This window comes from Triplophysa dalaica, chromosome 16 (assembly GCF_015846415.1).
Source record: "Triplophysa dalaica isolate WHDGS20190420 chromosome 16, ASM1584641v1, whole genome shotgun sequence".
NCBI classification, from domain to species: Eukaryota; Metazoa; Chordata; class Actinopteri; order Cypriniformes; family Nemacheilidae; genus Triplophysa; species Triplophysa dalaica.
The window spans coordinates 19153289-19399778 of NC_079557.1; the positions used below are offsets into that span (position 1 = coordinate 19153289).

Below are 246490 nucleotides of genomic sequence, written 5' to 3' on the forward strand. Positions count from 1 at the left end.
CATCTTTGACCAAAGATGCTTAACTTCCAGTATCGTGTTTTTCTGGAAGAAAGTACCAAAGCTAACCTCAAAACACTTTTGTTTTGGCCAACATTTGCTCTAAATCATTAAAAAATCGACATAGTGATTTTTCTCCCACATTACTGACTTTTAAAGCGAGTCATTATTTTAATAACCATTTATCAATATTAATAAGTTGTAGATGAAAGGAAAGTGTACTGTAGATGAAAGGGTACTGCAATGGAGCTGTGGGGTACACAAACAAAAAAGTAAAGTAAACAACAGGTAAACACATTGAATTAACTCATAGCCAGTGGGAACGACAGTGTCCTCTGGGCACACTTTCACACACAAATGGTTTTCTTTAATAAACGTCACAGCTGGTCAGATTGCTTGTTGTGTGTGAGATGTAGACTGCTAAAATTCATTTTGGAACTGTGACCGACGGAAATTAAACTGGACCTATGGGAAACTGCTAATAATTGCTTTACAGAATGACTTCTAACAAAGCCGTTCAAGTAAATTGTTCTACATGTAGAAAAAAAGCATTGACTTGTTGACTACAGAGAGCAAGCTTTCTCAATGTAACATCATACATTAACTATATTAATTACTTTGGATGAATGACTTTTAGTCAAATGGCAGGCCTTTTCAATGATAATAATACTGGATTTTATTGTTTTACTTCCGCTGGGCCTTTAATGGACCACTTGAATCAGAGAAGAAAAAGCAAAACAACAGTGTTGTTTGTTCCCAGCGGGACTGTGCCATATCCTGATGTTGCTGTTAGTTTTGGTCTACGTGAGATATTTCTGCAGCTTGACTTTGCTTGGTTTTGTGTGTTATTGCAGATAAAAGAGTGTCTGAAAACATCTTCAACAATTTCTCTGTTTTTCAAAGACAATGTGCGATGTTTTGAAAGTCAAACTCTGGGGTTGTTTTAGTATGTGTCATGACAATAAATGACAACTCTGGTTCTGGATCTTTTTGGTCACACTTCAGTATGGGGGGCACTTCTTGCTATTAACAAATCATTAACTACATCATTTTAGGTATTAGGTAGGATTAGGGACGTAGAATATGGTCATGCAGAAAATGTGTTTCATAAGTACTAAAACAGCCAATATGCCAATAATAGGCATGCTAACAGTAATAAAATAATAATTGTGAGAATTTCCCCCTATACTGAAGATTTACCATCTTTTTTAACATCAATTATTGAGAGTGATGTTAAATGTAGGTGATGTTTAAGGAAAGCATGTAGGAATAGGGTAATAACTAACTATTGCTCTTAAACTTGATGTGTTATGGCAAAATTGTTCCCTGCATTTGCATAAAGGACATGTGGCCCTTCTTCTTTTTTAATTAGTCTTTTAGGATTTTATTCTTTTTATGAGGTAAGAGAACCTTGCCAACATAATATCATAAAAATAAAATAGCTCAGGCTTCTCCCTGCAACCTAAAATATGTCCCTGCGTGTTGCATTATAATGCAGGAGTGAGTCCTGCTGAAGCTTGTATGTTTGTATCTGTTTGCAGTCGTGTAATTGAGGGCACATACAAAGCATATGCCTTAACGCCCACCTGTTTTTTTTAGGATCTTGCGTTTACCCACCTAAAATGAGTAATGATGTGTAACCAAGGCTGGCAGAAGCATTCGGATGAGCTGGCATTTAAACAAGGATTATTTTTATTTTCAAACTATGTGGGAGTACATTGTTGATTTCTAAGCCTACAGTGAGAGCCGGGGATGGGAGGAGCACCCTGATTTTCCTTAGGGGCCCTTCTAAAAATATCCAAGTATGCATGTAATGATATTTTTATTTTCAAATGATTGTATTTGATTTGATTTATTTTCAAATTATTGTTAGATACATACTTTACATAACGACATAGTCGAACAGATAATTACAGTATAAATAAGTTTCATTTATTATTGAATTAAGTCTATTAAGAATTATTACCCAAATAATATCACAACTTTTTAATGATTAAATTGATATATTAAAAAAAAATCTCTATAACATGTTTTATATGTCGACAGTGTTACAACAAGAAACAATTCAACCTTAATTGTGCAGACAAGCATTCGGTTCTTTACCAAATGCCTTCATTTATGCATAACGTTTGATAAAGTCAGACAGAATTTATATGATTATGATGGGCTCTTCTTGCATTGAGAAAATGCCCACCTTTTCAGCTATCAATACATCACTATGTGTGTGTTGGAGGTTACTCACCCGTGAAGGCTGAATCTCTTGCTCTGTCCCCGCTGGCGTTTGGACGGTTGAGTTTAGTTTGGCTCGGTCAGCAATGTGCTGCTGTCAGTGTAGTTCTGGTCAAAGCTCAAGTGAAGTTGTAGTGGTAAAATTGATGACACAGATGCCGATAATCAAACAGGACAAAACAATCCATTCAGAATACATTTTAAATTGAGAAGGTCAACCAGTCAACCACATATGTAAAATGGACGGAGAGTCAGTTGTTCTGTCAAGAGAAGAACCAACACTCTAAAAAGGACCGGGTTGATTTTGACCTATGCTGGGTAAATATTGGACGGAAATCACAACCCAGAAATTGGTATGAAAATAACCCAGCATTGGGCAATTTATTCTGTCCAAAATTTACCCAGCATGGGTAAAAAACAACCTATCATTCTCTGTGTCTCAAGTTGTAACATGATAATTTATAATTTGTAGTTAAAACAAAGAAATATTAAGGTTTTCCATAGACAGGTAAGTAAATGTCACATCCATAACAGAATTGTCACCTCCATATCAGTCCATATTGATCATAAACGGGCACATGCAAAAGAAAATTTAGTAACTACTTTAAGTTACTTAAAGAGTAATCCATTTTTCATTTGTTGGTTAATATTGCATCTGGTTTGTAGATTTTATTTCATAGAAATCCTACAACTCAATTCTTAACTTCTTGTACCTATAAATTATTTTAAAGAAGTTCAGTTTTATCTATTTTAATCATCATATTTGCCTCCTATATTCCAAGATATTTGTTCTCCTATTGTATAACTCCATTCAAGAGATTCTAAAGAATATATTATCTGTCTGTCTCTTTTCATCTTCCAGGTGAATTAATGATACCACTTAATATTTGACTTCAACATATTTAAATTCATACTGCCTTTTCAAAATGTATCATGCTGAAAGAGTAATCTGCACACTGATCTTTCAAGGCAATTTTATAAGATAAAACATTTTTCAAAACCTATATTATCTCTGCCACGGTTGTCTAAATTATAAATCTTTATAAAAAACATGCTGTCAGTTTATTCTCCAGGAATATTACATGAAGTTTGGGATAAAGTATCTTGTCAAGGTTCAGGCTGCATGAGCATGGTGTGAGGTATCATCAAAGTCGATCATAAATTCTGATCGCTACAATGGTCTCGCCCTTAAGGTCTACAGAAGAACTGCAGATGCCAAGGCAAATACTGATACACCCCGGTGTAAGGCTGGCAAAGAAAAGCATTGTTCTATTTAACTGGAGCTTTTCATCTTTTATCCGGATTGAACTGAGCAGCTTTTGTTTCAAGGTTTGGGGACCTTTGTACAATGACTAATGGATCAGAAAACAGCAGCGTAAGAAGATAGAGCTTCCTAAAAAAATGATCCCCCTTGATCTAGCCAGAACAGTGCTATTGTTCTGAGCTTCATACCGGTTGCACCAGAGAACCGCTGTGTATTGCACGTATCCACATGAAAGCGGCCTATTTTTACGAGCTGTTATTTTTCTGTTTGTGAAGATGTGAGACAGTACATCCACCTCTTTCTCCGGTTTTGCACCAGAGGAACTAATTACTATGCGCCATTATTTGCATAATTCAATACAGTTTATGAAAATGGAAGAGTTGAAGGGATTGCCTTCTGGAACTTTTTTCTAGGCCAAACAATCTTATTTTTGTGCTTACAACACAGCATTCGTGCTATACAACTCATTAAGTCCACCATCATTACTGGTCCTCGATATCTCATTTCTCACAGACTTGAGTCCTGTGTCAGCAAAGAATGACTTAGGCCGAGTGTGAAGAACATTATTATTACTTAAAGATGTCAATACTGATAGATCATATAAAGATCATTATTTTTCTTTACTTTTACTTTGTAGTTTCATAGTTGTACAGTTGTACTTGGGCAATTTCAACATTATGTATGTGACATTTTCAGTCAAGATGTGAATTTTATAAAAAAAATATTACCAATATATTGAATCTGCTGTTTATATTTTACTAAACCTTTGATGATAGAGTCGAGACATTAGAAAAATATCAGTCTATGCACGTGTTTTCTATTTTAAAAGATAGAAAAATTGAGGTTTTATGGATGTGACACAACATGCTTTGAAGGATTCCTGTCTATGAAATGAAAAAACACGAAGCAATAATATGCAACAAATTGAGAAGGGCCGGCTCTTCATAGAGCACAAAATATATTTACATTTTTTAAATTAGGAATATGGACTGTTATGGATGTGACATTGCATTTATACCAGACTGTGGAAAACTATTCTTTAAAAAACAATAACAACAAAAAACTTCACCTGGGCATTTAAACCACCAAATATTGACATCTAACCTTTCAGTATTCTGAAAACATTTGGTAAAAACTTCATCTTAAGGTTTACATTTGCATGGAATTGCTCACATGTTAGTGTATTGTTGTTTTATTAACACCGACAACAGGTGATGCCACAAAAACGTTCACCTCAATGCATTTTGCGGATTCATCTTTTTAAATATCAAGCAGTGCTCGAATTGAAGGGGGGCTGGGGGGGTCCAGGAGCCCCATAAGGCATTAGGGACTTATGAGGTCTTGGGGGGTCCCTCAGATATTTTTATTTCAGTAAAAATTATAATGGCAAATGTGATTAAATTCATGCAATGGATATGGTAAATTTTGTGAATTCATTATTTACAATCATTTATATTAAGTTTGTTTATGGGCTGTTTTCTCTTAAAATTATAAACGCCCCGTGTCTAAAGACCGCTAAGCGCAGGACATCATTGACATGACTACTTGATTGGCGTCGCTCCGGTGAAGGTAACTTCAGCTAAAAAATGAAAAATAATGCAGTCTGATATCTTTTACTTTTTTGAGGGGTAATATTCTCTGTATATATCTTTCCACTATATTTATCAACTCCATGTAGGGGGCTTTTGTATTCCTTGCGTACATTGATGTTAGGCCTGGTTCTGGGGTGCTGATCTTGATAAAGAGTCTTGTCACAATTTATCTTGCATTTAAACAAGTCTTTTGGAACAAACATTACTATCACAAAGTGTCAATCATAGTTGTTTTTAGGGAAAATAGGAAATACCACATTGGTAAATAATGCTAGAATTATTCTGTTGGACGTACATTACTGTTCAAAAGTAATTTCTGTTCACCAAACCTGCATTGATTTGATAAAAAATATAGTAAAGAAGCCTGTTCTTTTATGTGAGCCTGTTTTTAATAAATACTACAGTTTATAATTTTGCATATTATGATCAAATATATTGTGTATTTTGTATAAATTGTATATTGCGAGACTTACCCCCACCCCCCCAAAAAAGTATTATGGTGGGGACCCCCATAAGACTTGATTCAATTCGAGCACTGTAATCATGTAGCTCAACTGTCAATTGAGAAACAAAGTTCACATTTCATCCTATAATTTTACAGATTCCTATATGTTTCACAAAAGTATGTTAGTATTCCACAATGGCAATAGATTGCTGAGGATGGACTGCAGCAGTGTGTGAAGGTTTGTCCATGGATTGATAATATTAAGTTCCTATAAGAAGTCATCCGGGGAAAATGGCTGTGAATGAGCAAGGCTTTACTGAAACTTTGTTGCCTGTGGTGCTCTTGGATGTTATAGCCCACAGGCTACAACGGATAATAGCACAGTGATATGCCTAAATCAGAGATATGCACAGCTGGTACTATCATTCAGCAGACACACAGTTCATACCCTGTCTTTGTGTTTTGATCAAAGTGCATTTGGAACAATCAAGTTGTTGTAAACCCTTTACAGACTTTAAACTTTGTGCAAAAGTGCACAAGCAATAATTATTAATATTAGTAGTATTTGCTATTTCCCATAGGTTACATTATTAAGAATATTGTGAAGAGATGACAATTCATGATAAAATTGTCAGGCCAATGCTCATTGGTTTATCTCTCATAATTGTAGAGAAAAGTTTTGTAAAGTCTAAAATTACGGCCAGAAAAAGTACTGCTAACTTAAACAGGATTTACAGCTAAATGAGGTGTAACAATAATGTACCTCTACACAACATATCTGTAGATAAAGGGGAACAATATGCAAATATTGGGGAATAAAGTGGTAAGAGTAAGGAAAATTTTACAAATATTTATAAGGGAACTGCATGCCATATAAACATCCAAATTGAACTGCTCTTGAACCTCTTGATTATAGTCTCAACATTTATTATAGGATTATAGGATCAACATTTATTTTACACATTAAAACTCAAAATAACTCATAACTAAAAGAGATTATCTGTGACCTGCAATCCTAATACTAAACCAATAAAAATGAATCATGAAGTCAAACGCTGTCAAATTTACAGTTGACAGACAGTCTTGTGTGCTTCATTTGTGCTGTTGCAAAAACTGAACACATAATTTACCCTTATTTCATGTTTGCTAAAATATTTAAATAAGATCACCATACTTAGTTAATATCCACAGTCGCTTATTTATGGGTACATTGTGATTACACAATGCTAATGTTCACGCTAAGATTGTTGTATAGCACACTGCAGGTCACGCATTCAACATAAGATTAAAATTGTTAGCCCTTAGTTTTAGTACAATAAAAAAATTCCTGACTTCTTTATTCCCCAAACTTTGCATATTGTTCCCCTTTACCTGCAGATTACCTGTACATATTGTTACAATTAGTTACGCTGTAAATTCTATTTAATTATCCGGTACATTGCAGGCCATAATCTAAAGCGTTACCAAAGGGTTTGCAAGTATAACCACCTTTTTACAAACCCTTTGAGCCTTCTGAAACAGGCAACCAACAAACAGATAATTTTAATTAGACCAGCAATGAAGCATTAATACGGCCTTCACACCCCAAAAGGCTAAAACAGCTTACAGTAAATACAGAGGAGAAAAGATACCTTAAATACCATCTGATTTTATGAACTCAGATCCTCTAGCCACTATAAACCACAGCTATGAAAAGACATTAACCTGCCTAACATCCCAGCAATTTCCCAAATACAGCACTTTGCTCAGCATGGGCCACTGCATTTATCTTTAAAGCACATTAAATCAATGTTCAACCTGTATGATGAGACTTTGTGTTTATTGCTGACATGCAGCTGTGCCACTGGCAGAATGTTAAGAAATAAATAAAGTGGTTTGAGATTATTGCTGCACCTCGTGGCAATGTTCCTCGTTGGACAATTGCTGAACCATCTCAAAATGAACTTAAGTGTTTGAAAAGCTCAGTTTTTTTAGAATACCGCGGCTAGTCATACAGAGGTGTCAGAATTGGTTTTAAACGCTTAGGCAATATTTTTCCTTAGAAGTCTCAGGATCAGAAACATTCAATCTATCACTTTAGTGTAAACTGTCTATCTGTTAAATTAAAATATTTGTATGACACCAAACCACACTAAAATTTCATATTTTTGCTGCAGTTGTTGGGTAACAACACTAGAAAATACATCTAGGTTCAACTAAACAATAAGGTGAGATTGTGAAAGCTGTGTTTTCAGGGCAACGGTGTCCTTATGGATAAATATTTTTCAATGATGTTTATCGATCAGTGTTTTAATGATTTGATAAGTGTTATATTTATTTATTGTATTTAATGACTGGTTCCATTGTGAATTAACATGTTTAATGTGTTTATTTATGATTATGTTATGATTACTTTACAAGGTCCTTCAAGGAAGCAGCGCTCAGTGATTTTTCTGGTTTGAAACGTTTATTTATGTATTTAAAGGCATGTGTCTATAAAGTTGAAAGAAAATGTTTTTGTTTTTTTACTGTAAAATGTATGGTATTTACTGTAGTAAAAAGTTTGACATCATGCCCAACTAAAGTGGGAGTATTTTGGACATCAGAATCAAAATACTTTGACAGGGTTATTTATTATCGATTTTATTTATATGACAGCACTGTTAGATACTTTCAAGTTTGATTTACATACAAACTTTTTGTCTTAAAATCAAATTCAGGAAAATTATGAATGAGCATGAATAATTCAAGAGATTGGTCTTCTGAAAAGTGCATTTACATAAACAGAATAAGAGTACTGTATGGTATGGATATTTTATCTTCATCAACAAGCCCCTGGCTAAAAAACATGAAAGATTTAATAGACAGACAAACAAGTTTCGATCGGCACTGATCGTAACAATCCTTGTGCAAGTGCCTGAGGATCAAATCCATCTTGTTTGATATTTGTGATACACTTGAATGATTTCTTGCAGTCTGTTGGGGACTGACCCTTTAGGGCAGTGGTTCTCAACCCGCGGGCCGCATGTGGCCTGTCACAAATGCTGATGCGGCCCATGATGCTGACCACGTAAGAAAAAAAAAGAAAAAAAATATTAATAACTTCTAGTTTTACAATTCATATTTCATTATTGTTTTTTTATGTATTAAACCAATAAAAGTTTGAACAATATAATTTTTTTGTCAAAAAAATTTTTTTGGTGATCATGTAGCCTACTGGTTTCAGATATGCGCAGTACTGACGCAACTATGAACTGACAAATACACAGTTAATGCACACAATTACAGTACAAGCGCGCGCTCTGGCAGATTTAAAACTCATCAATTAACGATCAAAATGGACAAATTTGTTATTAGAGGAGAAAAAAGATGCGAGGAAAATACTGATAAAGGAACACATGCAAACAAGAAGAGTCGTTGCATCAGCAGTGAAGGTAGGAAAGTGCTTGAAGAATGGAGGAATCAGTTTGCTGTCAACGAGCGAGATGGACAGCCTTTCTGCTTGCTCTGTAATAAAATACTTGGCGTATGCAAAACTTACAATCTCAAAAGGCATTTCGATACCACCCATGCAACTTTTGACATGAAATATCCACCTGGATAAAAAGTGCTTTCCATATTTGGGTCGACATACATTTGGGAACGCACATTTTCTACAATGACGCGCATCAAGTCACTTTACCGTGCAACTTAGTCGCAACTTCATTGTGCTGTTACTCCTTTTGAGCCAAATTTCACCAAATTGGTCTGCTCCCGACAACACCAGGTGTCCCATTAATGTTAAGTAGAATTATACTCTAATAATAATAATAATAATAAATCTAACTGTAATCATTTAGATACCTTAATATCTGGTTAGTTTACAATAGTTTACGTATTGGTGACGCCAAATGTAAATGATATGCGGCCCGTGAAACTTGAACTTAGACATAGTGTGGCCCACTGAAAAAAAAGGTTGGGAACCACTGCTTTAGGGGCATTGGTCCAGATGGTTTAACATGGTCTTCAAGACATTCTTTGTTCTCCTGAGGATGACAGGGAATAAAACTCTGGCCTCTGTTGCTTTGTTACAACATTGCCTCTAAATTAACCCTAACCCAAATATTTGCAATAAACCTCTCAATGCAGTGGTATGGTACACTCCAAAGCTATTGGAAGGTTCCTGTATGTTATCAGCATATTAAACTTTGGCTGCAATTCAATTCAATTCAATTTAATTCTTGTGAACTGGAGATTGGCCAAATCTCATCCTGCCTCCTGCATTTCTTGGTAGATCTGAACAGTAATTTAATCAACTGCCTAATTTTCATTCATGTCTTTATAAATAGCACAAAAGCACAATGAATTCTCGAATGTAGGTCATGAAACCCTTGCGGTGCTTTCAAGTGTCTGCTGGATTGCAGAATTTTTTTTTTGGAGAAATCAAACATTTACCATAGGGAGACCAAATAGTACAGCGCATCCGGAAAGGATTCACAGCGCTTCACTTTTTCCACATTTTTTTATGTTACAGCCTTATTCAAAAATGGATTAAATTTCATCAGATTCATAGATCTTCCTCAAAATTCTACAAATAATACCCCATAATAACAACATGAAAGAAGTTTGTTTGAAATCTTTGCAAATTGATTAAAAGTAGAAAACGAACAGGCTTTACAAGCTTGTCACACCTATTTTTGGGCAGTTTCTCCCATTCTTCTTTGCAGGACCTCTCAAGCTCCATCAGGTTGGATGGGGACAACGGTGCACAGCCATTTTCAGATCTCTCCAGATATGTTCAATCGGGTTCAAGTCTGGTCTCTGGCTGGGCCACTCAAGGACATCCACAGAGTTGTCCTGTAGCCACTCCTTTGTTAACTTCGGCTGTTTGCTTAGGGTCCTTGTCCAATTGGAAGATAAACCTTCGCCTCAGTCTGAGGTGCAGGGTGCTCTGAAGGAGGTTTTCATCAAGGATGTCTCTGTACTAAGCAGCATTTATCTTTCCCTCGATCCGGATTAGTCTCCCAGTTCCTGCCGCTGAAAAACATCCCCATAGCATGATACTGCCAACACAATGCTTTACTGTAGGGATGGTATTGGCCAGGTGATGAGCGGTGTCTAGTTTCCTCCAGACATGACGCATTGCATTCAGGCCAAAGAGTTCAATCTTTTTTTCATCCGACCAGAGAGTCCTTCAGGTGCCTTTTGGCAAACTCCAGACGGGCTGTCATGTGCCTTTTACTGAGGAGTGGCTTGTGTCTGGCAACTCTGCCATATAGACCTGATTCGTTGAGTGATGCAGAGATGGTTGTTCTTCAGGAAGGTTCTCTCTCTCCACAGAGAGATGCTGGAGCTCTGTAAGAGAAACCATCGGGTTCTTGGTCACCTTCCTGACTAAAGCGCTTCTACCCCGATCGCTCAGTTTGGCCGGGCAGCCAGCTCTAGGAAGAGTCCTGGGGTTCCAAACTTCTTCCATTTACGGATGATGGAGGCCACTGTGCTCCTTGGGACCTTCAATGCTGCAGAATTTTTTCTGTACCCTTCCCCAGATCGGTGCCTCAATACAATCCTGTCTCGGCGGTCTACAGACAATTCCTTGGACTTCATGGCTTGGTTTGTGCTCTGACATGCACTGTAAACTGTGCAACCTTATATAGACAGGTGTGTGCCTTTCCAAGTCATGTCCAATCAACTGAATTTACCACAGGTGGACTCCAATCAAGTTGTAGAAACATCTCAAGGAAGATGAGTGGAAACAGGATGCACCTGAGCTCAATTTTGAGTGTCATGGCAAAGGCTGTGAATACTTATGTCCTGTACGTGTGCTTTTTTATTTTTCTATTTTTAATACATTTGCAAAGATATCACACAAACTTCTTTCACGTTGTCATTATGGGGTATTGTTTGTAGAATTTTCAGGAAAATCATTAATTGAATCCATTTTGGAATAAGGCTGTACCATAACAAATGGGGAAAAGTGAAGGGCTGTGAATAATTTCCGGATGCACTGTACGTGCATGATTTAGCAAGTAAATCATATAGATTTATAAACAACCTGGGTAACTATAGGAGCTGTTTACATGAAAACGTTTTTCCTAAAATGGAAACCTTTGTATGCGTTTTGGCTGTTTATTTACACAAAAGCAAAGTTGAAAATAGACTGAAATACAAACTTTTGAAAATGTGCCTCAAAGTGTGCGTTTCTGATGATGTTGTTGTATCTTGTAAAGAACTGTGAAAATGCATATCTAGGCATGCACGAGTATTCCCAAAACAATAGTGGTGATACCCAGGACTGTGTGTATGTGTAAAAGTAGATTAAATGCACCACTAAGACTAGAGACACATTATTTACATTCGTCTGACACTAAACACATATACAGACAAAAAACACTTTTGTGTTAAACGGTTAAACCTCAATATCGCCTACTACTGGCCTGGCATTAATTATACAGTGTTTTCACTCGTTTCCAAGAATCTGTGTCTTTCTCACATGTTTTTGTGTGTGCATGAAACTGTTCAATATCACAAAATAAACATATCTGTTTTTCCACTACATCTTTATTTTGCAAACAGGGCATATGATGTTAGTTTCAATTTCCAGCTTTCACAACACCCTGGACCCTCAAATTTCATGGTATGATTTGCTGGTTAAGACAGAGAGGGTTTGAAAACTGGACCTGACACAAAAAAATAATGAGGGGTCGGTTTAACCCTTGGTTGGGTAAAATATGGACAAACCCAGGTGGTGTTAATGACCCTCCAAAAGGACCCAACAGTTGGGTTTGTCTATATTTTACCCAACCATCTGTTGAATCATTTTTTGCAGTACAGAAGTGAATTGCAGGGAAAATCTATGAGCTGCTATGCATAACTGTAACATGTCTCCTACATCAAACTACTGCAAGTGTCTTTCGAAAGGATATATGCAGAAGTCTCCTTTAGTTTTGGCTGCGTTCTCCTGTCCTAACACTGGGTTCATACATTTACATTTACATTTAGGCATTTGGCAGACGCTTTTATCCAAAGCGACTTACATTGCTTTATCCTATACAATTTACATAGGTATTTGCAATCCCCTGGGATTGAACCCACAACCTTGCGTTGTTAACGCAATGCTCTAACCACTGAGCAACAGGAAAGCTGCAAATGCCAAATGTAAATTATGTTTAGTGCGAGTAAATTACATAAAAGGGAATGCAAAGACGTGTTAAGACGCAAAGTTTACAGTTCAATGGGAGTGAAGGATGGCACCACTGGCCGCAGTGTTAGGGCCCACGGATGGGAACCGTAAAATATGGGCAGAGAGGTGACGGTCAGCTCGGGTCAGTGGCCGCTGGGGATGGCAACCCTTCTGGCTCTCGCCCAGGTGCAACGGCAACGTTGAAAGAACGCCAGATCAGAAGGGACCATAGCATCGAGTTCCTGTGAAAGAAACAGAGGTGGCAGATAACCCAAAGTGCATTCAAAAGGGGATGTACCTGACGAGGACACAGGGAGGGAATTATGGGCATATGCAATCCAAAACAGCTGTTTGCTCCAAAAGCAAGTATTATTGGATGTCAGACAGCGGAGCGTACATTTAAGATCGTGGTTGGCTCCCTCACATTGCCCATTGGTCTGAGGATAGAAAACCGAAGACAGACATACAGTGACCCTGATCTGTCTGCAGAATTCTTTCCAGAGTAGAGCTGCACGATTCTGGATAAATTGAGGATCCCGATTCTTTTGTTTCAAATAGAGATTGTCATTCTTTTATGATTCTGAATGATGACTAAAAGTAATACATAATTTACTAGAGGTTCTGACAAAAAATAGTTTATTTAGGTATGTAATATTTAGGACTTTGCTTCAAAATTATTACATATTTCATGGTTATCCTACAGTTACTATGGTGAGAAATGTTTAAGTTTTTTTTTTATTTACTTAAAATGCAAAAGTTTAACTCCCTTAAAACTATAAATGCATTGAAGTAACTTGTATAGGAAATATGTCTCAGTAAAACAATTTCATAAGGTAACACTTTTTTATGTTATACATTTTCCTGATATATATATGTATATATAATATGCGCTCTGATGACGTGTTTTACCATAATGACGGATATAAGCGCTCACTCGGATTTGTCCGCGCTACAAACTACAATCGTTAGTTTCGTTACTTATATGTCCAGTCAAGATGTGAAGCATAATCAGAACAATGTATCACAATCCTGAAAGACACTCATAAGATCAGTTTTGTTGTCAGGCTGTATTTACTTTATATGTTGGTCTGTTATTTGGTGTGAGATTAAGTTGGGCAGAGTAGGAGCTTGTAAACACATCATATGCTTGTGAGTTGGCAACTCTCTGCATTAATCCCAGTAAGGTTACTTCTGTTATCATTTGACACAGAAACAATGATAGTGTTTGTTTTGAAAAGACTGTTTGTGACGTCGTTACATACCTTATAATAATAATTTTAACTTCTGCGGCAGCAACAGCAAATATTGAATCGTTATCATTTTAGTCCAAGGTGTAAATTAATAGACACATGAGAATCGTTGATTTCCATTAATGAGATTGCGTGGGTTTTCGAATCGAGATCAGGATCTTTTAACGATTAAAAGCGCCTATCACATGCATCAACAATAAACTGCCGTTCAGGATCTGGAGAACCTCCCGGACGTGTCATCCAGTGACACAAAGACAAAAGGATTAATCATATCTCCCAACACGGCATTGATGAGGCTCTGGAAAGCGTCAGGAGCATTGGTCAAACCAAACAGAAGCACTAAATACTCGTAATGTCCCGAGGTTGTATTAAATGCCATCTTCCACTTCAACAGACCAGATGATAGGCATTGCATAGGTCTAACTTGGTCAAATCTGAGCTCCCTTCTATATTTCAAAGGCAGAAGACATGAGAGGTTAGGGGTATTTATTCTGAACTCTAATCTCACACAATTCTCGATAATCTATACAGGGACGCAGGGAGCCAACGTAACAGGCCTCCTCCGTAAAATAACCGGAAGGGCAGTTGGGTGCCGGAAACTGGAGAAGAAACAGGGATTCAGACGTCCATCCACTCGAAGGCAGAGGTTGGAGAGAGTCTCAAATTCCAATGGAGCATCGAGGGTGGCATCTCATCTGTGATGGCACAGCCCAGACAATGCCTGAGCATTCCACATGGCAATGCCCCATTCTCAAGCTCGTCGTGTGAGGAGGGTGAGAACGTAAGCCACTCTCGCCTCTTCGGTGGCATAACAGTGTAGTGGCGAGGCTCGAGAGCGAACACCAGGGAAAACTGAAAGAGAAAAGCCGGACAGGCGTTGGGGTCTCAGTCGTAGACTGGCGGATTGTTAGGCTCGAGGGGATGACCATGCCGAAAAGGAGAGGCTGTACCTTGGCTGATGGTGGCCTTGCAACGCAACTCGCTGACCTGGGTGAGCAAATCCAAGGCCTGGCCGTTCAGGGTCTCCACCTCCTGTGTGGTGGTGTTGAGGTGGGAAGCCTGTTGTCCCAGCATGGCCCCCTGCTGCAGCAGCACAATTTGGTCAGACCGTTCTTTCATGACATAAGAGGCAGAGGTTCAATTGCGCGGAAAAAAATAAGACTTTATGTGAACAAGAGATCACAGTTCAATGGGAGTGAAGGATGGCACCACTGGCAGCACCATGAGGGCCCACGGATGTGGACCGTAGGAGGTGGGTAGAGAGGTGGTGGCGGGTCAGCTCGGGTCAGTGCCACAGGGGATGCCAAGGCAGTGGAGAATGGAGGCTGGTCTGCAGGAGATAACTCAACCTGCCAGGGGAGTGAAGACTCAGGAGTAGAAAGCTTAACCCGCTGGTGAGTATAGACTCAAGGAGAGAACTTGACCTGCCGGGGAGGTAGACTCACGAAGAGAGAACTTGACCCGCTGGCGAGTGTAGACTCACAAGGAGAGAACTTGACCCGCAAGGGAAGTAATGCATTGTAGAGGCTAGGGTATGGGAGACAAGGTGACAAGACAAGAGATAAATAATACTACATAAATTAATTTTTTCAAGACTTAGACTATGGCAGTCAGAACTATGCAAAAATGACTGCCACGAGACAAGAGAACAGCAAGGAATAAATAGGGAAGCTAATAACCGAGAACTGGGTACTGGTGGGGGGGTTAGGGGGCAATGAGGAACTGGTGCGAGAGAGAAAAGAATGAATGGGAAACAATGGGGCGGGCTAAAGTCATGTAGACACTGAGCACATGACGAACTGTCAAAAACAAATCGCCATGTGCTCGATAGAATAAAGAAGTTTTGTTTCTTTGTTTAAAATCAGTGTGTTCATTTAATTCATACAGTGAACTGTCATGCAGTGTTTCTTTTCTATATGATTCAGTTTCTTTGTTAAAATGCTAATGGACTGTTAAATAACCTTCTGTTCCTGATAATAAGATTTTGTCAACCCCTACTTTGGCCTAAATAGTCTGTCATTCTTTTTTATTTTGAAGTGGAAGTGGAACACACAGTATACCTATGCACTTGTCCACCAGCCAATACACGCAGCAAAAAACTAAAGTTAGTCCATCGGTCCAGTCTCTGAATGTGGGCTTTTAAGAGAACAAACCCTTCCTGCAGCTGACTGATTTTCAGTCATTTATTTATGATGTTGCTTTTTTCCCATTTTAAATATATACTCATCCAAAATAGTTGAAAAGTGATGGCTGTGTTACTGCAAAATAGTATCAAAATTAACTAAAAGTATAAATCCCGGCTAACATAAAGCATTTTTTGAACAATTTCAAATTGAAACAGACTTTTTAATTATATCATTAACTTGTTAAAATTGTTACATTCTTACAGTAAAAAAATACTTTTTATTCTAAAGGGTGAAGGGGATGAGGGTGATGTGAGGGGGCTACAAAATATATCTCGCCTCGGGCCCCCAAATGTTTAGAACCGGCCCTGCCCCAGAAGCTTATGTAACTTCAACAAGATTCTTCTGTTTGAAGAAAATGTGAGGGAGTGAAATATTTCCAAACAGGCAACCGCAAACCAAACACTCACTAAACCATGACAGTGGCATAGAATTATGTAATACCTCATTGCATGAACCACCACCTCCTGTCAGAGCAAAGGATCACAAGACTGAACATGGATTTCTTGCGGGGGTCACCGTAATTGTGTGACACCTCTAGAATGCTCCATCTGTGACACGGCTCATTCTGGGCTGAAACAGGAGGAGGAAAAACTGCGCTGAGCATATCATCAGTGAGAAATGCTAGGACTCAAAATTCAACCTGACATAAGCCTTCCAGAAAAATATCACAGTAGCATGGCAAAAGTGAAGTTTATTTCCAGAAATATTTGACGTTTGCCCATGTGACCCAGAAATTTGAGGTAAATGTAATACCAATGCTACAGTTGATTATGGTTATTGACTTAAATTGTAATAGTCTCAAGTAGTTTCATCAGTGGCAATACATAAGATGTGTTTTTTCTGAAAAGCTTTCAGACTTTTTCAGATGTTTACGTCTATCATAAGAAAGGAAAGTGATCCAATCTTATAGTAGTTATCTTTAATAAATGCAGGTCTAGATATAACCAGTACTAGACTTTGGTATTCCAGACTCTGAAGTAATTTGCACTGACATAAATATGGACAGTGATCAAGCAGTGTGCTTCAGTGCAGTAATCCACATAATAAAGTCTTCGCCTCAACAACTGATTCATCCCCAGGCTGAGATTTAGGAAACATGGACAACAAAGCATACAGGTTTGTTCCCATCATAATACACTGTTCACCTGAATTATGAATCAAAGTAACAGCTGTAATGTATTCATTCTGGATATCCTCAAGAAACATGTTCATCGACAACGCTGACTGCAGCATAAAGTGCATCTATTTGCTGCATCTTAAGATATTTTTGCTAGCTCATCTTTCACCTAAAGTAAAGTTATAAATCAGTTATTTGTTTTTCTTTGGCATGCAGTGATATTGGAAACTTTCACAATAATTAATTTATTTGAATACTTTATTAAGAAGTTTTTTTAATGCAATGCCTTTATTTCTTAAAAACCATTTGTGGTTTTTAAGTACCTTGAAAAAAATGAATGCGAGTACAAAAATAGGTGTGAATGAAAAATAATGACATTTTTATATTCATGCAATCCTCCTGGCTTGAATTAAATATTATATCACACATGTGTTTTACATATTACACTCTGTAATATATAAATAAATATATAGTATATAATATAATTTAGTGAGGAAAGTGTAAAGAAAGGTACAGTGTATTTCAGAAAAGGAAATAATAAAAAATATTAATGAAGGCACTGCAATGTAATAACATAATTCAAGCCAAAGTTATTTCCTCTTAGAAGACAGTTGAACGTTTTTAGACTGTGGCTTGCAAGGTCATTACAGATTGTTATTTGACCCGAAAGTAACCTTCTCTAAAGATTTGTCACAAAGTCACCTTTCAATCAGCATTTATTTTAATCAGCAAGTTTCTCCTATTAGCATATGCCTTGTTTGCAGAGTGAATGTATAACCTTCTCTTCTTTCACAATACCAGCTTAAACAATAACAGAATATGCAGAGTGTACAATAACACTTGAGCACACTCTGTAACAATAGAATATGACTATTTGCTGTTAAATGTTATTGTTTATAAAACTATTATAAAATAAACACAAAAAACAAGTTAAGTATAATAATGTAAGTAATGTGAATAATGTTAAGTCATTAAAATGGATTGTTGGACAGTGGCTCTAGCTGTTGATTAGGTAACTGATGGCATATTTCAACTAATATAGGCTAAAAAATCTATAACCTGAATCTCATTATGAGGCAAACATTTAATACATTGAAAACTAAAGGCGAGAAAATGCTTTTGTTATGCTGTTTGAAAGTCTCATCATATCCTGATAGGGAAAGTGTTTAAAAAGTTATTTTTATAATTAATTATAGTGGAAGGCGTGGGATAAAAAACTTTGTCCAATCATTGCATTTGATCTGCTTTTCATTTCTTACTGTAAGCTATATTTGCTCAGAGTTGAAACTTACTCAGGTGACAGTGAGAAAATCTTCCTTTCTCTCACACCGTTCATTAACATATGTGACATACTGTAAATATGTGTGCTCCGGATATATAGCTTCATACTGTATGCGCTTCACTTAGTCCGTTTTCTGATGTTCTTTTTTTAAATAACCTCCTCCTTCGATTTCCCCTCTGCCCAAATCGATCCTCAACAGATCCAGAGGTGCGTCCCCTTCAAAAATGGCTGGAAATAGCTTTAAGCAATTTCACCTTGCTGAGACACTTTCAGTCACAGAAAGAGCTTTCAGAGGTGTCTGCTTCTCAAACATCATCTGACAGTCTGTCACATAGTTCACCTGTACATATGTGACAGTATAACTTGAAAGCTCCATGAAGCAAGAAAAAAGAAAAAAAATGACATGGCGATGTCCCTGTGTTGCCCATTCAAAGGTGATGGACAATTCTGCTAAATTAGACACTGGCCATCACTTTCTGCACAAAAAGCCTGTAGAAGCAGGTGCCTGTCACTATAACCATGCATCAATGTCTGTCTATCTGAAGGGCTGACAATGTTAATCATTCTCGTGTCTTGGATGGGTGGATGACCTCTGACTGTATTGGTAATGATATTTTCAATTTGCTGTTAAGCTACGTTATAGTATGAACATCAGTTATGTCTCAGAGGTGCTGATAACATTACAATTTCTGTACAAAAAGCTTTTATAATTTTTAACCATTACGAAAGTTGTAAAACTGCTGCAAGACACTTATTTTTTGTCATATTCTTAAATAATGATGCTGTCCATTACTGGTAAGGTCAAAAAGACCTTAAAGATACCTGAGCACTTTAGTCATTGTTTAATGATATGTAGGCTACTTTTTGTATTTGGGAAACTTTTCCTTTTTAAAAGGATATTAATATTTTGAGAGCAGGATTTAGTTCATGTTAGCAGTGGATATGCTAAGTGTTTTTCTTTTCAAAGTTGAATGAATTTTTAAATATCAACTTTCAGCATATTACATAATTTGTTTGTGAAATTACAGGTTTTGTATTTTTTTGCCAATGATTTGCTCACCTTTTCCTGACTGATTGGCTAGCTCACAACAGTAGTGTAAGACTGATCCCGAACCAATTTTTTGATCGGTAAAGAATGATGCCTTTAAATGGAGTCAGAAATATTGTATTATTTTGAAAAATAAAGCAAAGTCGTATTCACAAATAGGAAACTCAGAAGATAGTTGTATTTTCATATAGCTTTTGAATTGAATTTGTTAAATAAAGTTATTTACTTTTTACCTGCTCTGTTTCAATCGTTTTAGGTGCAATGAATGGAAGAGCTTTTAAAAATGAAATGTCTATATTTCATACTAATGTACACATTGTATTCTAAAGTACCAGGATTCCCATGGCTTTTTAATGGGCTACCACTATTGTTCAAAAAGTTAATAGAAAAGAAACGTTATATTCTCCATAGATTTTTTTTCATCTCCACATTATTGACTTGAATCTGACACATGTTGTAATAACCCACGTCTGACTCTGAGGTACAGGTTTTTTAGGTTCACTGGGACATCCCTATATAAACCTGTCTCTTTATAAACAAAACGCTGTTCATGAAAGTGAAACATCAAATTTAAAATTCACAATTTTACACAATACTGAAGTACGCTAAGAAAACAAATACTTTTTTAAGTATACTTTTGCACTTTTAGTCAGCTGTAAATTTCAAAAGGAATACTACACTACTATTTAATTTAAATGTGTTTTACATGCATAACAAAAATGTACATTTGTCTGGCAAAGCATTTGCAGCTAGGCTGCATACAATGTGTGCTATGAAAAGGACAACAATAGTGCAAAAACAAACTATTGCAGATGTCTACAAAGATGCATCTAATGTAAGTCTGAACAAATATAATGTATGTCTCTCTCTCCTTCTCCCTCTCTCTCTCTCTCTTTCTCTCTCTATCGCTCTCATCCTTTCTGAGTCTTGAATGGACCTTCTCACCTCATATATCAGGCATGATTGCATGATGCACTCAGGAAGGCCACCTGCTATCTGCACAAAGAGTTTCCAGTGCTCACACCTAAGCCACACCACTGAGCAGGATCACTAGAGACAAGAGCAAACACAACTGATCTTATTACTTTCAGCAGGGGGTGGACAAAGGCAAGGTTTGGGGGGGATTGATGTATCGCTCACACCTGCTAGATGGTTTTCATCTTTTCACCGTGATCCTATCTTCTCTCCAGAGTGATGTGGTCAGACACAGAACGGGTTCATGTGATCAGGTGCCTGCTGAAAACAGACTGCTGTGAGTCCAGTGGACAAGCACACGTTGACTTTGGGTTGTGGTTCATTCTGAAATAGAGTCAGTGTATGTGACCAAATGTTGAAGTTGCTGTTGATTAACATGAGAAATACAGTTTCACCAGATTTGCTAGTATAATTTTATTTTAATCACTTGGTGTAAAACGAAGGAAACAGTTACTCCGCATTTTTGATGTCTCAACCCTATTTAATATTTAGATGAAATTATTGAAGAACCTGATATTTTACAATTTATTACATACTGTAATAGTTCTGGAACAAAAACTCAAATCTCAACATTATGACTGGACACATGAAACAGTCATTATACAATACTGACATCCAGTGGTACAATGAAGGATGACAAGCTAAAAATACTCATTCTCTAGTGCTCACACAACAGAGTGATTGTTCAACTACAACGATTGTTAGACAAGTCTAAACCAAGTTCAAGTCCAAAATCTAAACAGGTGTTGGATAACAACCAATCACAATTAAGTAGACAAGTGACATCACAGACAATGACATTATGGCATACCTAGAATTTAAATGAACTTCCTCAATTAGTTTCTTTTGAATGTCCTCGTTTTATATAAAATAATATTTGATCAAATTAGATCAAAATGTGTTTGTCATTCAAATAATACATTTGTAATGTAATGAATAATAATAAAGCAATTAATGTTTTTTTTATAACTTATTTTTTACTTGATTACTGGTACATAGTAATGATAATAATCAAGCTAGCCAAGTCAAACATTGAACGATACAGGTGAGACTTAAGCAATAAGCCATTGTTTACAGTTAATAGGCGTTGTCAGGCACAACACAATGCAGATTGTCCTAAAACTGTAGATCCCAAATTACAGTTAACATTTAACTTTGTTACAAACGTGTTTTCTGTTTGAAATGACACAGACCTCAAGCACTCTAGCAGTCAAACCTTTCAGGTTTTTCAAGAGGAGTTTTATTCCATGTTTCAGCAGCTCTATCCATAGGCAGTGTTGGTTTGTAGGGCACTTCTCACTGCTCTTACTACCAACTGTTTCCAAAATATCTCAGCACTTTAAACTTACTGTATCCATACATAATGCTCTTTTTCAATCATTAACTCTGCTCTGCAAGTCCATTTGTCCATTTTACAGTACAATCTTCTTCTTTCCCAGTTTTAGATGTGGCTTTCTCTTTGAAAGTCTGCCTTAAATCCCAGAAATCCTTAGTCGTCACTTCAGATGAAAGTCCAGTTTAGTGTGCATTGATCAATAAGCTGCGGGACCAGGAGTCTGTTCCCAAACTAGAGGCTTTGATGTACTTGTCTTGTTGTAAGGCTGTCTAATTCTTTCCCTGTCATGATTAGATGTCTTAAACCAGTAAAAATAGACAAAGTAAAAAAATTTTTATAAAAAGAACACGAATATGGGTTTCTGGAGGAGTGCATATGTGTTTGGTCATATTAACACCAACATACACTAGATGTTTATTATATTTGAAAACTGTGCTATTAATAAAAAATTAAATTTCTCGAAAGCATGGTACCTTGATGAACAAAAACTTAAAAAGATAAAAGTGTTTTTGCTTAAAGTCCCCATGAAACCGGAAGTTGTGATCGTTTTTACTTCCGAATTCTGACATATTTCCAAGTGAAAAGGAATTTCAAAGGAGAAATGAGTGGGCGTGGCTTGCATTTTATCACTGCAAAGTGATTGGATGTATAAAAATAATTTGTTGCATTTTTATTTTATTTTATTAAACGACACAAATTAACATAGAATGATTATATGATTATAGAACAGAGTTTAAGATTTTTTAAAGTATAAGGTGAACTGAAGGTGTTAGAATAATAGAGTACCTAGCATGTGTGTTTTTAGGTCCTAATTTGGTTTATGGAGTGTCCAACAACACGTTTATGTACATACAATGTGTAAAAACACTATAATGTCGTAATTATAGGCAGTTATTCGTACCTTACTTCTTGACTGACTCCGAATAATTCGTTCCGCAATTCATCCGTCTAGGCCCTGCATACTCACTTTCTTTTCAGTTTGAAACATCTTCTAGGGCTGCATTTTACATCATAATAAATGTTTTCTATCGCCTTCCAAACCAGATTTAAAAACGCAGTTTAGCAAGAGCAGCTGAAGAAATCCTACAATCCAGCAATGATTTTGTTCTTTAGTCCAAGGACTTTAGGGGAAAGCCTTTCTCCATTCATATTCAATAGCACTTTTTGAATGAATTCATAGGAGTATTTCATTTTCTCAACACAAAGTTTGTCGGAGTCTGTTAATAATTATTGGATGTCAGAGTTCTTGAATGCACCTATGTGTGTTTAGAAAATGGTACCTGCTTTGAAAATTGATCAAATTTATGATGCTTGAAAAAAAAATTTTGATGCTTTGGAAAATGGTCAGCGGTAATGTGCATTTGTCATAAATGGGCTAAAAAACATAAAAACACCAGTATGATCCTTACGATCCTCTGTAGTGACATACTTTAATGGCTAGAGAGCATTTTTCAAGTTATGCATTAGTTGATTTAAATAAACAGCAGGCTTCCACACTATAATAAATCTAGACCCCAAAACACGACATAGTGATTGCCATAGTTTTGGTGTCAACACACTGATTTTGTTATGCATTGGGCTTGTTTTTGGGGAGTGCCCCTTTAAATCACATTGTGAAAGCCATTTTCTTCTAACTATTGGGTTAGTGACATTAGGATGTTAAAACAGTTTCTATAACACAAGACAGTACATCTGACTGACAAATGAAATTTGCATTATACTCCCGAATGAGATGTAGCAACCTTTTACCAACAGGATTTCATGGGTGTATTTTGTCCTAATGTAAACACATTGACAAGATTAGAACACAGAGCCAGACAAGAATAATGTTAATATAACGTTAAGCTTGTCCAGTCTAACGTAATTTACAAGCCCCTAGACAGCAAGGAAGGTGAAGCTATTAGTGTTAACATTCGTAAAACTGTTTTGCTTTTATTCGGCTTCCACAAATTAATAAATAAGTGTAACAAGGCAGACACTGAATTCACCACGCATTTACACTTAAGCTAAATTAATTTACTTACCTTACACAACTCGCTGTAAGTGTAACCTTGGCTAATGCAATTTCTATAAAAAAACACAAACTTAGCATCAGCTAAACACATGTTTTTTTTCAGAACCCTGATTAAGTAACAAATATAACACACCAATGATTATAAATTGCTAACCGAAAATGCAGAGCTGGATGCAGCATTCATGCACATGCGCAGACCGGATAGAATATGAAAATTAAATTGAAGGTATTTTTTTCTAATTACTTTTAATTGAACGAAATTAACTTGTTTTAAACAAGGGCAGTGAATTTGAAAATTAATAATAAAAAATGAGTAGGATTAAATAACAATTATTTGAAAAAATCAAATAATTTGAGCCCGAGTCTGACGATGAAGAAGACGCTAATCCACAACAAACTCCACCACGACTGGAGCAGGATGTTTGTCAGTGGCAAGTGATAACTTTTGTCATAAAAACTCCCAGTGTGACAACATGCATGTTGTGCTTTTGTTCATTAATGATTTTTTTTTTCTTAAAATACTGTATTAGTAATACTATTATTTCGTCTTAACTGCGCGTTGTCATGGTACATAGAGCATTTCAGAAAGTCGACGTTATGAAAAATATTTATATTAGGGCTGCAACAACGAATCGATAAAATCGATAAAAATCGATTAGTAAAAAAGTTGTCAACGAATTTCATCATCGATTCGTTGTGTCGCGCGACGCGGAGACGTTTGGTTATTAAAAAAAACTTTATTTGAGCGCGGAGCGAAGTAAACACACTCGGTCTCTCTCGCGCACTGATGCTAGCAGAGTTCGGCGCCTCATATACAGGGCGGAGCAAAAATAAAAAAACGAGCGGAGGAAAGATACATGACGGAGGCAGAGAAATCAGCGCGACCCAAGTCATCATAGGTGCGGGAGCATTTCACACTAAATAAACAGAAAAAGTTTGTTAACTGCAAAATATGCAAACGCGACATGGCGGGAGCAACGCGGCAATGATCCAGCACCTGAAACTCAAACATGTTTGAGTCTGTGATGAGGAGGAAGGGAGTTCAACAGCAGGTTAAGTCACTACAGAATCCTACTTTTGTTCCGTTTCGAAGTGAAGAACGTAATGTCCCTGGTGCTGGTGTTTACTCGTTATCCAGATTGACAAGCATCACAAATTAGCATTAGCTCGTTAATAACAGTATAATCAGGGGTGGTGTAGTTACTTTGCACTTTGCATTGTAAGACTAAAGACACGTTTTTATTCACTCGCCTTTTTTGGACCATTCATTTATCAATCTGTTGTCATGTATAGCTACACTGCAAAACTTCCTTAGTAATTTTGTCTAATTTCCAGTCCAAATATCTAAAAAATCTTAAATCAAGATTACTTGACAAGAAAATTAATTGATGCTTAAAACTTCTGTTTGAAATTATATCTCATTAAGATTATTTTTGTACCCCATTGGCAGATAATTTTTCTTGCTTTAAGCAAACAATCACTTAATTTGAGGTGTTTTTTCAGAAAACAAGACATCATTTCTTATGCTTTTTCATGTGTCTAGAACATGTTTCTTCACATAAGATTTTTTTTTAAATTTGGACTGACAACGGGACAAAACTACTAAGTTAGAAAAGCAATTTTGCAGTGTATATTCTGTGCTTTCTCCCATATAGGTTATTATTGACAAATATATTTGTGTGTGTTGTACTTTTTAATTTAATTTTAAAGTTCTTTTATAGCTCTTGGTCATCTTAAGCTTTGTTAAAATGTGGTGTATAAATGAAGCTTGCACTTACTACAATGATGGTAGTAATTGAATGAATAAGCTTCAAGTGAATTTGAGAGAGAGTGTGTGTGTGTGTCAGTGTTTGTCAGTGTGTGCGTCTGCAAAAGTGTGTGCGTTTGCGAGTGTGTGCATCTGCGAGTGTCTGTCTGCAGTGTAGTGTAGAGAACAAGTTCTTACATTCAAACAAATCCTGTTAAGTTTTCTGATTTGTATTGTTCTTTATTTTTTATAAATTATTTATTGTTCTGGCAGCTCAGGTGGCACTTTTATTTAAAAAAAAGTCTATATATTTGGCAGATGTAAAGCATACATGTGTATGTTTTTTGTGTTAGTCCATTTTTATTTTATTTTATTATTTTTATAACAGCTCAGGGATGTTCAAGGAGCAACATGCTTGTGCACTTTCTAAAGATTTTAGTTCTGTTTTTGAATAAAGGGTTGGAAATGAATGCTTTTCTTGGTTTTTTTTTTATCCGATTCATCGATTAATCGAAACAATTATTTACAGATTAATCGATTATTAAAATAATCGTTAGTTGCAGCCCTAATTTATATAAATATTTTTTTTAATATATGAAACCCAAATATATCTATATAGGTGCACGTGCGGCAAATGTGTCAAAATGCAAAGTTAATAGCAAGATAAACAAACTGTAACACCCCAGAAATAACGGTACATGCTAATTGTAGCGTTATATGCATTAGCTAAACACAGACATAAGGTACGAAAACATTTCTTGAAGTTAAGACAAAAATGAAAAGTCTCACTTACAGGTTGTCATTCGGTGGAGCTAACAGGTCCAAATAGAGTTTGTATTCCCCCTCTTTCAAGGATCGTCGTTTGACATATCCTGCAGTGAACGCGCAATGATTATTAAACCAATGTTCGGTGAAATGACGCGCGCACAGTACAACCCTGGGGTTATACTCCTTTGGTATCGTTGGAAAAATGAATTGTAACCATTTTCCCCTCCGATGTTCTTCCTTTGGTAGTTGAAATAAAACTGACTTAGTGTCACACCGTAGAACACAGACTCTAGACATGATACACACGCATCACGAACGAGCGACAGTGTTTGGGGGAGGAGAGATAAGTTTTCGCGGCAGTCTCAGCATTTGTAGTGACTATGTATAGTGACGTAGATACGCAGGTGAAGTTTTCCAACGTCTCGTTTGTGTGATTCAGAGTCGACTCCTATTTTTACAAGCAAATAACTTTGATATTTATTCACCTTTGGACTTACAACTTGGCAGACGGCTTACTTTCAAACACGGCAACAGAACAGACAGCATGAAATTTCATTTTCATGATCTCATGCCACGTACTCTTTAAACCTCTATTACAGTCCATCTAAAAGTAGCTCCATTTATTTTCTTCTGCTTATCCGGGGCCGGGTCACGGGGGCAGCAGTCTAAGCAGGGATGCCCAGACTTCCCTCTCCCTAGACACTTCCTCCAGCTCTTCCGGGGGGACACCGAGGCGTTACCAGGCCAGCCGGGAGACATAGTCCCTCCAGCGTGTCCTAGGTCTTCCCCGGGGTCTTCTCCCGGTGGGAAATGCCCGGAACACCTTCCCAGGAAGGCATCCAGGGGGCATCCGGAAAAGATGGCCGAGCCACCTCAGCTGGCCCCTCTCGATGTGGAGGAGCAGCGGATCTACTCTGAGCTCCTCCCGAGTGACTGAGCTTCTCATCCTATCTCTAAGGGATCGCCCGGCCACCCTGCAGAGAAAGCTCATTTCGGCCGCCTGTATCCGGGATCTTGTCCTTTCGGTCATGACCCACAGCTCATGACCATAGGTGAGAGTAGGAACATAGATTGACCGGTAAATCGAGAGCTTCGCCTTGCGGCTCAGCTCCTTCTTCACCACGACAGATCGGTACAGTGACTGCGTTACTGCAGAAGCTGCATCGATCCGTCTGTCAATCTCCCGTTCCATCCTTCCCTCACTCGTGAACAAGACCCCCAGATACTTGAACTCCACCACTTGAGGCAGGAACTCTCCACCTACCTGAAGTGAGCAAGCCACCCTTTTCCGACTGAGAACCATGGCCTCAGATTTGGAGTGACACCTTAATATACAATCAACTTTAATTTGTATGTACTTCATTTTCGTTTGTATTCAGTCCATCTTTTTAAACATATATGTGGCAGACATACAGTGTGATTGTGTACCTTTCGTTTTTGTTTACAATGTTTGTTTTTGTTTAACAGGCTGTGACACAAATCTCAAATTGCTGGAAAATAAATGAAGAGTGTGGACTTCACCTAAAGGACACCCTTAAATTTCCCATTGTTGCTGAAACTGGTAATTCTACTAAATACAAGATTGCCTATAGAAAAATAAAAAAATAACATGTAAGGATGTACAATGGATTACAATGCTGTTATGACAATAGCACACCCATATTGGGAAGGGCAAGACTTGTTGGGTCATTAACAATGAAAGGAAAAGCTGCGGTTCTCCACGTAGTTTATAACCCAATAATACTGATGAAAATGTAGACTTTTTGTTTGTTTCTTTGTTTTATTTATCCAAAACTAAAAACTCATCTCTCCGTTTCACTTGTGTGTTTTATCGGTCGGTCTTGACCTTTCCAATATGGCGGGACCATTGACATACAACATAAGAGCCAATGCGGCACCCATGTTCTGAACCGTTATCAGAAAAATCATAGACATAAGAAATAACTAGACCGCACATTGACTTCTTTGGTCAGCTGCTGCGATATGTCAACGGCGCCGCCATATTGGTCGTGGCAAGAGTAGGATGTACACTAACGCAAGTACCTGGGAGCTGCGCTTTTTCGGCATTAAAGGCACAATAACGTTTACATTTCATAACACATTTCCATTATTTACGATATATGCAGAATACTTAAACATAATTTCTCTAGAGACTTCAAATCTCAATATATAGACTTAGAAAAATCTGTATTTGTCTTAGGAAATTGTGAATAATTTATAAATTGTGCATTATAAATTATGCTTGGAAGTGCAATATAAAGAATATGTTTGCAATATGTTATGGATATGCAATACAAACAACAGCATAATTCATAATAATAACCGTGTTTAGGTATTAATCGAGAATTAAACACAGACATCTTGAGAGACATCTTGAGATGTATGAAGAAACGTTTATTTGAATCATCCCAAAAAAATCCAAGGTAATATTCATTTATTTACAAAACATCAAGATTATTATTTGGGAACCATTTTTTTCTGTCATCATTTTAGTTTTTCTAGAGCTCCAGTTCAGAAGACAGCTGGAGCTAGTTTATACAGCATACAGATATCCTCGAAAACGAAACCAATTTTTAGATAATATATGTTTGGATTCCATAAAACAGTTACAGAAGGAGTACATTTATGTGATATTTGTCAAACACTTAATAAACTCGTACATTATGAATATGCATAAAGTAATATATGAGACTAGCCATTTCAAATTTTTCTAATATTTCAAAGTAAACGAGCTCTGATCGTGAACATTTCATCTACCTTAAAATATAGCACATTAGGGGTGTCTGCACAGTAATTAAGCAAACAATAAGCAAAATGGTGTCTTGACATGCGTGAGTTTTAACCGTTCCTTATGATAATAAATGTGTTTTTTTATATCTAATATTCGATACCAGAAGACGAAACGTTTCCCTACTCCGCTCAATTCCGTAATATTGAACTCGGTTTATAAATGTGTGTATATCCTGAAAAACTGCAGCTCAGATCCGCACACAGTAACATGTGCTTGTGTGGATATGTTGCCTCGACCAATATGGCGGCGCCGTTGACGAAAGATCCAGCAGCCAACAAGCGGTCTCATGTCTATGAGAAAAACGACCCAATGTATGTCACGTGACGGGGGTGTGTCCACAAGCGAAGGCCCATGTCACGTGACGAGGGGAAATAGGGAGGCTCTTGTGTGTTTACATCAACGCGTTCAACGGCATCTGCTGCGGACCGTCTACACATCAATGTTTCGTTTTCGTTTCTCTGAAAAACAGTACGTTCGTCGCTTCACACGGTAATCGTTTGCGTCGGAGCGGGATACCGCCGCTGTTGTGTCAAAGGAAGCGCGCGTGCACTGCAGCTGCCATCGGTTTGTATTAGATTACTGGCGTCATGGACGAGCTCGCGGTGGAAGTGCGGGGAGCGAGCGGCGCTTTCTACAAGGTGGGGTCCACATCTCACGTTATGTGTCTCGTGTATGTGGTAATCTTTCAAGGTAAATGAAATATCGTGTAAGAAAACGCGGTTTTAAACGCCGGACGTGCCGCTCTTCACGCGTGATGGTGCAGTGGGCCCGTATTGCTTTATAACGCAAGGCCTGTTGGACGTGTGTTTGCATGATCAGACATTAAAAATGCATCGCTGTATTCTAATATCACACAGTTTATGTATCCGTATCATCTTCTGTGTCTTAACAACAGTTCATGGTTACGTACTTGCCTGGTTCTGCTAGATATGTGTATGATATATCAAGCTCTATCCTGGGGCGATTGTCGAAAATGTGATGTATTATGTTCGTAATGTAATTTTTATAAAGATTGTCGATAAACACTGTAACTTATTGACTATAAGCCTATGCTTACTATGTTGTACACCATTAAATATGGCGCCTGAATGCTTATTTCATATATGAGTCTGCAATCGTTTTTCCAAATCTATCAATATCATTTGAGCGTCTAGTGACAGCTTTTGAATATCATAGACAGGTAGGCACTGTGTTGCAAACTAGTATTTAACAAAGCCATTTGTTATTTATTAACCTCTTGTTTCCTCTCACAGGCTAATATTAAAGATGTTCATGAAAGTACAGTCACAGTGGCTTTTGAGAACAAGTGAGTGACAATTTTGTTCGTTTTCTTATATAATTGTATGGCTTATGTAAGTTTATGCGAAAACTCAAATGTGTTTATCTTCATTTGCAGTTGGCAGCCAGAACGACAGATTCCTTTCCAAGATGTTCGGTTTCCACCTCCAACCGGCTTTCAGAAAGAGATAAATGAGAGCGATGAAGTTGAGGTGTGCTCCATCAAAGACTCTCTATTTATCAATATTACCCCATGCATTAAACTCAAAATGTTTATGTAATATTGTATGTCTGGTTCATAGGTGTACTCCAGAGCCAATGATAAGGAGCCCTGTGGATGGTGGCCAGCCAAAGTTAGGATGGTTAAAGGAGAGGTGAGCAGTTTGGTAACCATGAAAGCATTTCAGTTAGACTAACTGTTGGAGCACTTGTATATAACATGACTAGAATTGTTGTTACTAATAAATTGTACTAATAAATATAGTTAAAGGGATACTTCGCCCAAAAAGCACTCACCTTGGAGTTGTTCCAAATCTTTATAAACACAGAGAAAGATATTTGGAAGATTGATTTGCTTATTGGCACCACATTGGCTCCCATAGTATGAAAAATAACTTTATCATTTTATTTTGTTCCATTCAACACAAAGCCCTTTTGAGGAATGTAAGACAGCAAAAAGTTCTGGGGCACTATTGACTACCATTGTATTTTGTATTTGGTCAATGGGGAACAAAATCTGTATGGTTATAACCATTCTTCCAAATATCTTTTTAATAATAAATTTATACAGATTTGGAACAACCTGAAGGTGAATAAATGATGACAGAATTTTTATTTTGGGAGAAATATCCATTTAAGTAAACAAAATAAATATGCTCTTACTGTTTTTCCGTCTAGTTTTACGTCATAGAATATGCAGCCTGTGATGCCACCCTGAATGAAATAGTCACTTTAGAAAGACTACGGCCAGTGAACCCCAACAAACCATCTTCGAAGAACACTTTCCTCAAAACCAGACTGGATGTTCCCGACGACCTGAGACAAATGTACGTTTTTAATCACTTGCATCTATTATTTGCTGGGTATGATTCTTTTCCTCGTAATCCTAAATCACAGTTACACAGCGCAGAATGATCCTTGTTTGTTTTATAGGTGTGCGAAAGACTCCGCTCACAAAGACTTTAAAAAGGCCATCGGAGCGTTTCACGTCACGTACGAACCTGAAGAAAAGCAGCTGGTCATTTTGGTAAATTGTTGGTTCGGATCGTTCGTTTTTTACATTGGGTTGTAACATTCATTAATTGGATGGATTTGTTTCTTTTCAGTCGGTTAATGAGGTCACAGCGAAGCGAATAGCGATGTTGAGCGACATGCACTTCAGGAGTTTGCGCACAAAGCTGACGTTGATACTGAGGAACGAGGAAGCGACCAGACAGCTGGAGGTACAGCCCTGCCGATTGGTTTCATGTTCCCCCCAATAATTTACAGTTAGTCAGCAAATACTCCCCAACACCAGATTATACTGCATTTCTTTTTAATTTGGTACAACTGTGAGATTAAATGGCTATAATGAATGGAGGATACCTAAGAGGAGCAGCATAGTTTAACTGGTATAAATCTTACTATGAGAATACCATGCAATACATAACTGGACATACATTCATGGTGTATTTAGATGCAGTCTATATTTAACAGGTGCAAATGGGTATTACTTTACGTGCATTTGCACAGCTGTGATGTCCCATACCCTTGTTTAGGCAAAATCTGATATGCACATGTATATTTATGGATGCATAGGCTTCGTATAGAAATTGTATAGAGTCCAAATACTGTCGATTGTTGACTTAATTATGTGTGTGGTGCAAGATCAAGATCTTGTCATTAACAGTGACAAAAGGCCAGATTAGCTTGAAATGCAAAAGCAAAAACAATCTGTTATTAACCAATTTTTTGAGAGTTTTGAGCTCCAGATCCACCGAGCTGCTTTTACGCGACTGAAAACACCAGTTGCGGGCGTTTGAACAGCGTTTTTTTTTTTTCACGCGAGGCAAGTTGGTTACTATGATATGCTGAGCACTGGCGCTGTGCCTGTGGAAAAGAACGCCAGATGCAAAACGCGGTGTTTCCATTGGAAACAATTGAAAAAACGCGCTGTATGCTGGCTCAGACCCTTGGTGGACACAGCCCCTTAAAATAGAAGAACAGCTGCAGGTCACATGACATTTCAGGGTTTTCGCAGGAACGTTTTAAAACGTCTTCCAAAATTAAAATGTTAAACCTTAAAAAGTCTTAAATTCACTGAAGTATTGTGTTCTTGGTCTTAAATAATTTTAATCAGATCTTAATTTTCCAACGGCAATGTAACGCTACCTCTAATGCGCATTGAAATACAAACATTTTTCAAGCTACTTATTCGTATGCCAGAAAGAAATGGGTCTGGGAATGTGTGAGGTTTTTTATGATGTGATAGAGGTCTTAAATCTTACTTCAGATTTTTACAACACAATCGTTGTGGCCAAAATAATTGACAATAGCAATTTTACCACAATATCTTTTGAAATTGAATTATTTAATCATTCAAATTAATCTTTAAATTGATAATCACCCAGAAATGAAAACTCTGTCATCATTTACTCACCCTCTTGTCATTTCAAAGCTCTATGACTTTCTTCTGCAGAACACAAAGAAAAGTTATTTTGAAGAACGTCGGTAACCAAATAGCACTGGCCCCCATTCACTACTTTTTTAATGACACAAAACCAATGCAAGTGAATGGGGGCCAATGAAAAACATTCTTATAAATATCTTCTTTTGTGTTCTGCCGAAGAAAGTAAGTTAAGAAGTACAAGAGGGTGAGTAAACTATCACTTTAATGTCGTTATTTTTCTTTTTTTTTAACAATGAGTAATCCAAAATATGAGTGTAGGGATGCAGAGAGAAAGTTTGCAACGTTTGTGGCTATTGTGAAAATGAAAAAAAGGAATGATAAAGGTAACAAGTGTCTTTTAAAATGTCATGTTTGGAATACTAGGCCAGATGAACTATATCCCAAAATACACATTCAACATTTTGTTAAATTTTGTGGAGAGAACACTCATGCTGCTCTTGAACTCTCTGTGGTCTCACAAGATTTATTTATATATATTTTCAGCAGTGAAAACAATTAGAGGGCTTTTACAGAATATGTTTGCATAACTCTCAAATTTGGGTTTTCTAGTCCGAAAGAACTGAAGTAAACTATAGATTAAGCACTCTTTTGTTATAAATAATGCTATTTATTGGCTTCTATAAAGTGAAATATGTGCACAACCATCTCAAGAAAATGTATTTTATGGTGCTTTTATACATAAGGCTACCAAAGATTGTAACTTAAATAAAACCGAGCAAACTAAATATCATAAGCATTTTTCTTGTGTCCAGAGCTCTCGACAGCTGGCTTCAAGGTTTCATGAGCAGTTTGTGGTTCGTGATGATCTAATGGGTTTGGCCATAGGCACCCACGGGGCGAACATTCAGCAAGCCAGGAAGCTTCCAGGGGTCACCACCATTGATCTAGATGAAGAAACATGCACGTTTCACATCTACGGAGAGGTAACACGATTCATTCAATCATTCACTTTTTCATGTACTGTTTTTGCAAAAGATGATTCAATGAGATGATTGTAGGAGAATCTAAAACACAATTCCTGGAGAGCTCAGCATTTGTAATTTGCATGATTCCAGGACCAGGAGGCTGTGCGGAAGGCCAGAAGCTATCTTGAGTTTGCCGAAGATGTTATCAAAGTTCCCAAAAATTTAGTCGGTAAGGACAATCAAATCTCTTTCATGCACCTGCTTTGTTATGTTTAATATGAATCATTCAGTTATTTTGTCCCGCCCTACAGGCAAAGTCATTGGCAAGAGTGGGAAGCTTATTCAAGAGGTTGTGGATAAATCTGGAGTTGTTCGAGTTCGAGTGGAACCAGAAAATGACAAAAAGCCAATTTCTCCATTAGAGGAGGTTTGTGTGTTTGTGTGTGTGTGGCTGAATGCGCTTGATGTATTTATGGGCAGCAAAAGTGATGATGCTGGATAAGTGCATTAATTCCTCGTAATTGGTGTGGAAAGTATTAAGCCTTTGAATCAGTGTAGACTGCAGCGAATATCATCACAGAATATTCTGACTTCATTCACATCAATATAGCATGAGGAAGCAAAAAATATTGTGTCAGATTAAACGTCATGTTATGACTAAGGTTACTATTTTGAAAACTTAGCTTTATTATAAGCTATTAATGGAGGCTCGGAAGCTACATGGAACCAGGGGACAGGAAACATTGCAACTAAATAAGTTGGACTATATACTTTTATATATGATAATCGGACAACATGATGACTTTTATTAAATAAGAGCATCTAAATATGTGTATTTTGTAAATGTTAAACGTTTTACATGAAATATAACTAAAAATACTAGACAACACCATAGTGTATACTACTGATCTAAAACATGATAAACAGCAGAATTTGGCTAAATATTCTAATATTTTGTTATATTACAATAATGATATTGCTTTGTTTAAAACCACATGAAAGCTAGAAAATGCAAGGAAATGAGAACTGGTGAGCTTGTTTAATACATTTTTTGTTTGTTAGACTTTGTGTCCGGAAATAAAAAATGCTCATTAAAAAATCTGTTTTCTTGCAGAATTGCTAAACAAGTTACTTTCATGCTGCTGAAACATGTACATGCAGATTCTTTACGTATAGATGAAAATTTAATTTGCCCAAATATTTCTGTTGCTTTTGTAAAACTGAATTTATACAGTATGCAGTGAGTTTATCTCAACTCACTCTTATTTTGCATCTTCAGGGAATGGTGCCATTTGTGTTTGTGGGTACGAAAGAAAGCATTTCAAATGCCCGTATTCTGCTGGACTACCATCTCAACTATCTAAAAGTAAGAATGGGTCTTCACCCTATCTGGATTACAGATCAGTCATTTGAATTTACCAGATAAATGTTGATATGGGACATTCCTGATACCTCATACTTAAGCCCCAAATCTAGTTGTGTGTGAGTGTTAATCATTGATGTTTGTGTGGTGTGTTTGTACAGGAGGTTGATCAGCTCAGAATGGAGAGACTGCAGATCGATGAGCAGCTCCGACAGATCGGTGGAGGGCCCAGGGCTCCTCCAGGCAGACCTGAGAAAGAAAAACCCTTCATGGCTGATAATGGCATGGGACCCTCGCGAGGTGGCAGCAGCAAGCCCTTCGGTCGTGGAGGGAGAGGCAGGCGGGGCCCAACACTGGCCTCAGGTATGACTGATCCTAAAAGAGGACGACACATTCAAGTGATTTTATTTTATCATTATCAGCTAACGGAAACCTGGTATCAAATAGTACTTGAGCAGTGGTGCTCAAACTGGGGGCCATGGTCCTCTCGGGAGCCCCAGGATGGATCCAAGGAGGCCTCTGATTTTGTCGCATTTTATAAAATGTAGAAATTTAACAACAATTGTATTCAATCAAACATCAGAAAAAAATCCACCAATCAAAAGAATTGATGTTACTACTAGGGTTGGGCTGATAGACGATGACATCATCCATCGCCGATAGATGACCGCCATCACGATGTTGGGCGAAGAAAGCAAACCGTAATAAATCGTAATAACGTGTTCACGCTGTGTCTGTGTAAACTTGTCATTGATGACCTGAACTGTGCGCGTCCGCGATGGCAGCGAGAAACATCAGTGACGCGTGACCCGCGCAGCTAACCAATCACACACACAGCCTACACTGGTGGGCTCAAGATCTACTCGTCTTTCCACGTGAAATAACAACTGGAAGAAATTCAAAATGTGCAGGTCATACACGCGCACATACTTGTTGAAAAGTACGCTGTCTTGAAAACTGGTCCCAAAATTTGGTGGAAGTCTGGAGCCCCAATATAATTGTTTTTGCAGATGGCCATCTAGCAAACTGATACAACCTCGCCCCCCGATTTCATCGTCCATCACGATGGTTCACTGTAGGCATCGTCCGATGCCAATTTGGTAGACATTGCCCAACCCTAGTTACTACTAAATAACCGAATAGGTTTATGATTTAATTAAAATTCTTAATGTAAGATTCGAGATTAAATTGGTCTTTATTTGGGGGGGGGCACAAAGCGGATCAAAGCTCTACATAAAGTGGGCCTCACAAGGAAAAGTTTGAGAACATCAAAACTGGTCGTACGGTCGTATCAAACCTTGACATTTATCAATACGGATGTGACCAGCTCACGACAGGTCTCCATTCATGTATGCAAGTTTTGAGATTGGGTGTAGGTCTTTTTGATCATTGAAATGGTTTCCCTTTTGATAATTGAAAAGGAAAGATTAGTTGTAAGTGGTAAGATTAGATACTTTACGACAATTAAATAAACAATTAAAAGTTTTACACACTACAATAGGCCTTATCAATATATTTATATGAAATAGGTTATTTTAACTATTTTGAATGATAGATTCTTTCTTAGAAACATGCATCCGCCACAGACCCTTTTTTATTCACCTAAATGAAGAAAACTGTATAAAAGCATTTACATAAAAATATTATTCTATTCTAAAAATGATCAGTAATTAATGTCTACATTTGTTTTTTACATTAAGTATTAACAATTAACATTATTATTTTATTAAATTTAAATGCATTGTACAACTAAAGTAATGTAAAGCAACAACAATAATATCTGTGTAAAAATTATATGATAACATATCTGCGGTCATATTTACAAAACATAAATATCCATTAATAAACACAAACCTCAGCTAGAGTTCAGTTCACTACACCAACGCTGTTGACCGCAGCATTCTCTTTTTAAACCGTTTTTTTACTTCCTTTGTTTCTGCTTTTCAAGGTTAAACTTTAATTTCTAAATAGGAAAAGTTCCTCCTTTTGGCCCGATTACGTTTCTCCACCGCAAAACCTAGGGGCTACATCCTGAATTTTCTAGGGGTGTGATATATAAATTAAGACCAATTTTAGCCACCACATTTATCAAGGTAATATCATTCGTACGATTTAACAATTTGATAATATCATCGTACGATTTAACAATTTGATAAATCACACGTATTAATTAAGTGTGCATGTGCTGTCTTTTAAGTTATGGCAACTTAGTATGAAACCGTAGATCTAATGCAGAGACTGTGTAAAACTATACTTTTAAAGTGGCGCATGGCATATAGCTGGCTTAACGCATACAAAAACCTTACTTTCTGCTTGTGTTCTTTACAGGCACCAACTCTGAAGCCTCTAATGCATCAGAAACAGAGTCTGACCACAGAGATGAGCTTAGCGACTGGTCACTTGCCCCCACAGATGAGGAGTCAGTGGCTTACCCCAAAAGAGCCCCAGATGGACGCAAAAGGGGTGGTGGGCCCAGAGGCCGTGGGGGGAGAGGAAGAGGTGGATACAAACGTCAGTAATGCAGTTTCGGAAGCTATTATTGCTCTCATGTTTGAAATACATTTTTAAATAAATAAAATTGTATTTTATAAAATACTTGTGTTGTAAACCTGGTCAATTTTGTCATGAAAAGTTTGTTAATTCCTTTTGTAATAAGTAATTATTTTGTATACTTGACTACTCATTCCCCTCATTGCTTTTGTAGATTTTTATTTACATGTTATTTGTTTATTGTGCAGCGGAGGATATGCACTGGAATGAGTCACGATCTCGCAGTTCCAGAGACTCCAGAGACACATTGCAGGTAATGTTTCATTCCACGTATGATACCGTACATTCCGTGTCAAATTCTGTGTTAATGTAGCATGAGATGTCAATCATTCATTTCATGTATTTGTTTCTGCGCCTCCAATACCACTCAAATTGTGTGTTCAGTTCTGCAACAAAAGTAATACATTTATCGCCCCTGTATACACACACATTGACCAGTAGGCATTTTTAACTCCTTTCTAGAGTGCTTTGTATTTTTGCTGATAAAATTACTTAAACATTACTTATAAATATGCATCTTGCCGTGGGCCCTTTGCTTTGGGATGCGTGTTAAAGATAAAAGACCTTTCTTCTTAGAGGTCTCAAGGTGCTTTTAAAAAGTAAGTAAAAGACCGCAATTTTGGGTAACAGTACACTTAACAAAATGCATCATCATTTTCTAATTTACTAAATAGTCCAGTCATGCTTTTGTTCTGCAGATTCGCATCGACAGCAATAACGAGAGAAGCGTCCACACTAGCCGAGGGGCTCAAAGTGTAGCAGGAGACAGCGGAGGAAACCGACAGAGACCCATCAAGGATCGAGGAATGCAGAAAGAAAAGCAAGAAGGCCCAGACAGCCAAGCTGTCGTGAACGGAGTTTCGTAGAAAAACAACCCCCTCCCCCCCCATAATCCCACTCAGCTCCACCAATCCAGATGCTTCTTCATTAGAAACACATTAGGCCAAAGAGTACCAGGTCAGTAGGGCTGTCATGAGACATGACAATAAAGCACACTTTGTAATTGTTAACGGAGGTATAGGATGCGGTCTCTTGGTGTACGGTGTGTTGAAGTCTTCATGGATTAGAGAGACCGGTCTCTGAATCAGAACTGAAGCTACATGTTTTCTAATTGACTTTCTAAACGACTACCTATGAAACTAACAGAAGCTGTGGATGAAATGCATCTCAAAAAAAAGAATCATGACAAAACAGTGTATTTTCCAGCAATTGGTTTTTAAAGGTTTTTTTGTTTTCCACAATGTCCTAAAAACTGAAAAGAAACGCATTAGAGGATGAACTCAAGCTCTCTGGGGCCCAAGTTTATGCCGCATCTCATGGCGTACATTGTTTTTACACGCTTTGGTGTCCATGATAACTCGAGCCCATTCTGATGTGAGGTATTAGCCACATCATTAGCAAAAAAAAACTGAAAATAAGAAAAAAGCAAACAAAAAATGGCAAAATGTGTAAAAAAAAAATGCTCCTGTCTGATCTGTGCCTTTAACTAGAGTGTGGATAGTATCATTATTTGGATGTTTATATCAGGGAAGAAAACATGAACGACACCTGTCGAAGCAACATTTGTTGCAAGCTCAGCAGAAAACAAGAGGTGTTTTTTTTTCTCTGTGCTGCATGTATTTCACAAACATTTTGTATGTCTGAAAAGCAGGATTCCATCACATCTGTCAATTTCTATTTCGTCACGGCTAAACTGCGAGTCGTTTCTTGCATATAAGTTCGATATCATGAAAAATGTGTGCCGACCACCCATAGAAGAATACCCTGATCATGAAATTTTATTTAGCATATCTTTACATTTATAGGATGGTAATGTTTTTTTTAGAAGCAGCTTTCATGGAATCATTATGGGAATCATTATTTTCACCTCCCATCTCCGTAACAAATGACACAAGGTAAATTTGCTCAAAAACAGGGTGGAAATGCTCTTTGTTTCTCAGTTCACGCAGGCCACAGTAAACTGCCATCTATCCTGCTGTATTGTTCAGCATCAGGTGTGAAGCACTTATATGAGATATCTGTAACTTTGTCTTTGTCCTAACAAGGGGTCGTCATAACTGTGGGATTGCATACTGTATATTACGTCATCCGTTCGGAGATTGTTGCTGTTCTTTTTAGATTGTGCACTTATCATGTTTGTGTTCCTCTGCAAGTACTTTATATTCTCTAAACCTATAATAAACTAGAATGTGATGAGACTTCCACAGCAGGTGAATCACATGTATGCTGTCCACATAACTAAACGGAAGTTTAGAAATCTTGGCTAATTTTGAGTCTACTGTACTTTTGCAGCTGAATCCGCTTCGAGAGGGACGAGACGGGTGAGCGCGATGTTAACTTTGATATGAAAACCATTTGTCTTATCTGACTAGTGCTTGTGCATTCAACTTTAGTTTCCATTTCTTTTCGAAAGACGCAATGCTGTTCGGAACCCACGATCCTTTCAAAACCTACTGTGACGTTGACCATGGTAGTTTTCCTGCTTTCGTTTGACTGTACAGCGAGGAAGCGTTTATTTAGAGTCGGTTGTATCCTCTTTTACTATTTCTATCTCTTACGCTCCTGTTTCTCTTGCTAGTCACCTTGGCAGACAACCAGCTCTACCTGTTAAGCTTATAAACCAGTTTTTAAAGTGATTTGCCCGGATCAGTGTCCTGTGAAAACTGTCGGAAGCGAAAATCAACGCAAAGCGAAGTTTTAAAAAACGATTGACCGGTAGAGGATTCACAGCTCTGTGAGTTGGTAAACCAGTTCTTGAGCAAGGTGGTCTAGCTGCTTGGCCGGCCCTTCTTGTGTCGCACTTAAATTTAGCCTCCCAACATCAAAATAAGGTGTTAAATGGTTTACTCTCAGTATTTTTACCACCCGAACGTCTACAGCGGGCAGTAAACTGGCAAGATGGCACAATTCACTGCAGTCTGTCCGAAAGGGATGTGCAGAATCTTTGAAGTGTTGCCAAACAGACTGTTTTCTAGTTATTTATTTTTTGGAATGTATTTGAAAATATGACAAATTGTAAAACCATCTCTTGCACACGTCATAGGCTATCGTGATTCGAAAAAAATTAAACTAACAAACAAACATGAAATACTGTAGATACTGAACCGAGGTAGACTGACCTTGTATGTTACTGCACTTTGGGTAATAATTTCTTTGTACATAATAGCAGAACAGACTGGGTTTTATGTTGACATTGTTTGGTTATAGTGCAATATATTTTGTATGCAAGCAGTTTCAATAAATAAAGGTTGATCTTCCTCTGCAATCTGAAGTGTTTTTATTTTTCGAAGGGATGTAGACGTTTTACATTCCATATGTGGTGATAAATCTGCCGATCATTAAACTCGACGGCGGATTTAATTACTCTTGTGCGGTGCATTAACAGCAGTGAACTCCTCTCCAGGTGAAATGTTACTGTTGCTCGTAACAATATAAAGAAAATTCAGGGAAACTCGTCATTCTTTTTATAAATGGGATGTGAATGGACGTTTGTCAAAAGTGCAGTCAGGTGCGGCTGTAGGTTTCTCAATCGGCCACACAGTGGAGCTCTTTCACTGGCTGTGTTCACGGCCAATGCGTCTGTGTTCATAATGGGGTGATTTCAGGTTCGTAAGGACACTTTCTAACATTTGAAAGAACTGACAGAAAGTGGTCCTGTTTGTCTGAATTTCCTTTGTGCAGCTGCATTCACTTCCATTTTTGTATTTATATGCGTACGTTTATTAATTTCAACTTTAATTTAAGGCAAATATTAAAAACACGTTTTCAGGTATTTGTTATGCTTAACTTGTTTATCAAAGGTGTGGGATTTTTTTCTGTTTTTTCTGAAGTCATTCTTTCACAGTTTATCATACATGCATTATAAACAGAGCTATGGCTGAGATTCACTGCGAGGGGACGCTAGTTGGAAAAAAAACAATTTTTAAAGATAGATGCAGAAAGTGCCACTATGTATGTTTGAAATGCGCATACATGTGTTATTTCGTAGATTAATTGAAGTCATTTACATTTGGCGGAAGATCTGTTTCACTCTTCCAGCCACGATTATAAATAATACAGAGTTAGCGGTAACTCTTTATAATAACTTTCATTCATAAATCATTAACAAACATTATATAACGCTCAACATGTCATTAGTAACTATATGTGACCCTGGATCACAAAACTAGTCTTAAGTAGCACGGTAACATTTTTGTTAAATACCGAAAATACATTGTATGGGTCAAAATTATAGATTTTTCTAATGCCAAAAATCATTAGGATATTAAGTAAAGATCATGTTCCATGAAGATATTTTGTAAATTTCCTGGCATAAATATATAAAAACTTTATTTTTGTAAATGGATGGCCTGCCACAGTGCATCTGATTAACAACTTCAAAGTCAATTTTCTCAATATTTAGATTTTTTTTGCACTCAGCCAGATATTGTCCTATTCTAACAACTCATATATCAACAGAAATCTTATTTATTCAGCTTTCAGATTATGTAAAAATCTCCACAACGAAAAATTTACCCATTTTGTTGTCCAGGCTCACACATATTAAAATAGCTAGAAACTTAAGATAATGTGTTTGCTAATATTTACTAATAAACTTATTAAGCATTACCTAATGATTAACAGATCATTATTTCATGTGAATCAAATTGCTTACAAATATCATTAAATTTTTAATTCATATGATAATACACATCTTGAAAAACTACAAAAGATTTTAACAGATGTTTACAATGATTGAAAGCTTTTGTTATTGTATAACACTTTTGTTGCTATGGAGTATGATATGGCTAGGTTAGGGACGGGTTTAGTGTGTAGGGTTAAGGGGGTCAACTGTGTTGAGGTCAATTTGAAGACTTTGATTTGATGACTGTTTGATTGCTAATGGTGACTGTTTTCTGTACTGTTCTCTTAAAATGTTGATTCATTTTCTCTGGTTTCTGTACGTTTCTATTAAATTGTACACCATTGTATGCTAATGTAAATGTTGAGGCAAAACATGCCTTGCACCCAAATTACAATGAGTGTTTTACCTTTAGCAGCATTAAATGTAACTAAACACCAAATGTTGTAAAAAGTCCAATGCCCATAAAGGTACTAAATGATTAGTAAACATGTATAAACATTCACAAAAAGGAAGAATAACTTCAAATTACATTGGGTACTGCAAACCATGAACACGTTATAAATAAATTATTCAATATAAATTCAGGTCATTTGGGTCATTATAATCAAGATGACTACTCGTAAAGTTACTAATGATTAGTAAAGGTTTATAAACCTTTACAAATGATTAATAGTTTCTATTTAAGAATTGAGAACTGCAAAAACTTGTAATGACAATAAAAAAATGAAGCCAACGTATTGTTTGTAGATATGAAGCTGTTTTAATCTGCACTAGAATTTTACAACTTTTGTTCTCTATTGTTTAAAAGAAAAGACATTCTGGGGGTCCCTGGACCCCAGTTTGAAAACCCCTGCTGTAAACCAGTTCAGATGACGTAAACAATGCTGGTCCAGAACAACTTCCTATTTAGTTTTTTTAAACAACAAATACATTTGATACATAGGATACAACCTACAGAACATTTATAATCAAAATGTTAAACGAATATCTTAAAGACTTTTTTTATATGTAAGATTAAGAAAAGAAGACCGCAGAAGTGCTTGTGGACCAGTGTTTACATCTTGCGAAGTGTTCTAAAGACACATTTTTAGTGTGACATGATTTGAAGAAACTATGACTGGTGCAAGTTTTAAAAGTGCCAAGATGCAAGGATGATGTTGGATGTTGCCTAAGTGTTGCTATGCAGTTGTTAAGGTGTTCTAAGTGCTTGTTTGCTTCAGGGTTGGTATTATTATTATTATTATTATTATGGTCCCTCAGTCCACTTTTGTAGGATTGTGGGAGAAATTCTTCATTGTTTCTTCGTATTTTAAATAAAGAATGAGCAGTAGTAGTTGTAGTGATGTCTTGAAAAACATCACAAGTAAATATACATTTTTGATATTTTAAAAGAATGTGTCTTTGCAATCCGCTACTAATTTTCATGTTATAAATGGCTTACTGCATCTGTAAGAAGGGTCTGTGTTATCCACTGACACTTGGTAGACCAAGAAAAAAGTGTCCGCTTTGGTCCCGCATCATTGGATTTTCACAGGAGTTGACAGAAATCCAACCGCACTGTCTTTTTGCAGGAGTTAAGGGACAATTACCTTTGACCCCAAACCAAGTCTGTTAGAGTTCTTTCCCTGGAATACTTGCCATCATCACTGAATGTATCTACCAGACTGACCCAGTTTTTTGTAACAAAGGCAAGAATGCACAGTGTGACCTGTGATGGTCTGTTTCTCTATCTCTCTCGCTCTCTCCCTCTCTATCGCTCGCTTTCTCTCTCTCTCTCTTTGCTCTCCGTGTGTGGCCATTAATACATTCATGGGAAATTAATGACAACACTTAAAATTATGCCTGCAGTACTATTTAATTAGTGCATAATGACAGAAGCTGTACATCTATCATATCTTTCTTCCAGTCAAGTGCTTTAATCTATTGTAAAACTGCGGTGAGGGGATCTAACAATGGTGAGAGTTCCAGTACAATTCAATGATTAAATAATCCAAATTTGAAGAATATCAAAGTCATTTATGCATTTAGCAGTTTTTACCTCTTATATGTTATTGTGCACATAATGGTGTAACCATGACCTGATAAACAGTCTGTTCTCATCTTGTCATTTTTTTATGAGACCACCAGACATCATTATTTGTGCAATGTGAAAAGAACAGCGTGTTTTTTCGTGTCTGTGAACAAAAAGATGCACTCGGTTACCGCAAGCAAACAGTCTGCCTCTTCCACACTCACTTGAAACCATCCTCCCCCCGCCTCCCTCCACTGTCTGGGTCCCCCGTGACTCATTTCTCTGTTGCCTCTGGCATGTGAGAGTCGTGTCGGACTCATGCGTGTGGTAGAGTGGGATTCAGGGGCCACACACTGTGCTGTCAAACCGCACACTCTTGTGTCATCAGTCTGGGTTTAATATCACAGGCTTTGTGCCATCCTCAAAAAATCTTTATTTCAGCACGACACAACAAAGCTAGAAGACGTATTTAAACTGTGATTTACTAAGAATATAACGATAATTTTCCTATCAGCCTTAGGGTTTATCCATATTTGGCCCATTTTAAGTGCTTGCACAGTTTTAGACCTATACATATAACATCTTGGTTCATTTAACTTTTTGACCTCCAAACAACAGAAAAACAAATGTAATGCACTTCAAATTATTCAGGTACAAAGGCTCATGGTTATGTACCAATGATGTTTAAATGTGTTTGATATTTATCGATAATTACTGAAAATGAATTTGATGTTGTTAAAAGATAATATAGATGTTTTAGTTCGATTCAGTATTATTGATGTTATATTATCACCGTTTAGGTCGGTCTACTTTGGTCAACATGGACTCTGTTGAGGATGTTGTATTTCTCTCCACAACAATAAAAATGCATGGAATTTTTTGTTGTGTGGAAAATCTTGTCTAGTCAATGACTGATTTGGAGTCAGTCATTAATTATTTTAATATCGTTTAATGCCCTAAATGAATACCAAAAAATTAAGGAGTAACCTCAGAACCATGGAGCAACAAAGAGATTCACATTTAAAATTAGTTGAAGTTGCAATTTTTTTACAATTTCCTCTCTACTGGAATAGCCAGATGTCATGTCTCATTTTATTGGGTTTTATGGAAGTGCCTTCATCAAATTTTGCATTTATTTTGCTTTATTACTGTAAAGGGTTTTTAATTTGTATTACGTGTTGGACTTACAACCGCTGAACAAATTAAGTGACCATTTCAAAATCAGTTTTTCTATATACTATAAATAGGAATGTGTTTAGTGGTTGTTTCCTTCTGTGAACTATTAACATTATTTCTCCCAAATGTTTGCATTTATTTGCAGAAATTGAAAACCGGAGAAACAGGTCAAAATAACAGGGAAGATGCTCTGCTTTTTTTTCAAATCTCGAATACTGCTTCATATTCATTTAAAGGAGAAGTTCACTTTCAAAATAAATTGTCATGATAATTTACTCACCCCATGTCATCAAAGATGTTTATGTTTTTCTTAAGTGTAAAGAAATGAAGGTTTTTAATGAAACATTCCAGGATTTTTCTCCATATAGTGGACTTCATTGGACTCCAAATAGTTGAAGGTCAAATTTAAAGTTTCAGTGCAGTTTCAAAGGGCTTTAAATGATACCAGACGATGAATAAATGCCTTATCTAGCAAAACGATCTGTCATCTTCTAAAAAAATAAAATGTATATGCTTTTCATAAACGACTGTTTGTTTCACTAGACCCTTATTTATCATCTGGTATCGTTTAAAGCCCTTTGAAGCTGCACTGAAACTGTATTTTGACCTTCAACTGTTTGGAGTCCATTGAAGTCCACTCTATAGGAAAATCCTGGAATGTTTCAATCAAAAACCTTAATTTCTTTTCGACTAAAGAAACAAATACATAAACATCTTGGATGACATGGCCGTTAGTAAAAAATCATGAAAATGTATTTTGAAAGTGAACTACTCCTTTAAGCCATTGGTTCTCAACAAAGAGGGCGTGGAGGTATTGCAGGTGGAGCGCCACGGTTCCCCCGAAACCCCAACCTTTGGAACTCGATCGCGAATTGACGGAATGCAATGTTCCGTCTGAAGCTGCACGCTTTTCCACCGCGCAGGCTCATTGTAGGTCCTTAACATTGCAATTTTAGGCTGCGCACAAAAAGCTTACTATGTACAAAGTAGGCAAACGTCCATTCAGGAAGCAGCAACAATTACCTACTTCATCTTAAGAAACAAGTAGATCATAGAAGTATACTAAGTTTATCAATATATTATGTATTTATAATTATATTTACCCAAACACAGAGGATGCCTACCTGAACCATTGAAGCCTCGGACCTTCTTTTCACCTATACCCACATTCTTGACTGCTCCTCTGCCAGGATTAAAGTGTAGAGAATGTCTTATTGGGCATCTAAACTGTGCTGAACTGTTGGTATTATAACACCTGGTCCTACTATACAAATCTGTCTTTTGGACACTAATTTCAGAAGAAGTGCAAGTCTCTCCTGATCTGGCAGATTACTCCTTTTGGAAGAATGTCCAAAACACTACAATTTTGTTGCCGTTTATTGCAAAAAGCTAATGGTTCGTAATGTTTTTTGTTGCATTAATTTCTTTGATGGTTTCTTTGTTTTATCAGCAAGGTTGATACATTTATAATCTGATGTCTTGAGATCAATCCGGCACGCACAGTTATTTTCTGCCACTTTATCAGTTGAAAGAAAAAGTATGTGAAGACTTTGGGCTTACTTGGATTTCTTCATAAATTGGTCATAAAATGTGTTCTGATCTTCATCTAAGTCACAACAATAGAGAAACACAGTCTGCTTAAACTAATACCGCACAAACATTATACGTTTTCATGTTTTTATTGAACACAACATGTAAACATTCATAGTGCAGGGTGGAAAAAGTATGTGAAACCCTAGGCTAATGACTTCTCCATGAGCTAATTGGAGCCAGGAGTCAGCCAACCTGGGGTCCAATCAATGTGATGAGATTGGATGTGTTGATTAAAGCTGGCCTGTCCAATAAAAAACACACACCAGTTTTGAGTTTGCTGTTCTGAAGAAGCGTTGTCTGATGTGAACCATGCCTCGCACAAAAGAGCTCTCAGAAGACATACGATCAAGAATTGTTGACTTACATAAAGCTGGAAAGGGCTACAAAAGTATATCTAAAAGCCTTGATGTCCATGTGTCCACGGTAAGACAGATTGTCTACAAATGGAGAAAGTTCGGCACTGTTGCTACACTCCCTAGGCGTGGTCGTCCTGTAAAGATGACTGCAAGAGCACAGCGCAGAATGCTCAATGAGGTGAAGAAGAATCCTAGAGTGTCAGCTAAACACTTACAGAAATCTCTGGCACATGCTAACATTTTTGTTGACAAATCTACAATAAGGAAAACATTAAACAAGAATGGACTTCATGGGAGGACACCACGGAGGAAGCCACTGTTGTCCAAAAAAAACATTGCAGCACGTTTGAAGTTTGCAAAAGAGCACCTGGATGTTCCACAGCACTACTGGCAAAACATTCTGTGGACAGATGAAACCAAAATTGAGTTGTTTGGAAAGAAAACACAACGCTATGTGTGGAGAACAAAAGGCACAGCACGCCAACATCAAAACCTCATCCCAACTGTGAAATATGGTGGAGGGGGCATCATGGTTTGGGGCTGCTTTGCTGCATCAGGCCCTGGACGGATTACTGTCATCGATGGAAAAATGAATTCCAAAGTTTATCAAGACATTTTGCAGGAAAACTTAAGACCATCTGTCCGCCAACTGAAGCTTAACAGAGGATGGACGATGCAACAGGACAACGACCCAAAGCATAGAAGTAAATCAACAACAGAATGGCTTCAACAGAAGAAAATACGCCTTCTGGAGTGACCCAGTCAGAGTCCTGACCTCAACCCGATTGAGATGCTGTGGCATGACCTCAAGAGAGCGATTCACACCAGACATCCCAAGAATCTTGCTGAACTGTAACACTTTTGTAAAGAGGAATGGTCCAAAATTTATCCTGACCGTTGTGCAGGTCTGATCTGCAACTATAGGAAACGTTTGGTTGAGGTTATTGCTGCCAAAGGAGGGTCAACCAGTTATTAAACCCAAAGGTTCACATACTTTTTCCACCCTGCACTATGAATGTTTACATGTTGTGTTCAATAAAAACATGAAAACGTATAATGTTTGTGCGGTATTAGTTTAAGCAGACTGTGTTTCTCTATTGTTGTGACTTAGATGAAGATCAGAACACATTTTATGACCAATTTATGAAGAAATCCAAGTAAGCCCAAAGGGTTCATATACTTTTTCTTTCAACTGTATAAAGAGAGAGATAGTTTATATATTTAAACTATATCTAACATATTTTACAAATTATCTGATCTATCTTCAATGTACAGTTTGGGCGGGCACCAGCTGTTTGGGTTTAGGGGAGTGCCATGAAACCATGAAAAGGTTGAGAACCCCCGATTTAAGGAATACAACAGTAATATTTGAACAAGTATTTAAGAAAAAAAAAATGTGATTACCTCTTTCCCATTGCAGTTGGAGAACTTTGACACTCCTGAGGTTTGATTTTATTTAAATTCAACAGACTCTGTACTGAAATGGCCACAACTAGTATAAAAATTTAATGAAAACATTTGAATGTTCTCTTATTTTTTCTGCAGAATGCTCTCCATTTCCAAACTATTGTGGGAAAAATCTCAAGCATTTTTTGCATAATTTCAATTGTATTTGGGAGTACGAATCATCTATTGACCAATAGTCTGAAAAGTGGAAAATTGGTGCCTGTCAATATTGATAATGTACTTTGAAACATAATGTTGTACTTTTTGTTTAGTCAGATCTTGGCTCAGTTGAATGTGTTTTAAAAGGTAGCTTCAGGAGTCTCCAGTCATCCATCACTGTAATGTTTTTAATCAGCGTGAAGTTTTTGCCTTGAAATATCATCTGAATCGCACTTCCCCTTTAGACTCCATTAGAAGAGCTTTCTAATCTCTATTAATATCATTCACCGCTCCCTCACATCTATTAACTGAACAATGTAACACGGTTGACCTCAGTACGTCTGTCGATACCGCGGATCCGCAATGAAAAATATATTTGTACATATTTAGAAGAGGTAATTAAATTGATAATGGAACACGGTGCTGAGCCCCGTTAACCGGAAATAAATCGCAGTATAAACAAAGACGTGAAGGCCCATTAAATCTACTACATGGTATTAATTAGCGGGAGTCAAACGATGTTACCTACCTATGGGCCCTACGTATCCAGAAAAAGCGTGACATGCGGAGCAAGTCATTATTTTCAATGAGCTCTAATGCAGACTGATGGCACAGGAGGAATTTGTGGTCAGAGAACACGGGGTCTAACCTCTGTTAGTTCACTTAATTGAAAAGTGAAATTAAATTATTGATTTTTGTATTTTCTCCAGACAAATGAAGGGCCGCGGTGACATCCGGAGAGAGGGAGAGGGAGTCTGGCGACGTCTTACCAAAGCAAAGTGCTCCCGCGAGCGAGGCGGCCCCTCACCAGTGTAGTCAAATTCAATTTGCGCGAGAGCCGTTTTAATGCCCGTGTCAGATGCTTGTCTCCTAATGCATTTTGATGAGTATGTGCTCCTAATGAGGCGCTGTGTCGGGCACATCGGAGCGATCTGATAGCTTATCTCTCTGAAGGGGAAGCAATAGCGCTGTTTAAACGCCCTTGTCTTGATACACACACATGCGTGTAATATAACTTTTGATATTTGTGTTATTCTGTATTGTACTTCATGAGCACTTGGTTAAATATATAAATGATGTGTTTGGGTAGTGCATTAACTGGATACAGTTTTACCTCCAAGTATTTGATTTGTCCGTTTGCTCACATATCACAAGATTAGAATGGGCTGATTTGTTCCTTTGGGGGCCGCCATGTTGAGATCACACGAATGACTCGGCACAATGACTGAATCATGTGTGAGAAATATAGCTGAAAATAGGATAAGTCTATTAATGTTTGCTTTACAAAAATGATGCCCTACACTTCCAACCAGTGTTATGCCTGCCAACAAAAAGTACATGCTGCTCTTTCAATTTCTTTCTGTGCCTGGCAGTGTTGCCAGATCTACATAACAAAGCCAGTCCAGCGACCCCAGCCTACAAACTAAAACTTAAGAATGCCACTCGCATAAACTCCTCTAGCACTAAAAAACAAACGCCCTCACGCATTACAATTTCCACAACAAAAAAAAGCTGGAGACTTGTCAACCCTGGTACCTAATGAGCTTCGTTCTTTATATTTTTACTGATGGATTCAATTCTCATCACAATTGTGTGTGTGCTGTAGCGTTGCCCCAAATCTAAGGCTTGTGTACTGTCTGAGATGTACGTAGCACATCAGAGATGCATCTCTCCCCCATATTTACAGAAATTTTGGGCCTTGGCATTGTTCTGCGAGGCAATGTGTTCCAGCACACTATATTCTATCTATTTAAACCTCACAGAAAATCCAGAAATATGGTGATGTTTTGAGGACCCTAATCATTGAGATTGATTTGTAAGATTGGACATGTACAGTATGAATAATATATAGTATTTTGTTTAAAGGCAGGAGAAATGACCAACTATTGAGTACTACTGTGATGTTATACTGTACATACTGTAGTATCACCACATCCATAAACATCCACAATCTGTGCTTCTATGCCTCTAAGTCAGAGGCACCCCGCACCTGTTTTCTTCTTTTCTCTGTGGCTGTCAGATGCAGCAGTCTCCTCACAAGGATGTGGGAGATGTCACTCACAGACTCATGGAGAGTTGCGTCGTGTAGTGGCAGTGAATCATCCAGATGCGTCGGGAGAGTCGGAGCTTGACGTCTGTTAAGCGTGTGTGTGCGTGAGCTGCGTTTGACAGCGTCCAAGAATGCAAAAAGCGAGACAGAAGTGAGAAGTGACGGGCCGTTGCATTGGCACTGTCATTGTTGTAGATGGTTTGTGTGGACCCTTTGTGACTGTCTTTCATAGGCCGCAGTCAGTGCTTTTATTTGAGATATTCCCATTGAAAACAGTGTGTGACTGCACACCGTTCTGTTTACTTCTACTGTCGTCTTAAATGATTTATGCATGTCTGCCTATGACATTTGCTTATTTGAGTGTTATGTCATTCAAAACCTGTATATGGCTTTTTTCTGTAGAACACAAGAGAAGGTATTTTGAGAAATGTCTCAGTGGTTTTGTGTCCATAGAATAGAAGTCAGTGGGTGGAAGAGTTGCTTATTATCAGTAGTTCTTCATTATGTGCTTCTTCGAGTATTTTATTTTGTGCTCTTGCGGAAAAAAAGAAAGTGATACAGGTTTGAAATATCACGAGGGAGATTTAATTAAAAAAATATACCTTTTAGACTTATGTTTTTTAATGTGTTTCTTCTTTTCCAGCAACGACACTATATTGTAGAGAGTCTGATGTATTGAAATATATCACCGCAACTCATATAGTTTTTATGTTAATGGTCCACAGTTCGACTTAATCACCCTGCAGAATCTTTTTTTTTTATTTTGTAGCGCGCTTTATTTGGGGTTTGCTAGTAATTTTACAAGTCACAGACAATTTTGCTACAGGTAGGATGGTCTTCACAGCACGCCCCACTTATTTCTTTGTTGACTGTCAAAGCAAGTCATTGTCTTCAGGAGTCCGAACCATTCTATCTTACCAGTTTCCAAACTTTCTCCGGTACAGATATTTATATTATGCAATGTTGCACAACACTATAACTAGACAATTGTAAATGTAACTGTTTCTCCTTTGTCAGTGATGCAAAAGTAGCCATACATTTAGACATTATAACTCAGCTAATTAGTGTTGTCATGACATCATCCTACAGCACGGGTGGCAACATCAAGGTCACGTATACTTCCTGGAAGTCCATGTGTCAATCAAGGAATTCCATTGGGATGAATGGGAACTGCAATGCACAGCTCTTTTATTAACTCTTTGTTTTAATAGCTAGGCATTTGGCCAGACTTATTTGTCAATGCCTGTAAATGTGTGAAACATGTCATGTAATAAATGGGACCAGTTCTATGAATTACAGCAGTGATATCGAGTCATTATCACACACTAAGTTTTAACTTGTGTTCACCCTGTCTGGTTTTATTTTCCAATTATGACTTTGTACAGCTGCATTAAAAAAGGATAGGGATCACTTCATTATAAAATCACTGTTACAGTAAAAATGATTATTATTAGGCAGAAGTAAAGTTCCTCTCAATTCCAGCAGGGAGCACTGTGTATCTGAACCAAAAAGAGCAGAGTTAACATCACACAGATTAACCCTCACACTAGATAAACAACACATTCAAGACCTTCATCTGTGTGAATATGTTGATCATTCCGAAAGTGTTGTTTTTCTGAAACAGAAATGTGACTGTAATATTTTACATTTGTTACATGAAGGTCTAGTTTGCAGTGCACCTGCCTGCTTCAGTGTGTACAAGACCTGAATGAGTTCACTATGGTAGAAGTTTTCCACCTTCACCCCTCGACAGCAGTGGAGCAGATTGATGGGACCTTCAGGTGGGACGGTGGCTGGATGAGAGGTCCAGATGGCTCATTACCACAGACAGCAGTTTATTTTATCCCCTGCGCTTGGTAAAAGGTCACGCTGTCCGTCGACTTCTGTTCAGGGGGTTCGGCCTGTCAGATCCGCTCTGACACTGAAGAGCACTATACTGAACTTACACTGGACTGCGGATTGAATTATAAACATATTTGATGCATTCAGACATTGTGGCTGAAAGAGGCGTCGGACGTTGACATGTTGGGCTTCTTCAAATATATTACTGAGGTTGTATTAAAATGCTTGAAAATACGCATGTTGTGTAGTTGTGCTTGGAGTGTTAACTAAGGCTCTGCTTATTTAAGGAGGAAAAGTTAAAGGATGCTTTGCAAAAAATGACACATAAAACTTGCACAAAGCGTGTCGAATCACCAACTAGGAAAAACACTGCTGTAAAAACTAATGAGAATCGACAAAATATTAACTAAATGCATTCGATTTTTTCTTTCCATTTAACTTTTAACATTTGTATATATTAAATTCATATTCTCTAGAGTTTGTCTTTTTTGTCTTTTCCAAATAAATATACAAATAAGTTGCATTTTCTCAATTTTCTACTACACCTCACATTTTTGCATGCATTATCAAGAAAGCATTAAAATCATATATTGTATTCAGGCCAATGTACTGTATTGTTATTTTTTTTCTTAAAACAAATTTTTCATTATAAATGTTAATGTATGGTGTAGGGGTGACCCCGAAACGTCGACGATTCGATGCTTCGATCGGATGAGCCTGATTCGAATACCAATCTCACAGTCTAATCTTCGCAAAGGTGTTATGCAATGGGGATCATGTCATTTTGGTTGTTTGGGCAGTGGCGTAACAGACGTGCACTGCGCTATTTAGGATGTAAAGAAATGGGTCATTTTTTGGTCATGTTGGGTACTGAAACCCCTGGCGCATTTGAGCCCGAGGTCTAGCTATGACCCAGCGCCGGGTCGCGTCTATACACATCTTCTGTGCTGTTAGAACAGTATAAAGAAGCAGCACGTTCCACACGCACCCGCAGATGACTCGCAAATGAATGTGTACATCGTTTCCAAACATGTGTCACTGACTGAAGGTTTGGGCATTTAAATATGAATTAACACCGTATTAATGCACGTAGTCCGTTACTAAACTTTGCGCTGCATGATAATAAATAAATAAAAGTTTAATGAAAATTAAGTTTAGTATGTGTAGCTTGTGTTTTAAAAATGATGTTCTCCTTCATTTCAGAAATTTTGCCTAAACATCATTATTTCGCACATTGTGACTTGATTCTGGCCTATTTTGTTTATTTATTATAAAGGTTTATTCTGTTCTAAACAAATTCTTTAAATGAATGTTTAAATGTTTTTTTGGTGCATCAATGTTGTATTTTACCCTTAACCGCCTTTACCCTTAACTACCCTTAACACATGCACGGGCGCGCGCGCACCAGCACAAGCACACGTCTGATTCGACTATCAGTCGACTAGAGACAAGACGTGAAAATTCTGATTCGACATGTAAATTCTTACTCGTGGACACCCATAGTATGGTGAAAAGGGATGCAACAATATCAAAATCTCACTGTACAATAATACCTCTGTATAAAGTCCACGATATAATATGTATTGCAATATTTAAAATAACAAATGATGACTTGGAAGCGTGCCATAAGCATCCTCTTTTCTTTATCATCAAAGCATAACAGTTGCTTAGAAGTATGAGTTATATGAGATGGGTCCAATAAGCAAAAAATCCCTCCTATAAAATAACATAATGAAACCAGATAGAACTTGACAAAGTTAACATCTTTTATTTTTCTAACATATGTAAGGCTCAGAAGACCTTTGTTTCATACAGTCACGTGACCACCATAATATTGAGATAACTTTGATATTGCGATATAACACGAGATCGATCATATTGTTTCATCCCAAATGGTGAATGGAAGATGCATATCTATAAAAAACGATGAAGCCTCACATTTAATATTTAAAGAATTATCATGCTATCTATACACTGAAAAAAATCTGGGGTGTCAGATAAATATTGTAAAATTTCACGTAAAATCATGTTTTTCTTAAAATTTGCAGTCTATTCTGTAGTTTGATGGGGTTTTACCGTATTTCAAAAAAATGTAAAAAAACTGTAAAATGTAGATATTTTTACATTATATATGAAGAAATGCACAAAAATAAAAAATCTGTAAAACTACAGTTTTCGGCAGTATATTAATTTCATTTTTTAATGTATGATATTTATTATGGATTGATAATGTCCCATTTTGTAAAAAAGAGATAACCGTAATGTTTTGTGTAAATAAATTCAACCAATATACAATCAAACAGAACAGAACAAAAAACAAAAAATTGTTATCCTAGAACATTTAAAAGTGTAAGCTTAGATGTCTGCTGAGTTTTTTTTGTATTTTCATTCAATTTCACGTAATATTGACCATTATTAATTTGTTAATGGTCCAAAAATAACGTTGATTGACATCCATTATGAAATGAGCATGATTCCCATGTACATACTGTGTACTTATTATAGTGAATATACTAACCGGGTATTAACTAGGTACTAAACCTGAACAACCCTAAACAACCCAAAACTTTCTTAGGTCAGTACACTATACGTACGTGTAGGCCTACTGTAAAAATTTCTAATGTGGAGTTGTTTTTGGAAGAATTGATAGGTACCTCAGAGTACTTTTCGGACAAGTTGCTGTATGAAAAATTTGGACAAAATTCATAACAACGTTATACAGTACTTTGCATGTTGCTTCTGCTATACGGGTTGGTCAGTATATGCTAGTGAGACCCCAGTTTAAACATGACGGCCATAATCATTCCGTCCTATCATGTTACTGTGTTTTACCATCTCGGATTGCGGAATCGGAGAGAGCGCAGCATCTCTCTTCTGATTCCTCCACATGAGCGTTTAATGAGCTCTTTCTCTCTGCACCAAGAACCCGCACCCATAGAGCTATAAAGCAGTCTGTCCACGCCAGAAAAATTAAGATCGGTAGAAATGTTTGCCTCATTTATTTCTTTTCTTCTTTTCTCCATCTCCTCTCCCCTGGCTCAATGATTAATCTTACTGGTCTGACGAAAAACACTGTCATTATCAATTCCCCCGATCCAACGGCTGGAATTCTTTGATTCTTGTCTTCAAAGACCCACTTCTGTTTGGTCATTATTTCTGCCAGAGAACTTTCTCCTACTCGGCACAAACAGATGATGCCTGGAATGAAAGGCTGGCAGATACAAGGCGCTGCCTTTCCAACTGACATTGCTGCCGAATAATTGATGTTCCTCAATAGAGTCGAGATTACATCTGTATATACTCATAATGCACATCATTGTCAAACGCACAAACACACGGCGGGAAGTCACCGGGATGTTGACATTACAGGGCAGATGATGGTTGTTTGTAATGGCCTTTCGGATAGATGGTTTTGATTTTTAGTCTAGTTGACATGGCGCATGTCAGTTGTTGTTTCATTTGTCATTCTTCATCATTTCTGTTTTGTTTATTTTGACTAGATTTTGCCGTATTTTCCCGCATTTAACTGTGCTACAACAAATAAATTGCTAAGACATAAGATTCGGGTTTTGATAAAGTATTAAACTCATCTCGCATATTTAAGCTCTGGACAAGAATAAGCCACCTAGAGATGAGAATATCATTAAGACTATGCAAAACACACCTTTCAACCAACTAGGATGACCCTTGAAACCTTCAAAACATACCCTAGCAACCACACAGTAACACCTTGGCAACCATACAATGCATGTAGCATCATTGCTTAGACTCTGGCACAACGTTTTGCTTCAAAAGGTAAAAAAATCTAGTTTTCATTGAATTGTTTAACCATGATCAATATTGCTTCATCAAATCTATGAGTTGTCTGACACAAAACAAGATATATATAGTGTCTTTTTAACACTTATAACCTCAGCTTATCAGTCACATCAATTTTTGCATTCATGTTACATAAAAATCATAATAAGGCCTGAATTTGTCTTCCACAACCTTGTGAAAACCATAACAATAATATTCAATTTTATACTTGCGTATATCACAAACTTTCTAAGATGAGTCACTTATCAAATGAAAGCTCTCAAGAATGAAACTGTATATCTAACATATTGTCAAATTGTTAAAACTAGTTTTCTGTAAAATGAGACTTATCAATTTACTCCAATGTACAGTACTGTGTGTACTGCACTGCAAAATCTGAACCATGCAGAGCTAAAGAGGTTAAACCATGACACATTTCACAATATTTTACAGGAAAACGTCACTATTTTATGAGGTGGTTAAACGACCGAGGTGGTGATCTCACTAATATTCATAATATTATTCAAAAAATGGCAGGACTGAAGCTCCACCCCTAAACCCAACATTACTGGAGGGCTACAGCAGATTCTACCTCAAAGTATATGACATTGTACAAATGTATAAAAATGTGTCACATCGTAAAACAGATACGAATTGTCTTGTTTCTATTGCGTTAATCATAAATGAGTCGAGATGCCTTTACATCAATGTCAATTTGCATAACATGCGACTTTGTTTATTCAAATCAGAGCTTTTCTTTGACACTTTTGCAATTAGCAAAAAACAGCCTCTATCCATTTTTCCAAATCAACTAAGAGCACAAAAGCGGTATTGAGAAACTAACAGTGCCAAAGAGATTTTACTGCTGAAATTAGCCACAGGCACTTTGGTTTTGTGCACCGTATTACAGCGCACACCCTCCCCCCTTTTCTCACATCAGTTTCTTTTTCCCTTTTTTCTGCTCTGTTCAAACATTCTGGATGGCTGCTGTCTAAGAGCAGGAGAGAAAAAAAAACATGAGATCTGCAGAATTTACTGGGGATGAAAATGATTCAAGGACTCATTCAATCAAATTCTCTCTTCAGTTTGGGAAAGAACAATGGTGCCATGTGAAGCATGAAAGATTTAGTGTTTGGAATATATCAAACAAAAGGTTGGATGAGTTGGATTTTTTTTAAATTATTTTCCAATAGTTCGGTTTTAAATCTGCTTTATTTTTTTCTCACAAAAACGCATTCTAGTTTAACGGTCCCAGCCAACTATAAATAAGCCATAAGTAGATGGGTTGCTTTTAAGAAATGTAAACACTGACACTATTATAAAACATTCCTCAACAGTTTGCTTGACCATTCCAGCAACCTGCCAACGCAAGGATTGGACCAACTGTTTACTGACCAATCAGTTAAAGTTTCATTTAATTCCATTAGTGGTGCAGAAAAGGCAATAGCATGCATAACCAAAAAGCACATCTGTAAACCTGTCATGTGTTTTGTTACACGCAAGTGTGGAAACGACATTTTGAGTCGTATTAGTCGACTCAATCATGCTTTGAGGTAATTCCAGATCAAAGCAATTCAGCTAAACCTGACTTTGCTAACTGAATCTGGGTGCTTGATTAAATCTATTATCATACCGCATGTGAGACGGAGAAAAAGAAAAAATGGTTTCAGGCTGAGTGTAGCAGCAGTTTACAAAGGGCTCTAATTAACATCTGTCACTCAGCAGGCAGGAGTGCTGTCGAGCTGTTGATGTGGCAGTGCCCTGCTGCCTGTGCGCCTGCCAATTATCAATGAACTCATAGGAGATCCATGTTAAAGTGCCCGAGTTGTTGTTACAGGGGAAGTCATCAAATGAATGTGTTCGGCTGACTTCAGAGGTGTTGTGGCTTTTGTTCAAGCTGTAATAATGCAACAACTAAAAAAAAAGCTCAGCCAAAAATCTACAATCATTAATACGTCTGTTGTGTTCCATGTAGCCATGTGACTTTCTTTGTTTCTGGGAACACAAAAGATGTTTTGAAGAATGTAAATGCTGTTCTTTACCATATTGCACGGTGGAACGGGGATACAGTGACCACTGTCGACTTAAAGAGTAAGACCATATACTGTACGTAGCTTGTGCGCTATATCTCAAATGGCTTTGTAGCAAAAAAAAAATATATGTTACTTATTGATCATGACATTTTTCAAATGAAAATATTCTTCTATATTTCAATAAAGATGCTTTGCGAAAGACATAAAAAATTCATGGAGTTCATGGAGGCTCTCAATAGTTCCCGGAAGTTACTATTAACGCATGGAGCTGCGACTAAACAGACCAACTGGGGTAAACTTCTAACCCATTTCAAGAAGAAAGCCATTTAATGAATAAAGAATGAAAGAAATAAAGCATTTAAAGAGAAACATAACTTCCTGGAACTATCTGAAGGCTGAAGGCTTCTTGAATCATGTGACATGGGCTCTCAATAGTTCCCGGAAGCTAGTTACGCATGCAGCTGCGAGTAAACAGACCAACGGAGGTAAACTTCTAACCAATTTAAAGACGAAAGCCATTTAATGAATAAAGAATGAAAGAAATAAAGTACTTAAAGAGAAAACCTAACTTCCTGGAACTATCTGAAGGCTCCATGAATCACGTGGTACGGGCTCCCAATAGTTCCCGGAAGTTACTAGTTAAGCATTGAGCTACAACTAAACAGACCAACTGAGGTAAACTTTTAACCCTTTTATAACCCAGTATGGCCAGCAGCCATATCACCCTGTAGTCAAAGACTGGTTGCCCACTGAAGCTAAGGAGGGCTGAGCCTGGTCAGTACCTGATGGGAGACCTCCTGGGAAAGCTAGGTTGCTGCTGGAAGAGGTGTTAGTGAGGCCAGCAGGGGGCGCTCACCCTGTGGTCTCTGTGGGTCCTAATGTCCCAGGATAGTGATGGGGACACTATACTGTAAAAAAAGTGCCGTTCTTCAAATACTGTCAAAAATCCCATGGCACTTCTCGTAAAGAGTGGGGGTGTAACCCTGGTGTCCTGGCCAAAATCCCTCCAATGGCCCTTGTCAATCGTGGCCTTCTAATATTCCCCACCCTCCGAATTGATTCAATCTCTCTCTCTCCTCTCCACCGATAGTTGGTGTGTGGTGAGCGCACTGGCGTCGTTGTACTGTGGCTACCGACACACCATCCAAGTGGATGCTGCACACTGGTGTTGGGTGAGGAGAGACCCACCTCATATGATTATAAAGCTCTTATATACAGCAATACACAATAAAGCAGTATAGAAATGCCTCATTCATTTATTCAAATGCCTCAATCATTTACAGATGAAAACCATGCATTTAATGAATACAAAATTTTATGAAATAAAGCATTTAAAGAGCTTCTTGGAACTATCTGAAGGCTCCATGAATCATGTAACGCTCCACCGTTTTGGACTTCCGTTGGCAGAACTCTCTCTCTCAGTGGTCCGCACAAACCAAAACACATCACAGGAACAGATGCCACAGTGTCCGATTTGGGAATATTGCAAAGAGATGATGGTTTGTCACATGCTCAGCTTCTCGTGAGCACATGAGGGTGAGTAAATGATGACAGGTTTTTTATCTGTGCTTTTCCTTTAAGTTTTTAAACCAATGATTTTAAGTCCCACTGCATTCAATAATTGTATCACTTAAAGGGACAGTTCACCAGTAAATACAAATTTGATCATTTTTTACTAACCCTCGAGTTGTTACAAATCTGAATCAATTTCTTTGTTCTGATGAAAGCAGAGAAAGATTTTTGAAAGAATGCTTCAAACCAAATAGTTCTTTGCAACTATTGACTACCCTAGTAAAGGTTACAATGGTAGTCAAAAGTGCCTCAGAACTGTTTGCTTTCCTACAATCTTCAAAATATCTTCTTTTGTTTTCAACAGAGCAAAAGTAGTCAACGGTGGCCAAGAACTGTTGCAAGCATTCTTCCAAATATCTTTCTCTGTGTTCATCGGAAGAAAGAAATGCATACAGATTTGGAGCGAGTTAATGAAATGGAGAGTAAATGAAGACAGAATTTTCATTTTGGGGTGAACTGTTCCTTTAACAATCATCTTTAAGCATTAATGTAAACGTTTTTTTCCTATGGTAATAATCATGCCTTAAAATGACTTGAATGCAACTCTAAACCAATGCTTTTTTTAGTACACACATATTAATGAATATGCAAATGTGCCTCCATTCAAAGTTATTATTAAAGTTTCATAGATGCCTATTTGACATGTGAAGACTTGTGTTGTAGAAATGGAGCTTAAAAAAGCGATCGTTTCAGTGCCTATGTGCCACCCTTACATATCTATGGCTCAAATCTGTTAACGTGATTGGTTTCAGGGTTATGATGTTATTTCTGTGTGCTGAAAACCAAAATTCTATCCCATTAGATGAAAATAACCGAGACAGTGTTGTTCTTTAAAATCAGGTATGTGTTTTTTGGATTATGCATTGAACTGAAATGAGGTCACACAATTCACCTTTTCCGACGAGTGAGAAAACTCCAACTGTGAAACAGCTGTGCTTTGATTCCACCTCAGTACAGTTCTGAGAATCGACTGTTGCATAATCAAAACCTTCATAAAAATACACAAAGCTGAGGTCTAATGCAGTCGTCAATTAGTGTTTAGGAAATGATTGAGCTTTTATTCATTTATTGTGTTTTTTCTGATGTTTCTGACCCTACTTAAATCTAGGTGGGGTTATTTTTAATAAAATAATAATAAAATAATTTATTAACCTTTAATAGAGGGAATATTCTAAAACAATAACAGAATATGAAGACACTTTTAATAAGTCATAATTTGCAAAGATTGTATTCTCTGAGGTTAACAAAAGTTGTGATCATTTGCTTACTTTTAAAGTGATCATTTACTGTATGTATGAATGACAATTTTGAATATTTGTTTTAGAAAATAAATGTATATACTTGAAAGAGTTGGACAGTACTGTTAGATCAAATACTTGTGTTTACTTTGTCAGGAAACTTGTTTGAACTGGTAAAAAACTCATTTACATCAACTAAAAATCTTGGGACAAGTTGTTTTTACTGTTAGTAATGTCTCAGAAAAAATTAAAGGTACAGTTCACCCGAATATGAAAATTCTGTCATCATTTACTCACCCTCGAGTTGTTCCAAACCTATATAAATGTCTTTGTTCTGCTAAACACAAAGAAAGATATATGAAAGAATGTTCACAATTATCAGCTCTGTGACATCATTGACTATAGTAGGAAAAATTACAAAGGTAGTCAATGGTGCCCCAGATCTGTTGGCTTTCCTAAAATCTTCAACATTTCAAATTTTGTACTCAACAGAATAAAAAAAAATTATATATTATTTGTATATTTATATGTCCCTGAACTGAAACTGAAAGTTTGTGACATTCTTCCAAATATCTTTCTTTGAGTTCAACAGAACAAAGACATTTTAAACAACTTGAGGAGGAGAAAAGGAGGAGGGAGAACTATCCCTTTAAGTTAGTTCTTCAAAAGTCTAGTGTTAATTGTTTGTAAATTCTTACAAGTGATTGTTTTATAACGGACTGACTTCATACATTTTGTGGCTTAAGTGCTCAAAAACTTCTGGAACCACATCTGGGACAGCGAGGCCTTCCTTAAAAAAAGAAGATCAAGTATAGGATAGCGTTTGGACAGTGGGCAGGAGATAATTAAGTCAGAAATTACAGTGGTATAATTAGGAGACGATCCCCCTTAGACCGTATCAGCACAGCTGTAATGACTCTCTTATTCATCTCAATGAGATTAAAAGGAACGAGGCTCTGGTCGTGTGGCTTTGGCCGATATGATGAAGTATTTCTCAAGTCATTTATCACAGCACATCCCAGAGGCAATTTCTACCATTTTGCAGTTTTGAAGTGGGGTGGGATGTTCACATGATCGGTCAAAAGTCTGCTTTCGCAAACCATTGGAAGAAGAATCTCTCAATGAAATGCTGTGTTTTTAAGCCTGGATGCATTTTTGCTCTTTAAGGATCAACAAATTAGGCATTATTACTAACAGACAAGGCTTGAGGCTAGTCCCAAACCAGAAGGAATTTTGAGCTGTCTGAACTGATAATATCTTGCCCTGACATCTTAAAATATGTCAGTGCCATTGTTTTGTCTCAAGATGCACATGGGTAATGTTGTTTTTACGGCATTTTAATAAAAGCGACTTAAATTGTCCAGACTTAGGCTAAGCCTTGTCTATGAAATCGGTCCTAAAACTATTCAATTATGTTGGAAATACTCAAGTTCAAAAGAGATGCTCCAGTGGTTTTGGTAGTTAATTTTTTGAGCACTAATATTCCAGCACGGCTGTTTCTTAAGAAGCCTCTTCAATGTTCTCAAGGCCACCATTGCACCTGAGAGACCTGCACCTGTGCGCTCACAAACTCATCTAAATCACAAAATAGCCTTAAACTGTCCTATTGCACTCATTGTTCTAGCACATCGAGCTTTGGAGTTCATTGCTACCATCTGGGTCATTTTTAGGCATTAAGTATTACGTTTAGAGCAGATGAGGTGATTTCCAATAGGGTAGTTTAGTGGAGTAATGGCATGATTGGCATCAAAGATACAAAGCTACATTCAACCAATTTAAATATCAGTATAAAATATATATTATTATAATTTACTATACACGGAGAGGGCAGTCGCCTGACTCATCCTTTCTGCTTTTATCTCACTGTTAGTAAAGAGCAGGTGGCAGGAGCATAAACTGCATTGTATCAGTGTGAGCTATTGTTAGACACTGTGGCATCCTCTGTGTCCTGCCTGACCATTCTGAAATCCATCAGCAAAGCATCCATTCGTATAACATCCGGAAAGCCATTCTGCCCCAGAAATTTATTTCTCCTCTCCCACCGTGTTATTTCAAGGTAAGATTAATATCAGTTTCCCAGTCTATGCAATGAATTCTGAGATGCCATCCCCGGGCAAAGTATGCAAAACGAGAAATTTGTTGTAGCCGTACCGCACGGAAGACGATCACCATATGGCTCCCGCCAAATCATCATAATGTCAACAACAAACATATGTGAGCCTGTTTTTCACAAGGATTCTCAATGCCAGTCGAGTATTGTATCATGCACGTTCATGATAGCATGTCTTTATGATGCATGCGTTATGTTATGAGGAAAATGAATGTGTTTGCAAAACTGTTTTGTTTATATGTATCTGACTGCAGATGAATATGATTACTGCTGCAACACTGATTCTATTCAGAACTGTAATATTGTTGATTCTTTAAAAGTTCAGTTTTATTGGCAAATTTGTCACACTAATATATTGGTTGAAAGATCACAGTGAAACAGTTCCTGATACACTGGAGTAGTGAAAACTGAAGTGATAATCTTATGGATTATATAAATGTATCTCTCTTATATCTCTATTCCAAAAAGAATATATTTACAGTCATCATACTGTTAGAAAAAATGGTCAAAATGTGTACCTTTTGTCACTGGGGCAGTACCCTTTTAAAAGGGTCCAAATATGTACCATTAGGCACAGATACGCATACAATATGCTCCTTTGTTATACTCATATGTACCTTTTGGGTACTTTTTAGGTGCAAATGTGTACTTTTTGAATGGGTACTGCCCCATTGACAAAAGGGTACATACTGCATGGTGACCACTTTTTCACCATGTTCCCTAAAGCTTTTATCATGTTTTTACCTTTTGCGCAACAGAAGGATTCTTTTTCAGGTTATAGTGCCTTTATTGAACTATATAGCAAAGCAACGGCAACAAATAACCTATAAGGAACCTTAATGTTTGTGTATAAAAAACACTTTGTTCATAAATTATGAAAATGTTGTCAGAATTAAATATTATAGCAAGAATATTTATTTCAGTAGTAATAATATAATATAATTGATGATACTTTAATAAAAGTCACTCGGGAAATGTAAGTAATAGCCTTTTGTATACAGACAAAAGTTGGTTGTTTTTAACTTACCAACTGATTTATTTTGAAAAGAATTATGTTGTGTAACCCACAGTAGTGTAATAATGTTGAGTTGTATTAAACAAAATTTATTTTATTTGAATTAACCCAATGAATTTGAATGTAACCACAGGTTTTGCATGTAATCGTTATATTATATATTCATAATGTTTATTATTATTTTTATTACTTTAATTTGATTTGATTTAATAATTCATATATAGGCATATTTTAAATATTACTAACACCAGGCTCAGGAAGGGCAGTAGAGTAGCCTATTTAAAATTATGAGTAATATTTAGTCAAATCATTTTTTTACTTAAAACAAAATAACATGTTATTGTTGTCACATTATACACGTGGTGAAATGATTTTTTTTCATTATCATCTTCCAAGTTATTCATTACAATGAATAGAGTTAATAAAATGTCCCACTTTTGTCTTATAAAACAGACTCTCTAGACAAAACAAACACATACTGGTTAATTTACTTTTGATATGTTTATTATTAAATATCTCATGCAATAGACAAATGAGTTTGAAATAGCTTCAAATGGCAAGTGGGTCTCTTCTGCTGTGTGTTTGACACAGGTGGAGCTGCGCCGGTTCCTTCAGCGTGAGTGACCGCCTCCAGCGCACCCTGACTCCGCCTTCCGCAGGGCTGCGCGTCGCTGAGCGGAGAGGCAGTGCGAGCTGCGCCGCGCGTCAGTGAGGGACACCACCGCGGCCACCGGCATCTCACTGAAGCACTGCGAGCATGGACCTATTCGAGTTTGACTTCTTCAGGGACTGGGAGCTAGAGCAGCAGTGGTACGTCTGCGCGTTTGACGCTCTTATTCATGTCTTTTGATTGAAAACGCCGATCTGACGTGGTCACATTCCGAAATACGAGTGAAACGCATAATGACGCATGATCGCGGCCGCGTCTCAAACCGTAGCGCGCTGCCTGCGTTGACAGCGTTTCATAAACGCGTTTGGGACGCGCTCGCGACGCGTTTGTGATGTCCAGAAATGTTGTCTCGTTAGCCGGACTTTCTGTTGTCTTCAGTGTTGCTTTCACTCCTGTTGTGTTTGTGTGCATTGATATTTAAGAAAGCGTTAAATACAAGAGCTTTGTATAGATAAAGTGATATTGAGTTTTTCTGTCGGAAACTACATAAAGAAACAAAGAGCATCCTTTCTCTTTTCTGATGTCTTTAACTGGCCTTTTATTAGATTATTATGGGTGCTGTATAATTAATTGTTTATTCAAGTCATTTGTTCACAATTTACGTGTTCAGGTAATTACGTAGTAAATATTGAGTATTATAAATGTAATTACTATTCACAATGGCACTATTTAATGCACGTTGTTAACAATATAAGTATTGAAATGAATCATACTTAAAGTTGTTAATTGTGTTACCCGTTATGTTAATGATTAATTCTGTAAATGCAATTCCTCACATTTTTGACAGTTAGCCTACATAACTTTTAAGCAGTAGGAAAAGAAAGCTTGATATATGGGCTATTGCATTACATGCCTATTGGATATGCTGTATATGAGGGCATTTAGATTCTTTTGTTATGATCAGTAAGTTCATGAGACATAAATATTGCTGCTTGATTTAGTCATCATTGTTAAAGTTACGTGTTCAGCTGTGGTTTGCTCTGCTTGTTTGGGCTGTATTTGATGTCTGCCTTTGTGTACTTTTTTTAAAGATACAATATGTCAATAGCATATCTGAACACAATTGTCTGTCCCAAATCTATGCTGAATTTTAAAGCTCTCTATATCTCCACCATGTGGCGGAGTATAGGAACCCATGCAGTGTGAATCCATACAAAGAATCATATCAGATAAATGGGAACGTCTGCCTTTATTTCATCAATTATCCGTTTGCTTACTGAACCTATTTTGATCTAGATGATTTTGTTTGTTTAATAACAAATGTGTTTTTCTTTCGTTTCTTCTCCACATCTGTTGTTTTAACACTCGTTCCTGTGTGTCATTCCACAGAGCCGCAGCATCAGCAGCAGCAGTGGGGTTTATAAAATAAGGTTTTGAGTCGTTCATCTGGTGTGTTATCTTGTTAGGGGCGACACAAGATTTTGCTGCTGTATTTTCTGCTTGCCAGGTCTTTCATCGTATTTAAAAAAGGACCGGCACACTTCTGTGAATTCCTGTGAGAATATAATTGAGAATATAAGCGCTTATCACGCCAAACTCAAGTGCTGTGTTGTGTCAGCGCTGTTGTCTGGGGAGTTGCTTTATAAAATATGGATCTTTTCCCTAAAGTGATGCTATGTTGTCATGTTGGTTTACGCATGTCCTTTCTCATAAAGAGCCGGCCTTCCTTAAAGGAGTTTTTGTATTCAAGTTGTACATTTGACTGATTATTTCATACATAGCCTTTATATACTACAACAGAAGTGAAGGTTAAAGGTTATTTTTGATATGCTCAGTGCTGATATTACAACTATCCTCTCGCAGGAACAGCTATGGGCTGGCTGCTTATTGCTTCTGCAGTGGTGGCAATTTTGTCTGTTGTTGCCACATTCATAACCCTGAGCTACACATTAAGTTTGTGAATATTTATGAGGGTATTTAAAAAGCCATTTTTGCGTGATAAGTTAGCGTGGTCTTGGTTTTTAAAGGCATCCCATCTCTCTCGTTTCACTGACTGGGAAAGCTTAGACACAAGAACCTGTGGATAAGCATTCCTATGTGATGTATCAATGATTCTAAAGCAAAAAAAAATAATGCAAATTTAAGGTAATTCTCAGGCTTTGTATTTAACGCCCGCTTACCCTCGCATCCTGATCCTAAGGCCCCGGGGCTGTACTTTAGGAATCGTATTGATTTGGATGTGATCTCCCGTGTTTTGGTTTGGACAGGAACACGAGTTGGATGTAATCAAGTCAGATTAGTTGGCGCGAAATTCAGTGAGGTGCAAAATGAGCTCAGCACCTTATTTGCAGACAAAGGTTAACCGTGGGAGCCGCTGAGGTGGTGGGTATTGAAACGTGGTTTACCGTGCTGTAATAGCCTCGACATGAATAGCTGCCACAATTATGTTGGCTCTTCATGTTAACAGATTCAAAAGGCTTTGGAGTGTGTTTTTCCATCAGTTTCCGACAACGCTTGCTCTTCTTTACGCGTGTGGGGTGCGTCTGCAAATAAGTATTTTTGTGTGAGAATTACAGAAACGGAGATATGGTTAATTAGTCTTTATGTGGCTATAGTTTATGTTTATTGGTTTGCACCTTTAGCGCTAACAGAAGACCTTGTAATGAGACGCGGGCATTTATTGTGACTTTCTTTTCATTTGGCCGTACTTTATGGCTGCCCTGAGAGCAATACCAAGAGGGATTATTCAATGACTCGGGCTGTGGCTTTTTCTCCGTTACTCACCCCTTCTCAGCAGGGATTTCCGTCCCAGTAACTCATTTTTATATCCCAGTGTTAAAACCGGCAAAGCCTCATACTGTCGCTGAATGAGAAGTTAACCAAATTTTCGACACGGTGGAATTGTTTTGTATACAGAGAAGAGCATTATGTCTTTCGCCTCGCGAATCGTATTCAGAAAAACATGTAGTGTTTTTTTGATAGATGTTTTAACAGTTTTTTCAATCTAAAGTTTATTAAAGTGCAGAAGGAGACGGCATCTTTTAAGAAGATGAAAGTTAAACTAGATTTAAGTTTTTTTAGAAGAAAATACTAGTGCTTCCGAGGCAGTGAAAGAATGGTGTTAAAATGACGCTTTGACTGCAACAAGATCAATTCAGTATGCAAATATTACAGTTCTGCCAGCGTTGGTGAACATTGTATCAATAAGAAAGATTGTTGCATATTTTCTCATTTTAATTTTAGTTTTTTACTATTTACTAATGACTAAATGTTGAATTGATTATTGAATAGGTATTACATCTACAGTGTCTTGTGTGACTTTAAAGGGATAGTTCATCCAAAAATGAAAATTCTGACATCATTCACTTACCCTCATGTTATTTCAAACTTCTGTAGAACACAAAAAGCTATATTCTGAAAAATATTGGTAACCGAACAACTGTTCTGAACCCATTCACTTCTATTGCACAGACACTAAGCCAATGCAAGTCAATGGGAACCGTCATCGTTGGGTTACCAACAGTCTTCCTAATATCTTCTTGAAATGACCAGAGGGTGTGTAAATGATGAAAGGATTTTCGTTTTTGGATGAACTATCTCTTTAACACTTCAGATCAGAATGTTTGAAGAGTATCAATGTCAAAATATAACTTTTACAGTTTTCTTAGCTAAGAGAAAAAAAATGCTTCTAAATGTTGGCTAGATACTCCAAATCAGTGAAAAGCGATGAGAATATGCATTGGCAACAAACAAACACATAATTCACATTGCCAAACCAACTTCTTTGTCTCTAATGAAGCAGTTATTTTGTTAAATTCAGAGAGTTTTCCTGAAACTAGGGCACTCATAGTGTGACAAACAGAATGTTCTTTTATGCTGTGAAATAACACTTTCTTTCGCTTTATTGCGATGCGTTCTGTCCACTCTGCGGCACATTGTGTGCTGTTTCTCTGTACTCGCTCCCATGCTGTTTAGTCACAGGGATCGAGCATTCTCCGCGGTCGTGGCACACATCTAACGCATTTCCCAGCTTCCCCTGCCTTCCTGCTTCCACCTTGACCACAGCTGGGGACTATATATCACACGGCTCGCTCGAGGAGCTGCGCACGGTGCCAATCTCATTTGTGCCCGGCTTGAAAAGGCAGCCAAGCCAGGCTGTGCCCGGCGCATCTCTGCGGCCGCCACACAAGCGAGGAGGCCTGGCAGTTGGCATGCTGTTTGAGGGAGCAGGCTGCCAAGCACCGTGCCCGCGGCCTCATTTTGCCACCTGCAAAAAGAAAGCCAAATGCTGTGGCATGATAAAGCAGCAAGGTTGGCACGGCGCTCAGGTTATGCGCTGAGACAAAAGGTGATGGCTTGCCACCCGCCGCCCCCGAGATCGGCACACAATTAACAAGTTCCTCGAGTGGGATGGCAGGACTGCACATTTGTGTAGAGTATTTTTAAGACCTGTGGACAGAAATAAACATTGAGGAATATATATGTTTTGGTTTGTTATGACAGTATTTACATTTAAAAAATTTATAATTCAGCATAATTACACTAGCTTCAACTACAGTAATGACCCTGTGAATTTCAGCATTATTTAAAAGAAAAGGGGAAATTGTATCCTTTATCATATAACTTCCTATCTTTTTATCTTTCTTTACTGCTAATATAATGTTTGAATAACATTATCAACGTGTACAATTAATTATTTTATAAAAGTCTATAACAATGCCAGGGTCTTATGGTGGTTACCATATATTTCAATAGGGTTGCTAGGGTGGTTGGTTGCTGGTTGTCCAAAGATTCATCTTCAAGGCTCTTTATGATTTTGTCTCCTTGATGTGGACAAAGTCCTTCCTTTGGTGTCAAGTCTATCGCAAACTGCATGGTTTGAGGGAACTTGATACCCAGAAAACCCAGAAAATGCCCATTTACCATTTGTTTGCACTGTCTTGGTTTATAGCGGTATAACACAGAACTGTTCATCTGACATAAGAAGGACCCATGTAGGTTGTACAGTGAGTAATCCTCAACCACAGGCCGTGTTAGGATCTCTCAGCCGAGTCTTTGGATGGCTGTCCAACTCTAAAGAAGTTATTAACTGAGCTTTAATTACAATAGACCCAATAAGGGTTGCGGTAATGACCCTGTGAATTTGAATGCCTTAAATATGTGCTTCAATTAGGCTTGACCATTTCGTTTAGACAAAAGCAATGTGCGTGCCGAGATTGTTTTTAGTCAGACATCAATGTTGCATGAAACACAAAACACGAGCTGATTATGATTTTAGTCAAGGCTATGTGCCAGAGTCTAATTAAGTCATTAATGAAGAATGAAAGTTAAACAATATCATATAATCAATAATGTCCCGTCATAATAACAACAATTATATAGCATCGCATTTAAAAAAAAATGCAGGTTAGATTTGAGAGTACTATTGTTTTATAGTGACTGATATTTTTGACCCTATACAGCCAACATTTACATTTTTTGTAATGATTAAATTAGTAATTCATAATAATTGGAGCTGTCAGGTAGAGTTTTGTAGGTAATGTCAGTTTGACATAATTTAACTTAAACCCACATAAGGATATGTACATAAATGTGAAATTTTATGTTTCATACAATCGCGAAATAGATGCAAAAGTTACGATTTGCAGCTTTAAAGGGGTCATATGGTGGGAACACGGAACAAAAATTCATTCTATCTAAAAGCGAATACTCACCCAGACCTGCCTGAAACGTCTCGTGTAACCACACCCCCACCAATCTACGTCAGTTTGTGGTATGAGTTGACTAAGACCGCCCACATGTATACACAAGTAATTAGGGCGTTCCTGTCAGTACAATTGCTTTGAACCTGATGTTCCAAATGTGGGAAGAGGCGTTACATTTCCGTCACACGCTTGCATTATTCGACCAATCACTACACACTGGTTAACTGGCCAATCATAGCGCGATGAGCTTTTTTTAAAAATCTTTTGAGAGGCGGGGCAAAGAGAAGATACAAACATGCACGATGTGTGGAAAATACAGCGATTTTGAAGCTTAAATAGTGTATACACATTGCATTACATCTAAAACAAACGATAATATTCGTTTTAGCCGTGTCATATTACCCCTTTATACTTTGCCTCCAGTGCTTACAAAGACGACTACATAAGACCCCATCATTAAAAAATCGACAGGGGACCCGTAAGGATATCACTTTGGATTTCTATTGGTCGGCAGACTTCTGCTGCAGCCTGATTGGTTGGATTCCGTCTAAAGATCTTTAGCTTAATCAAGCTTCATGCTTCAAGCTTCCAACTTACCTTTATGCCACAAAGCAATTTACTCCACTGCCTAAAAGGTCACTGCTTCCATTGAAATCACTCTATGACAAATATGATGATTCAATACAGCCACGCAGGGGCTTTTTTTTCAATCTCATTTCTCTCTGTAAGATGAATCAGTTTGTCTTTTAGACTGACCTTTTGCTGCTGGATGGGTGTAAGCCAAAGGAAATTGCAAATTCTGTTTGGAGCTCATTTATTAACCGTCGTCTCGATTGAGCAATATTTGGGTGTTTCTTCTTGCAGAAAGGCAGGCACGTTAGTCATTAGTCCAGGATATTGGAAGGTAACGAAGCTTAATGGGTGAGAATCAGCTACTGTGGCTCACGGCGCATGAGCCGGGGTTACGGTGCGGCACGTTCGAATCTCCTGCCAGGATTCACAGTGAACCTAAAACAGAGTTGTTCTAGTCGCATGTCTGTGTATCTTTTTGTTGAGATTTTAACAACGATCGATGACATAGCAAGGGTGAAAAATAAATGTCACAATTTAAATATGCTGAAAACTAATATTATTTATGTGACTTCGCTAGTGATGAATATTTACAAGTTCAAATTTCAAGTTTCAAAAAATAAAAAAGATGTATTTATTAATTAGCATTTCTAGATGTCTGTTGAATTTCATCAAAATCAAACCTCAGGAGTGGTGTGACAGACTGACACTGTGATAAAAATCTATTTTATCACACCAAAAAAATATTGTTGAACTTTTCTTATAAACAAATATTGCTGTTGTATCGCTAAAAAGTGAATACGAACTTGTTTTCTTTGCAGTATTTAAGGTCTGAAAAATAAAGAGCATCCTTTCTGTGATTTTGACCTGTTTCTCCAGTTTTCATTTTCTTCAAATAAATTTAAATAGAAACGTTGTTTCTATTGAACATTTGGGAGAAATATTGTAAGTATTGTAACAAAAACAATAACCCCGGAAAACATACCTATAAATAGTAAAAAAAAAAAATGTAACTATTTTCATTTTAGTGAATTGATGGCTAATCCATATGGATCTATAAGATTCTTATGGATCTTATTCATACATTGTTTTACGATGAATTCACGCTTTAGGAGTTCATACGACATCACCTCATAAAATAATTTTGTTTTTCCCTTGAGAACAGGTTGAAAATATGCAGCTTTGGCATTTTGATAGTTAATTCAACAGAAAAAAAATATGATCCAAACAAGTTATAATAATAGAGTATATTAGTGTAATAAGTAAATGAAAGGCTCATTTTCAAGCAAATAATCAAAAAAAAAAATTCTAAACATTCTAAACAACTGAAGTCACTAATGTTCAAATCATCTGATTCTCTTCCGACTTTTCTTAACTATGAGTGGAACTTGTGCATGGCTATTTCTGTGTTGGTGTGTGTTTACGTCAGGATAATGGCGTGCGTCGATGCTGCTGACATTGGGAAGAGGCTGGACAAACAGCCCTGGTGTTTGGCATCAGGCCGGAAAAATGAAATCTCACCTTGTTTATAGAGAGACAAAAACAGTCCGAGGGAGCCACAGAACTGCTAAAGAGCAAACACGTCTGCCAAAAATCACAAGCACATGGAGCTCCGTCAGTCACGTCCACCTATTTTCACAGCTCATGCTAATTTGTCCCATTAAACGTGGCTCATTCACATTGGTGCGTAAAGCGAGTGAATCCACACTAACAGTGTTATCATTCTTACTGCTCCAGTGCTCTGAAAGTCCCCCTGGCTTTTATTGTTTGATAAAGATCGGAAAGGAACACACATCTTTATCGGAGAAAGAGAGAAAAGCAGAGATAAGAAAATGAATGGAAGCCAAAATGCTTTAAATGGAAGACTATCTCTTTGTGAGAAACTCACAGAGCTGTTAAGAGCCACGAGTACAAAGAGGCACCAATGCAGTCCGACTAATGTTATCTGAGGAGGGACGTTCTTGAGAGCGCCGCTGCTAGTATGATGAAAGTGATGAGAACGGCACATGTATTGTATCGTTATATTATATTTCCAATGATCCTTTGAACATTTTGCGAAGTCAGTCAAACACAAAGTGTGTGTACGTTTGAAGAAATACATAGCTTACATTTTGATGTTTAGTCGTAATTTTAATGTCAATTAAGAACAGGGTGCTCACTTTATTTAAACATTTCATTTTGACATACGTCTATTGTAAAATATGTTTAAATTAGACACGATTGCATTATGTTTAACTGACTAGAAATGGTTGCATTTTGGGTTAACTCAATGAAAGAACACAAACACAAACACTGACTATTTATAAAATAGTAAAAAATAAACAATCATTCAGGTTCATCTTTTGATTCATTTTTCATTACATACATTCAGTTAAAAACAAGCAAACAAACAACAAACAAATGCGCCACCCCGACAATCTGTCTTCTGAGCGCCTCAAAGTATTTGTTGTGTATTATTGATTGCCTCTCCGTGTCGTTCTCTTTTATAAAGTTCTTTCATATCACACTTTTTCATATCACCGTGAATGTGGCAAAATAGCTCTATTACTTTAGTCAGCTTAGATTAGACGGCACATCTCATACAAGAGACATTTATAGAACGGTCTATTATTCCATCACGAGTTTCAAACGTAATATTCTTGTATGTCTGCGAGATGGCATTGAGCGGCAGGCATTTTTATTCTCAGGTAAGAGAGAGTGTCAGACGGCGCTCTAGTATCGTAATGCATATTCATGCATAAATAAACAGCAATGAATTCGTTTGACGTGCTGACACCCTCATTGTTGCGCCGAGCTGAGTTATAGTCTACTGTTGCATAATAACAGCGATAATAGCAGTGTTTTTCACACAACTCAAAACCCTTCACTGACACGAATCATTCAATTAAAGCAGGTGCTGCTCTTACTGCAACAGCTTTTGTCTTATTTGTTTGCTCTGAATTTCACATTTCTCAAGCGGTTTTCTAAGGAAGCTGTTCACTAACACCTGTGTAGGGGTTTTCTGTGAATCTGCCCCTTCTTGATTTCTTCATTTACATCTTTGTGTTTTAGTCAACCTGTTTTTCTCTCGCAAGGGACTTACTGTTAGGGTACATTTACGTGGCACTGACGTACTAAAAACATTTTCCTTAGTGTTTTTTAAGTTTCACAGACAGACGACAACGAAACTAAAATGATCCTGGATCACATACATTTGTGAAACGACTACATGTTTGCTGTCTGTAGGCCAGTAGTTGATAGATGTCACCATTTAAAGAGATGGTACGCTTTTGTGCACATGCAAGCATTTTTGCTTGGACAGATTATTTGCTGATTTCTACAAGTGACGCTGGACCACAATGCGGCAATATGTCAGGAAAATGTGGCTTGGGATTCATGCTGACCCAACCACCTGTAGTCCGCCATTGTTGTTTTTATTTGTAAAGGACTGGCACATGCTTAAAGTGAATGTGTAACACGCAAACACATGGCCTTTAGTGCTCGTAAGTATTAAAAATTGTTGAGTCACGTAATTTGAAATACACTGTACTTACTAGTACTTTGAATAGATATGTCAGATAACCATAATACCAAACTTTGTTTTTATATTTATATCTCTACAGTAACTACTGCCTAAATGTATGTAAAGCTGTTTTAAAACAATGCAGAATTGTAAAAAGTGTTAAAAAATAGAATAGAATTGAAATAAAGTAAATTTGGGAATAACCTAGTTTTCTGTTGGAGTTTTAGGTATGTGCAGTAAGTGTATTGAAATTCAACAACTTTCCTGCATATTTTAGTTTGAAATTCCCTTTTTTGCTGTAACTAGAGTGCAAAAGTAAATAAGCTAAAATGACTGATACATTATTTTTTTTCAGTGTTTAGATAATTCCCCGGGCTTTTCCAGTAGCAACACGCACCCTACGGGCTTTCTGCGTCCTCTCGTTGCCTCGAAAATCAAACCTTTTAGTTACAGAAGCACCCCGGGGACTTCATGCTAAAAAACCTGTAAACCAGCAGACACAGAAAGCCCGGGCTTCACAAGTCAACAGAGGAACGATCTAGATGGCAGAGGAAAACGCCATCAATTCGGCGCTGACGGCGATAGAGCCCGGCTCCGGTGATTTATGGCCCGTTGCTGTTTTTCCCAGCATGCTGTTCCTCCTCCGTCTTGGCATTGAGTTATTACCCAAAGTGTGAGCAACATACCTGTTCGAGATCAATTCGCCACTTTCTCTGTTTGCGGGGACCCGCTCGGCTTTCAAGGCGCTTGATGTTCGCGGCTTACTTGCATTGATATTTCGCTATCGATCTTTCTCTGTTCATTTCTTGCCTCCTTCAGCACCTGGACTGATGGGCCAGTTGTGTTTAGCCAGTTTTATTGTGATGTGACAAAGATGGATGTGACATTGGCCGCCGGATAGTGGAAGTGTTAATGAAGCCATTAGCACAGTCCGAGGGAAAAGGGAGCGTGGCGAAATTACCATTAAGTCGTAATCTGCCAGTTTCTCTCACTCGCTGTCATTCTTTCTGTTTTTTAACCTTGTTCTCTCCTGCTCTTGCTGATCCACTTTGACTGTCCAGTAAAGCCTCATTAATTCATTTGTTATCAAAAGCAGTTAACCACAAAGAGAGCGCGGGGGAGTTGGAGTGGGGGCTGGGGGGGTCGTAATAATGTATACTGTAATTACCATCCACACCAGCTTCCAAATGTGCCGAGTCTGAAACAACCCAGATGAAAAAAAGCAAATCACAATTCATAAATCTCATTACCTCAAAATTCCATTTTTATGAAGAGACAGAAGCTCATTTGGTCGGCACAAAAGAAAACAGTCATCACTTAAAACCACTCGGGTAACCTTGAATGCGAGCGAAGTTTCAGAACTTTGGCTTTCAAGAGACGTTTACAGATTAAGAACGTTCTGGCAAACCGGCAGCACTCGGAGCTTCTTATTTCCTGATGGACCGTGACTAATTTGAAGCTTGTTTAATTAAATGCAGAATACCTCTCTCTAGTGCACATCTCTGGGTTGACAGGGAGCGGTTTTGTCAAGGGCTATGTGATCGAAGTTAAGGATGTTTAATAATACGTTTAAAATTATATGTAAAAGTGCGCAGCTTTCCAACCCGCCAATTTGAAAGGCACTTTGATTTAAGATACACATTTTGTCAATACTCATCCCCATGACCTTGGCATAGATCATGCGGTTATTTACCAGTTGAGCTACATGAACACCAGCGGTTCTTAGGAGAGCCCTGGATAATGAGGGTCATATCTACGAGACACTGATCAGGAGGTTTTAAAGGGTGTTTTCATCATCCAGATCACCAATAATTGGCTTTATAATGTGGATTTGTTACAAAATGGCTGTAGGGGTTCTTTAAAATGGACACTTCACCCCAAAATAAAAACTATGTTACCATTTATTCATTCTCAAGTTGTTCAAAACCTGTATAACTTTCTTCTGAACCCAAAAGAAGATACTTTGAGAAATGTCTATGTTTGTGTCCATATAATGGAAGTCAACGAGGTCCAATGTTGTTTGGTTACCAACGTTTTTCAAAATATCTTCATTTATGTTCTGCAGAAGAAAGTCATCCAGGTTTGGTATGACATGACAAGATTTATAAAAAATATCATTTTTGTGTGAACTATCTCTTTAAAAAAAGTGATTTTGAGTCAACCTTATTAGAAATACTATTTGCAAAAAAGTCTTCACTAGTTAATGGATGACTAGTCATCATCTTGGGATGATAGTCAGTTTAGATTATGCGGGGACCAATTTAAGATTGAAGCTGTGGCTAAGATCTTGCTAGCATCAACAGTTACGGTTGTAAGAATCTAGAAGGCATGTCAGGGGATTTGTTTCTCTAAATGAGCTTACTGTCATTGATGGCTTCATGCACAGCTGCTGGTGAACCTTCAAAGAGCGCAGTAAACCGTCAAGTGTTGGATCCAAATGCATCTGATCCGAAAACAAGAACTGATCTCTCTCAAGTCGTTGGTTTCAACTTGGTTTAATTAGAATTAGACTGTGTTGTCATTGCACACAAACCCATGTAAAAACAAAAAGACCAGTGATATAGGCAGAAGGGGCTGAGCTAGAGAAAACAAGAACACCAGACACATGTTATCTGGAGAAAGAAATCTTTAGAGGAAGTGTCAACCGTACAAAAGGCAGCATGTGTGTGTATGTGTGTGTGTGTGTGTGTGTGTGTGATGTTTCTCAATAGTATTGATTGGACTGAGGAAGGCTTATGCTACCAATTAACATTGTACAATCTCATTAAGGTCATATTAGACACAGTCAGCGGTTGTTGATTGATGCCCAAGAATCCATAAAACTCGGAAATCGATATGAAATGGCAAACGTCTTACTGTCCATCCTAAAGTATAGGCATGTTATCTTAACATTGCATTAACAAAGACAGCACTGGCATAGTATAAACTACTGACGGATTGACAAATCATGTGATTTTATAAAGATTCCCAATAGCACATAACCAGGAAAGCTGGACTTGTTCTTGCTTATGAATGGAGGAAATTATTGCACCCTGTTAAGATTATACTGACCTAAATTCAATCAAAACTGATGTATGTGGTTAAAACTGTTTGGTCAGATACCTGAAGTTGATACTTGAACAGGGGACCTGAATGGTATCAGCGCTTTGCAGGAATGCTGCGCTCCGCTCTGCGAACTGGGTGATGCCGGCCCCCCACCGACAACTTTGGCGTAACCAGGGGGGGGGGGGTGCACATAGTGTACAGGCTCTGTGGATGGAGATAAGGGACGCTGGCAGCCATGAGTGGGAACTGGGGGTCAATAGTAGTAGCTATACTTTTCTACTATAAGGAAACGTCTAATGCAACAATCAAGTTCTTCTAGGAAGTCCTTAGTACTGAGTTCGACAGGCAAATGTGTAAAAAAACTAAAGTGTACCGTCACAATTACATCTTATTTTGATAAACACCAAATTGAAGAGGCAGTTTTTTTATTGACTGGCCCTCACATCTGGAAGTTGGGATATCCAGATAATCATTTTAATATTGTGATGTTGTTTATATGAAGTTCATTCATTAATATGATCATTCTGTCATGACTTGCGGTAAAGCATAGCAGCCCTGCATACCAATGCAACCTATAGGTTCCTTACTGTGAAGTTTAGACCTGTACAATGGACACAAGCGGTTTCTGAATGGTGAATATAGTGTAAAGTATTTGACAGTATGCCGCTTTAAGCATCTTTTAGTTTTGAAGTTTTGAAAGAATCTGAAATGATGATGTTCATCCACAACTTCACTGTTTTTTTCAGTCAGAGACAATTTTTACAAGGGTGATTCGTTTTCTTTTTGTTTATCTGAAATCAAAAGTGTCATGTTTGTTAGGAGCAGATGAAGAAAGACTACTTTAGTTTGCTAAATAATACTCAACTTTATCACTTTATCACCAAAAACGACACAAAAAGCATAACTTTCTAACGTAGTACATTTCAGAACGATATTAATTTGCTCACAGACTAAAAACTTGTACTTATCAATGTGATACGTTATAAGTTTACTATAAATCTGTTCAATGATTTTCTTTTCACAAAATGGTGTCAATTTTGTCAAGTTCTTCCTCATAAATATTCATGAACAGGCACTAAACTTGTCAACACGACTCTTTCTGGCAGACTGAGAAAAACCTGTGCACTCTGACTTCCAGAAATGACCGGCCAATCAGATTTGAGCTCGCCGTTTGGCCATTTTTTGTGTGCGATGGGCATCAGATGGTCAATGAGCGTTGGCGGTCTTCGTGTTCTTGAGACTGGGTCACATGCTTTAAAGTGACCACTGATCCACAGAGAGCAAATATATCTGTAAAATGTCAAGCACAAACACATTATTTGTGCCCATTGGATATTTTAACGAGTTATTCAAAACATCCCTGATGTTCAGAGGCACATTTCACTTGCATGTGTACAAAGCACCCAACACCAACAGACGGCTGTGATAATGGTGAAGGCTCACAGCCAGATTGTTGTCTAGAGGCGCGAACGGTAATTGTGCATTTTTTCAGCTCCTCCTTGCAGATGCGAGAGCGAGAGGGATGTGTTGAAGAGTCTCTGCAGATCATAGGCAGGTGCACTAGGTGTGCGTGAAATAAGTGCTTGATGTGTTCAAGGCCTGGGAATGAGATTAGGCTGACATTGTGAGAAAAGGCTTATGCCCAAAGAGGTGTTTCTGCGATTGGAGGGCTGGTACAGCACAATGAACAGGGGATAGTAAAGAATCAGGAAGAGAGAAACAGGAAATAGTATTAGAATACACAGGCTCGGTTGCAAAACCACAGCTGCATGCCGATTCGCAAGGTCCTTATGTAGTATTCAGTCTATACCGTTTTAAAAAAAACGGATTCTAAGTTTAGCAATTTATAACGATAAGTGTTTGACACAATGTCATGGACTGTAACAGAATGTTTCTGTCTACGTTTTTGAATACCCTTTTTAGTTAAACCCCAGCTATGATGCCTTAAAATACTTTCTAGATATTCAGCTAACTACGTTTGACTAGAAGGGATACAGCTGCCTCCACTGGGCAAGAGCACATCAATAGTGCATAATTTTTGTCACAATGAAAACAGTTGATTCCTATTTTTTTATTATTGTTAAGTTTAGGGTCAGGGTAGGTGTAGGCGTTAGCTAATGTAATTTATTGTAATTATATGGCTAGATAATGCTGTAGATGAAACCCTTCTAGCGACAACCGCTTACTACAGCTGTGTCTGAAGTCGCCCCCTATCTTCTATATAGTGCACTTTATCGGGTGTCCACCATCACGTAGTTTGGTCCGAATTCTGATTGAGCAACTGATGCCCTGCATTCGTTCACTACTTTTTACCCATAATGCATTCTGTTTTTGAGTGTACATCCGGTACACTCGCTCATGCGCTATTTCCCATGATACAACACGAGATGATCGCCTTATTAAAATCAGCTGGAGGAGAGTGACCGTTTATGCCACGAATGTACGTTTATGCACTTGTGTTTGTTCTTGTTAGCAGTTATTTTCTACTTTATGAGAATGAACGGATTCAATGAATGTTTTATACACTAATGTTTTATTTTTAATGGACAATTAAATCGTATTAAACATACAATAAACGTAACAAATATTATAGCAAATAAACGTCGTTCTCTTTATTATAAACTAATACAATAAACGTGACAAATAAACGTGACTTTACCATTCTACAAAACAATCCATAAAGCCACACAGGTGTAATATCAGCGTTTTGACGAATGTCCACAACAGTACTGTCAGAAGCAAGATATATTACGTCAGAAATTGTTCACTTATTTTCATTCACTTCTTCCCCATATAGTGGACTATTTAGCATAGTGAATGAGTGAACAAGTGAGCGAATTTAGACAAAGCTTATATTTTGGAACAAAGCTACAGTCAGACTCGACTTTAAGAGCTACAGCTAGTAAGTCAGGAATACGTGCTACCGTTGTGACACAACTCTTACAAGAGGTGTTTGTTGTGGAAAATTCAGGGTCTCAAGAGTGCAATCCTCCGTCATAATTCCACAGTAAATGGGGTCGGGTGAAGTGAGGTTGTAGAAAAACATCTGTATCAAGAATTGCTACCAATTCACTATGCTCGGCCATTAAATGCTCTATACATTTCTGCCTCTGGTATCTAATGCACTTCAGCTGCTAACAGCCCTTTATCACAGCAAACAATTAGTCACAACAGGAGGGAGTTGGTGTGAGAGCGAGTGTTGACGTAATCCACACTGCGCTCTGCAGAGGTTTGTGTGTGTGTGTGTGTGTGTGGGCTCAGTTGCTCTCAGAACCCCTTGCTCTCTCAGTCGTGGGGGTGGGAAATGGGTTGAGTTTACTCATAGTGGGCTGAGACCCCCATCAAGAGGTTGCCTTTTTGACACACTTTGCTGTCAAGAAACACGCTTGGATCTGCCACCTTTGTCTCGTCTCAGTGATTTACGAACAAACTACGGCTTTGATATAGAACATACTGTACATACTGGGGACTGTTGATACACACACATACACAAACAAACAAAGGCCATACAAAGAGCCGTCCATCTCACTCCCAATTGAGAGAATGACAGGGCATATTGGCTTTTGCTCAGACAGGTTTTGTATGGATTGTTTTAATAGACTGCATCCCTCCTTTGTCATGAAATATTCCCTGCATGCAAGAACAAGCCCGCTACTCGAATCGTCATTTTAGACGAATGCGGTTATAATGTCAGTCATTAAATTCATTGTCATCAAATGCGAAGGCCCAAATCGCAATAACGGTGTGTAGATTGTGATATGTGAGTATTTTATTTTACTACGCTAATTTGAGGAAGAACGTATCTCTGAGAGTTTAATGATAGAAAATTTGGTTTTGAAATGCAAAAGAATTGTTATTTATGCCATTTCCACTTTATTATGATATGCTTGTTAATTACATGAACTGAATGCAGAATTTGTTTTTCCTAACCAGACAGGCCACTTTGGTAGTCCATCTGCATCCGAAATTACAAATCAGGCGCTTAGCCAATTTGCTGGAATTGAGGAGGAGATTCGAAACAATTCCTTGACATGAGTGTAGTTAAAACCTGGATTGAAAAGCACGTTTAATTTGAATCTCCACGGGGCTCCCGTGAGGAATCAATATTGGGGTTTATACCCGTTCCATGCTGGGAGATGCCACTTGCATTGTCTAAACCCTAGTTGCTAACAAGAATCCACTGCGGAACCAGACGCAACTAGCGTAAATTTGCCACTCCCCGATCTAAATACGGTCTTCTTCAGCTTGGAGTCCAGCCAAGTTATCCGAGGCGTATCTATTACTGTCATCCACCGAATGCCTTGACAACACTGAGGCGCTTAGCTTTGTATCAAAATTTGCCCCCAACAATAGCTCAACAAGAGAGTCGGCTGCGTCTTAAATTTCGCCTCGTAAACGTGACAAGTTGGGCTCATTTGAAGTCTTTGTGGCCGGGTGTTTTATAAGCCTGGATGAGACAATGATCATGTAAAATGGAAATAAAAGATGGAGTATTTAAATAGGCCATGCAAAATCGCTTGCTTCTGGGGGGACATAAAAGACGAGGGGAAAAAAGAAAAACACAACAAATGAACAAATAATGTTTCCAGACGCAATCAAAGGATGAACTGTCACACTTGTTTGGCTTTTGAAAAAGCCTGGCTTTTCAAACGAAGATTTCAGATCTACAGAACACAAGTGGGCATGCATAATGCATTATGGGCTGTGGGGGGTACGAGGAGGAGGGGTGCTCGTTGCAGTAAGAGATTCAAAAAGATGATGGGGTCTACAGTCAGACCTTTGTGGTCAATAGAGGGCCTATTAGAGGAAGGCATTTCCCCACAGAGATGTACAGACCGCTGCGATTAGACGTTGTTAATATGGACGAGATTCAATTTTAAGGGGTGTAGAGGTTACGTTTCGCACTTTAGCCTAACCGTGGATAATCTCAGCCATGATATGCTTCTGAACTGAAGAAAACAAAACCATGCGTCTGGATTTGGGTTGTCATGAAATTTCAGTAGTTGAGACCACAGGATAAATGAACACTATTCATGCCTACTATTATTTTATTATTATATTGCGTTGTCATTAGTAAAAACTGTGCTTTATGTAATTATTCGAGTCAAATTAATGGTAATAAAATGAAGAACAAAGAAACAATGCTTTGGTTGTTACATCATGTTTTACACCAGCCACGACGCATTTCTAATATAAAATCTAGTGTGTCATGTCTGTCATGTATTGACGTTGCGTCTGATGTTGACACAATGTTAGATTGTAAGTTGGATTGAGTGTATTGAAGACGTCTAGCCAAGAGCAATTTTCTTGGTAATATTGTTGGGATTTTACCAGCACAGAGAAAAGTGAATTACACTGCAAATTCTTGGTTTGCCTATTTACATGCACAGACTTTTCAAAACTTTGTTTCAAGACAAAGTTCAGATTTAAAACTTGCCAAGATGGGCATTTCATCAAGTGTATTTGACTGTTCATGCACTGTTCAATACACAGGAGAATTTGTCAGCAGCTGCGTGTCAATCACACAACCCTCAGTGGGTACTTGGTACAGTAGAAAGACTGCACTTATTTAAGCATTGACTAATGAATTGTAGTATTTTTACAAGTATGAAGAGAAACAGAGGTTCCTAATGGAGATGTTGAAATATGACAATAACCATGATATAAGACAATTCAACCCAATAGAACCCATTGTCATTTTCAATTTTGTCCACACTAGACGCGGCGCAAAACGACAAACCAATTAAGTCCCAGTGAAATAAAAAATTACAATTCCTATTTTTTCTCTGAAAAATTACAGCGTTGGTTTGACCAATTTCGGTCATTCTCTATTCAAAATTCATGTGCCCTCATAATCTTTATGGAAAATCTGAAAATGCACTTCCGGCCTTTAGTGACTATCCATCTTAAATGACGTAAATGAGTCAGCTTGGGCGGAGCATCCGTTCACTCCTCCCCTTCAACTGCTGCCAGTTCCATTTTAAAATGCAACGGCTGTTTTTATACATACATTTTATACAATCAATTCGGAGTGAAAAACACAAGCAGCTGCCACCATTTTTTTCTATTTCAATTACGTTCTACTCAGAAAGCGCAGAAATACGGAAGGAAAAACGATCGCAAGTTCTGTTTCATGGGGACTTTAAGAACAAGGCATAATGCCGCATCGCCTCGTTCACGTCTGTCGTAAACAGTGTAAATGACTCACACCTGTATTACACTAGTTAGTAAGGATTATGCAAATGAAACTGCACTCATGTCGGAAATAAAATGTATAACATCTACAAGATTAATTAATAAAGCTAACAGTGTCCACTACCTGCTTAAAACGTCCCACATAGGTCACAGGGGACCACATTCTCCGCCTCGTCCCTGCACTGCACGCAACCCCACCCCTCGCTCCTGGACCCCGTGTCAACCAGGTGGCTGGTGCAGCTGTGAACCAGGCTCCTCTCGCTCTACGCCAGCCTGACTTCATGTCGGGTCTGCATGGGCGTGCAGCTGTTCCATTTGGCGGTACGGCGGTCCAACCGCAGGCTATAAATAGGGTAGGACATAACATGTCAACAAACATTAAGCGTGGTGGATTGTGGGAAGTTGTGGGGAGATTGGTGATTTGAGGTTGGCTCGTATTGAACGCGGTGCTGGTATGACATGTTTGCTAGTCAACGTGAGAAGGCTCAGACTGTGGGAGATGTTTCCACTGCTTTCACACATTTTAACAGAGAGTTTAACAGTCAGACTCTCCATGGATGCGCTTATTGGCGTTGGCTAGCTTAAACAGAGCTATATGAAAAGTCACCTTGATGAGCTCCATTCGAGCCCCTCTATGTCCAGGGGAAATGAGACCCAGCTGGAAAGGTGGAGAGGCGGCGTGGCTGAGCAGGAGGGATGCAAACTTTTTCCTCCCAGGCTGCCAAATTACAATCACTTTGGCAAGTGAACTCAGCGTGTTATCCTTAAAATCACGGTAGAGGAGAATTACATCCCCTCCAAAAGGAAAAAAACTGAATTCATTCCCACACGCTTTGCGCCTTCCTTTGTTCTTGCGGTTTATACTTCAAATCAGGTCACTCAGACTTTCAGCATTCCAGTTTTGCTATTGTGCTTATATCTTTAAAAGCTTGCCCTACATATTATCATTTCTCAAAATAAAAGCAGTTTAGTATGCTGTCTTGTTGCCTACATAGGGCCTAGATTTCAACAGCGTTGAATTGCTTCCTACGTAGGCAGCTCACAAAATGTTGAAACAGAGCCGTTCTGTTAGTATTTATTGCTACTGAAGTATTTTGTAAATAAATTCAAGCGAACATTCAGAGCAAATGTCATTTTTCTTTGATTGGAAGAGCGTGCTGGTTGCGCGGCATATAATTATCGGGCTGCGTTATTATCAGCGTGAAAACAACACACGCTGTGATTTTCCAGCAGAAATCAAATTCCATCATCCCCAGGATTCCCCTTCCACAACGGATCAGACCGAAGCATCTTCACCGTCCTCTACTGCCAATTATTTACGAACGGACCCGTTGAGCTCCTGGGGCCCGAACTTTTGTCACCACGTGAGTGTGTTAGTTAAAGAGAGCTCTGGAGCTCTGGACTTTGGCATATTTCCTCATTAGTTCCTCTGGAGACAGACTCTGTTGCAGACGACCTTTGACCCGTCTGCTTGATGACGGATGCTGCAGTGCTGTTGGTTGTCATCTGGCCAGGAGCGTGTCCACTCCGACCTGCCGGGTTGACACGTTACACTCATCCATCGCAGCATCAAAGCACATTTTCAGCTTGGGACAGCAGACCCTTCTTGATTTACCGTCACAAGTCATGGATCGGATTATATCGGTGTAATTTGATTAACGCTGCCGTGTGTTTCCTTATGGATGGACTGTGACTGTTGGTACCTATGTCACGTGAGGTTAAAACAGTAACATTTCTTCTGATGGCAAGTGAAATCCGTCTAGCGCAAAAATGACCTGGGGATATTTATGAAGCTGTGGTTATGGTTGCTGTGTGACGTGTAAATGTGCCCTTTGTGTATAAAATACATGTGTGTCGAATAGTTTACATAGACGTTATACGTTCATCGCCGGGATTGTGGGATTACCAACGTATCTCTGGTGCTTGTTCATTCTTCGCAGTTCCTTTTCAAAACCAATGGGGAATTTCTGGAAGGCGGTCACACCGAAAGAATTCAAGGAGGAATGTTGTAACGTGCCATTTTTATAATGAGAGCTGCATGTTTAAAAAAGGGATGACATTTCATTCATCATAGTGATTATTATCTTTAACCTGGAAATGTTTTTTGGCTTTTTTGACAGAAGGGCGACCACACTGAAAATTTTAGCTGATTTGTATAAAAAATCTGATTTGAAGATCATATCAGAGATTTGAGTTTGTAGTAAATACAAGACATGACTTGTAGATAAATGAGCATTGTAATAGAGGCTTTTCGAAGTAAAGGTAAATATTGGGAGATTTGGAACGAGTGAGACATTTACTTGCTCCTTTCTGTCGGCCCCTTTCAGAAAAAGGAAAATTACAGGTTCAGTAGGCTTACAGTAAGTACAGTAAACTACCGCAGGAAAAGACTAAAAACGCCAAAACGTTAAGAAAAATACACTTTGTAACTGGAGGACCATTTTATATTTGTAACTGGAAACGCTTGTGGTATCTTTGCATACATAGTGCCCGAGTTAGCAAGATTACAGTCTACATGGCAATGACAAAACGAGAAAGTTATTAAGAAAATTAAGAAAACGGACAAAAAGTGAGCAAAGGTTTTTAAGAAAAAACAATCAGATCAAGTGAGTGATGTTATAGCACCAGTTTCATGTTAACATGAATAAAGGGTTAAGCTATATTTTTGTGTATTGAATGTTTATTCAGGGGCAATAGTTCACCCGTGTACTTCCCCCGCATAAGTGCATTACATTAAAAAACATAATTGCTTATTTTTGTAAACTGAGGGGCGAAATGATAATTATGTATTTTCTAGTATCTTTAATCTGAAGTACTCACAGTAGTGAGTTCACACAGGATTTTTAAAAATTACATTTTAAAAACAGCTTAAAACATATCAAGAACGATTTATAGAATGATTTATCGTTATTAACTAATATTTGTTTACGAGAATCTCAGATGGGATTTTAAAATGAGCTCATCATTGCATCAAAATGCCTTTCCGAGTCTCATTTATTTCTGTGATTAAATGAATTTCTTGTCGGGGAAAGTGTTTTCTGTGCTGTCTTTGAAGGTTTGACTGGGCTCATCAGCATGCGCAGCAGCGGTTGATGGGTTAACCCTTCGAGTGCCGTCAGCACAGTGATTGGCCTTGGCTTTGTGCTACAACACCAGCACTCTCACTCTCTCATATTGCCCTCTCTCTCTCTCACTCTCTTTCTCTCATCTGTCCTTGGGGGCCTCCCCCCCCTCATCATCATGTCTGGGCCTGGAGCCCGTTGCTATGGTAACCTCAGGAAGAGTTAATGCAGCAGGAGACTGAAATTGTATTATCTTCTATTTCCCCCTTCTCCTTCTTCCTTTTTTTATTTTAGTCTTTTTAGTTGTAATGGGGGGAGGGGGTTAAATTGCTGGTGGGCGATGATGAATTTGTGTTCACACTAGATTACAAATAAAAGCGATTCTCTTGTGGGGCAGTGTAAACACTTTGAGTGAAATAAGGCACATTTTATGTGTTCGTCTCTTGTTTATGAATGTAAAAAAATGTAATAGACAGAAATATGACCAAAGCCGATTAATTTCGGCTATTTTGAGATCTGGTTAGAATAATACAATTTGCAGTTGGATGACTAATAGAGATGGTAATTCCTCTTTATGTCGGATGCAAAATCATTTTTCTGTTTTTGAATATGTTTCAATGAATTTTGAGTTGGGCCGCTGGTTGCCCTGATCTCTAGATTTTTGTTTTGGTTTATTTACTGCTAAAAAGCTTTTCATGTTGATTTTAAAAGAAGTGTCACACTTAAACATTTCAACTACAGGATTTTATCATATGACTCAAAACATTGATCAGTTGTTGGATTGGTAAAATTTGCGAAAGTTGATACAAGTCTGTTTGGGTGATTCAACATTGAATTCTCATCAAAAGGATAAAAGCATAATTTATCTGGCGACCATCACCTACTTTCGCTTCTTTGACAGTCTCACCTTTATCCATGTGCACTCCATCAACCTCCCACCATTTCCTCTTTGACACTCGAGCTCCATTGAGGGCTTGTTTGCTTTGCTCCTACTGCTTGTCTCACTTCATGTTCCTGCCCATTCATTGACAGTGATGAGAGCAAGTCCAAGGGGTCCACTCAAGATTTGCTTCAAAATCCCCATATTAGCCGTATTGTAATCCCGCAGGCCGCTTGCGAAGAAGAGAAAAGGGGAGGTGTGTGTTTTAGCCACTGGGAAATTATTAGAGGGTCTGAACGTAGACAAAGAGCGAGATCTGCTGGGTGGTTGGAAAATATATTCCAGATTTGAATATAGACATTAAGGGGTACTTTATTAAGAATGAATCGTGCCACTGATTGCGTTGTTCATTTGCATTCCTTGTTGGAACGCTAAAGGAATTATGCAAATCGTGTAACTGTTCAAACGGGCGAAAGAAATCTGTGCTGAATGAAGTGATGTGTGATTTTTTACTGGGACGGTACAGCGGTGCCTTTTTTAAATGTAAGAGTGTGCGTGATTACCCGGTTACAATACACGTCTCCATCATTGCTGACATTATCTATTATAAAGGCACCCTAACATGCATTGGAGGGAAGATGACTTTAAGTTGCAAGGGGTCATATGGTGGGAACACATGTTTTTCTATGTCTTTGGTGTTTTATAAATTGCCCATGCATGTATTAGACATGTAATATTTAGTTTGAACAAAAGATGCACTCTGTCTTTAAGCGAATGCTCACAAATACCTGCCTGAAACGGCTCTTGTAACCAGACAAATCTACGTCAGTTTGTGGTATGAGTTGCCTAAAACCGCCCAAATATATATACACCAGTAAGATTGGCGTACCGGTCAGCATGATTGCTTTGTAATCTGATGTTCAAAATATGGGAAGAGGCGTTACATTTCCGTCACACGCTTGCATTATTCGACCAATCACTACGCACTGGTTAACTGGCAAATCATAGCGCACCTCGTTTTTCAGAGTGTTGAGCTTTGTAAAAAAACCTGCACGTTTCAGAGAGGCGGGGCAAAGAGGAGATACAAACATGCCTGGTGTGTGGAAAATACAGCGTTTTTTTACCTTAAATCCTGTATACACACTGCATTACTTCTAAAACAAAGGATTATATTTGTTTCAGCCGTGTCATTTGACCACGTTAAGTGTAATCATTTAAAAATTACAGTACTTGTGGGTTAAAAGTATAAAAATATATCCATTTGTAGTTGTGTATTTATAATTCATTTTAATGTAAGTGGACTTGCACAATCACAGACCAATAACCTCCACCAACATGTGCAAATCCATTCTTCATCCTCTATAGAGAATCAAGTCAAAGTTGAATAAAATCCCCTGGCATTTGTGTAATGGAGGGTTTTAATTAAATTGCGAGTGCGGGCCTTAACTGGTGCACACACACACATGCACACACACACACACACACACAGAAACAAACAGATTGTGGTTGTTTAGGAACCACTATGTGGCGAATTATCAGTTCCTGTGCAGTTGAAGTTGGAGGGTCTCGCCCATAATACTAATCTCTTATTTGTCTTCACTCTCCCTTGATAAAGTGGCTGTCCGTTGTTTTTCAGTCTTATCAGGATCTGTTCCGCTGTGGGTGTTTTTATAGAGTGTTAGGCATCTGTTTAAATAAGTGTCACTGTTTATTAATTAGCGTGTGATTCTTCCTCATGTTGCAGGTTATAATGTCACTCATAATCTACTGAAATGAAATAAAGGTCCAGAAGAAATGAGTTTAATTGACAAAAGCAATGATTAGACTTTGATCAGTCATTTACGTGTACGGCCCATTCTTACTTATAAGCATCATCATAGTCTATTAGTTCAGTATTATCAATGTCGTCTATTTCAAGCTCGCTGTGAGAGGAGCGATCTCATTTTAACAGCAGTGGGAGGTTGATAAGAATTACCTGGTTTATTATTCACCTGTGTATACCTTGGAGCTGTGCTTAGATGAAAAGTTTTAATTTTTTCCAGAAATTTAGAAAAAAAGCTGTTAATAATATATTATATTATTGATGTTTCTAATGTAAAATAGCATAAGAGAGATTTATCGTCATTATTGTTTTTTTTCTACACGTTTTGCTGTCCCACAATAAGATACTTTTGCGGTTTATTTGTCAACTACCCATATAAATGAAAACAACATTTATATATACCAACAATCTTGTGTCTCTTATAATGTGTTATATAATATATATAATATACAGTTCTAATAAATGACAATACTTCTCTTTTAGAATTTTCAACAGACAACGCATATTTTGCTTTTAGAAGCTATCGGTAAGTCAGTTCAAATTTGTTAAATATTTTGATTAAATTCTCTTAACTAGCACAGCTTAACATTTGCGCTGAACCATGGAAGTTTCCTGTGAGAATTGTATATATTTAATATGGACTTTTATTATAATTTACAATATAATTTCTTTATTTTAACAGTTTGTGGGCCCCTTAGATAACATTTGCAAGTACATTCATGTGCCGTCCACGAGTGTATAAAATGCTTAATGCTATAAAAATGCAATTAAGACATGTGAAGTCTCCTGATTAAGCATTGTGTATAATATTAATGAAACAGTAGTGCTTTAATCCCAAAGCATTTATTACAGCAGTTTAAAAAAACTGTGTTGGTCGTGCGAACGATTTAAATAAAACCACTTAGTTCAGAATCAATTTCTGTCAGCAGTACCAGAGTTAAAGAATGAAAAATAATCCAAGCAGTTTACCCAAAGTCATGAATAATGCACGCCGGCGTGAAAGGTTTCCCCGTCGCCCATTCATATGGCTTGCTTTATGTACCAGCTTTCATTGTCTTTGCCAATAGCGGCGCGTGAGCCAAGATATCTAAAAAAGCCCCCGAGTGCCAAATGAATCCAATGTGGCTCCGGCTAGCGCTATTTTTTTGTCAGATCCTGCCTGGCTTCAGACTCGATCTCAGCGGTGACACATACTTTCCTTCTCAGCAGCTTTTCTTACCCCATGTGGTGGACATTACCCTCAGACTGACAACTTCTCCAGTTTCCTACAGACCCGGGCCCTCGATGTGTGTGATGCCAGATGACTGTTATTAGGACCTCTCTGTAGTATGAACGCTGAGCTTTGAAAGGTCACTGGAAAAAAACACTTTGAAAAAAGACAAAGGGCGAAAGAAACAAGAGTTGGCTGCCAACAAGGCTTGTGCTAATAGCACAATAAAACAATACTGTTAAGTGGCCCCTGAAAATAATTGCAGATCTCTGTTTTTATTTGCGAAGGCTCCCGGGTAATAAACTGGGTAACATTCGGTGCTAGCTGTAAAAGTGTTCGGGCAACGAGTGGAAAAGGAGCACGCTGGCCTATTGACTATTTTTTATTTGGGGGATGAAGGGATGAGAACATGTTTCTGCTAGAGTATTTATTAGAAAAAAGACTTTCCCTTTGTTTTGAACAGTTTGTGTGGTCTAAGAAAAGGACTTGTTAACAATCCATCAAAGCATACTTTTGATCATTCGTCTCCATTTTAATTAAGCATTCACACTTGAAAGCCAAACCAATCTTCTCTTTATGTCTATAAATGTTATTTGGATCATCCGCCCAGAAATTTAATTCTGTCAATATTTGTAGCTCCTGGCTGTATAACAAACACAAAAGATTCTCACATTCAGACTAGAAATGTTGTGCCTTGTTACGTGATACATGAGAATCAATGTGTTCAGTGAATTAACAACAAAACTGAAGAGAATTTCTGTGATGCGAAAAAATTTGAAAATGCAAATGCACAAATGTCATTTCAGATGCATGGTGGAGTGGAACATATTTTTCTTGTCTATAAAGATCTATATGAATATACCTTAATACATACTCTTGTATGTTCTTCAAATACAAAACAGAAATGACATAATGATAATTGAAATCATTTTGGGATGCACTATTGCATGAACTATGGGTAGATGTGTATTCTCCCAGAACCAGCATGCTCTTAACTCTTGTGCTGCTTAAAAAGAAATCAAGACCATATAAAAGCAAATACCCAGTATTTTACAGTAAAAACTGCGGAAACTGGCCTTTGAGTTGTTACATTTGATAAAAATAGAGGCAAATTACCCAAGGTTACTTAAGGACATAAATATTACAGATGAACTAAACACAGCTGCAAAATTTCACTCTCCTGGATCTTTTTTCTTGTCATGCGCTGTCGTCGTTTCTTTTTTGAAAAGCCCAGTCAACTGTCTCCTTTACTCGATGAAGTGTAAGAGAGTCGTTATCTGAAGATTAGTGACAGTATCAAGTTTTTGCACCGGGGACCCTTGGGGTCAAAGGACTTGGCAGGCCATTGGCTGCTCACAGGGGCCTGTAGCTGTAACTTGCCACGCCACTATGACCTGAACTGTTGGCCTCACTACAATTCGACACCAGAGAGAAGGGAAGCTTTATCAGAGCCACTCTCCGGGACTTACTATTGACACGGCGTATCTGATCCAGTAATCCTTCTCCAATCATCTAGCCGTTCCTCTCTTGCCTTGCAAATACTCCAGTAGTTTTTGCTATCCTTGAGTTTTTATTTATTTCTTTATTCTTAACGCAATGCATTTGTACATATGGATTTTTTCTGTTTGATTGATTTAACCATTTTGGATTTATTTTATAATCTATGCAAGATAGTGAAATCGGTTTGTAATCCAAATGTGCAAGTAGTCTTAAAGAGTTTGACATATACATTTAACACCCTTCTCAAGGAAACAGCCGTATATTAGCTTAGTCCATAAGAACTGGAATTCAGGTTCAGTGCACCCATTCAGACATGTTTTGGAACCAGGTTATTACATACTGATTAAAGCCGGCATGAATGGTTCTGTCAACCCTTCGTGCTCTTCTGCCACTCGCTGGAATTAGCAATTCAGACCCATAGTCTGCCGCTTTGCCCTCTGAGAGTAGGAACATTTTGTTCCCCTTTTCAAAGAATCAAACCCTTGTGAAGTAACGTTAGCGATTATACAGGGCTGACTTTGGAGATTTCAAAGTCTTGGACTTGTCTTTATTGAAGATGTCGGCTTCCATCAGTTAATTAATGTGAGATAAAACCAAATCCTTTAATTAAGAGCTAATTCCTTTTTATTAAGATAGACACGAGTGCTTAAGGAAACAAAACTGTATTTGTCCCATTCACTCTGTATTTCATCAAGTCCTTTCTTTGAAAGATTGTCTTTTAAGATTTCCCTTTGCCGTATCGGCTCTCTGTCAAGTAGTACCACATTTTTGAAAACCATTTGTAAGCCAGGAGTATACGTGTGTGCCTGCTTATCTGAATTTGGCTATTCGAAAAATTTGACAGCGGGTTCAAGGCTTGATTGCTTGAAGGACAGGATTTTGGACGAACGTGGACTTTTACCATTTTCTCTGGCACGGGTTTCAGGATCAAATGAATTCTGGGTGCTTCAGAGAAAACCAGCGCCCTAGTCAAACACAATATATATATATTTCTGCAGGGATTTTTTGAATGTAATAGCACTGTTTTATTGCTAACCCACATGGTTTTGATTGTGGCGGCGGACCATTTGCTCCTACAGGTGGAGAATTTAATTTTTTTCTGAGACAGCAGTGACTACACCCTAAACACACTAATCCGATGGTATTAATGCTTAAAACATAGGTCGGGGCAGATCTCCAGATCAAATGAGTTTTAACTGTAATTGTTGTGAACAATGAAAAGATTGTCTCTTTAGCCTAGGGGTATGTTGCTGTCAATCAATTGTAAGACAAAACAATTACTTACACTTTTTTAAAGGGATAGTTCACTCAAAAACACAAATTCTTCATCATTTATTCACCCTCATGTCGTTCAAAACCTGAATGACTTTCTTTTGGCCTCAGTCCAGTTCGGAGCATCAGAGTGACTTGCGACTATATGCGTGACATAGAGGAAACGCTTGTACAGTGTCATCTTAAATCAGTCTATTGAGGCTGACAGGCCCAACTTTTATAGACTCATTTAGACTGTCTACTCAGAGTTTCTCCTCATTAAAACCATTCTCTGGTTCTTTGATGAATTCGGTTTGTTTTTCCACCCGAAATAAATGTTAGAGGCTTCACAGCCTTTTCACAACTGCGTCGACTCACTAAGGAGATCGCTATGAAATACAACCCACTTGTAAACAGTCCAAACAAGTGTTATGAAAATCTCAATTTACCATCCATCTGTTCAAATACATGTTCTTAAAGGCAGGTGGGGGGCAAGTGGAGTTGGGCGGCATTGATCTTTAATGACCTTGTTCAGTTATGTAGACAAATTCAGGATGTCTGAAGTAAGATTGAAAAAAAGTGTTTAAAGGCCATGGAGTGTATTTTTTTATTTAGTTTTGAGCAAAACTATTGATATTATTGGAGGCAAGACAGCATATCTGTTCAACTAACCTTCCCTCAGTCTGCACAATAGGACTGAGCCGCTGTCATGGGCACCCACTCTTGTTTTGCAAAGTATTCCTCATTTCTGTATTTTTACTTTTTTATTCAGAAATTGGAGTGTTGTCGCAGCCCAATCCAATAGACACTCCAATGGCACTTGTGCATGAGTGTGCCTCAGCATTTTGATTGAAATGAAAGAATCTATCTTTCCAAAATAAATACAGGTAAATCACCCCTCGTAATTTTGGCTCTCAAAGTCCATTAGTGGTAATTTAATAAATAAACATGCCTCATTTGTTCGCGTTATTGGTAGAGGCCCACAGCTACGGGTCTCGCCACTACAAGGCGATGTTGTAATCCGTGTGACTCGGCTCATGGCAGGCCACACGCTGAGACCGTGAGTGAAAAATGGATGGAGTTCCTGGCATATTTATGCGAGGGGACGGGAGACTGCAGACTAATAAGAGAGAGGCGGTGGCCCCCGCTGATGTGTGAGGCAATATCCTCCTGTGGTGCACGGCCCCTCTCAGGGGACGTCTCTTTAAAGGACGGAAGCAGAGAATGGAAGAGAGAAGACGGCTGGCCTGCTGCCCTCTGAAACCTCAGTCCCATCTTCTCTTCAATGGCCCTGATCACCCAGCTCTCCCCTCCTCATGGAAACGCTCACATTCGGCCTCGGCGAAATGATGCGTTGGACGGGAAGATGGGATGGGGGTTGATTTTTCCTGGGAATTGAATGTGACAAAACAGAACACATTAAATGGTGTTTTAACTTTCTTTAGATTTTATCATTTGTTTCTTAAGAGACAGAAAGAATAGGAGAAACTGGATCAGTTGTGCTTTTAAATAAAGTGTTTATATGATGGGTGTTTATAAAGGGGGGTCTTAAAATTGGAGCCAGTTAGAGAGTGAATAAATGTGTTTCATAAGGTCACATTATAATTGGTATCACCAAATTCTTATATCATGGTGACGATATATGTTATTATTTTTCCCTGCAATTTAATGAAACTGTGTTTATATTTTAGCAACCATGTGGAAATACTTCATTTGCTTTCCGGATAATCCTGTGAAAAAAATGAACCATTTTCACACAAATCGCTCGTCACTAATCACTTCATTTCATTTGATTAGTTTTACATTCTAATTGAAACTTGATGGACACAAACCAAAATATATGATTATTTGTAACAAACAAATTGCAATTAGGTTATAGGAATTAAGTTAAAAGACTCAAAACAATAGAGACTAATATAATAAAACGGTTTGTTGAAATTCCTTGTTGTAATTTAATGAAATTTACTTAATTTTTATATATACGCACAACAGTTGCCATAAAGCGACCATATTCCCCAGAAACCATAATTCAATTCAGTTTTACTTATAAAGTGCTTTTTGCTTTACATAGATTATAAATAAAAGGAAATAATAATAATATATTCTAGATAAATAAAATACAGTAAATTACATGGTATAATTGCAAGTTATTCTCTATGCCCATTAATCAAACTAAACTGTAATAAGTACAATATTGGATTGTATGAAACTGTCAATAATTAGCAGCTATAATCCATTTAGCATTTATTTTACATCTTGATATGTTTAGGAATCACCCTGGTGTTAACAATGTAAAGCAGCCTGCATAAATATTTGGTATTGGTATATGAACTGTATAGAAAAGCATTAAAATTTAACATGCTTCTGCAACACTGTAAACCCAGATAAGTTGGTAATTCTCAAACATTTTGGAGTTTTAGAGGTCCTTGGTTTAAGTAAGCAGAACTTTCAAATTTTGATTACTGTTAAGTTAAAGTTTTTACCAAATCTTAGCAAGTACAACTTAAATATTTAATTTGTACTTTTTATGACATTAGGTAGACAGAACCTAAATAACTAAAACACCAAAAGTGAAATTTTAAGGTTAATTGAACTAAATTCTTTCCTTGTTTTTATTTTACATATTTCTTAGTCTTAATAAGCATAAATCAAATACTTCGACTTATGCATCCCAAAATGAGCAAGAAGAGACTGATCCTAGAACTGGCATTACCACAGTTCCTGCTCACTGGTAACATATCCCACGTTACATTTTAAATGTAGCTTCGCAGAGACTAAGCACATGCACCACTCTTCTAAACAATGGTAACCACAAAACTGAAAAATGTGTCAAACTCATCTAAATATCTAACTGAACATTAAACACTAACAAGTCTTTATCTTTACTAAAAACATGTAAACAAATCATATTTAGTCTGACGCAAAGCATGCTGGGAATTGTAAATCCTTCTTGACCAATTGTGTTGAATAAACTTGATTAAAAAACAAAGAGTACAGTTTAAGTAAAAACTTCAAGTTAATCAAAAATAATCATAATACTTCACTTAAAAGTACAAAAGTGTTTCAGGAACTTAAAATATTTTAGTAAGTAGAACTTTTTTAGTTTACATTACTTAATCTGTTTGATTATTTTGAACATTTGGGTTTACAGTGCACCAGAAAGTAGCTATATACGTATCATTATACTGTCCAGCCATAGATAGAATCAATACTAAATGAACTGGACACTAATATATACTTAATAATGTTTTACACCTCTGCAGCTGTTGGGATTTCTGAGCCGGCTGTAATGAAATGAACATTATTACAGTGTGAATGAGAATGAAGCAGTGATAAAACAGTGTCCCTCGTGACTCTTCTGTCTGCTCGTGTTTTCCATTATCTCAGTGATAGCAGGCTGTGATTGACTCTACTTATATCACCTTGTTGCTGTCGGGCAGAAAAACAGTTTCGGCTCATTTATAGATCAATGATGTTTACCGTAATCAAGCGATACATTTTCTACTTGCAGACTTTTTCATTCTTCTAACCCTAAATCCATTTGATACTTACCTCTTTGTTCTCCATATATACCTGTACATACTCATTTAGCACAATTTCAGTCTCTGTTAATGCCTTGACTGTGAATTCCGGGGTGCGAAAGTCTTATTCCTGTCTAATCACACTAGCTTCCAACCGACAGGTTCCCCATTTCCATGGGAACCGTTGAAGTTACTCAGAATTGGTTCAACCTTATAGAAGCACAAAATTGGCCTGAACTCAGTCTGTTATTGCTGGGATAGGGTTTATTGGGGATTCGGAATTATAGGATTTTTGTTACAGATTCAGTGGATTTTCTGCTTAGCGTATGGTGCACTTGTACACGATGAAACTCTTTTGAGGAAGGTTTGTTCATAACATATCAAAGGGGGAAACAAAACCATCCAAATGATGTAACTATTATTCAGAAATGTTGTAAATGAATGATAGTGTTTTGAAAATGTAAGATGCACTCCAGCTATAATTATTTGAAGCCTAGATCAAATAATTAAATCAACAATGTGATGAAATGAATTTGAGGAAACGTAATGATTCCTGCAACTGAAAGCAATCACAAATGCATTTCACATGTGAATTGCGAGGGTCCCAGAAGTTCATTATTTTTTAAAGTTAATTTGAAATTTGCGCCTGCTAGATTTTGCCCACATGACAGAAATGGGGATTGAAGGGCCCGAGGTTTCATTTCCGTGCTCTGTGCTCTGGAATGAGAGATCAAAGAAACTCGTCTTACTTTACCACTACTACTATCCCTCTCTCTCTCTCGCTATCTCTCACTTTTCCCACATTTCTCTCTGCACATCCAGATTGAACCTTTCCTTTGTGTCATTTATTATTCAGACAAAATTACACCTATAGGTCTCATTTGATTTAATTTTTCATGTTACACAATTATGCTCATACATTGAGTCAATATAGATTTTTTTTTTAAATATTGTGTCATATAAATGTTGCTTTTGTTCATTTTTATAACAAATAGGCTATAGCTGGAAACATCATAGCACATTGTTGCTCTCTGTCAACATCAAGCGCAACAAACATGTTTTGTTCATAATCAAATTGAAACCTAGGAAGCAGTGAGGGACACACAGACAAGTTTTAGACGTCTCTTCCGGAGGAACGTCTGTGCGGAATGCTCCAGCTTGGCTGGACGCGTGTTGAAGAATATGGCTTATGAGGTCATTGTGGTCGTCTAGACGTGACTGCAACCACATTTGTTTTCAGCAACTTTGACAGACGCGTTTATTTAAGTGCGGCGACGCCAACCTCCGTGTCAGCGTAACAGCAACACCTCCACCCGCCAGAGAGACAACATACATTTTGACTTGAGTGTACCGCTAGAACACGAACTACGGTTTTTACTGTATGTGTGACATGTAGTGGTGAATTCAGGGATGAGATGTGTCAGAAGTTCTAATAAGTCGTTTTCATGAATACGGACTCATGTATCCATTGAACTGAAAAATAGTAAATTCACAAAACAGGAAGGTCTAAAAGTTCATTACCCAGCATTTGTTCCTGTCACGTCAGGTTAATATGTAATAAGAGGAACTACATGTGCCATGAACGAACATGTCTACCACAAAGTGAAACATGATTATTAAACATCAAGCTTTCGCCGTTGGGCTTCTTTCTGAAATGCAGCGTCTTCCACTGAAAACATGAAGACATTATGTCTCTGTGCAGTCAATGTAATTTGCCGTCTATCAGGAACGATTTCCATTGCCATGCAAAGTTGAACAAAGCATGATTAAAGACAAGCTAGTGGACCCTGGGTTCTCTTCAAGTGGATTTGCTTTGAAATCGGACACCAGTTTGAAGCATTCGGAGCGAAAACGACAACAGGCCGCCGGTGGATGATTGGAAGTTGTTGTTGGGTATTTAGTTGTTTTCTTGTTCTGAAAAAACCCACCAGGCTCAGGGGAGAATGTTTAGAACCAAACGCTGATTAACAATTGGTGAAACCACTTCAAAGGAATGAAGAATTAAAGCGTAAAGATGTCTGAGATCTGCTATGCTTGTGTGTTTTGTTTCCCCTTGTTGCTTATCATTCTTATGGTTGGTATTGAGGGAGCTAGTTTTCATAGTTTGTTTGTATTACATTGTTTACACAACATGAAAAAGTGCAAAGGTTTGTTTATCTTAACAAAACAGAAAGTAGTGCTATAGCATATCCGACATCACATTTGTTTCTGAGGAGGGTTTCAGTGGGTGAATAAAATGAAAATATGTTTGACCTACATCACACATTTGTCACAGTTTTCTATTTCCTCAAAGATCTTTATTAAGTCACAGAATGAAAACAGTGTTCCAGCAAAAGAAAAAAGTACTTTGATTGTATAACATTATTTACTGTTACTACGTAGTTTGGTATCACTTTACAAAAGTGTTGAATTTGTTTATATTAGTAAAAGGCGTAGTTATTTTGCTTATTGATAGTGTAATTTAGCTAATTTTTTACCTAAATCCAACCTTGTTGTAAAGTTTAACCAATTTTAATCACACAAGCATCATAAACAGTATTTTTTAGTGCATTACAGTATTACACCATGTCTACAACGGACGCGACCGGCACAACGCGACACGACAAAGGCTTGTTCTTCATGGGGTTGTCGTGACACATCCAGTGTAGACAAAATGTAAAATTAAAATGGGTTCTAAAATGTTCTATTGTCTGTTGGTGTGTGTGAGAATCCTCCTCTGGCTGAAAATGTGATGTTGAGTTCAGGTTATCAGATAGACGTCAGATGAACATGCCTCATATGTAGTTATTCAGAGGCCCGTCGACCTCTTCTGACTCGTACCTCATCAGCCTCTCCATCTCTCCTCCTGTTCCCCGCAGCAGCCGAGATCTGCCTTTGCATAATTACAGGGCAGGGGTTAAAAAGCGCTTTATGTGTCTCCAAACGACAGCTGAGCTTCAAAGCAAGAGATAATACGCACGTTTCTTTAAGGAGATATTTGATGCCCTCAGGCGCTACCTGGCACTTAGACTGCGACATTTTTGTTTGTTTATTTTGATTCCTGTTTCGTGACACGTTTATTTCAGTTATTTTCATTTTGGTTTTCGTAAACAGTGGCGCAGACATACGGGAGGCCAATTTTCCGATAAATTACCATCCAGAATCCTGCAACTCGAAATAGACTAAGATTAGATTTAAGTTCTTAAACGCACCCTGCATGGCGTTAACTTCAGCCGCAGATCTGCAATTATGTCGTAATTGTGGTAAATTCCTCTCAATGTGAATGTGAAATATGGAACATGAAGAAGACATTAATTTGAAGTCGGTGCCCATTAAGGGATAATCGACGTGCAGCTGCCATAATTTCCTCTCTCGATTATGCAGTCTGCCGAACGCGGCGATCAGCCGCTCTGAACATTACAGCGCACGGATCTGTACAGTTGACACGACATGGAAAATGGACATTTGTTTGGCGGGCTTTCGTAATGTCTGTTTGTTTCCGCTGTAACTCCCACTGAGGCTGACAGGGCCCGTGTTGTTTGCGGACACAGAGCTGATGTTACGGGGCATGCAGAGGTCTGTGCGCTAAATTGGGTCAAATCCTGGAAATGTGCCGGAGATCCTCCTGCAATATTCATGGCATGACATTTCAGACTCCAGACGTGCTTTCTAATTGGTCGACGCGGTTAATCATGGATCCTGCGTATTGCCGGTTGAGTCGTGGACAAAAGAAGATAGAGCGAATTAGAGACTGTGTGACAAAGGCAATTAAACAAATGAGGCAATTAAGAAAAAAATGAAATGTTATATTTATTGTAGATCACGGTGACATATTGTTTCTGTCATGATTCACTGGAGGAAATCTTAAGCAAGGCTGTTTTATTGAAATGCATGTGATATTGTGGTATATAAGTAGTTTATACTAGCACATTATTGTATTATATTGGATGTATCAGCACTTAACACTTCTAATGCATTGATTATACATAAAATAGCTTAGCAAAGGGAATATCATTTTGAGAAAAAAATGAAAAGAGATTACACTTGATTTGATACACAATGGCATCTATACATTATGCATTTAGATTATAATAGTGCCACAAAGAGCCCAAATAATCTTTGGGTTGCTTTATAAATTAGAACCCAACACAATCTAGTCTTGTATCTGAATTAGAACAGGACGTCTCAATGCCATTTAGATTGACAAATCGTGTGAATCGAGTCTATCACTTATCCGCTCTGCCCTGAAGGAAAGCCGTCCAGGAGAGTTAGCAACAGTGGTGGTTTGGGAAAGGTGAAGTGTGTTTTAGTCTCCATTGTGCAGCCAGCACTTCAGCAAATCCCGCCGAGCCTCTGCTAATATGAGCGCAAACAATGGCCTCCTTCAGGAAATGGAAAGAGTCCTGGAGGGAAGTGGTGTCAGTGGTCAGGGTGATAACCCGGCACCTAGCAATTACTGTCAGCGGTGCTCATTAATCTGAGAGAGTCCTCCTGCTCTCCCACCACAGGCTCTCCGTCCTTTACACGACACTCTGGTCTGGGTGACTGTTTCTGTTAGCTGAGGTGCAGTTTGTCTGAGGGAATGCTGAATTTGAACCCATTGGTAATGAAATGTTGTCAAAGAGTTGATATGATGCTGTTACTTGTCTAAAGCAAAGCACATCTCTTCAATTTAGGGATAGGCAATATATTAATATATTGTCTGTATATTTGGTATTATTTTTATTGCACTTTTATGTTAGTAACTCTGTAAGGTGCTCAGACCCTGTCTACACTAGTGCGTTTTTATTTGAAAACGTATCTTTTTCTCTCCGTTTTGGCCGTTCGTCCACAGTGAGACTACGTTTTTGTTGCTTTTATGAAAGCAGAATAGAAAGTGGATACATTTGAAAACGCTGTTTTTGCGTTGTAGTGTGGATGGGGTAAACGGATGGGGTTTAAAAACAATGACGCATTTTCCGTCCTGTGATGCAGCTGTTTTACTTACTAATGCGCAATTTTGTTTGGTAGCGGAGCATGATGATAGTTTCGCTTCATCAGCTTTATAGTCTTGTGTTAACCGCAGCAACTTTGTGTCTTTTTCAAACCATTCCTGAGCACTGTGTCATGCGTTTTTAGACGCAAAGATGCGTTCTGTGAGAACCGCTCCTAAGTTCTGTGTATTTGGGCATAGGTGCAGCACTGTTCATGCAACATTTGTGATGCCAGGGTGCCTCTTAAACGTCCGTTCCCAGGGCACATCAAAGTCATTATCCGTCCCTGAATAGGGATATCACATTAGTTAGCAAAGTATATTGTAATTTTTGCATTTTATTGCAAATGTGCATATCAAAATTGTTTGCAAAAAGTTGATAAAGTTAAACATATAGTCAAATTTTAAGGTTGATGCGGATAGTAGAGAGAGGCTGTGTCAGATGTGTGGAAAATTATACATAACAAGAAATAATGTGAAACATGTATGTTGGTTATGCTATTTTCATATAGTATCGTTGGTTATGCTATTATTGTATAACTGTCTATGTTTTGTGTCTTAAAATAACAAACTAATATGTAATTATCTCATTTTTCTTCAATATTGTGCCGCTCTTCTCCACATACCTGTGTTTAAAACATTAGATATATTCTCTCATTTTATGACTTTGTGCAGCGTTGATCAGATAATCACCAGGACATGCAGTGACTGAAAGATAATACTTCTGAATATTGTCTTCAAAATGTTCATTTATTATTTTTATTTAAAAGCACATCAATAGTGTATCATAATTTTATGTTAATGTTTGATTGTTTGTGTCCAGTCATTGGTCACTGGCTTAATGGGCACAGGAGGCTACCCATAGTACGTTTAGTTTGGCCTTTCCTTTTTTCAAACAAATGTAGAAAAGCAAATCATATTCACTACTCTTATGTCACAAAAAGCTGAGTAGGAAAAAAAGAAAGAAAAAGTGTAATCCCAACAGAGCGCGGTTGTTGCCTCAGGCTAGTCTGTCCCCCAGAAACCCCCCAGAATCCTCCTGATGAACGGCCGCTATCTTTCTCACATCAGTCTGGTCCAGGCAGAGAGAAATCCTGAAATAGACGAGTGGAGATATCCACCTCCTCTGTCAATGCCTTAATGCGAGCGATAAGCAGCTCCGTATAATTACAATCCTCCAAAATAATTGTAACAAGAGGCTAAACGCTTAGCTGTACTTTTAATTAGCCAGTGCTTCAAATTAATAATTGCCGCTTAAATCAGAAATCAGGCCCGCTGTTGTGCCGGCTGCAGCATTCTAATAACAGTGCCACTCGCTGGCTGTTTATTACATTATTTCGCTATAGGGGGGCTTTCACTGGAGGCTACACGGGGAGAAAGATGAGGGGCGAGAGAAGGGAGAGAGATGCAGGCGGTCTATTTGGTTATCTTTCAAATGCAGTCAAGCTCAGCTAAGATTAAATTCATTCGGTTTACTATGGATATCGCTGTTCATTTTTTCTCCTTCTTTGCTGTGGAGGGGTGGGGGTGAGGGGGGTGAAATATACGAAAGAATGGAAGTCGAAAACCGCCAGTGCCAACATAATCATCAGAAACATGAACGTCGCCATTTAATCCTTAGCACTGCTGGTTGAGATGTGCCGTGTTTTCAGCACAAAGATAAGACTCGAAATATGCAATTTTGGTAACAGGTTTTTGTAAGGACTGTATATAAAATGTCTTTTACAAATATTCTTGAATCATTCATAATGCCAAAAGGTTCACCTAATAGACTATTAATAGACTTTTATAATCAGTTACATGCAGTGGGAACCACAAACAGATTATGTTTTCTGATCAAAACACTTGATGCAACAATCCTAGGGTGTCCTGGGCAGTTGCTGGGGCATAACATAGCAGCTGTGAGGGTGCTCTAGGTGGTGACCAGCTGGTTTGGACCTCAGCATTCTTCCTTTAGTTTCTTAATAGACTAATTCAGCCCCTCACTCCCCAGCACAGCTCTCTGTATTTGTAGTGTAATGCAGTGTCAGGGGACCCGAGTGTCGCTGACAGCTATAAATTTGATCTATCGCGCCGCCGCGTGCCTCTGTCAGGTGCGCCAAGCGCGCTGACATAAAGATAACTGACATCTTTCTGTCTTCACCAGCGCCGTCAATCTCACGTAGCTGTATTTACTCCCACTTTTCTTTGTCACTTATTTCTTCTTCGGCCCCTCAGAAGCAGCACCTGTCACGGCCGGATGGGGCCTCGTTTTTCTCGCGCCGTTTCATCTCCTGCCTCCTGGAATCATTTTGTGATGGATTAAACGCCGTGGCGAAAGCCGCGGGACTCCGAGGTGTGCAAAGGCCGATTGAAGACGGGCCGATTCCAATTCTCCCGATTGGTGTGTTATTCATCACCACCTAAAACTGCGTGACCCGCTGGTGGTCAGGGAGAACTTCCCATTAGTGGGGGCTGATGAAATATGTGCTTGAAGTATCTCAGGTTTAAGTAGTGTTGACATAGGAAGAACGAAATTATTCTGTCACCAAAAAGTTTATACAATTGTAGTTATACATCTTAAAGTGAAGGAGACATACTATATATCCCTGCTGCACTATTTGTAAAGATGGATTAAGGTAGCTGTAATTTTTACTAAAGTACCATAGTTACCGTTTTGTAATTTCTGTCTTTTTTTTAAATAACAGGACTGGCTAATACAAATTGACCAGTTTACTGTAACATCTATAGCGGATGTTTACATTTTCTGATGAATATAGGAGTGGTGCTTTCCTATGCAAAAGTAATCATTGTGATTCATTTTGGTGTTGTAGGCTATTGTCAGCGCGATGCTATGCAGTTGTGTTGGCCCAGGTCACTGTACATAGGTTGGCACACTGTAGGCCTGTGAATTTTATCCATTTATTTTGTTGTTTAACTTGCAAAAAACTTGCTTTGTTCAAATCTCTAACAATCGCCTGCCTTAGTAACTGTAGAAATTACAATGTTTTAGTGAAAAGGATGATACAGTTTTGTAAGGGTGTGTGTACACAAAAGCGAATTTAACTATTTGTTGATTATTAGTAAATTACATACAAAGTCAGTGCCAAGACTCAAATAGATGCAAATTCACTGCCAAGCAACTGAAGTGATAAGAACTGGGTGAAGCAATCGCTATGAACCCGCAATATTCAACTTCGACTGAAAATGTCAACACGAGCATAAATTTGCATGACACGTTGTCATAGAAGCCAATCAGTGTAGAGCTAACTGACAAGTAACAGGAAAAACAAGTAATCACTTGAGTAATCTAGCCCAAGGAGCCCATTGCGAATATTAGCTTAGCGTTTGTGTGCTAACACCGTAAGATAGCAATTTGTTTGAAGCCTGTCTTAACAGTCTTGAGTACTATTTGTGAACGAATGAAGTAACACTTTCTCAAATAAGTTGTTACACCTTAAGACCCTCAGGGACTGATGCTAATGCTACAGCTAGCGGCTGTGATGTATGTCTGATCCTGAGGGAGGTCTGTGTTAACCTGGGGCCGTTCTACATTATGATAATAGAAGCGCTGACACTGGGCCCTAATCAGCCACCGTCAGCCTAACATCGGCCCCAGGGCCTACCAGCCACAACCACAGCCAGCATTCAGCTCACCCCTCTGCTTATGTGTTTCTCCGCTAATAGACGGCGTTCGTTAAACGGTAAATCGTTTATGGGTGTTAAATAACTCAGACGACGCCTGGGATAGGTGTGGGAAAATCCACTTGGATGAAGTTGTCGTTTTAATGAACGTGAAGAAAAATACGAGCCCGACGGGGTCCCTCAGAGGGCGATGCTTGTTTTTTCATTTGTAAAATCATTTACACCGAACGCAGAATTAAAGATTGTCAACTGCCGCTGTACGGCGTTTGCCTTTGTTTAAAACAAGCTTGAATTTCCGGTAACAATCCCCCACGCTGAATGCCATATGAGGTCCTTCAAATCTAAATAAACTCACCCTGAGGCTCCGGGCCTTCTCGCAGCATTTCAAACTGAGCTGCCTCATCCTGGCAGGCTCTTGTCTGTTCCTGCAAAGCATCTGCGCACCAATCCAGTTACTTTATCTCTTTTGCCATGCTCTCCTCATCTGCTTAGTGTCTGCTCAGGCCTATTAAACAGATAAGGGTTCCCTTGAATCTGGTACAGGCGGGCTTTCAGCCGTCGATTTTTCGCATGCCAACTCAAATCACGCTTACCATTCCGTCTCTTTCTGGTTTTTCCGCAGTCATTACGAGCAGGACCGCTCGGCGCTGAAGAAGAAGGAATGGGAGCGGAGGACCCAAGAAGTCCAGCAGGATGAGGACTTATTCTCGACCGGTTTTAATCTGTTTGGCGAGCCGTACAAGGTAAGGGGTGAGCCAAGAGGCCCAATATGTGGACATATAATCAAGAGCATCACTGCAGCAAAGAGATGCTTTTTTTATATCATTCTTTTAGGAGTTGTTCTTTAGACGACTTCTAGACCCCCATCTGTTAAAAAAAAAAAATTAATGCAAGAGTGAAAAGAATGTGAAATATGTTACATTTCTTTCAAAAATTAAGAAATAATAACAAATAAATTCCTGTTTTAGGAATGTAAAGTGATTTTTTTGGGGGGGATTGTGGAAAATCAGTTTTTGACTGCAGACTGCAGTTTTTTTCCTAAATTCCAGACATCTTGAGTTGACAAATTTGCTTTTTTCTTTGTAACAGTCCTGCATTTTGAAATGAATTGAAAGTTTAAAAGGGTTTAATATGGATTATTATTATTGACTCTTAAATTGGGGGGACACGGTGGCTTAGTGGTTAGCACGTTCGCCTCACACCTCCAGGGTTGGGGGTTCGATTCCCGCTTCCGACTTGTGTGTGTGGAGTTTGCATGTTCTCCCCGTGCCTCGGGGGTTTCCTCCGGGTACTCTGGTTTCCTCCCCTGGTCCAAAGACATGCATGGTAGGTTGATTGGCATCTCTGGATGGGTTGACACTCCATCCAGGGTGTATCCTGCCTTGATGCCCGATGACTCCTGAGATAGGCGCAGGCTCCCCGTGACCCGAGGTAGTTTGGATAAGCGGTAGAAAATGGATGGATGGATGGACTCTTAAATTGTTCTTTATAAAGGACGGAACTAAATGCAGTCCAATTAATATGGCCATAAACAGTATAAATACAATACATATTTGATAGACATCAATGTGTTTATTGTCAAGAAAATAAGTTCACAATAGAAAAAACATGGTCTTCACTTTCACAGGTAGATTATCTCTTCAAACAAAACGCATACTGACCACTTTAGTGGCCATCTGAAAATATGTCTAAAGAAAAGTGGAAATCTTGTTTTACAAAACACAAAAAAATCCTGACGTTATCATAAAATCATGGATAAAAGGGTCATTCACACAACAGGACACAATAAAAACTCAGAAAGACATTTAGCAAAAACACACATTTGAAAATTGGTCATACATCTCTTCAGATTCTTTGAACAACCAAAAGCAAAACACTGTGGCTAAGATGTCATAAATTGTAAGCAAGCGCTCTCTTACACGTAACCCCTCTGAGAACATCACTTTCATTGCTTCTGTAAGTGGCAAGGTTGCCCTTTTTTCCCAGCAGCTCAGGCATTTTATCCTTCCTTAGCGAGCCGTTTGCAAAGACTGAGACAGACCATCTCACAGAGAGTGACGCACTGTCATTACGGAGGTCCGGGGTCCTCGCAAGGCCAAGAAAGCAGGATCAATTTTCCCTTGTGCCTCTGCATTCAGCCAGTGGGTGAAGAACGGCTTTTCACCCCGAAGTGTCATTACATGTTGAAAGCCTGGATGAGACTATTCTACCTTTCTTCACCACAGTTACTCTCACCTTAATTGTTCCATCTGTGTGGTTTTTGTGATTCTGCCATGTACACACTTCTGACAGGATGCGTTGTGACAGGTTATGACAACATTTTATGGCTTTGGTTTTGGCGGGACGAAAATGGATTTTCTCAACAAAAAAATGTAAGCAGAGAGTTTTTCCTTGTTTGAGTGAAAATGTCGCTTTTTCCTAAAGATTGGCATTTAAATGACCGCAACAGTTGCCACATATGGAGCATGCGAACTTGATCGACTCGACATGTTCCGGAGTGGGAATGTTACATATGTCAGCTTGTGTGTTCTGTCTCTGTCAAAGGATCCGAGATAATTGATGCAGATATGTAAAAAGATTTATGAGTTTGCCTTTCGCAATTTACCATTGGGAACATCCGAGTTTAGTTTACTAGAAGCGCTAATTCCATCATAAATGTGTTCAGACTTGATGAAGCGTCTGGAAAGTGCCGCTTTGAAGCAAGAAACGCCTTTTTGTAGTAGTCAGGCCTGGAATTTGTCTCTTACTTCCCGCAGAGCAGCAGTCGTAGAAAGACTTTTGTTGTTTTAAAGTCAAATAGGCTTTCCGTGGCATGCACACTCTTAGATCAGTGTTCTCTCTCTCTTTCTGTAATCAGCACTACACATGCCATTTATCTTCATCTGGGCACAGGCCTCCTCCTCTTAGCCTCTGAAATTAGTCGCCCTAACATCAGAGCTCTCCACATTTAAAAACAACTTCAGCCTCAGATATATAAAGCCAAAACTGGGTCACTGCTGACGTCGACCAGAAGCGGCGTTTTACTTGAGTTTTTATTTGATCTCTAAAATGTTTTGAGGGTGACAGCGGGTGAAGGGTAAATACGACTTTTGCTTTGTTACGTCTGTATTTATATAACATGTTAATAATGAAAATGGTCCCAAAAGCAGCTTTACAGGGTGTCGGGACCAAATCCCAAGCGAGCAAGCGCAAGGTGTTTGCGGTAATGAAAAAGTCCCTGGAAGTAGGAAGGAGATTGGCTCCAAGGTGAACCTGTCTTTTTATGGTCACTCGGGAAGAATAACTTGCATGAAAATAGTCAGTCACAGTAATAGATTCAAACTAGATTCTGAAGGAAATCCACAATGATGCAAGCAGGTTGCCAACACAATCTCTTGGCAATTCGTAACTGTTGTACAAGCTGGAAAACTCGATCTCATTTTCAGCACAATCTGCTTTGTTTTGCTTCCTTCTTTCTTCGTAATTGTCGTGTTTTTCTATGATTCACATTACAAATTTACAGCCGGTTGCGAGATAGTTTCTTTGTGATGCCTCAAGTTTAAAAAAGACATTTCCCAGTATCCATTTTGTCATCCCTAGATATCGGGTCTCTTGAAATGCATGTAGGGTTTGTCATTTGAACAGATTTTTAACCCAAAGTAGGGGCGATAGTAAAAGTGATGCTTGGCTCAGCTACATCTGGAGTACATAATAATCCCGTGGCCTGTCCAACAAACTCCACGAAGACAGCTCTTGATATATGGGGGCTGAGGCCATTCCAGACTGAGTTTGCATTGGGAATGTAATTGTTCCTGGCCCACAGGAATGTGCTGTCCCAGCATTCCCCGCTGCAGCTGTGGGCTTGCATCACTCCACTGAATGATGTGCTGTGCTTTGAACCTGATTCCATTCAGCGAGCCGCGCTGTGTCCTGTCAGACTTGAGAGGGATTTGGAGCTCAAAACGGAGGATCCCGACAGAAGCTCTGTGCGTGAGCATCTTGATCGCCGTTTGAAAGATTAACATGAAAATTGGTACACAAACACGAGAATGAAAGTTTAAATACTCAACACCCCACTTGAAAACGGAAGATGATGCCACATATTTATCAGTCACACTGCAAAAAGCTTGCTCTCGTTGATAGCAAGAACATGAGTGCTTTTTTTATTCCCTCGCCGACTACTCTTTGCCCCCCCGTCAACCACTCATCTAAGGCTGCTATTAGCTAATCCCCCTAAATCCTGTTTAATGGAACTGTGCCGTTAACAGCTATTTGGGACTAATTTACTGGCTCCCAGATCGCCTGGCACCTTCAAAGCAATTCCAGTGGTACTCGCGTTCCCCCGCAGCCCCCGGTGCTTGTTTCCCACATCATCAGCTCCCCCCGCCGCCCCGCTCTCCCGTGTCCCTCAGTGGCCTTTTGCTCCTGTCGGACATGCTCCCTCTCTGTGCAAGGCTGTTTAAAAAAGCTTCACAGCCAGCCAAGGTCACAGCTCTGGAGTCTCTCCAACAATTTTTTACCGTCCCAGTCACAGAGCCACGTTTCTCCTCTTTCCTTTCCGCCCGAGGCGAATTCTCCCAAATTACCCTCAACCACAAGCAACTTGCTGAGTCAAATCCCATAAACTAAATGAGGAATAGGTGTCTACCTGTGCGCTTTCCCGCAACGCCTTTTTCTGTGTTTTCTTTTTTCACATTTAGATCTGCATTGCGCAGAGCAGTTAGTATGTCTGAATTGAATAAACCCGGTCTAATGCTCGGTCTCAGGAGCGGTTGAAGGCTGTTTTGCTCAAGTGTGTATTAAGCTCTGCTCTTTGGGAATTGTTGTTATGGCTGCCTTGTTTTCGCCGGCATGTTCACTTGGTAACAATGTTTTTTCTGTTCCTCATTAAAGAATGAGAACGGTACAAAAACACGGTGAGCTTCGTCATCATCAATTATATCTGCCCTTAGCGACTGTATTTTCATAGATGATTCATATTAGAAGATGGAATTATACGTCAGTGCCTGGCGTTAAACATTAAATGTCATTCGCTGATGTTTATTTTGAAGTATTTATAAGCGAAACAAGTGCCTAGAAGTATAACAGAATATACTGTACTCTACCACAAAATGCACTTTAGATAAAATTGATTGAATCGTGGAAATTGGCAACACTGTGACAGGAAGTTGGAGGGGAAGGACAGATAAATGTAGTGACATCAGCCAACAAGGAAGCCAAGGGAGAGAAGATGATTAATGATTACTTTCTAATGAAACATTATGATGACAAAACATTTTTTAAATAACGCCCTGATGCATTGTTCACTAAAAACACTGTAATGTGTATTAGGGAAGAAAATGGAGTCAGTTATTATTTACTTTATTATATTGACTGAGTTATTACGTCAGAATCCTGGAATTCAACAATACACACTCTTTCTTACATTCTCTATGACTAACCTTTCATTGACTTTAAATGATTCTTTACGTTGACTCATTTGAGTCTGATTCACTTATACAAACGAATTAATGGCAGTGTATACACTGTTGTTTACTGCTCCTGTGTGATTCAAACAATATACATGTACATGTACAGTCTTATCAGATGACTCCACAGAAGGCTCTCTGAAACCACCGTCCCTCCAGAAGACACATTTGGGTTTAGTTATTGAGTGACGCTGAGGTTTCTTTGCTTTCTGACTGAGATCTAGAGTTTTGCCACCTTCATTACCATTGCAGTTGCTGGATTTCTGGCCAGGAGCGAAAGCCCTGAGTGCTTGCAGTAGACAGCACAAGGCTCTTTTGTAAACACTGCCAAAGTCTTGTCAAGGAGAGACAGCACACACAGACACTAACACTCATACACATACACTTATGTATCATATCAAAGAAGCTGGTTTAAAACTGAGGCTTGTCAAGCTACAACTTTTTTTATGAAAATAAAAATATAGTAAAACTAATACTATTAATAATAACAACAAAAATATCAATAATAATGACAACAACAATATTATAATAATAGTAATTAATGTAGCTATTTTCTTTTTTAAATAAATAATAATAATCATAAACAATTAATTACTATTATTTTATTTATAATAATGATAAAAACAGTGTAGCTATTATTCTATAGTTATTATATTATTGTTAATATTATTATTATTTCATGAAGCTATTTCATTTAAATGTTAAATTATTACTTCTACTAATAATAATAATAATGTAGCTATTATCATTATATTATTCTTTTATATTTTATTTTGAAAAGGTTAATAGCTACACTGCAAATTACTAATGCAAAGTACCTAGCTACAAGTTTATCAAACAGTCTACCATTGCTCTGGCAAACAGATATAGGCCATAGGGTGAGCCAATAATCTTGTATTTGTCCACAAGAACTCAAATCAAGTAAGTCTAGTTTACAATTAAATACTAACATGTAAATAAATGTTTCAATCACACATATTAGACTGATACACCAGTGATTACTAAACGCATCTGGATAGTTTTTGCAAACCTTCCGATGTTTTTATTGAGTTTCTTGTTAGGATCCATTAGGGAAATTCTTTGAAATACTCAGAATTCTCTGGAGAAGTTGGAAAGGGTCGGCAATTGAGAGACAAAACAAAGACTCTCATTGTGAGCGTGCATAGCCTGCACAGAGTGGTAGCGGTCAAGCCCTCAGACCCCACATGTCTCCATCCCCAGAACACACAGTGTCTTTTTAATATGACCCCATTTAACTGCATTTACACTGCTGGTGCCACCTCAACAAGCAAACACATTCACAGAGACGTATGTGTTTATTCCCAACTTTGTAGGAATACAGCTTTTCTCTTGAGGATTCTTGTCTCTTTTTTGCTTGTTTAAAAGCTGCTCATACTATATGTTCACATTGACCTGACGTTGCTCCGCCACGGTGCTACTGTTTACAATTCACAGAATTAAGGATTCACGAGTCATTACGGGCATTTATCAAGACTAGTGGAGTGTTTTAAAGAGCAGGCTGACACTGAAGCACTTAAGTGTGTTTAAGTAGGTAATCTCTCCCTGTCTAGAAGTAAAGAAGTCCACAAGATCCCGAGGAATGAAGCCCTTTCTCCCAGGATGCCACTTGTGGTCAATTAAGTAATGGCCATCACAAAGTCTCTCCTGTCCCTAAAGACTCCAGAGTGTTGAGAGTCACAGTCACATCCTGAATGATGCTATTAAACCATCTAATTCCACTCAAAATGCTTTCATCAGGAAGTGAATACATGTTATTATGGATGTGCATTGTCAGCGATTATTCTGCATTTAATAGCGCTGTGTAACAGGTCTGTATTATTAGTATGCAGCGACAGTGATACAGGCCAGTTTGTCAAGCTGAAAACGATATAGATTTTAAAGTATTTACGCTACCTTCAGGTGACACTAATAAATCAATCTAAATATATCTCTTAAATGAAACATTTTTCATTAAAATGACTCAGAATGTGTTTCATTGCCATGTCTTTAGTACACTCTTCAATACCTTTGTAAGGTATTGTTGTATGATTTCTCCTTCAAGACATATCGCTTATTGCTCCCTGAACTCTCTGTAGGACAGTTTGGATAAATAAGTTTGCAAAATGACTTAATGTAAATGTAAATGTAAGGCTGTGCAATACAAATGTATTGTGAAATACAGTATTTATTTTCATGCCGTACTGCTGCTCGTAAAAACATGTCGCTTGTTACTAGAATGAACAGATACTGCCAGGCAACAAAATAATACTAGCAAAAGTTAGTTGGATGACACTTAAGTACACCTAAACTTTGTTACACATTTTAACTGAATCTTTTATAAAGTTTGAACCAGAAACAGATAATAAAACACTAATGTCACAAACGGTGTGTTTTTTACTATAATAATTTATTTAGTTGGCAAACCCTAAAACCGCTCCAAAAACTAACAGACATTTCACAGTGTTTATTTTTTCCAGTGAACACTTTAATGAGCTATTCCAAGCTGAAACTGTCAAATACGTACACAATTAATCATTTATGAAGGGCTTATTCATAATTCGAAGTTACTTTTTAAGAAACATAAAATGTCAGCAATTAACGCCTCAAACCGGCATTTCTCTCTTTCTCACCTTCCCCCAAGCTGGAGCGGCCGTGTAGAATGTGCGTCTGGCCGCGCTCCAGCATTTTCATGCCTCAGTCAAGCAGTGAGGCTCACACAACAGCTCATTGTGTCGCCTCAGATGGATTTTCCCTCACATTGACCGAAGCACCTCGTCTGGGAGGTTCACCCGCTCTTCTCTGTCAAGGGTGCCCCTTCCGACCTTTTGCTCTAAAACACTACAGCAGAGCCACACTGACCCACATTTCACATCCAAGCGTTGCCCAGAGAAGCAACCTTATGTCACCTGGAAGAGAGGGTGTGGAGAGATGCATCATGGGAGGAGAGATCTCTTATAGAAACCAAACTACTATAATAATGAAAAAATGGACTAATCAATGAAATATAAAGGCTTGTTTAAACCTATGGTTGGGTAAAATATAAATAAACAAGTGCTGTCAAATCGATTGGTCACGGTTTATCGATTCCTAAAAAAAAAATGTTTGTCTTTATATAATAAGTGTGTGTGACTTGTATATTTATACATCCATCCATATATTTAAGAAATATGTGTAATATGTTTATTTATACAAAATAGAAATTATAATTATATATAAATGTATTATATTTATGAAAATATTTTATATATACATATACTGTATGAATGTGCATTTATATACCTATTAATAAACACACACACATATTATATAAACACAAACATTTATTGGACATTTATTGACAGGACTAGTAAAACCCAACCATATTTTAACTTTACCTAAAAATGTATTTTATGTCGCTGTCCTTTTAAAACCCTGGATGTCCAAATTAGCTGTTTTTTAGGAATTGTAAAAACATTCAATATTGAATGTAAAGCAATGTAAGTCGCTTTGGATAAAAGCGTCTGCCAAATGCCTAAAAATGTAAATGTAAAATGTAAATGTACTGTCATGGTTGATAAGCACTTTTTAATACTTTTTATTGGTTAGATGTTTCCAAAACCAGGTAACAAAAATAAATGGTGACTGATAATAACAATTTATGACCAAAAATACGAAATATGGAGATGTAAGGTTTCAGAAGGACAGCAGTGATATTTGACCCAACTATGAGTTGAAACCACCCATCATTTTTTCATTCAAAAATTTGGGATTTTCCATATTTTACCGAACCATGGGTAGAAACAACTATGCGTTTTTTTAAATCCAGATTTTAGCTTTGTAGCTTTAAGTTCATGTCTTTTTTATTTAGCTTTCCTGTAGCTCAGTGGAAAGAGCATTGTGTTAACAACACAAGGTTGTGGGTTCGATCCCAGGGGATTGCAAATACCTATGTAAAATGTATAGGATTAAGCAATGTAAGTCGCTTTGGATAAAAGCGTCTGCCAAATGCCTAAATGCAAATGTAAATTTATAAAAACACATTTAAAATCTACACATTTATGCTGAAGTCTATTCATTTTGTGTTAATGAAAAATCCTTAGGTCTTTCATTACAGATTTGCACTTTACATAATGATCCTATGTAGAAAATGTCATTGCGATAAATCTTCCAACAACAAGCACATAGCCGCATAGCCAATATGGCTTTATTGCTGACATTAATGCCCAGGCTGTAGCAGATCAGAGGTCAGTTTTATTGTTAGACTAAGAACTTGTATCCGGTTCTGCTATTCTGTGCAAGGTCATGTGTTAACTGTCCAGCACATAATTCCTTCACGGCTATAATAGCCTGAAACACGCCACGCTGGTTGTGCATCATTTAACATTATTTGTTTATTGACTGTTTATGTTGTTGAAAGCCATAACGGATGCATTTGCATTTCAGAACAGTCGGGGTATTATTAATGACGCAATTACACGTGAAACGAATAGAGAATGCTAATAGATTTATCTCTCAACTTTTGCTTCCCGGGATTAACGTAGCCTTTAATTGTATCGTGTACAGAGGAAAGCTCGCATTTGGTTATTTATTGGTAGAGTATCTCACATTCAAGCGGTTTAAAATGAAGCTTGGACTTAAAGCCTTTGAATAAAGGATTAGCTATAAATGCAGAAATATACTAAAGACCAAAATGTTAAGAAAAAAGTTACAAATAATCAGTTATGGGAGGAAGCTGCCTGCATGCTTCTCTTTTGAAAATGCTGTGCAGCTAATGTACCGCACAGAATAAAAGAAAACAATTATTATAAAGTAACTCTTGTTGTGAGCAAAAGCCGACTTTGGAAAAAGGGAGAGAAAAATAGGGGAATACTGTATCCACCCCAAATCAAGTAGCTGTTTGCAAACATTATTTTATGTTGATCCGTATGAGGGATGAATAGGAATGGCTCATGAACGCGGGAAACTCATGTCTCACTGTTACCGCAATCACATTCTGCGGGCTTTCATAAATATTGACTAACATTAAATTTAGAGTTGGCTTGAATCTCAAATCTATCTTACTGGTCCAGTCATGAGATATACCCAGTGTCTATTTACTAACAAATGCAATCCTTAGATTTCTCATACAAAGAATTTCTAGCTTAACATTTACAATTTTTTTTTACAAACCCAATTTTTTATTCACACTACACACACTTATTCACTTCTGCAAATGTTATGCAAAAAATGCATAACATTTACACAAATGCTCTTTCACTTTTTCTTTCAGTTCAGTAAACAAAGATAAACAGGGTGACACAAACAGTTAAACATTACAGTGGTGTATTTTAATAGTAATATTAATAATGTTATTATTATATCATATTTTCATTTCCACACTTTTGGAACATCATTTGTTTAAAGATTCCAAGATTCCAAGAGTGCAAACTGTTTTCATCATTCTTTTGCCAGTAGTCATGTAGTTTTTCTTCTTTCTTTCAGACTAACAAAGGAGATGCCTTGGCCAACCGGGTTCAAAACACGCTTGGGAATTACGATGAGATGAAGGAGCTCCTGACCAGCCATTCCAACCAGAGTCACCTCGTGGGCATTCCTAAAAACTCTGTTCCACAGACTCCTGTGGAGAAACCCGAGCAGCCGGGCTTCTTTTCCGAGACTCAGAGGAGTCGAGCTACCCCTTCCCAACCAGCAAGCCACGGCACTTCAATGCCCCCACCCCCAAATAACAGCATGTCGACATCCAGCATCGTCCATGGGCATCAAGGCGGCAAAAAGTCCCGATCTTCAGACTGGTCCCGAGGGGCTCACAGTTCAAGCGGCGCTCAGGCTTCTCAAGCTGTCAGCCGGGGAAAACACTCCGGTCATGAGCAGACATCAAGCAGACACGATCAGGACCAAGAGGACTCGAGTCCAAACCCCTGTGGACCTACAACTTCGTCACACTCCAACAGAAAGCAGGCACAGTCCAGCAAAGGCCCATCCATGGCCGAGCTTTGCCTCGGAAAGTCTCCCGTTGAGCAGGATTTGTGCTCCCATGTATGCGGCTCTCCGTTGGCTTCCACGTCCCTGCTTCCCAGCGGACTCTCGACGCCAACTTTCCCCCAAGGCCTCCATTGCAAGCCGAGCAGCGTCGTGCAGCAAAAACCCACTGCCTACGTCAGGCCCATGGACGGGCAAGACCAGGTTCCCAACGATTCCCCAGAGCTCAAACCCCCTGTGGAGGTTGTGGAAGGGTACAACGGCGTGCCATTTGGTGGTCTGCTGGAAAGCAAAAGCAGCACAGCTGGGACCAAGGGAAAACTTCCTAAACTGACACTGCCACAATCCGGGGAGGTGAGTGTGACCGTTTTACGTCTTAGTCAGAGGGCAGGCTTCCTGCAGATGTTGTAATAATTTGCACTTGTTTGGATGCTACAGTAGTTGGACAGGACTGGTTGGCAAATAGTCTTGGCTCTGTTGACTTTCCCCTGGCTAGATCTGTTTTGCATTGAAACCTGGCAGTTAGAGGGGTTGACATAATGGAGTAGTTCATTAATAATCAGCTAAGCGACCTCAGGCGTTCTTGTGAACGGCATTATGTTCTGCGAGGCAGGTCTTGTCGTTGGGGTGTTTAAAGATCAACCTTGTTGGTAGCACTGAACGTTGGAATGAGGGGAAATTCTGACAGATTGCTCGGATTCAGGTTGCAGATGTAGAAAGTTGATATTGGCTCATTAATATAGTTGCCAAATCTGATCAGAAGATTTGAATTAGTGAGTAAAGTATAACAAATTGGGCCCATTTTATGGTTATGCATACTTATTTTACCAAGTTGTAGCCAGTATTTGCAAATGTGGACTCAATAAGAATCAAATAAGTGCTTTTATAGTAAAATAATGCACCCTTTGTTCTGTAAGTAGATCTAGGGGTTTTCCCAAACATGTCCTAAATGCAGGGCTGTACAAGAGTGGCAACTTTATCTTTTATGTCTTGACTGGTGATGTTTTGAATTGAGGTAACCTTGCACACATCTGTTATTAAACAAGTCAAAAGGCTTCACAATGAAATAAGAGACATTAATGCTGCTTTATACATAAACAACATGATGTTGTAGGTTTTACTGTATAACCCTTTACTGTTTCCCTGCCAGAGCTTTAAAAAAAAACATTCCACTCAGTGCCAGCATTTTTTATCACATTCACTAAATGCAAAATAATTTTTTGTACTATATGTAAATGCAAAGATGTTATATCCATTGAAAGAACAGAGCCAACTACCGTGGGAAAGTCATTCATTTTGTAAAGAAATTTCAACATTTGAATTTGTCTATACTGTTAAAAAATCCTGTAAAAATCTGAAATTTTCTGGCAGCTGGCACCAGAAATAAACCGTAGAACAACCGTTTTTTGGTCCTTTTCTGTAATTTGAGGTTTCTTTAAAAATAACAGTAAAAAACTGTTTTGGACATTTTATTGAAAATTCTGTAAAATTACTTTTTACAGTACAAGTTAGAAAACAAAGCTTAGAAAATTGCATTTTAACAGACTTCATTAGGTCGGATGCAGAAAGGTTATCGAAACATAGATGTGTAACAGCGCCCCCTACCAAATAACAATGAAAACATCCAACGGCAGAAAAGCTTGTCTATTGTGTTGTGTCATAAATGACCAAAAAATCTCATCGATGGTGAGAATAGAGTTAAGCTTTTTGCATGTAGAAGGAAAAACGCTGGAGTCACTCAAGATAAGTTTATTAAAAAATGCATTAGTAATACACTGGAACATGAACAAGTTCAAAAACTTCTGTTGTAACTTTTATAGGGCATGTTTCATCAAGCAGCTCATATTGTGCATGTTAAAAAGTCTTTCCAAGGCTTCTGTGATGACAGAAGGACTGTGCTGTGTCTTGCTCTAGGGCACAATGGCTGTTGTTTTTTTTAAGATATGAATACGTATGGTATTTTGATTATATCTAATATTATAAAAGTTCTGGAATTATAGAATTTTCATTTTCTCAGACTGGTTTATGCGAAAGGTTACCAAGGCTGTGTAAGGCCGTGATTTGCATGTTTCACCTGTAAACTGCTCCAAAAGTTTCAAAAGCTCTGATGAATGCTCCAGATCCTCAGCATGTAGACAGATTTTTGTTGCAGTCAAAACCCATATGTTGTGAATTAACCCTCTGGAGGTTGAGTCACGGAGCTTTATCACTGGCAATGTTAACTTCATCCGTTCTGTTGAGCTGACACTTAGAGCAGAGACCTGGTGACCTCGCTCGGGGCGCGATACATGAGCCACTCTGAAGCGGTTTACAAGCCATACAGCGCTGTCCCCTCATCTGACTGGCTGACATCTGGGGGATTTGATCCCATAACATCCATAACATCCTATACAGAGAAATATGAATGCAAATAACATCCTATTTATTTTAAGTTTTGTCAAGATACATATATTATGTTATTATGTTTAAGGTTCATATTTGGTTCATTAAACACCCAGGAGCAACTACAGAATTGCTTGATTTCAGACCTAAGGTGGTATCTCGTGAGAGGTTATTCTTCTGTATTTCCAGTGCTGAATATGAAAAACAGCCTTATGTTGTTGCCTCGAGCTTGTTTGAGCAGTAGATTGAAATTCCCATTGCTTTTACTTATGGGCTTAATCCCGGTAAAGCAAACAAATCGAATGCGGTAAGATGCAGTAAACAAGAATGGCATGCGATTGAACAGGTTGACTCGCTGCTATTCAACCATGGCGAGGCAGCCAGCTGTTCTTCCTCTTTGTTCTGCGGGAATCACGCGGGCTATCGTGCTCCAAATTGCGCCGTCGCCCATTTTGAAGCATATGGTGCTTTCGCACCGTACATTTAAGCATGTGGCGGGACGGAAAACCTGGGGAATTTTAATTGGTCTGAGAGCGCCTTCAGACCGGTCAGCTCGCAGGAAAATGGAGATGGATGTTGTTTTTGCAAAGAGGGGCAGGCATAGAGTGAGAAGACCCCCCGTAGGGCCGGGCCCAGCTGGGCCTACACCATCTTTCCCTACCCCTCCTTCCAACAGATGAGTCACTGCATTGGAGTGAAAAGGAACACAAGAAGGATGCAAAAAATTAAAAAGGGTAGAGTTCGGAAAGATTGAAATAAAACTTAGGAGAGCGTGCTTATAGTCGCTTTTTCAAGATGGCTCTTGGGAGGGAGGAAAACATCTTCAAGGACATTGATTTGATTTTTGTCTACCCCGCCTTTCGTAGCTTTGGTTTGTTAAAAGAAGTGGATTCTGTAGAAGCAGCTCTCGTGGGATTCATCTGTACTGTGTTGTGCTGGCTACTTATTATTCCATATTTCTTCAGGCCTATTTATCCTGAGTTTGCTCCGACTGAGGTGCTGAATTGTGTTTTCTGTTTGGAAAACCCTCCCTGTATTTCTTTGTTGTCACATGAGCGGATAGTATTTTGTTGTGCTCAAAAATTTGTGGAATACTTTTCAATTGCTCCCATTTTTTTACTGGAAATGTTTACATTTATGCATTTGGCAGATGCTTTTATCATAAGCCATTACCCTAACCAAAAACATATATTTCACTACCAGTGCTTGTAGTTGGCCGGACTTGGCACCGGCACTTCTCTATTTAAATATGTAGTGTACCTTTATATTTTCTTGGGTAACTGCACTCCTCACATGTTGCCGGTACTTTCCCAATCCGAGTCAAAGCGTTGTATGATTTGCTAGAGCCGCGGTGTTAGCATGAGCCATCACGCTTTTTTTGCTATAGAGAGCAGGATTTCCATCTAGTGACCCAATTTCCAGAGCCATTGAGAGAGAGAGAGTTCTGCCAATGGAAGTCCAAAACGCTGGAACGTCATGTGATTCATGGAGCCTTCAGATAGTTCCAGGAAGTTATGTTTTCTCTTATTTCTTTCATTTTTTCATTCATAAAATGGCTTTCGTCTTCAATCGGGTTAGAAGTTTACCTCAGTTGATCCATGTGTAACTAGTAACTTTGGCAAACTATCGAGAGCCTCCATGGACTTCCATTGCTGTGAAAAAACTGTTCCATTGGAGTCAACAGAGTTGACAGAACTCTCTCAATGGCTCTGCCAATTTCAACAGATTGACCAATCAAACAGTGTATACGGAATTCCAGCCAATCAAATTAAAGAGGCCAAGCAGCACTGCAGCCAATAAAACTAAAGAAGACAGAATGTTCACCCAATCAAATTGAAGAAGATTGACTAGGTAGGGGCATAAGGCATAAAATATAACTGTGTATATGATGAATTTAATTAACAGAATTCAATAGACTGCAGAACTATTATCACATGCAGTAAAATTCACATTTGATTTTAACCTTATTAGCAATCAATAAAAATGTTGTACCAGCAATGTCCAAATACAGTTTTTTTCGTTCTAGAAATGTCAAATGTGGTAATAATTTGCATATTGAAACGTGCACAGGAGAGTACCAGAACCTCTTTTTTCCCACTTCAAGTACAAAAGAAAGTAAAATGCAGATTGATGACTTAAACAGAAGCTTTGTAGTGTCTTTCTAGCATAACTGTATTATCTTCAAACTGCTCTTGTGAAATAGTAACTTCCCAAACTGCCATTCTTTAGGTTGAAAAGGAGTCTCTTTTTCCCCCTGGTAGGCATGAAATGTTCCCTTGTGCCACACTGCCACAAAATATTTTGACAGGTTGAGCGCTCAGCAGAGTGATAAGACTGTGCTAAATGGCTTTGGAAGCCTTCTGTTATCGCCTGCTGTATTGATTAGCGTCTAGCGTTGAGGGAAGGGGTTGACCACGTTTTTATTTTATTTTTTTAGTCAGTGTATGAGACATCGACAGACAGATAAGACTATTGATCCATCCAAAAGCCGTCATTGCACCGGTATTACCCAGGCTTTATGTGACTAATAGCTTTATCACTAGCTTCTCGAAGAGCAGATTTGACAAGACAATAATACTTGATGGGATAGATAGAGAGAGGCAGGAAACATGCTGAGAGAGTATGATAATCATTTGTTCAGTTCTCTACAGTCATGTGTGGGAGATTGTTCAATTAGAGATACTTTTGTCAAACTTAAGCTACATGTATTCATACATTTATCATGAAATAAATACCTGGTTATAAGACTCAAGTGGATTTTTGTAGAATATTTGGTGCCTTTAATTTCTGTTATTGTGTGTGGCAGTAACTTTTCTAGTTTTTCAAGAAAAAGTTCAACAGGCCTTGAACCTGCTATCACAAGTCAATTGACTTAGATTTGATAAAATATTAATATTTTAATAATACGAATAATCTCTAATGCAAACTGGTTTGTAATAACTGCTAATACGAATTGGTTTGATAGTTTAAGAATAGTTTAAAATTCCAACACGATCTCACACAAATTTGTCACTATTTTACAAGGTGGCTAATTTGAATGAATTCGTATGATAATTTTTTACGTTTAGGCCGAGTCACATTAGGTTTAGGGGCGGGGTTTGGTGAGGGGCATCAGTATTGCTATTTTTAATTTTTGCGTATTACATCATACTTGTGAATTTCCATAGGATCTGGAAGGACGTTTCTGATCAGCAGGTTGAAATGTGAAATGTCATGTTCTTAGAAATGTCTCATTTTCTTATGCTTGGGTAAACATAATTGTTCTCTAAAACGATCAGAATGAGGATGATAACGTCATTACAATTGAGTTCCTTTGTTAACAAAACATGCGAATTGTTCACATTAGTGCCAAATTAATTTCGTGTGAACCAGATGATGTTACAGTTTGCATAAATGTACTGCCTAAGAATAGTTAAAAGTCGAGTAGGGTTAAAAAGTAAAAAAAAAATTTGAATATGCAATTCTTTATATTTCTATTATCTTGTCCCACACTGCTATTCACCACAAATTGCTTAAATTATATGATATACAAATAAACCCAATTGTACTTTATGGTCACCAGTCACATCAACTCAGCTGGAATACATTATCATGTTGTGTTGTGTTTACTGGTCTTGGGAGCACACATAAACGTATTCCTGGCCTATAACTATATATAACTATATATCATACCTGAAAGCAAGGAGTGGGCAGCAGAGGTGAATGATGTCATGGCAGTCAAGGCTGGAGTCGAGCAGACGAGTTTTCATCAAGCCACAGTCTCCATTCTGATTGCTCTTTGCTATCAGATATAATGGAGAAGCCGACATCTGGTGCATATCAATGCAGTCCCTGTGTTTTCCCGGATCAGAGCGGAGAAATACACGATCACCTTAAGATTACAGGAAAATCCCAGCTGCTGATGATATCATTCCGTATGTTAACATTTCCTCTTAAATCCTTGCTGATCTTCATAAACAGAACACTCACAATCGATTTTATGTCCATAATGTGAAATGTTTTGGAGAAAAACAGGATATGAGGAAAAAAGATTGTACCAAGCAAGGGTGCTTGGTGATGTCAGCCAAAAAGTTTCTTCATTTGTAATCTCACATTAAAATGTCATATCACATAAAAAATACAATTGATTCAATTTAGTGATATATATTTTGTTTATTCATAATTTTAATAAATTATTTACAGTCTGCAAGGAAAAGTTGGCAGGTACAATCACAGAAAATACATTCGACTAATTCCAGCGTGTTAAAAATGAATGCGCAACATAAGGTCTATTAGTCTATTAATGTCTGTTGAACCTCAAGAGTGTTTTAAAACATTAAAGAACAATGGTACTCAGTGGCCTTGCAATGGCGTCTGTCAAAGACACCGGCTCAAGCCCTGGCCGGTCAGGCTGGGTTATTAAAACAGCATTTGCCGTAACAAGCAGAAAGGATTTATCTCGCACGGAGCCCCGCTCCATCCTCCAGCACAGGAAGTCATTTCCAGGAACATTTGATTACACCGGGCTGCCAAGACTCACAAAGCAAGACGCCACTTCCCCTCAGAAAGCATCCTCACCCACACTGACTCATCTCGTGCTGGGACAGCACTGCGTTGTATTACAGTATAATGATTAATGCTTGAGGATTCATCTGGGTACATGTTTCGTGAAGTGTGTGTTTTGGAGACGGCGATGTGTGTTTGAAATGAGATACATATGAGAAACAGCCCACTCAAAATATTTATGTATCTATGTATGTACTCATGGCAGCGCTCCATTAAGGCTTACGGCTTGATATATCATCTTTGGCACTAAGCGAAGATGCAGAACCCTGTCATTTTACTGTGCTATGTCTTTTTGGTCTTTGGGAGGAAAGAGCTGCTTGGAAGTACAGTAGTTGCAATGGTTTTTTGGTTCTACATTTTTTATTACAATCCGAACGGCCAGCGTTTTAGAATAGTTATAGCCAAGCTAGATATAAATTAAACATCATATATGAGACGATTTGGCAGCAAATGAAATCTTATGAAATATTTTGTTGTGTAATTCTTTTGGTCAGCCCTATTTTAATGATCTAAGCGCATGGTCTAAAGCCCACATCGCAGGAGATCCACTTTTGCTAGTTTAATGATGGAAATACAGGTTGTCCCGATTCTCTTAATGAGTAATGTTTTTTTTTTGGCCCAAATATGCAGTAAACCAATCAAAGTCTCGTCTCTCTTTCCCTTTAAGAGACAGTTACCTATTTACACGGCAGTATTCGGAAGAGCAGGCTCTTCTCCGGAAAGACTACATTGCATAAAGGCGGAAGTTAAGTTACGTCATTGTGAAAAGGGCCTATGCATTTGCTATTTAAACAACTCGGCGCAGGACGGAAACATGAGGACTGCGTTGTGCTGAAACTAGCAAAAACACTTGCACCGCTCTGCGCAGGGTGTACAATAGGGGCTTTCCTGGTTATTTGTATTGGTGTGAACAGCCCTTTATTCTAGCCAGTTCCAGGCATTTTACTAAAGCAAAAGATATCGTGTGAGTGTAATACACAAAATAAAACAGCCGTGGAAAAAAATTAGAGACCATAGCAACTTTTCATTTAATCAGCATTTCTAGATGTATTGTGGCCATTCCAGTCCAATGGCTGTTGAATTTCAACAAAAGTCATCCAACAGCAAATGTCAAATACTGACAGCATGACAAGACGCATAACAACTGTGATCATGTGATGCATGGTTATCACAGAAAATATTATGTTTTCACATTTCCTAAATACATGGACAAGCATAACTGTTGTTTATTGCTTAAAAGTGAATATGAATTAGTTTTCTTTGCAATATTTGAAGTCCAATTGAAGAAAATACAGAGCATATTTTCTGTTATTTTGACCTGTTTCAGTTGTTTTCATTTTCTGCAATTAAATGCAGATAGAAACAATATTTTTATTTGAAATCTGGGAGAAATGTTAGTAGTTGATCATAGCACATTTTTTTTTATTTTAACAAAACACATAAACGTATAAATAGTAAAGTAAAAAAAATGAAAATAATTTTGAAATGGTCTCTTAATATTTGTTTGCGGCTATATACGGTATATATATATTTTCTTTGGTAGACCATTTGGTGTGTAAAGACTTACAGTATACACAGTACTGTATGTAAATATGTAAATAAATATTTTCTATATCAATATGAATAAGTATTACCATTTTGCAGTTGAATATTAATGAAACAGATGCTGACTTGCTGCATGTGGCATTCATGCTACGGCGAAATAAATAACACATTTTAAAATATTGCAGTGTACGACTTAACTCATGAACGGCAAGACATCGCGCCCGACCAAACATGCTGATGCTCAACATCCCAGCGTGTCAACGTAAGCGGCCTTTTGCACTCGCTGCGGGCTTTGAGCTAAAGACCTCTAATGTGACTCAAATGGATACAGAAAGGTACTTACTTAGATCAGAGGAGACTGCTAAGCAGCGCATTTACATAGAAGAAATGATGTTGTTTCCGATGCAAGATGCGTTCGGAGGTGGGCCAAAGGAGAAATGATTGTGGTTGACAAGACTTAGGTGCGACTCAGATTTAGGTCACCCTGCCTTCTCCCTCAACCCCCCCTCTATCGCGCTCTCTCCTCCCTTATTTTTCCCAGTCATGCTTGATAGGCTGTTCTCATCAGCCTTTGTTTAAAATCACTTCAAAATTAATTTGGGCTCATTAATGGGAGTTTTTGCCGTGAATGTGCTGATACTGTCAGTAATGTGAATAATAAACAGAAAATCATGTGCTGCAGAGTCTCAATCACACTGTTGACTTGAAAGACTTTCAATTGTTTGTTTTTGTGCTTGTTTAGGAGAGGTTTGCTATTATCTTTCATATTTTGGTTAAAAAAAATCTGTTATTATATTTTTTATGAAATTACATTGAATTAAGGACCTGGGCCCATATCCGAGGACTTACACCCCTGCATCATGGTGGCAAATTTTGTCCTCGAAACCATTGTCAACTTTACTTTAATTCAATTTTGAGTCTCATAATCTTTCAGCTTCCGTAAAATATAACAACAAAATAAGAGTTTTGTGACCCACCTATGTCATTCCTATATATTCCCTAAACTGTATATTTCACCGTCCTAAAAATGCCCTCGTTGTCATTCCCTGATATGAACTGTTGAATTTTTTAGCAAAAATATTCTAAAAAAGGACAAACACTGGGTATTCAGTGATTTGTATTCAGAGACTAGATCTGTGCGATGATGGCTGTCCCCTGACATGAACCAGCTCCCCTCAGCGTCTGCGGTTTGACCTTGAAGATGCACAGAGAGCCAGAGGCTTCCTCAGGTGGGAAAGCAGCGCTCTGTAAATGGGAGTGGATGAGTTCTGTTCAGCTTCTATACACATGTTGGCCGCGTCTTCACAAGCTTGAGTTGAACCCGAGCACAGTCGAACCCTTGACCAGACGCTAATCACACCAGGCTACTGCATCCCCTTCCCCTCACAGACGTGTCCCGCGCACACCCCGGCGGATTACCGGGAAGATGAGCGGTACAGAGAGAGAGAAAGAAACAGAGAGAGAGAGTTATTAGGAGACTTTCCCATCAGAAGGAACAGCTGGTGTCATTTGCATAATACTCATCATTTTACTAGCTTCTTGTCAAGCCATGAAGGAAAAAAACGCTTTATTAAAAAAACGAGTTCATTAGTGCTTTCAGGAACTAAAATGCATATGCTGCTTTGTGGGTAAGACAGATTCTATCCAGTATTTACAAGACTTCATGAACAATATCTGTACCCAGACATCTGGAGCTTTATGTAGGAATATCTGTGAGCATCATTTGTCAGATTAACAAATGTTTTACGAATTTCTTTTTCAACAGTGATTAGATATTTTGTTAACCAAGTAAAGCACGGGCCAAACCACTCAGAGTTTTCATAGTTAATTAAAACTAAAATTGTTAAAAACTAGTTGTGATAAAATGAAAAATGTGCATACTTAGTGAAACAACAAAAAAGTCTAAATGTTACCTTAGCAATATAGTGTGGAATTTCAATTATTATGTGAAAATGTAAAAACTAAACAAAAACTAGAACAAAAAAAGCTAAATATATAACACATATAGCAAAATAATAATAATATAACATTATTCAAATAATTTGGCAAATGCTCAAAAAATAAAAAATAGATATATTATGTACATAAAAGCCTACTGTATATTGGATATAAATATACTAAAGCCTATTAACAATAATAATAAAATAACTCGCAGTGATAAAGTTCAAACATCAGTAAAAATGACTTAATGACCAATAATAATGAGAATGAGTGTACGCGTGTACAAATCCATTTTTTATATACCAGTCGCAAATCAATGCATACCAGTACATCACAGGCGGTGTTTCCATCAGAATTCATCACCCGGGCTGCATTTTGCATGTATTCATTGTTGACGCATTCAGTTTTTTGAAAAGGGAGTTCATTTCGCCTCCATTTGGTTTCCATCAGCCCCTGGCCATCTGTGGTTACGTGTTGCGGATGGTGCTCAATGAAACCGGCATCTTGCAGAGAAACCGCAGCAGATTTGTCTATTAAATTAGCCCATCTCTGCTTGACTTCACCATGACTGGGAGGTAGAGGACCGCTGGGATCACGTCAGGCCGGGTCGGACTTGCACCTAATTAGATCAGGTTTTTGTGTTTATTTGAGCTATTTTAAATACAGAATGATGACTCAGTACCCTTAGTCTGTAGGCTACAGTTGTGGTATCAAGACGTAGTAAAACATAAAACAACCTGCATTTTTTTGTAAAGCTGCAGTTTAAGGTCAGAGCTGCATTATCTCGGCTGCATTTTTCTTTGTCGTACGACAGCCTGAGTCATAAAACTGTCATGATAAATGATGCACCTCAGAGATGTATATTTATTGCTCCTACTTGTCTGAGACAAGCCATCTTATGGATTTTTTGTCACATTAGCATATTGTTTCAAATTATATATTTTGTCCATACAATGGAAGTCAATGAAGGCCAGTGATGTTTGGTTACCGACATTCTTCAAAATATCTTCTTTCGTGTTCTGCAGATAGAATAAAGTCGGTCCGGTTTCGGAATGACATGAGGGTGAATAAATGATGCAAAACAAATTTATTTGGGGTGAACTATCCTTTTTAGGTTTTCATAGAGACATACATGGCTGATATGCAGGTTTGACTGCAGTTTATCAGAATATTGGACCCAGCCTTCATTCATTCCGTTAGTTTTAATCTAGTGACAACAACTTTTTGCTTATGAAAAGTGCTCTGGGCGTTACGAAACAATACATAAAAGTGCCTGGTGTTGGGTCTTTAGTCTTATTAATTTATTTTGGATACTCTGAGCTGTTGTTGAATTTTTGCGATGCCTTGTAATGAAAACCCGCTGTGCAGTTTTGCAAGTGTGTCAAGTAGAGCATGACCAGATATGCAAATTAAATACAGAAGTGGCAAAGTGGAATTGTGAGCATTTTTCAGTTTTGAAATCAATGAATATATAATAAAGACGTTTCCACGCCAGATAGAAATCCCAGTTTGTCGGCTAAAGTTAGTTTGTCACCATGAGTGTGTCTCCTTTTCACGGAGTGTCCGCACGGAGCATGTGGTGTAATGGTATAACTGCAGATGACAAAAGGAAACTAATGGATGAGTTTCCATCTGATCTGCCTCACACCTATTTTCTGGTGAATTCCGTGCAGGAAGAGAGAGACGGTCATGTGACCACCACCCCACCAGCCAATCTATCTCTCTACATATCAAGGTCAGATCCGTTTTTCTTGGAGCAAACACCCCCTGCAGTTCTTGCACATAAACTTAACCACCTTCGATTTTGTTTATCCGTGATTTACCGAAAAAGAGGCTTCCAGCATGGCGATGAAATGAATCACTAACATGAAATCTATTGCCTGGCAGATATTGCTTACAAAATAACAGCAATTTTTGGTGAAATTTGAAGCTCAATATTAATTTATTTCTTCTCGAATTGCTTAAAAGGGTTGATATGAGAATATACAAAAAATATAGCAAAGGTTTAGTTAAAATCAAACAGTATTTAATTCATTTTATTTATGTGCTACAAAATAATGATACATTAAATAAACAACATTGTTTATCTAAATATAAAGTGCATTAAAATATTTGCAGTGTTAACATTAAAATGACACGTTTTACAACATATAACAACAAATATATTTACAGTTTAACATCTTCAGCAAAATTATGGCAAATATTTTAGGTTTCAATTTTTGAAATATCTGACAAATCAAGCATACATATTATTCCATAATTTTTGTGGCCAATTTGTGACCAGGTCAAAAAGTTCTTGTTACTAAAAATACAAATGCTGAGGCGAATGCTTGAGTAAGCACACGTTCTGCTGCTCGCATCAGCTCAAAACGTGCTCAGTGACCACAGAGACTTATAATACAGCCTGTGATGAGGATGCAAAACTCGGCGCATGTTGTAAATCACTGTCCGTGGAGGTACATGGTGTCATTAGAAAATGCATCAACAGTAATTCCCAGGTCGGCTTGATGCACAAGCAGGTGGTTGATGACTCAGGCAAACTGGCTTGTGTTTATTCGTGGACCGACTCCAGTGTCCGTTGGCTCCCCCCACGGCTCACACGTGATTGATGACTCTAATTACCATGTCACCGCTCATTTCAAAACCCTGATCTTTTTAGCACGTGGCTTTGGCTCATCTGCTGTACATACAAATACACCTTTAGCCTGGTTTGTTGTCATCTGTCTGTCCTCTCTGATGTCATCGCTGTCCTGCCCAGGCCCGCTATACTCACCGTCTCACACCGTCTCTTTCTGTGCATGTGTGCTGGCTCTCTGCTCTTTCACTTATACTTTAATTGGAGATTATTAGACTGGATTTACGTGAGCTTACATGGACTGAGTTTTTCTTCCTTGCCATTGAGGAAGAGCCTCTGATTTCAAATCCACTGGTTTAGGGAAATAAGGCGCTGAGCGAGCTTTACAGTTTTACAGCGAGAATTTGGAAGGATTCTGATGTCATTGACAGTTAGAAATAAGGATCATGTTTAGTTGTGTAACTCATATCATTCAGTCTCAGATAACTTGCAAAATAATAATTATTAATAATAATGCAAAAGTTATTATTATAATAATTATGGTTTCTGTTATTAGTAGATAATTATAATAATACATTATAATAATAATAATAATAATTATAGTTATTATTATTATTAGAAAAGAAGATTTTGTTTAGTTGTGTAACTCAGTAAGTTCAGATAGTTTCAGTCTCAGATAACTTAAAAAAATATTTATAAATAATAATACTATAGTTAGTTACAATAGTTTGAATTATTATTATGGTTATTTATTTTAATGAATAGCAAGAAATAACTCTATATTCTCAGCTTTAATCCTGGAAAAGACCCCTTATTATTTTTAGTGGACAAAATTTCTGACCACAAATTCTCTTCATTTTCTACTAATTATTTTCAGCATTTTCAATGAGCTTTTTTTAATGAGCTGCCACCTTGTGGCACACCGGACTATTATTATGCTGTTATTGATTTCCAATTTAAACTCCCCAAAAACTCTCTGCAAGAGTAATTCTCCATTGAGCATGTCTCTCTATTTCGCCAGCGGTCTGATGGAACCGTTGCATACGGTGTTCTGCTGTGTGAAACGCCACTCGGCATATCGGCACGCACACGCAATCCTACACGCTGTCAGGTTGTGGCATGGAACAGGTTGGCGTGTGGTGAACTGCCGACCTCGAAGCTGCAGCCGGTGCCCTGAGGTGAGAGCTTTGTCTGCGGTGGCCTCGCCTCACGCTGGGATTCTGACATATAGGGCTTTCACGGCCCCTCTTTATGTGAATCGGTCAGAGGGGCTGAATACTGTCTGCTGTGGAGTTAAATAATGTGACACTTTTAGACACATATTTAAGATAGACCTTTAGGTTTCTTCACCATGTGGTGTTACAGTATAATTCAGTGTCCTGTAAATCTTGTGATTGGTGATATTACTGCAAATCGAACGGATAGTTCACCCAAAAATGAATTTGTCATGTCACCATTTAATCACCCTCAAGTTGTTCCAAACCTGTAGAGAAGTCTTTGTTCTGTTGAAAACAAAGGTATTTAGAATTTTTCAATCAATAGGTTGCTTTCCTAAATTCTTAAAAATATTGTATTTTGTGTTCCACAAGACTGTGGTAGTCAATGATGTCCCAGAAATGTCAGTTGCTAACATTCTTCCAAATATCTTTCATTGTGTTGAACAGAACAAAGAAATGTATACAGGTTTGGAACAACTGGGGGGGTAGTGGGGGAAGGATAACTCATGACATCATTTTCATTTTTGAGTGGTGTATCCCTTTAAGGCAGCAACTATTACCTCCTTGTTAGTCAAGATAATTTACACGTCAGCATCAATTTAAGCATCTGATGTTTTCTAAAAAGTAAAAAATGTCATGGGACTATTGTTAAAATACATGAGGAGTATTATGGTGTGAAACGAATGAAGATTGTAAAATCTAAATAATCTGGATTTGGGTAATTCGATGAGAAATGTGTGAAGTAATAATGAGATTTTCAATTATATTGACTTTTGGCAAATCTGTTTTCAGTTTTGTTGAGATCTCTTCTGAGATTTTAATGGACATTTGTCAGAAGTATGTCTCTTTTTCTCATGAGAAATATGTTCCATTAGCCCCCCATTTAATCTCACTGTTGTCAATGAGAAATATCAGATTTTCTTTCTCATGGGGGGCCTCGAAAACCAAATCATAGATAAACCATAACCAAGACTACAGGTGTCTACACACAGTACTAGAGTAATAGATGGATCCGCAACATTCTCTAACTGTATCACACACCGCGAGTCCCTCACCGCTTAGTGTCGCCTTTTCAAGCGATTCATAATCTCAAAAATATTACCTCTATAATATTTGCGTTTGTGAAGCTCCCTGTCGGAGACTGTGGTACGGCCATTCAGCATCTTGTCACATAAAGACACAACTCTGAGGTCAACACACAGTAAACTGAACTTGAAAAAAGGACCATAATCCTTTAAACAGACAATAACCCCGTCCAGTGAAAGTCTGCAAAAAAAAAAGATAGTTTAGTTGAGTTACAGTACATCTCATATTCTGCAGCTTCTATAAAATATTGCATGTCTAATAGCATCTGTCTAGTGTCTGTAGCGATTTTATCATGAAGCTGAGATTTTTTTAATAGAACCCACAAGTCTCCAGCTTTTCATGGGAGTGATGACCCATGCCGTGTTAGAAATTCATCCAGCAGTTATTTCTTACTGTGCAAAGCTTGCAGCACTGAGTTCACTTCTCATGAGAGCCTTTGCCTGAGCCAAATGTCTAATATGCCGACAGTGTTACACCATACCAACAAATCTCTTTGTGTCAGATGACATTAATACAGTCAGCACAACTCATATCTAAATGTCTATATATGTTTGAGAGACAGCGAGCTGTTTGCTCCTTCGCCCAAGTGCTTCGTGGTGTTTACGGAGCTTAGAGGTAATGTGTGGATATATTAGGCTCTTTAATGACGGTTGGAATATAAAATGACACAGTCATCCATTAGCCCCGGCGTGTAGCCACGACGTTTCTCGCTGCATGCTGATCAGCCCCACACAGCCCGGTCGAGAGATAACACCCGAATTAAGAGCCACATGTAAATTGCATTAGCTAATCAATGAACGCTTGATGAATGCTCGCTTGGCACAAGAAATTGTTTCAAGGTTATGCAATTTTTTTTTGGCCAGGTGGAAGTCACTCAGTGTCTCCTTGAGCGCACAGATGATATTTACCAGTTACCTGAGGTAATTAATGATGAAGGATTAAGATTCCCACACGCGGTTCGCGCATGCGCGCAGGTCTGTTTGTGCACACGGCAAGGACACGTGCCCGCATCCCATGACACGGGTAAACATCGGGGAGTTGTTTCTGAGGAGGTCGGGTCATGTGACACGTCCCCGAGGACACTGCATCGGTCCGCGGGTGGAAAATGACAGCTATGACAGCGGCGGTCCACTGGAGCCATGCGGCTGGACCGAAATAACATGAGACCTATTCCATCAGTAAACAAGTCACGGTCCCTCACGTCACAGCCCCAGACACACTTTTGACATCTCGGTGGCATCAGTCGCTAAAGCTAAGGACACTGCCATGGATCGTGTGGTGTCTGTCAGACACACGAGATAACAGGCTCGGACCGTCAGGTGACTTTGCAGTTCCGGCATAATATGGCGTGTGCCGGAGAGTTGGAGTCGATTCCGGTTTGCGGAACCTCACGGGTAACATGATTTGAGTCTTGCATCTGTCCACATGGCTGCCTGGATCCCTCAGGCGGGACTGAAGCTGGCAGAGTGGGCTTGGGTGGGTGGGCAGAGGAAGTCAGGCTGGGATAAAGGGGATTGGCTTTCATTACCTCCAGGACGTCTGGTGCTGGCTTGGGAACGCCAATACTCGTGGCTGCCATCATTATGTTTTGGAGCACAGATTATTAACAGGAAGAGAAAAGCTGAGTTTGAGTTTATACAGATCGCGTTACGAGACTTTGTCATAAACTCGCACCCCAAAGCAGCTTGTATTACCGACCATAGACACATGGCAGTGTTTTGGAATGATGTCATGCAAACATGTCAAAATATGAGCGTGCTCTTATTACGTTGTGTATCACATTTGAGCCTTTTGTGTCTGGCATTGTGATCATCACTGTTGCTAGTGCTTGTAGAGTTAGCGACACGACATCTATCACATTTCACATTCTCCCAAGAAAATGTGAAATCTACTTTTAATATATTTATTTTCCAGCTTACCGAGCAGGCATATGAATTAATGTTCTAACTAAACGCCGGTTATTAACAGATACAGTATGTCACACAGCAATTTAATCTCCTCCTTTCAAGTCCAATTCATTACATAAATGTACACAGTTAGAGCTTAGAAATCTAGTCGTGTGTCTACAACTTCACATTCATCTTTCATATTGTGTAACCAAGAGAGCGTGAGTGTGTAAGAATATCTGACTGAGTGTCAATAGCAGGCTTTGCTTCGCCAGCACAGGATTAAGCAACAGGTTATGAAAGGAACTGCCAGTTCAAGGTGCTGGCACGACGAAAGGAACGAGACCCAACAATGCCCACCCTTTGAGACACTAGCCCCCAATATAGTCTACCTGATCACAGAATGAATTCTACACCAGTCACCCTCACGGTTAATCCTTTGTAGGTGTTGCCGGACCAGTGAGTTTCACTAAAGCGCTTGGGAAAATGGATATAGTAATAATGAAAAATAAACCTTTGTTTGGTCTTCTGGGAACCAGGTTTGTCTTGGACCCACTTATGTACAAAATACTCTGCAAATCAGCACAGGAATGTAAATAAGAACATGAAAGCCATGTTAATGTTTGACCCCACGTTTTTAAAACGGCAGATATCAGATTTTCTTTTATTATTTTATTAAATATATTTTTTACAACTTTGCAATAACCTTAGGACGTTGTTGCCACAACTTGCTTTTTTTTAAAACCTCAATCGATAACGTACTTACGTATTTTATTATTTGAAGAGTGTCCAAAATGAGTTTTGAGATAATGTTTTTTATGATGTTATAATGTTTTTATTTAGTTTTATTGTGTTAGTTAGCTGTATTTTTTGTTAGTATGGTTTAAATCAAAACAAACCAACTGCAGTTTGATTGATATTGAGTTATTTCATTTTGATACCAAACTCTTCATTTGTAAGTGTGGTTAATTGAGTAACCACCAAAACGCAACACCCTTTTGTGCCTTCCTGAAATCATCATAGGTTTGAAAGATCTCTAAACCTAGCAACTCCATAGTTCTTGATTATAGATGCGCTGTTTCGAGTACAATAGGAAGCACTTGAACACATGGCACAAAGGCCATGCAGCGGTATTAAGCGGAGATGGGATCGCGCTGTAATATTGATGGAAGGAAAAGGCCGCACAGCGACCGACACCAGAGACTGTACGGCGGGAAGGTGACTTAGCGGTTGATAAGGTGACACTTGACCCCGAAGGCCAGCGGCTCGCTGAACCCGGGCGAGTTTATCCAAGCAGATCAATGCTACTTAATATCAGCAGGTCCGGACACCTCATCCTACCTGTCACATCCACCGGCGGGCCCGAGCTCTGGTACACCGCCGCTCTGACAGATACAGATGGTGTCAGTTACTGCCAGAAAGAACAGAAGATGAAAAAACGAGACCTCCAGGTCCTTAGAAGACGAGCGCGAGACGCTCAGAGACTCCTACCGCCTCAGACAGACACGCGGGAAAAGCGCTCTCTGTCAATTACGCTCTATTCTCCGGCTCGTACCAGGGCGGCGCAGGGGGGGAGGCAATTAATTATTATTGTGGGTCTCCATTCTGATCTTGGAGATTGTATCTGATGCACATTTCCTCCGCCACAATTACGGAGGCTGCTAACTATTGACATTTTAGGTTGCTGATTTGAATTATCAGAGACGTTAGTAATTTGGGGCGCTAAGTGGGTTTTGATTTTCACAGAAGGAACAGGAGGCAGCGTGAGGAAAGTAAAATTAGAGATGCAAATCAGGACGTTGTAGTTGGAGCTGATCGAATACAGAGCACTGAAATTACATGTTTGTTTGGGGAGGGGGTTAACAGTTGTGATTTCACATTGCGATGATTGACGTTAGGTATAACTCACAATTTGTGATGTTGGCGAGTTTACATTTCATTTTTTGTTTAGTTAATTTTGTTAGCTTGACTTTGTCGTCTCACTCTTTTTTTTATGAATCGGGTTGCAAAGTATTGCAAATGGAAGAATTTCATCGTTTACCACTTCACTTTCACTCTGTTATCACTTTTGAACTTGCACAGTAATTTGCGGGCTGCAGTTCACTTAACCGTCACTGGTGTCACTAAAAACAAGGGTTTTGGAATGTATCATATAGTCCCTTTAAAATATTTGTACTTTTGAAAAAACTCTTACATTATGTCGTTCTCCTAGCTTTTTTTGGAAGACGTACAGCATTTTATGTAAAGATCACCAAGATTGGTGTTAGGTACAGTACTTTTTACCAAACTAAAATAAGCAACCAGAAAAGTTCTTGAAAGAAGTTAATTCATTCCTCTGTGGAGGACAAAAGATGTTAGGCTTTTATTTAGTTTTTGATTGCATGTGGACAAATGTGTCAATATTCTTCAAAGTTCCATTCATGCCATCCAGGTTTAAAGCATACGGAGCCCGTCTGGTCACCTGTCGGAGAAAAAAAACACGATCCACAAATCCGTAAATGTTCCTGTTCTCTTCTGTTCTGTTCTTATGTCAGAGGCTTCAATTCTGCGAGTACAGTTTGCAAAATAGTGCAAACGGATTGTGAATGCGTGGACACAGATTATGAATTCGTGTCTACAAATTAAAAAAACTGAGGGGACGGTTTCCAAAAAAACAAAGAGCACGGATTGGAAACTCGTGGGTACAGTTTATTATTTGAGAGCATGGTTTTGTAATCTGTGGGAACAGTTCTAGAATCTATGAGTACGTTTTTTAAACTGAGGGAACAAATTACAAAACTGTGTTTTTTTTCTCTGACTGGTGACCAGAGAGTCTCCTTAAAAACAACATATTAAATAATTTCATTTTTAGGTGAACCCTTTAAGCAGTCTGTACGTGGCCTAAGAGTGTTTATGTATATTTAGGAAGTGTGTGTGTGTGTGTCAGTGAACAGGACAATTGGCCTGTGTCTTCACACACATACACACCCTTCCCAGTGTGGCGTGTGCCCAGTGTGTGTTAGGTGATACAACTGATGGAGAAGCGATAATCCCTCAGAGCCACAGAGCATACAGCCTAGAGTTTCATTAGCCCAGTGTGTCCGTCAGAGTAAAGAACGACACATATGCACACCAAACAAACACACACACATATATACACCAAGCCTGTGATCTCTAGAGAGAGGGGAACGATTTGAAGGGGAGTGAAAGCAGGGGTCAGCATTTTTAATATGGGAACAATTACAGGCTCCTGTGGAACAGATGGTATTATTCACGCAGTTAAACATGACACAGACATTTACATCATTTCCTCTGACAAGCACACAGGTAGATATATGGAAGTCCATTATAAGGCCGTATGCTTACACTGTGCTGGTGATTGCTAATGGCAACATATTATTGAGGATCTTATTTGAAAAATAAACAGAATATCACATGTGTTAAATGTGAAGAGTGAAAAAGAAAGAGAAGAGGGAATAAAAAACATTGTTATCTAGAAAATTGGCTTTTTTCCTCTTTTAAGGCACCGGATGAATGTTTAATGATATTCGCCATAAAGCTTCATCTAATGGTGAAAACGTTGATTATGAGATATGTTTTATAAATGAAAGTATTCATGTCTATTTACAGTACAAATAAGTACTCATGGCACAATGTTGGTATCACATTTTAATAATACAGTATTTTGAAAAGTTGTATACAGTTGTACTGAATGTTTTCTATAATTATTTACCAATGGACAGCACATTTATTCATGCAACCGAAGATGTGTAAAAATACCCAACCAACCATGCAATTCAATTTTACACCATGTCTAAAAACAAGTAGGACCATGATGCTTAGACATTTTAACACCATATATAGAGCTGATGTGTATATCTTTAGTAATACTATATTCCTGTCTTATGTTGAATGTGTCATAATTGAGCTGTTAGTAGGTTGGTGTAAATTATGTGTCTGTGGTGCTTCCTACATTGTCGTTTGTTTGCAACCCAACATGTCGACTTAAGTTTGGGGGCGGGACTACCTGTCTATCCAAGCAATGACGAATAAGCATTGTGTGGGGAACCCTGTTTTTGTAGTTTCAAAATTGCACGCTTCACCTTGAAACGAATAAAGTGGTGGATATTATTTTTGAGAGTTGCTTTTTAGATGCCAGTTTGCTGTCTTATTTTTTGGCAATACGGTAAGCAATACAATACATTTGCTGAGAGACAAAGCATTGACTATTAATTATCACATTTGTCCTATATCATTAAAACGAGATAAATAAAATAGCAAGCCATAACCTTTATCGGCCAAATGGTCGGCGACTGCCGTATAAATCAGAAGATAATTACGGCTGTAGATGGCTTGCTGCATTTGCATGAATTCTCATAAGAGGGCAATGTTATGCTGTACCAACAAAATAAACAAAGAAGGATTTAGGAGTTAAAATAAAACAAAAGAGATAGTCTAGTCATGCCAAATATGTCTCCAGCGAACAGCAGTGAATTCATCAAAAGCATGTTATTGGCCTGGCAGTAATGTTGGTGGCCATTTTATGTGCCTGAGTAGACAAAGAAGTGATGAAAAACGAGACATGAAAAAGGGGCTTCCTAATGGATTCTGCACAGAGAGCGGCGAGTCATGGGGGGGTTGTTGTCACAGTATGCACAGCTCTGTCTTTTTTTTCCCACCAGCCTTTGCCCATCAGTGCAGCCTGGGTCGCCGTGGAAATGTCATGACAGGCATATGCTGTTGGACAGTTTGTGTGTCCAATCACAGGGCTGTCACCCACGGCCATAAGGGGGTGGGCTCCACGGTGTCCATTTGAAAAATGACTCCTGCCATCTCCAGTATTTACACATTTCTCTCCTTGATGTAAAGCTTCGTGCTCAGGTTTCAGTTGTGAGAACACAATTTGGTGAACATGAGATGTAGTGGAAATGTTCTTTGTGGCAATTATTTTAATATGCAAATGAGGTCATTTACATCTAAGGCAACCTTAAAACAAACAAAATATTTCCCTGCTCTTATTGTATGATTCGTCCACATGTTATTATATAATTGAAAATAGTCTTATCTTGTATCAAAATGACTGTTCTCCGATCAGATTTAAATAAAGAAACATGCTTCCTGCCCCCATAACCATGCACGATGACATACACACGCAGAGGCTAATTGGGCCATGTCATAACCAATAATATGTCAGAGAAAATAATAAAGAACCCATCAAATGTCCAACGTCCCCAAGCCCTCCCCATTTTTCTTTCATCCATGATTTCAATTTGCATTGAATTTACAATTTACAACTTAACCTCGCCCCTCCTCCTGGGAGTTCTTAGTGGGAGCACTTCTCGATGCACAGAAAGGACACGCTTCGAGTCCTGACCAAGTTAACTGACCGCACAGGGATGTGACATGATTTAGGCATGGGCGGTACAGAAAAAATGGAACGCGCAATTGGGTTTTTATTTGATTGTTCCATTTTTTCCGTGCCGCCTATGCCCAAATTCGGCAATGTCACTGAACGTGTCTGTTTAGAAACGCTAAAAGTTCAACCTTCGTCATTTCCTTTGCATCCTCTATTAAATCAGGGAAAACGAATCTAGTTTTATATTCAAAGCTGTCTGAATTGTCAGAACAGTCGTGTGTGTTGACCCATTGTTCATTTTCCACTGATTTTCGCACAGTCATTCAGGTGAACCTTTTGAAAAGCGTGCCATTACCCAAAACTGACAGCATTCCACCTCTGAATAAGAAATTCAGCCTGCGCTTTAACCAAACACGTGGAAGTCACACATTAGAGCGAAGGCTAATGTTTCAGCTAGCCGTATTCTATTGCAATTATATGGTTCAGTGGCGTTGATTATAGTTCTTCAATCTTACTCTGTGAAGTTTTGGTTAGCTGGTTCCCTCGTAATTTGCCGCGTGGGCATTATGGGCCAGTCTTGTGGAAAAGGGATGATAAATTGAGCTGGCAGGAGCTCATAGATTTATTAAATTTCTATCAAACCCCGTAACAAAAAAGAGGAGAAAAAATTGGCGGCGGCTAAGAACGGGCTTAGATTTTTTAATCAAAATTCATGAGTCCTGGATTCGTGGTTGAGCAGACCCGGGGAAGACTTGAATCGAAGACTGATTAAAGAAAATAAAAGGCTTATTTGAAGTAATTTTTCAATGACGCCTTTTAATTGGATGTTAAATCAAATCCTTATCTGCCGTGCGACAGATAGCGAGCTATATGGTGAAGCGCTAGTGACACTTCCAGTGTAAAAGATACTATGGCAGAATGCTTGACATCACACGTTTTACATTTACACGTTGAGGTGTTCGCACCGGCGGCAAAGTTTCTCTCAGTGACAATTAAAGAAATGACAATACGTGTTAGAGTAAGCAAAACTAAACCAGGAGAGAAGGGAATATGACATGAAGACCATTTTGAGCCACAGAAACATATTTTGGTGAAGGAAATGTTTGTTTATTGAGTTCAGCCGCCTCAAGTTAAAGATCCAGTCACACGCGTGGGACTCGGTGTCAGTCCTTCTTTCTAAGCTGACACGTAAAGTAACGTACGTACAAACATTTCAGAGCTTTTCATGAGAATTCACAGACGTACGTATCATTTAAATATGAAACCTGTGGGGTTCGCCTCGTGAATTTTTCTCTTGAATCTTTGAATTGTTCTTGGAATCGTTCTCGTGAATCAAAGCGAGTCAGTTTTTATCCTATTTAAATGACTTGCCACACGCTGTGCCGCATCATCCGTCTGACGGGACATCTGTAGATACTGTCCAACACAGATGAGCTGACGCAGCTGAGAAATGAAAGCATATTTCTATCCCAACAATGCAAAATAAAAAACCTTGTACTTCTTTTCACATTTGCTCTAAGTTTATAGGGACTGGATAGTTTTGGTTAACTTGGCTTTAGTTAAGCAAAAACAAAGCTTGAGAAACAGGCATTAAAAAGGTTTTATTGGGCATGCATAAACTTAAAAGGTCAAAAGTTTGCCTTAATGTTTTAAGTCATATCTAATTGGCTTGTAAAGCATATTTAATTATATTAAACTGACTTAAAAATATATATTTTATAAAATAAATTATATTTTTGGGGTCAGTTGAGGCAGCTTTTAAACTACAGTTTTAAAGTTAAAATAGGTGAAATATTAACAGTGCGAAAGCTTTATGGTATTACTCTTATTAACTCTCTTTGGTGTTTATGTATTGATACTTAGCCAATGTTAGCAGACCCACAACTTTAAATGTAAGAAAATAATAGGATATGGCTCAAAAAACATGTTTATCTTGAATAAATATAAATGTATTGCATAATTGTTTTTAAGTGCAGGTCCTACAGACTCAAACACCACACAAGGGTTACGTTTAGAGCGACAAACAAATATTAATTGTGTTTGGTTGTCAAACAATCTCTCAATTTGCCATGTTAAAATAAAACTTTTAATTGAAAAAAGCCTTGCAACTTGCACGAAAGTGTGGTAACAAAGTTTTTTCAGGAGATTGATTACCATATGGTAATAATAGTTTTACCACAAATATGATGTTTACAATATAAAACCATGATGAATTTGGGGTTGCCGTGATTTTACTGCGGATAAAACTAAAAATCGACTCGTTATGTATAAGAGTTTGACATACGCTCACCGCCTGTGGTAAACTAATCAACCGGCCGACTAGCAACCCAAACTCACATGACATAAACACAAACACACCCCAATGACCCCATCCGCCACATCCGCCCCCATATTCCCCATCTTCACGGCAACAGGCCTTTCTAATGCACTGCACTGCCTGTACCCCAAACACTGAGCTATGTAAGAGGCAATTACAGCTGATATAATAAACACCGGCCCTCACAAGGGCGGGAAAGGGCTCCCTCGCCAGCGTCAAGTACACCTGGGCCTCATGTAGGGCATTAAAGCCACAGCATCAGCGCTGAGCCAAACTAGATTTGCTGCAGTAATAATATTTAAGCACAGCTCTCGGACCAGTGGCTTAGTAACTAGTAAATTACGATTCCACCGAGGACGGCAACGACTCTCTTGTTTGGAGATACAGAGGTTGTGCAGTCTCTCTTTTTTTCTCTATTTCTCTTGCGCTTTATGGAAGCATACTGGCAGGGTTCAGTATTGTACTGTGTCAGATATTTTATAGTGACGGCCTCATAAAAGTGGGAGTCTCTCTGCTCTAGCACCCACATCACTTCAAGCGCAGGTGTTATTCTGGAATTTGTCATTTAGGCTCAGGATTAGTTTTATTAAAGCACATGTCCGCCCTCCTCATTTCTTAGGAGTCTAACAGGCTCACTGTCAGCGCTCCAATTCGTCCCGAAGGTGTTCAGGGGGGTTCGGCTCCAGGCTTTGTGCATGCCAGGCACGTTTTTTCACACCACTCTGGAAGCTATTTCTGTGTGGATCTCACTTTGTGTACAGCAGCGTTATCATGCTGGAAAGGAAAATTGCCCTTTCTGTTGAAAAATGTTTGTCTGAGAATCTTGTACGGCCGTGTGCTCGATTTGATTCTACTATTAGTAAAGGGTGTTGTTAAAATGATAGTCAAACCTGTTTCTTAGATGGGGTTTACGTATGTTTTCCTTGGAGTGTAATTTGTGGTATGTTTCCTCTATTTGTGTTTCAACTCATGTTTATGTTTCTCCTTATTTTATGTTGTCCGTATTATCTGTCTTCATACTTCAGTTTCAAGTTTGTCACCAATAACCACACCCATAGCATCAATGACTAAAAACAGAAAAAAACTAAAACAAAAATTGTTGAAAGTTAAGATAATTATTAATATAATCTGAGAATTTACAACAATGCTACAATAAGGAGAAATACTGAAAGAAGAGAAATATACGTACAAAGATATAGGTGTGAATATTTCTATATGCATTTGAATTATACAAACCTATAAGTAGTACATTTAAAAATCTAAAAAATATACTATATATTTTTTTTCCTCAGTTGAAAGTGCACTGCAGGTAAAAAGTGCTGATGTGTGATAGTGTAGATAGAGTCAAAACTGCCCAGATCCATATACTATAAACCCTGTCTGCATTATCTGTGTCTGTATCCTAGATCATTTCTAAATGTCTATGAACTGCGTTGTCTGTAGTGTCTGTATTATCTGTGTCCAAGCTGTAGATAGTGTCCGAGCTGTCAGTATCCATAAGCTGTATGTCTGTATCATCTGTTTATGTTTCTATATACAGTAGATAGGGGCCCACGAGCGGTACAAATCTTGATGCTGAGTTCACCATACGAAACGCATCACAGTATTTTTACGAAAGTTAAAAAAGAATACTATTTATATAACATTTATTTTCATAATATTAACAATGTCAATTTCAGTTGTATTAACAACAACCTATATGTGAGCATTGATAAAACATAATTTAGAAAGGAGAAGTTCATTTATTGGCACTTAAAAACGGACATCCGCTTTTAAGTTTTCCGCTATTTATTCGATTTTCTTTTGAAATTTGACCGTGCTCAGCTCCCGTGGCATCATGGGATAGAGACGTGTCCATCCAATCCACACTCACGAATCTCGGTGGAATTAGTAGACCATCCGGCTATTTCTTACCAACTGTTTTTTGCAGACTGAGGTTTGGGATATACTATTCATGACTCATACTCATTTTCGCCTAGTTTATAGCATTGATTTCGGATGCAGCGACAGATTATGTCTTGTGCTTCCTCTTCTCCCAGAGTCTTTGCTCTTCTGCAAATGCGAGATAAGCAAACTGACGCACTGGCACAGAATAGGTAGCGTCTTGACCGATCAACGAATAGAATTAAACATCATATCGTAAAATATCCCCATCTTTGTACGATGCGCATTGTAACATTTTTGCATTGCGAAAAAGTCGTACTGCGATGCATTGTTACTCCCCTAACAGTAGATAGTACCTTAATAGTCTAAATAGGCCTATTGTGTTTGCAGGTGTGTGTTTAACTCACACTGTGGTCTTACAGTAAATCTCTCAGCCGGAGTGGATGCAGGACAACATTGCAGTACACATCCTACGTGTAGGTTAGATAAATCAAATCCTCATTCATGGTGTCAGTCAAAGCTGTCAAGATTATCATGTAGCTTTTAACCTGCTGTCATACACAGCACACTCATGATAAGAGCTTTGAATGGGTCTGTGCCCACAGAGTTTCACTGGAAACTTGATAGATTTGCACTATGTAGAACCCCAAAGTTAAAAAAAGAAGTGACATTCTGTGAAATTCCAAGTCATTTTTTGTCATTTACTGTTTTCTATATAAAATCATCCCACTGTACATCATTTAAAGAACATTTTGTACAAATATAACCTTGATATTTTAATATGAGAAAGGACGTCCAGTTTATTAACTGCTGAGTCATATCAACACATGGGATGATTTGTATTCTATTGTATATTTGTAACGTTAGGTCTTGTTTTCATATGTTGCATTTAAAAGGTGTGTGGCTTATGTTTAACAACAACAGAGAATATGAGGTGATAAGTATAAGGTTCAACTGACAAATAGCACTGGCTAGCCGTCATAGATGGTATCAAAGTTAAACTAAGGGTGTGTTCACATATGCCTTGTTTGGTTCGATTAAAACGAACTCTGGTCTGATTTCTCTGCCAGTGCGGTATATTTGTGTAAGTGTAAACGCTGCCATCCGAACCCTGGTGCGCACCAAACATGTGGACCGAGACCACTGAAAAGAGGGGTCTCAGTGCACTTTCAAACGAACTCTGGCGCGGTTCAGTTGATATATGAACGCAACGCGGACCAAAATCAGGAAGTGATTTGGTAATATAAAATGAGTGTTCATTAGATCTGTGCTTGTGCGTGTAACAGAGGAATTCCTGGCACCGTTTAAACACTTCATGAGGTCTTCGGGAGTTACCAGCTAGCCATAATTACCATCATATGCGCAGACATACATTGCGCATGTATGACCCATGCAGCACTATGCACACAGGATTGTTATGGATTTCGGGTACGTTCCGTCTAAAAATGTAAAAGCTGTCCGATCATGTTGCGACTTTACACATAAGCTGTTATAGGTTCGATGTATTTTGGTTCACTGTTAAAATGCCTAAACGCTAAACAAGTGAAATGTATTTTTGATATTTACTGGTCCGGACCGAAATGACCCAAAGAACTGAACTGCAAATATGAACGAGTTCACCCTAAAATGAACTTTGGTAACATCACACATATCTGAAATATATCATTTGCACACCAATTTGTAAGCATTTAAATTCCCAAATCTCCATGAGAAAAGAAAAAAAACGTTTGTTTTGATAGATCAAAATTGAGAAATTCTCATCCACAAGGCCAAAACCACTGACATTTCACCCTGGATGCCAGATTTATGTCAGAACAATCTATTGACACCATTAAGTGCCTGTTCTCTGTTTTGGTACACTGTGAAAGTCAGAACAGTGTGTTAGGATGGGGCAGCCAAAGGTCAAGGGCTTTGGCTGTGAATCCCATAAGGCAGTGCAAAGTTTGAGCATTGATTTATGATGAGCTGACATTGTTTTGTGTTGAAGTTCGAGGCGGACCTGCTTGTTCCAGCAGAGCCAGCAGCACAATTCTCCTCTCTACGGGGGCTTATCTCTGCCCTGCCTCCATATGGCAGCCTGCCACACTGTTGTTGAAGAGTTTCTCAAAAAATGTTGATTCTCTAATCCTGCCTGTTATTGCTTTTCCAATAACGGTGTCCGGGCCAAGAATAAGGACCCTGTCCAAGCTAAAATGGGAACAGAGTTGACTCCGAGGTCAGTGTTTGTGTGCAGTTTGTATTAAACATATTTATATATTACTATTTCAACAACGTAGGTGAAAAAGTTTTTTTCTGTTCTTTTTTAAGACGGTCTTTTTGAAACACTTTAGCATTTTAGACCTTCTTGTTGGAACCCCTGGTTCCTGTAGAGCTTTGTTGCAGGATGGCTTACATATCAGACTGTAGTTCACATTATGAATAAATGAGGACCCGCTGATGTGGAGCGGAATGTGTGTGTGTCCTACACCGTTCACATTCGGATGAATATTAATGGGACTGAGGAATCATCAATAAGGAGAGACGAGGCGACCAACAAATCATCTCAAGGAAATGCCCCGGGAGACAAGAGATGGCTTTTATACTCGCACACACACGGCCTGCCACACAGTCACCGGAGAGAAACTTGGGTGCAAATGAGCGTTCTGCGTGTGCGTGTGTCTCACTGGATGTATGTTTGTATGTGCGCTGACACGGGGGAGTGTTGATGATGGAATGTGTGTTTGTCTGACTTGATGAAGCTTTGTGTGTTTTTTGGTATAGTAAGGCTTTATATTCATCCAGTCCTGTGTGGATGTTACCACTTTATTTATTGTTGTGAATTTCGTTGGATGAACGGGAAAACGACGCGTGTATGGGTTCCGTTTTAAGAGTTTGGTGTAGAGAGTTAGAAAAGCCAATTATTAATACTATTTTTTATCTTTCGAGCATGGATGGACAATTTTTTCGGAATAAAACTGTTAATGCACGAATGTGAGTGTAGACGTCCTGCACCTGCTCTTCTGTTTCCTTCATGAAATATCATAATTCTTCAGTTACCAAGAGCCATGTGCTCAATATTAGCACCTCATTTAAAGGTTACACGGCTCTGCTCCTCTTAAAGTCCTCAAAATCATTTAATTTCTCGCTCTCTTTCTCTCGCGCGCGCTCCCTCGAGCTCTCAAAGTGATGAAACGCAGATGGGGCTCCGGCCGAAAGTTGCATACTGCGCATAAACAGCATATTTAATTAGACCGTAGACACGCTCTAAATCAAATTACTCTCCGACTGACAGGAACACTTACATTAACATCATTCCTGAGCAGAGCTGCAGCCAAAATGTAAATTAGTAACAGATAATTAGGATAAGAGCGGGAACTTAGGCTGACGTTCCAGTGCGTAATTGGAACGCTAGCGAAACGTACGGCTTTAGCTAATTAGCTGTGGGGCGGGAAAACGTACAGAGGTCAAGGTAGAGAGAGACCCTTCAAATGAAAACGCAAAGAATAGCTAGTGGGGCTTGAAAAGAAAGAGTGTCGCCGTTTAAGTGACCTTTCAGGGATGTGGATTGGAAGATGATCGTTTAGTTCTGCAAACGGACGCTCGGGTGAGATGTGCAGGAGCCGGCCGGGATACGGCTAGATCTAGAGAAGACACTTAGCTGTTAGTTACTCTGTGTGCGTGTTAAGGCTACAATACACAAGACTACAATACAAGACTTTTGCTCAGATTTTCAGTCTGGACTTGTTGCAGAAAGTCTTCAGATTTTATCAGTTTGTGTGTTTATTTTTGAAACTTTCAAAAAATCTGCAAGTGAATGATGTCTTGTTTAAAAAAAAACATGTTCAGATGTTAAAAGTCTTGTTTTGTATTCCAGCCATAAGACAGAGAGAGAGAGAATGCGAGATAGAGAGAAAGAGAGAGAGAGAGAGAGAGAGAGAGGGAGAGAGTACAGTCAGTCGAGATAAAAATTTAGATTTTTCTGTAATACTGTTTGGTACTGTTGAATTTCTATTAGTTATTAATATAAACAATAGAAAGCATAGTAAAGAGCTGATGTAGTTAAAGTGCTTTGTCATGGGTTCAAATCCCGTGAGCTCATATATTTGTGTGCAGCTTGAATTTGTTGTTGTTTTATTACACCTCTGACAAATAAATGTTCAACGTGTTTCGGCACATTTAAATCAGTTCTATCATTTCCTATAATGTTCCATGTTTTCTGAATGTTATCAGTTTTTTGAAGCACTTTATGGTCACAATATCAGATTTTGACTACTCCATTATTGTGGCTAAAATAATTCACAATACCAATATTATCACAATATCTATTGAAATAAAACAATGCCATCAGATTTATGTTTTATTTCTTTTATTTTGTGTTTTCTTCATTTTTTTTGACCAGGGACGCACGCAGAAAGACTTTTCAGGTACTATGTTAAAGAGGTGCAAATTCAACATCTACTGTATTGGAGTGTCAACCAGATTCTGGCACTGAATTACACAAAATACGCGTATTTGCAGTATTAACTTGATAACATTAATCACAGTTAATCGATGTCTTGGTTATTACATGTGAAACCACTAATCCAAGTAAATACTGTGTAATAATCATGATTTTAAAGGGATAGTTTACCTAAAAATTCTGTCATCATTTACACACCTTCAAGATGTTTCAAACCAGTATCAATTTCGTTGTGCTGTTGAACACAAGAGGGGATATTTTGAGAAATGTAGAAAATCAAACATTATAGGGCACCATTGACTAACATACTAGTTTTATTTTCCTACTATGATAGTCAATAGTGCCTCAAAACTGTTTGGTTATAGATGTTCTTATAAATATCTTGGAAGTGGGAAAATGGATATAGAATTTTCATGTTTTGGTGAACTTTTTTTAAGTTTTGATTTCTGTCATTTCCCAAGGGCACTAAATCCACAAAATAGCCAAGATCTATTTCATTCAGAAATGTAATTTTAGCCACCAAGGACCTTAATAATGTGACGCTTCTGTGTTCATCTAGACACCATATGGTGAGATTGTGTGACTACTCAACTTTCACATCTGTCATGTGTGGTCCTTCATCGAATCTGTTGGGAACCGAATTGACCAGGTGGTTGTAAAACCACGAGTTTACAAAAAATGAGGTTAAATGCTGCAAGTGCTGCCTCAGCAAAAAAATGGAATAGCTTAAATGCCCGAAATACAAAACAAGCATTACAATCATCACTTTTGGAAAGTGAGTCATTACAGAAGAATACAGTTTTGTGACATCATTTCATATTGTTCATTAACCTTCCTCATAACCTCCTTCAATACTGGACTTCATCCAAGAAGCTACTGGATCACACATAATGCCGCAAAACAAAGACCACTGGCTTCTTCTCAAACCCTGTACTTGGAGCTCACACAGAGACTTCAATAAAGTACAGTAGCTTTTGTTGTTCTGTGTCATTTGTTACATCTAAACCTTTATTTTATTAATTTCCACAGGAGGAGACTAACTAGACTAACTTTGTCACGTCTACTGGGTTACATATTGTATTCCCGGGGATGGCAATGTGGGTGGTAGTTTTAGCAATTTGCAAATTTAGATGAATAATCCCAATCCCTGTGGAATTCCCTCTCCGCTGATATTCCAGACCAGTCCTGCAGCACTGTATGCATGGGTGGTCATATTTGAAGAGCGTCCTAGGGATCCATTTTTATCCACTCTTCTGTCTCTCGCCCCATCACGCCTCTGCAGGCATCTGAGGGATGTTGTGATCTGCATGGTAATTAGGTGTCTTTGTTCCATTGAGAAGCAGCGGTAGTGGAAAAGGTGTTTGTGTGTGCCAGGGCCAGCAGTCCATGGGACCTAACCATCTGGAGCAGGGCCTTTTGATTCCTGAATTGAAATTTAGGTGAAAAAACTGGTTGTAGATCTTTAACTAACCATTTAAAGAATGAGCTAAACTATTCATGTATCTGTTGTTAGTCTTTTTAAGTTTGATTTATGCGTTATCATATACTGTACGTATAAACACTAGCCTATATAATTTAAAGGATAAGTGATCATAATAATAATTGAAATAGCAGTTTTTGTAACTTCCTCGAATAATTGCCTCATATTGTGCTATCATTATCGTCTTTGTGTGTCCTCCTCTCATAATATATAATCTGCTGACCTGATGTTGTATATATTCCAGAGGCATGGCAATGGGTCCCACAGGTCAGAGTGGTCCCTGGGGCCGGCCGCTGTGTAGACACGCCTCACTGGGGTCTCTGAGCTGATGTTAAGCCTCATGGCTAGTGTCAGGATAAACGCTGGTGGCAGGGGATCGTACGACACTCTGTGGGAGGATGCCATACTGTCAGCACATGTTAGCATCTCAACCACAGCAGCACAGGCAACTTACCGGTCTGGCCCGCTCAAGTGAGCAGCAGATACGGTGAAAAAATATAACACGCGTGCATGAAAAACTCAACTGTGAGTTCATACAAAGAGCATAGAGTTGCTCAGAGCAACCTGCTAGGTTATGTTTGTCTTCAGCTGGCTTGAGCATTAGAATGTCTGAATATCAGACATGAAAAAACATTTCGTAAGAATACATAGGAAGTCTATTTCTATTACATAGTCAAAAATGTATCTCCAAAAGTTAAAGGGATTCTCCGCCCAAAAATATGTCATGGATTACTCCCGGCCTACCCACACACAGCAGTTCCAAATCAATTTCTTTGTTCTGTTGAACACAATAAAAAATATTTGAAAAAATGTTTGAAACTGACTTTTCTGGGACATCTTTGAGTTACTCCGATTACGCTTAATAAGCTGCAAACGAGTAGTTCATGTAATCGTGTTAAACGGTTTTAACGGCGTAAGAAAAACCCGTTTATCAGAGGTTTTTCCGATTTTGGGCTACACGTAAACGCCTTTACCGGTTTCCTCTCACTTTTGTTTATGTGCACACGTCTGACAGCACAATAGTAAAAGTCCCAAATGGAAGTCATAGTAAAATAACGCATAAAAGTCTCTCTCGAATCATGTAGTGAATGTAGAAACATCCAAATGAAGAAATATTGTTGCATTCGCAGGTACTGCGGACACGAGAAGAGATATAAAAGTACAGCTTCTGACTGTTTTCCTGCTGTATTTTTCGTTATTAAACAGACTATCGATGGTGACCTCAATGCACGCGAGAAACCCGGCAAGTTTCAAACTTCCATCTAAACGTGGTTTTATGCGTAGCCGGTTTATTATTATGCATGTTAACACGTGAAAACAGGTTTCTTTTTAAGCAGATTTTTGATAGATATCCGTTTATTTTGTGCATGTAAACACACTCATTGACTACCATTGTAGATTTTTTTTAAAGTAGTCAAAGGTGTCCCAGAACTGTTTTCTTTTATAAATTCCTCAAAGTATCTTATTTTGAGTTCAACAGAACAATTATACAATGATTGTATGGTAGTCAATGATATTCCAAAAAAATCAGTTGCTTACATTTTTCCAAATATCTTTCTTTTTGTTTAACAGAACAAAGATATTTATAGTGGTTTGGAACAACTGAGAGTGAGTAAATGGGCAGAGTATCCTTTCTCAGAAAGATATTGAGTATTGTTTACTTTTAATAAATGTTTCTTACTGCTCATTAAACTGTTTTTATACAGCAAACTTTTTTCAAGAGATTATTGACTCCTTTTGACTCCTTTGGATATTTGGGTGGGACATTTCCAGCGGTAAGCTCAAAATAACTAAATCCGCCTTCTCTCCGGGAAACTGCACATTTTGCTAAAAATGTGAAAGACACATCATTTCATAACACATTTTTTTGGTGTCCATGTAAAACCATATCATTTAACGAATGTTACAGGTCAAATGTCAGACGATGTACAAAGCCACATTGAACTGCAAATCATTATTTCTATCTTTTTTTATGTGACCATTTCTATAAAGATTTTTCTAGTTGAGCCCTCAGGTTGAACTAAAGTATTGTGATGTAGTTTATGACTCGCTCAGCAGTCGCTCAACGGAAGACAAACTTGTAAAACATTCTTACTGTTAGATTTTGATCTGCATTTGTGTTGATCGTTGAATCCTCACGCATTCTGCTTTCACGTAAATAACAAACCATGTATGCAAATCAGGTTAGATGTGTGAAAAACCACAACCTTTCAGCCAGTCAATAAAGGGCGGATGGGAAAGTTGACATCAAATTAAAAAAATGCCAGTTAGGAAATATTTTAAATGATTAAACTGTCTGATATTGCAAATACTGTGAAAAGTGGGGGGAAATCTGGTGCTGGCCAAGAGAATTTAAAGCAAAACTGTGAAATTGCTGGAACGAGCACATTACCGAGTCAGTCAACACCAAGACAAACTCTGCATTTCTTTAATTGCACTAAAAGCTAAAAAACATTCTGAAACAAACGAATGTAATGCCAAGAAAAGTGAATTGGAGTTGACAGCATTGAATGCAGAAGGAAGCTTGCTGTTTAAAACAAGTTGACTAAGGAAGTGCTTTTTCTTCGCAAAGATGTTGTTGTCTTTCGCGTCCTCTTTTGATTTAAAGATGACATGCTATTGAGTGGTGTTTGAAGGGGCTTTTGTATATCTTGCATTCCGAATGACTTTATCACCTTTGAATGCAGATGGCTCTTTTCACGGCTTTCAGACAGGTCAGCAGATCGACATGTTGTAAAAATGGACTCTTGAATTGATTCATCGCTGCCGGTTATTTCAAAGAAATATGGAATAGCATGTAATACCTTTTCGGCCGATGTCAGCTAGACTGAGTGTGCTGGTTGAAGTTACCTAACAGCTGAATAATGTAGCTTTAGAATAGCCTTGTTGCAGGTTCAAGTTCAAGTGAGCTTCATTTTTAAATTACACAAAGAAACGAAATTTCATGGCTCAAGACCACTGTGCAAAGAATTTCATATTTAAAGGTCCAATGTGTAATTTTTTGGAATTTCTATTGACAGAAATGTAATATAATATACACAACTATGTCTTCAGAGCTGTATAAAGACCTCACATAATGAAGCGTTATGTTTTCATTACTTTAGACGGAGCTATTTCTATACATCACGGGTCTCCTTGCATGGAATTCGGCATGTTGTTTCTACAGTAGCCCTAAACGGACAAACTGCTGTACAGAGGGCATTTCATAAATGCGTTATCTCTTTCGGCAAAGAAGTGAAACATGACGACAGCTTAATCCTGTGTCAGCCGCCGTAGTGGATTCGCAACCTTGCCGTTAGATGCCGCTAAATTTCATAGACTGGGCCTCAGAAAGGTACACAAACTAACCTTCTGAAAGACATGGCCTACATAAACCTTACATAAATAATTGTCACTTCAAACTAAATCTTAACTGGAAACTAAAATGCGTACTTCAGATAAATACACATACTTTCAAGACAATAGGTGCTACTATTGTAGGTCATTGATTTGATCTAATGTTAAATTGAATTTAAAGTGATCCCATTTTTTTAGAGAAAGGAAGCTTTAACATTCAATCATTCGAAGTTTGTGGTTACTGAAGTGTCACTCACTGTAGCGTGCACTTTAACACATTGCACATACAAGTATCGTGCTCAAAAGCCGACGTAAAGGCGTCAACAAAAGGGTGAGATGCTGTCGAGAGTTGTGTTGAATATTGAACAGCTTTCCCAATGCTGTGCTTTCTAGCAGCGGGGCCCTTGAAGAAACTTGAAAGAGATTGCATTACATTATCCCAGTGTGGAACTGGTTATGTCAACACATCTAGAGGATCCCCCTCGCGGTCCGCCCCGTGTGAAGGTGCCTCCTTAACAACTACATTTGGTCCGGTCACTCTAAATCATGTATGATGGGACAGGCGGGAGCGCGGCTGAGAAGCCGGAGAGCGTGAACCTGCTTTCACTGTTCTTTGTGTCTCTCGCTGTCTGTCTTCTCGGTTCAAAGACTCCATTACACATGACAGTTCAAAGGCTTTCTGACAACCTCAGCGAGACCGACGTATCCATTTGCGTGGCAAACAAAACCCCTCCCCCGATTGTGCCCCTTTCTTTTTTATGTATTTTTAATTTTTTGCCTTACGCACCTTTGCGGTTGTACACTCTCAGTCATGTTTCAAAATGCTAAATATGGCGACAAATAGGTTTCTCGTTGCTCATAGCCTTTTGGATTCGCTCACTTGCTATTGTTTCTCCTTTTGAAATGTCTCAGTTTCGTCTCACACAGTCTCATCTAGTACAGAAATGTGCACCCGAATTGAGTTGTTTCTCAAAGTTTCGTCTGTTACTTTTTCTCAGGTGACACAGTACAAAAAATAACCTCATCTCATCTGCCCACTCATCTGTATTGAGATACGAGTACATTCACAGGGGGGTGCACGTGCCGGCACAGTCAACCGTGTCCTTTTTTTTCTTTTCCTGTCATCCATCATCTACCTTTCCTTGTTTATTCCTCAATCCACTGTCAGGTGCTTAGGACTCAGGCACTCTCATTTCGCCTTTCAAATCTGCCTATTTACTCCCAGAACCACTCTTTCACGTCTTAAACACTATTCGAGCCCACCAAAGTGCTTTGGAGCAGTTCTCCCACGTCAATAACGCGCTCTTTTTTTCCGTCTTTTCCTTTAAGAAAAATACGAATACATCTTATCTGTTTTTGATGTACAGGCGCTCTCTGAACAGCTATTTCAGAGGAAAAACCACGCTCCTGCCCCAGTAATTGTCTGCGCGTTTTTCTCGCGGATCCTCCGGTTATTCAAAGGAATAGGTCTTTCTCTGAAAAGATTCTGCAGTCGTGCGAAAGACGTGATTGACACCTCCTCCGGTTTCCACGGCAGAAAGCTGAAAAAAGAAATTCGCAGAAATTAGTGACACATCCAGTGATCTCTGTATCTGCCAATTAAAAAGTCCTTTTTTGTGGCAAGACAGAAAGACTCTGGGCTAAATTGGTACCGGAAAAAATACACTGAAGTGATTAAAGCCGGTGACGCTGAATAGTTTACTAGTTTATTCACACTACTCATTGTTCCACATGCGTGAGATATGGTTTTAAAACACTGACATTTTTTTTTAAATTTAAAAACCCGGCAGCATCCAATTCACATATTTGATATTACTGTAAATGGCATGTTCTTGATATATACAATTAATTTTAACATGTAACACACAACAAATATATAAAACTCTTCATGGCCAAACAATAAAAAAAAACTTTATTTGCGCTTTCTTTGCTAAGGAGATTTCGTTAAGTCTCAGACATTTCTCCATATTGTTTGAAGGGTCTTTTGACAGAAACGTAATTTGCAACCTCGCCCTGAGATGCCACTAAATTTCTTACACTGGACCTTTAAGAAAAATAAAAGCACAAGCAAATATGGCAATCGTTAAAATACATTACGAATGTAAATTAATTTATTTTTTACAATAATGTATAAGATAAGAGTACTGGATCTCATTCATTAAGCATGCGTAACACAAATTTGTGCTTGAAACTTGCGTACGAAAAATAGATTCGCACTAAAATTTATTCTTAATATAAGATAAAATATAGGAACAGCTGACAGCACACATATGCAAAAATCATCAGTCTCTTTCTATCTCTCTCTCTCTCTCTCTCTCTCTCTCTCTCTCTCTCTAAGACAAAATGACAAAATGTATGTTTCATTTTAGGATAATAGTATATATAATTTAACTGATTTATATGGTTATATATATAATTACCTTTACATGTATACTTCATTTTTCAATTATTTCATCATATACAGTGAAAGAGTAAGAAAAGCTGTGTTAGACTTTAGCTCCAGCTGTGATGTTTGTCTGAATAACAGAGCTTTTACAGCCGGCTAGCGAGAACTCTGTAAACTGCGTGTCTGTATAAAAGGTGTTTTATTGTGTATGAACTTATTTTGAGGACTGCACACTTGGAATTACTTGCGAGAGCGCGTCTGTAGACAGCATCATATGGGGTTGCCTGGAGTAGAGCCATTGAGAGAGAGAGTCGAGTCAACTCCATAGACTCCAATGAAACAGTTTTTTCACAGCAATGGCGGTTCATGGAGGCTCTCAATAGTTCCCGAAAATTACTAGTTACGCATGGAGCTGCGACTAAACAGACCAACTGAGGTAAACTTCAAACCAATTTAAAGCCATTTAATGAATAAAAAAATTGAAGAAACAAGGCATTTAAATAGAAAACATAACTGCGTTTTGGACTTCCATTGACAGAACTCTCTCTCTCAAGAGCTCTGGCCTGCAGTATCTCTGACTTAAAGGCACAGTTTGTAAGAATTTTGCAGCAAAATATCCAAAAACCACTCAGCCAATGTTATATATTTTTTCAGCTGAGCACTTGCAATATCTCAAATGTTTCCAACTTCTTTTAAATCCTGAAAAAATCTCCATTCTAAACAGTGGACCGGGGCCGTTTAGTCGCCTGTCAATGGCGTCATATCCGCGTTACCCTTTGTTACAGTTGTTTACTGACGTAGCAACCATGTTTCACTGTCGTAGACAGATGCGGAAGTAGTTTGTACCGTCGGTCCGTCTAATATGTAAATGATGTGGGTACGTTCCAAATAACTTTTACTATGATTGATTTGAACACTTAAAACTGCGCAGCGTTATCACACCATCGAATTGGACAATTACTGTAGCATCTATGACTAACAATTTAGTTTTAAACCTTACATTAATTCATTATATTGAAATAAAATGATTTCCTCAAACCCAACATTTATAAAACTTTATTACTTTTCCTCTTTCGCTAACATGATTTCTCCTTCCTGTCTGATTTATGTATCAGCAGTCCTATCAGCGGTGGAGTTAAAGACAATATATCCCATCATTCCACACTTCTACACAGCATCATCAAGCTACGCGATTGTTGTTGTTTTGATCGTGCATCCTCTAGCGGCGATTTCTACAAACTGTACCTTTAAGTGACGACTGGCGGTAAAGGAATGGTTAGGCGGAAAGCCCAGATATGGAAATGAACTGGGTGTGTTTTATGCAACTGACTAAACTCGTGCAAGTGGCTGCTCATCTAGAATACGCTCAAATCACTAATATTTGGATGAGGTTCATTCTCGCGTAACCAGACCTCCGGATCTTATCTCCGCTTTCTTTGACTACGGCCCGCCCAAGAGGCCATATGACTGACAGGTAAAGCAACCAATCAAGTTTTGTTTTGTGCCGATTCATGTTTAGAGGCGTGGAAATGTCCCCGCAGTAACAGACATTGTTCGTTCGTACATTCACGAACGTGTCAAAAGTTAATAGAAACAAAATTATTATAAGTTATAAATTCAACCAATCAAATAACGACATCCAAAGTGCTGAATTGTTTCCAGAAAAGTGTGCCTTATGCATCAGACGTTGAGCCAACGGTCCGTGGGAGTGACATCTAAGGCTGAGACTAGGACGAGGTTAAGAACAAATTCATGTGCGTACACACGTGTTGTCAATTAGGCGTAAAGTTCATGAGATGATCCAATGTGCGTAAAAATATGATAAAGATTTCCATTTGGTCTCCATCTAAATCATATTTAGGAGAAATAATTGAGATATCACAGAAGTATCATTTGTGATTTTCCCCCTTTGCACTTATCTGGCCATTTTTCTTGCCGCTGCATTTTAACGTTGTAATATTTTATTGTGCAATAATCTAACCTGAGAAGCCATTTTATTCACGATGGGATATTGCCTGTCACACAAAAATCATTTGGAAACCCATTCAATCAGATTGTATCCACAAGTTCTGAGAGGCTTCCCGCTGAAGCCTGGAAATAAGATCACAGCTGGACGATCCCTTTTCCCGCCATTTCACCGAATATATTGGTGGAATATGAAGGACGAGGGTGACTTGCTTCTCCGTGGGCCTCTAAATATACACATTACATCATTATAAAAGCAATTTGGCCTCCCGAAAGGCCTTTGAAAACACTTATAATGTACAAGCTCTTGTTCACGTCCATTAAATCTTACGGTAACTTTCCGGGGTCTCGAAATTGTTCCATTTTGGTGGAATTTTAATGAAAGAGAGTGTAACATTCATCCGCCCTCCACCAAAAATGAGACTTTCTCCGGCATAAACAATTTAGCTGCGGGAACGAATCCCTCATCATATCACTGACATTTTCTGTCAGCCCAGAGGCTGTAAGAGCACGGTTTGCATTCATAGCGCATTGCAAAGGCCCTTTTAGTAGCACGACCGGAATGGAAATGGGGTTCACCACAGGTAACGAAGAAATGAACTCCTGTGTCAAAGGAACGAGCTCACTTCAGCACACTCTTAATATCCGAGCAATGGAGGACAATGCCAGTGAAACATCTGATTAGAGCGGCTCGACTCCAACATTTTGTTTCTATGGGAACAGGATATTGTACGCTGGCCCTGAGCAAACAGGAAGTTTTTGTCGGTGAGGATTGTTTACTGACCCTGACCGACTTTGGTGGCACGGGTGGCATCTTTAGGGATGTTGATAGTCTGATATTTCTTTACTTTGACAGATAACTCCTCTTTGTAGATAAGTACTACATAGAGATGTTTTCTGGGTATCAAAAAATTATTGATGTTGCTTCATGAAAATTATCACACTGACCTTTTCAGAAGAAGACTTTATATATTTTTTTGTTTACATATTTATATATGTTTTACATTTAAATAAGAAGATCGAAAAACTAAGAATTATCATCATTTAAACAACAGTTAAATCATCAAAGCTAGGGTGCGTTTTTCAAAAGCATTGTAAGGCGACTATGGTCGCAAGTTCCGTCATTCCAGCATAGTTCAACAATTCAAATGTTTCCCGAAATAATCGTTCCAACAATCAATCGCAAGCATCATCGCAAAGTTGCGTGGTTGGAACTATAGGTCTGGAGATGTGGTTAGAAGCATAATTTTCTTTTTATTATTACACGTAGACGTACTTTCATCATGCCTTTGAGCAAACTAAGCAAGCAACATGCAGTGCATTCTATTACAAATGTCGCCACTATAAATGAAATGTATGTTTTTTACAGCAAGAATTCAATCTGAACGTATTTATTATTAGACGTCATTACTCACCACCTGTGTGGCGTCATCAATTAGATTGCTGAACCAAGTTGGTTCAAACTATTGATCTCCGACAGAGTTACTTCAGTTTCTGGAAACAGTTGTAACTACATTGTTAATTTTCCCAATAATGCATCATACTATAGTGGTTAACCAGCGAGTTATGTCATTGTTCAGGAAACCCAGGGCTGAGACTAGGAAGGGAATCCAGCTGACAATTAAAATAATTTAAATTATAAATGCTCATTTGTATAATCTATTAAATAATCATCTCTCAGTTTAATCACAGACAAAAGTCAAAATTACGCATGCAGTAAACTACGACCCTAACATTGTGTGTAAGGATCAAGGTTATGTTTTGCAAATGCGCTATATATTTTCCTTAGAATGTGTGCTGATGCGATTGGTCAGTGATCATGTCAAAATAGACACAAGTGCCCCAAGGAACACGACCAAGAACACTGTGACCTGTCTGGGTTACTGTGACTTACTGTTTTGCAGATGCTTCGGTCCGAATTCAACAGATACACTTTGGCTTGGCACTCAGATGTGAAGTGAATTTACCCTCAGATCATCTGATATTTGTAGTGCAATGTCTGGAGTCCAATGATGTCACCTTCCAGACAGACAGAAAGTGGGAAAGATTACAAATAGACTGCCAAATAATATCATAATGCTAATACTGAAATGCACAGGTATGTCTACATGCTTCCATTTTTGTCAATACGAATGAATTCAATCCGACAGCAGATTTCACAGACAACATCTACCCTTAATATTGCAAACTTATTCCAATATTTACAGTATGTAAATTCTGATTTAAAATGTGTTTTATTCAAACTGAATCTAATCGATTCAGGTGTTACCTGGACATGATTATACAAAACTTTAAAAACCAATAGATTTGTGTACATTGCTCAGAGCATTCTGTGTTTGATCACTGCGCTCCCATCTGTATCCATATTATGCTGAATTGTGTTTAACTTATTATTTGTAATAAGCTACATAGTTATGATTAGACATTATTTGAACATCTTTTAATCTCTGTGGTCTGTTTTATTTGATGGCAGACCCTAACGCAAGACACATCAAAAGCTGATTTAGATGGGGGACTGTGCAATGAATTCACAATCGCAGTTATTCTTTTCATCTGTGATGTTGTGTCAATTGCGGACTATTAGTCGATGGGGAACTTGCTGGCCCTTAATTAGTATTCTCATCTTCTGCATTAAGTGTGGATGAATCATTGTGGTTACATGCTTACTCGCTGACATTTCCATGCCTTATGATGCTCAGACGCAAGATGGTGATTATCCAATTCCCAGCCCGCATTTAAATAGCGTCGGTGTGAGAACCGTGCGCCGCTGTTATCCAAGAGGTGCCACTTGTGAGACACTCAATTATGATGGCGTGTCACAGCTAATCGATTTATACGGATGTATTGTGTGTCTTTCTGTTTAGAAACAATATTGAGGACGGATCCAAAACGGAGTCGGCTGCTTACCTTTTAAGGCACTAAAGCATGATACTGAAGCAGAGTCATTCATATGCTCACATTTTCATGTTTCTTTCACTTTTTTATAGATGGCAAATCCACAAAGCAGTGCTTTGAATCTAAAAAAAGGAATGAAATTTGTTTTTTTAAATATTAATTAAATTTGAATATTCTATATAATTTTATACATTTTTGTTTAATTTATTGCCAAAAGATGATACAAATTGATAAATCTATTAGAAATCACGTGGCGTGGTTGCACAATGGGCGACGCGGGTTTGATTTCCATCTCGTGGTCCTTCCCAGATCCAATCCATTTCTCTCTCCTCACTCTTACTGAACTGTACAAATAAAGAGAAAATCAAATTATAAAAAAAATCAATCAGAAATCTTAATAAAAAATAAATAAATAAAAATTATTTCCACAAAGCATTGCTATAAACGCAAAAAAAAATAAGATAAATAAAAATTAAATTCAAAAATATGAATTTAATTTAAATATTCAATTCAAATTGAGTATTCTGTACATTTTTTATGTTTCATTTACTGTAAAGAGAAAATGGAAATAAAAAACAGATGTAGGATTCAAATAAGAAAATGATTTTTTCCACAAAGCATAGCTATGAGCACAAAAAGAAGAATTCTGAACTTTTTTTCATTTATTGTCAAAAGGTGATACAAATACAATAATCTGTAAAAAAAATTAATTCTAAATGAAATGTAAAAATAAAATTCATTAAAATTAAAAAAATAAAATGGAGCATTTAAATAAAATGAACTATTCTTTATTTAAATGTAACAAAATGTAATCTAATTCCAATAATTGGCTCATTTTTATTACATGAAAGTAGTATCAATATTTATGTGTTAGTATAATGCAGCCTGAGCTGGACTGCCTGTCAGGGTGGGTCTTCAAGTTGGTTTTATATGGATTTTGAGCACTTTTTATGATCAGTTGGAATCATATGTGTCACGTTTTTCAGGCTTCTAAACAGGGCCTTTTTATGCTTTAAGAATTATAAAAAAATATATTAATTACATGAATCTTTAAACCTTGTTTTTGTGGCGTTAATTTCAGACTTCCTTTTTCCCTCTTTTATCTTTCTGTCACTTGTTCAATGTCGATAGTGTTTTAATGAGAGATCTCTTATCTGTTTCTCCACAGGTCAGCCTGCCCAGCGACTCCAATTGTGTGGAGGAAATTCTGCGGGTGAGTTAGATTCACTCTCTTTCTCTCTCTGGTACACTCATTATGTCTGGTCACCTGCTTGGCACCGTTTTGCACACAATGGCACTTCACTATCATGAGAATCAGACTCTGCTTTCAAAGGAAAGCCCATTTACTTTACGACTGATGGGCTTATTGTTCCAGAATGTACTTTTAAGTATCTGCTCTTAAAAGCGTGAGGGCAGTTAAAAGAAACGTGACAGTTTTCAAATTATTGCATTAATACATAAAAGTGGAACCCACTCATTGTTTTATTCTTAGATTCGTGATGCTCAGTCTTATGAGCACTTCGTATCATTTCATGTATTTCCAGCTGGATTTAATTGTTTTATTTTTATACTCTGTCTTGTTAGTACGATCTAAATTGTATGTAAATAAATATCTCATTCAGAACAGCTCGTTACACCAGTGCATCATACGCTATACATTTAATGTAAACACATTGTATCAAGTCTGTAATGCAATTTAAAGGCTTCCATTATACATTATCACACACAGTGTTTGGTGGATGGTTGGTAGATTGATGCTGCACGGTATTTAAATATGAAGGAATAGTACGGTATTTTAATTCAAATTTGGTTACAAATACTAATAAGAACAGCGCATACATAACACAGCATTTTGATCCATTATAGTTCATGTTTTATAAGAAGCATCTATTTGACCATTTAGTAAGGACTAGATCTCTTTTGTGACACAACAGACATCACTTTAAGGGGTGTGATGTTAGCATATCCTGTATACAGTCTATGTACTGGGACAGAGCCAGAACATGTTGCCAGGGCAACCCAGAGTACATCTGTCTGATGAAATGCATGGTGGGATCGCTCAGAGGATCTGCTGTAGTTTCCCATACTTTATTTCAACTGATGTTGACTCAGATGTAATTCATGTATAAGGACGTGTTTTGATCCAGTCTCAACATGATTCAGACAAACTTCTTTACCATTGACATTGGAGACTCTACTTATGAATCGCTGTGATGTCATAATAAGTAACTGTCAGCTAATACTGTATGAATTTATTATTTTATTAATTCATTAACCATTATTTGTTATATATATATATTATTTTATATTCATAACCATTTTTGTAGCATTGAAAATATATAACTGATCATGAGTCTTTTCCATAATAAAAAGTTCAGTTTTTGTAACAGTAAATTAAAAAGGGTGCTGTTGTATTCTATAATACAAATCTAAAGTTAGCTGAATGGATGAAATTTATTTCTGGAGGGTATACAGAACAGAACAAACAGATGTAATTAGTTCTTAATGAAAGTGAGGTGGAGTTGGGGATGGAGGAGGGTAATTTGCTGATTCGTGAGCAACGCGAAAACCTGCTGATAGCTGAATGGATTCGAAACAGAAGCTGTGATATAGTCTATATGTATTTTTATAGGCAGATGTGGATCAGCTGACGCAAGCTTGACTTACGTGACCTGCCAGACCTAATGCTATGAGTTATTACCTTCCATTTCACACCATTTATGCTTTATTCTCAGCAAAGTTAGAAAACAGAAAGATATTTCACCTTGAGCAAGATGTACCATTTTATATTTTGCAACCTGTATTTTTTCAGGTCAGCCAAAGTTCAAGTAACAGTAGTTTATGTTGCTATATCTATTTGAATCAGGTCAGAAATAAAACTCTTGTCTTTTCAGACAATAACAACTACAACCACTACATTGAAGAAGTTCTGAGATGGTCACATAAGTGAATCAATGCTTTGATATTTAAAGTATTTAAAATATGTTTGTAAAATTATAAGAGAAAATAAAACAAACACTGCAAACTACAGTTAAGGAAAATAAATGGTGAAAAGGATAGGAAACTGTCCTGAAATCTCTTTTCTGAGAAAGCACAAATAAGAGTTTGGACTATTACTGTGACAGAAATATTACTTGTCAAAGAAGCTCTTACTAGCTCCGAAAATTATATGAGAACTTGTTGACAGGGCAGTCTTCTGCACATCTCCCCAATAATCCCTTCAAAACTGTTACTGCGTCCGGTAGCACTGAACTGCTCCTCTTAACTGCAGTTGATGCTGTCACAGGCTTATCTCTCCATTTATCTTCTTTTCTACGCAGTCCAAGATGCTTTTTTCGCAGTGGATAAAAAGCCAAGCCAACATTCATGAAGCGAGCAAAGACAAATACATTGTATTTTAAACAGCAGACGGCAGAAAGAGCAGATTCTGATCCGAGCTCACACATTCCTATTGCATAACCAAAAGGTTATTTGGAGTCCAGATCTGAGCCAGGTTGAAAATATTTCCAACTATAGAGTTGGAGAAATGGAACCGTTGGCTGTAGTTGGATGTCATTGCGGCTGAATGTATATTAATGATGAATATCATATATTTACCATAGCTAGGATGAATAACTATTTAGATGAGATTCCCCAAATCAAATTTAGTTGTTTATACTGTATCTTTTCTGCTCTGTGTTAATGGATGCAGAATTACAGTGGGGTCAGTTGACTGGCATGTGAAAATGAGATGCATGCACAAACACACTGTGTCACATGCTCTGAGATGCGTCTGTCAATCAAACTCATATTCTGACACATTTTGGCGAGGTCTTTAAACAGTCAAGTATTCTGACTAGCCACATAAGCATTGCATTAGATAACACAATTGAATTGTAAGTTTTACACGTAATAGCTGTTCTTCACTGGACACATGCTTGACTTATTGTGTTCTGGTGACTCACTGAAATGGAAATATGAACTTTATGTCATCTGAAGGTTTTAGTTCCACCAGAGCTGCTCCCTCGAGCTTTGTGGTCTGGGCATAACCCAAATGTTGCAATCTGCGTTGGAAGTCTGGAAACAAATGATGCGTGACTTTTTCCTCATTTTCGCAATGACTTTTATTCAACTGCTACCAGGGTGATTTTACAGGATGTTCAAGTACTGTAAGGGATAATTCACCAAAATTAAAATAAAAATTCTGTCATGAATTACTCTACCCCAAGTTGTCCCAAAACTGTAAACATGTCATTTTATTCTGTTAAACACAAAGAAAGATATTTAGAAAAATGTTTGCAACTGAGATTTCCGAGGCACCATTGATCACCATAGTAAAACCTTTTTAAATGGTAGTCAAAGGTCCCCCAGAACTGTTTGTTATCCTAAATTCTTTCAAATATCTCATTTTGTGTTCTACTATGGTAGTCTCAGTTGCAACCATTCTTCCAAATATCTTTTTTTTTGTTCAACCAAATAACAAAATGTATACCGGTTTGGAACAACTTAAGGGTGGGTAATATATGACAGCATTTTTGGGTGAACTATCCCTTTAATATGTCATAGCACAGGTGAACTTCATCACTTCACCAACTATTGATACCCAGAAAGTTTCACAATAGTCTCTTTATTTTGGGCACAAGATCCATCATTTAAAACCTAAAAATGTTTTAAAGTCTTCCTTGAAATGTTGTTTTGCTATTTTCTGTCAAATAAATGTCACTCGATTCAAAATGTTATCTAAAGCAGTGACATTCATACATTTTTAAGTGTGGCACAACAACAAAAAACGACCGAACTATAGAAAGAGAAAGCAAAAAAGAGAATGTTAGAGATCTAAACTCATAAATCACATATGAATGGTTTTTAGGGACAGCAGAGGTTGTCCGAACAAAATGTTTTCTAGCCGAATGCAGATATGTGTGGGATGTACGGCTGAGTTGTCTGAGGGCCATAAGAGTAAACATCCTCTGATCCGACCTGCTCGTGTTTGGATAACCTTGTTTGGCTCCGGGTGCAACGCTCCGTTGCTTTTAATAAATTTCGTTTGCAACTCAAAGCTTCCGCCGCCAGTCCTCACCCCCACCGAAGCTCGGAGAAACGAATGGATTTTTGTGAGTTTTTCTGTAATGTAATAACATGGGTTTTCTAGGGAGAGAAGCGCCATACATGCCCCAGAGATTTCACAGTATTCCTGCGTGTGCTGCCATTAGCCAAGAATGTTGTTTTCTTGAAAGAACGCTTGATGAATAAACTCTCTTCCGAGAGCCTTTGATTCCTTTAGTTTCTGGCATCACTTTTCATGATTGAATGAGACGCCTGTTTGCATGCGATCTTCTAATACCTTGATCACTTTTCCCATTGTCTGAATGTTGATCAGTCTTATTCACTTAAATGTGATTGAATTGCTTTTGCTCTCTTGGCTGAAACTACACAGCTACACGTTCCCGTCTTTGTTTTGTAATGTGTGCTTAAACGTTACCTGCCAAAATAAAGCACACAAGATCATTGACTACATTATTGTAAACGGCTCAGGTATCAAAGCGAGATGGAGCATTAGGGATAACCAGCACACTGTGTGAATTGTTCAACCGTATGGTGTTAATGTACGCAGTGGAGAAAAAAATTGTATAGCGAGTGTGAACAGAGGTGTTTAGTGTAAGGGTGCATTTGTGTGTGCTTGTTGAATGGAGATTCATATCCCACAATGACGTAGTGACTGTATACAGATGCACATGATAACAAAACATATTCACGCACTGACATTCAAAAAAAATCATGGGTGAATTGTTAAACTTGTCTCTCAGATATGAGTATGCATGATGTCACAAGGAATTGTTTTTGTCTGACAGAAATTGTGTTTGTAAGTACAGCAGCGAAAAAAAAATACATCATTCCAAATTTTTATTTAATTACCTTTTATATATTGTGGACATCTTTTTATTGAAATTTGGGAGAAATATTGTAAGTAGTTCACAGAATGAAACAAAAATGATAATTTTACCTGCACTCTTTAAAAAAACGTAAAAATAGGGAACCATATACTTTATTAATATTAAGGAATTTTCTGTATTCATTTTTATATTTGTTTTACCTGTATTTTACATTTTGTACTGCATTTAATTGCATTTTAACATTAACGGAAATGTCTGCAAAATACAGGAAAATGTACTGGTAATTTTCTCCTGTTTAACAGGATTTTTTTGTGTTAACACATACCTGTAAAAAGTAAATTCTCAAATATAACAAATCATTTTGAAATGGTCTCTTAATTTTTTTCTCAACCGGATCTGCAGAATTGGACTTGTTGTGTTGTTTATATGCGTTTGTGTTCTTACTGTGAATGTTGTTTTGTAGGAGATGACCCACTCCTGGCCTCCACCTCTCACTGCCATACACACTCCAGGCAAAGCTGAACAGACCAAGTTTCCCATCCCTGCAAAGGTGAGCTCTCTCTCTTTCTCTTTTCTTTGAGGTTTTTACACTAAATAGTCTTTATAGTCAACATTAGAAAGTTAATACAGAGGATCATTTCATTAAATGCTTATTGCTGCACTCTTTAATGGTGGTGCTAAGATATTCTGGCTCTTTTCCAAACATAGTGCACTTCCTTAATGTCTACTGCCTAGTACATAGGCAGCCACCCTACAAGGCAACAGTCACACTGATATACCATCATTTTTAGGGATACTCAGTGTTTTTAGTGCAATTACTCCATTTTTGAATAAGCAAAAACCTCTCACAAATATTGTTTACAATAGTCTATTACCTCAACCTTTTTATCTACAAAATATATATTTATTTTCAATTTTTCTCTTTTTACTCTTCCTTCAGTTGACCAAAGCAAGATAACTGGATCATGTATTAGAGCAGCCTGCCTGAAAGTGATAGTTCACGTAAAAATGAAAAATCTGTCCTCATTTACTCTCCCTTGTCATTTCAAACCTGTATACGAGATTCACAGAACACAAAAGAAGATATTTAGAAGAATATTGTTAACAGGCACCTAAGTACTTGCATTGGTTTTGTGTCCATACATTAGAAGTGAATGGGTTCTGGTGCTGTTCGGGTCTCAGAATCTGTCTTTTGTGTTTTGTGGAAGAAAGAGTCATACAGGTTTTAAATGATAAGAGGGTAAGTAAATGATCACAGAATTCTCATTTTGGGTGAACTATCACATTTAAATACTATTTCACACACACTGTCTAGGTTTTGAAGAATTCAACTAATTCATCTTCTTCTAATTTTCTCTTTCCCACACTTTGAATAAAACGAACCTGGAAAAAATACTTTTCCTGTTTCTTTTGACAGTTATGTAACTTTAAACAAAAACTATTTTTACCGTTATTCTGATGTCCACGTCAAATGCAAACAGGAATTCTTTCAGGATATTTCATCACATTTATTAAAGCCAGTGAGAGTAAACCCACCGGGCTTTAGGATAATATTCTTAAGTGGAATAAACAAGCCTGTTATTAAAAACTTTTTTGCAATTTACTGCAAATTGTTACAGTTTCCTTCATTGTGCAGACTCGCAGCTCCTTTCAAATCCCACGATGCTTTGTTTCTCTTTCCAGTGGCATCCGTTATTTGTCTCTTAATGGGACACGGCCTGAATCTGTTAGGTTGGCCTGGATGACACTACTAATAATAAGCCGACTCCATAAATCGCGACGTAAAGCGAGCGCAGACGTCTCTTCTCTGCTCCGCTCACCCGCTGAAGTGTGATTTGTGTGCATGCTCTAATTGTATTAGTGTAAAATCAATTAAAGCTATCAGCAGGGCTATTTCCCATCTGTAGCTGCTCTGTTCAAGTCGACGCAGTGGCATTGTTTTCTGTCGGATCTTTTTATAATGTTTGATTTAGAGGTTGTCACATTTTCACTGCATTTATCTCTATCTCCGTGTTTCACAGGATCCACAGCATGTGACCTCAGGATACAATGGAAGTAAGGGAATCTTAATTCTACATGTCATGTTGTAACTCATGCAGAATTGGGTGTCAAGCAATATCCAGAAAAAGCAATAAACTTCTGATTTGCAATAATAAAAGAAAATGATTAAAAGGTAGTCTTTTGTCATTGACACATCGCTGTGCCAGATCGATTGGCTGGTGCTTTGATGTATGCAGCCAATAGCTGTTCCCTGATTTGTCCATATTTTTTTTTCTGCAGAGCGCTGCAACGTTCCTGGTAACAAACCTGCAACCAAGCCTGCGCCGCAGAAGTCGTGAGTATTCATTTGATTCATTGTTTGAAGGAGTCCCTCTGTGTGGAGAAGAAATCTTTTCTTTGTTCCTCTGTTCAACATTTCTGAGTAGAACAGGCCTGGCCCTTCCCTTCTTAACCCTTTCTTTGACCTCCTCAGATGTTAACTTTACTTTATTGTATTTTTTTATTTTTATGGCACACATTATGTAAATGTTCCTGGTACTTTTTATCTCCCAAGACCTTACTTTAATAAACCCTAACAAACGCATATGGTTAGCATGCTGTTTAATGCTTTTTCAGAGAGTTTGATCAAGCTGTATCAGATATTGGTGTAGATTACGCAGATTTGTATTATTATTGTGAGTAGTGCTTGCCCATGCAAAACTCACAGCCATTATATTAAGAAGTTGTTGGGAGTTGCCTGGACGTTGCTTTTAGGCTGCTAAAGTGTTCTGGGTGGTTGTCACGTGGTTAAAAGGGGTCATATGGCGCTAATACGTGTTTTTCTGTGTCTTTTGTGTGTTATGCCCATGCATGTATTAGACAGGTAAAATTGCAAAAATTATAGAGTCTGAATAAAAGATGCATTCGATCTAAAAGCAAATGCTTACCCAGACCTGCCTGAAACGCCTTGTGTAACCACACCCCCACAAATCGACGTCAGTTCGTGGTATGTGTTGACTAAGACCGCACAAATGTATACACGAGTTAGGTGGGCATACCTGTCAGTACAATTTCTTTGATTTGACCTGATGTTCCAAATATGGTAAGAGGCGTTACATGTCCGCCACACGCTTGCAGTATTTGACCAATCACGCACTGGTGAACTGGCCAAACATAGCACACCTCCTTTTTCAGAGCGATGACCTTTGTAAAAAATCTGCACGTTTCAGAGGAATTGCAAAGAGAAGATACAAACATGCACGGTATGTGAAAAATACAGCGTTTCTTTAACCTTAAATAGTGTATACACATACAACGATAATATTCGTTTTAGCCGTCTCATATGACCCCTTTAATTAAAAAAAACACACACAACCAAGTATGTATGATATTTCAGTCTCCAGATATTAAAAATTGCGATTTATATTATGGATTAAATTATTTAAAGTATCATGCATGTTATTTGCACATGGTGCTGGACAATTTATATACCAGGATAAATAATAAAAGAAAGGGATAGTTCACCCAAAAATAAAAATCTGCAGTTCCAAATCTGTAAAAATGTATTTTTTCATTGGTAGTCAATGGGGTCCAAGAACTGTTTGCTTACAAGCATGCGTCCAAATATCTTTCTCTGCCTTCAACCAAATTTATTCTGGTTTGGAACGACTAGAGAGAGAATAATTCACGACAGAATTTTCATTTTTGGACGAACTATCCCTTCAAGGATGGCAGTGAGAGCAGACAAGTTGTATCACTTAAGAGTGTTTTTCACATTCTGTTCTTAGCTATTATGAACATATGAAAAATAAAAATAATTTTACCTGACTATAGTGAGGCCAAACCCCTAGCTGTTAGAATCTGTAAACGCCAGGTTTTCTAAACAGTCTTGACAGATTCAAACAAATGAAACTGTTGCTAAGAATGTGTGATGCTATAGAGACGCTGTGATGGGGTGATACTGCAAACAATAGCTGTAGGAATGTTGCACTGACTTGTGGAAGCCATTTAAAGTCTGCAATTATCTGGTGACCTAAACGCTCATGTCATTTTCTCTTCATTCCAAGAGCTCTTTATATTTACTGTACGCTGTCCATCTATTCAACTGTCTTCCTTATTCCTCTACTTTCTTCTCAATTACTTGCCAGATTTCAGAAGGGTCTTAAATGATTTATCAGTCCAGATGTTTGGAGATGTTACCCTCAGGCTTTGTCCTCGTGAGATGAACTGAAGTTGAATGTTTGAATTGAAGTGAAGGCAGAAATTGACCCTAAGATGCTTTCGGACAAATATGCTGCATGTCATCTATATGCTTTTGTATTGCCAGATGTATGTTAGTTGATCAAAATTCATGAGTTTTTAGGTTGGGTAAAATTTGACTTGCTTGTTGTTGTGGTGTAAAACTGTTACAGTAAGTGCCGTTACCTCTCAAGTCCCACAGCCGGGAGGCGGAAATGGCAGAAATAACACCTCAAGACTGACATGAAGGACTCAAATATGCCATCATATAAACCTTTAGCACTTCAATCTCTCCCAATTGAGTCACAATCGTCCATTAGACGGCCGGTACAGCAGCTTTAATTTGAAGTTTACCGTGGTGAGCAGTCGTAAAACGGCACTTTTCCTCAGCGGATCGGCCATTTTGTAACCTCCTTGAGAGCGCTGCTGATCAGTGGTGTCATTTACTCTGAGTCTGATATTAGTCACACTCAACTGCTGCTTTTTCTTCAGTCTGTGATGAGAGCGCATCAGAGATACGGCCCTGGTGTCAGACATGGATGAGGATAGCCGCTCCAGGATTACCTGTAGGGATGTAGCTCTGGTTACGTGTTCTGCTCGAAGATCTTTTAATTACTTGACATGCCCTTATGTTATTTGGAGAGTTGTGTTTAGAGCCGCATGAGCTTTATTTGACCAGCATCTCGCTATGTGTCTGAGCCGGAAACCGATTAAGGGTGAAATGCATTTCCAGTTAATGCTTTATACCGATAACAGTAACATGAAACATACATTTGAACTAGTGGTTGACCGATATGGATTTTTTAATGGCCGATGCTGATATTCAGAAAACATAGAGGCCGGTGTCCGATGTGAGGCTGATATAACACAAATGTAGAAGCCTATATGAGAGACAAACAGACTAGCTGCAAACAAAATGTTATTAAAGTCAAGGAAGCTGCTTCTGTATTTTGATTTTGATTTCTGCATTCGGCCATTACACATTGAGTCCAAAATTTGCATCCGAAATTTCTGCACGTTAAAAAGTAAATACGACCTCACGTTGTGTCAAACACATTAACACACTGCCCCCAATTATTTTTGTCAGTCATAATAAAAATAGGACTTGGTTTGCTTTTTGACGTTTTTCGCATCCGTAGCAAGCACTATGAGAGGCATTTTCAATTCAGAGACTCCATACAAACAATCGGCAAATACGAAAAAACGCATGCAAAAGAAATGGACTTTATGTGAAAAGACCTTAAAACAGAGTATTAAATGAGAAAATTTTGGGGTGTGGCTTGTTTTCCATTCTGAACTTTGATCAGGTTTGTATTGTATATTTTATTATACTTTTTTTGCGCAGGTTTCAATTAATACGCAAAACAAATATTTATAATACTCAATCATATTGGGGCCCAGATCAACTTGTGATCTTTTTATTTCTTGTTTAATTGGCTTTATCTTTCAATAATTATCTGGCTAACTGTTGATTATCCTTTTCTTAATGTAAATTTTCTTAATCATCGTCATGTAAGTACACAAAGGGTGTGCTGTACTCTCTGCCAACATAACATGCTGATTCACACAGTCAAATTACTTGTTCATTAAAACACACATTATATAGCAGTCATCCCACATGAAGTCAACTGAGGGAGTCATCAAACTGCAATAGATTAGGGCGAATTAGTCATCAGAAGCGAGTGTGAAGTGTTTTCTTCTGGAGGTGGATGGAAATGCCTGCAGCTGCTTCTGCTCTTCACCTTTGCTTTCTAATGATCGAGAGAGCCTCAGGTGAGCTGCACTCTGAAAGTCTGAACTTCATCTGACGGCCGCAAAAGACCCTTCATAAGATCTGGATTAAGACTTCAGCAGCACTGTGGAATGCACTGTTGAAATGCAGGGGGATTATTTTGAAGACAAAAGGAAACTAATTCTCAGACATCTTTCTCCTAGACAACATTGGAATTAGATGGAAACTTTCGCTTCTTAGATTTTCCCCGGTGATCTCAGATGTGCGTCCTCTGGAGTTTTGGGAGAGATTTTAACACAACAATGTGCTCAGATTTGATAATGCAATCAAAGCTCAGAGATATCATCATACAGTAAATGGTCATTAAATTCAAATCAATATCGGCCTGATCATTTGATTATACATTTGTTTATCGTTTCATACTGTCCCTAAAGTGTTTAGGGCTTCTTTATTAATATTTTTTCTTTTTTTTTCTTTCTTGTAAAATTGTCTACCAAAAATATGAAATTTCAGTGAATTTGTGCTTAAAACAAGCAAAATGAAATCTGCCAATGGGGTAAGAAAAAAAATCTTGAATTAAGGTTTCCCTTTTTCTTAGTCACGCAATTCAACATTATTTTTCTTACTCCATTGGCAGATTTTTTGCTTGTTTAAAGCACAAATTTACTTTTTTTGACTTAAACCAGACTTATTTTCTTAGGTAAGGTTGCTCATCAAGAAAATGCTTCATGATTCAAGAATGTTAAGACATTTTTACTGGAAAACAAGAAAAAGACTGTGTAGATGACTAGAAATAGTTTGACTAAAATTTATAAAATATATTTTATCAACAAGCTTCTTATTGGCTGCCTTATCCTCGCTGTTGTCTCGAAGACATCCATTAAAAAACTGAATAGAATTTAATCAAATCAAATAAACACATATTTAGTTTTGTAGTAAAATAAACTAATATGTTGGCAAAAGTAAGTGTTTGTCTACAAAACTCATTTCAAACATTTAGACATCTTGAAAAAGATCTTGAGAAACATTTGAGTTAGGTGACCATAATCCATTGAATGGTTGTGTATATGTTAAACTCTTACTATATACTGTATGTCCACAATTGCTTAGCTTGTAGTATTTACAGTGTGACATGGTTATGGATTTTTTATTTCTACGAGAGGTTTCACATCAAGCATTCAAGACGTCCTCATGTGCCACATACATTTGAGTTCCCAGCATGTTAGACGTGCCTTTTATTTTCTTAAGACAGCACTTCCGAAAGAGTATGACATTCCTTAAGTAGTGACGATAAACACAGACAACAGAATCCTAGTCTTGAGGAGAACAGAGAGAGAGACCCCAGACGAGAGGTGGGGAATTTTTCATCACCAACATTACCAAAGACTCTTGATGTGACACTCCAGTCAGCTCTGAATCGGAGTCGGAAATGGCTTTGGGCCAAAGCAAATAAGCCGCTGGACAGAGAGAACCGGAGCAGGAGAGGTTCTGCCAGGATGAATGGGACAGACTGGAGGTAGAAGCGGCCCTCCAGAGCACTCGTCCGTCAGGAGCTCCTTAATCAAACTTTTCCAAGTGTGGATAACAGGGCGTTGTCGCTTCGTTTCCCACGTTCCTGTTTAATCTCAATGACTGTTTCATTCCATTAATGTCTTCCAATAGGCAGGGCTGTTTATGAGCTAGCCAAGATGGCACTAATTTTCTTAGTTATCTGTTCAACAATTTATATTTTGATTATTTTCTTACATTTTACTAAAGATGTTTATTTATTTATCATGCTCTCTATGACAGCTTAAAGTCCAAAGTGATGTCATTGAATGGTCACATTAGATGGGACTGTCATACACTTCATAGCACTGAATGTTTATCATATTCATAACATTCACATTTAGGTACCTAGACAGTACCATATTACAATCATGGTAAGGTTTACAAAAGTAGTATTAGTATTATATCTCAAAACCCATGAAAATACCATTGTATATTTTTTAAATCGAGGGCTGATGTTTACGTATATGACGGTAGCATTAGCAGCGTTGGGAAGCTTCCCTCTTGAGTTGTTTCTGAGATGTGTGTAGCGTTGACAGAACTGGAACGTCTCTGAGTCTCAGGGCAGCGCCGGCCGGCTCTCACCTTCCACAAGAAAACACACAATGTGTTTATTTATTGCCGCACAAGTCCAAGTGCATTTCCATGTACTCGCTGGTGATTGAAATGATGACGTGAAAGTCGGCACGGCTGCGTTTCCAAGCACACTAACAGTTCTAGCAGAAACAGGTTCCTAAGGGCCCCTTTTGGAAAAGATGGAAACATTCTTCAATCGGCTGTGAGAGGGGAAAGCAAATATGCTGGAGTATGAGCAAATGCTCCCCGTTTTGAGCTTCGCACTTGAACCATTAACAATTTCACACTTTATACAAGATGCCATGCTGTAAAGCTAACAGATATGGGTCATTGTTGGTTTAAGGGGAAAACTTTTGTTTATTGTTTCCTGAAGAGCTAAATCGATCTCAAACTCTGTATAAAATCCTGTCATAAACTTATATTTAGTGCCTTACTACAGTTGCACAACTTACTACATTTATTGTCTGCACACTGTCCATCCAATCCAGTCTCACAGGAATTCGTATAATTGTCACGAAATCTAATCTATTAATTCATGTTCATCAACATGAAATTCCTAGTTTTTTCGTGTCAGCCCGCTCAACCTTTACATTTTTCATTACACAGATGTCGCCTTGTGTATGTAAACATACTTGGTAATAAAGCTCCTTCTGATTCTGATTTCTAGCTGGCAATATTCACATAAACTGTTAGCTACGCTTGATCAGATGCTCACACCCTCAATGTTCATTTTCATGGCAGTGTTGACATCAGGTACAAGGGTGGCAGTCGCCCACCATGTCTTTACCTACACACCCGATTCCTCCTGAGAATATTTCCCCCTCTCCCACCACATCTGGCAGCTCGCTGGAAAGAGGCTTCTATTGTGGAGCTGTCAAACACTTAGCTAAGTGGGCTAAGGGTAGGCTCTTCTTAACAAAGGAGAGAACACAGAGGGACACTCTTAAATGGCAATTCGGCACCTATGGTGTTGCTCCAAAAAAAGGGAGGGAAAAGGTGTTTAGTCAGGGGTCTCTATAGTGGAGCGGCAAAGACTAGACCTGGAGAACTGATGAGGAACACCTTGATGAATGATGTCACTGGGTCAAGGAAAGTTTGTTGCCCAACAAACAAAACAAAAGAATGTCCAAAAGTGTCTTGAGAATGCAATATCAGCTCCAGTCTGATTGGATGCCTTTACATGAGTCATGTTTTAATCGCTAAGTTCAAAGCTGCTAAAATGAGGTTAACAGTGGATAGGTTTAAAGGTTGAGTGAGATTTATGACATGAAGTAGTTAAAAAAGTAAATGAGATATCGTTGAGCACATATTTTTCATGTAAGTTACCAAAGCTTCTTCCTTTTCCTACGTATGTGGATAGTTCTTGGTCAGAATAAATTGCAGTGTGCAGTTTATACCACATTTATCGAATTGTGTACTAAAGTTATATTTTACCTTCAGCAAAGTTTCTTAGGTAATATTGCTTGGAAAATCCAAACCAAAAGAAAATCTCTACAAATGATTTGCCAAATCATATTGCACCAAAAAACGCTGAAAATGTTTCACATTGTTTAAAATGAACTCATCCTGGAAATCAGTTTTGACCGTAAGAGGTCATGCACAGCTTTTAGTGAACAAAATGTTTTATCGATTGTCGCATACATAAGAAAACTGTTAATAAAAGTGTAGTGTCAGTGGTAGGAACAAGTTTGGGAAGCCCTGGTCTACTAAAATCCCTACTTTTTGTTTTTTAAATGTACTGTACTATAGCTACTGTATATACAACCTTGGAATGAATTGACTTGAAAATTGCCTCAAGGCTTTTGTGATCATAATTGGTGTTTCTGTCAATTCACTCTAATCTGCCTGCAATGTAGCATTCATTTAGATTTGCCTATCAGGTAGCTGGCAGGCAGCTATGGAAACAAGTAGCAGGTGCCACGCAATTTGCAGGTTCCCTAAGCGCAACACGCAGAACTTTAATAATGACCAGAGAGTGTTCCACTTTCACAAATATGGAAGTTTAGCTGCCCAGAGCCAACCCATGAGACTGAAGCCAGAGCCCAGCAGTGATGTGGCACAGGTCTGCTCCTTTACTCTTACATTATCTCTTTCCTTCGGATGCCTTCTCGGCCCTCCAAAACATCTGTCTGCTGTCCTGAATATCTGTGTCCCCAATCCAAGGACCATGACAATGAGCGTGATTAAAAAAAACAGCTCAAGCTGTAGAGAAAATGTTAACTTCTCTGTTTCCTGAGCTTAAATGAAAGTTGTATATTAGTGTCTCTCTTTCAGATGTGGTATTTCGGAAAGCCATTTATCATTTGTCAGAGTTAGGAATTCTGTATTGATCTCTCGACAACACAGATTTCCCCTAGACGTATATTGAGTTTTGGCGCTTTTGAGCACAACCTAGCATTCAAATAGCAGGACATTGACAACCCCCAACGTAGTCCTAGCATTGTGTCGGTGTAGTTTGCAAGTTTTGTTCACTTTTTATGTTGTGTAAAGTTGGTGTTTATGATTTAGAATGTAATTGAAACTGCCTTTTCTGGGAGGTTTATCAGATGTTTTTACACAGCAGATGTTTTATGTCATATAGACATCTAGAAGACGTCTGTAAGATGTTTATGATTTAGAATGTATGTAAAACTGCCTTTTCTAAAAATAAATCTGGGCCGAAACCTATACCGAAAATTCAGGATGCACTAGGTCGAAAACCAGTACCAAAAATGTGTTTTAATAACTTTGAAATAGAAGTTTTTATTGAATTCTAATAATAGCACACACTAAAACTCAAAAATTAAGGAGAACATATTTTAAAGCAATACAACAAATATTTTTTTAGTTTGACTTAGTAACCTGCGATTCATTTAGACCAAATCCCTTGGTTGATAGTGTTTTTAAAGCTATGTTTTTTTTCATTGTGTCCTTTATCTAAAAAAGTAGAGCATATGCAAGCAATTGCAATCGTACCCATTTTCTGAAGAGTTTCAGGTCGTCTGGTGTACATAGGGTGTACTAAAGACCTTGAATTTTCTGACAGTGGCAACAACTATCTTCTCTTATATACTGGGACAGAAAAATCAATGCAGAGGATGCCAAAAGAATCCATAACTTGATCACACAAAGGCAGTTTGAAGCCTTGAGACATTTTCAACAACCTTCTGTTTACTCCAGGGGGCTGTTATTGTTCAGTGGAACATGTTAGCAACTGGCTACTCTCTTTCTCATGTACAATGGAAAGCATTTGCTGGCTTTTCCTCCTTGCTTCCATGAACTCTTCCTCAGTTGAGGCTTTGACCATTTTATTTGTGGCCTCAAGTCATTTTCCACCAGTAAATCACTTTGCACCTGTTATATACCGAAGGTGGTGTGTACCGAGTTACTGAATAACTACAAATGAATCTCCAAAGGTGAAAGGCTAAATTCTGTGTGTCGGCAATTGAAAAGATTTGAAATTCTGTATTTGTCTGCTTTCACAGTTTTGAGAGTAGAATAAGGCACCAGATTACCAAAGTGGACAACGGCACTCATACACAGGGTGTACTGCTCAAAACCTGGACCCTCTGAAGGAAAAAGTTTAGGAGAAGCAATTGGGAAAAGTCATTGTAGATGGGTTAGCTTGCAATTATTTGAACATCTGGATTGACTAACATAAGGAGAAAATCAAACTATGCCTTTACACACAATGTGTGATGCCAACTATTAAACAGGTAAATGTTTCTAATGAGAGTCATGTTAGTCTGATATGGTCCTTTATGAATATGGATTTATTCAATGTTTCTGAAATTCCTGTCAGGTCTAATGCCCTCTATGTTCACCAAAAGTTTCAGATTTAATATAATTGTGTAAAGTTTAAAGTTCAATTTTCATATAGGCTTCTTGAAATTAAACGGTCCACACACTGTACCCTTCTAAATATTGTACGAAAGCATTGCAGCAATTACAAGACCTGTAATGAAGGCAAATTTAACCACATTATGAAGGCAAATATTACCATATTTGTATTAGCTCATTGTTGAAAATATCTGTTTTTTAAGAGATCTAAAGTTGTGATGGTCAATTTATACACCTTATGAATGTATTTGCGATATTATATTTATAAAAATTATTGTTTTTTGAACATGTCCATATAATGATTTTGTTTATGACTTGCAAATAGCAGAAAGTATGAATAAATGCATGAAGATTTTTGTACGCCAGGCAGCTTTTTAACACTTGTTTGACAACGTGCTTCGTTTTTTCCTACGTCCCACTTATCCATATGGTTTGTGGATAATAATTTTGGTGTCATATAAAACATTTTATATGGTGTGTGTATACATAAGGTATTGTAGAGTGTTTTTATACATTTTTATTATAATAAAAATGTTATTATACGTTGTGTGTACAGTATATATATATAAGGTATTATATGGCAGGTTTATACATTAGGTGTTATATTTATCACTGTATAAGCTGCCCAAAGATGAATTTTTTGTGTAAATGTCTTCTTTTAAATGAGCCATAAACACACGTGTTAAGTCAAACAGAAATCATAAGCATTAAAACTGCAGAACTCCAGAATCAATTCATCAATCTGATGCATGCTTGGAAGGTCTCTTCATTTGTCTTTTTTCTTACTTGGTGTTTATTCTTAGCACACAATGTTCTGAGAAATAATGTTAAGAAATGTACACTACAGACATATACATACATAAAATGTACCTGCAAATCATCTGTTAGCTGAAAAGCAGTGTTTAATGGAAGTGCGCTTTCACCACCTGGTTTCCTATGTAAGTCTTTTCTGGACATCTGTTTGATATTACCAGAGTAATGACTGGTAGTTTTGTTCAAAGTTCTCCTCCGTCTACGGTCCTGCACGACAGCTTAGGTCATAGAAAACTAAACCCTAAACACATTTTGTCCTTATAAAGGGTTTTTATCGTTTTAGTTTTAAGAGAAAATACGTCTGTTGGTCTTTATTTCATGGTTCTGGTGTGTTCTGGAGGAAATCTGGTCTAAAGAAAGTGTTGATACAGACATACGGGTCAGCACACTTTCAGGATGATGTCATGTTAGTCTCTGTAGCTGTTTGTCACATGACATCATGTTCTTTTTGTTTTCTTTTTTCAGAAGTCTTGACACTTTTCTATACTTAAGGTCTTCTGTCTGTATATCACCACCATTTCCAGTTTGTTGTTTCAAGGGGATTGAATACCTAAGCAGACTTTTTATATAGAAAATTTAAATAAAAAAACTTTTTTTGCATTATAACATTTTTATTTGTTTTACAGAATGCTTGAGGATGATTTGAAAATCAGCAGTGATGAAGAGGACACAGAACAGGTAACTGACCTTAACTGAGTGTTATAAATATGCTGTAACACTTTATAACCATGTTATAAAGACATGTTTTTTTTAAACGTTGAAATACCAATAATACTGTTGGAACTACTAATAATATTTCACTACTAGGCTTTAGTAACAATCTGCTCCTCCAGATGTGGGATTATTACAATTTAATAACATTTTTGTATTGCAGCTGCAACCTTTATTCTGTATATTTCATTGGATTGTAATTTATCGTGTGGTGAAATTACAAACACCTGTCTGCATATGCACATAAACATCCATGCAACTACAGCAAATAATGGAAGCCAAGCCTATGAAAGTCCTTTTGAAGATGTGTGTCTCTGATCTGCCTGAATTGAGATTTCAAGAACGTTAAAGGACCATGTCTAATTCCATATAAATTATTTAAAACAAAACACATTATGTTCTCCTGAATACCGCTCAAGCACACAAATATGAGCATAATGTCATACTGTATATACAGGACATCCATACTGTATAGACTAACAGTGTATGTGTAACTCACACACACATACGCTTACTTTTCCAAACCCTTTGTTTTGTTGGTATTGGACCAGTGTGAAGAGAACAGCAGTGGAGGCGGGATAATGAACATGTTTCACACTCACAGTGTGTTTGTGTGTGTGTGTGTGTGTTTGTGAGGGGGTGGACTGACAGAAAGCTGCATATGTAATTGTGCCTCTATCTCACGGTGGCCAGCAAACACACATTTCTTTCCAGTTCTTGCCCTGTTATGGCCCTATCTCGAACAGCACCTTGTTTTGTTCTGGAACATTATGTACATCCCTGAGTTGTTTGTTGTGTTCCTGACTGTAAAATGTTACCTCTGAATTGTACCACAGTAATTAGTCGACGGTACTTCACAATTGAGTAGCTGGACACATTGGATGTTTCATTTTGCCCAGACATTTTTCTGTGTTTATACAACCCCACCATCTTTAATGCTGCGTTCAAGACACCTCAGATTTGGGCTCTTTCCCGACATAAACGTGGAAGTAACATCTGGATTTAGTACAACTAAAAGTATTTAGTAACATTGAAACATTAGTTAAAGTTATACATGATTGAGGTGATCATAAATCCAAGGTGTCTTGAACGCATCTTAAATAAATATTCAAGGTGAAATACTGAATCTACTGACTGTGTTCAAAAAATTTCAATAAAATACATTCTCTTGAAATGCTAACATTTAAGAATGTTTTACAAACAGATATAAATGGTTCGCATATGAATTGTTTTGCCAAAATATCTTAAAAATGTAAAAAAAAGTGACTTCACTTCACTTAAAGGAATAGATCCCCTTCAAAATGAAAATTCTGTCATTATTTGCACGCCCTCTTTTCATTTCAAACCTTTATTACTTCTGCAGAACACAAAAGAAGATATTTGGAAGAATGTTGGTAACAGAAAACTGTTGGTCCCCATTGACTTGCATTGGTTTTGTGTCCATTTAATAGAAGTCAATTGGGGTTTTTGGTTACCAACACGTTTAAAATGACAACAGGGTGAGTAAATGATGACAGAATTTTCCTTTTTAAGGTGAAATGTGCAAATTTATTAAGAATTTGTAAATTCATCCGTTCTATGGCAACATCAACATCATGATACATGATGCTGTTAATATGCTTTTATTGATCCAGAAACGTCACTTTAACATGGAGATTATATGCTGTTTACAGTTCCCACATTATTATTATTATCTAATGTTACATTCAAGAAACACGAAAAACTGACTAATAGAAGTTGTTTGTCAGTTTACTTTTATTGTAATAGATTGTGTTTGGTTGTCCTCCAGATAGATCAAAATGGAAACAAAACAGATTTTCAAAAATGTGTATGAAAAAATAGTATATTTATGAGGAGTGCAGAAGAGACATATTTTCTCAGCAATAGCTGGAAAATGGGGTTTGAGGGATTTAGATCCAACAAGCAAAGCAGCTTTTTTTATTTAATATGTAAAATCTTGGACAATGAAAAGCTGATCTTGTAAATGATGTAGGCCGATACAGCAAAACCCAGCATTTTTTTAGTTTAAATTTCATAATTTCTATGCTGAGAAAGAGAAATGAGTATCAAAAGCAGTTATTTGACCCTCTTAAGTGGTCCTTTGTTAATTATGACATGTGTGTCTTTAATATACTGTGTATGGGAATTGCTGATGATTTTTCTATGCTTTGAGTCATTCATACTTGGCTGTCATTTTTGTTTTGGAATATAAGGCTTTCTCACCTTTTTTCTAAATCTTAGTGCGCATTTATCATGTTTCAAATGGCTGTAGCCCTCTGTTGATTTCACCAGGCGCTGTGCTAAACCACTTCGTCACACTGAATTTTTGGGAAAGCTAATGTGATCCGAATAGCAACAATGATTCACCCCACCAAACAAAACCCTTTCCTTTGTTTCCCACTTGGATGACCCTTAAAACAAATGCCCACCTTGTACATATGATGGAGCACACCAGATACTCACAGCAGTTTAGGTGTGCCGGTACGTATGTTCCTGACTGCGTGTGGGTTTACCTATACATGCCACCGCCGGCAGCGACGGCCCCCAACCATGTTGCCTAGCAACATCCGTCTGAGAGCAGGTTGGAATGAGCCCAAATTCCCCACTGAGAGGGAAACAGCAATACGAGAGCCTCTGACAGATGATCTGAGTTGTTTCATCTAATACACTGTGAAGATCACTCGCTGTATGATAAATGGATTGTACACAGATCAATGGCCACAGCATTAAACCCAAAACCTGCTTCTCTGACACTGCCGCTGGCCAGGTAGCATCAGTCCGACACCGTGCTCACCTGTAGCGGTGTGGATATCTCAATAAATCCACATTTATCTTGGAAGATGGAATTTTTTAACTAGACTATATGCGCAGCAGTAGTAACGCTTTTGCTGTCATTCGCTCTTTAAGTCACTCTGAGACAAATGTACAGATCAGATGTAATAAACCGCACACTGTCATGGGCAAGTCAAACTGCAAGTGAAGGGAAAATGCATCTTATTGAGCGCTGAGATTTTTATTTACTATATACACTGCAAAAAATCACTTTCTTACTTAGACTTTTTTTCTTGTTTTCCAGTAAGAATGTCTTAACATTCTCAAATCAAAAATTTCTTGATGAGTTTATCGACCTAAGAAAATAAGTCTTGTTTTTAGTAAAAAAAGATGAAATTTCAGTGAATTTGTGCTTAAAACAAGCAAAAATATCAGTATAATGCCAATGGGGTAAGAAAAATAATCTTGAATTGAGTGACTAAGATAAGATAAACCTTAATTCAAGTTTATTTTTCTTACCTCATTGGCAGATTTGTTTTGCTTGTTTTAAGCAAACATTCACTGTAAATGTCATATTTTTTACTAAACACAAGACTTATTTTCTTAGGTCATTTTGTTCATCAAGAAAAGGCAACTTGATTCAAGAATTTGTAGACATTTTTACTGGAAAACAAGTAAGAAAGTCATTTTTTGCTGTGTATTTGCTGCCATGAGTATACGTTCTGCCTTTTTGACCATTTTTGATTAACCGAGAGGGACGCGCGGTGATGCAGTGCAAGAAAGGCATGAAAAACATGTAATTCTACGTGAAAATTGTAATTTTACGGTATTTTTCCAGCATCCCAGCTGCTGGAAAATGTGTGTTTTTCAAAGGATATTTTACAGTGCAGACTTCGTTACTCCTGAGGTGTTTTCTTTTGTTTTAATTTAACAAACACGACTGCGATGGCCAAAATACACAGTTAAAAAATTCTTGTTAAATCAAAACTGGAGAATTACAAAGAAATATTTTCACCCATTAATGCTCTCTAATTTTATTTTATATATGATGTTCGATACTTGTGAACTGACCATATTTGTTTGATTACTACTTTAAAGGCCTACAGGCAAGATCTACAGTACATGAATTACTGAACGTGAGAGAACTCACAGGAATTTACAAACACTACGCCTGAATGAAATCCACAATGCAGAAAATCAATATAATTTACCCAAGGCAGCATTGATCTACTGTTTCTGGTCATGCTTAACTGTTCTCTCTAAATACCACACTCTCATTTAAACTAAGGAAGAGTGAGACCATATGAAAAACAGCAAACACTCCGATATTGTGATGTTTCTCTTTCTCTGTATGAAGGTATTGACCTTTAATCTGATGGGCTGTTGTTTTATTTACAGGCCACTGAGAAGACCAAGCCCAGGAGCGCTGCGCTCAAGTAAGTGACTAATCAAGTCCAATTCATTTCTTATTCTGTGCCGCCGGTGTGGCTGTTGGGCAAACAGCAGGTTGTGTATAGAGACAAAGCTTGGGAAATAATTGTTGCATATAGCATTCTAGATGTTGTGTGTGTGAAAATGAAAGTATGAAGAACAGGCATTTATTGCATAGCTCTGTTGAATACTTTTGCTGATTGGTCAATGGATTTTGTGTTACTGTAGGCATATTTGGGATGATGTCCAGTTGGACATTATAAAAAAGCCTATTTTGGGGTAATTGAAACACCCCCAGTCACCCTTTTCGGGTGGGGGGGTTCCATCATGTATTGTAGGATTAAAAATGTCATGTATCAGCGTTTATTAAATAGTGGTATTATAAACATTAAATGTTAAAAGACATAAAGATAACATGGAATACAAATTGAACACAGAGGCAGCAGACAGATGATATTGTTCATGCATGCAAGGTTGTATGTGTCGTCATGGAATAATGTTCGACTATCATTACCAAACCAAATTTATTTTGTTTGAACGCAATGTGTGGACTTTTTACATGATCCCTTAACCAACGTTTTTTACATTTCTAATTAAAGGGATAGTTCACCCAAAAATGAACATTCTGTCATCATATACTAAATGTCATTTTTCTGCTGAACACGAATGACTATATTTGGAAGAATGTCAGGAACAGATCTCATCCTCCATTGAATCCCATAGTATTTATGTTCCCTATATATGGCAGTGAATGGGGGATGAGATCTGTTTGGTTACTGACATTCTTCCAAATATCTTCCTTTGTGTTCAGCAGAACTAATGATTACACAATGTTTATTTTCGGGTGAACTGTCCGTTTATTATCACACTAAAAATGTACTTCACAATGTTGCTGTAATTTGCTTAAAGAGACTTTACCATCAAATGGGTTTAAATAATGGAACAAACAATGCATTTTGTATGACACAGGACACATAATTGTGTTCTTAAATAAATGACCGAACTGTAATATTTAAGTAGACAACTGGACTACTTGTATTATCCCCAATTATCAAGCAGAAAAGGGCGAAGGTGCTGAGACATTCCCTGTTGCTGATTTAGGCTCCTATAGGTCATATATCAAGTAGAGAATATTTTAGTCCCATTATGTGTGTTAAATACATTGCCAAAGGACATTTCATACTTTCTGTGAGCACATAACATATTCCATTTATTTCTGTTGCGAAGTTGTCCCAGAGATATCCAGTAGTTTTAGTCAAGCACATACCTCCATACTGTAGCATTATAGCACAGCAGATTCTATTTTCATACAAACTCTATCTGCAATGGTGGTCCTGATGGCTTGGGATTGGGAACAGGAGGTGCAAATGGGGCCTCATTAAGGAGACAGAGAGAAATCATGCCCTACAGCCGTGTTCCCACAGAGGGAGTCTGGGACCAGAGATGCTGGAAGCGTTTCTGCTGCTCTGTCGTTCCCACAGTAGTGGGTGTGGGCTTGAGTGCCAGAGCTCCAGGCTCTGGGAGAGAGGGGTAGAGGTTCGTCCCTGCTGCAGTTAGGGAGGTGAGCGTCGGGTTTGCTTCAGGAAGGGGGAATTGTGGGTGGTGGTTTGGCTGGATTCTCATTCATAATAGCAATAATAGTGGTTCAGAGCAATGACTCGATTTGTTCTGGATGTTTAAAATATGGTTATTCTGTAGTAAAAGAAGCACCAAGTAGTTAAAGTTTACACAACCTATGTTTGATAATAAATTAAATACTATTTATTTTGATACAATTAAAAAATAGTTTTTGCAGCTGTATTCGATTTTTATTTTGCTTTTCTGTGTCTCATGATGTTGCAGGTGGTTGAGGGAATAACTGTGCCAGTTGCTAGGTGGTTGCTAAGCGGTTGCCAGGCAATTGCTTACTGAAGCAAGTAACAAAATCCTGTCTCCAGGTTTACGCATAAAAGACGAATCACTGATGAGATTTCCTTAACGACTCAATGATATTTCCTCGACATCAATGAAATTAAATGGAACATTTTGATGAAGTGTCTCCTGAGACAAAGAAGCAGAAGTCTCACAGATGTCTTCATAAGGGTTTCAGAAGAGATCAAAAGTCAGTTTTATTGAACATTTGAAAAAGAACGCAAACATTTGTCATCAAATTACCAAAAACCAGATTATTTTTGTTTAACAATCTGCATTCACTTTACACATCCATAATCTTAATACAGCGCATTTTAACTGTGTGTCTTACATCAGTGTTGAAAGTCATATAACTATTAATCTGACTCAGTTTCACTAGTTAGTTACCTCATGAAACCATTGAAAGAACGTATGCCACTGAATCAACAATTTTAATCAGGTTTAAGGACTAGTGTTAAAACAGCCCGTTGTGTTTTTAATTAACACTGAACTGAGACTTTTGTGAGGTATCCGCCAGGGCCTGTGATGTTCAGGAGGGTTTCCCTCGATTCCTGCATCCGCACTCCTAACAGCGAAATATGCCCATTAAAACATCCCCTACAGTTCAGCCCTGGGCTCCATACTGCTGCAAACAGCCTTCCGTACACAGGCGTGAGAGTGGTCGTCCCCGGGGCTCGGATGGCCTGGCAGCACTGTGGTTCCCATTTGAGCTTAAAGCCAGATAGACTCTGAACATTACTGGTCATTCTGCGCGTGTAATTATTTTCTGGGACTCAAGGAATAACATGTGAGTCTTTCCCGCTGGAGTGGCTTATTTTGCATCACACCTTGCAATAGTTATGTCATCATTCGTGAAAGGCCTCGAGCGTTATTAAAACAAGTCTGGCTCGGCATGAGATGTATTTTCAAATATTGCTAAGCCTCAAACTCGTGGCTGTGTAATTTAGATCTCAAACTGCATCGGATTGGCTCGCCATTCAAATTACACACAGCTTTGTTGATATACGGTCATAACGCAGCCTTGGTTATGTGAAATTGTTTTATCCTTTCCAAGGGAATCTAACACAGTTTAGTAGGCGTTATGCTTTAAACGAGAAAAAAAACGATCTGTTAATTGGGCAGAAAAACAAACTTAATTTTACAGGAAATCATATTTACTTTTCTTACCCCATTGGCATTTCTCTGAAAACTAGACTTAATTACTTGCGCATCAAGTAAATGTATCTTGTTTTAATGATCTTTGGATATTTGTACCTAAAAAATATATAAATAAAAATACTGAGCAGGAAAATTATGTTTTTTCAAGTGTTTCTAGTTTTTAATGCTTTGGGTAAAAAAGCTTGCTGTGAAACTGAGTCATAACTCAACTGAGTGCTTGGGTTATGGGTGATATCGCTCTCCAACGCTAATGTAAAGACAGGTGGTTTGGTGGACAATAGTGGACATGAACCGCTTAACATCATACTGTAGGTGTGTAAAAGCATCCGTGTTAAATCGCTCTTGGTTGATGTAATATTGCTCATGAAGCTTAATGCTGCCTTGCCTTTGATAAACTCACTGGCCTGAAATGTCTCTGAAAAAGCCTTTTAAAAATAGCAACTGGACTCAATACTTGTCAGTTTGATTTAGGAGGCTTCCTTGAGAAGTTTGCTTGTTTCTTTTATTTTGTTTTTACCTTAAACCGCTTCACTGTTTATCCACTGTTTAGAAGCACTGCGTGATAGGAATCTCATACTCCTAAAACAAATTCATTTTGAGCTTTTTCACACATTTACACGTTGCTTTTCCCACCTTTGTGCAATTTTTTCAGTTTCCGCGCCGCCTAATCGTTTGTTTCGCGTCTTCGTGGCTACAGTTATCTAAAGGTCTTGTTTTTCCCTAGAGCCGGAGCCTGTTGTTAGCCTCTGTGCTGGAGATCTGACCCCTCAAACACAGTCATGCTGTTCAGTCGACTCCTTCTGTCTGTTTGGACAGCTCTCACTCCCCTCGCAGGTCAGCTGTTTGAGACCTGGGTTTGTAGCAGCAGCGTGAGAGAGCGCAGACACATTTGACACTTCTCGTGCTTTTGATGCTTGAGCCTTGCTGGCAACCATGATCATATGTCGACTCTGTTTTTTAATTGGTTTAAAGCAGCAGAAACCAGGTTTTGCTACACTATGTACGACATTTATTCAATTTGACGAAAATTGTGTATTAAGCTTTTGGGAAAAAACATTATATAATATAATAATATGAATACAAACCTAAATATATTAAATTGGGTAAATATAATAATAATCATACAATTTAATTAAAAATAAACAATGTTTTGTATTTTAATATAACATTTTATGATTTCATTAATATTATACAAATATTTGAAAATTATTGAATACAGCTTTCCTTTAGCTGAGTGGTAATTCAATTCAAGTGTATTTATACAGCATTATTTTACAATGTGCTTTGTTCCAAGGCAGCTTTACAGGGGCAAACAGGAAAAACAGAAAAGTTAAACACAGCACAGTGCATTGTGTTTATAGAACGAGCAATAACATTCTAATAAAGAATATCTAATTAATAAATAAATAAATATTTGCGTAAGAGCATTGCGTTAACAACGCAAGCATGTGGGTTCGATCCCAGGGGATTGCACATACCTATGTAAAAATGTATAGGAAAATGAAATGTAAGTCGCTTTGGATAAAAGCGTCTGCCAAATGCATAAATGTAAATGTAAATGAATAAGTAAACCACCCTTTATATTTTCAATATATTATATTATATGTATTTTGACATTTTACCATATTTCTACCCAGTTTTTCACAATCTGATAGGGAAAGAATATATCTACTGCATTATGAGTGGTATAACACATTCAACTTAACTGTTTTTACACTGTTCTACCATCAAACTACCCAGTCTTTTATCAGGGCCAATTGACCCTTCATGTGGAGTTTGATTGACAAGCGACTGACCAATCAAAACGCTTATATAATGCGCGCACTGTTGCTATTCGCCATTTTGTCCGACAAAGGTTTTAAAAAGTCCTTCCCAATTTTCGCTGGCCGTCACACTGTACGAACATGATCCCAGCTAAAAGTCATGTCACTGTGAAATCTTAGTTGTCATAATGTACAACTATAAAGACTCATACAAGAAGACCTGTCTGGAGTTTTACCTCATAGACTGACTGTCATATGAGCCGCGCTGAAGGACTGAATCTCATCAACACTATCAGAATTTTATCGGAGGTAAAATTTGATCTTTAGGTCATAATAACAGTTTTACCCATTGCCTAAACAATGTGTCAGAAACCACTGGTGCTATCCAGACATTATGTCGTTACAGCAAGCACTACATTTGGCAAGAGTTTCGATCTATATTTTGTTTACTTTAGTCCTTTCAGTCACTTTCACATTTTGAATAAATGCACATTGCAGACCTTCTTATTGCTTTTGGCTGAAAGTCAACATCATTTTTTTCCAGAAATGATTTAATCATAAATATTCTTTAGTGCCGTGGGAGCGCTTTGGATGATGTCGGACATAGTAAAAGGGGCAGGCTTTGTGAAGAGTGAATGGTAGGATGTATTCAAACCTGCATCTCCCACATCAAAACCATCACTCAACATGTCATGAGCATGTGTGCAAACCATTAGACCCCATCTCCAACTTAACATGTGTTTTTAACAACATATATTTCATTTGAAGTAATTGAGAGACAGTAAACGATCCCAGGGGAGGTACTACTCTTATTTAACAGCACTTACAGTTAAACACCATCTGTCATTTCTCATAATGTTGTGTTGACAGGAGACATGAAGTGAGAATTTCAATGTTAATACTTGGTTGACAACTAGATTTTAAGGCAGTAGCTTACACACTGATATCACGTCAAACAAACTGATATTGAGTTTGTTACATGGAGCGACTTTAAATGTTTCTAGAAACACCATCTGGACGCTTCGAACGTGCCAGAAACATTAACATTCGTTTCGCGCGTACAGTTGCAGGCAAATGGTGATTGGCTTCGCGCTTCGGTCATATTAACGAAAACACAACCACAAACCGAGGTCCCGGCTTCCACATTACACCTCTATCGATCGGTTCATCATGCGTTACATTTGTATCCCATCTCCGTTAGGCCAAGGCAAGCGGTCACGCTTTCCAATCGCACACTATTACGACTCTAAAAATTCACACGCGTCCGTGCGCGCCAATTCAGAGGGCTTGAAAGTAAATGTTATGAAGGTTGGAAGGGGAAAATATGCGTATTGAGTTTACCTCCATAGACGGGTCTTGGCTGATAGCAATCTCTGTGAGCAGCCAAGCAGCAAATACATCAGGCGCTTCTCCGGGCGGCAGAAAAAGAGAGGCAGATGGAGATGGAGGGAAAAAAGCGCACGCTCCCTCCCTCCCCTCCCCATCCCCCCTTCCTCTATTTTCTCCTCCATCATTATTCATGTCTCTTCGCCTCCCTGTGCTATGTATCATATCAGCTGCCCTATCGCCATCATCGCCGCTCGTTCCAAACAATATGTTTTAATGGCTTACTGCAAAAACAGCCCCCGTATTTCAAGAGGCCGCAGCCTGGTGCATTACGTTATAGAGAACAGCAGGTAAAGAACACAACAAGTGACGTATTGCCTCTGTTCCAAAATCTGGTTAGCTGTCTACCTAGCTTGCGGTTTAAGGAAAAACCGTGACCTCATTCTTTGGTCTGTTTTTGCTAAATCACCCTATTAATTGATTGTGCAGGATGAGCATTTATCTGCAGATTCTGTCATTTGATACACGTTGGTTAAAAGTTCTTCCTGTACCATCAATCCTTTTTGTGTCAAGGGTCGAAGAGCGGAAAAATATGGAGGCCCTCAGAGGTATTACATCCTTCTAGCTTATACACAGATGATTTCAAGGGTAAAGAGAGATAGTCGTCTTTTATCCAACATGGAGAGAGAAAAATGGTAATTACTCTACCTGACCAGGGCGCAGGAGGTCTTATACACCCGACGGTGGCAGACAGCCACATTTAATTACTTTACTCAACGGAGACCCCTCTCAGCTATTTCATGCGTAAGGTTAAAATGGGCTCCGCCGAGGTTCCTCAATACCAATAACTGCAGTTTAATCTCTCGACCAGCTGCAGGTAGCAAGATCTTAGCTGGTAGGGTCATCTGTCCGCTCGGCGCTAAAACAGACTCCGCTAGGCCCTTTTTATGCTAATCTGTGGTGTCCTCTGCATGTCACAGTTGAAGATAAGAGCTGGTTCTTGGGCTTTGACATAGCTGTCTGGTGTACACTCGAGCTGTTAGCTCGGAGCTCGACAGGATTTAAAGGGAACATCTGTTTTCAGAGCCTCTGTGACATGAAACAACACCCATCTCAGACAAGAAGCGCTTTTAGAGGCAGCTTAACACCAATAAAAGAAAGTACGAATATATGAAACGGAGACAGAGAAAGAAACGGAGAGGGTTTAGACGACAGTGAGATGTCTACAAGCAAAGAAGCAGACACTGTCTGGAGGGTGTTATGTTTCAGTAACGTCTCAATGTAATGTGATATCTGACTCTAACCGTCTTCAAAATCAAAGTAGATTGTTCAGAACGAGCGAGAGTTCCACTTAATTGTGATGACGTTTGACCCAGTACAAACCAGAACTGTTCCTGTTAAAGTGATAGTTCACCCGAAATGAAAATTCTGTCATCATTTACTCCAAACCTGTATTCTGATGAACACGGAGAATATTTGGAAGAATACTTATAAGCAAACAGATCTCAGTTTGTGTATGTGATTATTTAGAGTAGTGTTTTGTTTTTCTTTGGGGAAAAAAGTTAGAATTCAATTTGATTTATGTAGTGCTTTTCAGAAGCTTAACATCACTGTGGTAAAGAGAAATAAATAGATAAATGAATGAATGAATGACACAATATGCTTTTATAATACAGGGTTATTGCAATTTTTCTCAAAACGATGTACATTGATGGAACTTACTGACATAACTATTTTGTTGGATTGTCATACAGAAGCTGTCAATTGTTTAAAAGCACTTTTAAAGCATGCATAGTATTGACTATACTATCATTTTGTCACTGTCATTTTTCAATAATCATTTTTTGTATGTACAATATTTAAAAATGATTTTCATCACGGGAGAGACACAAGCCATGTCCAGAGAATCTTGTGATTGACATTTGACTGTGTCAACAAGCAACTACATAAACCACAAATGCATAGCAAAAATATAGACAACTTAAACCGTTAAGAACGTCTTTGAAACCACATGACAACATCCTGGCAAATACACATATTGTTAAAAAAATCTAAGTTTGATTTCTGTCAAAAGACAACTACTGTACATGACTTAAAAAGTCACACAAATATTTGGTTGGACCGCTTTGCTCACGCCACGCGTTCGCAGTGGCATCGTTTCGATAAGCTTCTGCGATGTCACAACATTTATTACCATCCAGAGTTGCATTCATTTTTGCCAAGATCTTCTACTGATAAGGGGAGAGTTGGAACAAAGGTCCAGCACATCCCAAAGATTCTCAATAGGGTTATGGTGTGGACTGTGAAAATCTGTCTCGTGCTCCCTGAACCACTCTTTCACAATTTGAGCCCGATGAATCCTGACATTATCATCTTGGAATATGCCCGTGCCATAACCTGGTCATTCGGAATAGTCAGGTAGTCAGCTGACCTCATTCTTTGGGCACATAACGTTGCTGAACCTAGACCTGACAAACTGCAGCAACCCCAGATCAAAGCACTGCCCAAGTGATGACTTTTATTTTGGACGGGCAGTGTATAAGGTGAATCATGTGAAACTTACAAGGAAAAAAGCACTAATGAAGCCCCACACCTAAACCAAACCTTCACTTACGTGAAAGCAGATGATGGATAAATGTACCCATAGAACTGTACGAATTAGCCACCTCGTAAAATGGATGTTGATAAATGTAAAATGTTGGAATAATCTACAAGCTCGATGAGCAGTTTTAAAAGCCAGTAAACAGTATCTTCCTTTCAAGCTTAAGCAAGTCTATTCACGTTTCCAAAAGTTTTTTATTACTTTCTTTCAGACTCAACAATGATTTGCACAATATAAACAACAGATTCTCTGTTTACTTGTGTCTGGCGAGTCTTCAACGTGTTATGATGCAACCCTGCAACTTCCTACACGGTTAAGTCAGCAGCATCAAAAGCAATATTTGATCTCCCTCGCACAATTCTCAATGTTAGATTGATTTGACTGTCAGAATTCAGAAAAACTTGAAAGACGTATCGCCTCTCAAACTCTGCAAGCTGGAGCGAACTCGGAAAAATGTCCAAAACCAATGCAAGTTACAGTTGATAAATCAACTATCGACTCAATTAAACCTTAATCTCCTTCAGATATATTACCATCCAAGTCCAAAAGGAGCAGGTGGTGGACTCCGCTTCCAAAATCAAAGAACAAACTGTTCAGTGTTTGCTCAAACTGCTTAGTTTTTGCCAAGGATTATCCATCAATTACAGCAGATGCTTGGTATTCTTATTTCTGTAACATCACTCCAACCGAATTACTTTACTGAATTATATGCAGAGAGTGGATATGAGCTATAAACAGAGCTTAAATGAGCTGCGCTTTTAGTAGATGATTTAAAATTTGTTTTGACAGGATGTATTGGAAAACGAGATTGCAGTCGTGGGACTGTTGCTGCTATGAGGTCTCAGCGTGAGCTTAAAAAATCTTAAAAACTGTTTTTCTGAATGGTTGGAATTGAGAGAAAATCATTGCTGCTTGAGATATTTATATTTTAAGTAGATTTGTTTACTTGCTGAAGAAAAATAACTAATTGGTTATTGAGGTGTTGTTGTAGGGCTGCTAATGGGTTGTTAGCTTGTTGCATACAGTTGCTACGGCATTCTTGGTGGTTGCTAGGTTGTTACAATTGGTTTTGTTCATATTTTACCCAACCATGGGCTGAAAACAACACTGCATTTTTCAAGTTTAAATATAACTCAAGTCCCTACAATACAAGTCTATTGGATTTTTTCTGTTTTATTGTTTGTCATATAGAAAAAAAGCCAGATCACTAGACATAGCGAACTTGGATGTCTTTGAATAAAAAAAAATGGATGTCGTTGATTCAAAGTATCATTCATCATTCATTCATGAGTATCAAAGAGTGTGCTGCTCTTCTTGCCCTACCAACACATGTAAATCAAATGAGTCTATTGGCCCTGACACTGTTCTGAGGTCAGTAGGGATGGATCTACATTAGTTAGCGCAGTGATACCTTGATTTTTTTTGCTGAGTGTGAATCTGTCAGCGGGCTGATGTGCTTTTGGCAGGTTCAGGCTAATTGGTGCTCGCCGTTTGGCAGCCGAGCCGCCCTCACAGCTGGGCCGCAGCTAAACCCTGTGTCCTGCGGCCTTTGATATTGATATAAATGTAACTCAAGCACGTCAAGCAGTCAGACTTGGAGAAATTCTGTTCTCCTGTGCCGGAAATATGTCATTCAACACACCTGGCTCTCCACTTGACCTTGACCTCCTGCAGCTGCCAATTTCTGACCCATCAGATATCAAAGGCTTGTGCTGGGTTCTATTAAACGTAAAGGTGGATTTTTCAGTTTTCTACTTGAAAAGTGGATTAGAGTGATTGGACTTTAGAGCTGTAGACTTTTAAAAGACAAAGTGTTTAAACAGTTTAAATTTGATCTTAAATGCAAACATGTAAATAACAATGAATGGGTGAATTGATGATATGTTTTAGTAAAACATATCATGTTGCTGTATAAAGTGGACTGTGGTACAATGCACACACAAGCGTAATGCAGAACAACAGGTGCACATCCAGGGATTTTTCTGGCTCAGAATGAGGCAGAGGGGGTGCCATCCTGATCTTGTACACACACACGTAGGCCTACCGCACCATTGAGTCGCCTAACCACAGTTACTTAGTTTGACATATTAAAGTCCTAATAAAATGTTTAACCAAAGCAGAAATATTTGTTTTAATGACATAATGCTTTTTTATAATTTTCTACTAACTTTTCAGCCCACAATAGCCAACAGAATTAACCAGTCTTACTACATGAGCTCATTCACATCTTGCATTCTCTGAGGTTCACTTTAAATGATTCAAAGATCTCTTACTGAAAAGTTCAATAGTTTAAATGAATCGGTTCAAATGAGTCATTCGTGTGCGAGTCGTTCTGAACGCAATTGTGCATTCATTCCGGCGATATCACTGTCTACAGTATATGATTCAACGATCCAACTGCACAGCTAATGATATTCGTCATGTTAATTTAAGAAATTTAAAGAAATTAAACATTCTTGGATGCGAAACAAGCAGCCGTGAAACCCAGGTAGCTCTTGTTCAGCAACTGGTTTTTAGCGCCTCAGTGTGTGTGATAACGAAACAGTGCCTCCACTGTGTTATGCCGCAACTGCAGTTACAAATGATAGTCTGTTAAAGGTCTGATGAACTGGGCTTTATTGTTTTATTCTGTTATATGAGGTCTACTTATGACGTTGCGTGGTTTTTAAATCCCAAAACATCAAAATCAATAAGTAATAGGCTATTTTCTACCCAGCCAGCTCTGCAAAGGCTCGGTTTTAATGGGCGTGCTGATTTGAAGACAATTGGAAGTAAACGCCCACTGCTTTGATTGGATAACAGTTTCCATAGTTGGAGCCTTCTGTGAATTTGGTTAGAGACGTTATGTTAGGTTACACATTAGCACAATTCACAATTTTCACAATTTTTATAAGTATTTCATGTGACGCATTTGCACAGGATGATTTTACTCAAATTAACTGACTTATTTCCCAGATGTGATGGCAAGGCTTTGCGTATAGATAATATAGTGTATAATTGTATTGCGTTTAATGATATATGACCGTACCTGTCAGCATTTGAGACCAGTGATCACGAACTGGACAAAAGATCACCGCGATTGAGGGTCTCAAATGTTACAAGAGTTTTCATGATAAATAAACAAATGGGAGACTCTCAGTAACTTATGGATATAACCCAGCACCCGAAATAATACAGCCTCCATTATTCGCAAAAGGTGGATAAAACCTTTAAAAATGATATATGAGCCCACCAAATCACAGAGATGGCGATTCGCACAGGCTTAAGTTCACAGACAACCTCTGCAATTATTACAAATGACTAGAGGTCTCCATGTTTTTCCCATATGAGCTGGAACGTCTTTAAAAATAAACTTTAACCCTGCATTCCTAATATCGGAATCTGAAGGAAGGTTATGCAGCGACTGAATTCTTCCACAACCACGGATGGCACAATATTTAGCTATCTTTAACGTCTGTTTATTTCTTGCTCGCTCTGTTTGGTTCCGCGCCACTTGTGGTACTTCAGTTCTGTCATGTGCGAACAAGTGGGCGGGGCTAGAGAAGTATTCTTTGATATTTTTTTGTTGAGTCGGTATTCAACCTATCAATGTCGTCATAGATGGCCTTGGAGTCAATAACAGAAGTAAACTAAGTAACAAGGGCGTTTTTAGTTCTGACACTTACATGATCTTCGCATGAATACGATTCCCTCTTATATAACAAAAGCTCAGGTTAAAATTGTGATTTTTATTCATGCCTCCTTTAAATGTGTTTTACCCAGTTCACTGCATTCTAAAGCTAAAATACACTGCAAGACTTTTGCTCAGATTTTCAGTCTGGACTTGTTGCTGAAAACCTGTGCCAGTCTGCAGATTTGATCAGTCTGCAAGTGTATGATGTCTAGTTAATAAAAACTGTTCAGATTTTAAAAGTCTTGTAGCGCTTCAGCTATCTTTACCACAGATCTTGACCTATGCTCTGCCTTGTGGACATCATACTCTACAGTATGTTGATATCAGAATAATGTCCTAAGAAAAAGTGGAGAATTAAATTAATTTACTGATATGTTGGGCAGATCATGATCTCTAGTAAGGTTTATAATTTGTTTAGTCTTGTAATGTGTATAAACATGCCTATAAACATGCACATGCCTCCTGTTTCTTTTTATCCTCCTCCAATCAAAACATCACAGTTGGCTCTCGTGACTTCAAAGCGGGACTTTTTGTATTGTGTTGTATAATATATTTACAAGTATGCTTCCAGCTCAGCTGTATGATTTCATAGTTTTATTCTCAGCCAACCAGAGGCATTATGTCTTCATCTACCCCCAGTTTTTCTTTCAATTCAACTTTTTATGATAAGCTAGAGCTGCAGTAGAACATTGATATTAATACTGGAACATTTTTCAACATATTTAAATGTAGCTCTGTCGCCCCCTTAAGTCCTGATGTTTGTTACTCTGTATTCATGTTTTATTGCATGAGTTTGCATACGTTTCAAAAACTCTCTTTTTATTCTGGGTGCATATGTGTCTGAGCCATCAATGGTGCATCAACAAACAACAGTACCATTACTAGAACCGCCAGATGTACACACACAGGAATTGTTGCCATGACGATCACCTCATCTGATACCTCACAAGCACTGTTGTGTTGATCATTTTGTGGTTAGGAAATATTTCACTGGTGGATGACGTTTGCTTTACAGATGTCAGGTCATTCCCGAGATATTCAGACTCGCTTTCAGACAAAACCAAACAAATCCCAGTGCCATAAACAAAATTCAAAGCAATTCTATTTTTCTCGAGCCAAACTGCAATGAGCTTGCAAAGTCAAGATGGTTTTTATAGAGGTCTTGAGGTTTGTGCATAAGTACTTCAGTCTGGTGGTGTTATTGTAACACCAGAGATGTTTTGATTTCAGGGCTTCAGGTCAACGATATGCTTTCGGTATGTTTGTTCATTGCGTGGACAATCACACAGTTCTTTCTTCTTTGCTTGTCAGTCAAGTTTTGTTCCTTTAGATGTAAATGTCATAGCTCTCACACACACACAAGGCTTAAGATTCGCGTCTATCCCGGTCTGTTGTTATAATGTATCTCTCAGTCACTCTGTGTTTACCTCTGTGATGCCAGAGCCTAATAATTCACCTCAATCTTTGTAGGCCTGTCAGACACTCTTAAAGCTCCCCGCTGTAACATAAATCTCTCTGTTTTGCTCCCTCTATGTACCCCATAAGCACGTTGAGTGATATCTCAATTGGACTGCTCTAGTAAGGAGGTGGCGTTTAAGTGGCGAACTTGTGCGGATAAGGAATGAGCGGGCGTCAAGTGAGGATTTGTCCGCGGGAATAGGTTGTGCAGGGATGGATGGGAAAATGGATAGAAATGTAACGATAGAGAGAAGAAAATTCTTCAAAACAAAAGAAGATATTTTAAAGAATGTTGGTAACCAAGCTTCATCGGACCCTATTTCATTGTATGGACACAAAACCACATTTGATTTGTTTTTTTTGTGTGTTTTTTTGAGTGTATTGCATATGCTGCTTCAGTATGAAAACAACATGATATTTCTTTGCTTTGTTATTTAATGTTTGAGAAGTTTTATTACAGCGGGGCTTTTTGTCACTTTGCATGTTCTTTGAAGCAAGTGTGAGTAGGATGTTTGGCAAAAGCTGATTTATGTCTTTACTGATGGGAAAAAATGAACGTGACTCAGAGGCCTTAAGAACTATGAAGCGTCTCTTTCCACTCGCTGTTTCTCCTCACACCCACATCAAAAGAGCACCTGTCTATGAGCCAGAAATATATGACAGTTAGTGCCAAACAACAGGTAAATGGATTAAGAAAGTATCGCTGGATAAAACGTGGGATCAGTTGGATCGAGTCTAGTAGCGAACTGTTTAGCCAAATTGTCTACAGGTTACGGTCAGTGAAATGGTGCTCCCACAGACCTAAATGCTCTTATTTGTTTCAAAATGTATCAGAACGTGATATTTGGAAAAGAGAGAAGTGATAGATACAGGAGAAACAATCAAACATCATAAGCTGTCAGTGTGGAAAGATTATGTGAGAAAGATTTGTGTTTGGATCTTCAAAAGCTTGGATTTTTGTCAAAGCAGAGTTGATTTTGGAAAACAAACACCCTATTTATCAGTATGAAGAGGTGAAGTCAGAACACCCACCGTTCAATTTCATATCTCGCTGTACATCTATCAGACACGTGAGACTCTGGTTCGTGATAGACCTGCTATTCATCATCCTGGTTTACATTGAATGTGTCTCTGAGGCATTCACCAGCAACTGCTGGAGATTCCACAATAACATTAATCTGCATTACACGACTAAAACGGCTTTTATAATGTAAACCTTGCAGATTTCATTACATATCAGACATACAGTGACGTAACATTGTTTGAAGGCCATTGAATTAGATATCATCCAAGTGGTATTTTAAAGAAAGAGTGAAAGCTACAAAAATAACTATAAAATTCTTCATCTTTTATTTGCAAATGTACATCTTACTAATACATTTAATACACGTAGATGTGTTCTGTCATAGCTACAGTGGTGTTGACACAGTTTTTTCAGCCAACAGACAGGCGCTGCTTTTAAAGTGAGTGCTGGGCAATTTATTTCAGTGACCCACATTCGCCTCATAACTCTCTCTATCCTGTTATTGGGATGTGTTCAGATTCACACAGGACTCCATTACAGCCTGTTAACATTCGCTCCTCTCTCAGAGCTGACAGGAGATCAAGCAACATGACTTTGAATTATGTACAGTTGTTTGATTCCATTTTATTATCTTACATCCATCAATCAATGTTATAATTTTATTTCTATTCATTAATATTGTCGCAATTTAATTTTTATAAGATTTAAGAGTTGGTTTTCTTTAAAAGTTATTAAATTCAAAGTGAAAAAAATTAACCTACACCGCTAAAAATTGTATGGCAGTAATTTTTTAAAGCTTTTTATATTCGTAGGTTGAGTTTTTTACAGTGCATCAGAGGTGTGCCAGGGTGCAACACAGCACAACAGATTAAATAGGAAGCTGGTCCACAAGCAATATATTTAAAAACCAAGTTAAAGAGAAATTCCCCAAGTGTACTTTGACAAAACGTTGCACTGTGTAAATTTCCCAAAGTGCACCACTAGTCAGCAAACATCCTGAAGTATTCCACATATGGCTTCACTGAACTACCGTCTTTGTTATAAAGGACGTCCCATCTGAAATATACCAGACTGGATGTACAGATGCCCGTTCACAGCAAGTCCTCTGTCTGCTCATGCAGTCTATAATAAGTCTCAGTTACTAGAAAGTCTTCATCAAATGAGGCCTTATAGCATCTGTGTTATTTTATAAGATATCATATCGCTTATCATATTAATTTACTTTCCTTTGAATGTCAAGTTGGTTTTTAATAGAATTTCAACCACCAACTGTTATTTTAACAAGAAAGTTGTCAGACCAATCCCTAAATCCATGATGAAGGTGCCATGGAGTCAGAAATTAACTTTTATGATTTTTATTTATAAAATGTCGCAGTGTTAAAGGGGTCATGTGGCCCGAATATGTGTTCTTTGGTGTCTTTGGTGTGTTATAAGTTGCCCATGCATGTATTAGTCACGTAAAATTGCAAAAAAGTGTCGGGACAAAATATTCATTCTATCTAAAAGCGAATCTTCACCCAGACATGCCTGAAACACCTCGTGTAACCACATCCCCACAAATCTACGTCAGTTCGTGGTCTGATTTGACTAAGACCGCCAAAATGTATCCCCAAGTAAGGTGGGCGTACCTGTCAGCACGTTAAGAGACGTTACATTTCTATCACACGCTTGCAGTATTCGACCAATCACTACGCACTGGTTAACTGGCCAATCATAGAACACCTCGCTTTTCAAAGCGATGAGCTTTGTAAAAAATCTGCGCGTTTCAGAGAGGCGGAGCAAAGAGGAGATACAAACATGCACGGTATGTGGAAAATACAGCATTTAGGAACATTAAATAGTGTATACACATTACATTACATCGAGAAAACAAACGATTATATTAATTTTCGCCGTGTTATATGACCACTTTAAGAGATACTTAACAGACATTGTATTTTCATTTTTTTTTTTCATGTATAGTTTGCAATGTAATTAACAACAGAAATAAAGAACAAATGATCGGATGAAATCATTAAGCATCATTATATGCAAGTTTATTTTATTTTGTTAATTGGTCTTCTCACACAGTTGTGAAATGAGACCAATGAACAGGGATTTATCCGTCACCCACTTTTTTTCTGGCAGCAGTCTGTATGTCACTATTTGCATATCGCGTGGGCGACAGCTCATAAGTTAACGCCCGGCACTCGCCTGTGTTTATGCTACTCCATCTGTCTTTGACAAATAACTTCATGTGCCAGCGGCTGAGCTCAAGCACACAGGGTTTTGTAAATACTTAATAGTGACGAGCTTGTCAATATCCAGCGGGTTTGACTGGGATTGCCTAAGATGCCCCTCTGGGTACTCATTTCTCCCATAATCCCTTTCTCTGCTCTTCAGCTGTCAATCAAACAGTGCGCCGAAGAAGCGCGAGGATGCACAGGAAAACTTTGATAACGCAGGAGAAACACAGTGGAAAATCTGGAGCTGACAACAACAAAGAGCGTAAAGCAAGACAGTAGTGGTTGTGTGTGCTCAAATAAACAGTTTTATGCATTGACTTCAGTTATTTTTAATATGTTGGGCATACCTTCAGTACCATGTTTGAATACATCACATTCTTTGAAGCACTTTGGAGTGTCATGTAATTTACAAATTCTATGGTATATGAATTTATGAACCAGGCTTATTATCAAGCGTTCATAAGCAATAAAATAATCTGGCATTATTAGCACAGCAGGCTAGCGGCTAACTCTGCCTGGACAGTGTCCAGATACCGACGGGGAACAGGTAGTGTTAAGCATTGAATAGATGCTCCTACACAAAGGCTTTGTGGGATGATAATTGAGCTTCATTAGCGATTAGCAGCAGCGGCGTGCTGCCGCTCAGGTGTCCGGGTCAGGTTAGCGCAGGTTAGCGTTAATGCGCAGTGGCACTCTAATAACTGCCGCATTACAGCCTTGTCGGAGCACTGCGCAGACGTTAGCGTGTGTTTCTCCCCGTGGGTGGTCAGAGACAGAGGGTTGCAGGGTTGTTTTCGTATCTGTGGGATGGCATACGTGTGAGGCGGTCGACGTCGCACACACACACAATCAATTTAATTGGAGCCGAGACCATTATCCAGCTTGAATACATTAGCACTTCCACGTGTAGACTCAGGGCAATATCCTGCCCTGCTCGTGTCTGTGCTGTGTGGTTGTTTTGATAAAGCTGAGATGTAGAATGTGTTGACCCCAGTGTGATGTCGCCTGTTGTTCCTTTTTAGATGAATGCAAATGGCTCCATAAAAAAGAATGAGAGATGTGTACATGACTGACATCCAGACGCAACAGGTGTCAAAAAAGGTTGAAAATCAGTTACTGTGTTTGAAATGGAGCTTTGGTAATAATGTTCTTTACACTATATTTAACGGATTCGATATTTCAATATTAATATAAAATATTTTCATTAATACACTTAAACTGACATGCATGAGATTCAGTGTCAGTCCAATTACATTTTTGTGACGCACTGACATGTTTTGTGATTTATATACTATGATATTGTATTGTGAGGTATACTCTGAACTGAGCTGAACAACATTTGGACCTCATCATTCTTAAAGTGATAGTTCACCCAAAATGTTTAATTCTGTCATTATTTACGTTCCCTCTTGTCATTTCAAACCTTTATGACTTTCTTTCTTCCGCAGAACATAAAAGAAGATCATTTGAAGAAAGTTGATAACCGAACATCAATGGCCCCCATTCACTTCTATTGTATAATAAGTTAATGAGTGCCAGTTAACAAAATTCTTCCAAATATCTTATTTTGTGTTATGTGGAAGAAAGAAAGTCATACAGGTTTGAAATGACAAGCGGGTGCGTTAATGATGACTTAATTCTCACGGAGACTTTGTTTACGGATAGTTCACCCCAAAATGTTCACCCTTATTCCCAAAAATGAACATTTACTCAAGTTATTCCAAACTTGTATAAATGCTGTTGTTCTGCTGAACTGAAAAAAGTTGAGGAAGACAGGAAGAATGTAACCAAACAGTTCTGGGGCACTATTGAGTACTATATTTGCCAAAAATTGACTACAGAAGACAATGGTGCCCCAGAACTTTTAAGTTTACTACATTATCTCCTTTTGTGTTATGCATAAACAAGAAATTTGAGGATGAGTAAATGATAAAAATGAAAAATGTATTATTATTATTTTTATTTTTGACATTAGGATGGGCCTAATAAGCATTAGTATCATTTGGCATGTTTGTTACTGGCTTCTTCAAATTGCCAATTCCCATATCGGTTATTTCCCCGATATTGTTATTACTTGATAAGACCAAGCCGGCTGTCTATTGCTTACAAATACCATACATCAAATACCATGGAAATCAATACCAAAGTAATATAAGCGCAGCAGTTGACTTTGTTTGTCCAGGCTGTCCGCACACAAACCCAATAAAACTTGTAAGTGCACTAAACAATCACGAGCACTCAATATATTCATAGCTTGACGGGACGTCTCACTATCCGTCATCATCTACTCCACAGTGTATTATTAGTCCATCAAGCCAAAACAAAGGGCCAATGAGAGGATGACATATATTCATTGGCATGCTCACGGTAAAGCTGAAGTCATAATCATAGTTGAAATGTTTGCTAATAGGGTGCACGGCTGTCATTGTGAATTAAGGTGAATTAAATGGGCTTTTTCTGCTCAGCTCCGCATCTATGCAGTCTTTTTAACACAAAGCTAAAAGGATGACTTGGGCATCAGAGAAACAACAGCTGGAGGCTAGATTGCAAGCGTTACACACACGCACACACACTTCTCTCAGCTGGAGTTGGTGTGTGTTATGCTGGCTGGTCTTCTGTTGAGGTAATTAGACTCTCTGTATGCCTCCAGCTCGCCTCTCTTTCTCTCTCTTTCTCACCCGAAGCTTCTCCACTCCCGATTTCAACTCATTTATTGATGTGTTTTGCAGCACGGATCTCTTCTCCCCTTCACTTTACGTTTCTTCCCCCGATGTCAAAACACATTCTTCCCAGGTCTGCACCCCTCAAGTTTCATTGAATGATCTTTTTAATCCTTCTTCCCCCATGCAGAAAGTGTTTTAATGTCCAAGTGAAAGACAGATTAATGCCACCCTGTCCGGTTTTGATTCACGTGATGTTTTGTTTTGTGGACAGAAATGACTGTGTTTGGTGTGCAGACAGAACACGTGCAGGAGACCAAAGTGATTCATATATAAACAAAATTCCTCTGACACTGGTTGTGTTACAATGTTGATATCTATAAATACATTGAGAAATATGATTTAATACGTTCGGCAAACGTGCATTTCTGTTTTAATTCCAATTTTTGTACCGATCATGAATAGAAAAGGCAAGTTAATACTTTTATCACGCTACTTTCATTACAAGATGTGTAATATAGTCAAGATGTGTAAAAGTCTTCTGGCTAAAGTTTTGAAACGTTTAAACCAATTTTACTTTAATTGTAACTGTACTAAAACATTATAATTGTAATTTTTCCTTTGTTGAAAAAAGAATGGATGAAATTGGTTTAATTGCTGTAATGCTGATAGTAGATCATTAGTTTCTGTATACGGTACAATGCTAAACAGTTTTACTTGCATTAGAAGATTTAGAACATAAGCAGCGCACTTTCAGACTGCTGATGTTAGATTGAGATGCACCAATTGCTTCAAATAACCTCTCGTGCTGTTCTTTTAAAGCCGGCAGAGCAACGCCATACAGCATCTCTGCACTGTACCAGAGTTGTTTATACGACTGAATATAAAGGGCCCATGAGCAACAATGTGCAAATTGCTGCTTCATTAGATTTCCAGCAGTTCTTAGAATGAGTGTGTCAGCATTTGAGGCTCCGCTGGTCCCAGCTGGGCAGTGTGCATGTGCGCGTGTGTGTGTGTTGATAGTTTGTGGGTGGCTCAGCATTTGTGTCCTGCTGAAATACTGCAGGGTAAGAGGGCACTCTGGAGTTTGGAGAGAAATCACACCTGATCACACTTAAGCAAAATCCAACATCCACTACAAAGATTGAAGACAACAACTTATTCAAGAAGTTGGGTAGACGTAGCATACTCTTTTCATTGTAAAGATATAATGGATTGCTTTTTATGTGTTGCACTAATCATATGTTCAAAATGCAAAAAAAAATATACAGTATATACAATTCATGTGTTTTCATATGTAAAAATGTATAGTGGTATAATTATTTGATTGATTACAATACACTATATATAGCAACACTTGCATGGTGCATTATATAAACAGACACTGAGCTATAATATTGAAAAATAGTGGATAGTTAATCCAAAAAATGAAAAACCTGTCATGAATTACTCACTCTCTAGTTGTTCCAAACCTGTATAAATTTCTTTGTTTGGTTGAACACCGAGAAATATATTAGGACAAATGCTTTTAACCAAACAGTTATTGGACCCCATTGACACTATGATGACAATGATGAAAAAGTGCCCCTGAACTGTTGGCTGTCCTGCGTTCTTCAAAATATCTTCTTTTGTGTTCAACAGAACAAAATTATTTGTCCTACTATTTGAGTCAATGGGTTCCAAGAACTGTTTGGTTTTAAGCATTCCTCCAAATACCTTTGTCTGTGTTCATCAGAGCAAAGAAATTTATACAGATTTGGATCAACTTGAAATTTGATGAATTAGATTTTTTTTGGGGGGGAACTTTCCCATTAAGGCTGAATATTTCTATAATATTTCAGCCTTTTAATATGCTCTCAACATGCCTAATCTGGAGTTATAAAGTAGTACCCCACCCATCACAGAAATGTCGTTGTATCTTGTCGTTTATTCATTAAATATGTCATTTTTCTTTTTTTCCACTATGAAACTACTTCTTGTTATAAGGCTAGCCACCGTAAACAATGAAGCACAAATGCATCATCAAGGGAAACGACTTTGTTTTCAATAACAGATTTGTGTAATTAGAGGAATATTATTGCACCTTTTTCCTAATGGCTCCTTTAATCTCTCTTGGCCAGAGTTCCTGTTCTCAATAGCCGAAACCTTCACATATTAATCATAGTCAAGCAGTGCTTAATGTGCACAGCTTTATTTGCATCTTAATTCATTTATGCGTTTTTCATTCAGCTGTAATCTATTAACATCCCGCATCTCTATTCCTCCTCTATCCTTTGCTTTTCATCTCATTCACTTCCCCGCTACACACACACAGATTGAAGTTAACTCAGGTTGAGTTGAGATGTGTGTTGGGAATATCTAGAGGCAAAGCGCACTCAGAAATCCCTCCACATATTATTAAGTTGTTTACAGTGTCAACAATGGCATTTTTCCCTCAAAGGAACTATCTGAAATCAAATCAGGCTCTGGTTATGTGATGTGTATATAATTGTTTGTCATTGTGAGGAAATGACTGCACTTCACCTAATGTCCTCACAAGCGACCCAATTTAAATGTACCTTATTATTTAATTTAATTTGTTTATTTGTCATACACTGAAATGGAGTTATTTTTATGTAATTATTGATGATACATTTACTGTATTTTTGTATTAACGTTCGCTGTGGATATGAAAAAAATAAATGTGCATGTGTTTTAGAAAATGTATCAAAGTGTGTGTAATCCCAAAACTTTTTTTATTTCTAATATCAAAACGGTCATAGGTTCATCCTGTTTTCTGGTTATACTGTATATCTTTGTAAAACCACTATTAACTTTGACATTTAACTTTCCTTTGACTTAACCTCGCTTGCTTTGAGTCATCTTATTTGGCTTTGTGGCATGGGAAACAGCCGTCAGAGACCGTGGAATTTGTTCTTTTCGCCCTCTCAGAATACGAGCCAAGCGCGGGCCTGGGATTGTGTACCACCCATCGCAATGGCCGTGGTCCTGCGCTTTTTGGAAAAACATAACTCCAAACAAGCAGAGCATAATTATGTGAGAAATATCTCCATCTGGAGCCTTGGGGGCTTTTCTGCAAGACTTTGACATTTAAAGAAAGCCGCATGTGGAGGGTTTCTAAATCATCGGAATAAAACATTCAGTTGGTTGCATGGTCGTTGCATTGTGGTTTTTAGGGATTTCATGGATGGATACTAGGTGGTTTATTATTGCGAAATTTGTTTTCCCCTAATTCTCCACAATATTCTGGTCCCTTTCACAATGTAGGTTAATGAGATTTGTGATCGATTAAAAAAAATCACTCTTACTGAACATGTACAATTTGATATATCATTGCATTGTCTTATGATGCAGTAGAATGCTTTCATTAAAAGCCATTTCCAACTTGAAGACAATGTGGAAATGTCATCACTTTAGACCTTCAGAAATTGAGTTCTTCTTAAAACCCAAGTTGATCTGTCAGAGCACCCTGCCTTTAACATAAATGGTTCACTCATTTTTTCATGTTGTGTTATTCTGTATGAGTTTTTCTTCCTTCACTCTTAAAACTAAAAGTGGTTCAAATGTTCTGCACAGCGATGCCATAGAAGAACCATTTTTGGTTACACAAGAACCATTCAGCCAAAGGTTTCTTGAAGAACCATCTCTTTCTTACTATTTTAAATTTACAATTACGCATTTGGCAGACGCTTACAAAGCGACCTACATTGCATTGTATTATACATTTGTTTCTGACTATGTGTATTCCCCTTGGATCGAACCCATGACCTTGGCGCTGCTAGCGCCATGCTCGAACCACTGAGCTTATTATCTTATTATCTAAAGGACCATTTTTCGTTGTTAAAGGTTGTTAATGGAACCTAAAGGGCCTTCTATTTCACCAAAGAACCTTTTGAAGCCCCCCTTTTTAAGAGTGTTGGAATACAAGAAGAGAAATGTTAAAGAATTCTGTCCTCCTGATGAAAGTCATCCAGAGTTTGGAACGGCACGAGGGCGAAAAAACACCCAGAATTTTCTTTTTGGGAAAACTAACCCGTTAATGAATCCACCATATGGTTTCATTGCCACAACAAAGCCAAATGTGTCCGTGGAGGGGGACAGAGTGTTGGAGTTGGCCTGTCTCCATTCCTTAAATGTCTTTAAATGAGCATGCCCAGACCGTGCTACGGTACATGGGACAGGATACAAGAGCAGCTGGACATCTTTAAATTATGCTATGGAAAAGTGTTTGACATCTGTAATTTTTTCGAATACTTTTTCAAAACCACATTTAAATGGTAGACAGCCAGTTGCCTTCAGTGAAATTCTGGTTGTGGACTTAACTTTAGAGTCAGAACGACAAAACATTTCAATCAAGTACGAGACTTAATCTGAGCCTGGGAAACCAACCATCAAACTTCTAAATACATTCAGTGTGTCCTCCGTAAGAATCTGCTGTAGATGATGTAAAGCATAGGTCTTGCGTATTGAAAGAGTGTAATAGGATATATAATGAGTTCCTCATGCGCACACACCAATGAGTGGATGAAATAAAGCTTGTAATGCTGTTATGGATTTAGGGGCAAAGAAAAGTCACAGTCATTGTTATAGAGACGCGTGGTGAGTTATTCTTCTGGGTGATTTATAAAAATAATGTATGCACTGCCTGCTGAAGATGGTTTTATGAAACGGTGTGCTGACGCTTTATAAATGAAACTATTCCAGGCCTCGTTCTTCTCATTTCCTCACTTTTTTTTTATGATCCCACTTTCTTGGATTTTCGCATAATCGGATTTGGTGCCGAAATCTTGCGTCCTGAATTTTTTAGAACATTTCAACTTATTGATGGAAATCATAAATTCAGGCTTCATTAAATTCCTTAAGGCAGCCAGTCGGCGGTATTGACAGGTTGCAGTCCAGACTGGATGTCTGAAACGGGCCTAGTTCTGTTTCTAAAGGGAATAAAATCAAACATCGGCTTCTGAGGCACGGCTCAGGTCTCTGCCTGCTCCTGCGACTGCGCGATTCATTCATCTATAATTAACCATTAAACTTCAGTGAAGACGGGCTTGAACAAAAAAGAAAGAAATGACAGTCGTGCCCTTGGATATGAGACGCGGAGCAAGACATCAAGAATAATAAGAGGAACTACAGACTCAACTCAGATAGGCTGGAAAATTATTACGAGATGCAAACAAATATGAAAGAAGTCGGTCAAGAGGTGAGACTTTCTTTTATGGGGTCTGTGCTGAGGCCGATGCTCCATCGCTCGACTCGATCCACTCGTGGCTCTTTGGGTGTGTTGTGAGTATTTGTATGAACTCGGGATTTAATGAGTCTCTTCAACCAGCTGGCTTCTCTTTGACACTGGTGTTACGCACCCCCCATTTGAAGCTCTTTCCATCTGCGGTTTGCCCATCAGACAGACCAGCAGGCTGTGACTATCTGTCACATTGATCTGAGATTATGGTATCAGTGTAAATACAGAGTGAAAATCGCCAGTCAATGGGAGAGGATCCCTGCAGCTTGCAGGATGTTAAAGAGACGCATTAGCCTTTGTTGGGGTGTGACCTCTGATAATCTCCGCCTGTCTCTTTTACTACCTGTATTAACATTTGCCTCGGTTAAAGAGGCGGCATGATATAACATTGCCTGTGTGTATATAGTCAAGAGGATTTTGAGCAGAATGAAGCATTCAATGCAATTTTGCACATAATGTCTGTGTTGCTTAAGCGCTTAACTAAAAAACTATGAAAAAAAATATCTAGATTATACAAATGTTTTACATTTACTTCTCCAGCCTAAAAAAATATGCATTATATAAACCTGTAAAGCAGCAATTATAGGACAACATTTTTTTTACTTATTATTATTTTCTCACCTTAACTAGTTTTTTGTGAGATAAAAGTTATGTTTTATCATTCTCTATTGTAGTTTTAGAGTGAAATGGTGGTGTAATTTAGCCCAGTTCTTTCAGTCCCATGAGCCGCCGTAACTCCTTCAGGGCCACACTTCTTCCTTCCTGTATTCAAGCAACGTTTTCTGCTTTATAAACGGGAAGCTTTTCCAGAAGCCCTGTTGACAAGGAGACTGTTAATTATGAATAATAATGGGAAAAACTTTGTTTACTTTTTATCCCAGTATATGCAGTTATATGCAAATCTATTGTGGGATTATTAATGAGGTGTATCACACATTTTTCACCGCTGAGAAAAGTGGCCACACTGGTAATTGTGCTGCATGGCACATTCTGTGTTACAAGGTAAACAATAGCGTCTGCGGTAAAAGGTTGTCTGTGTAAAAATGACTCTTCTTTCTCTCATAGGTTACATGATATTCCACAGCTGTTAATCAAAGGTCAACATTATTAAAAGAAAAAAGATGGAGACAAAATGACCTTCTGTTTTTTTCTTTCAGCCTGTATGTGTGTATCACAACAATCAGTGTTATTTGCATAGACAAAGGTTACAGAGATTAGTTATTTGACAGAATAGCATAAACATTCTTCAATGGGTATTTAAGAACTGAATGTTTCTTGATATTTTGATGTTCTTTTTAGTGTGGGTATAAACGGTCTCATTTGCAGTTAAGTGACCCTAAACTTGAGTACAGTTAATGCCGATGTCCTTCCAAAACCATGCAAAATCTCCAAATTCGCCGTTTTCCAGGAAATGGAAACACTGTGATGTCAAAGTTGACAAGCACTTTTTAACACTTTTTATTGGTTAGATATTTGTAAAAAAACAATTACAAACAAAAAGTGTGACTAATAATAATGATTTATCGCAAAAAACGAAATCTGGAGGACAGGCTCGCTTTTCAGTATAGTTCATCATGATGTGTCTTGTAACTTTTCAGATACTATTTTGGGCTGCTGTGTCACATTTTGGATGTCTGCTCATTTGCTAATTTTTCAATGTATGACATTGCATTAGGGAGCACTTGTCAATTCTAAATATCTTTATATTTGACATTTGATTTATTTTTCATCTCTTTCCTGGTTTTTGTTGTCCGTGTCTTGATGCCGGAGCTGTAGAGCAAGAGCGTGTTAGCCTGTCGTAACATAATCTCTAATGAAGTGTCAACATAAAGCAGTCTGCTCTGACCTTTGCAAAGGAATTTAATTTGGCTCCTTTTGGCATGTTTGACTCCATGTAGAACAGCCTTGGATGGCCATGTCTGGAGAAGCGCTAAGAGAAGTGTTTATTGGATTAGAGCTCCGTGGCCTTTCATGGGCTCATAAATAATGGCGAGCATGACTGATAACAATGAGGCAGTGAAATAGCCACGTAGGTGGAGAAGTAAACAAAGCCTCATCTTTTCCCTATTAATAGCTTTCATTTTGTCTCAGGTCTATTATAAGTGATCTATCATCACTTGCTTCAATTGTCACATTGTAGTATCTTGCATCAACTAGCATTGACACATTTATAATATGTGATATATTTATAGGCTCTATATTATAAACATCGATATTAATAGTGATGGCGAAATTAAACTTACTCAGTGTGATAAAAAGAAATAATTTGTATTTATAAATTACTGAGAATATTCACATCAGCTGTATCTCTCTGATGAAATATAATATAAACTTGACATCATGACATTTAGTTGACACATGTATTTGATGTTATTGACATCCAGCCTGCTCTCTTTTTCTCTGTTATTTTCAGTTCTTCCAATTTTTCAGTTTACAAGTTAACTGCATTGATCAGGGTTTCTTACAGCTCTGGCACATCATGTCAAAGGGTCGGCTGTTGAATGGCCAGTTTCTCTGTTTATTTAGTGATAACGTTCATCTGGATCAAACATGGTGTATGCACGAAGTACACAAATGATTTAAAATGCTGTTATATGTCAGGTTAATAATAATATCCCCTATATATTTGTCCATAGCAACCCTGAAGCCCCTGCACGGACCACCGAGCCCACCGGTCACTCTAGCGGCGCATCGGGGAGCTCCAGCGAATCAGAGAGCAGTTCAGAGTCTGACTCGGACAGTGAGAGCAGTTCCAGCGAGAGTGAATGCAACCGGGCTTCCCGTGCCGCCACGCCAGAGGTACCAAACATCTCTCTACTCTTCAGTTCATTCACGATAATACAATAATCACAATATTTTCGTAATATCAATATTTGATTTTTATGAGGATATCCCATGAAACCTGTGGATAACGTGCATTTTATTTCAAAAAGAGATTTTTTTTAACATTATACATTCATGATGTAATACAGCATGTTTTATATTATTCACAATATAATTTATAAATAACCATGTTTGTTCTAAACCACCTTTAAAGTGATAGTTCTAAATATACTTACCCTCTTGTCATTTCAAACCTGTATAGATACCAAACCAATGCAAGTGCATGGGGTCCAGTTAACAACATTTTTCAAAATATCTTCTTTTAGATATAATACATAAAAAAAAGTAGTATTACACTAGTCAGAAGATCATTAGAACTAGGAATGAGGAGGATTACAACCATTAAAATTCATTACGGTAATTGGAAATGGAATCCCATTACATAACGGTAATGAGATACGTGCTTACTGTAATAATGATGGAGATGATGTGAAGAGAAATAATCAGACAAGTTCTAAATAAGACTTCATGTTGTCACAAACAATATGAATTCCTTTTTATTTTCGTTTGAGTACGTGCTACAAATCTTTCAAATGCTCATTTTGTGCGGTTTACAGTACTGTGTCTTCTGAACCGTAGGTCCAGATTTCAATGAATACTGGCTTATGCAATCATTTCTCTTACATGATTAATGTCAAGCCTGCTAACCCGAAATTTCAAAAGAACGAAGATGAATGTGAATAAGTCTATATTCTCCTGGAGCTAAAAGCAAAGATGTACTAAGGCAGCATTCCCCCTTAGCATTTCTCAGCATGGGTTGGGGGCCGGAATTTTGAAAGGATCTCCTCAAAGGATTAATTGGCAGCTTTAAAGTTGTCCCGCAGTAGCCTGCCCGGGGCTTCCTAAGAGCATTACACAAGAGTAAACATCTCCCGGTTCTCATCATTGCCCCTTCTGTGTGTATAGCTTTGCTGCCTGCCAGGGATGGCCAATGGGAATCTGTATCTTAGTTCTGCAAGCGGTCTGGTCTGCCGAGAGATTCATTCTGTTTGAAACAGCGGTGTGCGGCCCTGATGGTGAGACGTCAGGTTCCACACGCTCAATTGTTAATTCCTCATCTCTGCTGGCACTTTCTATAAAAATTTTGGTAGTTGGCATTGGCGTAAATGTGTCTCTGACAGATGGAGAATGTAAAGTAGAGGAGGAGATTACCTTTGTTTCGAAACGTACCATCAGGTCTGATTGGAATGTGCGGCGAATAGATTTTTACCCTGTGATTTTAATAGTTGGAATGGATGTCCACTCATTTCCACGGCTTCCTTTTCGAGACGATTTTCTATCATTTAGAAACTCATTCAAGACTGCGTTTATAGTTTGGAGTGAAAGATTTACGTTTGTCTAGCGACATAATGGAACAAAACAAATGACGTGAGATAATACGCTTGATGAAAACGTATCCGCAGCAGTAAGAGTCGTGAGCAGCCATCGGGATGACACTCAGTGCATTTCCTCTGTTATTCAGGAGTTTTACGACTTCCTCTGTTAATGGCCTTTTCATCACTCCACTAGCTCATTGGCCTGTGAAAGTCATATGACTGAATCAAGCGTCTCATGAATCAACGGCAGAGACAGATGATAGCTGTGCTGATATGCATCATTAGAAATTTGGTTCTGCGTTATTTTAGACATGCTTTCATTTGCGTTGTGTTGCGCTCATTGCATATATTGCACTAAAAATGTGCTGTAACGGTTTCTACCTTTGTCACATTGGGTCTCATTCTCTATTAAGTGGGTTTAAGAGTTCTCATGCTCATCTTTTGCAGATTCTCACATAAAAAGAAGATATTTTGAAGAGTGCTAGTAACCGAACAAAGTCTGTACCCATTGACTTCGATTGGTTTTGTATCCATACAATAGAAGTGAATGGGTCCGAGATTGTTCGGTTACCAATATTCTTCAAAACATTTTATTTTGTTTTCTGCAGAAGAAAGAAAGTCATACAGGGATGAAATGACAAGAGGATGAGTTAAGAATTAAAAAATGTATTTAATTTAAAATTCAAACTTTTTGGGAAAACTATCCATAAATGTGCATATGCACATAATTAGTCTGGATTGTTCACCTAGATTCATTCATCTGAAATCTCAAACAAATTTGTGTAAAAAAGAGCAATTGAAAACACAGGGGTTGTCATAAAATCATGTTTGAAAGTGTTAAAAGGTAAAGAACATTTGGTCTACAGGTGTTTTTGAAATAAAATTGTAGACAGTATTTGCGGTAAATAAATTCAGAAGCTGTGTTCAATGGAACAATACTGTAAATATGTTAAAAACTAAGCTGTCAATTTTTTATACCAGCCTGAGCCTCCTTCAACCAACAAATGGCAACTGGATAAGTGGCTAAACAAAGTTAATCCCCACAATAAAGCACTAATAAACACCCAGTCAGATAGACATGGGCTTAACAGCTCACAGCCCGACAAAGGCCAAGCCTCAGAGAACCAGAGCTCCAACAAGAGCAAGCCCACCGCAGCACTGGCACCAGCAGACCCCAAGGAGAGAGCTTTGCTCAGCCCGATCCGAGAGAAGGCAAAACCCAAGACCGGTCAGAAGGCTCCGGATAGCAAAAGCACCAAGGTAAAATCACCAGCCACAGTGGAGCTAGCCCCTCCCAGAAAAAGCACTGGCAAGAAGCAGCCAAAAAAGGTGGAACGATCGTCCAGCAGCGAGGAGCACAATTGGCCCCGACCGGGAAATTCAAGTTCCACCCCAAAGGAGAAAGAACCTCCACCTTTAGATCCTCCCAAACCTAGAGGGAAGGGCCCTGGGGTCAAGACGGCTCCACGGAAGGAACCTCGGACCACAACATCAAACACTGCACCTACCAACATTACACCAGTTCCAGATAAGAAGAAGCACAGGGGACCCAACAAGATCATTCCCAAGTCCAAGGAGTTCATAGAAACTGAGTCTTCTTCATCTGAGTGTCACTCAGACCCTGAGGAGCTGTCCAAGGTCCAGCTTCCCTGCCCCGTTCCCAACACCCTAAACCTGAAATCCAAGGATTGCAACAGTAATATCTTGAGTGTTAGTAGCCTTACCAGTACAAGCAGCACCTCCATTCCTGACCCAGGGGCTTCGGATCTCCTGGAAGATCCCCTCTTTTCCCCCATCCCCATCATACAGAATGAACTTTTGTCACCGCTGAGAGACTTTGAGGATGTCAAGTCCCTTTGGGTTAAGATCGAACTCAGCTTCCTGTCTCGGATACCGGGGCAGGAACCACCGGAACCTCCCCCGACCAAAGCCGAGTGTCGGGAGGTCAGTGTGAAACACAGACGGCAACAGTCACCTGCCTCCATCCCTGCGGAGAAAAACCCTGGTAAATCAAAGAGGAAACACAAGGCAAGTGTCATGAATTCTACGCTTGTTGCATATAGTGTCATACTGTGACTCGTCCAATGTCACAATTAATTCACAATCAGTTCATAATTTCCATGTTACCTGTCACTTTTATACTACCATTATAGATATTTTGTGACGTAAATCAATTTTTATAGACTTTGAATTGATTACCTCCTTAAAGACCTTCCTGCAATGTCAAAACTATTTCATAATTAGTTATTAAGCTAATGATATCCAAATTAACATGCCATACACGCGTTAGGTTTCTTGCTCAAGGACACGTTGGTAATTGCTCATCCACAACCATCAGTTACCAGCTAAGATCTTTAACCACAGCTAGCTCTACTGTCATCATATGTTTATGTGTGCACGTGTCCTTTAGTAAGGCAGTAAAAATGCCCTCAAGTGTTGCAATGTGACATTACTGTAGTCTGTTTCGACCTCTTTCAAGAGTGTTTATTCACTGAATGCAGTCCTGGACTATACATAGAGATTCATTGTTGAGAGTTGAACCTTGGCATTTACAGCTTTTTAGCCAACGGTCATGTTAAATTCTAGAATGTCTTAAATAACTTGATTCTCTTCTGATTTCACCTGTAGTCTGAGCACTGTGATGTGATAAGTGGAGGCAAAAAGCTCCGGATGGACAAAGAAGCTCTCCTGCTTCCTCCCTGTATATCTCCCATACACAACTTCAAGATCTCCAGCACAAAAGAGTGAGTATTCTTTACAGACTCACACATGTCTCTGTCATTATCACACCCTGCTCAGAGCTCTCGTCTCGGGAAGGCAAAGAATTACTATTTTCAGAACAAACAACGACAGATGGTGGGTTTCATTTTTGAGGAACATGTTGGACTAGCATTAGATGTTTTGCTGGTTGCTGGAGGTTTAAGTGTTCTTTCAAGCTGATTGACACCTGCCAATTGCTCAACTCATATAAAAGGCCTACTTAAGCAGCCTAGAGACACCAGTTAACCACTTTATCCGGTTGAAACAGTTTTCAGCAGAGTGTGAGCAAGTCAGTGTTATGTATGTGACATTTTCAGTCAATACTTGAAATATAACTTCTCAGAAAATGTATTTATTACCACTTTAATGAACCATCTGCTTTTCTTAGTCCAGACATCAGAAAAATGTCAGTCTATCACAAGTTTTCTATTTTAAAAGACAGAAAATGTATGTGTTATGCATGTGACAACTTTGTAGGATTTGTGCCCTACACACCAAAAGCAATAATACCCAACAAATGGAGAAGGCATGGCTCTTCACAGAACAAAATACAGTTGTTTTAATTTCCATGCACCCATTAATGAGGAATATGGACCGTTACGGATGTGACAGTTCACTTGCCTGACTATGGAAAACTATGCTATTTTATGTAACCAACATTGACAACTGAACTATCAATATGGTGAAAACCTCTATTTAATCTTTCATCTTTTGACATTTTTATGGAATTGCCCATCTTCATTGACGCCACAGAAATCTAGCTTGTAAAACCCTGCAGTGTTTAGCTTCTCTTTAACGTGTGCTACCAGTGTCCCCTGATGTTTCCCCTCATGGCCGCACTCCACAACACTTCACGCAGAGATTTGCCAGCTTTAGTAGCTTACTCAGCGTTATGTCCTCTGAGAGAATGCTGGGATACGCAGAAGGGGCGACAGGTCACCCTTTGATTCCGGCACAAGCCGCCAGCCTGCTTTGTCCCCCTGCATTAAAGTAATTTAACACTGACACCAGCAAAACGGCTACGGCTAATTTTAGATATTCAATAAGTGTAAGGGCAGGATAGAGCCCATCAAAGACACACGCGTGACAGGGGTCACGTTTGCCCGAGCACACACTGCACTGCGACACAAGTAACGACGAGCAGATCTTGATAATACAGTACCATCACCGCTAGGCTAACGTCTATTACTGTAAGTGGTTAGCACCGCGGGCTATTTAGTGTTATCACCTGCTCAGTTTGTTTTATTTCAGCACATTTTAGACAAATTTAAAGCCTACACCCTGTGTTTACCCTTTCATTTGAATTAGAAAAGTAAAGAAGGCTTTTGATTTATTGTTATTCACGGATGGGACGAGATGTTTTACAGCGTCTATTCAGCGCAGAATAGCAATCTTAAAATATGCCGTTGTTCAGGTCATGCTGGCTTTTGTATTTAGCATTTGAGTTTAGAAATTTTAGTGCTTGTGTAAATATGCCTCATCCATACAATCGGTCTAATAAAAGGAACAAAACTATTTTCCCAGTACACAACTCTTTTTAAACTTATCCAAGATAGTAGCACATCATAGCATCAAACAAAATAAGAGAATAGTAGCTTCTTTAAAGTGTGGAAAGGGGCTTTAAGGCTTATTTGCAATAAGACTGATATAGTTTTAAAACAAATTCTAAATTGAAATAGCAAAGTCCACATAAGAGTCCAAAAATAACAATTTAGAGGAAAAATACCATTGGGATCTTTTATTTGTTTGTTTTCTTTCTTCCTGGTGTACTATAAAATACTCATACAATCCATTCACACCAAGAACGATAACTATAAAGATACTGTGATCTATATCTATAACTATGATTATAATAGTATCTACACCGACAATGAAAAATGTTATGCATGTTTAATATTGACACAATTTTTAAAACCTTTTTCTTTATAGTTATCCTCGGTGTGAACAGGATTTTACTTATTAATTAGACTTCAGTTTAGTGCTGACCCTTACAAAAGAGAAGTTTGAGTTTGCTATTGGTATACTTCTACATACTTTCAGTCTACTTTTCAAAAATATACTTTTTACAAAAACATTAGTTGTAGTAAACTAGTTGTGTACTTATTACGCCTAAACTCAAAGTATAGGCTACTGTACTTTCATGGGCACTTAAACTAAAGGTAAAAAAATGTGTCCCAGGTAGTATTGAATATAGTATTGTACACTTGTATACTAGTGTTAATACACGGTAAAAATATATTTGTTGTTGTTTTGTTGGTTCAACTTAATTATCTGGTTGCCTTAAAATTTTGAGTTTATTCAACTTAGAATCAATTTCTGAACAGTGTATCTTAAAAGCATACTTTAACTTTGCTTAGGTTTACAAGATAAACTTAATCTGAAGTATACTTATTTTCGTCAGAGAAGGTGCAACAGTAACACCATATACGCCTTCTACCACTGTACATGTATCAGCTTGATCTTTGAGAAATTATGCATCTTCACTAGCAGCTGAACTGACAACATTTATCAGCAATATATTATTGGCAAAAAATTTGTTATTGCATCATAGTAGATAAATCTCCAATATGACCTTGGAATTATTTAGGAATTGTTTTTCTTGGTGTATTTGTTGTGATAAACAGCAGTGTCGTACAGTGAACAAGATGAGCTAGTGTCTGTCTCTCTGTCAAACTGCATCTGTCACAAAAAATAAGAAGCCACATTGAGTTTGTTACTTCCTGTGGTTTGATATAAGAAAAAACACATATTTTATTCTGTTTAGAGTTACAGAGAATAACAATAATACTTTGTATAAAAACTTTTATGGTTGTTTACGCACATACGACACGATCTGAGCCAAATATCAGCGCAAGGCAGAATTCTGTCTCGCACTTGCTGCATGTTTTTCTCTAAAACTACGGAAAACAAGTCCTGAAGTTAAAATTAAACCTAAGCGTGCTTGCAAACATAGAGATGTATTGCCGAGATTGACTAAACTTATTGGTCACTATATTAAAATCCATGCAGGACTTTTGTTGTGGAGTAACATCAGTATTTTATCGAATTTAGGATTTAAGATCTTTTATTAACTTTTTGCTGAAGGATTCCACCAATGGTCTTGGCCATAGCATAGGATAAATTGTATGTTATAAATAATTCAACAATTGTTTATTTCGTTTTCAGAATATTGGCTGTACAGTCTGTCGTTCTTTGATCCGCAGAAGATTGTTTGCCCTTCATTAGAATGGCTTGAAGTGTTTCAGATAACCTGTTCTCTCTTTTATTTGAAGTACGTTAAAGAAGCAGACTCGCAAGCGGGACGAGAAGCTGTTGCCTCCGCTGCTGTCGCCGCTGTCGGATGAGCCGGTGAACCGCCAGAGAAGGAGCAGTGAATGCAGCTCCATCAGTCAGGAGGGAAGCACATCCACCCTTCCCAGCACCCTGCCCTCCACCCGCACTACAACTGCCTCCACGTGCTCATCATCCTCATCACACAAACAGCGAAAAGGAGAAAACAAATCTTTCTCCCATTCCAAGACCAGCAATGTAAGCCTTTTGTTTACACCATGACAACACGGAGACTGAACTAACCGAGAGACAAATTATATTTTATGCAGGTTTAAATTCTGTCTGACCTATTAAAAGTCAAGACCTTATTTAAAAAAGCATTGCACAGGAGTGTTGAAATAGTTTGTTCTTGCGGTGGATTCTTTATTTTCCTCGCTTGAGGCTTGCAGCATATTTTCTGTGTTTTTGCTAAACTAATTACCTTCTTGGAAAGATTTCAAAATAGCCTCCAAGACAAAATAATGGCTCCCATGTGCCGATCGCCCAAACTCAATCCAATTAAATGGCCCTAGAAATTAAAACACCCCGTAAATGCAGATAAGATTGAGAATGAATGGATCATTTTGGAATTATTCCAGTTAAAAGCCAACTATATATTGTGTTCATTCTGTTCCAGGAGGAAGACGGTCACATCAAGCAGTCCAACAGTTTTCACGGCAACGGTCAGTCAGAAACAGACCTCTGGTTGAACACTTCAGCTCTGTCCATGGAACACATGGAGCCAAGACGGCCTAAAATCACATTTAATACCACGTATGTTACCATATTGTAGTGACACAAAGACATTTCAACTGTACAGCAGCTTTCAAGTTATAGGTGTACATACAAATTTAATGTGGATTATGTAAACCATAATGACATCATGTCCTTTCAGAGTTCACAATGCAGATTACTACATGCAAGAAGCCAAGAAGCTAAAGCACAAGGCAGATGCTTTGGTAAGATTCAAGATAGGCCTATATACAGTATACTTGTGTGTGTTTTTCCCCATAAAGTATCACGTTTAATCGCATTGAGAAAAAAGTTTGTGTTTGCAATATATGTATGTATGCTGTGTATATTAATGTCGTATTTATTAACACGTACACATATATGTGTACATATTAAGGAAATATTGGCATGTATTTATTTATATTTATCAATCATTTAAATTGTATATAAGTGTTTATTAATTTCTTGTATTTTTCTTGAATATATTCATGTATGTGTACGTGTTTATAAGTACAAAATTAAAATGCATGGCACACAGGCATACTGTATATTATGTAAAAAACTAACTTTTATTCTGGGTGCGATTAATTGCGATTAATCATTTGCCAGGCCTGCTATGCATCTATATTCTTTAATGTGCTGAAACATGTGACTGTGAAAAACATGCAACCAAGAGAAATACTCTTTGCAGTTTCTCATGACTTGATCTTTCATAGCTCAGGAGTCTTCTGTTTGGGGGGAAGGTCATTCTTTTCATGAACTTTTAAAAGCAAAAATGACAAATTTCATGGAAATTCACAATGGAATATTTTAGCTAAGAACGAAATGACTGTAATGGTGACTAGTAAGGGTGTCAAATCTGAGTTCTGCGTGTGCCTTCTCTTCTGAAACTGCAGAAAAGCCACTTTGAGTTCTCACTTTTTTGCTCGGGAGACGTCGAAGACCAAAGCAGAACCTCTGTGCACTTTTTATTCAATCTTGTTGCGATTTAGGTGAAACAACAAAGATATTACAGAGCTCTCCCGTGTAATTTTTCTCTCCTGTGGGAAGTAAGCACTCAGCTAGAAGAGATGAAACATTCCTGCCATACTGCTCTTAACTACACGGACATACATGCCCTCCGCGCTACCAAGAGCCATTAGCAAGCTGAGAAAAAGCTCTCTCCGCAGACCTTTTATAATTGAAGACTTTCCAATCTAGCCGAGAAAGAGCCCTCGTGTCTGCCCTTAGCATCCATAAAGCGGGAGCTTTGTTCGAAATTTACAAAACAGACTCCCGGCCCCCTAATAATTGGATCCAGGCAATTATCTCCGGAGACATTGTCCATTATCGCAAGTTACATCCTTTCTGTCATAAATCGGCGTGACGATGTATAGGCCCAGTCATGAATACAAAGTAAAGGGATTGATTGCCAGTGTTACAAGAGCGCAGTGGCAGGCGTGTAATGAATCCCGGGTGTCCACTCGCCTCGTATTGAAAGGCTCACTTGAAAACAAATGGACTCGGCTCCTGAGGTGCCGGGAGAGGCAAGTGGTCAGTAAATCTATTTTACACTCCTATGGAGATGAGATATGCTCTTATTGTTTGTGCTTGTCTGCGAAGTTGGGATTTGGGAAGTAGGCGTAATGTTGTTTAGTAGCATTGATTAGTTTGCATTTGAGAAATGAGATCATAGAGTTCAAATTGGCCTTTCTGAGACCGTACCGATAAGTCAGGATGAAAAACACGACGTAGAGAAAATTAACAGGAAAACAGGTCGCCGTACTTCTTCGTCCCCATTCATATGCGTTATGAGGTTGGAATCGTACGTCATTTCTGTTGCTGTAAATCTACTCGCGCTTCTCATTGTTTGCCTCGCATAGCTTAATAAAAGCCGAATTACTTCAGACTGATGGCTTTATTTCCCGCTCAGATTATATCTGTTTTTCTATATGACTTTATGAGCTGTTTACAAAAGCTTTGAAGCTTTGAAAATTAACTCTGCCTGTTTTATGAGCGTAATTCGCTACGCAGCTAACGCCGCATTCTTACCTCCGTTGCTTCACAGATGGATAAATTCGGCAAAGCTGTGAATTACGCCGACGGCGCGCTCTCGTTCATCGAATGCGGCAACGCCATGGAACGAGACCCATTAGAGGCCAAGTCACCCTACACTATGTACTCAGAAACAGTCGAGCTCATCAGGTCAGTATCCCTCTGCCTCCCTAATGGAAGTATAGAAGATCATAGGACTCTTCATAATTAAAATGCAAAAGATGAAGGTCATTATCGCCGACCACGAGCGGTTTTAAATGAGTAGTAGATTTCGTTTTATTGACGTCAGAAGCAGTGAAAATAGATGAACCTTGAAGAGATTAAACCTTTATTGAAGGCTTGATCGAAATATATAGTGTCAGAGAGAATTATGGGTACTCACACATCATTTGCATACCGTGGGTTTGAGCTTAATCTGGGCCAATGTGCTTAGTGGAGTCACTGGCCATTCGGCAACTTTACTATAACCAAAATCTGCCCTGCAGAAAGTGGCAGTTAAACATGTTTTTTAAACATGAAGTTGTTTAATTTCATTATGATCATTGTTACTACGTTTAAGCTACAGTTAATTAGTCAAGAGCAAATAAGCTCACTTTACAAGGCAAAACCCTAATGCACATATCTCACAGATGTAGACATGAATAGGCGGTTAACTTGAATACTTGCAAAGATGAGTCTAAATATAAACATTCTGATACAAAATATGTCTTCATTACACTAAACTTTAAGTACAGTAACTTTACATTGAATCATCTTAAAAGGCTAACCCATGTATTATTATAACATTTAAGGTATGCGATGAGATTAAAGAACTTCACCAGTCATTCCGCCACAGTAGCTGAGAAGAAGCTTGCTGCAATGTGGTAAGTTCACTTGAACACATTTTTCAGCACTCTCGTTTTGATATATTGATATTTATAGGAAATCATACAGTAGGCCTATATCGTCGCTGTCCTTCCGAAACCTCTTCTGTCCAAATTGGCTGTTTTTCAGGAAATGGAAAAAAACACTACTTTTTAAATGATTCAATGCTTGACAAGCACTTTTTAATACTTTTCATTGGTTAGACATTTGGAAAAACTAGAGAATAATAATAATATTTACGGCAAAAATGGAGAAATGAGGTTTCAGAACGACAGAAGCGATATATGCTTTTAATGATATTATGCTTAGTAAGCTGATAACAAGGAAGGTCATGTTAACGTTTTTCTTTTATCGGGGAAAGGTCGTAAACAAAACCCTACTCAGCAGGAGTGGCATGTAAACGCCTTTTCCGGTTCTCTCCCAGTTTTGTTTTACGTGTGCATGTCTGACAGCGAAATAGTAAAAGTCTCAAACGGAAATAACAGTAAAATAAAGCATAAACGTCCGCTCCGAATCATGCAGTTGATGTATAAACTGCAAAATGAGAAACTATTGTTGCATATGCAGATACTACGGACCCAGATGTGCCCCAGACGTTATGTATACAACCAATACTGTCATTGTCATTGTGTCGAGGAAAAGATTACTTAAAAACATTTCGCCATGTGGGCTTCCACTGCAATATTACACTCACGTTTCATTACATAGTCTGAAATGCATGAATTGCTTTAATAACCCAGCGGATATAGTTATTTTGGAGAAATTGCATACGCGTTAGTGCTTTCCGTGAGGGCGTCGAGGGTGGTATTATAAACCATCCCCGCGAACCATAGAAAGCTAAATCCAGCGCTTTGCCCCGGCAGCCGGTTAAATCTCCTCTCAGCCATCGCTCTTCGACAATCATCCGTATCTGCAAGGAGGCTTTAAAACACTGCTAAAGTGCTTAATCAGCTTAGACTGGATCATTATTCCTGTATTTCATTAAGCTATTAGAGGATAATGAAAGATTTCCGCATGGTGACGGTGGAAACATATTCTCGGCCAGATAAAAGCCTCCCGCGCTTTGACTGCCTGTCACGCCGGCGCGGCTTGTTTATTTTGAATGTCAAGGTTAGTTTTGCGCTTATAGCGGGATGACAGTCATCAGCTTGGATTGGAATTCATTTGCCAGTCTCTCTGGCTTGTTAATGAAAGCAGCCGTAAGGGATTTTTAAAGACGACGCCATTTATGATTTATGAACCCGGGTGGACGACATAATACTGTTTTGCGGATATAAATGCATTTAAATAGGGTTGTGAAAATATGTTTAGCCTCTGGCTTGAGATGTTAGAGCAATATAACCTTTATATTCTGACCTCTGATGAAGAAAGGTGTTGCATGGTAAAGACACATCAACAAATAAACAGATAAGACATGTCGTAAAAGGGTTTGACCTCATCGAGCTTGGACCGACACTTATATATTTATGTGATTTCGTCTGGATATGTCAGAAGTGTTAGAAAGGTAGTTTTCGTTTCACAGGGTTTTGCATATGTCCAAAGCATCTGGTGTCTCGCAGGCATACCGTTGAAAGGTCAATCACCCCATGATGCTGGCTGTATTTCCCCCGCTGCCCATACTGCTTGTTATCATGTTGTTAGTGTTATTGTTGTTGCTTCTGTCAACCACGTATGCACATATCCATGGACTTCAATATAGATATTTTAACCCCAAATGACTAGAATAGTTCGTCCCCCCAAAAAATCATGATCTTCTCACCTTCAAGTTGTTCCAAACCTGTATTCATTTATTTGTTATTTTAAAGAATGTTGGAAACTAAACAGATCTGGGGCACCATTGACTACCATAGTGCATTTTTTCCTATAGTAATCAATTGTGCACCAGAACAAAACAAACAAAATGTGAAAAGGCTTGAAAGAACCTGAGAAATTTTGGGGAGGCGAATAGGAGTCCGTAAAAGGGATAGTCAAACCCATTATTATTTGTTTATTTTATTATTTTTGGTTGTGATTTGTTTAGCCTCATGTCATTCAAAACCTGTATGACTCTTTTTTTCTGTGGAACACAGAGGAAATATTTTGAGAAATTTCTCAGGGGTTTTGTGTCCAGATGATGACACAGTTGCTATTTTTGGGTGCGATGAAACACAACTTTGAAAGATTTGCTAGTTTAATTTGTCCAGCATCCAGTTAAACACAAGGGCATCTTAGGATAAGTCTGTCTTTTATTACATTTGCTGAACAAAAATCATATTTTTTTTATATTTCATTTTGTGCTAGCAATGACATGCTGAATTTAAAAAAAAAAAAAACTTATTTGTCTTTAGATAATTAAAACTAGACCATATTTGCATAGTTGAGTAATGTATCTTTATAAATAAATAATGTGTTCTCTGTATATCATGTCTTTAATGCAATCTTAAAAATGATGTTTATTTAAAAGTAGTTTGTATAATAGTTGTATTGTAACATTAGTTGTAATGTAATCTATTCATAATGCGTTTTCGTTGTTTAAGAGGTAAAGTTTGTTTAAACGTTGTAGTGATTTTACATCAATGTTTATTGTTTTTTCAGCAATCGTTGTTTGTCACTTCTGTATTTGCGAATGTTCAAACTGAAGAAGGATCACGCAATGAAGTATTCGCGCTCGCTGATGGAGTACTTCAAGGTAAGTTATCATTTCTTGACATTGAGCGCAAATGTAGTAAAATGTAACCAGAGGTCTCTGCAAAGCTCATTTCGCCTGTTTAATTTGACATGTCTAACTATCATGTTCCAATTCATTTTGCATGCCATTATTAAACTCAATAAATCTATTTCGCAAATGTCCAAATTATTACTATTAATTTTTCGTTCTTTGTTCAATTGTAAGCTGAATATGATTAATACCGCTTAAATACCGTGTTTGCTGTTGGCAAATACATGTTTTTCTCTTCTAAATAACAGTCTCTCTGTACATTTTTGTTCCTTTAGAATTCTGCAAAAAGTTCCCAAGCACCGTCGCCGTGGGGAGCCAACGGAAAGTATGCATGTTTTCTCTCTTCATCCTTTTCTATCTATGCTCGCTTATAAAAAGATTCCATCTCGAGAGCAGCCCTCCTTAATCCCATTCCAGCCGGCAAGTGCCAAAGAACTGTTGTGTGAGATGTGAAACCTCAGTCATGGTTACTTGACATCAGTGAAAGGACATGGAGATATAAACTCTGGGAAGGCAGCATCTCGTCCATGTCAGCTCCGTGGCAACCAAATTCCGATGGTTCTCCAAAGCTGGAGAGAGAGGCGCTGTGTTTGTGTCGCTATGTATGTCTGATCTGGCCTCTACCTGGACACTACCCAGCGCCGCTGTTGGGCTGCCAACCCGCCTGTCAAAGGCAATTAGCCTCAACGGCCCGGTCCCCTGTAGCCGCTACATTAGCAATAAAGAACCCTTTCTAATCCACACGTACCTGTTATATGGCGAACAACACATCCATCCTGGCCCTTATCCTTTACCATCATGAATCTCTTAACTTTCTCCTCCCTCTGAGGGAGTTTATTTACTTTAGCGAAGCCTTGAAACCTGCTCCTATTGGGCCTTGCTGTTGACAGGGCGCGTAATTTAGCCGTCTGAGGGTTAAATGTGTTTTCATTTGCCAGTGGAGATGGCCACTGAGCTGGAGTATTTGGGTAGCAACGTTAAACAATGATTCAGAATGTTTTTGATGTTTATATGAGATTTCCATGGGCGGGGCTACTGGGGTTAACCTACTAGCTGGTTAACCGGAGTCTGTTAAAGGGATAATTCCGTCCATTAATATTCGTTTACTTTAGCTTTTTATATTACATATTCATATTATTATTTTTGGTTGGATTTATTCATCTCCTGTCATTCAAAACCTGTATGTGACTATTTCTTCTGCCTAACACAAAAGAAGATATTTTGCAAAAATGTATTTTGTGTCCATTCAACGGAAGCCAATGGGGTCCAAGCGTTCTTCATAATCTCTTCTTTTGTGTTCTGCAAAATAAAGTCATACATATTTTGAATGTTGTGAGTGTGAGTAAACAATGACACAGTTTTGATTTTTTGGGGGGACTGCTGGTACATGACAAATCTACACAGTCAATGGACCAAAAAAAACACATTTGACCTCTTACAACCACTTAAAAGCTGTGTATTCTGCTAATATAGCAAGCAACATAAAATTATTTATGTTATTTATGTTTTTATTTTTGCCAGGTTTCTTTTATTTTCTTAAAAGCTTAAACTGTGTTCCTAATGTCCTGACAAAATGTCTTTTCAAAAGCATCTTTCGCTCTAGGGCACATATCCCCCTAGCGAAAGCTCTCACATAGCATCAGATAAGAATGCGTTAGATCTGGTTTGAAGATGTTAAAAAAGGGACTTTTAAATCAAGCAGGAATATATAAAAATGGATTTGATAAACTCTCATTGATGCCTTGAAGTTGGCTTGGATGGCGACAAAAGTGTGCACAAAATGTTCTCAAGTTTCGGTCACATGACACTTATGTTCTTCCTCGACATCCCTGTTAAACCCCACTGAAATCCCAGTATTCTATGATGTATGCCCAAACTCACACTGAACTCCCGTAGGCGAGCTGTACGCCAAATCTGCCATTGTAATATTTCCATTTGCGTCTTATAGTCAAGGTTTGGCTTTGTCTACAGAACCTACTGCTGTGCATTATTCATGAGGTCTGATGTGAATATCTCTTCTGTCTCTCTTCAGGAGCACAGGTACACCGTCTCCCATGTCCCTGAGCCCATCTCCCGTCAGGTCCGTCAGTAGTGGTGCCATAGGTTCGTCCTCCTCCTCTGGAAATGTGGCTATTCCCCAACGCATCCACCACATGGCAGCCAGTCACGTTAACATCACCAACAACATCTTGCGCAGCTATGAACACTGGGAAACCGCTGACAAGCTGGCCCAGGAAAGTCAAGGTGAGATGGTTTTACAATTGTTCATTTTGCAATTTAATATTAAAGAGATTGTTGTGTAAAGGTTTGGTGGACAATTTATATATTCATATTTTCAATTTTATTCAATATTTTAACGCTTTTGCTTCGTTTGTGTTGGAATACATGTCCTTATTCTTTTTAACTTGAGTAAGTTTTACTTGGGAGAGATTTTTGTTTAAAACGTTCCAAAGTTTTTAGCTGTATGGACTTTAGAAGCTAAATTAGTTATTTGTCTATTTTTGGACTTATATCTCACAATCGTTTTTATCAAGCAGTGAAGTGAAGGATTGCTTTCCCATATTGGTCCAGATCCCTCGCTTGCTGTTAAATCTCATTTGTCTTAGCTGTCGTGTAGGACTGTTATATAAGAAACTCCTCTTTACACTGGCAGTGTTATCAGTGACTCAACATTTGATACGGACCACCAGAGAAATGGGAAAGCCACTATGCTAATTGCATCTGAGATGTGATGTGGCTTGTCATTTTCTCTCTTTTCTCTGGAGAAGACCAATTAAAACGCTCAGAGGGCCTTTGTGTTGTGTGAGGTCTCCCCAGCACTAATAAACTCTCTCTTCAGTCTCTTTTCAAGAAATGAACACGGTTAAAGGCTGTTGGTTACAAGCTTTGGTCAAAATGATAGTGGGATTAGCTCATTATGAAAGTCGCATCCTCGGGCATGAACATGACTCCGTGGTCTGTTATTCTCATCCTTTTGTTCATTATCCTCGATGATGTCGTCGCATCTCTTCAGGCTAAACTTTCAGGCAACTGATTCCTTTTCAGTGAGGTTTTTAATTTGGTTCATTTAGAAAAGGCGAAGAGGAAATCATTTTTATACAAATCTGCAGGGACAAATTGGCTCAGATGGGGAGAAAATGATGAATTAGAATTTTGATCAAGTCAAAATGTGAAAATAAATGAATTTGTGTAGAATGTAAATACTGTATAATGTATGTATTGCTGTCTATTTCGTATATGTGCTTTGCAAAGATTTCATGTTATTTGTGTGAAATCCCTCAAATAAAATTGTAGTATTTAGTAAAAAGTAATAAAAAAAGTAATAAAATGTCTAAATACTATAGTCTTTTTGAGCCTCACTCAAGTATTAAAGTACACTACAGTTTAATATAGTTACTACAGAGTAGACACGGGCCGGTTTCAAGGTATACCGAGGTTTCAAAGGTTTCAAAACACTAACATTTTCTGTGATATCATTTCTAAGGTATGAGCTGTGTTTACACAACATGAAATAAATCATTAAATTGTGTAATTCGATGTTGGGTGTTAACATTTAATGAATAGTACAAAAATAAAAATGTTTTATGAATATTGCAATTGAAAGGCATTTATTTAATGTTCTATATGTTGCTTAAAAATAAAATGTATTGTGTCCAGTTGAAAAGTAAGGTTATCATACCATCGAAATCTCATACCGGCCCATGCCTACTACAGAGTGAAGAATTACTATAATTCATATTTTACAGTATACCAGTTTTCCTCAGTGCATACAATAGTATACTACGTTTTTTTTTTCTGGGATACCACGAAATCGGATAATCATGTTCTGCAGAAGTTCAGATGTTAATAAATATATTGTATTAACAAATGCAAATTATATAAGAGTGTAACATAAGCTCAGTACACAAATGTATTGCAGTATAATTCATTCATATGTTTGATTGATTATATTAACATTTTTAATGCAGCCAGAGTTTGGGAAGCACTGTTACAGTATATGCTGTTGTCAGCAGTCGTAGCTAAAAACGAAAAATCATCCAAGTCTCAATCCAAAATATTTACAATCTCTCTCTCTCTCTGTGTTTCTGTCTTCCTCTCTTGGACCTGGTGTGGGTTTGATAGAGTTCTTTCAGGAGCTGGACTCAGTAATGGAACCATTGACGCAGCACAGCAGCATGACAGAACTGGTGCGCTACCTACGCCAAGGATTGCACTGGCTCCGGCTGGAGGCCCATTTGTTATAGTGCCGGCACTTCCACTGTGCCCTTTCTCTCTCGCTGTCATTCTCTTTCTCACTCTCTTTCCCACCGCTCATCACTACCTCCACCGTCTTCGCCATCGACAACCCTCCGGATCCCGAGGGTGGTCCACAGTTAACCACTAGCGAGTCTCAGAACTGTGAGTTACTCCCGGGAGGGTGTCCCATCCTTGCGAGGAGTGCATCGGGAACGTCGCAGAACCCCGCAGATAGGAGAACTAGGAGGGACGTACCTGGAATTGCCGAGTTGTAGCGCTACAAACGTTCAATCGACTACATGGAGAGGTTTCACAAGTGTTGCAGTGAGCAAGCTAACCAAGTGACAGAAAACTCAAATTGTAGCCTCCGTTTTGTGGGTTTGCTTTGTTTGGCTGGTAAAGCCAGAAATATACTAAAACAAGTACGCAAACGCAGAGCGTAGCTACTAACACTTTGAAAATGAAAGTGTCACCTAACTAACCAACTTCTTCAATAAAAATTTGACCCAACACAGATAAAAATTGTCATAGAAGCAAAAGAGCGTTTGCGTACCTGTATGCTGTACGTTTTGGGCTGTAGTTCAGACCCACAGAAGTTAGGCTATATTTCCTTAAAAATGAGCTGTTAACATATCTCATTCCAGATTTATTCGACATCTTCTCATGTTTTTTTTTTTAATCCGTCAGGCTTTTGTAATGACTGTAAGAACCGGCTACACTAGTCAAATCGGTTCTCTCGGATGATGCCGTCGGTCTGTTGTACCGCACTATGACAGCTGCCATGCGTACGATAGGCTTGTTGCTTTCACTCCAAAGCTGCGTTCTCTCAGTGTGGCCGTTCGGAGACTGATGAGCGATTTTCCTGTGCAATTCTTTTCTACATATGCACATATGACAGATTGATACTTCTGCAAGCGGCATCGGAGACCCTTTTTTCCAATATGTACCATAATGACTGTGTTGTATATGACAGCTACTTTAACTGTTCGGTGTTTGTTCAATCTTGCATGTTAATGCGGAGAGCTCGAGGTAGAACTGAGAGACATGGGCACGTTTCACGAGCACTGCGACGAATCGATGTGTTTTGTGCACGTTTTTGCTTTTCATCGACTTGATCACAATTACCATTAGGTCCTTATCCATGGAGAGTTTATTAGCGCTTGGATTTTAACATCGCGCTTTTCTAGCTCCAGAGACGCTCCCGAATGAAACGAGCGTTTTTGGTCTTTGAACTTTTTTAAGATCAAATGTTCATTTCTCATGCATAAACTCTTTGGTGATGAATTTAATGTTAAATCGGAGAAATGTTTCTCCGCGTGAGTGTAGGTGTTTGAGAATGTGTGTGCGTGGAGCAGATTTTGGGTTCATTGTATTGCATATAGCTTCAAGCGTCTGTCGATCTATCACGTGAATGTCAGACTGTGAGAGTGACAGAGAGGATGATGTATGTGTGTGAAATGGACATTTCACTAAGATTACTCAAAAGTGCCTGCGTATCCAATGGAAATTTATTAGAGTCTATATTTAAGAATGAATCTGAATGATTTTCCATACCATATTGGTATAGCCAATGTTTCTGTTTTCATAACATGATTATTTATTTATTTTCTTTGTAAAATGGTGTTATCTGTTTTGGCTTTATTGTTCAACTTTGTAAAAAGTGCATTTCAGAAATTCATTTTCTGCTCTGATGATGATAGAAAACGACCTAAAACTCGTCTTACAGTAGTACGCTTTACCGCTGAACATGCTTTCCTCATTAGCTCCTTACAAAAATTTCACATACCGTAGCGAGAAGTGTTTGCCGTTCAATAAATCGCTCGTTGTGCAATACACACTGTAGCACGGCAAGGATGAATAGCAATACTTTATGATAAATACTCCAATCATCCAGCAAGTATCATATCCTCCAAATGAACCGCGAAACAAATAAATCAAAGCAAGTTTTTGTTGGAAGCCATTATTCCCTTTATGGACTTCCTTTGATGCAAGACAAAAAGTAACTTTATGCAAGAAAATCACATTTTCTTTCCCATTATAATGTTACCAGCTGTTGTCTTACTAGTGTGGAGTCAGTTTCTAGAATTTGTTTGCCTTCTGCAGCATCTGCTGTCGTGAATGTTTGAGTCGTGCCAGTCTGGCGGTGAAATCTGTGCCCCTCTGGCAGCACTGACTCACACTCAGTCAAGTAAACAACCTGCTCTGCCTATTAGATGCACCTCTAATGCCCTCGGTTTGTCTTGCTATAAAAAACAAAACATTAATATACTTTCTAAAACATTTCTCTGACTTTATACTGTATGCTGCTCCTAACTTGGGTATAAAGCTCATATGCTGAAAGAACTAATAAATAAAGCAATGTAATAAGGCTCGGTGCCATAGGTGACACCAGCAGACAATATGTACCGTAGATTTATAAACGATTTTCATTTGAAGGTGGAAACGTTGCTGATACGTTCACTACAATGGTCACAAATATTTATGTCTATTTATGTACGGCATCAAATATTCTGGAAAAGGATGTCGGGTGTGCATTTAATACAGACCAAACCAGACCATAATACATATTTACACCATTGTTATTCAGGGTTTAGTTTAGAAAGGCAACCGCAGGTCATTACTAAAAATAATAATATTTACAAATTATACAAATGTTATGCAGATGTATGATCAGATGTACAAAGAGTGCGATTCATTTTCCAGTTCATACACTCTCAAAAATAAGGATATACAAGAACAAAGATCCATTCAAAGGATCTTAAAAACATTTATAACATTGTCCATAGAACAGTTCTCACTACAAAGAATGTTTTGTGAAACAGAAAGGTTATGCGGGTGTTAAACAAAGCAATAAGCCCCAAGAGGCCGTGGTTTACAGGGATTTTATAACAGCTAATGGGCATTATTTAAATGACAGCAAATCAAATCTAAACATCTTGCAATGGCCAAACAATGTAGTTCCTCGGAAATGACAAAGCGCTTGCCAATAACACAGATACAGCAACATATTGGCGCAGTGATACTTGTGTAACACGGTCAGCTTTATGTTTCTGGCAATTTTACAACAGCCACACAACCAATCAGAATCAAACATCAGATTTAACCATTTTATAATGTTCTGTGTGGAACCGTTTATGGTTCTTGACATCAATATGCACCTTTATTTTCAGAGTGTAGCATTCATTGGGCTTAAAGAGGAACAAAAACATTACTGCCAAAGTAAGCCAAAGAAAAGTAAATAGCATTAGCTAGCGAGTAAAAGGTATGTAGAAGAACCTTTACTTGCTTACACGGCCCATAAAATTAATATACACAATAAAATTCAACCAATTGCTTATTTAATACAATAACATAGTAATATAAATGAAATATTAATAATAATATTGTATTATTAGCCAATAGCCAGACCAATCAACAAACACACACCAGAAGTTAACTTGGGGGCAGACGCATGTCCCCGTCTACAATAAAAATAAGATACAATTGTTTATCTGGTAGTTGAAGTGTTAAAAATGTTGAAATTACCTTTATTTACCATGTATGGGTTGGGGCTGTTACATCATAATTAAAAGAGTGTATTAGCAAAACAGGACTCATAAAGTTTTAAGAATGTTTGAAACTTGAGTAAAGGTATAAAAAATATAGTGGTTGTTCCTCATATTGGCCTTTTCAGCGTGTAATGTGTGTTGCATTGTAATGTACCCATTTAAGCCAACCGTTTGAAACGGATGATCATTTAACCAGGGCTATAACCATAACCATGCCATTCCCAAAGACATTTGCTTCAATTCCATTCAGACCTCTTTCCTCAAAGCTCGAAGGTGTTTATTTTGAAATAATGGCAATGCGGTTAGCAATTAACCCGACTCGCTTTCCGATGTAGCATAAGGTCCCTTTGATTCTTTGTGTTTCTCAATAGGCTTTAGTACGGTGGAAAAAGCCTATCAGGAAGAACAATCTCCAATTAAAGCGGGCTCAGCTGGAGGCTTTTTTATTTGCTCTGCGAATTAAACATGTAAATAGCTATTTGTTACCACATCATGTTAGTCAATTAAAGATCGCCCAATTCCCACGCTGATGAAGAGTCGGCATGTACAGCGCTGTACATTGGAAGAAGGCTCCTCGGAACACAATACATCAAATAAATAGGCTTGATTCGTATTAAACATGGGCACTTCTCTGTTTATATGATTAAAACATCACCAAAAACAGAATGAACTGTAAGTTGAGTGAACTTAGGCCGTACTGTTGCCGTATTTATTCAATTGCGCGTTACCAAGTCAGTTTCTAACGTCATCAGAGATTTCAATATTAAATACCTTATTTCAATGCCTTGTTACCAATGTAGACTGTAAAGAATCAAAGAGCATTTATTCACAGTCTCGTCCAGTTTGTGTTTCTCTGTGCAGTATCGAGTTGTGCTCTATGATTTGTCTTTTTGAGATTGTAATCATGTCAAGGCATTGCATTTGACCCCGAACCATCCACAGCTTTGAATCAATGAAAATATGCAACATCTCATCACTTCCAAGGCTATCAGCTTTCCTGCTATTTCAGTTTGACATTTAACGTCTGGTTTTTGAATCCGAGTGGACAGTATAGTAACACTACGATGGATTCACTCAACAAGGCAATACTTCTTACTTAAAGTGGATTGTTGGAAGCCATCGAAGTAACCAAATGAAGGCAATGAGTTGCAGCATGGTGCGTTGAAAAAGATGCATATGCCTCAGCTTGTAGGGGTGACTATACTGGCGAAAAATCTAAAACTGAAATTGGAGCGACGTCCCAAAGACACGTTAATCTCGATTGAGCCTTATAGGAAATGATGTCATTTCCATTTCCTGTGGTTTCAGCAGCCATCATATTGTTATTTAAGAAAAGTTCCAAGGTTTCGATAAAATATGCAAACCGTTTTATGTGGATAAAAATAATGGCGAAGACAAAAATTTCGTACGAGTTTTAATGCTGCATGACTCTTTCTACAAGCAACAATGTCATAATCAAAGTTGCATTGAATTAATAATCGATTTCAGAGACGTCAGTATTGTTATATGTTGTAGACATATTTAAACAGAAAGCAGTTCTGTGAAACTTGCGCTTTATAGAAATGCCTCAATGCTACCTATTGCCTAAAAGGATGTTGGCTTGAGAATGAGACGGATTTCTACTTCGAGTAAAAAGCCTTTATCTTATGAAGGTACTGGCTGTGAAGGACGGACAAGGTTGTACACATTAATTGCAATGACAGAAGATTTCAATGTTCTGGCATGCTGTAGATCTGTAGGTTTTTCGGTTCGGTTCGGTTGTTATTTTTGTACAGAGCAGGTAACCTGCAATGCTTTGAATTTATACATTGTATAGTTGTATGGGTTCATTTTCAAATGCGTTATGTTTCGAAAAAACCTTCCTGCCTGGTTAGCTTTGTATTTCAAATGTGTTGCACAAGTCCAGCAAATTTTTTTATTCTTCTTTTTTGGCTATTGTATGTTTATTTTATAATAAAACTGTCATACGTATTGAACAAAATTGAGATGTAGTTATGTTGTTTTTAAATGTTTAATGTCTGTATAAAAATGATGAATAAAAATGGTATGAGCCAAATTAAAAAAAGGTTTCAAAGAATTTCTGACCAAGACGTCGTTGATTTGGGGTTTCTATTTGTTCAAGAAGCAGATCAGCGTAAAATAAAAATAATGTCATTTTAAAATGAAATTTAGCAGCATCTAGTGGTGATGTTGAGAATCGCCACCAATGGCTCACTCCACCCCTCCGCTACGGTGGGGGACATACATATCGTTACCTTTTTGCTTCTTTGCCTAAGGAGATATCACATTTATGAAACGCTTTGTAGAGCAATCTGTCCCTTTAGGGCTACAGTAGAAACAACATGGCGAATTCCATAAAAGGAGACACAACAGATAGAAATAGTTCATTCTAATGTAATGAAAACATAAGGTCTTTATACACCTCTGAAGACATAGTTATAATATTGCATTTCTGTCCACAGATCCTCCTTTTATACCAAATAAATAAATAGATTTCTTCCAGAATGAATTGTGCATGAGACACTATTGGATCTGAAAAGTGACCACATTAACCTTAAATCACATGTGTAAATGTAAATTTGTTTTCCTTTGCAGACCCATTGAACTGAAAAATAGGCTCCGATGCAACGGCTTTGTTGTCGCTTGCGAAATATCGGAGGAGGAACCTTGAATTTATTGCATGTATTTCCCTCATAAAGTAAATTCCAGTGATTATCTACATGACATGTTTTCATTTAAATGAGATTGTGCTTACTGGGCCTCATAACGTTCTGCATGAATATAATGCCTTCTTATTTCTTCTTCACTGAGAGAATCTGCGTGCTCAGGCATGTCTTGTTAATTTACGACGTTCTCTGTGTGCGGCAAAACACAAGTATCCCGTAGCCATATTATAACGCACCTAATAAAACAACGTATAGGTTTATCTCGTATGCATTCTAGCCATGGGTTCCTTCCTCCCATGAAATAATGATGCAAATGATGTGTCAAAAAGACTTGTATTTACTTAACGTGAGCAGTTCATTTCTAACTGGCACTGAGCCAGCTCCTTGACACTTATGATTTATTGATTTAATTGCCTAAGGTAACCATGCAATAAAATCATTGCTAAGATAAATTTCCATGGCGCTGTGCACAATCAAGGTAATTTTTCAGACACGGGGGCTACATGTCTTCAGGTTACAGGTGCAGATTTATAAGTCAGAGCCCATCGTTACCAGGGGATAGTTTTAGTGGTGAAAGGTGTAATAGTTTTCTGAGGAATAGCTTCCTGAGCCGGCCGCTCGCTAATTGACAATTTTAATGTCAAACTGAATTCATAACATGACCACAAGCTGATTGTGTTTCTCTTTAGGATGGAGAAGTAAGTGTGGGATATGGGACGTTTTAAGGCTTTTCAAATGGAATCAATTAATGATTGTGATGAATTGCACTCCTGCATTTCATACATTTTTGCATGCATCCATGCAGTTTTTGTAGTCTTTGGAATTATTATTATTAGGATTAGCATTATTAGCATCTTTTCGTGCAATATTATTATTATTATAAGCAACATTATTAGCATTGTTTGTATTATTAAAAGCATTATTGCATTAGCATTTCAGCATTCTTTATAATTGGGTCCATTTCAAGACTAAATCAAAGCTTGACCGTCTTGCAGAAGAGCAGCAGGTGTAACAAATCAATCCCAATGATTTCTCTCGATTGCCCAGAGGATCCCATAACAATGTAGAGTAAGCCTAACTGTCATAAAGATGTCACACTTCATGATTGTGTGTTACAGTGTTAAATTGTTTTTTATGTGTCTCTTTAAGACACTTGTGATGTGTGATATTAAAATCACGTAGCAAAAATATGAGGTACGTTGTTTTACATTTTTGTTTTAGGAGATATCCCATTAATCCCATTTCCTGTTGTTGGTGGTGGTCTGCTGAACAAGATGATTTTTGATTTTTTTTCAAATCAATCTTTGATCATTAATCATGTCTTATTGTCATAATTGATTTTTAAATCTTAAAATCATTTAATTTTACAATGAATTTCTTTAAAAGAAATGTCTTCATAGTACAGTTATACTTTTCTTTCCCATCATGCCATTGATTTAAGTGTGTTAGTTCCTTAATGAAATGATTCTTGATTAAAGCCTCATCCTGGTGTGAAGAGAACATCACATTTATAATTGCCTGCTTGTTACAGACTGTGATGTGCGGAGGGCACAATTTATTACATTTTACTGGAATCTCTTAGTTGAGCAATTAGTGAGGGTGTAAATGTGATAGACCTTTTTTGTGGCGCGCTGTTGAACATGTTGACAGAGATAATGGCATATATTTCCCCACCTATTCCACATTTGGAGAGTATATATGAAGAGCTCTTTTCCAAAACGCTATAAATCCATTTTAATAGTTTTCATGAAAATGACTTTTTTTTTTACCTAGACCCATACATTTTTTTAATATTCAATTTATCCTGTTAAAATGGTCTGTTGGCTCAGTCTGAACATGTTAAAGAATGATTGTTAAATGAAACAAAAATATTGTCGATTATAAATTCAACTTTTTTTTTTTTTTTTTAACGCTACAAATCCATCCTTTTTATTTCTTTTTAAAAACAAACAAACAAGAGAACATGAAACATATGACATCAGGGAATCATACTATAAATTAATATAAATCAAATAAATGCAAATGCATGAAATAAATAACAGCCAAATAAAATAAATAGTAACAAACTAAATCGTAAAATAAAATAAATATTTTCAATTTCATGTTTCAATATTTTCCACCACATACAACAAATAATTTAGAAATAACACAAACAAATACCACTAACGAGCGAATTCTGATTGGTCGAGAGGACATATCGCATTTAGGCTAAAAACAGGTTCGGGACTTTTTTGGAAAGAAACTGAATCTTGCAGTACATTTTAAACAAGCAAATACAGAGATTTGGCATGAAACATTGATGGAGCCGTGAATAGATATAAATAAATTAGGAGTTTAATGCGTTTTGGAAAAGAGCTCTTCATATACTGAGGTGTTTTTATATTTAAAGCTAATTCCTTTAAACCTTCAAATAAACTATAAATATAAAAAATTCAAATAGCTTGTCAAACTAACTGTGTTTGCTAAAACGGCTTGTTTGAATTTACACAAATGAAATTTGTGAACTACAGAGAATGTGAAGCTGACGTCACGCCCTGCGCTTTATGTTGCAGTTCCGCCGGCTGCTCCGCCATCTTGGGAGGCACATACTCCTCTGTTATTATTGTTTTGATATGTGCCGTTACTTGTTTGTTTGATATATGAAGAAATCAAAGTGAAACTAGCAGGGCCTTTTCCAGAGTATTGTAGTTTGAAATACAGCAAGACCGACCTAGTTATATGACTTAATCAAACGAGAATAAACATAACACTCCATTGAACGCAATAGCAGCCTGCCTCCCAACATGGCGGAACATTCAACACGCCGTGACTTCAATTGACAAGCTCTGTAGGGGCAAATCTATAAACAAATGTATAATTGACTTTACTAGTACTTAAGTATCTTTCACTTTTATATTTTCCTTTTCACAAAACATAATACATCACAGCACTATACAGTTAACTGACAGTCCTTCAGTGTGGTCCAACAGAGCACATCGGTATATTTAACAGACTTTGCCAGAAATAAGCTCTTGTTAAAGATTTGTTCTCTATCCTGCTATAAGGTTTGTTCTCTATCCTGCTATCTGACACCATGGCCCAGGTTGCTCTTGACAATCTGTCATGAAGCGGAAAGCCAGGAAAATGTAAGTGCAGTTTCAGGACAGAACAACACATCCCCTCACAGCCTGGACTAATACAATGAGTGAAGTGTCCTTATTTAATCCAGCAAAACATAGCAGGCTATATGCAGTTTCTGTATTTAGTGTTTTTGTTCAGAATAGAATGTAAGATAGATCTGTAAGCAAACTTCACAGGCTATTCAAAACTTGGTAATCTTAAGTGTAAAACTGTATTTACTGTAAACTTCAGTAGCATAGTTCACTTTTTTTGTTGCACTCCGTGTAACTGCAATAATCATTCACATAATGTTTGCTTTATATATGCAGTATTAAACAATGTGTAATATTTGGGGTCACCTGCTTATAATTACACAATACATTTGTATTGCTATTGCTATTGCGAAGACTTGTTGAACATGTGAAGTGTGTAACATCTGATTGAGAATCTCTGCGTTGCAGTAAGACAATGGCTTGGCAATTGATTGCAAACAATTATAAACAAGCACTCTCTTTCAGATTTGATGGATTGCTATAAGCAAAGCTTTGCTTCATTGACATTCGAGTGCGTTGGAAGGAATCCTGACTGTCTGTTAGCAGGAAGCAGATCAACACGCTCTACTGACAACACGTCTGTCACAATACAAACGGCTTCCACCATAGATCAACCAGGCGGCCTGACTTAAGGACGCCACTCACGCCAGGCTTTTATTACACGCGGCGCTTGACAAAGAACAGCGTTCTCCCTAAGAATTCATGGCCACAATATGTGTTGTGCCTCCCCAAGGTTATAATAAGAATTTATTTTCTCCCTCCCTCTGTTGGCAGATTGGAGGGAAGCCGATGATGTATGAGCCATCGTGTGTTATTTATTTGCCAAACTATCCCAGATGTGGGGCTATCATTTATCTACTGACAAATCAAACCTTCCAAATAACCTCTGCTGTGACCCCAGCCGGAGCCGAGCCGTGCTGCTGGTAAAGATACACACACACACACCTGTGATGTGACCCTAGCAAGAACAACGGCAATGGCTGAACAACACATGTTTACACGCATGACCACAACACAACAGTGATTGAACAATAGCTGTGAAATGTTTGAACTTTTTGGTGCACGAAAATATGAGATCACTTAAATACGCATTTTTATTCTGTATTTTTAAATTGAAATGTAAAAAAAACCTACACTGTAAAAAAACTGAGATTTTATGTAAACTGGAGCGACAGAAGTATACTTTAAAATAACAGTTGTTTTCTTTACAGGAGTTTTGTGGTATTTCTGTAATTTTGCATCTTTAACCATATTTTAAAAAAAGATGTTTTTTACATTTTACATGTAAAATCCCACAAAAAATTACAGAAAATTCTGTAAAATTGTGGGATTTTTTTACAGTGTATTCTCTACAACCCAACACAGTATGTAACAAATAGCATATCAATTTCTGTTGAATGTTTTTTAAGTTTTAATTTTGGCTCCATTGTACATACATACACATACGTACATACATACGTACGTACACACAGCTTCAAGTGTTTATTTGTCTTTTCTGTAACCCTAATTAGAAACCAAGAAACACCAAAAATAGATCCACAACACAAACTCAATAACCTCCCCAAGAGAAAACGCTTTGGCTTACTTTCCCGTATTCAAACACACACATAATTAACTTTACTGTCGAACATGAACCAACAGTTTCCCGGAATCTCAGTGGTCACATTGCCTCTCGGTGTCGGCTTTATCGCAGTCAGCAGATCTCCACAGGACACGAGGGTCCTCCCTGATGGGGTCTCCTGTGACCCTTGGTGCCTGACAGTAGCTACGCTTTGTGCTGATGTGGCAGGAAGAGACAGCTACAGTCTGAGGAACAAACTCATACCCTGAGGGGTGAGAAGACTGACGTCTGTGGATCTCTGCCATGAGGAAGATCTGAACCCAAACAACACAGAACACTCTGGGCACGCATTGTGGATTCTGTTTTGTTCAGTCTGTTCTGGATTTGGTCTGTTCGCTTTGCAATTCTAAGTAAGCCGTCTGTCTTCTCACTTCCTGGAGAGTTTCTCAGTCTGAGGGAACAGGCAAAAAAGACTCGCCAGCAATGAAATGATCATATGTTTTGAATGTCTGATGTACGCTGTGCCGTTGAGCAGCCGTTGAGCACTACCCAGTCTGGGAAAAATGATCGATAAAATTCAGCAGCATGAAAGATTAAAGAATAAACAGCTTGGAGACTCAATGGGCCGAACAGCAACAGTGCAACCACAATACTCACATTTCTTTCTTTTAAAGGTAACAAGAGGCAGTTTTATAATGTTATGAAATGTATGTAGAAAAAAGTGCTCTTGGGAAGTCCTTATGATGCAAAATGATGCTTCACATCATTGCTGTTATGACATCTTAATTTTTGCCAAAACCAGAACGCTACATTAACCAATTAGCATCCAAGATTTAAATTTTAAAATGTAAAATTATTGATAAATAATGATCATATTCATCTTTGACATTTTCTTTAGCAGCGTATTATATTATTACATGTATTATTATTATTAGGGCTGTTAAATGATAAATCGTGATCAATCACATGCAGAATAAAATGTATGTGTTTATATAATATATGTCTGTGTGCATATATTATAAATATTAATTTTGTATTTATAAACACATGCACATACATGTATATATTTAGGAAATATTTGCATGCATATATTTATATATTATTTAAATTAAGAAATATATATTTTTAGATCTTATATTTTTCTTAAATATATACTATATACATTTCTATATATGTAAATGTATGCGTTTATAAATACAAAATGAATATGCACACAACACAGACATATATTATGTAAACACAAACGTTTATTATTTTTATTATTTTATTCACTCATTAATTCATTTTATTCACATATAACTCATTCTAGTTGATTGCTGATCAGATCGATTGAAATAAAGCATTTAATATATGAAATAAAGCATTTAATACAACACACACCTCTGTCGTCTTGTAGACGGTCATACTGCCCCCCGCTGCTCACTTCACGCTCCTGAGGCTTCTGTGATTGGGCAGAAAATGACATTGGCTTCAGCCGGTGATGTCCATGAAGATGCTGAGATTAAAGTGTGACTGGTCATTACATTGTTCATTTACAAACCTAATTAATCTTGATTCAAGACAGAGGATAAGAAACATTAATCAATCTAGTTAGTTCGTTTTTATTTGTTTATTTATTAGTTCACCTTCTGGACAATAATAATTATGAAAATTACGTTTCAAGCTGTCACCATGTAAGAGCTGGAAAGCATATGAATGTAATTTGCCTTCCAGTTTATTGACGCCAATTACAACTTGTTATACAATAATTATGGCCTCACGGCGCACAAAGGCTTGTAGATCTCATTCACATTTGCACTGGCCAGTAAAAACATTATGAGCCGAGAAACAGACAAACAAAGCATGTAATTGACCTGTTTTTACAAATCAGGCTTTATAAGCAGTCAGTACTATACTGTGATGCATTTCTAAATGTGAGCAGTGCTGTCTGATGCTAGGGTGCTGTTACTATGCAGCTGCTGAGGAGAGACTTTTAGTGTTGGGATGCAGTTGCTATGGCATTGTTAGATGATTGCGGTGGTGTTGTAGGTTATTTTTTACTCAACTTGTTTTTTAATGGGACTGGGTCAAAAAGGCCACCCCACCATGATTTCTGCTCCCTTCATATTGTCAAAATAATCCTGTAAAAAAAACCTGCCAGCTGCCAAAAACAAACCATAAAATAACAGTATTTCTTATAAATGTACAGTATTTTTCTGTAAAATGTATGAAAAATCTGTAAAAAAAAATTTTTTTAATAATATGTGGAAAAACAGTAAAAAAAATTAATAGGAAAATTCTGTAAAATATATGTTTTTTTACAGTGTGGATCCTTTTGAAAATGAAAACTTAGGTGAAGGTGATGCAGTGAAGCAGGTTCGTTTCCCAGAAAAATTCCTAACCCAAAGTGTTAGCCACAGTAACAATGATTCAATGATGCATGCCCTGGTCAACCGCGTCATCACAACACTAAAAAAATCAGCTAATGCCCATTTTATGAACTCTGTGCTCAACACAACTCTACCTTTTTTCCTCAATAGATACTGTCTAAAATTATTGCATAAATTTAAAACATATTGTCTTCTTTATGTTTCAGAAATTATACATTGCAGTCGTAAATCCTTCGCTTAGAGAGTGGCAGTCAAAGAGAATATTTCAATGGACTGTAAAAGGCCCGTGCCCAGCCAAACAGGTGTCTGAACATGTGCGTATACCCCGGGCTACATGGTATCAAGGCATTTGCCCTTGGTTTAATAAAAGGGGTCTGAGTGTACAACCAACACAAATAGTCGTGGCAGCTAGACTCAAAATGCTCTTAGATGAAATATTTGCTTTGCAGTAAGAACACAAACAAAACGGCCATTGTGCTTATAGCCAAACACAATATTTTTCTTTGGTGAACGTGAGTGGTCTGATCAAATATGACCATGGAGTTACTGTGGCTCACATCACGAGCAAACAGCAATTTTTTACTTTCATTTTCTGAAAGAGTTTGGAGCTTATAGTTTAGTTTGGAGCGTTGGAAGAATCGAAGTGAATATCACAGGATGAGATTGTTGAAGAAATTAATCTAGAAACACGAAGAATTTCACCTTAATGCCGTCTGAGAGCCGAACGTGAAGCGATTACCTGCAAAGGTTCACGCCTTTTCGTCACCAACATCCTATGTTAGAGATGGTGCGAGAGTGTGTGCTATGTGAAGGAGATACATTTTTAGATATTAAATCAGTTTGGCCTTGACGAAAACTAGAAAATGAGGTCTGTCAAAAACAGTCCTGCCATGGTTAAGAAAAATTGTGAATCATTTCTAAACAAACCTAGAGTGCAAACTCATGAAATACAAGAAATTGATTTCATCAATAGAGAAAAGGAAGAACCTTAATTCCACTTTCAATTTCCTTGACAGAAAAAAATAAACGTGTATTATAAGTTCATAAATAGACCAGAAAGGCTCTTAATAGTTTTAAAGATATGAGTTGACTACATTGATCGACATGCTATTAGTTAAGTCCCAACTGACTCACGAGTCCTCAAGATTTTGAATGTCAAATCACATTATTTCATATTTTTCTAGGACAGCTTTATATCTGTGGCGTTATTTGTGAAAAGGGTGTTAAATGCCCTCACTGGGTACTTTATTCGTCTGTAAGGGTCCCACGGTGAACAACGTGCCTCGTCTTGGAGTTGTATCAGTGTTTGGAGCATTCATCTGATGACAATGGCAATGCTGGCGATATTAAGCTGTCACTCCCCTCATCCCTTGTCGAGACGTGCTAGCAAGACTCACACAATTATATCCGTCCTTCACAATGGAGAGCAACTCAGTCAATATTTGGCTGGTGGTGAGCTGGATTTTGATTTGTGATTACTGTAATTCACATGCAGGAGGATCAAAGCATCTCAATGGGATGTTATTCACACGGGCATTTAACATCGCTCAGTTTGATAGCTCAAGCTGTGAAATGTGCGAACAATGACAATACGTCTGCATTCTGAAACTGATAATGGAGTAAATGTGGAAGTGAAGTGATACCAATGTCTGATCTGTCACTCATGCTGAATACATCAACTTTTTTAGGATCTCTTCACTCAAATCTGCAGGTTTGTGTACTAAACGGGACAGTTCATCCAAAAATGAAAATTCTGTCTCATTTACCCTTACACTGTTCCAAATCTGTATAAATGTCTTTGTTCTGATGAGTACGGAGAAAGAAATTGAAACAGTTTTTGGCCACCGCTGACCCATAGTAGGAAAAATCGCTTTATACATTTCTTCGTTCTGTAGAACACAAAAGAAGATATTTTGAAGAATGTTGAACACTGGACCCCATTGGCTTCCATTGTATGAACACAAAACATATCAAAATATCTTCTTTTGAAACAAAGAGTCAGGATGCAGGAAGGGTGATCTTTATAAAATTTTTCACAGTTCATATATAAAACACTCATGTGACACCAATAGGAATTCAATCAAAATCGAAACATTATCTTGAATCTCTCATCCTGCCCAAACCTCAGTGGAAGCATTTTTACAAACTGAGCATCTGCCATCTATAATATTCACCAATCAATCATTCCCACCTTTAAATATCCACCTCACAGAGAACTAATATCAAACGTGCAGCAGAAACTTCAGCAAGAGATGATATCAGGCCACTGTTGTTGGGTGGGGGGGGCCCCGAGACAGGGGGATGTAATGGAAACAAATGAAGAGGTATAAGCATGGAGACAAATCCATATTTCTCTCTGTCCTGCTCCCTCTGGAACAGTGGCTCCCTTGATGTGTCTAATCAATCTTAGGCGAGCCGCCGACTTCATCAGTGCCAATCCAGCCTGTGACAAAATTGCCGTGCCATTCACGATTAGCTGCATGCAAACAGTAGCATTCATGCGGGTCAGCGGCTCTCTGTGTTCCACTCATTCTTTCTCGCGTTCATAACATGCCTGCGCGTTATGAGCGTTTTGCGGTTAAGTGATTGTGTTTTCTCATTCATTTATTCGTAAAACCCCTCGTGTCTCGCACAGACTCCCTTCAGTGCTTCAAACATTCTACTCTGAGAATTAGATATTATTAGCAACTCCAGACAAGCATGTCATTGAATCTGCACTTAAAAGTGCTTGACAAAAGCAACATGGAGCTCAACAGTCTTTTTCAATTAAAAGGGCTAATAGCAACTTTTGGGGC

General features: G+C 38.1%; 2 protein-coding genes across 3 annotated transcripts; both read left to right on the forward strand.

Moving 5' to 3' along the window:
- Positions 1–29522: 29522 nt before the first annotated feature.
- fmr1 (fragile X messenger ribonucleoprotein 1) lies at positions 29523–41211 on the forward strand. 2 transcript variants are annotated; one of them, XM_056769767.1, is made up of 15 exons: positions 29523–29820; positions 30436–30488; positions 30579–30672; positions 30763–30834; positions 31358–31506; positions 31613–31706; positions 31786–31902; positions 33881–34051; positions 34184–34262; positions 34345–34460; positions 35313–35399; positions 35558–35759; positions 37725–37895; positions 38135–38199; positions 38645–41211. In XM_056769767.1, exons 1-15 carry the CDS (start codon positions 29770–29772, stop codon positions 38810–38812), a joined length of 1689 nt encoding a protein of 562 aa, XP_056625745.1. In that variant the 5' UTR covers positions 29523–29769; the 3' UTR covers positions 38813–41211. The 2 variants fall into 2 exon arrangements, with proteins under 2 accessions (XP_056625745.1, XP_056625744.1); XM_056769766.1 differs by having other exon boundaries at positions 29524–29820; positions 37725–37907.
- Positions 41212–65643: 24432 nt separating this feature from the next.
- Positions 65644–235994, forward strand: aff2 (AF4/FMR2 family, member 2). The gene is made up of 21 exons (XM_056769720.1): positions 65644–65779; positions 107040–107160; positions 117325–118176; positions 162204–162248; positions 167372–167458; positions 168930–168963; positions 169189–169243; positions 180241–180292; positions 184496–184533; positions 212204–212366; positions 214748–215794; positions 216395–216510; positions 219799–220054; positions 220473–220609; positions 220731–220794; positions 222615–222751; positions 223393–223464; positions 226040–226133; positions 226439–226488; positions 228196–228407; positions 230286–235994. The coding sequence occupies exons 1-21, from the start codon at positions 65727–65729 to the stop codon at positions 230405–230407; spliced, it is 3807 nt and encodes a 1268-aa protein (XP_056625698.1). The 5' UTR covers positions 65644–65726; the 3' UTR covers positions 230408–235994.
- The last annotated feature ends 10496 nt before the right edge of the window (positions 235995–246490 follow it).

What these genes read in the sequence shown, in the direction of transcription:
- fmr1 (XM_056769766.1), top strand. Translation starts at nt 29,770, where the DNA reads ATGGACGAGCTCGCGGTGGAAGTGCGGGGAGCGAGCGGCGCTTTCTAC. An exon ending in ATGAGAGCGATGAAGTTGAG is followed by an intron (nt 30,673 to 30,762) that starts GTGTGCTCCATC and finishes TCTGGTTCATAG; the next exon opens with GTGTACTCCAGAGCCAATGA. An exon ending in CGTTTCACATCTACGGAGAG is followed by an intron (nt 34,052 to 34,183) that starts GTAACACGATTC and finishes GCATGATTCCAG; the next exon opens with GACCAGGAGGCTGTGCGGAA.
- aff2 (XM_056769720.1), top strand. Translation starts at nt 65,727, where the DNA reads ATGGACCTATTCGAGTTTGACTTCTTCAGGGACTGGGAGCTAGAGCAG. An exon ending in GTGTGGAGGAAATTCTGCGG is followed by an intron (nt 162,249 to 167,371) that starts GTGAGTTAGATT and finishes GTTGTTTTGTAG; the next exon opens with GAGATGACCCACTCCTGGCC. An exon ending in GAAACAGTCGAGCTCATCAG is followed by an intron (nt 222,752 to 223,392) that starts GTCAGTATCCCT and finishes ATAACATTTAAG; the next exon opens with GTATGCGATGAGATTAAAGA.